The sequence below is a fragment of the Cygnus olor genome, chromosome Z (genome assembly GCF_009769625.2).
Source record: "Cygnus olor isolate bCygOlo1 chromosome Z, bCygOlo1.pri.v2, whole genome shotgun sequence".
NCBI classification, from domain to species: Eukaryota; Metazoa; Chordata; class Aves; order Anseriformes; family Anatidae; genus Cygnus; species Cygnus olor.
Genome location: NC_049198.1, coordinates 47,793,614 through 48,081,971, shown reverse-complemented (window position 1 = coordinate 48,081,971; position 288,358 = coordinate 47,793,614). Strand labels below are relative to the sequence as shown.

At 37.4% G+C, this 288,358-nt stretch overlaps 2 protein-coding genes across 3 annotated transcripts; both read left to right on the top strand.

Moving 5' to 3' along the window:
• Positions 1–76,704: 76,704 nt before the first annotated feature.
• ADAMTS19 (ADAM metallopeptidase with thrombospondin type 1 motif 19) lies at positions 76,705–242,964 on the top strand. 2 transcript variants are annotated; one of them, XM_040541555.1, is made up of 23 exons: positions 76,705–76,838; positions 77,785–78,395; positions 109,260–109,425; positions 116,432–116,604; positions 118,280–118,363; positions 119,407–119,564; positions 130,712–130,755; positions 155,588–155,693; positions 175,679–175,819; positions 176,987–177,137; positions 187,686–187,787; positions 190,410–190,540; positions 192,149–192,318; positions 196,733–196,860; positions 198,815–198,935; positions 200,924–201,004; positions 209,178–209,335; positions 210,194–210,347; positions 213,270–213,405; positions 215,757–215,961; positions 217,906–218,058; positions 237,403–237,580; positions 241,675–242,924. In XM_040541555.1, exons 1-23 carry the CDS (start codon positions 76,754–76,756, stop codon positions 241,824–241,826), a joined length of 3,588 nt encoding a protein of 1,195 aa, XP_040397489.1. In that variant the 5' UTR covers positions 76,705–76,753; the 3' UTR covers positions 241,827–242,924. The 2 variants fall into 2 exon arrangements, with proteins under 2 accessions (XP_040397489.1, XP_040397491.1); XM_040541557.1 differs by lacking the exon at positions 175,679–175,819 and having other exon boundaries at positions 241,675–242,964.
• Positions 242,965–251,178: 8,214 nt separating this feature from the next.
• Positions 251,179–259,856, top strand: MINAR2 (membrane integral NOTCH2 associated receptor 2). The gene is made up of 3 exons (XM_040542027.1): positions 251,179–251,343; positions 258,567–258,812; positions 259,666–259,856. The coding sequence occupies exons 1-3, from the start codon at positions 251,179–251,181 to the stop codon at positions 259,843–259,845; spliced, it is 591 nt and encodes a 196-aa protein (XP_040397961.1). The 3' UTR covers positions 259,846–259,856.
• Positions 259,857–288,358: the final 28,502 nt, after the last annotated feature.

The following is a 288,358-nucleotide window of genomic DNA, read 5'->3' as shown; positions in this document are numbered from 1 at the left end:
AAATATTTTGTATCTTAAAGTCACTGTATTTTAATTGACTTTTGCTGGTCACTAAAGCTTACCTCGCTTGTTTGCACTTTTCTTCTCCCTGGAAAACTGAGATAAATTTATTTATTGTAGTTTCACAGTTGTTTCTACTTCATCTGTCACTAAGTTCCCCTTACACAAGTGCAGAAGTATGCAACAATGAAAATAATGGGCAGGAAAACACTTAAAACATTTCCAAAGCTGTAAGAGAGTTTGGTCTGGCATGGGAGAAAAAATGAAGATTCAGGTCATGAGGATAAAATGGGTTCCTTATTTTCTTCTCAACAGTTTTCTTCTCTTCACAGTGATACCATACAACAAATGTTATTAGTAACGAAGCAAAACAAAACAAAACAAAAACAAAACAAAACAAAAAACATTAAGCCACCACTTCAGTGAATTTACGTAGACCTGTGTTCCAGGAACTGTTGTAGCTAGCTCAGAGAGAAACTACTCTTACTTTGTGGGGACATTTCATAGAATTCTTAAGGAATGATGCAACCAAGGTAACTGGTAATAAAATCATTTGGCAATTTTCGGTTTATTAAAATGCACATTGGGCCTCTGGCCAAAATAGATCTGTTAGATTTTGCACTTGAAGTGATAGTCATTATCATACCCAACTGAAAACTCTTAGGTCTAAGAGGAAGAAATTGCCATGACACTGAAAGTGAAGAGAGATAAGACTGCCTTAGCAGTCCTCATCTGTGTCCTTTGGGGTAAGAACCAAGGTCACTCACTTTAATGAGCTCTAGCAAATAATGCTTGGGCGGCTGAAGTTGCCTGCTTGCAGCCAGTGTGAAGGGTCACCTGGCAAGAAGGTGAAATGGGTTCCTGTCTGCACTCATCACCTCACCTCTTCCACTTCTGCCCAGAGCAAAGTCAAGCAAGTTATCTTAAAGCTGCTTAATCTCATCTGTTCAACTGAAAAGAAACAGAGGTGTTCAGTCAGAAAGATTGAAACACTATTTTAGAACAACTGTCTCACGTCTTTTGGTTAATCTTCTATTTCAGCCCAGAAACTAACTTTACTTTTGTGAATGGGCTTCAGTACATGTTAGCAATTCAAAACATGCAATTTATGAACAGATCTGGACTGAGAATTCACAGGCTCTCTCTTGCAATATTTCCTGGTAAAGCACTTCAGCAGTGCATGGATCCCCTTAGCTCTGTTATGGTTCTGTGAAAGGCTTTGGTGCTATCTATGCTCTCGACTGATCAGAAAGTTCCCATTTATTGCCTTCCTCTCTCTCCTCTTCAAAAATAAGATAAAGAACTTCCCATGGTAAGATGCAAATATGGAGGACCAGGAGAAATTGTATGTGGATGAGTGAGGAGGTGAAACCCAAGGTGAAATGGCCTTTTTATATTTTAATACATATAAAAATTCATGTGGTATTAGTCAGAAGTAAGCTATATTGTTTACTTGTATCTGTATCACTGTTCCTCGTTTGTGACAAAGTATGTTCTAAAAACAATTTGGGTCTGAAAATCTACACAAATAACTAGGCAGTTCAACAATCAGAGATGTATAGCACTGATTCCAGTGGGACTTGAGTGCATAAATACTGTTGTAGAGCTGGGCTGTAGTACTGAGCACTGGAATGGTTAGGATGTATTGGGGATGTCTTGCAGTTAAGACTGCCTAAATGTCTTTGAATTATTAGTGGGTTAGCACAGAAAGCAGGAAAGGCTACTTAAGCATTTCTTACCCTGTTCAAAATTGTTTATCAAGTTCAGCCAAAGTTAAATGTTTGTTCAATGCGCTTCAAGTTTTATAGTTGGTATGGGGATAGATACATGAAGGGCTGTGCTACTTCTGCTTGTATTCAGCAGTTGCTAACCTTCTTTTGCTCATTAATTAAAGTTTGTCTCTATGGGTCTCAACTATTTGGGACACATACATTAGCAACACCCCTATGTTAATATTGCTCTCCTGAGACAGCAGCTGGGACACGGGGTTTCTGTAGCTGCTTATAATTAGTCTAAGTCTTTGCTTTTCCGGCTTTTACTTCTGATGTCACTGCAGACTCACAGAGCCTGTTTTTGCTACTTTTGCCCACTTAAATTCTGGAGACATCTCAAGGGATGATAGTTTCTTGATTTTTTTAAAATTATTTCTGCTGTCATTTAAAAGTTTTTACTGCAAACACTCTTAAACTGCTGTTATTCCTGAAGGAATAACATAGGAATATGTTTATATCTACCTTCTCTTGTTCTCTTATTGAAAAAGAAAAATATGTTCACCAGTGCATTTATATCATTGCTTTTAGCTGCCATCTGATTTGCTTTATAATGGCCACTTACCCTGCTTCAGTTCAAATCTGCTGTGCTAGTGTAAACTGACTAAATATCATGGTCCTAGATCTGTTAATTTTATCTGAAGCAAGGATCAGGCATACCAGATGAGCATTTCTACCACCAGGCTCCTGAAGGACTGTAGTCTTCTGCATGACACAGATAGATTACAAAAAGGATGCTCATTGCCTGAAAATGGTGTCTTATGCCACTGCAGATACAATTAGGTGTCCTGAAAATCTCTGTCTCCTTTATACAAGAGAATCTTTGCAAGTTTTTTTATATTCACACTTGGTGTGTCTAGATTTGACCTTCGTGTGTTCAACTTGAATAGTTGTACAGATATGCACAGTCTTTCAAATGATGGTATTTCTCTGGTGTTGTAAGAGGTGCATTATTTTTACCTCTTCCATATGGCAGGAGGCTGTTTTCCTGCTCTCTGATTCCTTTAACAGTATTCATGTGGCTGTCTCAAAAGAGGTTTCCTGTGATTTCTTTCGTGCAGTCTGTTTTCTCTCTACCTGCTAGACAGGGTACACCTTTACATCTACAAAGATGTTCAGATGTTGTGGCTACTGAATGAAGAGACATGTTGAGTGCTTCACACGGGGGGTCAAATTGTACACCCGGGAAAAGAAACAAGGCAGGAGAGGTCTAAGGCTATCAGGAAATTCTGTTACTAAATGAACTGATGAAACTCCCTACCCTGCAAAGAAGAAAAACCTGCAATCAATATTATTTACACATATTTAGTGTTTGCAATGATTGTTCTTAGGTGAAATGTAGTTTCATTCTGTTTAGTGCTGTCTGTGTTAAGATCCTTCAAAATATTTTCATTCACATTTTCATGTTTTGTTTTTCTGGAAAGATGTGGAGAAATATTGTGAGATTTGACTTTTCATATTGCAAAAGGCTATAAGAACATCACATGTGAAATATGAAGGAATTTGACTACCTATCTGTAACATCTGCTTTATTACTTCTGTAAATTTATGTGTGTGCTGGAAGAACAAGCAATTCAGACACTGCTGTTTCTGTAGTGTCCCTGGATTCCAAGGCCATGAGTGTGGGGATAGTAGTGATGTTATCAACCTCCAATAATAATATGAAATAATGTTTACCAAAATACATAAATAATGAGGCAATGCCTTTTTTGTCTCCACTCTCTTTTCATTATAAACTTTAGAGCTAGTTTGACTGTCTGTGGTTTGACAACCAGACATTCATTTATTAATTATCTTACAAAAGTGCTGTGGTCATATCTTCTGTGCTTGAAATTCAGCTCAGAGGGAGGGAGAGAGACACTGAAACTGCCTCAGTGAAGCACACAAATGCAAGAGTAAAACCAGCTGTTCCCTTCAGGGCAAACAAACCGGAGATAGTTATGTGATTTCTTTTCCTGGCCACGCTCTGATATTCTTTTTCTAATGCTCAAGAGCAGGTGCTGAGCTCATTGTGGTATCCGCAAACTGTTCCTCCTAACCGGCTCAGGGTGCAGCACTCTGTGCAGAGAGCAGTCTGAAATACTGCAGACATAGGTTACGTACTGGATCAGTCCCCTCAGTTGTCACATTGGATGCATAAAAAACTGAAGAAAGGCTGAGCTGCTCCCCAGCTCCTCTCCTCCTTTCTTTTTTTACTACCCAGCTGTGAAAATTCATGCAGATGGATTTACTGTTGTGGAGTTGGTCCTTTCGTAGGATAAAGCATGACATAGCCTACCTAATACTTAGCAGTTAGGGAATTTGGTCAGAATTCCTCTCTTCCTCTCTCCTTCCCTCCTTCTCTCTCTCTCTCTTTTTTTTTTTTTTTTAATAGATGTAATTGCAGAAAACCATGAAGTAAATACAGCAAATTTGTTTAATCTTAAAGTTTAGTATAGAAGAAAGCATGTGCAATGCATCTATAGGTTTAATTTTTAATACATTACATATACCTTATAAATCCTGCAGGATGTTGATGTTTCCTATGTAAAGGGTGGCTGACCGTGGTGCATGTAATATTATGGCATTATGCTGACTGCTGCTGGACATTCAAGTATATAGCCAGCATCTGGTATTTCAAGAATTAAAGATACTTTTTGTCCTACCCCTTTTTCTATTTCCTGTTAATGAAAATAGTCATTTGTAATAGTATTAAATTGCTGAACTAGTGTAGTATGTTTTTCTCTGCAGAAGTACATGACGATTTTCAAAATTCACTGCAAAAAAAAATGTTATTAAAAGGAATGATGATTTAATTTAATTAAAGACAGGACTAGTCTTACAGCTGAGGTATGGATGCCATGTAGGCATTGAACTTATTTATTTATTTATTTATGCTTTTCTGCTGTCTTCAGTACCAACATTGAGGAGGAGGGACCCTGACACAGTGGCAGCCACCAAAGCTGGAAGTTGTTCCTGACATTTCATAGGGCGGTCACAGCCTGTAATGTGGGATTTGGGGAGATGCAGTTAAAGCTCTGTATCTGTAACAAATTAAAAGACAGGACTTGAACACATAGCAGTGCTACCAGTTCACATGATTCTTATTGTTTGCTTTGCAGCATCTGTTTGTTTTTCCTAAAACTCTAGCTACCGAACACTTGTGATCAAATGAAAATCTTAACTAAGAACATAAATTTCTAACCACCATCTTGTTACCACCATCCCTCCCTGTCTGCTGCCAAACCTCTGGAAATTCACTCCTTGATGTGAAACTCTACAGTATGTAAAACAAATAAGTTTAAAGATTTTTTTTTTAATCTATGTATTATCTAATAGTATCATTAAATATATTGAAGGTTGTATCTTTAGATCCTTCTCACAAATGTTTTCTATCACAGGGGTCCTCAATTTAAAATGCAATATAGAACTGAAAAAAGATATATTAATATTGCACCTATATGGTTAATTTAGTTGATGGTTAGACCATGAAAGAATGAAGGACACAAATCAGTCAAGGGTGTAAATGATATTGTGTATGTCAGTGTTATTAGTTCAGCTTTTTAAAATTGGCAGAAGAGAAGGTGAACAGTCCATCTCTATGACATTTTGTTTTGTGACTTGAGAGAGCAAAGCCTTTAACAGGTTGAAGTTTATTCAGTTTAATTTATCAAATTTAATAAATTCCTTTAAAATTGTAATGAACATTGATTTTATAAAGATTGCAAAAACAATTGGAATTCCTCCAATCTCAGAGTGTGTGTTATTGATACACTCCACATAGACTAGCAAATTTCACTAAAATCACAAGCTTTAGAGGGATTTTTTCCTATTTATTTCTTAGTTTCTTCTGTATTTAAACTGCAGATGGAGATCTCTGCCCTGGTCAGGCCTCATCTGGAGTACTGTGTCCAGTTCTGGGCTGCCTGGTACAAAAAAGACAGGGATCTCCTGGAAAGAGTCCAGCAGAGGGCAACAAAGCTGACATGGTGCCTGGAGCATTTTCCCTATGAGGAAAGGCTGAGAGACTTGGCTCTGTTCAGCCTTAAGAAGAGAAGACTGAGAGGGGATCTCATTAATGTTTGCAAATACCTTAAGTGTGGGGAGACAGAGGGATTCGGACAACCTCTTTTCAGTGGTTTGTGGGGATAGGACAAGGGGAAATGGCCACAAAATGGATCACAGGAAGTTCTGCACCAACATGCGAAAGAACTTCTTCACGGTGAGGGTGACGGAGCACTGGAACAGGCTGCCCAGGGAAGTTGTGGAGTCTCCTTCTCTGGAGATACTCAAGGCCCATCTGGACGCCTACCTGGGCAACCTGCTCTAGGGAACCTGCTTAGGCAGGGGGGGTGGACATGATGACCTCTTGAGGTCCCTTCCAACCTCTACAATTCTGTGATTCTGTGATTCTACGATCTCCAGAATTTGAAATGGTCATACCAACAGTGACTTTGAAAAATAAAAAAAAAAATGATGTACGGGCTTTAGTACAAGCTAGAGCATGAAATCAGTATGGTAATTTAGAAACGGATTTATTTGAGTTTGCTTTCAATCAGCGCAAATTTCAAATGAATATATTTCTATTAGATATGACTTGTCTTTGCTTACTTCTATTCAGCCTCAATTTTAATTTATGCATTGTTTCTCTGTGGTTCTTTATCAGATCAGATAAGCTCTTTAATCTCTAGGATTTACAAATTGTATACCTGGTGTCTACAGAACAGGTCTTGAAAATGGTAAAAATCTACAAAACATAGCCTTGGTTTTGTTTCTGTATGCTTTCTTTGGAATAAAAATACAAATAAGCATGGAATGAAGGTCTTTGATGAGTGCAGAACAGTTGATTGAATTTGACTGTCGAATGATAAATTACTGTAGGACTTGACATAATTGCTACATCATGGAATATGTCTTGAGTATACAGTAGAATAAAGATTTTCCAGTCTTATGCTTTGCTGCTTAATATTTTTTTTCCTTTCTTCTTTTTATTTTTTATTTGGCAGATTTATCCTCATTAAATTATCTTCTCTCCTCATGACAAAGAACAAAAATATTTTAGAAGTTAAGTGAGCTCCTTTGCAATCACTGATATAAATATTAATATCATTTAAGTATTAAAAATGCTAAACAAATATCGGAAATCAAAGATACTGCAACTAGGGAGCTTAAGGACAGAACTCCCCTATCTCTGGTGAGGGTCTGAGAACCTTGACTATCCTCAGACTTCCCTCCCTCCCTCCCTCCCTCCCTCAAAAAATGGCCATCTTAGCCTCCACTTTTGCCTAGGGCCCTGGGTGTTATATGAGGCAAGAGGAGCTCAGCCCTCTTTCCCAACACTGATCCCCTCCTCCATGCTACGATGACTGTCTCTACAGGAGAAGCTGTGCATTCACTCAGCTCTGGCTTTTAAGTTTTTATTTCATCTTTGTTGTTAATGAGCTTCCCAGGACCCCATGGAGACAACCTGTCAGTACCAGGAGGACAGATAGGCTAGTCAGAGGCAGACCATACTCCACATGAGTTTCTAGCACAGGTCAGGACCACCAGAGACTTCAGTAGGTGGAGAGAGCAGGCTGCAATAACTGCATACGTTGTGTTATTAGGACCCTGCTCTGCTAAAAGGGGAGCTTCTAGGGTCACTGGCTTCTGCCTGCAAACCTGCACAGCTAGCCAGGGCAGCTGAAGAAACACAAAATATCTGATGGATATTCCTGTAGTTTTAAATATCTTTCTTTTTGTTTTGTCCTGGCCACAGAATCACAGAATGGCTGAATTTGGAAGGGATCTCTGGAAGTCATCTGCTCTCACCCTCCTTGCTTGTGCAAGCGATACCTAGAGCAAGTTTCCCAGGACCGTGTTCAGACTACTTGTGAATATCTTCAAGAAGGGAGAACTCCATAGCCTGTCTGGGCAACCTGTGTCGGTGCTTTGTCATCTGCACTGTAAACAAGTTCTTCCTGATGTTCATACAGAACCTCTTGTGCTTCAGTTTGAAGAATTCCACTACTTCCTTCTAGTTCTTGGCTGTTGTCTGGAAAATTGGTAGTCTGGTAGTAACCTAACAATGAATAATAAAAATAAATCAAAACCGGCTAGCAAACATGACGCCCATCTACAAGAAGGGCCGGAGGGTAGACCCGGGGAACTATAGGCCTGTTAGTTTGACCTCAGTGCCAGGGAAGCTCATGGAGCAGATTATCTTGAGTGTCATCACACGGCACTTGCAGGGCAACCAGGCGATCAGGCCCAGTCAGCATGGGTTTATGAAAGGCAGGTCCTGCTTGACGAACCTGATCTCCTTCTATGACAAGTGACATGCTTGGTGGATGAGAGAAAGGCTGTGGATGTGGTCTATCTTGATTTCAGTAAGGCTTTTGACACCGTTTCCCACAGCATTCTCCTCAAGAAACTGGCTGCTCATGGCCTGGACTGGCATACGCTTCGTTGGGTTAGAAACTGGCTGGGTAGCTGGGCCAAAGAGTTGTGGTGAATGGAGTTAAATCCAGTTGGAGGCCGGTCACTAGTAGAGTCCCCCAGGGCTCAGTACTGGGGCCAGTCCTCTTTAATATCTTTATCAATGATCTGGATGAGGGGATCGAGTGCACCCTCAGTAAGTTTGCAGATGACACCAAGTTAGGTGCATGTGTTGATCTGCTCGAGGGTAGGAAGGCTCTGCAGGAGCCAGGATAGGCTGGACCGATGGGCTGAGGCCAGCTGTATGAAGTTCAACAAGGCCAAGTGCCGGGTTCTGCACCTGTGGTGCAACAACCCCAAGCAGAGCTACAGGCTAGGAGATGAGTGGTTAGAAAGCTGCCTGGCAGAGAAGGACTTGGGAGTATTGGTTGATAGTCGGCTGAATATGAGCCAGCAGTGTGCTCAGGTGGCCAAGAAGGCAAAGAGCATCCTGGCTTGTGTAATAAACAGTGAGGCCAGCAGGTCTAGGGAAGTGATTGTCCCCCCTGTACTCAGCTCTGGTGAGGCCGCACCTCGAGTACTGTCTTCAGTTTTGGGCCCCTCGCTACAAGAAGGACATGGAGGTGCTCGAGAGAGTCCAGAGAAGGGCAATGTAACTGGTGAGGGGTCTGGAGAACAAGTCTTATGAGGAGAGGCTGAGGGAACTGGGATTGTTCAGCCTGGAGAAGAGGAGGCTCAGGGGCGACCTTATCGCACTCTACAGGTACCTTAAAGAAGGCTGTAGCGAGGTAGGGGTTGGTCTATTCTCCCACGTGCCTGGTGACAGGACGAGGGGGAATGGGCTAAAGTTGCGCCAGGGGAGGTTTAGGTTGGATATTAGGAAAAACTTCTTTACCTAAAGGGTTGTTCGGCATTGGAATGGGCTGCCCAGGGAAGTGGTTGAGTCACCATCCCTGGAGGTCTTTAAAAGATGTTTAGATACAGAGCATAGTGATACAGTTTAGTGGAGGACTTGTTAGTGTTAGGTCAGAGGTTGGACTCGGTGATCTTGGAGGTCTCTTCCAACCTAGATTATTCTGTGATTCTGTGATTCTGTAATATAAGTGAAGTGGGAAGTCAGTATCTAGAAAAGAATAGAACTTGACTGCCACTTCTAAAATGACCTAGTAGACTCTGGAACATTTGGGAAAAAAAATAATAATAAAAAACGTTTCTGACATACCCAACAATACTGTGGGGTTGGGAAGATTAAAATTACAAAAAGCTATGAAGCATAGAAATAATTGGCCTGACTCCTTTGCTTTTTCTTTCTTTGTTCTTTGCATGTCTTATGTTCTCTTTTTGCATGTCTTCCTTTCTCTCTGTGTTTCTGTCCCTCTCTTTGTAAAGGAGAGAAATGTAATACTGTGACTGGGAAACTCAAATAAACAGAACTTCAAAAAGATTTTAGTTCGAAGCTTGAGAGAATTAGCTAAGAGAGTATGATTTTTTTTCTTTTTTTGTTATGAGTTCACCCCATTAGCATCATGTAACGCTGTAGAATATTCTATAAAACAGAATTCTAATCCATAAGATAAATATTTTTTAGTTCTGTAAGCAAAATTGTGAATGAGAACATGTGGCTGAAAAAAATGGTGATAAAACTCTTTTTTTCACCAGGTCATATGAGCATGAAATATGTGTTCTGTCATTTATAACAATAAAGGGATTTATTAGTAAAGAGTTGTTTATTCACACACATAACAATTTTATATAAAATCACAAAAATTTGTCTTAAAAGAACAAATAACATTTGCAAATGCTGTGCAACTTCTAATGTCAGTTTACATCACTGTGATTTTGTTTTATTCATTTATGTGGCAGCTGGAGGTCTGCTCTCCCTGGACTTTGGAAAGGTCAAAGTCATTCTTGTGATTTCAAAACCTCTATTTCTTTCTGTAAGAAAGGCTTTACGTCTTTCAGGACATAGCCAAAGTTACTAATACAGAACTATTCTGACTATTATGACAATATGTGTATATTTAAAATATACTTTCAGATGAAGTATTATACATATGTATCTCTGTATGTAATGCTAAAGATTGAGATCCTATCCATTCTGGTTCTGATTTTTGGGGTGACTCTCAAAACTCTGTGTCCCTCATCGAAAAATATTTGATTTGGGGGTTGATTTTAAGGATTTATTGGAATCACATAATAAATCAGTGGGATAAATTGATTGTGTAGCACAATCAATTAGGTAAGCAAGCAACTTTATTTGTATTTCATACTTGGCTCTTTCTTGCAGATTTGAACTGTAAGCGATTCAAACTCATGAGAAATTAAAGATTTCTGTTTCTTTCAGAAAAGATCTTATAGTTATAGTGGAATGACTACCTGAAATTTCAGTTCCTTTCAAAGTTGCAGAAATTACTCTCTGGCAAAGGATTTGTCTAACTATAGTAGGAACTGACAATGAAATAATTGATTTTATTCTCCACATTTCTCTGACAAGTCTGTGAAAGTTGTGTGCACATGCAAAGTAAACACTGTTATTGTTAAAGCTTACTTGCAAATGAGAGAGACTTACAGGTTTTGTTTATGAAAAAAAAAAAAAAGAGAGAACTACCATTCCTCCTCACTTTTAGGAACGTCAGGCTATGTTAACATTTTTCTTTCTTACTTTGCCTTGATGGCAGGAAGAACTGGAGTGAAAGGTTTCACAATTTTTTTTTTTAATTTTTTTTTCCAGACAGAAGAAAACATGTAATCTGAAAGCTCTCATTTAAGTAAACCCTGTAATTTCAGTGGAAAATGGTGTGAATTTCTCATTTAGATATTAAGAATTGTATTTTCTTCAGAGGAACACAGAAGTTGGTGTCATCAGTTGTTTATATGAAAACGAAGGTTACACTTTGAAAACTAACACTGATTATGTGTAAATCCATATGAATTATTTTGAGTTGAATTCCAATATAAACTGGTTAGCATATTTTACAGAATGAAAGCAATCAGACGGGAAGAGGCTTTTCACCTGTATAGTGCTTAAATCATCTTCTACCACGTAGCCTTCTCTGTCTTCTTGACCTTTGTTCTTCTCATCTACCATGGCCCAAACTCTTACACGTTATTATCATTAATAGTATTTTTCATTTTGAGTTTTTGTTTGATTTTTCTCAAATTAAACTGCAAGTGCTGGAGATAGTTGCAAAGATGACCTTTATGTTTAAATTGCTATAAGGAATACCTCCCGAACGAGCTACTTGCATACATTTCAGTCTAACTCTGTTATTTGAGACACTCTTCATCAGCTTCTATAATTTCTATTTGTGCTACCATTTTAATTTTTGAGGTGCCTTGGATCATTTGCTTGAGTATTAATGAGTGAATTAACATAGTAGTGAAGTCTTTCTATAATAAACATTGAGATACTATGACATATAACAACAAGACTGTCTTAAAGCCAATATAAAAGTCTTGCTGAAAAAAAGATTATATAAAAAATTGTTTGTTTTCCAAGCTGTACCTCTTTCTGATTGTAATAGTTATTGGATATCCAGGGAATTCAAGAACAGACTTGTTATTTTATGCAGCAAAAAGCAAACAGACCTAAAATATGAATGTCCTTCAGCCTTCAAGAGTACAGAGTAAAAACCTGATTTGTTAGATTTAATGCATATCTTTAAAATCATTACTAAACAGTTCAACCTCAATTTGTATTCCAGCTTTAAGAACAGTTTAAGAAAACACACATCTTTTGCTCTGATTGTTATTCTTCTTTTTAAAAAATAATCCAATTTTCTACTTGAGACACAAAGTTTGTATGAGGACAAGCATAATTTTTGTTCCAGATCAACCTTTATTCCAAGAATGTGATTACAATGATGTAAAGCACATAGGAATACATTACTTGGATTAACATTTACTGATCCTTTTTAACAATACACTTATCTTGCATTTCCATTCTCCACATTTCTCAGATTTTTGCATGCAGTATTCAGTGTTCCTTCCACAAGTCAATGGAGGGAACAATCAGTTTCTTTGCTGAACACCAACCATTTCATCTGTAATTCCTGGTAGACATTTCTGAACATTGTGTTAGAATCTGTTGTAACATATGGTTTTAAAAATACTTGAAGGGCATATATTTAAAGTGTTCTTCAAGGAATACACAAGTACTGTATTTTTATGGCCAAAGCAAAATCATTTACTATTTTAAAAATATGTACATACTAACATTCATGGCAATGATTAATCAAGTTTACTTAAGAGTTTTAGTGTAAGTATAGAAGATCAGTCATGTTTATCAATCTTTTGCTAACAGCATTCCTTAGTACTCCAGTTCTTTTATGTCCCTGTCTTGAAGTCTTTATTCTGGTAGATTTCTCACTCAAGCTGTTTTTTTTTACTCATGAGCAAAAGATTAGCAGTGAAACAAAAGAAATAATCTCAAACTCTGTCTTTCTTTTCCTGATTTTTTTTGAATTTCTATTCAGTTTTACTGCTTGAGACTGATGAACTGCAAAAGATTTTCTTTTCCAGCTTCTTTTTGATGGAGAATGTGGTTAACATTTTATCATACTGTTTATGAAACACCATTGTGTGATGAAATGAGGTATCTCACATAATGTATGTATGTGTATATACATAATATTTTGGATTTACAGTCAAGAGGTCTCCCACTGTATTGTCGGATGTCTATGTACTCTAGAAAGTCCAAGTCCTGTAAGTGCTTGACTGTGCATCCATAATGATGACCTGAGTAACACAACATTTTTTGTATGTGCATCTTTGAAATTTTGTAATATAACTTGTTTACAAAATTTCAGTGAAAACAGCGTAAATAGGGTAAATAGCAAAATGCTTACTTGCTGATCAGCTTATCGGACTGGACAGACAAAAAAGCCAAACAGCTTTTTTTCACTGTTTCTTTCCTGATATATCTAATCAATTCCAAACTACCCATCAATGTAAACAGTAATTTTCAAATCAGTCTTTTAACCATAACTGCAAAACACATCATCAGGTGTATATGACCTTCCTTGAATGTAATAGGATGATGATAAAGAAAACATGATGTTGCTACTGAAGACACTGTATGTCTTTTTGTACCCATAAAAGCTATGAATGTCATCATCATTTTCATGAGATTTTTCAGAGAGAATCACAGGGGATTTCAAAGAAATACTGATGCTTAGATCTCAGATTCAGTGAAGTATATTATATAGCATTACAGATTTATACCTAACTGTTCTTAGATATTTAACCAGGTTCATTTTAACTTGAATCATTTCCAGTATCTCCAAACTATAACAAAGAGAACTCAATAATTATTCAGCACTAATATTAACAGATGTGCTCAACTGTGACTATTAACGATATTTTAGATGTTACAGCTTTGATCAATTCATGTGTGTTATCAAATAATCTGAATTAAAACTTTTAAAAGTAAATGTACTTGCTTGTTACCTGGCTCCTATTGTTAATATCTTGTAACTTACATTAGAAAAATACCTTCTATTTTGTGAAAGGAACTGTAAAAAAATGGTATTGCTAATACATATACAAACTCTGTGAAATTCATTGTCTTCAGAAATGTTATAAAGGAAAAATTACTTTGTAAATAACTAGGTAAGTCTTCTGCTGGTAGTCAAAACAAACAGATGGAAATAAAAACGTGTTTCTAATAACCATGTATTCACAGTATGAATAAAGCAAGACACAAAACATCGTAAACAACTATTTTACCTGCCAAAACCTGAGTTTGGAGCAATTCTTTTCTTTTATAACAGATGACCCCACAAATATCCAAAGCAGCGATGCTAAATTTTTCTTCATATTTGCTTTGTGTATTAGAGAAGTCATGAAGTACAACTGTGGAGAAAAAAAGAGAAAGAAAGAAAGAAAGAAAGAAAGAAAGAAAGAAAGAAAGAAAGAAAGAAAGAAAGAAAGAAAGAAAGAAAAAAGAAAGGAAGAAAGGAAGAAAAAAGAAAGAAAGAAAGAAAGAGAAAGAAAGAAGGAAAAAGAAAGAAAAAAGGAACACAAATGACCTTTATTACCCTTGATTTTGGTATTTAAGTGAAGAATTCATTTTAAACAGTTTGGTTTTAAAATGCATTTTAACAGTATTTATTATTGATTCTAAAATCTTCTTCATTTTAGAATAGAACTACTTTGGTTTTCCTTGAAATTAAATTTAATAATATTTTCTGCATATTAATAATATATATATATATTTTACCTTTCCAGATAAAGGCGGCAATAGCTGTCTCTTGCAATAGTAGTGCAAGGTGGAAAACTCAAGCAAATGTTCCCTGCCTTCAACCAGATCCAGAGTCCCTGCTATACATCCCCTGTGCCAGGAGCTCAGTACAGAAACAACCCCAGCAGCTCAGGCCAGAGGCAGATTGGCCCATTTTACTTTATTAGTTCAATCTCTGCACCAAATGTGCCATGCCAGAGAATAAATGGATAAGGATGAGAAAGGCCACAGCAAGTAGAAGGGAAGAAAATGGAAAAAAAAAAAAAAAAAAGTGGTGTCAGACGCCCAGGGGAAGATATAGAACATCACTTATTTTCTCAGGCTACAAAAAAAAGCTAGAAACTAGTACTGTAGGACTGTTTCTTCTCATTCATCCTTATTTTGCATACAAGAGAGGTCTGAATACTATCACTTGGGAAGTACTGAATGTGCAAACAATTTGATCTGATAGTATATAGGCAGGTCTTATCTCCAAGGACTAGTAATCACAGGCAGATTTCCTGAAGGAGTAACTAGTGAGTATGTTAAGTAATTTGCCTATTTCTTTTTAGTTTTAGTTTTCCAAAGTGTAATTACAAATAACCAGGCTATGTGAGTTTTGGACATGGAATTTTAGCATAGAGTTTAAACATCACAGTTAAAAGTTAATTTAAGCATTGATTGTTGTTTTGTTGCCAAATGCAATTAAAAATTTCAGCAGTGCTTCACACAAGACAAAAATCACAATAGCAGGTTGGTATATGCTTCTGTCTAAAGATTATTTATTATTCTTTGGTTTTATTTCTATTTTTCAAAATACACAGTTACAAATATAAATCATTTGCTCATGGTAGGGAAGCATTGCTTGCCAGCGTTTTCTGAATTCCTTTTAATAGCATATTTCTGCACTTAAGTATTTTCAAATGATTGGGATTTCAGCTGTGTGAAAATGGGCATGGTGATGGAAAAAAAAAAAAAAAAAGAATTTCAAAATGTGTTCATTTGGCATATAGAATGTAAAAGAACTGCTGAAATAGTGCTTTGTGAATCTCTACTTCCAGTAATGTAAAAGCCAATATGTATTTTAAAAATCACACAGGATTCAGGCTATGGATATCTAATATAAACAAACAGTTAAAAAATACATGAGAAAGCTTAAACATATCTCATTTGTACTCCAAAAAGGCACAACAGGGTTTGAGAGAAATCCATGATTCTATACCCAAACAGATCAGCTAAGTAATTTAATGCATTTTCACATCTTTGCTTATGCATTCTCCTGCATATGCATGAAATTGCGTATCAATGAATGTATACCAAAGTGTATACATTTCAAAGTGAAATGAAATGGTTCGTGACAGGAAATCTTCTTGTCAAATGCAAATAGTGTTACATAACAGAGGAAGGAAAAAATCCATAAATTTCTCTACAGACAACTTGGGATGGGGCACAATTTCAAGAGAGTATTATCATCTTTAACACAATGTAATACTGTTTTCACTGAAAATTTGAGTGAACTCCTGTCTGCTTTGCTCAAGAAGTGCTGTGAAATAACCAAAGGCACAGCTATGAGCTGCAAAATCAGGTGGCCAATTTTTAACCCAAAGGCTAAATCTACAGGTTCAGTGCTTATAGCACATTTGCTGCTGTGATCTATCCATGTAGCCTGTGGACCAGGACAGGACATTAGCTGGGGCCGGCGGAATTTTCTGCAATCTCTATCTGCTCCTCCATATTCTTTGAGCCACATGACTATAATTCTGCGTGTCCTTATTACCTTTCTATTTTGAGAAATATTCTCTCTTTTAAGAAAGACTGTTTTTTGCTACACCAGCTTGTCCACTGGAGGTTTGGGCGTTATCATGCACCACTAAGTACCCAAGTGTAGACAAGGAGGCTTTGTCTGTATGGCTAAACAAAACAAACCAGGGCCTGTAATCTGGCTCCAAAGTCAAGTAGCATAGCCTGGGTTGTGTCCACACTTCTAAACTTTCCTTTTCCTTTCCAGAGCTAGATGTCCTAAAAGAGAACAGTCTCACTGGAGTCTTCTTAATAGGAGTAGTTCCTGGAGTTTAATCTTCCCCAAATTATGTTTGGTAAAGCACAAGCTGGCCTTGTCCAAAACAGTGCCAAGGAGCCTCCCAATGACAAATCAGGGCAGGCAGGCACAGGAATGTTACCACATGACATGGAAAAACATAATGGAAGAGAGTAAATTATTTCCCAGGGATAAAGCATCCATTCTAAAAGGAGTGATCTATTTGCTACTTCATGATAGAAATTGTTTCCCAGGTAAGGCTGATCACATAAGTCTCAACTCTATTCCTTTATCAGGTCTGCAAGTTTGATTTTGTAGATGATTTCATTAAAGTCAACGGGTCTGTTCATATTTTTGAAGATATAAGGCAGTATCTTCAGTATATACTTAAATTCTTTCCCGTCCCCACCTTTTGACAGTTTTCATTCATACTTTTACAACAGATGCATATTTGCGTTAACGTTTCTTGAGCCAATATGTTTAGAAAGTCACTCTTATATGAAAAAGAACATACTTTACGCCATGATTCCTAATTATTATTTCATATTCAAGATACATTATCCACCTCTTCAACTAAAACAATCATATGTGATCCGGAGGTCATGATCAAAAAATACAAAATATCAGACAGAGTGCTACAGAGTACTATACAGATACTTTTACAGAAATTCGAGGTATCTGTAAATATTTATGGAAGAAAATGAAAGCACAACATATGACAGAGAATTTATATGGGATGATATTCTGAGCAGATCTACTAAAACTAACCTCTCTTCAGAAAGATATATGCTATTACAATGACCTGGTTTATATGCAATTGTGATTTACAAGCATTTATAGTTGTTACAGGCATTGGTGCTGATTTCATATGAGTTTAAGTTGTGGAAAACACTGTCACTGCTTTTCAATTAGCAATAATTTCTCTACACGAATTTTTACATTTCTTCTAATTTTTCACATTGAAATCTTCCCCCAAACAATATGTAGTGTAGGTGTGTAGGTATTTCTTTTCTTCCTTTTAAGGACTGCTTAGCAGTTTGGGATGTTAAAAATATCTCTAGGCACATTTTTAGCCTGGTTTCCTGAGGAAACAAGGCTTAGGCAGTCACGCTGTCTGTGTGTCTGTGTCTCTCTCACTAGTACCCTGGAGTCCCTTGGATAGTTTCAACGAAATTTGACAAAGACATCGAGTTTTCAAAGATATTAAGCTCTTTCAACTGGCCTGCACAAAATATTGCCCAGGGGCCTCATTCAGGCTCCAGAGCTGTTTGTTTGATCCATCAAACTTAAGTTGTTCTGTTTAGGCTCACCCAGCAGCCAAGAAACAGCAACCAGCCGGGCAGTCTGCTCACAGAGAGCTGCCGGTCAGTCAGCATGGCTGCAATTTTCACCAAGCCAAAAAGTGCGTGCTGTTTCTTGCTTGGCTGTCAGGCCAGGAAAAGATAGGAATGGTGGCTAGTTGTGGGGAGGGTCATGCAGGAATGAGGAGACGGCTATGTATCACTGCAGGGCAATGGGATTCAACCATGCTATAAAAAGTTGATATATATACTTTGCTAGCTTTATTTGTCTCTTTTCACAGTACAACTTAAGTGACAAAAGAAAATATGATGTTCAACAGCCACTTTCTATCACCCAAATTACAGTTTTCGAAACTATGTGCTCAATTTATCTGTTAGGAATCAAAGAATATCTAAATGCTACAGAAACAGACATGCACATCCAAAACACATATGAGCATGTGCATAGGTGCAAATATATACACATATTTCTGTTTGAATGTACTAGTCCAGGAACCCTCACATTATAATGTATGTAGTCCATATAAAGAACCCTAAATACTGTGCTCTGGTGATTTCCAGTGCCTTTTAGCAGCAGGGTTATTTCACCCCTGGATGGTGTCACAGAGTATTTAACAACTAAGACAAAAGTCAAGCCCAAATACTTATTGTGAAGCTTGTTGTTTTGCTTTGTGTAAATAACTTTTTGAATAAACTATGTTGTTTGTCATCACAGGTCTTACATAATTACAGTGTAAGCAGCAAACAAGCTGCACAAGAGTATTGGTGACAGAAACATTCTAGTAGTTCAAGTAAGCAGCTTTATTAAAAAAAAAAAAAAAAGTCAAAACTATTTCACAGATTTCTTTCATTGCCAAAAAACTATCCTAAAATGTGTTAACCATTTGCCTTTACTCTTTACCGTGAACTGCTGTCTGTCTTTGGATAAGAACTGAATGACTGGAGCCAAATGTTTAAGGCAACAATTTATTATTTTGGTTTCATTTCATGAACAGTCCATATTAAAGAAGAAGAAAAAAAGTTAAAGGAGGAAAAAAAAGAAAAACAACAACAAATCAGGCATACAGAGGGCACAGCAGAGTGGACAGCAAATGTCCCGTAAGTAACGCCAGCAGGCAGGAAATAACATATATTAAATTCAAAGCAGCCATTCGTGTCTTCAGTCTCTCCAAGAATGCTAGTACAAATCCAGCTGGCACCTCAGGTAGGTTCTCCAGCCACATCTGCCTGACGCATTTGGCTATGTCTGCTACTTTTTTTTTTTCTTTTCTTAAAGAAAGGTCTAAATGCTACGAAAAGTAAATTCATTTATTTCAGGATTTCAAGGAACAGATAATCCACCACGTGGCAACATTTCTCCTCATCAGCTTTTCCTACTGTTGTAATGCTGAGCAGGAACCGCTGAACAGCTATGACTGCCATATTATTTAGAGAGGCATGGTTGTGTTTCCATCATATCTTACATATAAACATCACTGTGGTTTTCCTTATCTGGCAAGATGGACAGTTATTTGGTTGAAAAAATACTGACTTGCTGTTGCATCTAGAAAGTTCTGAAGCAAAGATGGTACAACAGCAAGTAGAATAGCTGTTCATTCCAACCATTTAAGTCCTATTTGACTCTGTTGACTTTTGCCTTTAATTCAAGGAGAATTTGGATAACTCTGGCTAGAAATGGGCTATAGCCTTGAAACATGAATGTAAATTTTCAAATGCCTCTAACTTGGAAATTTGTTTTGTTATAAGTTTTCTTTCTTTTTAATTGCAGGATAACATGGGATTATGGCATTTAAATTCCTTTAATTTTGGTTATCTGTTTTTCAGCTTGTGAAAGTACAGAGTTTTTAATCTTGAAGTAAATGCCTTTTGTGTAACGGCCTGCATGTGGTCACTATGGAATACTGTACACAAATTCCAAGTTCAGTTTGAGTTACAAGTGCCTATGTGAAAATGCAAAATGACAATATTCTATTGCACAAAAAAACGAATGTTACAAATAAAGAGGTGAATTATTCACTCTATTTCTTTATGTCTGCACAGCATCAGACAAACAATCAACTCTTAATAAACCATAAGAAATAACAAATAAGCACAAGAGAGTATAGTTGAAATAATCCAAAAAATTAAGGCCAAGTAATTATGACTTTATAGATATATTTGCTATAAAGAAGTGTTTTCCTTGAGGAAACTTGAGGTTAACCATATGGCATACTGACCTATCTTCAAAAGTATAAGAATGACATGATTTTGATTAAGTATGGCATTGCTATCTACATCTGCAACAAAGGACAACCAATTACATGACTCTGTAGATAATTTGGTAGTCTTTATTAATAACTGTGGTTATGCAAGTTAATATAACAGCAAACATTCAAGTATAATGTTTTAGGATATAAACTGAGCAGTGATGGAGCCAGGAAATCAAATCCCCTATGTAGAACAGTGACTCATTGCAGCATGAATCATTTATGTCTAAAAGCAGAACTGGTCCTATTGTGTTTTGCAATGTGTTAATATTTCCATGGTAAATCATTGTTTTCAGGGATTCTAGCCATGGAAAATGGATTTTTTAATAAAACTGGTACAAAACACCAGGCCAACAGCACAAATGTTAATTAGTGTAATAGGTGTTTTCCTATGCAGAAGCAATTTGGGTCTTATAGACAATCAAGACAAATTTGATTTTCAAATGAATATTTGAACCATATTTAGCTTTTGAGAACATAAGAGGAAAAAAATATGTCTATTTGAATGTATCTAATTATTTAGCTTTTGTATTTTTGTTCATTCTTTCCATTATCTTTTTCTTCTGATCCTTTCTACCACAGACACATTTGCTTCAGGATTTGTTTAGCTACAGGTATAAAATCACTGGGATTCTGAAGGCCTGATTCTTTAGTCAAAATCAGCAGATTTTTAACTTACTGAGTGTTCCTCATAACTAAATTTATATGTATGGTTGATTTCTTGAATGTTTTGTAACATTCATACCCAGGTATAATGAAAATCTAGGTTAAAAGTATAAACATTTTTAGTCTACAGGTTTTAATTAAACCTTCATGATCAGATCAAAACCTTTATCCCTAATGACAGTATATGAATAGCCCTAAATCTGCAGTAGTTTGACAGTTTGACCCCAGGCTGCATTTGTTTCAGGTTGGCATATGATTGGGATCACTAAAAGTTCAGCTTTAACAAACTCTTACTTCTTAACAACACTATAGAGATGGGAGAGTAGGACATACTTTGGTCTGGTTTTAGGGATGGAGAGTTTGATTGCTTTTAACTAAGCCAGGGTAGGTACCTTTCCTAAAATAAATAGGGGAGTAGGGGCTGCCTGACATAATTTTGTGAAGCTGGGAGGAATTTAACAAATGTTGAAAAAGATGAGCAGTAGAAGGGAAACATCATAGACTCATTCTTATGTGAAACATTTTCATTATAGTAGTGTCTGTCATGTGAATATTTCAAATGTTTTGGACTAATTCATCTTGGTTTTGTCTCTGCAGTTCTGTTTTGATTCTTTTTCTTCTTTGCATGACACAGAACTACTAGGTCAAGTTTATGCAAAAAAAAAAAATCTACCTTACAGATTTTTTTTTGCTAGGACGAATTTATATCTATGAAGATATGACAGGTTTTCGACACTTTCATCTTTCTCAGATAATGTCCTTTATTCTTGTAGGGTCTGCTTCTTGTGGCCTTCACCCATTGCAAAACCTCAAAAGCAGTGTTGTTTTGCACAAATGAAAAATTATTTCTTCATTAGTGACTGTACCTGGTGTTAAGATAAATAAAATCACCACCTCACAATTATGACATTTGCTATTGAAATTAGTGACCACCCAAATCATCATAAAAATGTGTTTGGGAAAGCAAATCTAAACTCTAAGAAGTATTAAATAAGATAAGAACTCAAAGTTGGTTAATAAATACTGAGAACAAGGTTTAATAATAATAATTTTAATAACAACTTGTCTAACTCTACCTGAAGACTATGAGAAAATCAGCCACACAATTAGAATGAAAGATCAGAAATCTCAGAGCAGTTAGCAGCATTTAAGACTAAGCATGTCCTAAGACAGCACAGAAAGAGAAGACCCACACAGAAAAGAGAAAATAAACATCATGGTGTCAGATGTTCTAGTGTTTCCAAATAACTAAAAGAAGACTGAAAAGAATCCAAGAAATTAGGAATTATATACTTATTATACATAATACTTAAAAATAATGTTATGTTTTATTTACAAAATTCATACATTATTGAGTGTCTTTTTGAATGAGGGATAGGAAAGACTACTACCCTCAGTTTATCCTGACCTTTTTATTAGTACACATATACAATATAGGCAATTTCCAGGAAGGTTAGGTTGCCCTCAATCCAGAATTACTACTGGTAAAACTTTCTTATGGAAATTGCTGGTGCAATTTTTTATCACCCAAGTAATTAAGACCAAGAACTGCAAAAGACTTCAAATGAGATATTGAAAATAACCTGTATCCTCCATGAACTGACAGAAAATTAAAAAAAAAAAAAAAAAAAGTTACACATCCAGCTAGAACTGGATGCAACTAGCAGCTGATGTGCAAACTGTTTGTGCTGCAAAAGTGTACACTTTTTTTCCCCACACAGAAGAGAATGCACATTTTCTAAAAACTCCTGTTCTTCAAAAGAGAATTCCACTAGCTCTGTAATGAACATGTATGGTAGTAGGAGTCTAAAATTTATTATACTTTATTAATTTGAAAACAGTTTTTCTCCAGCATTTCATTTTTCCCTATACTTATTCATATGTTTTTATATCAAATAAATAAGCTTCATAAAAAATTGGAAAGGGAAATACAGGAAGTAAAAATAGCAAATAATGACCACTGAATAAGTATTTTTGACTTATCAAGAACAATCTTATTTTTACTAATACCATGTATTCAGGTCTAAAATTCTGCAAGAAGATGAAGGCTTTTTTCTGAAGTTGCCACTTCCTTCCAAAAGTTAATACATTGAACTCCTACTGTTGCTTCTTATATTTTGTAGGAGAAATCTTTTATTTATTTATTTATTTATTTGTTAGTTAGTTAGTTTGTTTGCATTTCTTTTCCTATTCTGTCCAGATTTCAGATATGAAAGTACTCAGGGGAAAAGATGGGAGAAATCATCATCCTTCCACTTCTTGGACCAGAAGATTATTGACAACAGTTCACCAGCCTACACAAAGCATGATGGAGGAGAAACAGATGGGAGTAAAGATCATGACCTTGTTTTCTGTTCCACGTGAGTCAGAAGAGCAACTCCTTCCGTTGGTGATTTGTGCTTCATTCAGAAAGATGTGATATTTCCATTTTGCCCTTGCAGCCCAGGAGTCAAGACATGCATATGTCAAAAATCTTCTGACTGCAGGCATGGAGGAGGTGGTCAGGATGAAGGGAACAGTTTGAGCTCTTCTTAGGATTCCTGTGGTATATTCACAGTGGATGCTATGGGAAAATATTTCACACCTGCTATGATCTTTACTATTCCACAGGGGAAAATTGCTCTCTGAAGTCAGGGTCCTGTGGATATGTTATCTCTGGCAAGATGATCTGAGGTGTATCTGCAGAGGAAGGCTGCTCTGTAGGCTTTTAGCAAAGGTCTCAGATTATTTCATCCTTGAATCTGTCAAATGGAATAGCTAATGCCTACAATTTAGCTATAATGCTTTGTTCACTGTATTCCATGGCAAAACAAGACCACATAAGCTCTCACTATGCTTGCAATGTCGGTGGATTTCTTTGGAATAACTGTTTATTTTGGAACCTTGTTGCTGTCAATGGGAAACACTTTCCTTCCCTCAGAGGTATGCATGATTCTTGTCATCCCTAGGTGTTGCATTCCGAATGATGTCTGGAGTTTGTAAATGACTCTTAGTCAAAATTAGAAGTGTTCTATCTTGTATTCATAGAGACTTGAGTTTTCTTAATTGAAGATTAACAAAGAATCTTGGAGAAGCAATAAGAAGCCTTCTACTAAAACAAAAATTGTGTCCACATGCTGCAACTGCCAAGATGAGGCTGAAACCCACTCAAAGGGGCCACAACCTCCCCAGGTGGATGCTACACCCAAACAGACCTCCCGAGGGCTAAAAGAGCTGCCCAGACTCTCAGTTTCAGGGAACTCCAGAATATGGAAATCTCCCTAGGGCCTGAAGGCAGAGATGGTTGTCTCGGGTTCAAGTGTGCTCAGCTGGAAGAACTTTTGAGCAAGTGGCCATGTTGTAAGAGGAGCTCACCAGGCAGTATAGTATCTAGGAATCTGAGTGAGAGATTAATAAATGGTATCATTGGTGATAACAAGAGCCAGGCAACAGCCCTGCTTTATGTCCTTGCAAAGGGAAGGTAAGCTAGCTTCCAGCCCTGAGCTGACAGACTTGACCGCCTCACACAACAGGGGAAACTGGACCAGCATCTCTGCTCGGAGCAGGAGGAGGAGTCTCCCCTTGACCCCAGAGTGTCAGTACACAACAGATACAATGTTCTTGGGCTGGAAAAAGGAGAGTTCATGAGTAATGGTCAAGACCCAGGAAACGACATGTGTTCAAAGTTGGTCCAAACAAACACCTATATTAGAACTAGTGCCACCAAAAAAGCATGAAGGGTGTTATCTTCCTTTAATAAAAAGGAATTTATTTCCCTGGGATCTCAGAAAGATGTTAAAGAGGTCGAGAGCACAGACAGTGGTATCCTCTGTCCTCCCACTTGGAGACACAGACCCAAGAGAAAGGAGACTGACAGATCAGGTGAATGATTGGCTGCATAGCTGGTGCAATGCTCAGGGATTTGGGTTCTGTGATTTCAGATGCACCTTTGAAACCAGACATGTTGATACCGGATGGGACACACCTGATCAGATGGGGCAACAGTGTTCTGGGCAGCAAACTGGCTGGGCTTATTAGCAGACCTTTAAATCAGATTCAGCAGGAGAAGGGGATGTACCTCTGAGTGATGAAGAAGAATCAAGGAAGACCAGCACTTTAGGAAGCACCAGGGAAATACCTGTGAACTGTCCCAGAGGAATTAGGGAGGGCTCCTCTAGAAAGGTGATACAGCCGATAGCCCAGCTGAAGTGCCTCTACACTAATTGTTGCAGCATGGGAAACAAGCAGGAGGAGTTAGAAACCATGGTGCAATTAGAAAACTATGACCTAATTGCTACCATGAAAATGTTGTAAGATGAATCAGAAAATTGGAATACTGCAATCAAGAGCTACAAGCATTTCAGAAGAGGCTGGTAGGTGTTGTGTTAGAGCACCCTGGAAGCTTCTTCAATGCTGTACCTTAGAGTGCAAGAGCTTTCCATCCACTTGTGTAAGAAATGAAGCAGAAAACCAAGCTGAGTGCTGCAGTTGATAGAACAGAAGGAAGGGATGCCATCCAAAGGGACCTGGAAAAGCTAGAAAAATGGGTCCACGTGAACCTAATGAGGTTCAACAAGTCCAAGTTCAAGGTGCTGCACCTGGATTGGAGCAAACCCAGATATAAATACATACTGGGAGAAGAACTTATAGAAAGCATCCCTGTGGAGAAGGACTTGGGGATTATGGTGGATGAAAAGCTTGAAATGAGCCAGTGGTGCGTGTTTGCAGTGCAGATGGCTAACTGCATCAAAAGAAACATGGCCAGCAGGTTGGAGGAGGTGATTGTTCCCCTCTACTCTGCCCTCACGAGGCCTCACTTAGAGTGCTGCATCCAGGTCTGGGGTCCCCAACATAAGAAAGACAAGGACCTGTTAGAATAAGTCCAGAGGATGGCCATGAGGTTGATCAGAGGATTGGAGCACCCTTCCCGTGAAAAAAAAAGGCTTAGAGAGCCTGGAAAAATGAAGGCTCTGGGGAGACCTCAGTGTGGCCATCAATACTTAAAGGGGTCTTATAAAAATGATGGAAAGTGACATTTTACACAAATAGGTAGTGATAAAACAAGGGAAATTTTTAAAATAAAAGAGGGGAGATTTAGATTAGATGTTTGGAAGAAATTCTTTGCTATAAGGGTGGTGAGGCACAGGAACAGGTTGCCTACAGAAGCTGTGGATTGCCCAATCCTGGAGGTGTTCAAGCCCAGATTAAATGGGGCCCTGGGTAACCTGTTCTAGTGAGAGGTGTCCTTGCCCATGGCAGAGGGTTTGGAACAAGATGATCTGTAATTTCCCTTCCAACACAAACTATTCTATGATTCTACAACGGTAGTTATTATAGACGGCAAAGACGGACAGTTTTCTGTTCAGATGGAAACCAGGCATTCGATAAGAGTCCTTGTGATGCAGCTCTTGCACACAACAGGATGTAGGTGAAAAAGGATGTCAACCAAACAGGTTCTTGAGTCAGGTGAGATAAATGAGTGAATGTGTACCACTGCTTGTTTAACTCAAAGGAGGTCTGTTATATAAACGTGCATCTATATAAGCATTTAGTAATCTCTCTGCTATCTGAGATGTTGAAAGCTGGAGTGGACATGGCACTGAGCAGCCTGCTCTAGCTGATTCTGTATAATAACATCTATGGGATAATATGCAAATCCCAGTGGACAGTCAGTTTACTTAAATGCCTTTCTTTTCTCACCCATATTCCAACTGCTAATGAAATTTGGGATGCTTGCAAAATAAAATAAATAAAACTTCATTTTTTTTTTCTAGCTTTTTTCCATTTTTTAAAATTCTAACTCCAGATGAAAGCAACTTGGAAATCATTGTTTCTTCAGAAAAGTTAAAAAGCTTCCTGTTTTTTGTTTGTTTGTTTTGCCTTTTTATGTAATTTACTTCCTATCTCCATAAAATGCTAGTTTTATTAGACATAATTTGAATATCTCCTCAGTAAGTCAGGGAAGAGTCTGCTGTGCCTTCAAATACAGAATTCAGTAGCAGAAATAATAGACTCGTGGTTCACTGTATGCGGTGTTGGACCCTGAGGTACTGGGAGTTGTTTGTATATCCTTGTCAGTCTAGAAACAGAGGATGAAAAAGGACAATTCTTATTCATCCTTGAAGTGTCTGCATTACAAGCCCAAAACAAAAGTTATTAAGACATTAGGTTTTATAGCTGTATTTTTTTTTTTCCTGGATGAAAATCATAGTGAAAGTTATTCTGTCTTTTTAACATCTATCTAATTTTGGACTCAATGGAGTTTTCATATTAATTAAGGTACCAGAGTTTAAAAATCCATATGGAAGCTAAATTAAAATAAATAGAACTTCACACTCAATTGCATCAGTGTTTTGGTTTTTTTTTTTTTTTTTTTTGAGGGCGGTGTTCATTAGTTTGGTTTATTTTTGTTCTAGACATGTTTTTTTTGTTGTTATTGTTGTTAGTTCTGATCCAAATGTTCCTCTTCTAAAGGTTATTCTTTCAAGTTGCAGGTTTCAGGGATTTGCATTCTGTACTTAGCTTAGGAAGAGGAATACATTATGGAAAGATACATAATGTGATCAAAATATTGTAAGAAAGGGGGGTGGATAAGCTATCCTAAAAAGAGGGCCAAATGAAACGATCTGTTTCATATGTGTATTTTTTTTTTTTTTAAATCTGTATTTCTTTTATTTTCAGTTCATGCAGATCTTTTGCCTTTCGAGGGTTAAATCAGATACCACACAGACTTTTACCGACTATGGAATCCGCCCCCCACCCTGCCTCCATTAGAAGCCTTTGAACTCAGTTCATGTCTGAAATCCTCCTTCCATTACAAAGTAATGTCAAGATCTTTGCAAAGACTGTGGCCTGTTTAATGTCTTATTTGTCACCTAGTTAAATCCTACTGTTTGACATTTAGAATTATCTCTAATAGCTTTACCACTTTCCTAGGATCTTCGTCCCCATTCAGCATAGTCTTTGTATAATCTTTGCTAAAATACTACGCCTAAAACCAAATAACATGTATGTTACATATATTTTAAAATTGTAAAAGGCTATATAAACATCAAGTCCATGGAGACTCAATTATGTAATAATTTCAACTGTAAAGAAAAGAAAACAGATGCTATACACTAAACTTCAACTACCTTAATCATAAACAGAAAAGATTAAAAAAAGGGAGAAACTAGTGGTTGCTGTTACTATTGCACAATAGGATTACTTCCCCAGTTTTCCTCTTTGTAAAATGGAATTTAAAAAAGATCTGGGCAGATTACTTCTAATGAAGAATTTATGCAGTTGCTTTTCTTAATATATACATTATTCAGCAAAATAATACTTTTTTCTAATATTTCATTATTGATATAACATTAGTGAATATTTTCCATAACTCTGCAGACTTGATTGTACATAGTTGCATTAATCTTATATTCAGACTGAACTTCAAATTTTGAGATCAGTCATTTAAATTATATGCTGTGTTTTACTCTGCACTATAAATTACTGTATTTCTTAGGCTCAGATTTCACTATCTAGATGGAAAATCAAAATTTTTTTGTCCGATTGTTTTTTGCAATGTTTTAGAAATATTTAACATGCAAATCTATGACTACTTTTTTTCAGGGAACAAAGCTAAATGAAGAATTACCCTTTCTATCCCCTCCCCTCCAAATCATGTCTTTTTCTGTGCCTCAGTATACCAGGCTCTGGCTCATTCCTCTCTAATTCTTTGTGGGATACCATTGAAAACAAAGTCAATGAGACTATCTGTTTAAAGAGCAACAGATAACAAAATCTCCCAGTTGTCAAGTCATGAGGGTAACCGTATTGATACTGATAGCCTTAGCATTGTGGATATATATGGGGCAACACGCAATCACAACCGCTATGCATCAAGAGGAGAACACATGTAAGACAACAGGACAGCAGGTGACAATCTTGTGGCAAATCCTACATATACACCTAGTTATGTGCTCAATTTCATTCAAAATAAGCCTTTTCCAGTTCCAGTTTATATTACTCAGTGATTAAGTAGTGCATGTCTGGTATCAGAGGTCATCAAATCTTGTCAAAGACAGAGCGGAAGCCTATAAGGAGCAACTTTGTTTGCTCAGGAGGTTTAGATTGTGCTTAAATAATATTTTTCTATACCTTAACCTCAATGATTAAATCAACTTTTAGCAAACTTTTTAAAATTTGCACAGAATACAAATGAAGAAATTTCCCTTAAATGGCAATGGCCAGCTAATCTGCGGCTGGCTTCAGTGTCGCAGAAGCTCAGCATGATTGCAAGTACTCTGGAGAATCTATTTCTGGTGGTTCTGTGGTGTGGAAGCTGGACATGTTTCTTTGCTTTGAATCAAACACTATATATGGAGTTTAATGCCAGTAAAATAATAGAAACTGAAATCTTCAAAGTGCCTGAGTAGTGACAAAAAAGCTAAAGGGGAAAAGTGCATCATAAACTGAGAAACAAAAGATGAATTAACACATTCTCTCCATTAGAGTTAAGAATGCTGGAATTATGCTGGGGTTCAATCCAGGACATGTGGTGTTAGTTACAGAGAAGTATCTATAGTATGTAGCAAAGAAGCAAAAGTAGTTGCTGCTGTTCAGACTTTTTCAGTACGATTTGTATTCCTGGTCACTATGCAACACAGCAGGAAAAGTACCATGAAAAATTTAGAGATGTTGTTTCCAGGGAATTGCCTTTGGGCAAGGTGACACGTCTGAATATACAAGCACTTCCATTTATTATTGGAAAGATACTGAGAGACTACTTCTACTACTCAAAACTGATGTCAATTTTGACAAACACATACCGAGGGCACTGAAATTAACATTATATTCTGTACAGAATGCTAGAAGATGTATGGAAATATTTTTTCTTACACAGAAAACTAGAAAACACAGCTAGTAGAATAAGAAAGCCATGCAGAACAATCTACTCAATTGCTTTCACTGTCTCTGTCTTAAATGGTGAGTTTGAGAAAATGAACTCTGAGAAACTGTATTACGTTGTGCTTGGCTCAGAAAAGGGAAGTGCATTGCTAAGTTGAGAAGTAAAAGAAGTAAAAATCATGCTAAAGTTTCTCCTGAAAAAAATGCAATTACAACCTGAGCAAACTGCAAAAACTGCATCTGTGGTGTCATGAGCAGGGTGACAAGGCAGCCTCAGGTTGACTTGGGCTCTGTGTGCCCTATACCTTCAGCTACATCCAGATGTACAGCACAGCCAGGGCACATTCTGGGAACTGCAGTCCCTGAAGCTTCCAGTGGGAAATACCAGTGAGACCTGAAAGCCTTTGCACTCTGGTCTGTGTTGGTGTAAATCTACAGCAACCTCCTAGTGACTCATATGTGGCTACCTAATTGCCACAGAACTAGTAAATCTACATAAAATTTCCCAGTGTAGGGGATTGTTTTGATGAAAGTTGTGCCTGCCCTGTATCAAATGCAGAAAATCAAACCCAAGCAATACTTTATGTAGCCTTTATCTTAAGCAGCTGATAGATTGTCGTCTTCAAAGTTTTGCTGACCAGTTCAGTCCAGCAGGATACCAGTTTATTCTCAAAGAACTGTTACAGTTAATATGAGTCTAAATCAAACTAAGCAAAATGAACTAACAGCCACTCTCCCCAACATGGTGGGGAGATGTGACAGTCCAAGCGACCTACTCTCCTGTTAATCCAACTCTTGCTCTGCTGTCCCAGTCGGTCAGCCCCACTCTTGACCACATTTCTGGTTGCCTTCCTTACATCAGCTCAGTTACCAGAGCAATGAAATACATCTGGTTTACAACCTATCAGTAGGTGTTAGGACTGCCCTGTTAACTCCTGTCATCTCACTGGAATTGGCTTGGTTCACCAGAGCCTGTCATGACACAGCCTGCCAGGAAACAGCAGCAAAACATATTCCTGTATTCCTTCCAGTGAGGATTTTTTTGAACCGCAGAAGACATCTGCCATATGTAAACCCAGTTAAGCACAATATGCAATAATTCTGCTTTGTTCAGTACTGGACACAGCTATGTTTACCTGTAGCTGGAAATGGGGACCTTATTAAGGGCTGTGACCTGCAGTATTTTCTTTCTCTGGATGTTAGATTTGCGCATTTAGAAAATGTATGCCAAATCATCACATCTACTTGCCTTTTCTCTGTTCAAACTGCCTGCATGTAGCTCATATATCTAACAATTCACTTATCTGAAAACTTAAGAATAAAGGATACATATAAAATATCAGTAAGATGACAATTAAAAACCAACAACAAAAAAACAAAGCATTTTTGTAATATGTCCTAGTCCAGTTCCGCTGTATATTTTACCCATCTCTATAATCTCTTTAATCTCTCTCTTTCCTACTCAAAAATGTTCTATAATTCTTACAAAAGTTGGTGTTTCCCTGCTTTTGAGTCCTTATTCTGTTCCTCTCTATTCCCAGGCAATGTGAGTTCTCAGATTTTCTTGCTTTTCTATTTCATCTTCTTTGAATGGGGTAGTATTGCTAAATAGAAAATCTCAGCCTGCTTTCAAAAAACATTTTTATTTTCCTTTTAAAAGTAGTTTTGTTGACTACAGAGACATGTCAAGCCATGAATAAACTCCCCCCAAATCACTGTCCTTATTTCCTTAAGTCCTTAATATTTATGGCTAGTACTCAAGTCCAACACAAGGACAGTTGGCTACCCACAACTTTAGAGTAAGAAAGAATTAGAACATAGGTCCCAGACTTATTTCTGCTTGAGAAAGGTCTAAAACTGTGCACTATCATAAACATTATCTGTTCAGTTTAAGTATTTACAAAAAAGCCAATATGTCAAACCTGCCCAGTCATCTGTCTCACAAACTTTGCATGACTTCAGTCAAATATTCATTTTCTGCTGAAATCTGCTTCCTTAGGAAATAATTTCAGAATAGTTTGTCTAATATTTCATGTCTCTCCTCAATTTTTCTATTTGTGCAAAGTTTTTCAATCAAACGAATATTAAAGAAGCTGTAACAATTATAAACTTTTGCAGATGCAGAAGACAACAACTTGGTGTTTTTTCTTCCTTTAAGACTGCTTTCATTTCCATAGAAAACAGAGTCATGATTTCATTCAAATTCATGACACGAACAACTAGAATTCTTTTTTTTTTTTCAATATCTACAGCCTGAAAATATTAATGACAAAATTAAGTAATAAGGCTTCCTTTGATGAATACAGCAGAGACAAATTTGCTCTGAACTGCTTTGTCTGCTTCTTTTCAATAGTCTATATGTGACTGTGAGTTCCACAAGAGATTGTGATGATTCTTGAAGCACTTTTAGTTAAGATAGAGAGGGTTTTAGAAGTAACATAGCATGGTCATATCATATATTAGAATCATAGTTTGGAAAGACCCAAGATCATCAAGTCCAACTGTTAACCTAGCACTGTTAACCTACCCAAGTCTACCACTGAGCCATGGCACCACATTACTGACAGAATGGGCTGGTACATATTTGGGAAAAAAAAAAAAAAAAAAAAAAGTTTTAATTTGAAAAAGGGAAATTTATATATATATATATATATATATATATATATATTTTTTTTTTTTTTCTAGCTGTGTGCTCCCAGGGTCCAGAAAACAGGAAAGGCAATCCATTCTGAGATTTTCTGTAGACCTGGAATTTTGCCCTAGAGTCTTCTTGGAAACTATTATGTAAAAATGCATAAAACTTGAAAAAAAAAATTCAAGTCAATGAAAGGCAGAATTTGCACATCTTTCTCAGAAAACTGAACTAGAATAGTATACTAGAACATGAAATATATATTTTTTATTATAAGTTAGTAGCCTAAAATAAACCACTGCAGGATAAAGTTGAATGAACAAAAAATTTGGAAAAAGAACTGGAAAGAAAAATAAAAATAAAAAAAATTAATGAAGCAAGAAGTCCTTAAATCATCATCCAGCCACCAGCTGAAACAAGAAAAACTTTATACCTTTAAGCTGGAATAGGAAAAAACTCTGGATTTACAAAAAGAGGAGAGTAAGATTCTAAGGTATTCATAATCCCAGAGTGAAAATGAAGTTTCAGAATTAAATGAAAGGAGTGAAGGAGCTGTTGGAGGAATTTTGTATGTTTGTACAGAAAACAGTGAAAACAAAATAAAAGGAGACAAATTTTCTACAAATCACAGAATCCAGCAACAACCAAAAAAAAAATAAAAAATAAAATTGACAGATCATTGAAAGCTCTGAAAAACATCCCCTTTTGGAACTTTTATATAAGAAGAGTTAACCAGAATGGTCTACTCATTCACTCATTCAGCCGAGAAAACTTTCCTGTACTTGCAAACTGATGCTGATTAGAATTAGGTAAGATTAATAACGGTGAAACAAAAGTGGTTTTTTCAGAGCTTGAGAGAAGTTCACAATAACTGGCTACTCAGTATCTCTCTGAAGTTTAACATCTTTCTAAAGATATTTCTAAAATGTCTCACATATCCAAGGTGACTTAAAACAACAGCTGTTGACTTCTCTTAATACACCAGCAAGACGGATGAATACATGCATGAAACCAAATGAGTGCAATCTTGTCATGAGTCAAGACTGACTGGAAATTAGAAGATTTCTAAGAAAAAGATTTTGGAGGAAATTTCATGGAGACATAAAAAGGGACAAGCTACTTTTAAGCATAAGTTTGCAGATTGGTGAAAAAGAAGACATAAGATTATTTGCATCAAAAAGGGATCGGACAATATTCCGAGCATATCTTTCCAGTTTTATGTTCTCATACCGTATTAGAGAAAACTGAATTATTGTTTTTGCTGGAAAGACTTCATCAATTGAGACATTTATATGTTTAAATAGCACAGCTTATGATTTTTAATTGAATGTTTATGCAAGGTATGCTTCCTACAAGGAAGCTATGGAAAAACACAGACAAATAAGCCAGGTCACAACCCTGCATAAATTCTAAATTTGGAGTAGCCATGACAAGGGAGCAAATAAATAGTGTATCAATTTTTGGCTCTGCTTTCCTATGAAAAGATGTATTTCTGTTTATGAGCTTCTTTGCGCTCTTCCTGCCCCAGTCTGTCTGAGCACAAGGAGTGTAGGCCCCAAGGAACACTTTCTCCTGGTTTCACAGCATAGCTCTATCTCCTTACAGACAACAGCTGGCAATTAATCACAACAATACTGGTCCTATCCAGACACATTTATATTCCAGGTGTCCTTCTGCAAGTGTAGGCTGTGAATGAGATTATGTCTGCCTTTTTAATATTACTTGCTCTGTTGGCTTTACAACACAGTACCCCCAAGTGGCCTGTTTAAGTCAGAATTCAAATATATTTGTTCAGTGATGTTTTTTTTAATGAAAAAAGCTGAAACTGAACTAAGATTTAAAAAAAAAATAATAAAAATAAAAAAATAGAGAGAGTAGCAAGGAGAAGTTCAAAGAGTCCTATGTAAACAAAACTGCAGCTCAGTGACCATGTCAGAGGAAATGGCTGTTTCAGTTAAAATTAGGCATAAGACAATCACCCAAATCTTCACTTTGAGATTCCTTTCAGTGGTCTGTGGGCCCTGGCACATGGTGTTGCTCAGAGTGTCTGTAAAGTGGTAACGCTAATCTTTGAAAGTAATTTTTCCCTGATCCAAGGAGGTTTTCTATGATCATGAGCCAAGGACTGGGTTGAGCTCAAGCTTGTTATCAAGGTTATCATGTGGCATAAAAAATAGAGCAAATGGCAGACGTATTATAGTGGTACTGAGAGGATGGTGGGAAAGATATGGTCAGGGAAAGGAAACTTCATCAGGACTTTTTTTTTTTTTAATTGGCAGTTTGTTTATTCATAAACTAAAGTACAGTACTTTTTGTACTAGCAACTTCTGCTTCAGGTAGTGAGCAAGCCTGCTGATGCGAAAATTCTTCAGACAGCTGTCATAAAGAGTTTTGATTGAAACTGTGTTTTAAAACAGATGCAGAGCCTTCTTCTGCAAGGAGCTTATGTTCTCCCTAACTTTACTGAATTTACTAGGAGATAAAGTCATATTGGTATTAGTTATGGAGCATGCGGTACTTTCTTCAACATGTAGCAAGTCAGAGAGATTGGCTCCAGAACTGGCTGGAGACTGCCTAGGATGCTGAGAACAGCCCTTGATGTCACCTGTACTCATAAAAGAGTGAGTCGCTCTTGACCTGGCTGCTGAAGCAGAACACGAGGGAACTTTTGTTATGAGGTCTGTCTGGTGTAAGCACAGTGATAAGGATGTTTGCTATCCAATAACATTGGCATAATCATTACATAAAAGCTACCCATAGCCACTCTGTCTTGCACCATAGTATGGTATGATGTTATGTTTTCATCAGAGGTTTATGGGATACATCTACTCTTGAATAGTATCAGTCAGTACTGCTGATGGAAGGGCAAGATAATGTGACAGTGAACAAAGTGTTTAATGTAATGTGATACCTTTAGGATTTTTCCTCTTGTTTTAAAATATGAAATATTTTATATATATTTATATATTATATATATATATATATATATATAATATTATATATTATTATATATTAATATATTATATATTATTATATATATTTTATATAATATAATATATTATATATATTATATATATTATATATAATATATATATTTTTATATATATTTATATATATTTATTATATTTTATAATATAATAGTAGTGTGTGTGATTAGGATTCAGTGTCAAAGGCAAATTTTATCTAATTGAACACAATGGTTGAATAATGCTGCCAATTAAAATAGCCCAGTTAAAACAAACCATTATTCTCAGAATCCTCATTGTGGTTTATACAGGAACTGATACGTTGAGCTAATACTGCTGTTTTAAAGGTGATGCCAGAAATGGCTGGATGCAATTATACTGGCATTAGTTTATGTTACCAGCAACTTACATTTTAGATCTTTTTTCTTTTTCATGAAATCATTCATTATTTTTTAAAGAGAAAGGAAACAAATAATGATCTGAAAATAAAGTTGAAGTCTTAGGATGTGATACACTACTATCAATATTCCTGAGTGCTCAATGGTCTTGTTAAGGGCCACATTCAATAAAGTTCTCTCCAGCTTCCCTGCAGGGGAAGATCACCCATGGCCAAGACAGTGTCTTGTGTGGGCTCCTGCCAGCAGAACTGGCAAATCTCACTCTTCATTTTTAGAAAGGCATATTAGCATAGAAATCTCATTACTCTCTGACAATGATGGTAATAACAATAATGAATCATTTTCATGTGATAGATTGAAAAAAGAAAATATTGAAAATGGAACAAGGGAGTTATAATCTACCCTTTCCCTTTCTTTTGTTACTAATGGTGTTATCAGATGCTGCCAACATGCATAGGAAAAGAGGTTCTCTGCCCTGAATTGCTGGTAGTCCAAGGGCTTCATCCTGTGCATAGGCATATACATGCTGGCATATATTTTCTGCTTTCCTTTTGACTAAAATGTTTAAAATTACAGTTTATTCAAGAAAATCTCCCACCTATATCAAAGGTAATTCTATTACATTGAATGAGGGATGCAATTTTGTGTACAAGCTAGTATAGAATTGTCATAGAATCACAGAACAGCTTAGGTTGGAAGGGACCTTAAAGATCACCTAGTTCCAACCCCCTACCATGGGCAGGGATGCCACCCACTAGATCAGTTTGCAAGCTGGTCTTGAACAGTTCCAGGGACTGGGTATTCACAACTTCTCTGGGCAACGTGCTCCAGTGCTTCATCACCCTCTGAGTGAAGAATTTCCTCCTAACATCTAATCTAAATCTCCCCTCTTTTAGTTTAAAACCATTCATCCTTGTCCTATTATCATCTCCTGAGGAAAAAGTTGTTCTACATTTTTTTTTATAAGCCCCCTTTAAATATTGAAAAGCTGCAGTGAGGTCTCCCCAGAGCTTTCTTTTCTTCAGGTTGAACAGCCTCAGCACTCTCAGCCTTTCCTCACAGGAGAGGTGCTTCTGCCCCTTGATCATCTTTGTGGCCCTCCCCTGGACCCACTCTAACAGATCAACATTCTTCTTGTGCTGGGAGTCCCAAACCTGGATGCAGTGCTCCAGGTGGGTTCTCATGAGGGCAGAGTAGAGGGGGACAAAATCACCTCCCTTGATCTGCTGGTCACTCCTCTGTTGATGCAGCCCAGGTGGCCTTCTGGGAAGCAAGTGTGCACTGCTGGCTCATCTTGAGATTCTTATACACCAGAACCCCCAAGTCCTTCTCTGCAGGGCTGCTCTCAATGAGTTCTTCACCCAATCTGTCCTCATTGTCTGGGCTTGCCCCAACCCAGGCACAGCACCTTGCACTTGGACTTGTTGAACCTCATTAGATTCATGTGGACCCACTTCTCCATTCTGTCCAGGTCCCTTTGGATGGCATCTCTTCCTTCTCTTGTAAGGACTGCACCACTCAGGTTGGTGTCATCTGCAAGCTTGCTGACAGTGCACTCAATCCCATTGTCTAAGTCAGTGATAAAGCTATGAAACAGTACTGGTCCCAGGACAGATCCCTGAGGGACACCACTCATCATCAGCTTCCAGCTGGACATAGAGCCATTGACCACCAATTTCTGGGTGTGGCCTTAAAGCCAATTTCTTATCTACTGAATGGTCCACCCTTCAAATACATATCTTTCCAATTTGGAGATCAGAATGTCATGTGGGACCATGTCAGTCCAGTTAAATGACATTAGTTGGTCTTCCTTTGTCAACTGATGCAGCCACTCCATTGTAGAAAGCCACCAGATTGGTCAGGCATGATTTGCCCTTGGTGAAGCCATGACGGCTGTCTTGGATCATATCCTTGTCTTGCATGTGCCTTGACATTGCTTCCAGGAGGAATATAATACTGGTATCTATTTAAAAAGTCCATATAAACTGACTGGTGAACACATGATGATGCACATCAGTTTACAGATTTTTATGCCTGTCTAATAAAACAAGTGTTTCCAAGTAGTATTCTGACTACTTATTTCAACTAGCTAAGCAGTATTGCATTATATTATTTGTACGTTTTCCCAATATTACCTCTTGCTTTACTTTTCCCTGTAGAGACAATTATATTGTTTTATCAAAACAGTAGAGATAAAACTTATACCAAGTCAGTGGGTGGCTATTCATCTTTACTGTTCCAACTTATACAATTTTCATTATGTTACTGTTTTTTGTTTGGTTGGTTGTTGTTGCTGCTGTATGGACTAAGTAGGCCTGATAAAATATATTTATTCATCAAAATTGAAATTGCATAGCACTTCAGCCTTTTAAAATCTTTCCTGTCATTTTTGTACAATTTCAAGGAAGTCCAGTGTATTTCTGTAAGTGGAATTTGGCCTAAATAATGTTGTTTGTTCTTCAATACTCTGTTACACGGGTATGTATTACCCTGGCAAAATATTTTATTGCAATTTATAAGAAAATGTAAAACTAAATTTTATTTAGCTCTATAGGAGTCATACCTTATATTTTTCACTAAGAGGTCGAAGATTCAGAGTTTCTGCACAACTGTACAACCTGTATTTACATATACAAAGTATTATACATATATTACATATTCTGTCCTTTAAACAAAAGTTACTCACTAAGAGAACAGTAGTTGTGTAGAAACTATTCTTTTCTCACTCTGTAGTCTTTCTTTCTAAACAACCAGAAATGGTGGTTTTCAGGGAAAACTTAATAAGCATTTAATATAAGTGTAAAAGCAGAGAAAAGTAGCTCTGTCATTCAAGAAAGCTTGAGTATTTCATAATGATTTTGTTTCAAGCTGCCCTCCTTAAAACAACAGTCCTAACGTATGTGACTGTCCTCTGTCTCCTTAGATTTTATATTAATATAGAAGGAAATTTTGTGAAAATCTTGGTCCTGAAAGAAACTTTGTAATGTTCTTTTATTCTGTAAATTTCCCACCTATGGAACACTGCCTGCATTTGACCTCATATTGACCTTTCTGTTGTTGAAATCCTCAGTCGTCTATTAATCACTTCTTATCTTGACTATTGCTATTCTCTCTTTATAGTCTTCATAAATCCTTATTATCTCAACTTCAGGGGGACTGAGGTATTGTAGCCAGACAGTTCTCTCTGTCCAATAAATATCATTGCATCAACTTCATCTTCCAGACCATTCCCCAGCTTTCTACTTAGACTGACCTTCTAATCAACCTCAAAGTGGTGTTTTCAAGATGTTTCGTAAATGTATGCTAACTCACTATTCTCTTCCATTTTTGTGTCTTCGTCTTTCTGTCTTCTTTGTCTCTGCTCCACAATTAGAGCTGACTAATAAGGTCTCATTTGAGCCAAAGTAGATTCTCCGTCTTGGCCATCTTTCTGTGACCAAGTAATTCTAAATCTCACTTTTATTTATTTATTTATTTATTTATTTAAGCGTCGGTTGTTTGATTTTGTACAAATCCTTCTGTGATATTACTTTATAATGAGATGAATTTCAGAATTTGCCAATATGAGGCCACAGTCTAAAACAGGAAGGTAATCCTATATAATTCAATAGTTTCTTTTATTTTCTAATAGATGACTAAAGCTGACACATCTGATTTAGTATAGCTGTTTACATGAGTGTCCCCCAAATGGTACACAGTATTTGTTCTTTTTAATCCCCCAAAATGAACAGGGAGGGTAAGTTAAAATTATATATTTGAAAGTATAAAATCTACACATGCATGAAAAATTTGAAGATTTTTGATGTTATATACCAATACCAATATAATTTAAATGTATCTACTGCACTTATTTTATGAATCTTAGACAACAGAATAGAAGAAAGAAGTATATGAGCAAGAAGTATGTATATTTTTGTAACTGTAGAAAGAAAGTTTTAGAATCTTTAGGTCAATATATGATTTTTTTAATTAAAAATTTCTGGTATGAAGCATGAAACAAGTTGTGAGAAATGTTTTATAGAAGTAGAAATAAATTCAAAGAAAGAAATTAAATAATAATTCTTAATCTTAATGTTATTACATTTCCTAATACAAAGGATTTTCTGACTAATTCCCCTCCAAGTTAAGTAAATGACCGCTTTTCTGTTCATAAAAGCTACAAACCATTATAAGGAAATGAGAATGCGACATTTTAGGACATTGTAAAAAAACAGGCTTGAGACAGTCAAAACCACCTCCTACTGATGTCAAGCCTTAAATTAATTCCAGAATACACTTTTAGGCAAATTTACACCGGGAAGCTTCCTTTCTATTATTAAATGGAACGGGATATTTCTGCTTTGATTTATCCTTTGAAAGATGTTATTTCATTTTTTTCTACCAGCCACAATTTGAATACTATGTAAAAAGTACAAAAGATCAAGTACGGATATTCTTTTTAAAGAACTCTCATCTGTGTCACAAAGAGGCTAATTTATAATGTGAATTCTCTTTTCTTTCATTTCTTTCTTTCATTTTGTAACACTGACTTGCAACTGAAATAGCAAGAAGCTATAACACTATAGGCACTTTCCAGTTTTATTGCCCCGTTTGTATGTATTTTTACAGGAAGATCCTTCTTTTTACAAGACTAATTGAAAGGATTTTTTTTTTTTTAGCAAACTCTGTTTATGAATTACTGCATGATTTAACTTGAAGAGCTGCTCTGTAAAGTCTAATTTAAAGTAATAAGGATGCTACAATCCAGGAAACTATACTTATGAAACACCCTGACTTTTCAATGAGGTAGAAAATGTCACGTGATATATGAAAGCTGCCAGTAGAAAAGTAATAGAGAGAAACAGAAACAGAAAACAGGGACAAGGTCAAGTCTGGAATATTTCAGAGAGTTAGCAAATGACAGATGAGTGTGATAGAGGTATGAAGGAATAGATTCCTGGAAGCTTATTTTATAATTAGAATATGAATCCTGAGTATCTGGTGGACACTCTTCAAGTACAGCTACGCTGACAGTTTAAATAACTTGGTGTATTGTTTTCATATAATGGCAAGGTCACCATAACTCCTCATGTTCAAATTGTAAAACGGCACACTGGGAGTAGTTGGCTGTTCACTATTTTTTTTCCTTTCTCTTTCTTTCTTTCTTTCTTTCTTTCTTTCTTTCTTTCTTTCTTTCTTTCTTTCTTTCTTTCTTTCTCTTTCTTTCTTTCTTTCTTTCTTTCTTTCTTTCTTTCTCTTTCTTTCTTTCTTTCTTTCTTTCTTTCTTTCTTTTCTTTCTTTCTTTCTTTCTTTCTCTTTCTTTCTCTTCCTTCCTTCCTTCCTTCCTTTTTCTTTCTTTCTTTCTTTCTTTTTCTCTTTCTTTTTCTTTCTTCCTTCCTTCCTTCCTTCCTTCCTTCCTTCCTTCCTCCCTTCCTTCCTCACTTCCTTCCTCCCTCCCTTCCCTTCTTCCTTCCTTCCTTCCTTCTTTTTATTTAGACTCTCCTGAAAGCAGAAAGCTTTCAACAGAAAGTAGAAAAAAATACTAGAAATGAGTATTGTGTAATTGTTTGGCATGAAACATGGCATGATTTGGAGACATTTTTCCCCTCTCACTTGATAAAAAGAACTACCACAATTTCTAGATAAAGCTGTATGGATTGAAGGCACGTATCCAAATATGGTAACAAGGAGAATTTTTTAATAAGAAAGACAGATAAGAATGATAATTTGGAAAATTAAAAAAGAGAGTGGGTAAATTTACCTAAGAAATGGCATGAAAGATACTTCTGAATGTAGTGACAGTACTTCCTGTGAAGCCTCAGGAACCATTGGTTTAATGAAGTTTACGGACTAGCTTAAGAGCAATTGCTGAGCTACATTTGTAGATTTCCATCTACAAGAATACAAAAAATTAACTGATTTTATGGGTGATCTTTCAGTGCAGAGTTAAAGATATTGGCTTCCTTGGACCATTTCAGCTTGCACTGCCAAGGAAGACAATCTGAGAGGCAACAACAGTAAGGAGCTTTTGGGGATAAAAACTGCAATTGCAATGATACACACAGTACTAGAGAGATGATTTTGGAACAGAAAAGAATTATTGTGCAGAGGCACAAACAAAAGACTTAAGGATTAGTTTCAACATAAACAAAAGTCAGGATATTCAATTATCTTTAAAAAAATGCTAACAGTCCAGGTTAGACTCAGAATTCAGGTTAGAGAACAGGCAAAACACCCTGTTACCTGTTGTTCTGCTCTATTTCTCATGTCAAAAAATAAAACAAGAAGACCTCCCATGCAGTCAGTTACGTTAATTAATATGTTTACTACATGAGGTATTACTAAATGGTATGCTACAAAAGACATGAGCAAACTCTTCCCAGAGCCTGAGCCAACCAAGAGCCATTTAACTGCCATTAGTATATCACAGAGCCCAAACTAATTAGCCCTGCTGTGAAGCAGTGTATATTATTTTAGGAATGATGTCATGCTAATGTGGCATGGCTTGTACTGGTTGAAAGTGCAAAAGAACAAGATTGTTTGCTAGCTAAAACTCATGTAAACACAATCAAAATTACAGCACAGAGTTTAGGCTGCTCAGGCAATTTAGTTATGTGTCTATAAAATGAATGTTTCCTAAAAGTATCACCAGTGTGCCATCTAAGAACAGGATGTTATTGCCTTGTTTCGGTACAGAAGGCACAGCATCTGCTACAAATTAGAACTAACCTAATTTCTTCAATGGTAGTCTTCAACATTAGATTACTTTTTATCTATAGTTAATATGATGTTGGAAACTGGGGGGAAGTGAGATTGCAAAAAAAAGTTTATCTAATATTTTTCCCTCTTTTGAGTAATTGAGACTACCTCCAAAGTTACTGTACATGTGACTTTGCTAAAATACATATTTTAAATTAAGAATGATTTGCAAATAATGGCTAAACATATGCATGTTCTTAGAAAATACATTCTCTGCTCAGAGAAATTGTTATTATATTGTTCATACTTTTCACCTTTGGAGGCTAATATTACTTTCTGTGGAGACTTAACATACGTCAATGCAAGGCCACTGGAACTGAGATACAGAATACAGCAAAATCAGATTGTTGGGAATTACCTCATTTTGTACTTAGAAATAAATGTGTACCAGTAGAAACTCAGCTTTTCAGAAAGTGGTTTTATTTCTTAAACTCTTTTGCACTAAAACATTGATTGTGCATAGTAGTTCTGCAGTGATACAGGAAGATGTGAGCAGATGCTTACATTATAGGCTAATGCTGCCTTCTGTAGAAAACGAAGATGTGTGTAAAAATACAAAAGGGAAGTAAAATTATGAAGAATCTGATTCTGCACACGCAAATCAGTTACAGACTGTAGTTTTGGCCCAGGTCAAAAAGTGTACCAAAAGCTGGTACATTGTCTTGGAGTAGGTGGGAGCCATACCCAAAGAAAATCTGCAGCCCACACCCAGAGTAAACCCACAGTTCCTAGAACTTCCCCCAAAAGCCATAAATCTTATTTCCCCAAGATAAGTTTACTAGAAAACAGATGATTTTTTCACATGATTTTTAAAAGTGCTTTACTACTCTGAGACAGTTTTCCTGTTGGATTGTTATGAGTGGTTGTATACTGAAATCCAGTCTTCAGTAGCTGAACTCACTCTCACTGATCAGTGTGTTATACACTGCTGCTACATTAGGAAAAACATGTAAAGTCATTCATACTTAGCCCCATCAAATTATATTTTGGCATCAACAAAGTACAACTGTCATATTTAATAGAAAACTGGGAGACGTGAGCCTGTAATACTTAAAACTAATGCCGAGGAAACAAGGATTTGCAAAAGTACAAAGAAACAAAACAGACCAAATGGAATAATCAACATAGTACAGACCTGAAGGTCTTTCCCACACAGAGAAAGGTGGTATATATCCTATGGGGGAAAACAACAGTAATGACAGTGGGATCCCCAAAATTCAACAGACAGAAACTGAGGAGAGGTAGGTCCTACCAACCCAGCATAGAATCATAGAATCATTAAGGCTGGAAAAGACCTTCAGGATCATCTGGTCCAACCATCACTCTACTACCAATGTCACCCACTAAACCATGTCCCTAAGCCATCCAACCTTTCCTTGAACACCCCCAGGGACAGTCACTCTACCACTTCCCTGGGCAACCCGTTCCAATGCCTGGCCACTCTTTCTGAGAAGAAATGTCTCCTAATTTCTGACCTAAACCTAACCTGGTGAAACTTGAGGCCATTCTCTCTAGTCCTATCACTAGTTATCTGCAAGAAGAGGCCAACCTCCAGCTCCCCACAACTTCCTTTCAGGTAGTTGCGGAGAGCAATAAGGTCTCCCCTGAGCCTCCTCTTCTCCAGACTAAACAACCCCAGTTCCCTCAGCTGCTCCTCACAGGACTTGTGTTCTGGGCCCTTCACCAGCTTCATAGCCCTTCTCTGGACACATTCCAAGGCCTTGATGTCCTTCTTGTAGTGAGGGGCCCAAAACTGCACACAGTACTCAACGTGTGGCCTCACCAGAGCAGAGTACAGGGGGACGAACACCTGCCTGGTCCTGCTGGCTACACTGTTCCTGATACAAGCCACGATACCCTTGGCCTTCTTGGCCACCTGGGCACACTGCCAGCTCATGTTCAGGCGAGCACTGACCAACACCCCCAGATCCTTTTCCTCTGCACAGCGTTTGAGCCACTCTGCCCCAAGCCTGTAGTGTTGCATGGGGTTGTTGTGGCCAAAGTGTAGGACCCGGCAGTTAGCATTCTGTAAGAACAGAGATCAGGGGCATTAGGAACCTGTTAATTTGCACAAGAAGTTATTGGATAACAGTGATATCAAGTTAGGACTAACGAATGAATGCCCATACCAGAGCAAAGAGGTCCCTTGAAGATCTGTAGCATTAATACTGTACGTCTCTGAGAACAAATCCAAGCCACAGAGACACATGACAGATACATTTGAAGTATTTGATATGCTTTATGTAGGTCGCCACATTCAAACACCTTGTCTTACACATAATGCATATACATATTACACATAATGTGCTATAGTACACATAATGTGCTATATTATTTATATTTATCGGAGTCTGAAAACGTACTGTGTTAACAGAGTACCACCAGCAGAGCTGTGTCCATAATAACCTTTATAAACAGTGCTCCTCAGAGTAGCTTTCATGCAACTATCAGCAGTATTGTACCTCATTAAAAATCTAAAAAATTAAATTGTACTACTACTGCTTTTTGGTATTGCTCTGTCTCGGACTGTCTGGACTGAATTGGTTTGTTCTGCTTCTGTATTTATCTTCCCTGACAGATGAGGAACCACAATATGTGCTCATGTCTCTTCCTAATGAGATGGGGTTATTCCCAGAGTGAGAGCCTCTTAAGAAGCCTTCCTTTGATTCCCAGTTACCAGTTGTCTTCTAAGTTGTTTCCATTCTATATGACTCTTTTCTGAGATGTAATCAACTTATAAATATTGCTGTAATGACATTTTTACTTGTTGCACTAGTGATAAGCATCTATGTTGTGTGTTCCCCTTGACAACTCTGTGGAAACTTTTACTGAAAAAATAAAAATTTTGACAAAATTCTTGTGAGATAAATAGATTGCTATCAAAGACCAAGTAATTTTTTTCAAGGCATAACATAGCAAATGAATGTCTTTTTTATATAAGGTGGTTATTATATCTATACACATAAAGATTTTTGGAATATACTGATGTTGTGGTTTAGCCCGATTGGCAGCCAAACACCACACAGCCGTTCGCTCACCCTCTCCCCTCCCTCTCCGGGATGGGGGAGAGAAACGGGAAAGTGAAGTCTGTGAGTTGAGATAAAGACAGTTTATTAAGACAGGAAAAATAATAATAATAATAATTATTATTAATAATAATAATAATAATAATAATAATAATAATAATAATAGTAGTATTAATAGTAATAATGTGTACGAAATAAGTGATGCACAATGCAATTGCTCACCACCCGTTGACCAATGCCCAGCCTATCCCCGAGCAGCCGGCCCCCCCTCCACCCCGGCTAGCCACCCCTATATATTGTTCCGCATGACGTCAGATGGTATGGAATACCCCTTTGGCCAGTTTGGGTCAGCTGTCCTGGGTCTGTCCCCTCCCAGCTCCTGCTGCATCCCTAGCCTGCTCGCTAGCAGGACAGAGCGAGAAGCTGAAAAGTCCTTGGCTTGGTGTAAGCACTGCTCTACAACAATTAAAACATCAGCATGTTATCAGCGCTCTTCTCATTCTAATCCAAAACATAGCACCCTGCCAGCTACTAGGAGGAAAATTAACTCTGTCCTACCTGAAACCAGGACAACTGACCACACTGTCACTTTTTCAGGTTACATTTAGATTTGTGTAATAGGTCTGTTTTATTTTCTTAGGAGTAATTGAATATTTGAGAACATGAGGTTTAAGCTTTGACAGTTCTTGCTTTTCCTATATCGCTTGGTGTTGCTGCTCTGAAGCTGAGTGAACATTAATCCTGCAATTTGGGAATAAAAACTGAACACTCATCAAGAGAGTTGAATTTCTTAGGAAGATAAAATTCAGGAATTTTAAAAACAGGGAACGGCTATTCATGATTAGAATAGTTTTGTTCAGAATCATGCAGGCTTTGCCTGCAGCATCATACCTAAAAATAAAATGCAGCTACTGTCATATTTAATTCAATTTAAAGATAATTTCTCTAGCCAGACTTGAATAAAAGGGAAACATATGTATATGTTGTCCCGCTCATGAACAATATGGCCACCTCTTTGTCTGTTTTATTTAATTGCTTTTCTGCCAGGGATGTGGGAAGTCTGTCTCTTTCCTGAACGAGTGTCCCATGCCATTTAAAATATACCAAATGTTTTGAATTTACTGGTCTGTAAATGTCTGTCCAACCCACAGCTATTGACACTAAAGAGTTACATGTGCTGTCTCCTCCATGGTAGGCTTGTGCTGCAGTCTGTTTAAAATTTGTGTTCCATAAGCGTCTGCAGAGGGCTGTTTGTAATAGGCTCCTCATGCTGCTAAACACCAGGCTATTCCACACACCATGCTGAAATAAAGAACCATAAGCATGGTTAGCACTGATTTATTTTTAAATCTATACATCTCACAGAGAGCCCTAGCTCTAATTTTACAGCTAAAGCATGTATAGGATAATAGCTCTTCTTAACAGATGAGATTGGATATAAGATGGGTCAGGATTTTTAAAACGTCTCTGAAAAGCTGAAAAGATAAGCAGGTAAGGGAAGCATGGTAAAGCAAAGCAGAGCAGGCTTATGCACAGAAAGGCAACAGAAGATGATATGATGAATGAAGCATGTGAGCGAAGTCATGCCAGATTCTTATCCACCCTAGCACAGGGATGGGGCTAAGCAGCCTCCATTTCCTTGTGGTGGCACCAAGAACAGGTAGCTGACTGGCAAGCTGTTCTTCTGGGAAGGTCCATGAAGTCACCTTTCACAGGCGAAAGTAGGATTTCAAGGTGGCAGGACTAGAAGCTTTGAGATTGTTGGGGCCACTCTGGGACCTGAAAGCACAAATGTAAGTGTAAACAGATTGAATCTGATGCTACTGTAAAAGAGGTGTCCTTGGTAGGATGCACCTCCTGCAGATAATGCGAAGCTTAATCAGTCAATACTTGTACAGTTGAAAATGTACAAAGAGATAAAATCATCATGAAGACAGAACAAAAGTAAACTAAGCAATCTCTGTTACCTTCAGCAGACTTGAGAATGGTCCCACAAATAAACCCATTTATTGCTGTTAGAAGCTAGCCCTTTTTGAGTCTCAGGCTGACAGATATCTACTTGCTTACGCAGTCTTGAAAGTCTTCAGGCTCATTACAAAGCTCTGTACTCTTTACATTTTCCATTCTGTTCTGTGATGTGTTGCAGCTATAAATAATTGAAGTTTACAGTTTCTTTAACCTAAACAAACATCAATTCCTGTTCTTACAACATTCAGCATAATGAAAACAGCTGATAAAACAGGATAAAACAGGATTTATTCCATGAATTTTCTAAAAGAAACATTAAAAAGTGCAGATTTAATACGAAGAAAATTAATTTGTGGTATGGTGCCTAGCATTTTAAGTGACAATTCTATTTTGAACAAAGCAGAAATAAAATGTTCAAATGAATGTACTATCCTATGTTAGTGTTTATTTTGTTTATGTCAGAAAAGTTAGATTAGCTTGTCTGGTAAATCTTACCTAACAATAAAGTAATACAATGTCTGTGATTAATCACTTCCATGTTATGCACACATCTTGTAAAAAGTTTGTGTGTGTTTAAAATTAACCTTGCATCCATTTCTTTGATTTCAAAGCAGCAAGTTTTACTTTTTTTTTTTTCAAAAGGAGAAAGGGAGAAAAAAAACAAGAAGTTTAGCAGCATAATTCTCTCCCTCTCTCTTTTATTTTTCATGTATTTGTTTATTTTTATATATATATATATATAGTTTGTTTATTTATTTATTTTGAGGATCTCTTCATACTTCTATGGTCTACTTGGCTGTTAAGAATGATGAAACTTTTTTCGGCAAGTATGAAAGAGCACAACCCTACTGAACTCTTTCATACAAATATCTGTGCCTGTAAGGATCATTTCAATACACACACCGTGTATTTTACTCTCCATGCTATCCCTTTGCCACAGCCTCCCTCTTCCAGTGCCATATATCACAAGAGTTATCCATCCTTTTCCACCCCATTACAATTGAGAACAAGTAAAAAGGACAAGGGAGCTGAGGAAGACATGGGGGTGAGGACAGGCCATGTGACAGGCCATGGGATAGGACACAAACCACAAACTGGATGGAGAAAATGGCTGCAAGGGAATGATTCTTGGGTGAAGGGAAGCTGAAAGGTATATAGCAGTCCTGCAGTGTGGTGGTATGGAGAAGGGAAAATATTGCCGTTAGGTAAAGTAAAAGCCAGAAGAAAGTTGGAAGAACTCAGGAGGTGACACGAGAGTACTGACATTTCCTTGGGCAGTGTTAAAATGTTAACATTTCACTAGTTGGGGTTAAGGTTTTGGGATAAGCTTAACTTTTCCGAGTGCCTAACTGTCTGTCTCAGTAGGAAATGGGATGTTACGCAGTATGTAGAGGAAGGTGGTGCAGAGAGAGGAGCAGTGCCGATGAGTTCAAGCTCTGTGGTGCTTAAGCTGTCCCAGCAAGTGCGGAAGGAGAGGGCTGCATCCTGCACCACCACACATGCCATGAACTCAGCTACCCCTGCCGCATGCTCCCTGGGGTGATGGCTGAAAAAAGATGGGTGCTGTTGATGTGGCTAGATGAAAGGGTCAGGGGCTGGGCTGCTCAGTCGGGTAAACAGCAGCTGTGTCTTGGGTTTTGACTATTTGCTGAGCAGGGCAGAGAAAGTCAGCAGCCTTGCAATGTGAGAAGGAACAATTTGTCTAACATGTAGCTTGTTTTTCATGGACTTGATGGAGTGGGAGCATTTTCCTTACTCCCTGTGGAACTGAGGGAGGCCGACAGTGGACTAGCAGCTGCAGAGCGTAATTACCATAGGACTCCATCTCAAATGAGGTCATAATAATAAATATTATAAACATTGTAAAATACATTTGATGATCTGCTTTAACATCTGTAATTTGCTTAGTATTTGTGGCAGCCATAATTTTATGTAACAGAAAAGGATAAATATTTTGCTAATAAAAATTTGTCTAGCTTTCCTCTGTTTCCATATTTCCCCTTCTCTGTTCCTACACTGCCTCCCTTAATCTTTTTGAAGTAATCTGCTATTCAGACCCTTTTTTGTTAAGGCCCTGTTTCCTGCTAAGAAATTCATACAGAGGGAGAGGGAGTAAGAGAGCACGATACAAGGCAGACACTGTTTTGCAGCAGAATTACTTAGATTTCTGGCATAACTATTTCTTTGCAGTAAATGTATGTTTTCCATCAGACTATGCTCTACCATGTGGCCTAATCTTCTTGATATTTTGCCCAATATATTATGAACTCAAGCTATTATTTCTTTCCTTTGTACAAGCCAATAATATAAATTCTAGAGCAAATGATATAAACCCCAACGGAAAACACATATCTATTTCATTGGGGTTATTAGCTGCCAATGGGAATAAACAGATTTCTGTCTTTGAAGAGCTCATTAGCTTTTAAGAAAATAAGGCAAAACAAAAAACCTTTCTAATCTTGTAAATCTATTGGGACTTGAAAACAAAATTTCATTTAGTATTTTTGGGAGCCTCTGCTGACCTTGGCTTTGACAAAACTTGTGAGCTGTACTTTAGCCCACACAGCTTAAGATGCTTGCATTAATTTAGAAGATATCCATTAGTGCTTGTGTCCAAACTGAAAAAGGGTGTTGGTTTAGAAAAGAACTGCCTGAGCTTCCCGGATAGACTCCTCTACTAGACCATCCCTGTTGTCAGCTTTTCCCCGTTATTTGAATATTTACCTTTTCTTCAAGTTTGGCCAAGAGAGTATCTTGCTTGAACAAGGCACACACCACTACTCCTTGAAAATCCTATCCCACGCACAGAAATGTAGCATATGCAGTAGGTGTAAATCTCCAGTTACCTGTCTCACTCTCAGTTTTCCACTTCAGTATAAAAAAAGAAAAAGGCAACTAGCAAGGTACATCAGGTCAAAAATAATGATTCTTAACTGATATAAATTGCTATTATGGTTAAGAGGAGTTGTTCAAGAAATCACCAGGAAGAATAGTATGTGTCTTTTCCCAGAAGGCAGTCACATCCTTTTAGTAGTCTTGTCTCCAGACTGAACCTCTAGAGGGGATTCTAAAGGGACACGTTAGAACACAAAAGAGCTTACGCACTGGAGAAAGAGCCTGATGGTAAATACCACATATCACAAAAAAAAAAAAAAAAAAAAAAAAAAAAAAAGTGAGAAAAGATATTTATTTATGGGAGATCAGTTTTATTGGTTTCATATCACTTGAAATAATGGTTTTGTGATGAACAATACCACATAGAATGAATCAGAGTTAAGCTTATGTGGAATGATTTTCATCTTAAATGTATGCATGAGAACTTGGAAAAACTGGCAAATAGATTATAATTTCTAGATTTGTAAATCCAAATCCTTCCATAAATCCTATCAACACACATATAATTAGATTGTACTGCTAAATGAAATAAATCACATTTGCAAATGGTTTTTAAAAGACTTCAGGGATGACTGAGAATGTATTTGAATATACATTCAACTTTTATAATCTATGCTATATAGTACTTACAACACCTGAGTTGTTTGGAGTTAGATAGATAGGTAGATAGATAGATAGATAGATCTATAGATATATATATGGATGATTTATTCAATCTAAGGAATTAATACTGAAATATTCCTAATGATCTGTAAACTCTAAAAGGGTAAATATTTTTTTCATGTATCAGCAGAACTGGTCAGTGAATATAACTTTTTTTTTTTTTTTTTTTTTTTTTGAGATATGAAATGGTCATAGTTACCATAACTATTGGTGCTCCAAGAGCAAGGCCACAGTAACCTTATGATTCAAATTTCTGCCACTGTCATCTTTGTATCTTCTGTCTTGTGGCTGCCTTAGGTGCTCAGTCTCTACTTTGCTCTCTGCAAAAAAAATGGCATTTTAAACTAAAATTTATACCGTGCAGTACAGGAGACCATTAACACATTCTTTCTTTTACTTCAACTGCTATTCATGAGGTTGTTTGATTTAAATGCACGGACTTTCTCCTATGTGACTTTCTCCATGCACAAGCATGGAATGCTTTTTTTTGTATATATGGTCTAATCCTCATTGTGAAGATTACCTCTAGCTAGCAAATATGTCAGCAGCTGTTTCTTTTTTGACATACAATGGCAATTGGTTGATACTGAGAGGACTTCAGTGGTGAGCACTAAAGGAACAAGATCACTCTTGTCAATGGCAGGAAGAAAAGATGATAGAGATTTGCTTACCAGGTTTCAGTCACATTTTCCTTGGTGCTGATTTTTGTCCTGTTCCTTTCAGGATAGGGACAAGATTGTGTTTAGATTTAGACCCAGCTCCTTGTCAGCTCTGCATCACCATGAACCATTGGCTCTTTTATGTGTCTACTCAACAATGATAGTCAAGTACATTGTTTGTAGACTGAGCAACCTCGTCTCTCATATTCCACTTGTGAAAAAAAAAAAATATTTACCCTTCAGAAAAGTATTCAGCATCTTGCAGCATGTGTCTATATCCAAAATAAATAAATAAAATAATAAAAAAGTCATTCTTCAACACTTTAAAATTTTTTATAAAATATGAGAAGTAAAAATATAGACAAGTATTCACTTGAAATCCCCTATCAAGTTTTCTGAACAAACAGTGGTTTCATGCACACCACAGTCAATTTAAAAATGTATTTGGAACCAAAAATAGAATTGGAAGATCTTGCACAAAATTTTCAGTCCAAATATAATTTTTTTTCAGTCATGTAAATAAAAAGAGTATAAAAAAAAGGCGATGTCACTATGCAGTGAAGACAGATTGAAAGAGAAGCACAACTCAAAATTAAATTAATATTTTTCCTTTTCAGAAAGATGCCAAAGTTGAATTGAAGGGCCAAGGCAGCATGACTAGAATATGGATCTAGAAATCATTGTGTCAAAGTCCATAATATTTTAGCATCTGAATGGAAAAACTTAGGAACACTTCCAGTGATGTAGGAAGACATCTATAATTTGCAGAGTTTTTGGAAAATGTGTTAAAGAAGGACAAAATGGTAAAGATACTGGTTTTAGAGTGTTGGCAATCTCAGAAGCTACTGAAGCTAGCCTATCTACATAAACAGGAGATTTAAGAATACCTTAAGGTGTTTGTATCTTTTCTGGGTCTGTCCATAACTTCTGTCATACTTGCAAAATTTATTAAAAATATTTTCCTCTTAAAATATACCAGTCAAAGTGTAAAAAAAACATAGAGGTACTGCCATGTTCACCCACTTTGGAATAGCTTCCATCTAAAAGAAAAAAAGTAGCCACAAATGCCTTAGAATTATAGAATCATAGAATGGTTTGGATTGGAAGGGGCACCTTCCACAGGCAGGAACAACTTCCTAGTGTTCCTTCCACAGGCAGGAACACCTTCCACAAGACCAGGTTTTTCAATGCCCCATACAACCTTAGCATTTCCCTTTCATGTTCTGAGGCTCCAATGCTTCAGGTAGACCCCACAGGCAATTGCTATTGAAGTCTGAAGTACTTTCATAATCCATGTGTGTATTGCTTATATATAAACCTAATAAACTTTTATAGTATGGTAAGAAACTCTCATCTTCTTTGTTGAATGATGAGTTTATTTCTTGAGTCATGTGCATTCTTAGTGAATTTATATAAGCTTGAAAAAATGATTCAAGAGAAGTTGTGGATGCTGTCTGGTTGTTACACTGTGATTTTTTTTTTTTTTTATTCTTTTTGTAAAGTTTACCTCAGTTACCCTCTTGCAACAATAAAATTAAATTTTGAACATGTTAATACCCAGCTGAATCACTCTCTTGGTTATAATGCTGACTGCATGACAATCTGTCACAAGCAGTTTGCATTTACAATCTCTGCCACTTTTTGAGCTGCTGCTGCTCCATCTTTTCCTGCTGGGCTACTCAAACAATCCTGATGCCAAGCCTAAAATGCTAAGCCCAGGAGAATCTATTAATTCTGTTTCCTCTCTGCATGCACTGTATCTCATCTTATTACGGTGTTTGTTTAGTTGTCAGTAGAGGTCCAGTAGTTTAATATAACCTCATAGTTTCAGGAACATTTTTTGAACATTAACATTCACATCAATTTTAAACACAGACATCACTTGTTAACCAGTAGTAATTACTGTACATTTTAAGTGTACTAATTCCACTGCTCCAGTTGCATACTTTACCTACATTATTAACCAGATATCCTCTTTTTTTTACTTTTTTTCTTTTTCTTTTTTTTTTCTGAATTGCCACCATACATCCATAGCATTTGAGTGTTAATTTATGGTGTCAGTTGTAGAACTGCTTAGGTTCACAAATCTGGTTGCATGGCTTAGGTGGAATCCTGGCCAAATGAAATGGCTGGTGAGCATCTCTTGCTCCAGTAGGTTACTGAAGGTATTTATTTTAGAGATTTTTAACTTCCTATTTAAATACGTAGGATTATTTTATTTAAAATTAAATATTTAAATAATTTAGACATTTATCTGAATGAAGTTCTTCTACTTGAGCAGAAATCCCTAAGCTGATGAAGTGTGAAGAAACGTACTGCCCTGCACAACTTTAGTACCAATATGAATACCAGCTTCTCAGAACAAGTTCAAAACTTTATGTTTTTAATAAGTAGTAATCAAAGGGCTAAATAAGGTCATTATGGAACCTGCATATTTAGTGTGTCATTCTCTGGATCTTGCTTTTAATTCAGGACTGGAGACAGCAAAAGTTCAGTGTACAGAATCTATATTCTATATGAACTCTGATTAGAAATCACCCTAATTAACTATGAGTAAGGGATTCTTTGTTATAATTTTGACCATTTTCTAATCCGTGTTGGCTATAAAAAGTTCTGAAGAACTGTTTTGCTGCCTATTGATTCATTGTTAAACTGATGTGCTCACAGCTATAGGAGCAAGACTTAGCATAGCTATGTCTTAGAGTATTACAGGAGATAACTAGAGTGTCAGTGACAAAGACGCTGGTAAAGACTTTCTTATGCCATTACTGTTCAAGAAAAAATACACAAGCTCTCTTTTCCATGACATCTGTAACATCTCAGTCAGTGACTAGTTCCAAGTAATTGTCTACTCTTGGGGTTAGCTGAGTGTTTCGTGATGAGGAATTTTTGTTATACTTGGATAAACTCACTAAAACTCAAACTTGACTTTTGGCTTGTAAAGAAAAAGGCTGGCTTCAGAAAGGACAAATATTTTCTTGGCTTGAGTTTTGGTCAACAGTGTCTCTTGGTGAGACTCTAGAAGCACCAGGGGAGTTTCAAACTGATAAATACGTCAAACACACAAGTTGCTTTTGATCAATGAAATTACTGGGAGAAAGCAAGATACCACTTTATTTGTAGTTAAAACTGGTGAAAACTTGCTTAAGGTTATATTTCTTTTTGCATGGATAAATTCTGTAATAACCAATTAGCTACCAAACATTTCTTCTATGACAGCACATAATCTGAAAGAGAAAAGAAACAAAAACGAAAACAAAAACAAACAACAACAGTGACAAAAATCCCTAAGTCCTTGTTAGTCTCATGTTTTACATTATATGGCATGAATGTTTAATGTTTATTCACTACCTAAAAATATATGAGAATCATGTGAAAACTCTAGCCATTAATGCTGATTGAACAAAACCAGTTATAACATCATGATAGAGACAAATCCATCTTGGAACAATCTTGAAGTAATTTTTTAATTTATTTGTTTATCTACATAGAATAATCTTCTGGCTCTTCTACTCCAGTTTGTAAGACAATTTGTGATGGTGAAAGAATAGTAGTGTTTGTGTCCATTCCTCAGCTTCACATTATAGTTTACTGGGTAGTCGTCTCGTCTTTTTTGTTCAGGGCATGTACACAGGCAAGTTCACTGGGAATGAGAATAAGCAGAATAAAAGTTACCCTTTTAAAAATTCATCAGAAGAGCTAGCAGAGTTGTCCTGCCTGTAATTAGGCCTGCTTGCAAATGGGGACTCTGCCCTAGAGCTTTCAGCTGAGAGGATTACAGTGGCTGTTAGAAAAAGTTTCACAGAAAGAAAACTTCTGCAATTATGAACGGGTTTTCATAATTTAAAACCCCAGGTGGGATTCTTGCAGTGTTTTGTTAAGATGCTAATCAGTATAGCTGAAAAAAAAAAATGTTTTTCACAAAAGGAAATCCAATTCAACTATCATAAATTTTAATCATTACAAGGAAAATTCTGGCAGTTTTGACAAAGAATACAGATATAGTCCTTGCCCTGTGATCCCTGATGTGTCTCTTATTTGTGTTACAAATTATCAGTGTCCTATCTTTGTTATGCCTACAATGAGATAATAGGGCCCAGTACTTTGACACAAATATTCTTGTACAAGACTAAGGGATTCTCCAGTCCTCTCCATATGGGATTAGCTAGCGTCGCATGCATTTCTACTGTTGCATAACATGGTTTCCACTAAGCATGTTTTCCGTCTTCTTTCTTTGTTGTTGTGCCTTTCTCCTTTTGGAGTGTATCCTGGTTCCTGTGTGTTGTACTTGCCTTTCATTTATTTGGCATCTTCTATGTCTGCCTGTCCCAGTCGTTATTACACATTTTCTCTAATTTTTTCTACAAGGTCTGGTTTTTTTGTTGTTGTTGTTGTTTTTTGTTTGTTTGTTTTTGTTTTTCCTCTCTTCCTTATTCATTCCTCATGCTGCCTAGGGAGCCCTCTACTCTTTGCCAAAGAAGATAAATCTCCATGTGACTCTTCTTTCTTACAGCCTTCTGTTTTAATTTCTTGCCTGATATTCTCCTGGCCTTTGTTCCTGGAAACCTCAAGACATCCTCATTATTTTTAATTAAACAATGCATTCATCAGTTGAGGGAGAGGAACCAGACATTGCATTTGTGTCCACCTGTATCCACATGCAGTATGGACACTGACTTTTCTGACCAGTGATGAGCATTGCTCCTCACGGGTACATACCAGGACCAGCACTGTTTAACATTTTTGTTGGTGACTGAACAGTGGAATGGAGTGCACCCTAGACAGGTCTGCAGATGACACCAAGCTGAGTGGTGTAGTTGACACTTCAGAGGGAATGATGCTATCCAGAAGGACCTTGACTGGCTTGAGAGGTGGGCCTGTGTGAACCTCATAAAGTTCAACAAGGCCAAGGACAAGGTCCTGTATCAGGTCAATTCTAAGCACAAATAGAGTCTGGTCAGAGAATGGATTGAGAGCAACCCTGAGGAGAAGGACCTGGGAGTATTGGTTGATGAGAAGCTCAACGTGAGCTGGAAATGTGTGCTTGCAGCCCAGAAAGCCACCCATATCCTGGGCTGCATCAAAAGAAGCATGGCCAGCAGGTCAAGGGAGGTGATTCTCCCCCTCTGCTCTGCTCTCGTGAAACCCCACCTCGAGTACTGCATTCAGCTCTGGAGCCCCTAGCACAAGAAGGACATGGACGTATTAGAATTAGTCCAGAGAGGGGTCACAAAGATGGTCAAAGGGCTGGAGCAGCTGGCCGACCAAGTTGGGGTTGTTCAGCCTGGAAAGAGAAGGTTCCAGGGAGACCTTAGAGTGTCCTTCCAGTATCTAAAGGGAGGCTACAGGAAAGCTGGGGAGGGACTCTGTCACGGAGTGTAGGGATAGGACAAGCAGCACTGTCTTTAAACTAAAAAAGGATAGATTTAGATTAGATGTTAGGAAGCAATTCTTCACTATGAGGGTGAAGATGGAACAGGTTGCCCAGAGAAGTTGTAGATGCCCCACTCCTGAAGTGTTTGAGTCCAGGCTGGATGGGACTTCAAGCAACCTGGTCTGGTGGGAGGTGTCCCTGCCCATGGCAGAGGGATTGAAATTAGATGGGCTTTAAGGTCCCTTCCAACACAAACCATTCTATGATTCTATAATCTCACCTAATCTCATTTTATTGAAAGCAAATATAATAATCTCACTAAATGTCTGCCTCCAAACCCACCACCGTTAAGACTATGTTACATTACCTTCTTTGGAAATACTACATGATGTTTGTGTAAATTGAACCCCCATTAAATTTAATTGGAAACTCTTTTTTGGTTTCCCCAACCTCAGGGTTACGTAACCAAGAGCAGAGAAGAAATAATATGAATTTGTTTTCATGAGCCAACCTCTGTTGAGAAGTGAGATATTTGCTGGGGAAGTCAGGTCATCACTCTCTGTAACTGTAGTTATAAACCTTCTCCTTGTCATCATCTTTTTGTCTTTCTCTGCATTTATGTTTTCCTCCATGTATTTCTAGCCTTCTATTTCTATTCCCCTACTACTGCTAGGGATGTCTCAGCTGCATCTTAGTAAGACTGCTGAGCCATGTCATCATTCTCCTTTGCACTCCCTAGAAAGTAGTCAGAACAACCTTCTGCTCTCTATTGCACATTGTACCATAACAATTAAAATAGCATTTGAAACAGAATTAGACAGTGGAAAATGTTTGCTGTTCTTTATCATGGGTAATACACTCTCTGCTTACATCACACATAGATAAGCATGTATTCAATAGGAAACAGCAATTGTGTAAGGTCTGTGTGAAAACCTAGCTGCAGATGCAATCTTACAAGTATATGTGAAAATAAAATGTTGGAGCACATGGCATTTGGAGAGGACTTTTTTTTTCTGGAGAGATATGTCTCAGTAAGTTGAATTACATTCAGCTGTAATACACTTTTTTTTTTTTTTACAGAGGTGATTGGTTAGGGTGGGATCACAGCAGTGAATGGTATCATGATAGCTTATAGAATCATAGAATATCCTGAGTTGGAAGGGAACCACAAAAATCATTGAGTCCAACTCCTGGCTCCACACAGGACCACCCAAAAATCAAACTGTATATCTGAGAGCATTGTCCAAACACTTCTTGAACTCCGGCAGGCTCAGTGCCATGACCATTTCCATGGGGAGCCTGTTACAGATCACACATTATCTCTGAGTCTCCACAATACAGTCTGGAGAAAAAAGGTATTATAATAATAATAGTAATAATAATAACAACAATGATGACAACAACAAAAATAATTTTGTGCTATAAGGGGGTACTTAAAAAACAGGACTAAAAACACCACTATGTGGTATTACATTCAGTAGTTAGGGTCACTCAGCTCGTCTGAGTGCTTCTTGAAAATGTCAGAATTTTGCATAATGCATATGAAAAATGTACAACCTTAAGCATAAAGAAATAGAAGAAAAAGAAAGGGAGAAAGGGAGAAGGAAGGAAGGAAGGAAGGAAGGAAGGAAGGAAGGAAGGAAGGAAGGAAGGAAGGAAGGAGGGAAGGAAGGAAGGAAGGAAGGAAGGAAGGAAGGAAGGAAGGAGGGAAGGAAGGAAGGAAGGAAGGAAGGAAGGAAGGAAGGAAGGAAGGAAGGAAGGAAGGAAGGAAGGAAGGATATGAAAAAAAAGAAGAAAAATTATGGAGCTATCAAGTCTAAAATAATGTTTGAATGTTATAATGTTAGTTGAAACAACAACAACAACAAAACTAATATAAGAATCAGGAAGCCAAAGAACTAAATTAGGAAAACAGATTGGTAATGGCTAGAAATAAAAATAGGAGGTAAATTGAACACCATGAAAACTGTTATTAGCCCTCTAGCAGTAAAATTATTTTACTTATATATAGCCATGCAGATGGCAGAATATTTCATTAGCTTCAAGAGCTATTGGATCCAGCACTGATTTTCCAAAGGCCTAGGAAATCCATGTGAGAAAAATTAGGAGGTACTATTAAAAGAAAGAGCCAAAATAGTTCTACCAAATCAAATACATACAAATGCTCAAGAATGTGACTATGAGCAAGATTATTTGTATGCCCACATCTCAGTTCCATACTTCTAAATACCTGGACATCTAGTAAGTTTATGAGCATATCTGATGGCCTCTGAGCATTTTATTTATCTGTGTATTTATTTTACTGTGGGGCAACTAGGGTCAAATAGACTATACTATACGTCAGTATCCAATCAACCAAATTCCATTTCTGGAAGGTCTTGTATCTACCTTCCCATGAGTGTATCATTCTTTCCATTCACTGTTAGCAGATGGGAACTAATATTGAGTCATATTTTACCACAGTTATCTCAACAGAAGATGACAAGGACAGTTGTCCTATGATATGCTCCTAGATCAGACACTTTCGTATGTTAATGTATACATGAATTCTGGCACTTGTGGTGTCCCTTCCAAGTCAACTTATGTAAGAGAAATGTGGTTTGGGCATTTTGCCTTTTTTACACATTTGTTTCAAAGTGAATTCTTAAATTAGAAATTAAGTTATTACCTTATATACCTTAGAAATTTATTATCTTAATTTATCTTACTGAAGTTGGTCTGGGTTATACAGTAGTTTTGCTTTTCGTTTGATGACAATGAATGCAAATTTTTCATCAATTTTTCATCTTGAGGTGATGTAGACTGGTGTTGATTTTTTAAAATGTTTTCATTTAATCAACAATATAGATCCAGCAGAGAACACCATGTGTTTGTTCACAGTCTGAGGAGAGGCACACGAAGTCTATATCTTTGTGAGTGCAAACTAAGGATTCCAACTGGGACAGGAACAATATTGCTTAGTTGCTTATGTCTTAATTACACAGAAAGATACTTGTGTGAATTGCCATTTTCCGATTCAGTGATAACAAATTATTGTATCTGTGCCATGAAAGAGTGAACAAAATGTCCAGTTTTGTTCTGGACATATATTTGAAGCTTACGTTAGATCATGTTCAGCCAAAACAAGAATACCAGGAACACTTTAAAATACAATGAATTCATGAATACTTTCACCATGACACACCCCCAAACACAATACTTTCTGTAGCTTTTAGTAAGTAATTGTGAAAGGTATTTAGACCAGACAGATCCACAAAATCACAAAAATAGCATACTACCATTCAGTTCAGAGAAAGCAATGGGATCTTCATCTGTGAGTGAGTAGGGGAATTTCTAAAGGTCACAAGGATCCATACATTAATGAAGCGAGGGCAGGGAGATCAAAGACAGTCCAGGCCATAGTCTTGAAATGCAGATACAGAGAGATTACCAAGAGTGAAGAGTCTTTCTCTGCATTCCTCTTGCTCACCTAGGAATCTTGGAATGCTACCCAAGCATATGGACAAGCCCACAGACCCATCATAGAATCACAGAATGATTTTATTCTTTTTTTATTTTTAATTTTTTTCATTTGAAGGGACCTTAAAGATCACCTAATTTAAACACCCCTGCCATGGGCCAGCTGGACTAGATTGCTCAATGTCCCACCCAGCCTGGACTCAAACACTTCAGGAGTGGGGCATCTACAACTTCTCTGGGCAACCTGTTCCATCTTCACCCTCATAGTGAAGAATTGCTTCCTAACATCTAATCTAAATCTATCCTTTTTTAGTTTAAAGACAGTGCTGCTTGTCCTATCCCTACACTCCGTGACAGAGTCCCTCCCCAGCTTTCCTGTAGCCTCCCTTTAGATACTGGAAGGACACTCTAAGGTCTCCCTGGAACCTTCTCTTTCCAGGCTGAACAACCCCAACTTGGTCGGCCAGCTGCTCCAGCCCTTTGACCATCTTTGTGACCCCTCTCTGGACTAATTCTAATACGTCCATGTCCTTCTTGTGCTAGGGGCTCCAGAGCTGAATGCAGTACTCGAGGTGGGGTTTCACGAGAGCAGAGCAGAGGGGGAGAATCACCTCCCTTGACCTGCTGGCCATGCTTCTTTTGATGCAGCCCAGGATATGGGTGGCTTTCTGGGCTGCAAGCACACATTTCCAGCTCACGTTGAGCTTCTCATCAACCAATACTCCCAGGTCCTTCTCCTCAGGGTTGCTCTCAATCCATTCTCTGACCAGACTCTATTTGTGCTTAGAATTGACCTGATACAGGACCTTGTCCTTGGCCTTGTTGAACTTTATGAGGTTCACACAGGCCCACCTCTCAAGCAAGTCAAGGTCCCTCTGGATGGCATCCCTTCCCTCCAGCATGTCGATCGCACAATGCTGATTGATGTCATCAGCAAACTTGCTGAGGGTGCACTCAATTTCACTGTCCATGTCACTGATAAAGATGTTAAATAGTGCCATTCCCAATACCAACACCACTCATTAATGATCTCCACTTGGACATCGAGCTATTGACTGCGACTCTTTAAGTGCAACCATTCAGCCAACTCCTAACACACTGAGTGGTCCATCCTTCAAATCCATGTCTCTCCAATTTAGAGACAAGGATGTCACTGGGGACAGTGACAAGTGCTTTGCACACGTCCAGGTAGATAATGTCAGTTGGTCTTCCCCTATCCAACAATGCTGTAACCCTGTCATAGAAGGCCACCAGATTTGTCAGGCACAATTTGCCCTTAGCAAAGCCAGGTTGTCTGTCACCAATCACCTCCTTATTTTCCATATCACTTAGCCTAGTTTCCAGGAGGATCTGCTCCATGATCTTGCCAGGAACAGAGGTGAGGCTGACTGGCCCGCAGCTCCCTCAGTCTTCCTCTTTTTTTTTTTTTTTTTAACGGAGGTTATGTTTCCCCTCTTCCAGTCAGTAGGAAATTCACCGCACTGCCACAACTTCTCAACTGTGATGGACAGTGGCTTAGCAACTACACCTACCAGTTCCCTCAGGATCTGTGGATGCATCTTATCAGGTCCCATGGACCTGTGCACCTTCAGGTTCCTTAGATGGTCTCAAACTTAATCTTCTACAGTGGGTGGTTCATCATTATCCCAGTCCCTGCCTTTGGGACGTGGGCTATGTGGCTTAAGTCAGGTGAATTATTTTTATTTATTTATTTGGGTAGTAAATATTTTGTTCTCTGTGGAACTATGTTCTGGTTGTTTATTTAAAATTGATAGTTTACTGCCTCATAAGGTGGAATTTTAGAAGTTATTTCTGGTTGTTTTTTGGCTATCAAACTGAGAGGGAGGTGTACTAAAAAGATTGTACCTAGCAATTCTATGAGCAATTGAAAAAACACAACAGCTGTCACATGTTAATAAAATGCCCAAGTGGATAGGCATAACTCATTGGCTTATGACTACAAAATCTCTTGAGGAGAATAACAAATCACCATAATGTATACTAATGGTGAACATGAAAGACAAGAAAAATCATAGGAAGGCAGAGAACATGCTATTAGATATATCTTGAGGAAGTTTATACACAGTTTATTCCAGCTAATTCATAGAATATATCTCACTCAGGAGATACTAGGAAGCCCTCGTTATCATTCTTTCACTCTCCTAGCAAAATGGGGAAAACCAAAATCTATCAAATGTCTGTGTATCTCTTCATTTGCATAATGTTTATTCTAGAAAAAAAAAAAAAAAAAAAAGGTATATTTCCTGGAAAACAATGCACCAATACTGACCTTTATCACTTAGTCATTTTGGAACGCACTTCCGCTGAAATAACACAAGGTAAGTGTATTATACAGTTAGCTCCTATGCTTACAAAAGTTTTAAAGTCATGAGACTTTTCTTCTCTGGGATTAGTACCAAACTCTATGTCAACAAATTTCCATAGGCATTGCTGGATGCCTTCATACAAGTCCTAAATAGCTGTACTTTTTTAAAGCCAAGGAAACAAAATATTTTTAAGTACTTTTTCTTCAAATGTGCTGCTGATGAAGAAAAGCATGAGGAAATACTGAGAAGAAACCAAACTGTGGTGAAAGAACCTCCTGTTGAACAAAATTGTTCATCAATTCCAACAGCAGCAGAAAGTAAATGAAAATGTGACCTGAATCAGAAGCTAAAAAAAAAAAAAAAAAAGAAAAAGAGTAGAATTTAAACCTGTTAGAAATGCTTCTGTCAGATTTTTGGCATAGTTTTGTCCTTATATTATATATCTAAAATACTGTAGGTACGTTCTCAAAATAATAATAATAATAAAACTGTAACAGACTTTAAAGCAATTCTTCTTGAAGAAGCAATAGAAGTTTAATGGAAACCATCTGTTAAGATGTTTAAAATCAAGAGGCCATTGTTTTAGTTGGTTATTTTGATCTTTTTCTTTGATTTTTAACAACAAATTATTTGCAAAAATACTCTCTTTAAACAAGCTCAAGACTGAATATCTTTATTTCCTTTATTCCCCCATTTTAGGCAAAGAGGGGAGATTTCAATCATACCGTACCTTTATTTACTTTAAAACTGCTTATATGCTACCTTATTCATGGCAATAAGCTCCTAGAACCATTTGCTACATTGTATTTTACAAAGTCTTAATGCTAAAGCTTTCTTGTAAGCATAGCATAGTAAATTGAAGTATGTGTTAATATCTCCTAACAGCCAGCTTTTTCTTCTCTGTCTTTTAACATTGTACTCTGTCTTCTGCTCAGTAAGATGTATTCTCGAGGGACATACAGCTAGAAGACAGCAATGAGATAGACTCTATCTCTGCAATATCTAATAAATAAAATGTTTGTATTAAAGCAAACTATTAATAATAATAATTTAAAATAAAACATCTTACCGCACAATTATTAACTTTTCACTTTCCTTCATTTAGAGGCCATCTCTGTGTATAGTGCTTCAGTGTGGTCTCTGAGACTGTCCTAAACTAGTAGGTTTCAGTTCTGCTAGCAACATAGCTGTAGTAGCTAGAAAATTTTGCACAGGTAAAATGCCAGAGTATTTTCTTGCTCCACACACCTTTTGCACTTGCACCATTTGAGAAAAGGGAATTTTGTGCTGTCTTGACTACTACCAATTCCAGAACAAGCTAATGTAAAGCTGACTCTTGAGAGGTCTACATGAGCTGCATTCATGGTAGCATATGGAGGTAGTAAATCCAACAGTGGTTTATAAAGTAGACATAGTTACTGAGGAATGAGCAGATCAAGTGAAGTGAGGTAAATTGACTGTAGTGTATGGGCCTAACTGAGAAAAGGAGTTGAACTGCTGATCAGCTTAAAGCACATGGGTAGAAATTGCAACTTCTCCACAGCTTATATGTTTTGTCTGGCTGTGTCCTACACATAATGGATGTTAATTCCTAACACAGGTTCAGACTTTTCACTACCTTTCTGGCACAAAAGCATGTTCTTTACCTACATTTAGGTTTCAAAATAAAGTTTATTCCTCATTGTATAATCGTATTTATGCTCTTGCATCCATAACAGAACTACCATTTTAAGATGCTGCTCTAGTTTGATTACAAAAATAATGTTCAAAGCAAAAAGCTAATGTTTTACAGAATATCAGTAACCTAGATGTTGTGCTTGGGAGGACATACATATGCGGTTCCCTAGTTTGTGTTATTATATTGTAATTTTGTGTAGGTAGATTGAGAAATTCTTGTAATGTTCACTTGTCTGAGCAAATATGTAGCTGTAGAGCTCCCTCTAGCAGAGTTTAACAATTCCCAGTCATTTTATCCACTGTGTCCTGTGAATTGACTATAATACTGCTTTTCTCTTTGTATTATTAAAATATTGCTTCATATAGATGCTTGTTTTGGCAGTTAAAGCTATATATTCTGGGTATCAAACCTCTTTTAAAAAAGATCTATGCAGTGCAGGAGTATTATTTTCATCACAAACTTAAAAGAGGAGAGCAAAATACTTTCATCATAAAAAGATGTGAAAAGATGTCTAAAAGTTTCAGCTGTACATTTTTCTGAATGTAACAATCCTGCTTAAAAAACATAGCAATTACCTAACCACTAAAAAAGGACAAATAATTAATTTTCACTGTGCATAAAATTAGAAGAAAAGTGAATTCAAGTTTTTCTATGAAACCTGTTTATATATAAAATAAGCACTTTTTAATAAAACTTTATTTATTTTTTTACTAAGTTGAAAATGCATTAATCTCTCCATGAAACTTGAATGTAGCAACCTTTTTTAAAGTGACAGCAGTTTGTTTCTTTAATATTTTTTCTGATCTTCATTATATATATCCCCTATGATTTGCATTGATTAAAATATTTCATATAATGTAGCAGGTTTTTTCTTACAATCACCATTTGCTTGCTTCTTTATTTCTGAAACTATAGAAATACATTCATTCTCTTAATTAAATATATTTGTAAAAAAATCTATTGAAGAGATCAAACAGAAAATGAAAGGGTAATAAAGGTATCATGACCACTTTTGTTCAACTTCAACCTAAAGCTCTGAGGAACAGAAATTGAGCAGTTTCATTACAATATGACTGTCCAGTGAACTATTAAAACAGACAACTCATGTTTGAATACTCAGAAAAATAGAATTTTTATTATTATTATCAACATCATCATCATCTTGATTTAAGATAAAGACCCCAAATCCCTAGAGCTTTAATATCTGTTGCTGGAGTACTATGATTGCCAAATTTATTTGTCTAAAACAATGACAGCATTTGTTCTTAAACAATATAAACTACTGATGGATGTTACAAAATCAAATTATGCAAGCTACTGATATATGCTATGGATTTTAAATCAGTCATTTAAAGGATGAAAGAGGGATTCATGTGGAATGATCAATCATTTAATGGGTGTTTCTCCTTTAAATGAAACTCTGCTTTAGAAGACAGTTTGCAGAAGTTTGACATGATATCTTAACTACCTTAAAATTGCATGCTTTATAGTTTCCTAGACCAGGATCAAAACTTTGGTGGGATTCAAGCTAGGAGCTGGTTATGTCAGAGACCCACTGCAGGAGCGTTACAATTTTCGAACCATTAAAGGGAAAATGATGCTCTCTCTCTCTCTCCATTTTAAGTTGTCTCCTCATTCATTCATTAGCTTTGCTTGTATTTATGAATCACAGTTCTTAACAGAAGAGACACTTGATTTTGCATACTGGCAAGTATTCAAGAAATGAAGAAAAGTTAGTAGGGAAAAATTATGATGTGTTAATATGGGCAAAATGACACTCCACTGCCAGCCAGATCTGAACTGCACATTCATGCTGGTTCAACAAATGCAGCTGCTCTCCTATGTGCTAGGGACTGAACAGTTTGCAACAAAATTGTTTGCAGTGCAGAAAAGGGGAGGAAGACTTTGCCCTCTAAGAATTTTTTTTTTAAGAGGCAATGGTCCTTCTCACTAGTTTTTTTCATAGGCCAAAAGGGAGAACAGGAGGAACAACTTGCTCATTTGGCGTATTTCCACTACTGAAATGGCCATTTCATAGGTCAGGAGGGACAGTTAGAGGAAGAGCTTGCTTATTTGGCCAATTTCCACATAATTTCCTGCAGTCAAACCATATCCCTGTTTGCTTTTGCTGTGCCTTCATCTGTTTTTTTGTTTGTTTGTTTGTTTTGTTTTTTTTGTTTCTCATGCACAGAAGTCTAAAGGAGCATATAAACTATATGATCCTCCTAGAATATAAGGACATGCATATTTCTTGGTTGTTGAAGCATAAAGGACTCTAAACTTCAGGCTTGAGGTAAAAAAAGGAAAAAAAAAATCAATCTAGCCTTGTACAAATATAAAGTGGAAAAGAGTTATCAATTAAGCCTTTAGATAGACTGTGAAACATCAGTGATAGCTACTTGGTTGCATATGAACCATAAACAACCGTATTTCCCTTCTATTTGCTAGCACTAAACTAAGCCTGAACTTGTTTTGTTGTTGTTGTTGCTGTTTTGTTTTTATTATTTTATTATTTTATTTTATTTTATTTTATTTTATTTTATTTTATTTTTATTTTATTTTATTTTATTTTATTTTTTCCTGAGGAAGCATTGGTTTAAAAATGAATTTAAGATTTTGATTAAATGATAAGAGTCCTACCCATGTAACTTGTTGTGTTCACAGCCCTCATAGCTGTAGTTGAAGGTGTAAGAAGCCATTTATGCAGGAACACTTGGCTACAAAGAAGGAAGCTATCTAACCAAACTTCCTCAGCAATGCATTCAACTCTAGTCTTCAGTAAATTGAATTTTGTTAACTCATAGGTTGTATTATAGACACTCCCTGATCACCCTCTCCCAGATTCTTCATTGCTTTGCAAAAAGTGATTTATCTGGCCCATTGTAACTTTTGGAAAACTTTTCCAGAAGAGATAACTTTATTTGTAAAAATCAAAGAAAGTATTTCTGCCAGTATCTGCAGACTGATGAATGAGGGTTAAAAACATAAGTAATGTACAAAGAAATCTCACTACATTATGAAGAAAACTAGAGGTGCTGCTTTGTCACCAATGTGCAGATATCAAACACAGTTTTCCTGAGGCAAAAAGAAAACAGCATTATCTCACCTGTATTGTGTAAATAGCCAGCTTTTCTAGGTAACTGCAGGAAGACAAATTATAATGCATATCTAAAAAAAGAGTACAGGACAGATAGGCACAATAGTTATATTTAAAAAACATTATTCTCCATTTAAAGCAATATCCTATTTATGAACAACTTTGTACAATAGGCTAAACAGGTTTCAAGTCACACTTAGTTCACACTTGCATTTGCAAAGGTCCTGTGTTTTTCAACCAGCAGCTGTAATTCTGTCTAATTTTTATTTCTATATCTCTGCTTCTGATGGTAAGATACCTAAGTGAGTTTGCATCTTGTTGCAAACCAAACAAAAGAAAAAAAAGACAAAAACAAACAAACAACAACAAAAAACAACCTAATTTGTCTGTAATCCCAAGACTTCATTAGTACTTACTCTACAAACAGAAAACTCATATTCTGATTTCAGACATGAAGGGGAGTCCAAAACATCCCTAGAGGCATTACAGACTAGACTAACGCTTTCAAAATCCACTGAGTAATATTTGTTCTCACTTACTGAGAAATGGAAGGGCTCCAGCTAGAAGCTGTTTTGGCTAGTTGTATTTCCAGAAAAATGTGGGCCAGTTTGAGAGAGTCCGGGGAAGAGCAACAATGGCAAGCAGAAGTCTAGAAAACATGAGTCTAGAAACATGTCCAGTGGGAAAAGACTGAAAAAATGTGTTGGGTCTAAAGCACAGAAAACCTTGAAGAGCGATTCATGACAGGCTGCTGTTGAAAAGATAAAAAGGAAACAAATTTTCTTCCTGTCTTAAACTAACGAAGTAATAGTTTAAAAAAAATAATATCAGACCTAAGGGAAAGCTGGACCCTAAATATCTGCACATAGGGATGACAATATTTCATTGAAAAAGTGTGCAGCAGGATCAGTTGAGAAGTTGTCAGTGATATGCAACTGAGAATCCAAATCCAGACCTAATGCAACAATGAGCAGCAATGAAATGAAAACCAGAAATAAATACATGGAAAAATATACATTCTGTGGTTAAGATGTTATCTCTGACAAAGTCACATTGACACCAGCCTTGCTAACTACAATGCAGTTTAGATTTTACCAGGCAACACAGCCTTTTGGGTAATGGTGACATAACGCACTTCTCATCTTCAGGGTGCTCTGCAAACAGGAACTAATGACCCTCTACAATGGAAATCTTTGAGCTCTTTGTTGACTGATGCTTCCTGGCTTTGGCTCATGATGAGTGTTTTGCAGCTTGGCAATTTGTTTATTTCTACTGACTAACCTCATTGAAGTACATCAGCTTCTTTGCTTTTATTCTTATCTGTCCCAGTGTAGTAAGACGGAGAGGGAGGAGCAGATAGGAGCTGACAAGTAAAACTAAGAACACCTCTTATTATGTCAATTTTTCCCTCCACTTCAATACAAGCAAAACCCAACTAGAGAGTAGCTTGGAAACCCTTTAGCCATGTACCCTTGGCTTTTTACCTGTTTAACAGGGGTCTTGCACAACTTGTGTTTTATGTTCCGTCACCATGATTTCTCTATACTTTAGCTAGTCTCCTGGTGCCACTGTTTGTCATTGGCCTGCCTTCAAAGCAAGTGCCTGTGGACAGTACTCATACAGTATGTAACATACCATATACTTTGACAACTCATGTGGTCTTAATGGGTTTCCCAGTTACAGAGGCTAAAAGAGCAAGGCAGCCTGTTCAGCAGGCTACCACATGGCAGTTCTTATGAATAAATCCTTTAGATAGGAAAAAATAAATCATTTCTACAATGTTTGTTTTTTATCTGGTATCTATAAAGAAGTCTTTCTCTCCTGTGGCAGGGGAAAGTGCAAATAGGATATCTGCAATGTCACTTAAATGAATAATGACCTGGAGGCTAGTTAACTTAATTTCTATAAGCTTCATGATCTCTTCAGTGCTTGCAGCTAGGTGACACGTTGAAGAAGGACGTCTAGAAATCAGTGATTACCTTTGTTCATCTATGCTCTTGCATGCTTGCTTTAAATCTATACAGAAGAAACACAGCTTTCAAAAAACAAGGCTATTTATATGTCTCACCTTGCAAAACAGTAAGGAAATGAAACGTTGTATGGAGCACTTCCTTTGATTTACTTGCAGCTTTTGAAGCAGCATCTCTTTATCTTCTCTTTACCCACTTCTGTTTTCTTTGACTCTGTTATCTTAGTCAGCTTTCAATCACCTCTATACTGGCTTCTCCTCATCCTGGATCAATTCCCCTGACTCTTGTCTTCTTTTTCTCTGCTTGAGTTAATACCGTAAAATGTTTTGTTACATAATAAAAATAGTAATGCTTCTACAGTGATATGCTGAAGACCACAGAGCAGTTTAATTCCCAGAATATCTAAAACACATTCAGTTTTTTAAACTTTTCTTGGAGTCATATTTCATATTATACAGGGTTTGCCTATGCTGCTTTTCATATTCTTCTCTTGTATATTAACATTCCCATTCTTGCAATGCAATTAAATTTTTCAAGCTTACATGCTTTTCAGTTATACCGATTTCTTGGCATAAATAATTAAATAAATAAAATATAATATTTATAATATATATCATAAGCTACAGTGGTATAAATGGATTACATTTTTACTCCTCAACCTTTTAAGCTGCGCATGTAAGATACACACAGGATTTTTTATCTCTCCCTATAATTCTTCACATATGTAAAATTAGAATAAATTCTGAAACAGACTGGTTGCCTGGTAGGGTTGGGTTAACTATGGATGACTAAATCTTTCAAGCTTGCTAGATTAAACACAGCAGACTTTTACCTAACATTCACTAATAATCTAATGAATTTGTTAATTATTCTGGTTTGACCATAAATGCCACAGAATTTGAAACTCAGCTGCAGATGTCTATAGATCCTGCCATACACTTTCCTTCATTGTACAGTTTGTATTCAGTAGCTCCCACCTCCTTTTTATGTGGGACATGCAGGTAGGGAGAGGATGAAGTAGCCTAGTCAAGTTCCTTTGTTTCTGACATAAATTAGGAGGGGCTACAAATTCTTTAAAAATGAACACTATGGTCCCTTATGGGATAATTTTCCTGCAGGAAGCAGATTTTCTGCCATTTTTGATCATTCAAAATTTCTTTGATGTTCTAACTTGCTCTTACAGTTTGGCAAAGTTTTCAGTTTCAACATTTTTTTCAAAGAGAGACTTCCTTCCACTATGAGAATGAATGGCTCTCAAGCTATTCTCTATTATTACTGCTCTGGCAGAACAGGAAGAATGAAAGAAGAGCTAAGAACTTTTCTCTTTATAAATAAATGATAATGCAATGAATCTACTCTGTCCTATTAGCTAATATTTCCAGGTATTATATGCATTAACACACAATGCTAAAACTGTAAACAGTATTTTATACTTGCTTATTTTAAGATACCCTTCTTGTATTATTTTTAAAAGTATTTGTCAAGAAGAACCATGCAGAGTGTTAATGACTCCTGTGAACATATTCTCCATAAGTAGTCTGTGCTATTGCAGTTCTTTTATGCACTATGTTAATGAAAGCAATATCCTGCTTTCGATGGTAAATTGTACATTGTGTTGAATACAGGCAGCATTTTATAAAGACTGGAACAAGACTGCAAGAGCACCTATAATACAACAACTTTAAGCTTCCAGGCACTGGCCTTGAAAGTAATTTTCATTTAAATTCAGGCATGCATAAAAATCATGGAAGTGTTGGAACCTTAATTCTTACTGAAGATCTGATTCAAAGGCAATCTCGAGAGCTCTTAAAAACTAGCGTCCATATCAAATATACCCTTAGAATGATTTTGAGTTTGGAAATTATGAAGGACAGAGGTATAAAGGATAGATAAATTACTGCTTCTATTTTTTTATTATTATTATGCCCATGATGCATTTTCTATGATCTTCTACCTAACTCTTTAAAACAAAAAAATTGTTTCAGAATCAAACTAAGTGTGCTTTTACTGACAAGGGAAATGTTTTTTATGAGATTCCCAAAGCCACACAAGGTCCTGAATGGCTATTTTCACCTTCTCTCTGATGACAAATAAATCTTTGACTGTTTATTTGTTCATAATTCTCAGCTATCTACTTAAATGCAAATTAAGCTGTCCCTTGCTATCTTTTTAATCAGGAAGAAACTCACAAGAACGTTCTTTTCACGATCGTGAAAATTCTGCAAAAACATTTTCTTCTTAAGTTGTTTGAATTTGAAGAAAAGCTCAGAAAGTTGATGGATTTCCTTTTTATATTGAAATAAATCAAGCAGAGCTTTGACATCTTTTAAGTACAAAAGAAACTTTATTAAATTGTTCAGTACTCACAAGCATAGGTTTAAATTTGGAGAAGGTAATCTGTATTCTTTTTTTTCTTAATATATTTAAAGAAATTAAAAATTAATACCTTAATATTTTGTTATTTCTTGTATTGGCTTATTTTTTTTTAATGTTCAGGAGGGAGAGGTCTGATTTCAGCCTCCTATAGAAAAGCTTCTTCCCAAATTAATAGTATAGTAATAGTTCAGTAATAGTTTTCTCCAACTGTTGACCTGAAGCTTTCAAATTTGAAGCCCTGTTCTTTTAAGATGTTCCAAAAATGGGAACTATTTGTTGATCATTCTAAATTAGCCCCATTACTGATCAAGTGATATATTTGCATGACAGATGATTCCCAGTTTAGAGATTCAAGGATGCTCTTTGTGGGACATTTTAGCTGTGGAAGTTGTATGGGACTCAGGTTCGTAGAGAGTGCCTTGGTATATTTTTTAAAGTTTTTTTTTTTCTTTTTAAAGTGGCTTCAGCTTGAGTACTTTGGCACCCTTCTCACTGCAGACTGAGCCATCCATCAAAATGTCAGTGCCAAACATCAGCTTTTCTGAGAAAAAAAATATACCAAAGGGAAAGGAGACAATATAAGGAGTTGTGAAAGTCTATTCTGGTTGAATGACAACTCTGCCAAACATTCTATACAAATAGTAAGTTTAAGTGTATTTTTAACTCATATGTACCACCCACAAAGATCTGGATCAATTTTATAATATGGCTTTGTGAAATAACTCACAGCGTAATGACTGTGACTTCGAGTAAATTTTTCTGGATTACCTAAACTCAGTAGGATCATATGAATTGGTGGAGCAACATAATAGCAATGAACTGCTATGAGCTTAGCTTTGCACTTTCAAAGTTTTTGCGCCCTAAACTAGTAAAGATATTAAGCTCACAATAGTTCAACACACATCTTACTCCATAGGAGTTGAGATACAACTGTGAGATTTGCTCTGAAGGAAGATCTGCTAAGAGAAGTTGTTTGAAGTGGTTTTAAATACATACATTTGAAATAAACCCTTCATTTTGAGCACGTAAATAGCAGTATAGAATTACAAACTAAACATTCAGAGTCCATGAGCTAACAGGCAATGGAAATCCACTGTTCAGTTCAAGGGATACACAGTACAATATTTTCTAAAATGGAAAAGAAAAAAACAAAACAAAACAAAACACATTTCATTTACGCTTAAGTGGAAAAAAATTGCATTGATTCACATAACTCCTGCAGCTAAAAAAAAAAATAAATAAAAAATTAGTTCAATCTGCATTTGTCATAAGTTTATTTATACTGAGATAACACTTGCAAAGCACCCTAGAAACAAGAAGATGTGAGTTTCTGTTTCTAATCTGAATGGTCATACGATATGTGGCCTTAAGGTAGTAAGCACCAGTCAAAACAGAATAGTTTTTTTTCCCATTGATCTAGCATATTTTGTTAAGTTGGAAAAATTTGAAACAAATGTACTCCAAGATTAAAAAAAAAATAAATCAATGATATCATCAATCCCATATATATAAAGCATATGCACAAATAATTAACAACTATTTCCCTGTGAAGAGGATTAAAGGTTTGGGGATTTTTTGGTAACAATTACTTGAGGCAATCCTGTATTTATTGTAAAGCTGAGGTAATTTTAAATCACTTTTGTATGTATAAGCTTGATAGCTTTTACAGTTAGATGATCAAATAAAGAAACAAAACAAACCAAAGAAAGTATCTGACTGACGGTAGTGTCAGTACTTCTAGGAGCTGACATTTCAAGTATGATTTGCCCGTACTTATCTTAAATCCCTAGAATTAAATCACTGAAACAGATTCAGTACGAGCTGGGGGAAAATTCTGCCCTTGCTAACATGATTCAGACAAAGGTAAGAGAGTAACTACAGCACAGATTCAAATAAAGCCACTGTGTGAAAGATGAAGAAAAATACTCACGTTTCCAAAAGTTGGCTCGAGGTGCCTACATGATGTCACCAGTGATTGGGTTCCTATCATGAATGATCGTGGCACACTGAGGAAAGGACTCCTCAGCCTCTGGTGGGGCCTGAGGGGGCTGTTGCCCTGCCAGTCCCAAAGAGACTGACAGTGCAATTCTCCAAGTTTGCTGCCATGGAGGACTGAAAGAGAGGAAATTGCCAAATCTTCATTGATTTCAACAGAATTAGGCTGATTTCTCTCAATCAGGAAGGACTGACGAGTACATATGCTTTACCTCATTTCCTGCAATTTTTTTCTCATGTTAGTGAGATGGTCTGGATCATTGTTACACTTTACAAATCAACACTTTCCCTATTGAATGTATTTGCAATCCTCCATGGGTCTCTCAGAACGCCAGCACGCCTGGATCTTTTAGATACGAAGTGGAGTTTTAGGGATCTGCTTGAGGAAACTAACGGTATCTTTTCGAGTTGCTCTGTACTGAGTTTGAAGGTAGTATTTTGTCTAATTTTACAAATGCAGAGTTAATTCTAGCCAGCATGTAATATATTCTGTAAAACAAAAAACTATTTTGCAAAGAGTTTTGGTAGCTTTTTGATTAACAAAATAAAATGTCTTTTGTATGGTACATGTGGATACAATATTATTCTCTGCAACATAAGTGCAGTATGAAATCATTGTTTTATTCTTTTAATTCTTGTTCTTTTAGATTTCTTTGCACTGGTTTCACAGTGACGACAGTTAGCATGTGTTGGGCTACAATACCGTCTACCAGTATTAACCTATGACCAGACTCTTTGTTAGAACTAATGAACACCAGTAGGGGCTCTGTTTTATAGTGCTCTTTCCCCAAAGTTAAACATAGGGAACTTCCCCCTATATTTTTACTTTAACTATTGAAACGATAAAAAGTAAACATAAAATGAGCTACAGAAATTTGTTGCTGCTCCAAACGTTGACTTTAGCTTGCCTTGTATTCATATTTAGAGCCTGATTTGAAAAGTTCCTTTTTTTTTTTTTTTTTTTTTTTTTTTTTTGACTGGTGATAAAGTCAAATATATTAAAGTCTTTCTCAATTGGCTTCTTACAGTCTCTTTACCCCCTGCCGCTTGTGTTGAAAGGGCCAAACTCTGCCTACCTTACTGACAAAAGTAGTTCTTTTGTCTTTTTAGCAAGACTGTATATGTGAATAAGAGAAGCAGAATTTGGTCCAAAGGGACAAACTTCAGCAGACTGAAATCAGTTACAACAATTCACAATTTAAAAATGTGCACACACATATCTTTTTTCCCTATTCCTGGTGGTTTTCCTTTAAAATCTTTTGTGACATAACTGTATGCACTTTAAGATTTTCTCAGAGTATTTCTGTATCTTCTGTATTTTTTCATTTTTTTTTAACACAATCAGAAGTAGTATTTGCATAGGAGTTTATAAGCTGTATCTTACAGAATTTACTAAACAGTTGTAAAGAGGGTTTTGGATGTGGAAAATTTGCAGTATTGGGCCTATTAACTAATTACAATGTAAATTAGCATGGTTATTTACTTGGGAAACAAAGCATCAGTTAAAATTGATTTTAAAGTTAATCTAATTATCTGACAAATACTGGTTTGCAGACTCTGAAAAACTCCTCTCTTCTTAAACGGTTGAGGTAAATGTCACTTTTTTTTTTTTTTTCCAAAGCTTTTCTGATTTTGTTCACTGTAAGTTGGCTCAGTTGCCATAAAAGGACCATTTTGTGGTAACTTGTCTCCCATAAAATCAAACAGCTAATCAAAAATAGTGTTTGGAGGTAGCTGAAAATACATACCCATGCCGTATAGGTTTCAAGCAGCTATTGAAGACAGCAGAGTGCAAACCCCAGATGCATTTGGCTTCCGTGGAATCTAAATGTGTTTTTTATTTGGAGCCCAAACATGTGATTTTTGTTTGTTTTCCTTTTCATTTTAAACGTCTAACTTTTAGGAGGAATTCTTGCAACTTCATAGCTTGCCCTTAACAGCACAGATGTCTTTCCTCTCCACTGCAGAGTGCTCTGCTTTCCCCTAAGGCATATTAGTCACCTTTGACACCACCACCAGTAGGTAAAGCAGTAGAAGTTATGATAAGAGATCAGGCTTATAAAGGGAGCTGTTTACCTGTTGCTTCTGCAGCTCACACTGATGTTAGATGTGTGTTTAAAGGTTTTGCTCACCTCCTCACTTAATCGCTCCTCTGCTGACTGGGGTTGGGGTGGGAAGGGTGGGGTGGGAAGGGCTGGGCTTCCCACATGGCTACGTGGTGGGGGCAAAAGGAGCTAATTAGAGAAGTACGAAAACATATATATATGTATATATAAATAATATAAAAAAATGTGATGTAAATAAAGTGAATAAAATGAAACAATAAAACAAATAATATAAAATAAATAAAAACATAAAATAAAATAAAATAAAATAAAATAAAATAAAATAAAATAAAATAAAATAAAATAAAATAAATAAAAGGTCAGGAACGGCGGTTCCCCGCCATTCCCGAGCGGAGGCACCGCCCGCAGGCGGGCTGGGTGCGAAGCACCCAGCCGGGAGGCGGGCGTCCCGCACCCGCCGGGGCTGCGGGGGGCTCCGGGGTCTCGCCCCCGACCCGGTGCCCGCGGAAACTCCCGCCCGGGGGGGCTCGGCGCCGGGTGCCCGGGCGGGCGGGGTGGGGCGGGGCCGTGCCGGGGCGGTGCGGGCCGGGTCCCGTCGCGTCCCGCCCCGTGGGGGCGAGCGGCGGGCGGGGGCAGCGCGGTCGCCGCCGCCGCCGCCGGGGCGCAGCTGCCCGCCCGCCGCCGGGCGCTGTGTGCGCGCAGGGGCCGCGCTGCCTGCGCTCGCTGCCTCCCTGCCTCGCTGCCTCGCTCCCTCGCGCTCGGACGCGCGCACACGGGCGCGCGCGCGCAGGCACAGGCGCGGACGCGCCGCGGGCGCTCCGCATCCTGCGCTGCCTGTGCCGCGGCGCCCAGCTGGCCGCGGCTCCGCGGGGCTCCGCGCTCGCTCCCCGGCCCTGCCCTGCCCTGCCTTGCCCGGCCCGGCCCGGCCCGGTCCGGCCCGCGGCGCCCCGCCGGCAGCGGGGCCGATGGGGACCGGCGGGAGGATGCGCCTGAGTCGCGTCTGCTGCGTTTTCTACCAGCTGTGCGTGCTGTCAAGCGGGCTGGCCGCAGGTAAGTGCGCGCCTTCCGCGCTGCGGGGACGAGCCCTGGGCCGGCCGCCGGTAGCCACCGGTGCCTGCCCGCTGCTGGGCGCCCGAGCGGCAGCTCCCGTCCCGTGCGAGCGGCGGTCACCCACTGCGCGGGAGACGCGGGTTTCCAGCAGCAGCCCTGTCATCGCCGTGCGGCTTGCCGAGCGCCTGGGGATGCGCGTAAAGCCGCCCGGTGTCTCAGGCCGGTGGGGGCTGTGTGCGCTCTTATATAATAAAAGTACGCCGCGAGTTTTGGTTAAATTGTGATAATGGTGCGCGTAGTACACAGGCATCATTAGTGGTAGCTGAGTTTGGTTACAGTGCTGGTGATGCAGCCTGTGCACGCATCTGCCACTTGTACGTGCACTCGCAAGCGTGTAGCTGTGGAGAGCGAGTGCATTTGGCTACATTTTTGAAATCGGCGGGTTTTGCGGAACGTGCTGAGAGCAAGGTTGAAGTTTTCAAAAATTTTTTTTTTTTGGCTCAGCTTTTCTCTGCTAATATATATATATATATATATATATATATATATATGAGCTCTATGGAAGAGTTGCCACTTTTCCGTCTAAATGAAGAATGTTTTGTGCAACTTATTGCATGGAGGTGATGGCCACAAAGAACATACCCAGCTGCTGGCACAAACACACCTTCTGCCAAGTTTGAGTGCCATTTCTCTCTCTGTGTTAACCAGGACAGTGCTCTGTCCCAGACCCCCCTGAACAGGCACAGGGATATCTAGCATCTAGCCCATCTGCTCTATCTAAGGTCAGGATGGAAGGGCCAAACAGAGCCCATTGTGTTTTGGGTGGTGTGCTTGGTAGGCTGGGAGCCCAAAGGTGTGTCATGGGAGGCATAGTGCAGGTTTCTGGCTGGCACTGTGTGCTGTTGGGTGCCCTGCTCATTTAAAGCCTCTGCTGGCCTTCCCGCAGGTCTCCATGCTTCGGAAGACTCTGAGGAGTGGGAGATTGTCTTCCCTGCGCTCTGGAGCAGGGGCCAGCAGGAGCCAGCGGGTGGCAGTGGTGGAGGGGGCGGCTGCAGCGCCGACCCCAGCTGCGGGAACCGGAGCAGCACCCCCAGTGCCCCCATCACACCCAGCCCGGTGGCAGGCAGCTCTCGGGAAGTGCGCTCCGTCTCCTCCTCGGTGGAGGGGCAGGGGCAGGCTGCAGGGGAGGCAGCAGAAGAAGAGGACACCGAGGATGAGTATGAGTCTCAGGAGTTTTACCACTGGTCCCCCCTGCCCCAGGGGTCCGGTGCCGCCTCTCAGTTACCACCAGCACCGTCCCTCCCACCACCACCTCCAGCCGAGGATGGAGATGAAGTGCTGCTGAGGATCCCGGCCTTTGCTCGGGAGCTCTACCTGCTGCTCAAGAGGGACAGCCGCTTCCTGGCTCCTGGCTTTGCTGTGGAGGAACGGCTCAGGGGAGATGGCAAAAGCCCACCTGGTGCTGCACAACTGCAGCCTGAGAGAGCTTGTTACTACAGCGGTGCTGTTCTTCGCTACCCGGGCTCCTTCGCTTCCTTCAGCACCTGTGGTGGATTGGTAAGATGACCTTGCATTCAGGGGCAGGACCAAGGTCTCCATCCCAGTGTCATCTTCATCTGCTGTTTTTCACTCACAACTCCTTCCTGAGGTCTTTCATATCCTCTTGGGTCATACCTCTACTCATCCTTATTTTTAACCATTTTGCTATTCATAATTTTTTTAACCCATTCATAATTTTTTCTCAAATCTTTCTGCTTTTAGCCTGTAAAGTTTTGACATTCTTTGTTGCATTTCCAGATGAACTTTTGTCTCTCAGTTCCATGCCTTTTTTCCTTTTATCTGTTCTTTATTCCAATGCTGCTCTTCCTTCAACTTTTCTCATCTATATCCCTAATTCTATTTTGGTCCTCAGCGTGTACCTGTAATTACCCGCCATGTTCACTCACCTTCCTTTTTCCCAGTATTATCATTTCTTCTCCAGTATATATATCAAACTCTTTTTCCTCATTTTCATCCCATATTGAAGTTACCGTTCTAATTTTTGTCCCCCTCCTTATCTTCTACATCTCAGATTTCAGGCTTTTCTGTCTTTCCTATTTCTGCCAATATCTTATGTCTGCCTTATCATCTTCATTCTTTCTTTTCTTTCAATTCTCTCATCCCTTTGTCCTTTTTGCAGTACCCCACAACTTCTCCCCACATGTAGTACCCATAGTTACTTGGATTTGGGACTCCATACCCTCCTTTCCTTCCATTTTCTCAATTGAAGTGCACAATGAATATGTTCTCAACAGAAACGTCAATAGAGTCAGACCTTTGTATAGTTTTTCCTTCAGGAACATTTGGCTTTACTTCACCTGTTTGAAAGAAAATTTCACCTGCTGTAATTTCTGTTAGATCACTCCTGATTTTTACCAGATAAAGACCAGAATTGGGCACACTGACAACAGCAGTGGTGATCCAGTGAGCTGCAATCCCATGATACTCAGGGGTGGATAGAAAGAGTAGAAAACAGCTGGGATGATGTAAAATGCTGGCAGGATTTAAAACAAAAACAATTGTTATTACTATTATTCTCATTTTGGGCATATATATTATAGCATCATAAATACACATGCCTGCAGCACTTTACAGAATGTAGAATACAAAGAGTGCTAGGAAGGGTTAACGTCGTCACGACCTTGCTTGTATTTTTTTTTTTTTTTTTGGTGGTGGTTGGGTGTAAATCTCCACAATCACATGGTAGATAATTTCTTGTATTTCTTTCCAAACTTGAACTTCTAACTTGTTCCATTGTTAATTCATGAAGATATGCCTGCCTGGTTTTTATTTGCAGGGTTGTGAAGTGAGACCAGGTAAAATGTGGAAATTTTGACTGCCTATTCATTTGCCTGTTTGGACTTATTCAAAACTCAAAACCCAAACTGAAAGTGGTGGAGAGGGAACATATATGGATTGACACCAAATAAAATATTTGCCTGCACTCCTGCAAAGTGAAACCGCCAAGTTTCACACAGCTCTAAGTGGTTGGCATCTAATTATTGACGTTTTGTCAAATTTTCCAAATCATGGTAGCAGAATTAATTGTGGAGAAAAATATTGAAAGTCAACTGAGCGTGGTTTGGAAGCAATCAGATAAAGGCTTTTTATATTGTGCAAAAGCATTTGACTTATGTACTCCTTGTTCTGGTTATAATTTTACTTTCTTCTACATTATATGTGGGTAAAATTCGGTTGGAGAAAATCTTTGCAAAGAAATTGGTAGTAAGAAATAATTATCACAAATGTCTGCTCAAAAATGATGTACATCATTGTGTATCTGTAATTCCCTTGACTTGATTTATAAACTGATACTCATTGTTTAAGTAGACCCCAGTGCCCTAGGAGTCCTGTTAATGATTTTTGAATCAGTCAGATTTTTTCTGGGAGTACCAGATTACTTTCAGCCTACCAGCAGTCTAAGCATGCACATGCTCAGATCATGTTCCCCATTCAGAAAGCTGCAGCTGAAATACAAATGCTATTCTATGTATCTCAAATAAAATTGAAAACTGTTGCTGATGTTGACCAGTGTTGTCATGATCGTCAACTGCCTAGTCTTGTTTGCAGTGAAATGGTTAAGCAGCTGTTCGTCTTGAGAGTGTTGCTTCATCAGGCACATAGTTAAAAATTTGCACAGTGCTATTATGTAAAAGTTGTCATAACAAATCTTAAGTTATTTGTCATTCTTTATTCAGACATTGCATGGACTCTATTACATATGTAAGTTGCTCTGTTTCCAAGAGTCTTGAAAAAACATCATACATGCATTGCATATTCCATCCTGCTTCCTTTAGCCCTTTCCCTGCAAGAAAAGCCAAGCAATAGTTCAGACTACATTTTTTTGTTTTAAGATATAAAAATCCATTGAAACTTGACCCTACAAGTGTTTTATTGTAGTTACCTCCATTACGATTTAAATTCCATTTTAAATATAATGAAATTTCAGAGAAAATGTAGTATGAATGTCTTACATGGATGCTCATTTCAAAACCTTGCAAACTTTGAACTAGGGTTGCTAACTGCATACACTTTGCAAAACCAAAGAAGTGAGCAATAAGACACATTATGCCATTTAGATTCCACTCATCAATTTTTCTTTTCAGTGTAAAATACAGTCTCTAACAACAAAACTTCAACCTTTCTTTTTTTCTGCTTTGAAGCTAGTAGCCTTTTAGTGAATCTATTTATTTAGCAAGCAAAGTAGCTGTAGACTGACAGACGACAGTGACTGTGATACACAGGAGGAAGGCTGAAGAATGGTAAAGGTCAATAGAAAAGGTTTGGCGTGATATAATACATGGCAATGCAAATGCATAGCTGATGGGAAATTTTGCTGTAGGGCTAGTTTTGTGAAAAGGTACAGCATCTTCAGTAAAAGGAAAAAACAAAACAAAAAAAACCACTTGGATAAAATTGTGGTGCCATCCAAGTTAGGATGTTGGTGGTGGTTCCAGCTTCATGGGTAAGGCATGGAGAGGCCTGACATGCCAGTGACATTGAGGAAATATAAAAAAGGTCTGTATGGACCTCTAATTGCTCTAATTTCTAGGCAGAAAGACAGAGGAATACTCTTACAGATATTTTAGGCACTTTCTCCCCTTGGAGTGGGATTTAGATGTATTTTGAGTAGTTCACTGGTTGCAGTTGGGTGAAGCATGTAAGGTACAGCACAACATTAAAGCCTCCTCATATTTCTTACTTAAAAGTTCTTGAAAGCTTCAGTGATATGTTTTTGTTTTTGTTTTTCTTGAGCTATTTGTCAAAGGCAGTGTGGAGGGATGATAATAATGGGGATTGTAACATATGTTAATCGTGAATATGATTATTCACATATTATTATCAATATTATTATAGTGAAAATGAGAGTTGTACCCCAAGATAACTGCAAATCAAATTCTGTCTGTCAACATTAGCTTCATCTGACAACCTATCTTGTGAAATGAAGGAAACATAAAACGATGGATATTTTCTAATCAAACTAAAGACGATATGCATATGGAGTGTAAAGAAACTCCATCACTTGATAACATTCAAACTAAAAAACAGCAACAACAACAATAAAACACCAAACAAACAAAAAACAACAACAACAACAAAAAAGGCCAGGCGGGGTGGGGCATTGAACAACCTGGTGTAGTGGAAGTTGTCCCAGCCCATGGCAGGGAGGTTGGAACTAGATGGTATTTAAGGTCCCTTCCAACCTAAACCATTCTGTGATTCTGATTTTGTAACCTCAGTGTAATCTCAGAGCTCACATGATCAATGCTGACAGCCCTTTCCAACTCCTTGGTAAAACACTTGGGGGTTTTTACATCCTTTTGTAGCTCAATGGGATTTGCTGAGTATGTTTTGGGCTTCTATACTGGTGCTGTGGGAAGATTAATAAGGAGAAGTTTCCAAGAATTCTCCATCTGTATGCTGACTGCCTGCTTGTTGTTCATCATTAGCCGAATACCAGGATGCAAGCAGCCCTGTTGATGCCAGTGAGACTGCTGTTGTGAAAGAGATGAACTGCAGAACCAGACCATTAATTATTTAAATAGTTGTTTCTACTGCTTGCTTGTGTTTTGCCATAATATCTGAAATAAGAAAAAAAATATGTTGTTGAACAGTTTTATTTTTAACTGGTAATATAAATCAACTTACAACTGGTGATTCTTTTAGAGCATGTTGTAGCAGAAGCTTTCTGTGGGCATAGAATTAAGAAATTTGGCTACTGGTTCTGCCAGCAATCTGCTTTGCTCCTAGCATGGAAGTTGAAGTAGTCTCACTACACTTCCGAGAAGACAGCTGTAAACACCACAAATGTGTTCTTTATCACCTACTTCTTTCATTTCAGAGAGACATTTAATACCATTGTTTCTTAGCACTGAATTGCTTACATAGTACTGTGTAACTAGAAGGTGATGAACAGAGATTTCACCAGTGTCTTTTTTTCCTTTTCCCTTTCCCTTCTTTTCCCTTTTCCTTTTGTTTTTCCGGTTCCTTTAACTGAAGCTGTCTGCAAGAAATAGAGAACAGTTATGTAGAGAAAGAATTTTATTTTATTTTTTTCTCTGTCATACCTAAAGCAATGTTTAGACTGTTAGGAAATGCAAACAGGAGCAAACATTACACAGAGGAGGGACAGGAGAATGCAGCTCCATACAGCTATGCTGTTCACTACAGTGCTTAGCTGGTTGTCTAACAGAACTTGCATGGAGATCTATCTAAACAGCTACTAAACTGCATTGGGTTAATTTATAAGGGAGAAGCTTTGAAATTCATCTGTGTGGTTCAATAATTTCACTGGATAAGAATGCAAAATGTACAAGGGTATATTTATGGTAATCTAAATCACTTTTGAAGAGTTAATGTCAAATACTGTTTACAATGGAATGTAATGTGCATTTTCCCAGTGAGTTGAGTGGGATCGAGTCATGCCATATCTCCAATCCAATCCAAGGAAGGGCCCATTCTAGAAAGTGTATGGTGCTTATCAGTCTTTTTTTTTTTTTTTTTTTAAAGTCCTCATTGCTTTTCAAAACCATATATTTCAAAATCTGGTCAGTAGATTATAGACAAGTAATCACAGATTTACTATAGCTGCGCTGTCCATAGCAATAGTGCCAGTGACTGCAAAAGGGTGGGTATCAGTAGTTCTGCATCATGAAGAGACATGCCAACTATCATTGGATGATGACATGTTAACAAAGATGTTTTGATGATAATGCCCTATATTACAATAAAACCGAAACAAATTAGGGTATGAAAACAAAACAAAACAAAAACCTACGCGACATCTTTAGCTTATGGAATGCTTATTTGGTACTTCATAGGATTCCGAACAAATCTGAAGCACCATTACATGAAACGTATCAGATTTTTACTTCTGACAAAAATAGTGTTTTGAAGATGAGTAGTATTAACTTAAACCAGGAGAGTGACACGTGAAGATGCATGGATGGGTGTAGATGTTTAAGATACTCTAAACCCACAAGGCTCTTAAGTTCAGGACACTTAATAGAGTCTCTACAAAGCTGAACCACTGAGAATAGTCTGACTTTGCAAATTGTCTCAGAACAAGCAGAATGAAATTGTACTGGAATGATAGCAATGAAATAAAGAAAATGTCTGTTGTCCTAAAATTCTGCACGTTCCCTTTTGAGCACAGAGATTGCTAATAATTTTTTAGAGAAAGAGAAAGATCATTAGCAATATTGATGGTCCATTTGATACATAAGGGCTGAAGTTTGACATTGCAAAAGAAGGATATATAAAATTAAATGAGATTGTATCGAAAGCTGCCAGGATAAAATAAAGAATACACTGCACCCTAGACATCCAGCTTCTTGGGATCTTTAAATGAAAGAGTTAACACAGATATGCAATAAATTATATGTTCAGATCCCCTCTTTATAAAAAGAAAATAGGGCTAATTCAGGACAAAAGGATGTTCAAAATCACTAATTTTTTTTTTTTTTAATTTTTCAGTTACCTATTTAAAATGCTAAAATGTTACTTACACAGTCTGCCTAGTATTGCATTGTGAATGAGGGTACTCTGTAATTATCTGTTATGGAGAGGTCACAGGTTCCCAGAGCTTTGCTTAGTTGACTTTAACTTGCTATGTTTTATTTGTGTTTTAAACATCATTAAATAAGCAATATTAAACTTGTTATCAGTAGAAGTAGATGGAGTAGGTAAGGCATGTGTGGTAATGTCAGCCCTGAATGGAAAACAGCTTTGATCTGTTTCAAAAGTAGGTTTCTTTGCAGAAAAACAGAAACAAACCTGGAAAAATAAAATGTTAGACCAAAATTTGGGTTTTGCACTTCTGCATGTGGTAGAAGAACAGATGAAGGATGGTGATGCTTCTGGAAGATTGCCCTTTCTTTCAATGCACAGGTTGAATCTAAGTCAGGTTTGCTCCTCGTGGAGGTATGTGGCAGCATGACCATAGGAAAGAGGAGGTGAGGGCAGCTAGGCCACTCAGAAGTCTGGTCCAACATGGCAGTTCAAAAGGGTTGTTTATGTGAGGCCACTTCGGCATGGTTAGGCAGTGATCTGCCTTCCTCCAGCACAACCGTACCAGTTATGTTTGTTAACGTCTCTGTTATATTAAAATCTCATCAACATAATCTCACCTTGAACATCTAATCAAAGATAACTGAAAAAAAAAAAAGTAGAGAAGCCATAGAAAACTAAAACCAAGACTGTGACTATGACCAGCTGGAATAACTGGCATATAGGTACAATCAAAGCGCTATTTATAACATTGCTTTATACTACCTGAGCAGCAAGTTAATTACAAACAGAGCTACTAAATATTGTTCATTTTTATTTTTCCATAAAGAAAATGAGAACTGGAGATGGCATCACTTTAAATGTTTGATTAGCATCATTAAGAAAAACAAACCAACAAAGATCTATGTAAAGATAAAGGACTAAAAACTTTTTCTTTTCCTTCGTAAGTTCTGAGACCGCAGTCTGCTGCTATTGCTATTTACCTTTCTGGATGAAACAGCATTTGGGTGGATTTTTGTTTTGTGTATCTGAGAACCCTTAATTGATAATAAGAATAAATCTTTTAAACATAGGAATAGTAGTGTTAATACAGAGCAGCAAGGTTTAGAAAATCAGTTTTGATTTGGGCCAAGACTACATTTGAACTATAAAGACCTTTGTTTCCTTTAATGTTAAATGCTGTGACATGGTATGTGAGATGTTGGGCCAAGATGCCGCAGACCATGTGGTAATGATTCCTTTCTCCTTCTAGGAGCTCTCCTGTAATCATGTAATCACTCCATCCTGAGACAGGTTTGATTTGTGATCCAATCCTGCTCATAATAGCCCTCTGTTCTCTTAAGTTGCTTAGCTTCCATACAAACACATTCTTTGTAATATATTTCCAAGACGTAATTAGAAGTGAGAAATATGCTATCTCCAGTGTAGCTTTATTTAATAAGAAAAAAAAAAGAGATTTTTATGAGTCACTCAAGATCTCTACCCCTTCTAATTAATAAATATAAAATTATCAAGGTTAGTTGGCAAGATGTCGAAGGGAGATGTTACATCACAAAAATGGGTAAGTCCATTAAATAAATGAGTAAAGTTTTCACTCTATAATTTGAATGTAGCTGCTTTGAAAGGAAGAGGCATAGTGGCAGAGCACTGAGCCTCTCTCAGCTGTTTCTGTTAAGGCTGGTGATACTGGTATTTTCTGCAAGTCCTTCACTGACTTTTATCCATATCTCATTATGTGCACCAGTTGCATATTCTGTAGCAAATGAGTCAGGATTTTTAAAGTGAGCATACGTTCTCTATGTTGCAACACTTGTATTTTTTTATTTTTTATTTTTTAAGAACAGTTTTTTTTCTTTCCTTTAAAAAAAAATGCCTCAGACCTGCAAGAATGGAAATTAATTTTGGTAGTTAATGATAGGTTGTGACGGAAAAAAAACAGAAGCATCCATGATTTCCAAGATGTAATACCATTAAAAGTGGAGGAGCTAGGAAATAAAAGGGAAACAGTAGAAAGTATCTGGTGTGAGAGAGCTCTTTGTGGTGTTGCTGGTAGCTGATGATATCTGAGGACAAGTTTGTGGAACTGTGGAGGTAGCGCAGGAGTGATGCACACCTCTCTTTGCTATGGGATAAAGACAGAAGAAAGGGATGAGTGAAAGCCAACTAAATTCTGGGGGAGAGTGAGATGTTTGTAAAAGTTCTTCTGTAGAGTGTGTGCCTTTCCCTGTTTCAGTTCTCTCACTGATGATTTTAGGGACATAGTGTGAGGGGTGGTTGGTTGCTCCTTGTTTAGCAGAAGCAGGAATGTAATGGAAAAAGTGTGAAATATGCTTAGCATGTTCATATGTGAGTTATACTGCATATCCAGACAGCAGTTGGTCAAACTTTTATAAATCAATAGCACAAAATGTCTATATTAGATTTAAAATCACATATACATCTGGGTTGTATTAGCAGTTCAGTTAACCTTTTATTGTTAAACTATCGTTGCCCGGACAATCTGGTTTTCTCGGTTATTTCTATCACTTCTACTTACGGCATAGAAAAGCAAAGAAGTACTAATTATTTTTTTTTTAGTGTTAATTGTAGAATCATGTATACATATGATAAATCAATATCATTACGTTAGTTACTAATAATACGTGTATCTGCACGTAAGTGAATACAAGTAAAATCTGTTGGAAGACCGTGCTGTGAATGTTTTTCTTGGGTCTGTGAGTACGTTGTTCAGAATTATTTTCTGAATGAGTTTTGCATCCAAAAATGTAGAAATGTGCCCAAAACTGAATTGTGAAGTAATTTAGTTTCTGTGTGATTATCCTCCAACAATTGCATATGCGTGTTTTATGATCTCAGCTGGGCTACCTTAAGTTCTCATTAGATGTCAGAAGTTTAACTGGGTCAAGTCAGGTAAAGCTTATTTAGATAGCAGTGTATTAAAGAAAATATGGATATTACTGCATGTGATGTTGTTAATTCAGCTGAGAACAACTCTTTTGTGATTCAGTAACCACGTAAATATCCTGTTATGTCCTCTGGGCTTAAGGGGGTGCTGGCTTATAGTGTTCAAGTGTTCTAATGGCTAGAGCAAGTGCCATCTTTTAAATAAAATATTAAGCTCTTCTTCAGATCTGCTTAAGCTCCTCAGTGCTCTTTTCAGCATGTGAGCACTGATTAGCCTGGCAATCAAACTATAACCTTGGAAACTCAGGTATAGCTCTGCTTCAAGGCTTCTCCTATGAAGTGCTTCACTTGTCTTTTGAAAATGAGGGACAGAGAAAAAAAAAGGACATGGTAAGGTACAGGAAAAAGCTGAATGCCTGTTATTCTGAGGTACAGCAGTGGGTGGAGGGTGAGTTCTTACTCTTGGCATGTGCAGGGAGCATAAAGCCAGTTTTGTACAAATACTTTTAAGGACAATGTTTAGTTGTGGTCTTGCTTAATTTGCTCTTTACTTAACGAGCTTACTTGCATTAAGTAACGCACATTAGGGTGTTAGAAGTAGAAGAGGGTTTATAGATTAAAGTGGATACAATCATGCGCATACATGCTAAGTTTTTCAATTTCTGCAAGATAGTCCTAGTGTGTTTCCTGATTTTTTTTGTCTTACCATCCATTTTGTTCTATAGCAACCTACCTAAAGAAGCATAAGAACAAATTTTTTTGTGTCTCTTGGTTCAGTTTGGTTCGGTTTGGTTTCTAACACAAAACTCTTTGCATTAGAAGTAATGGAAGAAAATTATTCCTTCTTATTTAAGGAATTATCAGTTCCTTAAATTATCAATTTCAGGTGACAAATCTTTTGCTTTGTTCCATATAGACAAATTTGTTTAAAAGTAACCATTCACACTAATGCTACTTGGTTTAATATGCTGATATCAAAACTCCATTCTACTCAACATTTGTATTCTTCTGCATGTAAGATCAAGCTCTCTAACTTTTTTTAAAAAAGGGAAAAAAGCCTTCTTCCAAAATGCATTTTTTCCTTTTATTTAAAATAATAGGTTTTGCAAAATCATTAGGTACTGTTCTTCCTTTCGTGGGGGTACTAGAAATTAAATATTTTTCCACCCCAGGAAAGGGAAGGAGAATCAAAGCTTAGAAGTATAAAACAACAGACTACTCAAAGTTTGGGGAAAAAAAAAATGATACAAATTTGGTTGGGTAGGAGTCATAGAGTTATGTCTTCTACATATTTTTAACTTTGTTAAGCAGTTTTAATTAATGATAAGAAATTCTGAGAGTCTTATTTATTTCTCTTTAAGCCACCACTTCTGGATTCATGTAACTCTGCAGAGAGATATAAAAGTCTAAGCACAATTTTATTTTATAAATGGAGTAAATTGATTTGTTGAATTATAGTTCTGTGCCCAGAAGTATATTTTCCTGTCTTGAATTTCTGTTTTCCACACTTAGTAGTTTTGGCAAATTGTAGATTTGAATGAAAATGAGCTTTGTGGAGTGTTGCCTTGAACTAAGTAGTCTTTGAGTGCAGTTCAGTCCTGCTCCCATAACAAAACCAAAATAGATGTGCCACATCCCTCTGCGGCTACAATGAAAGCACATGGGTTTGAATAATGGTAGTTCATCAGTATGCACTATCTGAATGTTTCATACCCATAAGTCAATTTAAATATGGATCCCATGCTTTGGTCTTTGTGGTACTAGGCTAGGTGTTGTATCTAATGTAGCTTAGTTACACAGTTGCTGATACTTCTCATTTACATCTCCTGCATGATGCTCAGCGTGGAATGTTTTGTACTCATCCTTCATTTACAATTACATTTTTACCTGGTTAAAATATCATTGTAGCATCTGATGGGGTTGTATCCAGGCTTGCAGTAAAGAAATATGGTTAATTCTGTTTCATTAGCTAAATGTACAGCAGTTTGATTCATACTTCAGAAAAGTGATTTTTAGTTTTACCTCAAGAAGTGCTGAAGTTACTTATATTACACCAAAATGCTCTGAAGAAACAAGCATCGAGTCTCTACAACCACTTAGTCTTTAATTGCAAGCATTTTTCCAAATGTGATAGATTTCCATAGGTATTGCTTTCTCTAGGACTAGTCATACTTACCTATGCAAAAGGACTTTCTTGTACAATATTACTAATTTCTGAAATGTCATTAGATAATAAATGATCTGGAATATCACTAAACCAGTTCATTGCAAATAATTTTTAACTTAACATGTATGCATATATTACTGATAAACCAAACTGAAGGCATGGGCCCTAGTGAGTTGCCATACTATTGTGTCTTTCAGCTTCTTGAATCATAGGACTACATGAAAATGGAAGCTGATAAAAATGAAAAAAGTAATTCTGTAGCCCACCTAAGGATTGATAAAAACTTCTTTTTTTTTTTAAAAAAAAAGGAAGTTCAGATTGCAATTGAACATTTAGAAGTGCCACTACATAAGTTTTCTATGTTCTCTTAATAGAATTATAAATTCTATTTTAATTAAATTGATTTCTGCTTAATAGTAAGTTTTTCATGCAAGTGAAATATCTACAGAGGAATAAAACTAGGTGGCCGTTTTGTGACTTTTGCACAGACATTGCTTTCTAGGTTGCTTTCTTTTTACTAGTTCCAGCTCCATTTATTCGTTTTATATATATATATGTATATACATATATATATTTTTTTTTTCTTTTTTTGGGGGGGTAACAATTGATTTTGCAACCTAAAGATATAGGCAGTGTATCTTTCTATACCCCATAAAAGCAGAATCTTGATTATATAATGTCTCATTATATATATATATATATTATCACAACATTGGCATTGATATAAATTACTATGAAATCAGATCTGGATCCTTAGAGTTCAGGAAGAGAGGGTATACTGTTTTGTATCTTGCTTTATTGAGCATATATCGACCATAGCAGACTGAGTTTTGAGAGTTACCACAGTAGTTGATCACTTGCATCCATAAAATGACTTATCTGTAACAGTAATCTCATTTGTCTTTCCTTTTAACTTTCTAAAATTGAGAAAGTCTACTCTGATCTTACCTATAATATGGTTACCCTCTTGCTGTTCTATCATGGCTTAATTGTAGTTGACATGAGCACAATGGCTTTGAGTGAGACATTGGATGTTCTTTTGTGTCTTCATTCTTTACAAACAATAAATACTCCATGTTAGGCAAGGTTTATGAGCAAAAGATAACTGTTTCATCAATTCAGCTTAATAGAAAGCCGTTAAGTCTTTCTAGCCTTTCTTCCGAGCTTCTGTTTCTTCTGTGATCGAAATAAAACTGTTTAGGTGGTAAGAATAACTTCAGAATCTAAATAGCTGTAATAATCAGTTGTGAGATCTGAGATAATAGAGTAGGAGCTACGGAATGAAGGGAGAAACGGTCAGAGACAGACCAGGAATTTATTATTTGGTGAGCTGGCAGAATAGGTGATGTTTTCTTTTGTGACATGGTCATGGTTCCCATAAAATCTGTATTGTGTTAGGCATTTGAAGTTGTAAGTATCATACTTGTTTTATTTAGGATTGCAGAGTATATCTTATGTGCAGCTGTGGATATTATGCATATTTAATAGCTGCACCACTGATGAAGTCTGGCTTGACAATAGCTGTCTCTATATTCTTAGTGTTAGTCAACCCTCGCATAGTTATCTTGAGCAAATACATAATTTTGAATTTAGGTTAGTTTAAAAATCTATTTTAATCAGTTTCTTTTCTATGACAGAGTAATGGCATTGGTAGACAAGGAAAGAGCAATGGATGTCATCTACCTGGATTTGTGATATGATCCCACACAACATCCTTGTCTCTAAACTGGAGAGACATGGATCTGGTGGATGGATCACTCGGTGGGTAAGGAATTAGCTGGATGGCTGCATCTGGAGAGTTGTACTCAATGGCTCAATGTTCAGGTGGAGACCAATGATGAGTGGTGAGACTCAGGGGCTCGTACTGAGACTGGTAGTGTTTAATGTCTTCAGTGGTGATGTGGACGGTGGGATTGAAGCAAGTTTGCAGATTACACCAAGCTGACTGGTGCAGTTCATACTTCAGAGGGAAGGGATGTCATCCAGAGGAATGTTACAGGCTTGAGAAGTAGGCCCATGTGAACCTCATGTACTCCAACAAGGCCAAGTCCTGCACCTGGGTCAGGGCAATCCCAAACATCAGTACAGACTGGGTGATGAGTGGATTGAAAGCAGCCCTGAGGAGAAGTACTTGAAGCCATTGATGGATGAAAAGCTCAATATGAGCTGTCAATGTTTGCTTGCAGTCCAGAAAGCCAACTGTATCCTGGGCTGCATCAAAAGAAGAGTGGCCAGCAGGTCAAGAGATGTTGTTCTCCCCTTCTACTCCTCTCTCATGAGACCACACCTGCAGTACTGCGTTCAGCTCTGGGGCTCCCAACATAAGAAGGACATGAACCTGGTGGAGCAAGTCCAGGCCACAAGGATGGTGAGAGGGATGGAGCACCTCTCCTATGAAGAGAAGCTGAAAGGGTTGGAGTTCTTTGGCCTAGAGAGGAGAAGACTCCAGGGAGAATTTACAGTGGAGAACATAAAGATGGTCTACAAGAAAGATTGGAAGAGACTCTTTACCAGGATGTGTAGTGATAGAACAAGAGGTAATGATTTTAAATCAAAAGAAGGTAGGTTTAGATTAGATACTAGGAAGAAAATCTTCACTATGAAGGTAGTGAGGCACTGGAATAGGTTGCTCAGAGAAGTTGCGGATGCTCCATCCCTAGAAGTGTTCAAGGTCAGCTGGGATGGGGCTTTGGGCAACCTGGTCTAATAGAAGGTGCCCCAACCCATGGCAGGGGTGAAGGAACTAAACAGTCTTTAAAGTCCCTTCCAACTCAGACCATTCTATGAGGCTATGAACCCAGTGCACCTTGAAAACAGGTTTTAAATTGACTATCACATACGTCATGTAAAAAGTGACTTTCTGTTATAACAATGGATTAGAAATACTAACTAAATTTTAAAATTTTATAAAATTAAGTCACTCTTGCTAAGAGCAGTATGCTTTTGGTGCCTCATGAACTTTGAGTGGTGCATAACCAAAAAAAGTAAGAGCATATGCCAGTGGTAAGTCCACATTTCTTAATTTATAGTTTGTATGTATGAGCCTTTAGTTATTAATAATTTTGAATTTACAGTTTTAATTATGTATCTATGGAATTATTCTCCTGAGTGTATATGAAACTGTGTATTTGAAAAAAAATGGAATTTCATGTACTATGACCTTAAAGTCCAGATCATCTCTATATTGTATAGTGCTTCTCTCTCTTCCCTGTTTTTCCCCCCCCTCATTTTTTCCCTTTATATAAAGGATATAGAATATAAACATTTGGTAGATAAATAGATACATAGCTGCACGGAAACACATTCAGTGTATGCCAAATCGGGGTCGCTGCAATTTAGAATTTAGTTTAAAAAAAAAAAAGTTTATTTACACACTAGTTTTAGCTGTGTAACATGGTTACAGGGGAAAAAAAGGCAGTATTTATGCTTCTGTCAAACATTTTTCATGTATATATATTTACATGTAACTGCAATTGATTGTTTTGTAGATGTTGCAATTGAAAGCTAGGCTTTAAATTGTGGGTTATGTCAAAAACTTAAAATACAGCCACTAGTTTTGAAACTCCGAGGTTATTATTCATCATACACATATACACTCCCTGAACTGAATGCTACTTAAGAATACATGAGCATAAATCTCTTGGCCAAATTTATATTTCAAGTCAGTGACAGAAGAAGATTAGAATTCAAAACTTAAAAAAAAGGCAGAAGAAAAAGTAAATAACAGAACTGGACTAGAATTTGGAGATCAGGACAGTATCAACTTAGTACAGCACCACAGCCCACTACATGTCCCTTCCAGGTTGATGTAGGCAGTGATCGTCTCTTATTGCTAGAATAAGGTCAAATCTGTCCCAAGGGATGGAACTGGCATTCATCCATGCTGAACTTCATGAGATTCCTGCTGATAACTATTCATACATATATTTTAAATGTATATGTTACATAGCACTTAAAATGAGGTCATATGAATTATCAGTATCTCCATTGTGGTTTAACTCCAGTAGGCAGCTAAGCACCACACAACTGCTTGCACAGTTGCTCCAGTGGAATAGAGGAGAGAATCAGAAATCATGCATAACAGTTCCTTGGGAAGACGAATGCCATAACTCAGAATGATGCCCTCCCCACCGTCTTTCCCCCCAGCTTTTATTGCTGAGCAAGACATCATACAGTACAGGATACGCCTCTCATCAGTTGGGGTTAGCTGTCCTGGCTGTGTCCTCTGCCAACTTCTTGTGCATCTTCAGCCCCCTCACTGGCAGGACAGCATAAGAAGTGGAAGAGACCTTGACTCTGTGTAAGCACTGCTCTGCAACAACTAAAACATTGTTGTGCTATCAACAAAGTTTTCATCAAAAATCCAAAATGTAGCACCATACCTTTTCTTCTTTCGATGAAGAAAATTAACTCTGTCCCAGCCAAAACCAAGATAGACCCTTCTGTGGTTTCAGTATAGTGCCAGGGCTCCTGTTGACCCTCCTCTTTGTACTTTCATCTGTCTAATAAACGACATTCTTTGTCTGGTCATACTTCAACAACAACAACAACAATAATAATTTATCTGCAGTGACTAGTAGTGCAAATCATTAGGCAACTGAATTATCTTCATGGGACACTCTGGGATTATGTTATCTGCAGTTAGACACAGTTGGTTTGATTGCCATCCAGTTTTTGGAGAAATAGACTATGTAGCAGGAATGGCACATTTAGCCTTAGAAGCTTATAATTAATGTTCATTATTATTCATTTATTGTCATTTGACACGTCTGAAAATGACACTTAAAATTGCCTTATGGTAGTAGTTTTCAATGAGTTATTAAAGATACTTCAGTTACTTCAAACTGGAACAGATTTGGACTTGTCTGTATGGAGAGAAAGAACAGCATACAGTCATCCTGTACAAGGGATAGTCTGTGTAGGGTAGCAATTGTTTATAAAGGTTTCTGTACTTGTTCCAGAAAGAGTCATCTTAAGAACTATAAGGTTTCGCTTGACATGAGTGTTCTATTTACCTCCTTTTAACATTTAATATTTTGAAATTTGAGTTATGGTTCACTCGTGATTTTGCAATTTTTTATGTATGTTTAAACTATGCTATGCCTTCTCAGTGGAAGACTTAAAAGGGTTTGGGATGAGTTCTGAGTTTTAAAGCATTGAGCCTCTTCCAGTGTTTAGACACAACTAATTTGACTAAAGCAAACTGCAATTCAACTGTACTTCTGGGTAATTGCTGCCAAAAAAAAAAAAGAGCGGAGTCCATTTACAATGTGCTGTTGAAGCAATAAATCTGTGAAAAGAATAACATGTGTTTAATTTCAGTAAACCTCTTCTTAATTTTTTTCTTTTTTTTTAGGAATGTTTGGAGGCTTATGGTCTTGTATAGAACCTGCTGGCACATTACTTAGGAGAAACTTAAGTTTCACCACTGTAGCTAGTAACATGTATTGAATGCTTTACAACACAGGAAAAGAAAGTAGTATTAAAGACTAACAGACAAAACTAGTTATACCTAGGAAATTTGGGGGGGGGGGGACGTAAAAAGGGTACTTCTGAAAAAAATAGAATGTTAGATGTAACAATGACCTTAAAACAACAAATGCAAAATAATAAATGGTATGAATCTTGTTATGATGATCCTATATTGATCCTAATGATCCTATATTTGCCCATTGTTCTGTGCCTTCCCACTTATCGGAGACTTAATTTTCCATGTGAAGCTGGGCGCCTTTGGTTTGAATTGGTATGAATGTTAAGTCCTACTCTCACAAATTTAGCTGGCAGGGCAAGAGATGAGATTCCAGTAGATGTTGTGTGTTTTTCAGTGTGACTTGTGTTCATATGGATATGAGCAGAAGGTAATGTTTTAGATCGTAAAGAACTTTTTTTTTTTTTATTTAGTGTTTTCCAAAGGAGGATGGGGGTGAGGTGAGGTGAGTAAAGGTTTGCTGGAAGCTCCTGGCCAATCAGGAGGAACCTTACTTTGAACAGGAGAAAATAATCGTAGGCAGCACTTGTGGATTTGACCATGCTGTAGCAGTAAATTCTGAGCTAGCAGGCACAGGAGAATTACACAGACTAAAGGCAGGTGTAGATAGCTTCCGGTGTGACTTATTACATGTACAGATTTCCTCTAGTATCCTAATGACTTAGCTGGCAGTGACAGGAGGAGGAAACGATTGTGTATTTGTTGATTGCAGGATCATTATGAGCTCTCAAGCATGATGTGGGTATGAAAGAAACCTCTAATTGGTCAAATTTCACACAGCTATGGTAAAATGAGAGCTTCAGTATGGCTTGCTGATGTTCAGAGAGAAGAGTTCAGTGGTGGCTACAAGGATAATTATAGTAGTAAAGCCTGTTTCATCAAGCAATGATCAAAAGTGAGTGTGTTTATTTTCACATAGCAGAAACTGCGATAGAGTATGATTGCTTTTTATAAAAACAATAGAGTGAATATCAAGGAGCTGGAAAGCTGGCCAAGAAGTAAAACGATGCAGACTCATGATCAGATGGGTCTAAAATAATGGCTGTGAATAAACTCAGGTTAGAAAACTGCAAAGATTTCCAACTATTAGAAGAGAAAAAAATTGAACCAATTTTCAAATAAGAATCAGCAGCAGTTATATTGAAACTACTTTAATTAACAATAAGAACAAGGAAATACATTTAAAAGGAATTTAGGGTGATAAAGGGTCTGTATTACCAAGGTAATTGTGAGAAAGTCTGTATTTTACAAACTCTGGAATGCATAGGGGGATGGACTTGATCTGCAGAGCTACCACATGTAAAATACGAAGGGAATTTGTACTCTCACTACTATTTCTCATGCTTTACTGACTCTCTCAACACTTCATGTCTTTGCAGTGAGAATTAAGGTAGTATAATGAGAATTATAAAATGCATGCTGTGCTTGACGTAGGAAATAGGATTTGATTTATCAAGATGAGTTTAGTTGAATCTGGCTATAATATTGAAGTTAAATTTGTAAGCAAACCTGCAATTTCATGAGTGATATATAATTCTCCTTGTTTGCTTCCCTGGCTACAAGAAAAATACTAACAGGCCTGTTATGACTTGGTGATGTTAATAAAACATCTCAAAATCCACTGTTCTGGGTCAGTCACTAGAGGCACCAGCCAAGCATTCTCTCTTCTGGGTTTTCCTTCAGGATGTTGTAATTTGCTCAGAAAAATATGCACAGCATGTTTTAATACTAAGTGATCCACTCAGCACTGGTGGAGTCCAGACGATTCAGTTGGTAGCCAGTGGTCTTTTCCTGCTGGGTTTTCCTGCTTTTTCCAGAATGCATTTTAGTGCATTTTCCTTTATCACAGGTGGTGCTTAAATAGTTTTTTAGTTCCTTATAGCCACAGCTTAATCAATCAGAACCTGGGCAAGAGCTTCCTGGGGGGAAAAAAGGGAGGGGGGGGTGCAACATAATTTCAGTTTTTGATGATTGGTTTAGGAGTTTTACTGAATTCTTCTGGAGATCAAAGGGCAAGTATACAGTAATCAAAATACGTTGACTTTCCTGGAGACAGTGACATGAGCTAAACAAATGGACTCCGTGAGTTGTTGTGTCTACAACCAGGTGATATTTCTAATAATGTGAAATACCAGGTTGATTGATTTAAGCTGGTTTGTGAAGAGGTAGTCACGTGAAACTGATGCCCAGCATATAACGCTGCACAGAAAATCGTGGCACTTAGAGGGACTTGTGTCAGGCTCCTGTGTTTCACTGCTGATTGCAGTGAGTGGACACCTGATTTTAAAACAACACAAACAGTTTAGGAACCACATGTTCTGCTTTTGCCTAAGAAATGCAGTTAAAATAGAGAGATCAGAATTTATAATTTTTCTCTATTTTATTTGCAATTTCATTGCAATAGTGCAGTGAATGCCCATTTACTAGCACTTGGGCTGGGTCAGTCCCAGGTTATTTATATAGACTGGGAGAAGAAGAACTTGAGAGCAGCCCTGCAGAGAAGGACTTGGGGGTCCTGCTGGATGAGAAGCTGGACATGAGCCAGCAGTGCACACTTGCAGCACAGGCAAACTGCATCTTGGGCTGCATCAGAAAACGGATGGCCAGCAGGGAGATGGAGGTGATTGTCCACCTCTGCTCTGCTCTTGTGAGGCCCCACCTGGAATACTGCGTGCAGGCCTGGGGCCCCCAGCACAAGAAGGATGTGGAGCTCTTGGAACGGGTTCAGAGGAGGGCCGCTAAGATGATCAGAGGGCTGGAGCACTTCTCCTATGCAGAAAGGTTGAGGGAACTGGGCTTGTTTAGTTTGGAGAAGAGAAGGCTTCGGGGAGACCTCATTGCGGCCTTCCAGTACTTGAAGGGAGTGTGTAAACAGGAGGGGAAACGCCTGTTTCATGTGTTGATAGTGATAGGACAAGGGGGAATGGTTTTAAACTAAGACAGGGGAGATTTAGATTGGAAATTAAGAGAAAGTTTTTTGTTCAGAGGGTGGTGAGGCACTGGAACAGGTTGCCAAGAGAGGTTGTGGATGTCCCATCCCTGGAGGCATTCAAGGCCAGGCTGGATGCAGCTCTGGGGAGCCTGCTCTAGTGGTTGGCAACCCTGCCCAGAGCAGGGGGGTTGAAACTAGATGATCTTTAAGGTCCTTTTCAACGTAGGCTATTCTATGATTCTATGATTACTAGAGAGTTGTGTTGTGAATGCTGCTGAGTAATAACTTGATTGTTCTGCATTTATGTGAATTTTTCAGAGAATGAGGAGTGTGTGTTTCTGTCCATGTATAGTCATTTTTAAACCCTATAAAATGGCAAGAGAATCAAGGGTTGTAACTACTTTAGAATTTTAGGGTTACTCTTCAAAAATTTATGTGCTGGAAAATGGGGAATTTTTACTTGCTCTAAAATTTGTCTTAATCTTTAGCAAAAAAAGGGCTTGTGTACCAATTCATAACACACCCCCTTGTCTTGATTAAAAAAAATATTAAACATGCATCATGTAGGGTAAAGCCCATTTTGAAGAAAGTCCATGAATATGATATTATCACTACACATTTATTACAACAGTCATGTATTCTATCATGGGGAATATTTCAGCTTTTCATCTTTAGGATAAACTTTTGTGGATTTAGAAAACTTCATGCAAAAGAAGAAAGCAAAAATGGTGAGAACCTTTATGGTAAACCCAGATACCATAGAACATATGATAAAAGTGACAGTGCTGAACCAAAAACAAACAAACAAACAAAAAACAAAACAACAACAACAAAAACAACAAAAACAAATGTGTTAAAGATGGATAAGGAGATTATAAGGATTATATATATTCTACTGATACAGGTAGTTTTTTGACATACACCTGTGTTGATACATGTGCCTTTACTGCTTTTTCTTTCTTTACTTTAAAGCCAGAATTAATTGAAATGTGTTATAACTTAGTAGTATTATGGAGAAGTTTGCGTGTTAACATTGAAGAGCTGGCTTGAAATGCTTGGAAAATCAGTTTGGATTATCTACACTTACGTTAATTTTACAGTATCTGTTTTTGGTGTTTCACTAATAGACAAAAAAACACACCAAAAAAACCCAACACACCGTAGCATAGGTGTGCAAGATGCATCCTTTAGCTTTAAAGACGTTGTACTGCAGCAGTGCAGACTGGTTACAGCCTAAGGTTAATTTTCTCACATGTGAGATAGAAATTTCCCAACACACTCTACAAAAATCCCAAATTTTGAGCCTTTATCCTGGAGGTCTGAGTACTTATCTGCACACTCTAATCTGAGAGGTCTATTTTCTAATCTCAGATTTTACAATGTTTGGGGGGAAAAGTAATGTGAACTGCTTATTCCACAAATTAGTGCTATTTGGGACTAGTTGTGAAAGTAGGTTTTTTGCATAGCTGTGTGATTCTCACAGACTACAGATTGTCACTGGCTTCCCTGCTGAAATTTAGATGCCTTTTCTTAGCTTAGCTGCATATTAGCAAAATGCCATTAGAATCTTTAAAGATTCTTTTAGAGTCTTTTAAGAAGATAGGTTGCATGTCACTGAGAACTGAATAACTAAGATTCAGAACTCGAAACTAATGGGAAGCCTGAAGGCATTGAATCTGGTGCATGGTTATGAAGCAGTACGTTCCTGCTGAGATATTCTAATCACAAAGTAAGTTTGCTACTTCTCTACTGCTCTTCAGCAAGTAGGAAGCTAAAAGGTATAGAGTCTTGTACAGGTCTAATAAAAAGTTTTCCTTTCTTCTGACAGGAAGAGCTTCATCATCCTCATCCAAAATGATAAGATGCATTTAGTTTTCACATTAAAAACTGTTATCTGAAGTAAAGCTTTTAAAGGAAAGTAATGTAGCATTCCTGTTGCAGAGCTAGAAAAAATAATAATAAAAAAAATCATAGAATTTCACTTTGAGCAAAAGTCAATGTTGCTGTTGGAACTTTATTTTGACAGTGCTGCAGTATTTGGTATCCTTGATTTTTTATTTTTATTTTTATTTTTTTATTTTTTTTTGTTATGGTTTAACAGCACATACAATACAATATACATGTGTTTCTGGTGTTGCTGATTTAACCTTGAGTTGGAACTTTTCATCTATAAGCACAGTTCAGAAAGAAAAGGGAAAAGTTAGATAGAATCAATAGATTGCCAAAGCATTTTTTATGGAAAAGGAAAGGGCGATGAAAAATTAATTCTGCCTGTATCTTGGTACAATTCACCTTATATAATCTGTCATGTCTGGAATTTTATTACTGAATATTTCCTAGTAATCTTCAGAGTGTACAGCTATATGAACTGATTTTGAAAGGGTTGTTAGGCATTGGAATGGGCTGCCCAGGGAGGTGGTTGAGTCGCCATCCCTGGAGGTCTTTAAAAGACGTTTAGATGTAGCCCTTAGTGATATGGTTTAGTGGAGGACTTGTTAGTGTTAGGGCAGAGGTTGGACTAGATGATCTTGGAGGTCTCTTCCAACCTAGACGATTCTGTGATTCTGTGAAAATCAAGTGATATTTCTTGCATTTCCAGATGGGTTTTGTAAATGTGAGATGTTTTATGTATGTGAGCATTAAAAAATATTCTGAAGATACTAAAAAAAAGTCACAGGAGTGGCTACTATATAGTGGATATTCATTGTTAACATCATTTTAGAGAACATCTGATAAAACTACAGGTGACATAATTTGCATCCTCCAATATCTGTTGTCTTATAATGATAGCTGAAGAATTAGGGAATTCTACATAGCACAGAGGCAAGATACCATCAAGTAGCTGAATGACAGTACCTTGTGTAAAGAAATCATTTTTTTTGTGCTTCACATCACCTGCAAGAAATATGGGCAGTCCAGTAGGCCATAAGGGAAGAGGCACACTTTGGCTGTGGAGGTAGGGCAGCAAAGTATTGCTGGTAGAAGCATAGGAGATCCTAGGGGTAGAGGTTTTGTTTTGAGGAGGTGTGATGTGGTGTACGTTGATAAAGAAAGATATTTGTGGGGTGGGAGAGAAGACTGGAGATGCGCAAAGGGATTTCAGACTGCAAGATACAAGTTATTTTTTAGTGTAATGGGGAAACTGTCACTGTATCAAAGCAGACTGTTTTAAGGTCCCACTGAACATCTGAAAAACCTGAATAAAAAACAACAGGTATTTCATATCCCTGTCAGTTTCATAGTTGTGACCATATATCACACTGCCTCAAATGCCTGGTTTCCAAGGTATGTTACAGTTGTCACAACTATCAAGTGATGTTTAAGAAACTATTAAGTTCAATGAATTGCAAGATCACTATTAAATATTTGACAGCATTGACTCATTTCCAAAGCTACAAATCTGTTAGTTTCTTCAAGTTCTGGTTCACTTAAGGACAGCAGTGGGCTTGACCAACTATGTCTGTAAGCACTTGCAATGGAGGGATCACAAGAACAGCATTTGTATGGATGTGTTACTCATTATAAGGTGGGGGAAAGGATACTTTCTAAAATAAATGTCAAAATAAAGTGGGTTCTGTAAGTCATTGAAAATTAAATGACCTTCAGTAGTTAAGGATCTTAGTAGATCATTTTGCAGCTTTTTCTTAGTGTAATTTTTACCACTGTTCTTGATTTGTTTTTGAGATTTTATTTACTGTGGTTGGAAAAAGAAAGCTAACTAGTTTTCCTTTATTATCTAGTCATCCTTCCTCATACTCAAGAACTTGAATCCTTCATGTGTGGCAAATGAGTCTTTAATACTACTTTTGTACTTGTAATCTTGGAAATGAACATATGTGAGGATGAGGAATTGATCTGTTTTTTTGTACTCCACCTAAAGTTTATGCGTACTGAAAAGCTACTGGAACTAGTAGCTACTGGAGTTTGTGGAGGCTATGAGTGTATAACAGACGTTTGCTCTGTTCTTATATTCTTTCTTGTTATCTACTGTTCTGCATTGTCAGAGAGATGATACTTTACAGTATGGACCTTTATTCTGGCCTAGTCCACTGGTTCATATGTGCTTAATATAGATGTTCTTAATATTGTCAGTCAGCAATTTTTTCAGTGGTGTAAGTGATCAGCCAGCCTGGCAAAGTAGGGTGAGAACAACTTTGCTAGATGAAAGATTTCCCGGTGAAATGGGATATCAAGATTTGAGAAGGGAAATTCTGAGAAATGATGCACTTTATGTATTTTTGTTGAAAGAGAGCCCTGTAAAAAAAATCTTGTAATATTTGAAAATATTTCAATTGTCTTCAGACAGTAAAGAAAGGGACAAGTGCTAAAATCTACTTTAGATATTTACATTCAGTAAAGCTAACACCTGAAATATAACGTGACAGATCTCAAACGAGTTACAAAATAATTTATTGCACTTGCACAGCCTTACTAAAACATTTTTATTGTGGACGTAGTGAATGACTGTTTGTAGTTACTTCTTAACTGGACTGTGCTTTGTTTAGATATCATCCTGCATTGTGAGGACAGTTTAAAAATCATTGCAAATATTAGAATACTGTGAATTTAAGGCAGCACTTGTACTGAATACAAAAGTAATTTCTAATAGTGTGTTTACAGAGGGAGACTTAGGTCTAAAAAAGGAAATATTTTATTTCTGGCTCAGAAACATGAAATTTGGAATCTGGCGGAAATGCCAAACATCTTAGGGTTTGGCTGGCAGTGAATTAATGGGGAAATGGAAGGTTTAGGGAGAATAACCACAAACTCTGTCTGGGTGGACCTGGCATCTATAGTTTCTTTATCCATTGGTCTCCTTTACTTCATTTTCTTTTCAATGAATGAGATTCTGTTAGATTGGTGGCCTTTCTGAGAGCAATTTACACTTCACTCTCCACTTTCTGCTTGAGAGATTCTTGCTCAGCAGAGTAAAGTTATGTGAATAGTAGCACCCATTGAAATGGGGGTGCTAACCCATCTCAATTTTGCGTGCTTCACTATTCCACAACTTCATTCATACCTATCAGAAATGAAGAAATTATTTCACATGTGCAGTATCAGCTTGTGTCGATAAAGTAGTCATCATCTTAAATATAATGAGAATGGAATCCTGCAGGGAGTGATTTTACCAAAGATTCAGGGTAATGTCTACTTAAAGTCCTCTGCTTGCTGTCTTATTTGCAAGAGTTAAAAAAAAATATGAAAAGATTATTTCTACAGATCTTAAATTTTGGGGCCAGTACTGAAGGCACGCTTTGATCTTAATAGTGTCTGCGTAACAGTCTGACTGTTTTCCCTCTATCAGGGCTATAAGTTATGACATTATGCATAAGTGTATATACTTACATAGTGCCCAATCCTAGCACTAAAAGGACAGAAAGGGTTGGTTTAAGTCTCAGTTCAGCACTGAAAGCCTGTCAGTAGAGATAATGCTGCCCCTCCCCCTGGTCTTACTGCTCCTAATTCTGTGCAGCAGTTTGGAAGAAGCAGGTAGACAGAGAAAACGTCTAGGAAAAGTACAATGTGTATACTGTGCAAAGCCCGGAAATGCAGTTAACTGGAGACAGAAGTTGCTGGCACTTATGAATTGTTTCCTCAGCCTTCAGCAATGAAGGTACTTAAAGACAGAAAGCTGTAGCTTCTTTGAATAGCAAGAACATGCGAAGTGCTTACTCTGTTATTTGCAGTTTGAAAAGCTGTTTGAGCTTGCTCTGTTGTGTGCTTTACTGAGAGTTAGAGGCTTTTGTTTGTGCTGCGTTTCAGCTATAGTCAAGTCCTGGTAGCGCTGTTGGAATCATGATACTGATACTAGTCTTGAGTTTTAAAATCACGGAGGAAAACCTGCTTCAGACAGGACACCAATATGTAAATTAAAGATTTTGCCTCAGTACTAAAATCTTAAATTCTGAGATATTTTCCTAAGAGTACAAAGCCTTAAATTACCACAATGTGTTTTAAAATTGGCAAGTATTGAAATAGTAAATAAGAATAATCTTTTCCAATGTACATTGAAGAAATTTTCATTTTTATACTATAGATGACATAAATTGAGTTCTGAGGAACTGATCCATCTCTCACATGAATATTTGGGTGCTGATGGTTTCAATATTGAAGACTTTCTCCATCTGATATGAATGAATTTTTCCTCAGACAGTCTTGCTCTGTTCCTTAGGCAGCATGGTAAGGCTGTGAAGTGCAGCTTTGAAGAGTTGGTCCTTGCAGATGACTTGCATCTGCTTCACAAGACAGCAGAGAGTGAACTGCAGGGAAGACTTTTGTTGAGGTCATGACAGGGCAATGTTATGCCCACTTTTTACGGATACCTAGTTTGAGATGCTTGTGGAATCAAAAAAGAGACAAAAAAAAAAAAGCAGGAAAGGTGTAACACAGTGGGAGTCTTATTTCATATGAGAATTAGGAAATTTTGAATCTACTGCTTGTTTTGAGGAACATTATTAGATACATATGTGTAAATGCAAGCATACAGCTGATAGTAATAACCCGCAGGAGGTAGACAGATACATAAGTCTTACTGCTTCATGCATTGTCAGTATGAGCAGTATGGCAGGCTTGTTTCAAGTCCTGTTCTAGTTCCATAGGTTTTTGGGTTTTTTTTAATCATTATTTTAATGGCTGTACTGGGTGCAGGTACCCAGGTGCTGGCAACAGGGGGCTGTCACCTCTGTGACAATGTATGTAAGAAGGAGTAAAACGTGTGAGGAGGGAAGGAAAAAACGTGAGAAACATCCATGAAGAGAGCAAGGCCAGAGAAGGAAGGGGAGGAGGAGGAGGTTCTCCAGGTACTGGAGCAGAGATCTCCTTGCTGCCCATGGAGAGGACCATGCTGAAGCAGATATCCAAACTGCTGCCTGTGGAGGTCCCTAGGCCACAACAGGTGGATGTGCCCTGAAGGAGACTGCAACCTCTGGAGAGCCCCTGCAGGAGCTCCTGAGGGTCTGCAGCCCATGGGGACAACCCACACCGAACCAGGGGTAAAGTCTGAGGAAGAGGGAGCAGCAGAGAGCATGCTGACCATACTCCTCATCCTCCCCTGCCCCACATGGGGTGGGAAGGGGAGGTGGTGTTTTAATATGTCTTCGTTTCTTACTATCCAAGTGAGAGAGAGCAGCTAGGTGGGTGTCTGGCAGGTGGCTAAGGTCAGCCCACCTGGGGAGTTTCTTGGGGAGTAAAGCATTTTCCTTTGATATGCCAAGCAACTGGGTTAAAAATTACTACTACTTAAGTGACTAATGCTAAATTGTAGACCACTGAGAACTCATCCTTCAGAGTCTGCAAACTGCTTTCTTTAAAAAAACATTCTGATGTTTCTGCCATTTCTTTGAAGTCTGTGTCATGATGTCTTCATTTATTATTGCATTTCACTGAACCTCTGTGAAGAAAATACAACATATTGGCAAGATGCAATTTGATAAATATTTTCTGGTATCTAAAGTCTTCTTTTTGACAGTATTATCTGTGCCCTAACTCTTCTTTGGGATGTTAAAATATCCTAGGATATTAAAATGGAAACCACTTAATCTCTGGGTGTAGTACACGTTCATGAATATTTTTCTGCTACCCCATTTTTTGTGATAATGGTAGCAAAGAAAAAAAAATCCCTTTATTTTACTTTGCAGTTCTTAGGAAAGCATATTCATTTTTATTACTTTCTTTCACTACTTAGTTGTGTAAATTCTGCAAGAAACATCATTATGTTCAAAATCTGAGTTGTTTCAACTTTGAGTGATAATAAGCTGCTACTCTGAACTGGTTTGCAAGGAAGGAATTAAAATGTAGGAATTAAAAAAGTTATTTGCTAATCAAGAAATTTCTTGGCTTATGCCCAGTATCTGATGACTATATGCATAGGTGGTCTTCGCAGATTAATTTAAATTCTATGTTTGTGTATTTTTTCATGGCAATATCATTTTATTAGAAACGGTAATATTACTTCAGGTTTTCACAGGTACTTGACAGAAAGTCATATCCTTATGTATACTCCAAACAGGAAAAAATAATAGGCCGTAGTTTTAGAAAAGGAATGCTGGAAAGAAAAGGGTAGCATGAGTGTTATAACGTAGATATTTGAAGTAATGTGCCAGAATAGCTTCTGTTATGAAGTCTTTCACCAGTTGGAGTTGCCCAGAATATTCAGATTTTTTCTTTCTTCATCTCTGATCTGTGTGATCCATTTGGATGTAATAAAATACCAGTTTTCTTACTTAAGAAATCTAACTCGCCTACTGTTTTTGTGAGTATTGACATGTTTTAGATGTCAGCTCTTCTTATTTTAGATAAAAGCAAACATTTGGTCTTCTTTCAGGACTACTGTTTTCAATTGGTGTTTTGCATTGGTTTATTTTAAGAAAGTGAATAGTCTTGATATGTGAATGTATGTTGTAGAAAACTTTTACTTATGAGGGCAAATGTCCACTCTAAAATACATGTGGTGGATGTGTGTCCATTTCAGACTGTGCATACTTAGTTCCATTTAATACTCTGCATGCTCATTTGATGAAGTCTGCCCTATAGTTTTAAGGTCTCACTATGTTGTGTAGATTGGTTAAGATGCAGGACAAGTACCCAGTTCATTCTTTCTTAGGAGGTTTGAAGAATTTTTTGCCAAATGATGTTGTCCTGGGCATGAACTCCACTGAGATGTATTTAAGTTTTGTCTTACTCAGGTTAGAAACTTGAAAATGCAGACATAAATGAATGCAGTGGGAAAAAAGTACATGATATGTTATTTTTGCTTGAGGTAAGTCCACCATCCTAGTAAGATTTTCAATTGCAGCTACGAGCACTGTTAGCTATTCAGTTGATATTGGTGAAATGGATCAGTTCCTCAGAACTCACTTACCAAAAGCTACCTGGTGCTAGCCCAGTTGCACATTATTTCATGCATTTTTTAGTCTTTGCTTCATTATGCATTTTCATGACATACGGGTTTTGCCATTTTGACTGAAGTCTGTATTTAGTCCTAGCATCCAATTGGCATTCGATATCTGAAAAAACTTTCAAAGTGTGGTGCTTGAATGCCTGGTTTTGCATTTCTCTATTTTCTGTGTTCAGATTTATAGTAGAAGATACTCTTAACTCCACTTGTAATGATCATGAAAAATTAGGAGCATGATTACAAGGATAGGGATTCAACTTCTCTTTATTACGTATGAAATTGTTCAAGAGGTGGAGAAATAGTGATGTGTTTTTGAAAGTAGTCACAATGATCACAAACATATTTGGTTACCCAGATTTATCTTACAACTACCTATTTGAATATATATAACTGAAGTTAGTTTTATTCAATAAACTTTACATCAGTTTTCAGTTCTTTAACTTATGGTCGAGGACACTGAGTATAATTTTAGGAGTTCTGTACTGATGGACTAATGTTCAGTTTATGTAAGGAGCTGAAAACCAATGTAAAATGTCAGTGATCTCGACGCAGCTTCTCAATATGTCTAGATGGCAATCTGAAGAACAGCATCTTAAAGCTGTATTTTCATTTCGCAGCAAAGGGAATGAAGATGGAAGAAATATGCTGGATGTCTTATGATTCAATCTTTGTTGAAGATTAGAGGGCTAAGGCCTTTTGTGTAGGTGCATGAGTCAAATATACGTATCTGTTCTAAATCCAGAATTTATCAGCATATTTCAAATCTTACCAGCATAAATAATGACTTACAAACAAACAAACAAAAGATGCCTGAGTAAAATTCAGGGTTAGACATAAAAATCAAAGGAAAGTGTTTTATGCATTTTACGTATATTTGAGAATTATACTTTTAAATGATACTTCATTTAACTTTACTATTTATAGTTAAATATTAGCTTAATTTAATTTTGTTTAATTGTTACATCAGGGTAAACTTATAGAGGTAACTTTATGCTCCACGTAACAGAGGAGTGCCATCTGGTAGGTGTACAGAAAGTACCTGATAGTATGAACATAGCTGACCTTCTGTGTAACGTCCAAAGCTCATGGTGAAGGTAAACTGAGGTAAAAAGTACATGCAAAAAGAAAACAAAACAAACAAACTCAGCTACTTTTAAGTTTCTGTACAATGTTAATGATGAACTTCCAACAGCTGTTCAGGATTCTACAGCTGGTATGTCTGACTGAAAAATTAAATACATGTACTCACTTTTATTTAATGTGAAAGTGAAGAGAGATTTTTTGTTGTTGTTGTTGTTCTTGTGTTTGTTCTTAAAGTAAACACTGGTTTGAAGGAAGTCATACTTTGTAACACCTATAAAATTTCATTTTATTTTCTTGCTTTGATCAGAATTTCTTTTTGATTTATCTGTGTGTCAAGCAGAATATCCAACATGATAATGGTGTCTACATAATTCCAGGAGAGACAAAATTATTTTCTATTTCTGTCTATTTGTACTACATGGAAATACACAGAAGAGTTCTTTGATTCTTTTAGCCAGATATGCAGCGTTTTCCTTTTGTAGTAAAACTGTTTAATACATGTTTTGGTTTAGAGAATGATAAATTCCACTGTCAGTCTTGCTGATGATGTATTCAAGAGGAAAAAGAAAGGACAAGCACCAAGCATTAGTGACTCTGATAGGAACCTGTGTGTTTTGGGAGTTTAGTAGTTTAAACTGAGTTAGAGTTGCATGGTATTTATATAAATAAGTTTTTGTTTGTTTGTTTATTTTAACTTTGACCAAACTCTTGTCATAGTAGGTATGCATGTGGTATGTTAGATTTTTATGTATGTTTCTGTGCATAAACATGGCGGGGGAAAAAAAAAGCTAACCATTTAAATGGCCATAATAGAAAGTTTTTCTGTTTTAGCTGCTGGCAACCTGGGAGGGATTGCTGTCTGTTTGTTTATTTATTTATTTACTTACTTACTTAAGTTGAAAATGTGCAAAAGAAGTCATAATTTTTTTCAAGCTTCATAATTGTTCAGGATGTATTCTTACTCCCTAAATTATTCCTGCTTTTTCATTAAATATAATTATCAAAAATTTGACAATACACTGAGTTATAGAGCTCATGTATAGACTTCTCTGTACATGCTGTACATATTTAAATGACCCCGTGGGTCTCCCAAAGCAAGCTTTTAGCGTTCCAGATCTTTTACTGAGCATCTGCTACTGGCATGTAGCCACCCACCCACACATTTCGTTGAAATAAATGAAATTTATTCCACTGAAGTAAAAGGACTTGTAAAATATGAAGGTAGTCACCTTGCTAGTAAGGTTACTAAAACAAAGGTTTTTCTTAAATGGAGCTTTTTTGTGTGTATGTGTGTGTTTTTGGGGTGTATGTGTGTTTTTTTTCCTTCTTCTGCAGAACTGTGTGCACAACTATATAGTTTATTTAATTCTTATCTTATGTGTTCCTTTTGTTTTCCTTTGCAGATGGGGTTTATACAGATTAATGAGGACTTCATATTTATTGAGCCACTCAATCGCACTTTGGCTGTGACAGGTCATGCGCACAGGGTGTACAGACGAAAAAGGTCCATAGAGGAGAAAATAACTGAAAAGCCAGCTTCTCAGAATCACTACTGTGGTGTTGTTACAGGTAATATACAAATCTCACTGAACAGACTTAATGTAGTGGACATATTTTTAAGATATGTAGATAATAGTTAAAGGCAACAAAACCAACAAAAGCATATCTGATTATTCCTGTAGTAGTAACTTATGGTGAACTTCAGGATGGCATGCTAAGGATGAAGTTTCACCTGTCAGAAGAGGGAACTGTCAGTTGAAGAATACACACTGCTTCTTAAATGACCAATTATATTTGAAATTAGAAACATTTTGGCCATTTTTAATTTCAATTACACCCTATTTCTTTGTCCTCTCTATTGTCTTGGTAGTTGCTGGTTTGCTTGCTATGTGCAGTGCCTGTACTCAATTTTCAGTTTTAAAACATGAGCAAAGTTCATTCCAGTTTCAGTTGTTAATGTTTTGAACTTCCAAATAAGTTTGACAGTGAATGTAAATGATCTTTATAACAGCATTCTTGTTTTATGATTGCCACTTAAAATAACTGTGTGATACAACCTTAATGGAGGGTAGAAACAGTTTTTCAAGTAGAAGGGTTTCAACCAAGTTTGGTGCATAGGGATCACTTAGTTATGTTCACTGGAGAGGAAAAAAAAGGCTTTTGTGAAAGGTGATACTCTGTTATTCTTGTTTCATCATCAGTTTCTTTTCTTTTAGATATCCTCAGCATGAGCTGAGGATATTTTTAATGATGTTGTATGAAATCCTTTTTTTTTTTTTTTTTCTCTTCATGTCTCCTAACCTTGTAAAAGAGAAATATTGAGAAATTGTAGAGAAATAGCAAAGGAACCTGATATGGCTAGAGAGCTGGAATCTGTCATTTGGGGTGAGGTAGTAGGAAATTTCTTCCCTTCAAAGTTGTTCTTCCAACCTGGTGAAGAAAGAAGGGTGGATGCAAGTGCAGTCTTCTGGTGCTGATAGCGGCTGTAGAGAGAAGATAGAGCCAGACTTTCCTTAGAGGTGTGCTATGACAGGATGAAAGACAACAGTTCTAAGTACCATTCTGGGCAATTTCAGTTGGACACATAGGAAGAAAATCCTTATCACGGATGGCAGGCAATGCCTTGAGAGTCTGTGGAGTCTGCATCCTCAGTGATTTATAAAATGTTGCTGGAAGTGGCTCACAAGAGACCTTGGAGCCAGGGGTTAACCTAGCTGACCTCTGGATGTCCCTTCCAGCCTAAACTATTCTTTGGCTGTGTGGTTCCTGGTGAACACTTCTAGCCCACTGTCTGTTTTATATGGTTACAGAGTAGACTTGACAGCTTTTTTTTTTTTTTTTTTAAACCTTCTGGAATTACTGGCTTCCATCCAAAGGTTGAAATAAAAATGAATTGGCAAAGCAAGGCTCTTTTTGTTGTTACTAAGAAGAACTAAGTAAATGCCATGTAACTTACTCCACCAGGCTCTATGTTTCTCTTATTGACATTGTATTACATTACCACTGCTTATCTAAAAGCAAAGTTTTCTATATTAACAAAAGTTGTCACTACATGATGTAAAGCTGGTTATTCTTATGATATTCTTATGATCATTGTTAGTGCTAAGTGAGTTAGAACACGTGTGCCTGCATGTGTTTGGGGCTGAGAGAAACAGAGAAAATGAAAAGCATGCATGTGTGTGCACATGCATGTAGGGAAGTGGAGAGAGGCATCTCAGAGACAGAAATCCGCGATATGTACGGAAATGAATAAAGATGCAGACTCTTCCGTAAGGAAATTATTTTTCTGTCATGTTCATTACCAGTCATCCTTTCACTTTCTCTTGTGATCTAAAATGGAAAAGTCAGCTTACTCTGTTATGATAATCTTATGCCCAAGGCTCTGACTTGGTGCAAATAGTCTGTCAACAGAGATTCAAATATTTTTTTGAAGTAAGTTTCATTATCTTTATTACTAGCATGTAATTTCAAAATAACTTAAGCTGTACATAACTGATTAGCATCTGCTGGCGTAACCTTTTTGCTAGGGGGTTTGAAATGTCTGCAGTTTCTATCTGGTTCTGTTGCACTAGCAGTACTAGTCTCTCACTGTGCTATTACAGATTATTTTACTTATTGGAGCTGCAGTAAGTTACATTGATAAAAGTGCTGTCTATGCCAGGAGCAGCTTGGTGGTCTGATATTCCTTAGCTAATATCACCAGAAAATTCATGCTATGGGCACAGCCTTAAAGGTGAATCCTAGAAAAAAAAAAAAAAAAAAGAGCTTTTACAGCAATATTAGAGAAATTTAAGTCAAATCCTAAACTAAGTAGATTAATAAGACAAAGATAAAACAGCTGAAATACTGGGCACACTGATATGCTTAGGTTTCATGCAGCTGTCCTGTGTAGAGTTGTAGCTGTGTGACACAGTCTAACTGTTTTCTTGGCAGTCTGGCAACTTGTCAGCAGTATGGATCTGTCTGACAGCAGGATCTCCTGCTTCTACAGTACTTATGTCAGAATTGGTGTCCTGGAACAGGTATTTCTGCTGCTGGTTTTGAGTCAAATTGATCTCAAAGACTGGCTACATATCAAGCAAATATATATTGCCAATGATGAATTGTAATTATTAAAAGGAATGAATGTCGGTACTGGAGGTGTTGAAAGATAACTATTGGATATAATGGCTTTTCATGCAGAACTAGAGGAGGCAATCAAAGAAGGTATTGTTGTCTGTAACTGTTGTGGGCTGGATTGCAAGATGCTGCACAGGGAAACTTGTTTGGGGAGAACAAAGAACTTGTTTTTGTGAATGGGGTGGGTTTTTTCTTACTAACTGGGGGAGGGAGAGAATCATGCTGATGGAAACACATGCTTTCTGGATTTGTGGGAATGTGTTTGAATATCCTTTCATTGCATGCGTGTGTGATTTATTTACGTATGTGAGCCAGTTGCATATACACAGACCTGACACTCCACACCTTCTGTAGCACATGGCCCATGAAACATTTGAAATCAAACCAGATCAGAAGTCTGTTACAGAGAAATCAGGAAAGAAGCAGTTACTATTAGACCAAAGGTCTACATTGGAAAACTAAGCTCTTTTCCTTCTGCTTAATATGAAGCACTTGTTCCAGCCTGAAGTTGATTGTAGAGTTTACTGAGGTCGTGGCACATGCGTGAGGCACTCAGGGTTGCAGGGTGGAGGAAAGAGATAATCTTCTAAAATGTTCATTCCTTTTCACACAGACTAATGAATGAGAGTGCTGGCATCGAATATTGAATATTGTATCTCTTCTGTGTTTGAGAGACTGGAAGCCGCTTCTTTTACTTCTCTGACAATCAGCAGCACACTGTTCTGAGTTATGAGCAGAGTGTGCTCTTAGACCGATGCTATTTTTGCAGGAAAAAAAAAAAAAAAGGCAAGTTCAAACTGGATCATAGGCAGAAGTTTGACTTCATGGGATGAAGACTGGGCTGTTAGCTGGGAGAGCTTTGTTAGTTCTTACTCTAAATGCAGTTTTTATCTGATAATCATGAAATTATGCATAAATAATCTTGATCATAGGTCTAGAGTTTTGAGATTGCACTAGAAGAGAGTGGTGCTGCCTGAGGTGTTCGTTCTCATTCCTTGGTTCAGAAGCAAGTTGTCTTCCTGCATTAAGACTTCTAAATCCATATCGAAACTGAAGCAGAGTTATGGTCAGCTGTGTGCGTGGCTTCATCAGCTCTTTGATATTCAGCCAGAGTGCTATTCACCATACTGCAATTTCTGTATGGCTAGTGTACTCATCTTCTTTTCCTGGGGAATACAATGCCTAGGGAGGGATGGTGGTAGGCTCTCTGGTCTGGGCAAGAAGTGGGTGTACACAGAGAAAGCTCCTGTGCCTGAAGGCTGGCAAATGTCCAGGAGTCTTGTAGTCCTAGCTTCTTCATGATGTTGGCTCAGATACTTTAGACAACCTCGTGCTACAGTGGCTCAATATTCAGTCCTTTCTGTTATTTTTATTTTTTTTTTTTTGCGGGGGTGGGGGGAAGGAGGAATTTTTTAGCTTTGTTAATGCTTGTTGTTATTTTTGGTTTATAGCCTATTGAATGTCAAATATAAATATTTCTAGCTTTCTTGCTAGAGCGCTAGTACTGGAGTATTTCTAGATTTCTTTCAGTCATAGATAGTGAGTTTAAGTAATGCATTGATACGAAATCTTCATGTTTTTTATTGTTGTACCAAAAATCAAAGTCTTAATGCACAGAACATTCCTGTACAATTTCTGAAAATTATTTTATTTTGCCAGTGTAAGTAAGTTCTGAGCTGAATTTTACATCTTTAATTTGAAGAAGCATTTTTTTCAGTTAATCTGACTTTTATTTTGTTGGTACAGGCATTATTGATATAGGTATTTTTTAGAGGAGTTACTGTTTCTTATGTACTATACCTTCAATAATGAGCAATTCTTTGCAATTTTTACTTGTTTATGAATGTATGAAAAATCAAGTGTTTTTGCCTAATGCCTGTTTTGCCTGGCATGTGGCAGTAATCACAGTAGTCGTTTGAATGCTACTGCTGCCAAAATTACCAATTATATTTATTTAAAGGTCTGGGGGAAGAGCTAAAATTTTCAGATAAATGAGATCTCACATGATTGGGAATTCTGCCAGCAATTTGGAAAAGGTTGACTGGCCAAGAACAGATTGTCCTTTGGTTTGTTAACCTGGCGGATATCTGAGACAAATGAGGGGCACTGCCCCTTGCAGCCAGCTTGTCTGTGGAGCTGAACAGTCTTCTCATCCACTACAATCCTGAAGAGGATTCAACAGTTTCCAAGACTGTGTTGATCTTAGTGTTTAGCACAATGGTGTATTAAATAGTGGGCTGCTTACTGTCAGTTCTGAACAAGAAGTAGATCTCTAGCTAAAACTTTAGAAAAGTATGTTAGCGAACTTCTCAGAACAGCCATGTTGATATTAAAACTTTTCAACCAATAGCTGCTGTTAGTGAGCAAGAAGTGAACAATGAATAAACTATGTGGTTGGAAACTGTACAGGAATCAATCACTGCTCCTAGGAGGAAGTCAGGATTGACCAGATGGCTCAAGAGAGATCTTTTGTAACCCAAATGAGTTTACTGCTTAAATATAGAGCTATAGCCTACTCCTGCAGCATTAAAGGTTTGCATGGTAGGTTGGTTATATGGCTTATAGGGTGTGTTTTCTTGGCGCAAATCCTGACACTGTAGTTTCATTAAAAACGATTCTCCAAAGAGTGACAAAAACATGTATAATGTTTTATGAACTAGGCTACAGATCCAGTTATCAAAAATAAGAAAAGTTTGGGGCTAGCTGTACATATAAGGTTAAACAAATGTTTGAAGTATCAAAATGAGAAAGGCTAAAATTAATATTAGTTAATTTATGAATGCATCTGTTGTTTCTACTTAGGAAATCAAACACCAAATCTTTTATTTATTTCTGGAGATTATATGATATTTTCATATAAAAAATAATATTGTATGCTTATCTGTGTTCGCAAATCTTACATTTTCACTAGTTGTACAGGAAACACTCTTTCTAAAATGTAGTAGGCTGGCCTAAATCGCTGTTATACATAGCTCTCAATAATTGACTACAGAAGATGATTTTTGAAGCATTGATTCTTAGTACATACAGTATAAGTACTATAGTACTTGTAGTATACTATTTACACATAAAAGTATATATATGTTATATTTAAATTTAGTCTATGCTATACATATATGTTTATGTTAAATCATGGGTCCTTCTTACACAGATATTTTATATTTTAAAGTCAGTTTGTACTTTAAGTGATTTTTAAGGTATTTTTTCAGCACTTTCCTGAAACGTGACTTGTTTTTCGAGAATATTCTTGTGTTATAAAGTGAACTGAAGGAACTTTCCTATTAAAGATGAGACTGATTAATTGCAAAACATTTCCTTAGAATTTCTGCATATTTGATTGTTTCCAGAACATGTGTTTACAATTGTCATCTTGAGCATCACTTTTCTTGTAAACAGACAGACCAATATTCCATTGTAGAAGCTGGAAAAAATTTCATTTAATTTCAGTGACTTCAATAAGATCGGTCCCCAAAGTTTTATGTCTTCTAAGAGGATCTTCCAGATTTTGACTATTACCACAGGGGTTTTCATTTTATATTTTGTCTTGGATGAAATTAATTTCAATAGCATTGTTAACTGTTGTATGCATATCAGACCACTTTCTGGTTCAAAATGTTTCTGAGTAAATAGTTTTACTTTTTCCATAGGTACTGAATTAATAATGGGGATGTTGTCTTTTTGTCGTTTTTTTTTTTTTTGAGATAAAACTTAAAATTAACAAAAGCAGCAACCTCTATCGTACTATAAATGTACTGTGTTTAAGATTTGGAGATTTCTGCAGGTTTAGAAGAAACCTGGATTATATTTTGTTATTTTGTATTAGCTGTTTATAATGACAGCAACACTGACTTTGTATTAGTACATTAATCCTGTAAATAAAACTTCACTTTTTTTTTCTGACAAACTTGCAGCCTACATATTCTTTATATGATTCACTAGAAAGTTCTTTCGTCTTTACAAAACAGTGAAATGTATATTTTCTTGATACTATTTTTGTAGCAAATCTGTATTTGTCATCTATTACAGTAAGATACGTTAATTGCATCAAAATATTGTCTCTGATTTATGGAGATGAGCAGATAGTAATTCTGCAGTCTCAGTGAGACTACTTTTCTGTTAAACCTGGTATTAATGTAGCTTTCTCTCACAAACCATCTAGAAGGCACTTACTATGTTATAAACGTGTTAGGTGAAAGGATGCAAAGAATCTGCCTGATTTTATTTGAGCAGCTTGATAACAATCCTGTTTCTCTGGTGTGAACTAATATCCATATGTAGATCAGGCCTTCAACCTGAGCCTAATTGTATTAGCAGTGCTAAATAAGTGTGTATTACTGATCATAAGTATTACATTCCACACAGTCAGAGTGATGTCCTAATCACAGGTAGCAAGTCCAGAAGTACCATAGGGGTACTTTGAAGGGTGAATTCATCAAGAAATGTTTTTATGTTGCAGATAAAAGAAAATCCAAGAATCAGAAAGTGTCAGAAAGTGGAAGAGGAAAACGATACTCTTACAAATTACCTCAGGAGTACAACATAGAAACTGTTGTGGTGGCAGATCCAGCTATGGTTTCGTATCATGGAACAGATGCTGCCAGAAGGTTTATTCTAACCATCTTAAACATGGTAGGAAGTTTAAAATTCATTTTGGTGTTTTCCCAAACATACATACATGCATAGTGCATATGTACTGTGCATACGCTAATGCATACGTAGTGGGCTGATTTCATTGCTCCTTTTGATTATTCTGACTGAGCACCTATAAAGGGGTAGTCAGTACATGACCATCAGCTGGCTGTCGAGATTTAATCCATGTGTTTTGCAGTACAAAACCATGATACTTCAGACTTGTCTGTACCTTGTAGTTTTATATCATCATCAGTGCGGCCAGAAAATGGGAGCTGACCAAGGTGATTTTTTGGTTAGAAGCACACTGTGTTATTGGGGAAATTGGTGTATCGAATGATTTCTCATGATCTATGCTTGCTATGAAAAAACAACATTTAGGACTTTGTGAATGAAACAGTGCATGGAAAAAAAAAAAAAAGAAAGAAAAGGGTAATGCATTACATCCCCTCCCAGCTATAACTTCATTGCACTCATTTGGTGCTTAAAGCAGTGAAAACTAGCATCTGTAATGTACAAGGAAAGATTATCCTGAAGAAGGAGATAAAAACTTCAACTATTCTCCCTGAAGAGAAGTCTTATTGCCATGATCCTACATTTAACTGAATAGGAATTTTCCTGTGAACAATATACTCTTAGAATCATAGAATCATTAAGGTTGGAAAAGAGCTCCAAGATCATCTGGTCCAACCATCTCACTACCACCAATATTACCCACTAAACCATGTCCCTAAGTACCACATCCAAGCTTTTCTGAAATACCCCCAGGGATGGTGACTCCACCACCTCCCTGGGCAGCCCTTTCCAATGCCTGACTGCTCTTTCTGAGAAATTTCTCCTAATTTCCAACCTAAACCTCCCCTGGTGCAACTTGAGGCCATTCCCTCTAGTCCTATGACTAGTTATCTGCGAGAAGAGGCCGACCCCCAGCTCCCCACAACTTCCATTCAGGTAGCTGTAGAGAGAGAGAGAGCTGTATAGAGAGAGCAATGAGGTCTCCCCTGAGTCTCCTTTTCTCCAGACTAAACAACCCCAGTTCCCCCAGCTGCTCCTCATAGGACTTGTGCTCCAGGCCCTTCAACAGCTTCGTAGCCCCTCTGGACATGCTTCAAGGCCTTGATGTCCTTCTTGTACTGAGAGGCCCAAAACTGCACACAGTACTCGAGGTATGGCCTCAACAGAGCAGAGTACAGGGGGATGGCTACACTCTTCCTGATACAAGCCAGGATGCCTTTGGCCTTCTGGGCCACCTGGGCACACTGCCAGCTCATGTTCAGGCACCCCCAGATCCTTTTCCTCTGCACAGCTTTCGAGCCACTCTGCCCCAAGGCTGTAGCATTGCATGGGGTTGTTGTGACCAAAGTGCAGGACACTGTACTTAGCCATGTTGAATCTCATGCTTACGTGTTTGGAGAAACCGGCTAAACTTTAAAAAGGGGTTATGACCTTTTTGGGGAAAAGCCTTTTCTGTGTTCCCAGAAGAAATACCACCTAAGCTCTACTTTTCTTTCAAAAGACCAACACACAATACATTAATGCTTTGAAGACATTACAGAAAATTAGAGCAGTCACACTAAAATATTAGAATTTTACAGTTTGAGTTCTGATATTTTTAGACTACAGTGTGCTGTGTGCAATACAAGCACCTAGTTTTATTTACTGTTTTTTATCTTAGGTTTTTAACCTTTTCCAGCACAAGAGCCTTGGACTGCAAGTGAATCTTCGGGTTACTAAGCTTGTCCTCCTTCACGAAACTCCGGTAAGTATGCGTTATCTTTGTGTTAGTCTGTAGGGGGTAATGCTACTTTAACTTTTTGCTCTGTGCAGGCTAGCAATATTCACTCACTTCAATGGCTGACAGATTTTTTTAGTTTGCTTTTACATTTTTATTTATGTAATTATTTACAGTCCTGGGCAGCCCCAGTAAAGATCACACTTTTCCTAATCTATGTACTGTATGTACTGAGACTTTTCTGTGCTTGCAGCTGAAAGTCAGTAAAAAAAAAAAAAAAATTTTTTTTAAATCATATGGACATTGGCTATATCTTTACAAAATCTGTTTATGTTCTGCTTTTTGTAAATTCATGTAATACAATGCAAAAAAAAAAATCTTTAAACCTGGTAGACAATAGGAGAATTGATGTTCTTTGTCAGCCAGTCACTAGACAAATGAAAGTTGCTATGGTATAGCACTGTTCTTTCATTGCACCTTTCAGACATCATCTCAAAAACTGTTCTTTCTTTCTGCATAAAGACAAGCTAGCTGATGTCTTGATTGACACTTTTTGGGAACCTGTGGTTTTATATCATATTTCAGGAAAATATCAACTTGATCTTTCTTCATTTCTACAAAGTATTAAGGGAATCCATTCATATTTCAGTTAGTTCATGAGAAAAAAAGGAACCCCTTATCCATGTTTCAAATTAAAAAAAAATAAATTCTAGTGGGTGTTTCTTTCTTCACTGTCCTCACAGCAAGTGTAGAAGTCTCATTTCATGTTCAAGTCTTCTTCATGTTCATCTTCACATCATTAATCTTTTCTTCTCTTTGGGTAGTGAAAAATCATCAATTAAAGGGGACAAGACATTAGGTGAACAGATCTGCATCTCAGTGCAGTGTCTTCATGTGCAACTTTAATGTGAAAGGATGGTTTTAAATTCAGAAGCAGAAACCATCTTTCTTCTATGTGCACACTGTGCCATGAAAAGAAGAATATTTTTGCTATTTCACTCAAAGAATGTCCTTAATTGTATTTACAGAATCACAGTTTTAACAAAATATATTTTTATTATTATTTCCAGGCAGATATGTATATTGGGCATCATGGAGAAAAAATGCTGGAAAGTTTTTGTAAATGGCAACATGAAGAATTTGGCAAGAAAAATGATATACACTTAGAGATGTCAACAAGCTGGGGAGAAGACACGTCTTCAGTTGATGCAGCTATACTTATCACAAGGTAAAATACAGAAGGATGAGCACTGAAAAATGGGGAGAGGCATAATAAGAATATTATGGATCAAGAATAGATCAAATGAGTTGACAAATGATCAATACAGTAAGACTTTGGTATTGAATGAGAAAGAATGCATCTTGAGGCTTCTTTCCAGAATTAAACAATTGACATTAATTGAAGGTCTTTTTAGAGGCCGAAATGTTAGAACAAGAAGGTACTAAAGGGGTGGTAAAGATCGTTTAGAAAGCATTAGTTCCAGCTGGTAAATATCTGAACTTACAGATAGGTCATTCTCATGTTTCTTTGTTTATAGGAGAGATGCTTCTTTCCACCTGCATTTATTTAAGAGAGACAGCACACACAGACCTGCAGATACTTTCATTCAAAAGACAGAAGCATATTTAGACCTTTTGGGGCTAGATCAGCATGGCATTAATCACATTACTGTATTATACTTCCCTGTAATGGATGTAGAACCAGTATGTCTCACTGTGTGCTCAAGGTACATAGTGTGCACAGTACATTCTTTGTAGCCACAGGGCTGTGAGCTCAGATCTGCAGTTCATTATAACTATACCAGGCAGTTCACACATTCAGAAGGAAATACGCCTTCAACTTACCTGTTTCCTCCAAAGCAGTGGATTTAGGTTCTAAATCCAGGGAGATGCATCTTGATGATCAGACACTCCACAGCCATTTTCCAAAGAGAAGGACATAATGATGTTCTAACTGGTCTAGAGTTGGGCTTAGTCCCATTTTTGCAGTGGAGGTTGGACTGGATGATCTTCAGATAGCCCTTCCAAATAAACATTAGAATACTATTGTGCTATACCATGCAAGCTGGTTACGTGGTATCCTAAAATAGTATCCTATACTATTTATTCAGGGCAATCTCACTGGGAGTTATATGTATTTTGTAAAATTAGGCTACATTCTAAGTTCCCCAATATCTAAATTTCAATTTTCTGAACAAAAAAAGTGCTCCCCTAAATTTCCCTGCCTTGGAAAGCAAGTCACATGCTGGAAGCAGGGGATGCTGAAGACCAGCTGTTTTCTGTGATAACTGTTTTATTGCTACTTTTGCTGTTTGATGGCTTACCTTTCCTTAGCATGGGAGTTGTATCTCAACAGCAACGTATTATGAAATAAAGAATTTAGCACGTCTTTCCTCTCATTTTTCCATCCTTACCTTAATCAGCCTTCGTGGGAAGAGATAGAAGAGTTCTGAATTGATGCAAATGAGGTGTTAGTTAAAGCAGTCAAGATGCAGTAGCCTGGTAGATGTCTTTAGCAACCAGTGTGTTTGACCACAGACGTTTTTTTAAATTTCAGGCAGCATTTCTAAATATTAAAAAAGCTTCTAACTTTGGAAAGTCTACTCATACTTTAAGACACACTTATCTGATATACTTTTAGTAATGATACTCTGATTTGCATTGCCTTAAATTTTTTCTCTGTCAGTTTTAATATGTTTTTTGAAGTGAATCTCTGATTAGTGTTAAGGAAATTGAAGCAAAGAGCAGGGAGGTGATTGGTTGGAGGTCAGTTAGTAAGTCAGTGCTGGAGCCAGGATTTAAAGATCTGTTCTGAAGTTTTTATTTTTTCAGTGGTATTATTCTCTGGACTATACTGCCTCCCATCTCAGAGCTACTTTAGCTGCTAATAAATCATACCAGTGCGGTTTGCTGACTGTGGGAATGTTTTGCTAATCCAGGCTCCCTCTGCACATCATCAGGTTTATGGTATAGCTAACCCCATGTGTGGCTACACTTGTGTGTTTTGTTAATTCACAGAGTCTTATTCTGTTTTACAAACACAGAACAGGCTCCTTTGTCATAACTTAAAAACAGCTTTGGACAGCAGATCTGCTTTATTGAGAGAAATAATTTTGTTTAGAAAGATGAACACCAACTGCTTGGTATATTTCAAGTAAAAAATGTAAAGTTTTAATTATCTAACACATTCTTTGGCAGACTGCCTAAAATTTACCCTCACCTCCCTTTTGTCTAGCATGACAACAGAACAGCAAGTGTTCTTGTAGCCAAAAGAGTTAGAAATAAGGTACTCAGTATCACTATTCTGCAGAACTAATATTTAATGCTGTCTATAAAGAGCATAATGTCTATATAATAGAGATTTTTATTCAACAGTCAAAGAACCATCATAACCTTTTCAAGAACAAGGTACTATTCAAGACTTATTTTTGCATTTCTTTTGCAAAACTGAAAGCCAAACCAGTTTTTCCCAACAACTTTTAGTTTCTCTGTTGCCCAGATAGGCTGCAATGATACCTGTGATTCCCTTTGAATTGCCTTATTCTGATGAAATAATATCAACTTTAAAATATGGTGTCATAAAACAAAACGTATTTGAATAGTGTATTTAGAAAGGATCAGGGAGGCTTGATATAAGGAGTATGTATGAATTAAGACAGAAATTATTTGAGGGACTCTTCTGGCAAAACAATCTCATTGACAGTTATAAATTAGCACTATTACTTTAGAGATATACATACCAGAACGTATTTCCCTCTGTGGGAAAAAAAAAATAAAAAAATTAAAAAAAAATCAGAATCATTCAGTTGGAAGGGGTCTACTTAAATTACTGAGTCCAATTGCCTGACCATTTCAGGGCTAACTAGAAGTTAAAACATATTATTAAGGGTTCCTTAATGGTGTTATCCTAATAAACACCAGCAGGCATGGGGCATCAACGACCTCCCCGGGAAGCCTGTTCCAGTGATTTACTATCCTCACAGAAATTACATTTTTCCTAATGTCCATTTGGAACCTCCTGTGGCACAGCTTTGTGCCATTCCCACGTGTCCTGTCATCAATTCCTAGGGACCAGAGAGCAGCACCTCCCTCTGCATTTGTCATCCTCGAGGAGTTGCTGAGAGCCATGAGGTTGCCTCTTGGCCTCCTCTTCTCCAGACTGGACAACCCAAGACAAACCTCTCCTCACAGGACCTGCCTTCCAGCCCTTTTACCAGCTTTGTTGCTCTCCCCTGGATGCTTTCAAGTATCTCAACATCCTTTCTACATTGTGGAGCCCAGACCTGCACCAGTGCTAAACAGAGCAATCGAATGATCTCTTCAGACTGGCTGGCTATGCTGTGGTTAATGCACCCCAAAATGCAGTTTGCTGCCAAATGCTTGGCTGGCAGGGCACACTGCTGGCTCATGCTGAGCCTGCTGTCACCAGCACCCCCAGGTCCCTTTCTGCTGAGCTGCTCTCCCTCCAGCCACTCCTCTTCCAGTCTGTGCCTGTGTCTGGCATTACTCACTCTGCCCCAGGTGCAGAACCGGGCAGAACCTTTGCCTTTGTGGAAGTCCATGCTGTTGATGTTTGCCCAATGCTCCCATCTACCTAGATCCCTCTGCAAGCCTCTTGTCCCTCCAGAGAGCCACATCAGTATTGTCAGCAAACTTGCAAGGAATGCCTTCAACTCCTGCATCCAGATCTCTGATAACAATGTTGAACAGAACTGGCCCTAGAACTGAGCCCTGGGAGATACTGCTAGTGACTGGTCACCAGCCAGATGTAGTCCCATTCACTACTACTCTTTGAGTGCTGCCGTTCAGCCGGTTCATCACCCAGCATAGCACGTTCCTTTACATCTCACATTTCTTCTCAAACAATAGGTCTAGGAGTGGCACCTTTCATAGTTGCTTTCGTAAGTTAATGTAACAGAAAATTATCTTCACCATGCTTTAGGAATTTCTCAGACTTGTTTCTTGCAGCATTATGATATCCCTGCATGATATTGCAGTTTATGTCTGGGAAGTTTCTCCTTTCTCCTTCTCCCCCCACAGCTTTTGTTGCTGAACATGATGTCATATGTCACGGGATATCTCCTCGGTCAGTCTAGCTCATCTGCCCTGGCTATGTCTGCTCCTCACCTCTTGCCCATGCCCAGCCTACTGGCCTTTGGTGAGGCAGGGCTGGAGATAATCTTAGACAGCCTTGATGCTGTTCCAGTGCTGCTCAGCAATAGCCAAAACATTGGTGAAACATCACCTGCATTCTACGTACAAGTGCAAAGCACAGCAGTATGTAGGCTGCTGTGGGGAAAGCCGACTCCATTCCAGCCAGACCCAGTACAACATCATCCATTTATTCATATTTGTCTGCAGTATCTGTAGTCTCTGCACTCTGAATGATATATAATTGAAACAATGCTTGAGGCATTTTCACTGTAAGAAGTGATTCATTCTATAGAAGTTGCAAATGGCATAAACAGTACTTAGATTTACTAAGTACTGTTGCATTTTCAATTATTTGCAGACTACAGAAGTCTCCCTAAACCTAGAACAAGATTTTTTTAAGCATTGTTGATAGTTACAACACACAGAGGAAGTACAGTTCCTTCGAATATATGTGTAATACTGAAAACTTATATGACAAGGTCACCCCAGAAGGTTGCAGGGTCTGGCAGTCAAAAACTGTCGAAATGTAAAGGGATAGAGATTTGTTATTAAATTTCACTACAGTGAAATACAACTCTATAAAACTGAGTTCTTGCAAGTGCACAGTGAGAGAGAAAATAATTTTGTCTTCATAGTTCTTTTTTCCATCACTGTAATTTCATTACTGCAAGCTCTCCTGGTTTCTTTGCAAACTTTTACAGTGTCTAGTGTTTTCTTTTGACATCTGCAACAGTTATCAAGGGAGTTCATTAGAACCAAAAATATCCTTACTATTATTTTTTTTTAATAGGATTGTGGGTGCAGGCAGAAATAAGGAAACATGAAAAGAGCGCATCTTAGAATCAAAGCTTTTTTTTTTTAAAAAAAAAAAAAAAACACAACAAGGAAAACAAACAGAACAAAAAGCAAAGCAAAAAGCTCTCCTGTATTTATAACATTGATTTTAAAACTTAGAAATTTTGGTCTTGTGTATTCTTAAAATCTACCTAATTTTAAGTTATCACGTGCTGTTATTTTCTTTTTTTATAAGTTCAAGATTTTTGAGTCTGTAAAGTTGATGAATCCTGTAATATTACATGTGAGAAAAATCTGCATAAATTTATCTGTTTCTGTCAACATGTTCTTTAGGGCTGTAGTATTCATGCAACGTATGTTCCATTCAGTAATTTCTTTCATCCTTACGTACCCTTGTGTTACGTACCCTTGCATGAAGCTAAACTCAATTTTAAAACTATGATTATTTAGTGTAAGTCCCTAGGATTAAATTCAGCCAGTTATTTTTACATTTGATTTTTGCAGTGAGCAAGAAAGCTAGGCAGTCTTGAAACAAAGATATAAAATAAAGGAACATTAGCTGTGTTATGAAATAGACCATTGCCTTAGTTACTTACTTTTAGAATGAACAATTGTGAACAATTTCTTGTCTGTGTCATTTCAGCTTTCAAACAGGGATCTCTTTCTACCATTTGTAGCTAAAGAGCTGTTTGAAAGCTCCTCCCTATATAAATACTTGTAGGCTGTGATCAAGTCACAACTCATCTTTCTCTTAGATTAACTAAGAGAGTTTTTTAAGCTTGTTTCCCAGACATGTAATGATTCTCTTAGCTCTTTCCAGACCTTTTCATATTTTTCAAATTGTAAGCACTGAAATTTGACACAGCACTCTCTTGAAGAAAACTCTTACTGCCTGTTTTCAAATGTTATCCTTCTCATGTTGTCCTTCTCCTTCTCATGTTGTCCTTTTGTTATCACCATACCTATTCAAGTTTTGGGATCCAGTTTTGGCTACATTACACAGAATCACAGAATCGTTGAGGTTGTAAGGGACCTCCAGAGATCATCTAGTCCAACCCCCCTGCTCAAGCAGTATCACCTAGAGCATGTTACACAGGATCACATCCAGGCAGGTTTTGAATATCTCCAAAGAAGGAGACTTGACAAACTCTTTGGGCAGCCTGTTCCAGTGCTCTATCACCCAAACTGTAAAGAAGTTCTTCCTCATATGGCGACGAAACCTCCTATGGTTCAATTTATATCCATTAAAAAGTTATATCCGTTAAAAAGTTGTATCTGTTAAAAAGCTATTCAGATGACTGATTTATAAAAATTGATTTGTCTTCATTCCTATTTGTATTCTACCAGATCTCATTTCATTTTCAAACTTTACCAGCAGTGCTCTCTTATTTTGTTCCCAATCATTGTTTAACACTAATTTCCTCTGCTGCTTTCTATCCTTCCTTCTTCGTGTCTTCTGTTGTTTTTCCCATCTACACATCAAGGTTTATTTTAAAAAACAGAATATAACAGGATACTTTATATTTGGAAAGTGGATAATTAGTCTTTACCTTCTCTGAAGACCTTTTTAAATTCTGTAAGTAGTTAAGAATGCACTAACTAAATGTAATTTCTTGAAATAATGTGTTAGAGTAGATAACCATTCTTGCTTAGATTTTTTCTAGTATTAGCCAGCTTCATCAAACTTGAAAATCAGTCATAAATCTCAAGAAAACTCCTCTTTACTCTCACTTGAATAAGACCTGTTTTTCCTTCCATGTGCACACAAAGTAGCCATTTAGAATAATGGAGGTTGTGTGCTGGATACTTACTAGGAGCGGATTTCAGTGTGATTTAACCAATTTTTTGCTTTCACTGTTAGACTTAGGGACTTGTGCTCCAAAACCTTCTGTATGCATTAATGACAATGCTATTATCTTAGCCCTATTTTGCTAAGAGGAGAAAGGAAAAGAACAAACAAATAATCTCAATGGCTTTCCTGGGAGCTTTATTGTGCTATATTGCTCTTTTTTGTACCACCTCATCCATATCCAAGAGTCCATATCCTCTTTTGTGTTGTATAGTTTCAGTATGCCAATTGCATATATATAAAATATAAAGGTGTGTGTGTATATATATATATATATATATATACACACACATGTATGCTAAATGTATACATACTGGAAGGTAGTTGATGGAATGTGATGGAATATGTAAATTACCTTTGAGGAATTAGAGAACAATTTCTGTAAGAGTCATTTGTAGGTATAGCTAGAGCCCTAAATCTTTGCTAAGGAACCTAGTCTTAAGTGTGTATAATACATTCATGTACTTGGAAATAAAAGGAGGTATTGCATTCTTTCAGTGTAAAAAAGGAACTAAGAAGCATTTATTGTACTTTCCTCTTGCCAAATCATAGCAGAACTGTTTCCCCCAAGTCCCATAATGAAACTCTGGATGCATAGCTTAACCATAGTCAGCCAAGATGGAAAAACAAAACAAAAACAGCTCAGTAAGTATCTGAGAACAAAGCTATTACATAAGCAAAAACCTCTTGAATATTGGCAATAATCTTCTGTTAAATTTGAAGGTATGCTTTTTTTTTATTAAAAAAAAAACCTTGTTATTACATCAGTTAATATTTATGGTAGTTGTATGGCTATGCGTGGAATACCATGTATGTCTTAGATTGTCTTTATACATGTTCTCTTGCTTAACAGCAAGTACCATATTTCTAATCATTCTGTCATGTTGCTTAACAATACAATAAGTCCCTTGCGTCGCATGGCACAAAACAAAGAATTGTGTTACAACCCAGTGCATTAATGCAATTTGTTGCAGGTTTGAAAAACTAAAGAACTTCCTTCTGTATCTGATTATAGTTTCTTGTTCACCACTTTTGCCTGGATTTCCAAAGCTCATCTAAATGGATTCCCGGAGTTACTTTATCACTTTAGTCAGAAGATTTGTTTCTAGCAGTGTTGTTTTGCTTTACTACTTAGTAATTATCTGGCAATGGTGACTGGAGAATCAACAGCTATAACCCCATGTCTCTGGCTGTGTGGCCTTTAACAAGTGTCAGAAATCTGCCAGCCTCTTGAGATTGCTTTTCAGTCTAAATCACTATGTGGGAATAGTCTGTGGGAAACAAACAAACAAAAAGCTCTTTGAATAGTTGCATTTGTAAAAATGATAAGTATCACTAGTCTACTCTCTCATCTCAAGCACCAAATAATTCCTAGCAAACAATGCTAACAAACGTTTAGCTGCTAGAAAATAAACGCACATTTTTGAATGTGTCAGACATTTTTGAAAGAGAACTATCTTTCATTATTAGATCTTGTTCTATAAAAAAAGTAGAATTTGGGGTTGAGTCTAATCCATATTAATGTGATTACTTAACTGACTTCCAACTTACTTTTTTCTTTTAGAGCCTTTAACAGCTGCACTTATTAAAAGATGTAATATATCCACTTAACAATGTGTTACCTGACTATACTATAGGCAGTATATATGCATGAAATGGACGCTTGGAGCTTTCTAGGTATAAAAAAGCAAATATGATTATTCATGCAAAACTATTTAATAACTTAAGCATTATTGGAAACAGAAAATTTCTATGTTGGTTACTTCTTTCCAGTATATCTCAGGTATCAGTTAATTTCCACTGATAGATATGGCCAATAATAATAAATACATAGATATATGTCTGTAAGTGCATATGTGTGTTTATATATATCTTTATGTCTGTCTATATGTACATCTGTATCTTTGTAGCTTCATAGACAGAATATGAAATGAGGTATCTCTGGCCCATATGGCCTATGTAAAAATTGAGACCATTACTCTGTGGTACAGCATAAGGACAGAATGTTCTTTATTTGAGTACATGTCAATAAAGTTCAGGTAAGTAGGCAATATTTTTCTTAGATGTTATATGTGTTGTGTGTGTTTTTTTTTTCTCAAGTATACCTCAAATTCCATTAAAAAGAAACTCTGCCTTTGCTTTTTTGATGATTTCGTTATTTGTCTCTGAGAACAGGTAAAATAAGTGTGAAAATGATTTCCAGGCAGATGTTGTTTAAAGCAGGGGTAAAGTATTGTGGTGGTTTTATCTTGCTAGGCAGCTGAACTCCACTACAACCATTCTCTCACTCCAGCTCCTCAGAAAAGGAGGTGATGAAGAAAAGGAAAGAAACAACTCATGGCTTGAGATAAGGATAATTTAATTAAAGGAAAAATAATTATTAAGGGAGAATTATTAATAACTGAAAAAAATTATCTAAAGGGAAAAGTGAAAGGGGAAAAAGGGAAAGGGAAAAAAAAAACACACACACACACACACAAAAATAAAAATAAAACCAAGCAAAGGCCATGTGGAAGTGCAGAGGAAAGAAATTACTCTCTACTTTCCACCAACAAGCAGTGCTTGAGTACATCCTTGAAGCCGGGCCTCAACACGTTGTGGTGGTTTTACTCAGGCGGGCAGACAAGTTCCACCACAGCCACTCTCTCAATCCGCCTCCTCAAACAGGAAGGGGGAGAAAATATGATCCAAAGGGCTCGAGGGTTGAGATAAGGATGGGGAGATTGCACAGTAATTATTGTGATGGCCAAAACAGACTCAGAGTAAGATTTATTGCCTATTATTAACGAGCTAGAGAAGTGAGAAACAAAGGAAAGAAATCAAAAATGCCTTCCCCCCATCCACCCTCTTCCCCCTCTTCCCCCCGAGCGGCACAGGGGAACGGAGGAATGGGGGTTGGGGTCAGTCTATAGCACTTTGTGTCCACTGCACCCTCACGGTCACTCTCATCCCCTGTGCCGTGGGGTCCTTCCCACGGGATGCAGTCCTTGCCAAACTGATCCTGCAGATATGGGTCCGTACCACAGGGTCCATCCATCAGGAGCAAACTGCTCCAACCTGGATCTCCCATGGGCAGCAGCTCCTGCCAGGTCACCTGCTCCTGCATGGTCTCCTCTCCACAGGCTACAGCTCCAGCCCGGAATCTGCTCTGGTGGGTCCACAGGCTGCGGAGTCCATCATTGAAGGTCCACCTGCTCCACAGTGGTCTCCTCCACAGGCTGCAGCGTGGAACCCTGCTCCACCATGGTTCTCTATGGGCTGCAGGGGGACAGCCTGCTGCACCATGGTCCTCACCACAGGCTGCAGGGGACTTCTGCTCCAGCGCCTGGAGCACCTCTCCCCCTCCTTCTTCACTGACCTTGGCACCTGCAAGGCTGTTTCTCACTCCTCTCTCTCCCCCAGCTGCTGTGTGGCAGTAGGTTTTTTTGTTTTCCCTTTCTTAAATATGCTCTCACAGAGGCGCAAACAACATCACTTATTGGCTTGGCTCTGGTCAGCAGTGGGGCCCTTATTGAACATGGGGCAGCTTCTAGATTCTTCTCACAGAAGCCACCCCTATGGTCCCCTGCTACCAAAACCTTGCCACATAAACCCGCTACACACACATAGCTGTTGTTTAGAAGGACAGACATTTTAAGAACAAGAGCCCATGCCTTCCCTTTCCTTCCTTTTTCCACTGTTTATTGCTGAGTGTGACATCATATGGTATGGAATATCCCTTTGGTTGGTTTAGGTCAGCTGCCCTGGTGATGTTCCTTCCTCACCTATTGCCCACCCCAAGCCTGCTGGCTCTGGGAGGGTTAGAGGGAGTCCTGATGCAGTGCCAGTATTGCTCAGCAATAGACACAACACTGGTGTGATACCACTGCTGTTCTAGCTACAAGTGCAGAGCACAGCACTGTATGGGCTGCTGCAGGGAAAGTTAACTCCATCCCAGTCACACCCAGTACAAGTATTTACTCCACTTAATGCAATTAAGTGGTCTCATTTATAGAGCTGTGGCTAGACTGAAAGTTGTGTTGGTGATAGTCATTTCCCAGTGAGTTAATTTGAAATCGAGCACTGTTAGAATGGATGCCCCACCAGAAATACTTGTCCAACATGCACTTACACCATGTTTTCTTTTAGTCTTGTTAACCATTGACTTTGGAGCACAATTTTACTCTATTTTTTGATCTAAATGCTGGATTACAATGCTGCTTTTGGATATGGTGTTAAGTATCACAGATATTTTTATTTCAAATTAAAGATAACTTCTGCAAATTTCTGAAGACTAACTTTAGACTTGTTACATTTCAAAAGGTTGAAATGGTTAAGAAAAGACAAAATTATGTACAATGCAATATAAATATATGGTACATTGTTTTGTCACCTGACTACTCTTAAATCTCTTCTGAGAATATCCGGAAGTTTTGGGTAATCGTGGCCTTTGCTTCCCCATTCTCTTTGTTGAGGTAATGATGTTCTGTATTTATTATTCGAGCCACATAAAGTATTTGTAAATAGGTCACACAGTCATTGTGAGTCTTACAGCTTGGCTTGGTTAACATTTTTCTTTTTTCCACCCCCAATTCTAGGAAGGATTTCTGTGTACATAAAGACGAACCATGTGATACTGTTGGTAAGTAAATAAACGTAAGAGGCTGTGTGTATAGACCACTTCATAAAGTGAGTGTTACATAAATAGATACGTGAAACTACAATGTGACAGCAGCATCTGCAATAGGTAGCTGTAACTAGCTAAAATACAGATGTCTAAAATACCAATAGTACTTTATTAGATATATACAGGTATCCAGATATTTAGATATACAATACTTTGTTGTATATCCTTTTAACTAAATAGAGTGTTAAAGTATGATATTTCTATCTCATTTCTTTAATACACTCTTTATTTCTTTTTTTTAAAATTCTCATACAGTTTAATAGCAAATTGTTTTAGTATTCTTAATTAAGAATAGCAAGTTAAAGCAGGTATATTTTTTTTTACTGCTGTGGATTTATCTTCGATAAGAATACGTGTTTTTTTTTTTTACTGTAAGAATATAATATAATAGAGTAATACAGTGTTTATGAAGCATATAACTGTTCAGAAACTTACAGGATGTGTACTGTTGTGCAAGTCATCTTCTGGTATCTACAATTAAAGTGAGTGCTAGCTACGTTGAGGTTTTCTGTCAAAATTCATTCCCCCTCACACCCTTTTGGGGTTCTTCAGTATGAAGGTCTGTTGGAAAAGGCAATAGTTGCTCAGTTCAGACTTAGTTCTGGGTAAAAACACTAAATGAAAGATGTCATGGCATGTTTCTGACGCTAGAATTTCTTTTGGCTAATAGGAGCCTATAACAGTTCCATATATAAATACAGGTATTCAGAACCTAAATTGTTTTGGTAAGATCAGGATGTTACAGACAGCAGTAATGGACTCAACTATTTTCATGCTTGTGGTTCATCACAGGTAAGGGAGAAGCAGATTTTTATTTATTTATTTATTTTGGCCTGGTTTATATCAGTAACAAAAATTGTTAGAGGATTCACATGAACCATTGTTCTTGGTATTTTTTTTTCTATTATTGTATCATCCCAAGTCTATGCAAGGGTATCTGTGAGGTGGCTATCAATTAAAAAAAAAAATCTAAATGAAGAATGGAATGTTAGTGATCAAAAATGCATAGTGTTCTTCCACATATTGATGCCTTTTTTTTTTTTTTTTTGTCTTAGGTGAATTTTTTATGTGTGTTTGTTGCACATAGGTCACTTCTTTTTGTCTTGGAAGTGGAAAAAAGTTTTTATCTGTCTGAGAGAGATGATCTGACAAAAAAAGTCTTCAGCATCTTGTGCTTATATAAGTTGCAGATCAAATCTGGAGTAGTTGTATTGTATGTAAGTCAGATTAAATGAATGCATTCAAAGGATTTTTGTTGAAAAATATTTCCTCTTTAGTTGAACCTTGAAGGGAATAGAATGACCATTTGTTCCCAAAACTGTAGAACAGATTAACATGAACAGACTGAAGTATCAATGGTTCACATTTCTGTGATGAAGAAGCTTGGCAGACCTTACAAGTGAGGCTGTACATCAGTATACAGAAAGTTAAGAGTTCATAGTCTTAACATAGTGATAAGCAAAATGGATTGGAGACCTTGGCTATATTATGTAGCACTTAATGGATGGCTGTTCTGGACTTCCCTACTGTGGACGGTGCTTGGAGTTTTCTGGCATTGAAGTATGTGTAGTTCTTCATGTGTAACTACATATGTGTAGTTCTTCCTGTGTAACTTCAGTAGCGCAGCAACAGCTAAGGTCCTTCATTTATTGAAACAGTTATTGCATAAATAACCATAAGTTTTCCATTAGTGAAAATACTGTTTTGAAATGCCACCTTTCCATAAATTAAATGTTATCATTTCTTCCATGGACATTTACAGTACTGTGGGTTCATGCTTATTTTTAAAACGATGTCTTTTTGAAACTCACATCAGCCATGACGTGATCTAAGGAAAAGTGTTCAAAACCTAGGGAGAACATCGTGTGTTTCTCTTGAAGACAAGATTTAAGTTGTTTTACTCTCTCTCTACATATACATATATATATATATATATACACACACACATATATATATGTATATATATGTACATATATATATTTATATATATATATGCATATATATATATATATTTTTTTTTTACATCAATATTTTTAGTGTTGCTGCTTTATATGTATAGAATCATAGAATCTCCTGAGTTGGAAGGGACCCATAAGGATCATCGAGTCCAACTCCTGGCACCACACAGGTCTACCCAAAAATTCAGACCATGTGACTAAGTGCACAGTCCAAATGCTTCTTAAACTCCAACAGGCTTGGTGCAGTGACCACTTCACTGGGGAGCTTGTTCCAGTGTGCGACAACCCTCTCAGTGAAGAACCTCTTCCTGATGTCTAGCCTATACCTCCCCTGCCTCAGCTTCACACCATTCCCGCGGGTCCTATCACTGGTGTCTAAAGAGAATAGATCGGCGCCTGCCCCTCCATTCCCCCTCGCGAGGAAGCTGTAGACTGCGATGAGGTCTCCCCTCAGCCTCCTCTTTTCCAGGCTGAACAGGCCAAGTGACCTCAGCCACTCCTCATACGTCTTACCCTCTAAACCCTTCACCATCTTCGTCGCCCTCCTCTGGACACTCTCCAACAGTTTAATGTCCTTTTTGTACTGTGGTGCCCAGAACTGCACACAGTACTCAAGGTGAGGCCACACCAGCGCAGAGTGGAGCGGAACAATCACTTCCCTTGACCGACTAGCAATGCCGTGCTTGATGCACCCCAGGATACGGTTGGCCCTTTTGGCTGCCAGGGCACACTGCTAGCTCATACTCAGCTGGCTATCAACCACAACCCCCAGATCCCTCTCTGTGGGGCTGCTCTCCAGCATCTTGTCGCCCAGTCTGTACGTATAGCCAGGGTTGCCCCGTCCCATGTAACCACGTAAAACCATTAAGAGTACATGTAGACTGTGGTTTCAGTTTGACATATTTTGCTTTTGCTTTCACTAACTTCTAAAAACTCAGATGTTGAGTTTTAGTCTTAGATTAGATCATCAGTAAAAGTTAATTGAAAGGTAAGCAAGAGCTGTTTGATCTTACTGTAGATCTTCATATAACATCTTTATAGGCAAAAGGAGATATCAAATTCCAGGGATGTTTAACATGCTGTAAATTACAGAATTTGCCGAAGGAAGTAGACAAAAAATGCTAATATAGTATCAACCATACAATTCCTAGCTTTCCAGAGCTTGCCAGAGAAAGAAAGGAAGAGAGAGAAAGAAAACAAACAAAAGCATACACCAAAATACAAACTCCTATCTACCATAAAAAGAATAGTAGGGCAATTCTGTTGGAATGTTAGCATAACTGAACGTACATGAGGCACTCAAGGTATTCCTTGTAGCACATTACCCAGTCCAGAAGTGAAATTCAGGAGAAAGGAACATTACAGGACAGATGTCATTATTGGAAAGGGTTGTTGTAGTTATTCCCAGTGATGGGTACTAAACAAAAAAATACTGGATTTATTGTTTATTCAGTAAATTCCAAGACACATTTTTCAGTGTGGATATGAGTATCCACTTAAGCCAGACAGAGTGAGTGCCAATATTCTATTATATAGACAAGTTTATGTTTTTAGGTAGCAAATACATTTGTCTGTGCTTTCTGTCTCGCTGTACTCAAAGTTCAGAGCTTCAGAACTCTTCAGTTAATACTTTTTCGTTGCTTATTAGAATAACAGTGACTTAAGTCTTATAGTTAACATTAATCAAGAACACTGTTGACCAGAAAAAAAAATCAAAAATGTGTCAAAAACTTGAAACATATAATATTATTCTTTATTTGGAAACAAAATCCATGGTGCCAATCTTCCAAATATTCCTGCAGAAAGCCATTTCAGGTGGAAAAATATCAAGATTTTTTTTCCCCATAACATTAGAAAATGTGTTTTGGAATGTTTGTAAGATTTTACATTCTTAATCAGTAAGCAAAGTTGTGGCTAGCTTGGGGGTCAAACACAAAATATGTTAACACTTTGATAGTTTTGAAAAATAGACAGAAATATAAAACAGAAATATGAGAACTAGGTCAGAATTTTATTCAATTTCCCAAAATATACTGAAGTTTCAAAATTAGAATATTTTTTATTTTATACTTTTTCAGAGTTTTATTAAGTATTGTGCTATTGCTAGAGGTGTTAGGAAAACTGTCCTGTGGCCAGGGGAGTTTTGGGGCTAGCTTACGCTGTAAATCCAGAATAACTCCAATTCCTTCCTTCCTTGACTAACCTCTTATTTCTATAAAACAATAAGCTAGATTCTCATGTAGTACATTATCAGTCAACACAGGACCACTGATTTCAGACGAGCTATTCCAATTTCATCATTGTCAATTGTCACAGCTTCTGTGAAATTCCTTCTGGGTGGAGAATCACAAGGCAATTGCTTTGGCATCAAAATGGACTAGACCAAAATGTTTTTGAGCTTCCCATCGTTCTTTGGCTGCAGCACTCCTTTTTTTTTTATTTTTTTTTTTTGGTTGGTTGTTTTTTTGTTCCCTGCTGTTCTGTTCGTGTGTGCACTCCCTGTCTCCAATGCTTCCACAGAAAGGAGATCCTGTTATTCCACCACTGATTCTCACAGCTCTTCATAACTTAACGAGAGGTTTCAGATCCTGCTTTACTGTTCAGTCTTTAGGGACTACGACTAAAACAAACATGGGGTTTTTATTTATTTATTAATTTCTTGGGGCGGGGACAACAGGGGGGTAGTGCAAGGGGGTGATGGGATGGATATGAAGATATTTGTATACAAATTAAATTTACAATAGCTAATGGGAAAAATAATTTAGACCTAAAAGTGGCAAAGATTCTCTGTCTCCAAAAGACAGCTTGTTTAGGGGATCATGGCATCACTGTCCTCCAAACAGGCTCTTAGTCAGAGGGAGCTATCTTTTAAATTTGACTTGGAGTCTTCTAATTTCCTTACTCTTTCAAATTTTTAAATTTCTTTTACTGCAGATAGGTAAAATTCTGAGTTTAGATATCTCAATTATTTTTATGTTTTTCAGAAATTCATTAAATTGTCAGCTTTCAAGAAATTAAGAATCAGCAAGAATCAGCACGAAGTGTAAACTGGGGGCTAGTACATGCTGTATTGTTCTTGTGCATGCATCTTCTGGTATTATCACATTTAACTAATTGAAATGAGCAATGATTCAGAAGGCGGTTTGTTAGTGGATCATTGCAAAAATCTCAGTACCAGCAGATGGAAATCAACATATCTTTTCTCACTCCCTTCAAGGATTAGGCCAACAAACAAATACAAGAGGACTATTTGTTGAAGCAAGTACATGCACATTTGAATTTCTCTTCTTTTATCTACCTTTCTACTCCAGCAGTTAAGATTTTGAGTCTCTTAGACATTGTTTGCACTATATTTGTTGTTTGCTGTTAGCTAATGTCTTGTGTAGAAACAGTGAGCTAGATATAACAATGAAATGTTGCAGGCAAGGACAGATTGTAAAATGATGCTTGTCTTCTGTTGTCATCAACTTGGAGTTTTGTTAAGTGGTAAGAACTGCAAAAATGATTGTTTCTAAAGGAGTCTGTCTTCTTCCTGGGCTTGCCCAGGAGGCTGCTCACTGCCTGCTTCCTTTTCCAGTCCTTCCTTGTGCCAGCAAAATGAGTCAGCACACGTTAGCACAAACACACAATTTTGTTCCATCGAAATTGTGTTAGTGTACTTAACTAGCTGCAAAGTTTTGTTTGGCGCTTCCATGCAGCTCTGCATTTGCATCAAAGCTGTAGGTTTAGATTGGTGGATAGGGTCTAGTGGGGTGCATAAGAGCTTGCTCATGCCTTGGAAGTGTTCAGGGATGGGTGACACTGTTCTCCTAACAGTGTCATCACGAAGTGGTTTTCAAAAGGCTAGGAATGAGTGTAATTGCTATAGCTGGTAATACTGACAGGCTGAATGACCTGCACAAGGTAATGAGGTATGTGGTGAGAGAATCAGAATGGGAACCCAGAATGGCCTTCATGTTCATTGCATTGTCTGTATTTCTAGTGCCTATGATGCAGTTTTTAAGAAAGTACCAAACATTGATGCACAACCACATCACTCCAAGTTGTAATGCTCAAAGTAAATTTATCCTCAAAGAATGTGGAGAACTTGAAAATAATTTGTAGACAAAATTCTTCTATTCTATTATTCGCTTTACTATTTACTATATTCTTCTATTCTATTATTTACTATTTATTCTTCTATTTACTATAAATTCTTCTATTCCACTACTTGCTTTACTATTTACCATTTACCATTACTAAAGCCATTGCTTTAGTAGTATTATCATATAGTGAATATTAATTGATGTTTTGACTGTTTTTTTTTTCCTGAGTCTTTGTTGAAGATATACCATTCCAGCTATCAGACACTAAGCACCTGAATCCTTTTATTTTTCCCAGGCAGTATGCTATCTGATTTTTCAGGTAATGGCTTCGTTTATCCCTTGTCAAAAGTCCACAGGTGTACTGCACATGTGCTGTGTAAAATGTTGTGACCATAGTTAAAGTTTTGAAAGATTTATGATAGCTAGTAAAATTTCCTAGTAACACTGATTGCAACAAAATGGAAAACAACAACAACAACAATAACAAAAAATAGTAATTCCAGATTTAGTTAGCCTAAGCCTTTTACTACACTCAGTTAAAAAAAAAAAAAAAGCCTCAGTGAAGGGAAGGTCAGTAATTTTCTCAGCATGTTTAAGTTGAGTTCCATTTTACTTAATATGTCAGAAATATGAATCATTTTAGAGACAGCTTTTGCCTTGAGTAGAGTGACATCAGTTGATTGGTCCAATATTATATTCTTAATGCAACAGGGTGAGGCTTCTTTTTTTTAAAAAAAAAAATACGTCTCCAGTTGACACACCTATATAGTTTCGAACAAACAAGCTTCCTTTGAAATTGATACAATTTGCTTATAATCTTAGTCCTTTTTGAAATTCCCAAGTAATAGGATGTCTCAGGAATAGTAAATGGAACTTTTCTGATGCTTTACGAAAGATAGAGTTTACAGCATTTCTTTGATCTCAGAGGAGAGTAAGTGCAATGTTCTGATAGATTGTGGTTTTCTGAGGAGAAGGTAGTTAAGTACTGTTTAGAGATATTTTTTTTTATTTTTTTTATTTTATGATATCATAAAAGAGCAGGGTTTGCTAAAAAAAAAAAGTTTTATTTTAAAAACCTGATTGCGTACCATTTGATCCTGTATTTTCAGATATCATTTTCAGTTAAAACATCAGCTATAAGAATATTATTTCCCCAAAATGTATTTCAATCTTAAAATTTTACCAGAAAGGGTTTTCTAATAAAATCCTGATATTGCAATCTGTAAACAGAACTCCCTTAAAACTCTTTTCAGATTGTTTGAGGGGGATGGTACAACTACACTATATTATAAATTTCTAACTTTGGTAACATCTAGTGTTGCAGAGATAAAAACAATAGCAGAAAATGTAGGCGCCATCGGGTCTCCATTCTGTCATAAAGGTTCTAAATAGAATGGATACAAATAATGACTGGTAAGGAATCAGACAAACATCTACACAATAAAGACCACAAAACAAAATGAAGTGAAAGAATATGTCTTCCATCCAACTTAGCAAAATGCCAAAGATAGATTTATTTACTTTCCTTTTGTAATGTGAAAGCTGTAGATCTTTAATACAAAGTATTTGGGCTTTTTCTCCAGTATTTGTCCCCAGGGACAAACACTTAGTCCAGCCCTACGCATTAAGAGATACAACAGAAATAGGGAATTAGGTGGGCTATCATTGTCCAATGGAGGCTAATGCTGAATAGATTGAAGTTGACTGCTTAGGGCCCATTACCACCAAACAAGCAGCCAGAGAAGCATTGCAGAATATGGGCAGCAGCACTGTGAAAGTATATTTTAAGAGTCTGTTTTCCTGTGCTTCCTCATTCTTATCCATCTGTCGTCTCGTGTTTTAGCCAAAAAATCAGTTTGTGTAACCTTGCATAGCTACCTTTAATCTAATTAGCTGGGGAAGTGGTAGCAGTTGGCTGAGAATCAAGAGTTTTCTCATGCTGAGCCATACATATGCCACCGTGGCTGGATTACTGTGGGTACTCGATGTTGCTAATTTAAAGCTAATTCAAGTCTCTGCATTCTGCAGAACAGGAACCCTTACCACTTGAGCCGTTTAGGCAGAGACGATATTTTGTCTCTCTGAAACCCTGTGTAGTTGGGTCTATGACTTGCATTTGGGATTAGTAGACTCTAGTCCTCTGGAGGAAGAGAAAAGGAAAGGAGGGAAGAGATGTTACCACCTTGTTTTCAGTGACTGCATTTGGTTTAACTGGGATAAAGAAACAACAGAATGTCTGTTCCCCTCTCCTGTATTCTCTCCACAGTCAGAACTGGATCCTGCAGCCTGTGTCTGGTTTTCTAGAAGATGCTAACAATATAATCATGTAATCATCATAAAAAAAAAAAAAAAAAAAAAATCATCATAATCAAGAAAGGTATTTAAGGCAGTTACAGATCTACACAATAGGTTGTTCAGTTGCTTACACTTGCAGGAGGCAAAGGAAATTTCTGGTTCATCAATGTCAAAGAGTAATCTATAAGCCTTGAGGCCTGTTGTTTACAGTATATTGTAACTTTGATGTGCATTTTTGGGTTTCTCCGCAAGACTGATAAAGGTTAAAGTAACAGAGTAGCCAGGAGCAGAGTAGAATCTCCAAAGGACAAAGTGTATGTCCTATGTATAGGTCCTGCCCAAAAAATAGTAGTGGGATGGCAGGAGGGTCCTGTCTATCTTGCACAGAGAATGAAGAAATGAAATCAGCTGGAGGTTCAAAAGATAAGCTTGTAAGATGTGTGTATCCTTATGTTATTGCAAAAACAGGAGTTCTTTAAACTTTGAGTTTTTGCCCTGTGTGTTGGTTGGTTTACCCTAAAATACAAAAGCCGTCTTGAGCAGACGATCCTCTAAACGTATCCTATGTAAATGAAACATAATTTTTGTCAGTAGGATTGTTGGCATTCAAAGAACTCAGTGTACCGTCTAATCTACAAGAAACTTCCTATGGCAATTTCATCTGTGTAAGGCCATTGATACAACCTTTTACAATACATACTATTATACATTCATACAACATTCTTCTTTACAGCAAGATCATAAGTTCACTGACCTGTATATAAAGCAACACTTCATATAGTGAGAGCAGGAGAACCAAGTACTTTTGCAGAGAAGCTAGTTATAGAAAAGACCTCACCTAATCTCACTTTGTGATCTTTTGTTTCTATCACTCAGATGTGTGCCCAGTAGCTGCCTGAGTAACTACAGTGTTTATATGTGGCTTTTGAACAATGATTTTTCCTATGATACTTCTACAATGTTTTATTTAGTATAATTTGAACTATGTAGAAACACAGAAGTACAAAAGTTTCCTAGGAAGAGATTTCTATATGGTAATACAGTATGTCTGGTTTACAAATGTCTTTAATATGCAAGAGTTTTTTTAAATGATCAGAGAAACTTTGAATTCTGCGGTCTTCAGAATAAAACTCTGGTTCGGTGAGAGTTACATATCTTAAAGTACAACAAAGCAGAAGCTAATTAGATGGTAGTTCCAAATAAATGTGGGGGGAAAAAAAGTACAATTCCTCCTGGCCTTTCCTCAGATTTGTCTGCCTCATGTGTCATAAAACATCAAATGAATTATTGCATTCTCAGCACAGTTTTTTGGGAGAGCAGAGGAAAGTAGGACAATACATTTGCTATGTCATCAAATCCATACTTTCGCTATTGCAAACAACAATTTTATTTCTCTTCTAATTATAATGAAAGTCTTAAAATTGATTACGTTTCTTGCTTCCATCAAAGTTCAAAGATGCAATCCTGCCTTACCATGCATTTTGTTTTACTGAGTTGGACTAAATGGCATCACTCCTGTGAGACGAGACCTAGGTTTTCACACCAAGACAACTGAATCTGTTTTCAAACTGTGTTGTAACTCAGACACAAAATAACTCAGTTACAACGCATTAGACTGTTTTATTTTCCAGTGTTTTATTCTAAGTGTTTAAAGCTTAATTAATCTGAACAGTAGTAGGGTAACACAGAATAAATCTCTCTGAATGGACTCTTGATGGCAATTTCATAATCACAAAGCTTACTTTTAATTACTAACCACTGAGAATTCTTAAAAAACAAGTCTTTTCTTCCTTAAACAATTGATCAAGAACTAATCGCTTCAGGCAATTCCTTCTTCCTTATTGTGCTTTATTTTAATTTGAAGTAGTTAGCCAATGCATTTAGAGAGTCAAAAGTGAAGAAAAAAAAATCTTTTTTGTTTTGTTTCATAGAATGATAGAATGATTTGGGCTGAAAGGGACCTTAAAGACCATCTAGTTCCACCCTCTCTGTCATGGGGGGATTGGAAGATCAGCTTTTTGTTTTTCAGATTATGCTACAGAAATCACTTAGGGCTTTCTTACTAATTATGTCTTGGTGATCTGTGACTAAGAAGTAGTAGGGTTTTGAATGCTTTGATAGACTAGAAGTTTTATTTTTATATTCATCTCCAGCTTCGAAAGTCTTCAGTTAAATCTGTTTGTAAATTTTAGATAGGAATAACAGTTTTTGAAGATGAAACACTCTTAACATGTTACTCATTTGATATTCAGGATAATTTTGTGTATTTGTTGATAGTGTTGGTATTCGTAGTTGTCTTTAATAGTTAAAAATTAAAAATGAGTGCAGGATAGTTGAGATAGTATTAAAGATGTAATCATAGCTCAGTTAATAAATAAATCAACATTTTCAGATAGTGTAGCTAGTGTAAAATAACACTGAGGTTAGTGATTTTTAACATTTTAATATTAATTATTACATCTATTCAGAGCCATGTATAATTCTTGTTGCACATTCCAGTTCAGATGCATTCAGTTGTGCTCTTTCTTATGTAGGACACATGCTGTGATTGTTCTTAACATATGTTGAAATCCCAGCAGTGTCAAGTACATGCTTAGCTGCTGAATTTGTCTTGACCTCAGTAAGTGGTCCTGTAATATGCCACAATACCACCCATAGTTTTGGGGAATTTATTGTGTAACTGTATCCCTTCCGTAAAAATGTAATTTTCTGCAGATTATACTGCTTCATCTCTAGTTAAATTTTTGTACTGATTTTATATTATTTTCTGTATTTAGTCTCAACTTACATGAGGTATTTAAAATTCTGTATTAAAGGGACTTTAAAATCTAGAGGGATTTACTACAAATAAAGAATTTTAACACTGTATTTAGTAACATTTAGAACATGTGTGCTTTGAGCTACAGCTTTCATTTATTACAGGCAAAACTCCTATGTCCATCAGAAAAAGGCATTCCCAAATAAGTACAAAAGAATCAGTGTTATTATTCAGTGTGTATTTATTTTGTGTTGGGGAAAAAAAACAAAACAAAACAAAAGGAAATCACAAGCTAATTATCACAGTAATTTGTCTTATAGTGTATATGTTTTAACTTCATGTAGGAACCCTTTTAATATTCCAGATTGAAAAGTTATGAAATACCTATGAAACATCAGGGCAATAGGCCATGGTATGTAAGATATAGAATCACAGAATCGTTAAGATTGGAAAAGACCTCCAAGATATCTGATACGACCATTACCCATCCACCAGTATTACTCAATGAAACATGTCCCTAAGTACCACATCCAAGCACATCCAAGCTTTCCTTAAACATTCCCAGGGATGGTGACTCCACCACATCCCTGGGCAATCTGTTCCGGTGCCTTACCACTCTTTCTGAGAAATTTCTCCTAATTTCCAACTTGAACCTTCATGGGCTCAATTTGAGGCCATGTCCTCTAGTCTTATTGCTAGTTATCTGTGAGAAGAGGCCATGCTCACATTAAGGCAAAAGGAGGGCAGTAAGACACAGCTAGGGGATAAATGTGGGCATGACTTTTCTAACCTCAAGTCTGAAAAACTGAAGCAGACCAAGGAGCTGTAATCTTTTAAAAATATCTTTCATGGACTCCTGGACTTTACCACTTCAGCAGTTTTTTTTAATAGCTTGTTTTTATGTGGATAACATTTAGATGAAATACTGTGTAAATTCATAATAAATTTGTATGTGTTAGCAACTGTAACTAATCATGCATCAATAATTAATTACTCTCTGTATACAGTATAATACTGATGCATGCTTTATATTACTTTGTATTAAAAATTGTGTTTCATTTCATGTACCATGCATACAATATAATAAAATATATGGCTGTAAAATAAACCCTTTTTCTAACTGGCTAGCCATTTCTCTAATGAGTCCTGTGCTGAGCTCTTGATAGATATACTGGTGTCTAGTATTTTTATCCCTTTAAAAAGTGTTTGCAAAGTAATATTTAAACAGAGTAGCCCTCCTACTATAGTATTGACTGAAAAAAAGCATCAGTATAATGCATTCATTAGGTGGTTTATCTAACAGCATATTTTTCTTTGGAGTTTGAAGAGTAGGTTGGGTAGATAATAATACATGGGATCTTTAATTGAGGTGGAAAGGAAAGAGAGATTTTTGGTATTTGAGAGGTATTTGTAGAGAGAACTGTGGATGATCCATACAACCACATCAAACAGTGAAAAGTCTGCCTTGCAAATAGAACACCAAAACTCACTCTTCATATAAATGCCTTGAATTGTGCAGATTTTCTATTGTAATCTACCCCATAGCTCCCTTTTATGACACATAAATGGCAACAAGTTCATTTGTTTTTCAATTTTCAGTCTGTACTGAAGGTTTTATGTTCTCAGGATGATGGTACCCCAACATGAATGGAACATGAGTTTCTCATCAAGTAAGTCATCATTTACTCAGCTTGCTCAATGAGGGACTGGTCAGGATCTATTGCTGCAAATAAATATGAGATAAGGCAACCTCCTTAGTTCTCATTTATTGTTCATCTTGCAGATTTTGCACAGGTAGTTTGGGTAGTGGATTTTCTGGAACAGGAAAGACCTGATACCCAGCCTTTTCAGATTGCTTTCATAAAGTTCAAGTGTTTTGAAGACCATCCCAACAAACTCAACAAATTTTTGACTTTGAAACAGTTTGCAAGAACACTGAGAGATGGTCTTGAAGAAACTCATCAGGGCAAGTGCAAGTTGGTCTACTGATCAGTTGGCACTGACTCGTAGGGCAGCAAAACCACCTTCATGTGCTAATATAGAATAATATCTGCTTAGATGGCACTGATTAAGATGGAATACAGGATGGGTATCTGGAGATGAAATAATGGTAGTATTTTTAAATCAAGTAATTTTATCTGAAAAGAAGTTTAATGGAAGATTCTTCTTGAGATACCTCTGCCTTTGTTCTCATATATCAGACAGGCATTAGTTAAGATGATTCACCTTTCTAATAAGGTGTGCTACTGTTATCTGCTGTAACTAGTCTCAAGATCAGTCATTCCTCTCTCTTACAATGAAACAAAATTAAATTTCTTCCCATGAAAAAATTAAAGGTCACAAACATAAAAAAATCGACTGTAGAGTAATAGATTATCTAAAAATCAATCGAAGACACACAGAATAAACAAACAAACAAACAAAAAAAAAAACCAACAAATCACTAGTTATAGAATCACAGAATGGTTTGGATTGCAAGCAACGTTAAAGAGCATCTAGTTCCAACACCCCTGCCACGGGCTGGGACACCTTCCACTAGACCAGGTTGCTCAAGCCCCATCCAACCTGGCCTTGAACACTTCAAGGGAGGGGGTCCACAGCTTCTCTTATTGCTATTCTTATCATTACTATTATTATTTTTCCCTTCCTTTTCAGTCCTATTAAACTGTCATTATCTCAACCCATGAATTTTACCTTTTTTTCCACCTGATTCAATCCCCTTACCTGCTCCTTATCTCACACAAAAGAGAATGCAGGTTACACCAGGATTTTAAAAAAAAAAAAAAAAAAAGTAAAAAATTCTAAACGTTTTCTTCAAGTGGGTTCTCAACAACAGTAGAATAAACTTCATGTTTCTTGGTTATCTCATGGAAACATGAGAAATGTGTTACAATAATCACCCAGACTACAGAAAAAATGTGGAAATGTGTTATTGTGCTGAAGTACTGTTTATCAAGGAATAGTTTTGTCACTACCACACAGTGTCATTTCTGTAGTGCAGATATAATAAAAAAAATACAAAAAACAGCAAGAAATTCTTGTTTGCTCATATATTGTTGCAGAAATAAAAACAGAAAATGAAAACTATACATCTCAAGAGCAATTTTGCATCTGCTTGTTGAATGGAGAATGGTAACAAGGCAAAGGGAAGAACTCACCAGAAATTAAATTACAGGAAAATCAGATTAATAGGGTGTCAAGGCTGGAATCTTTGTAAGAGCAGGAAAAGCATTGGTAATATATTATGACTAGATCAAATAGGGAAGGGACATCGATGTTACACAAGGCTTAGAAGCATGTTCAGAAAAAAATGATTTGATGGAATGGAATGAGACAAGAGATGAAATCAAAGGTGTTGCAGTGTTCACAGATGTACAGAACATGAGCTTTAGCAGCTGTACAGTTTATGAATGTGAGAACTGAAACCTAGATGTCAGGGAGGCAAGAAGAGAGATAAGCACCTGGATGAATATTTTCACTACTTGGACTGAGTGGCATAATTCTTAATTACATCTATTACATATTTTGCTCTTTGATGCTAATGTATGTTGACTATGGTGTACAGAAGTGTAGGTCCATAGTATTTTAAAAGTTCTGAAGTCACACTTCAGAAATCGGCAAGGGAGGCAGATTTGGTAATTTACTGAATCATCTTACTTTGCAGGATAACATCAATTCATGATCATTTCTTGTGGGCAAAGAGTAAGATTTTCTTAGAAGCAGAGTAAGAGAAAAAGATAGTTTAAAAATATAGCATATTTTCATTAAAATAGACATGCAATAAGTATTTTCTGCTTTTTAGGCAAGTTACAGAAAAGATCTTGAAATGACATATAGCTCAAGTTTTAAGGTGAGCACCTTTTTTTTTTTTTTAATTTTTAAGAAGTTATAGAAAATTTCTATTTAGAAAATGCAGACTACCTCAAAACTGATTTTGAAAAACAGGGGAATTTTTAAAATATGAATACAGTACATAGCTCCCTTGGAAGTCTGAAATGCACCTGTACGTCACCTCTTTCATAAACATACTGTTTTACACAGTGTGTTTCCTATTTCCTTGGAGCAGAGCCCTATGAGGCTTTTTTTATTTTTATTTTTAAATACATACTTTAAAATAAAATGTTTTTTTGATATATTCCAGCTATGTATTTTTAAATCAACTGAGCTTTTCTTTGTGTTCTTTTTGTAAAGGTATGTTTAAATTTGTGCTTGTGCTAGAAAAATTATAGTTTAAACAGTTGGCAGTAGCAAGAAAGTATGCAGTAGCAAAGCAAATTATTAGAAAAGATTATCTTCATAAAATTATGTCAATTTGTGTTTCTTAATGTTAGCAAGTAGTCACATGGTAAATTCTTGTGCTATAAATCCTACTTTGGTATTCTTGGGAAACTAAGATTTCACTTGCCTTTTTGGCAAAGATGCCAAAGATACCTCCCTTAGAATTTGGTCTTGAGTCTGTGATCCCTAATTTTCCTTTTTAAGTCATACCGCACCAGAAGCTTCAATTCGCAGACCTCTAAGATGTTTTGCATTCTGTGAAAGGTAACTGTTTTTAAGTACTTTATACAGTGTAAAGCCATAATTAAGTCTATGCCATCCGTTCATTTTTTTTTTTAAATAGACCAATACCAGATACAAGTCATTTAGTAGTCACCAGGTTGTTTAATCACCCAAGATATTTGTTCCCATATATCAGATGTTATATTTCTCTAAAAATGTTTTAGAAGGAAATATGGAGGACAGATAATCATTTTCTCCAGCTCAGTTTACTGATTTTTTCAATGAATTAATTTCATAGCATAAAAATACAGGCAGTATATCTTTCTACACACCATAAAAACAGAATATTGTTTGTATAACACAACACAGTATGTGTGATTACAACACTATCATTGATTTAAATTGCTATTAAATCAGATCTGAATACATTTAGGGTTCAGGCACACAGGGTTGTATACTGTATATTGTTTTCCTGAGCACATATTGACCAGAGCAGATTTGGAGTTTTGAGGCTTACCACAGTAATCTGATTGCTTGCTTCTATAAACTGACTTTCATATAAATAATCTTATTTGCTTTCCCTTTTAACATTCTAAAATTGAGAAAGTCCATTTTAACTGTGATCACGCTCTTACTATCAGGGTCTAATTGTAGTTTACATGGTCACAATGATTTTGAAAGGGGGAATGCATCAGGGGAGGTTCAGGTGGGATGTTAGGAAAAGGTTCTTCACCAAAGAACCTACAGACACTGTAACAGGCTCCCCAGGGCAGTGGTAACGCCACTGAGCCTGCTGGTGTTCAAGAAGCATTTGGACAACACTCTCAGACATATGGTCTGATTTTTGGGTGATCCTGTGGGGAGCCAGAAGCTGGACTCAGTGATTCTTGTAGGTCCCTTCCAACTCATGCTAATCTATAAGATGTTCGTTTGTATCTTTATTCTTCAAAAATAATGAATACTCCATGTTAGCCAAGGTTTGTGTGCAAAGGACACCTATTTTATTAATTCAGCTTATATAATTGGAATAACTGTTCTAATTCAAGAAGACAGACACTCCCTTTTGATTAACTCTGAGAAAAACATTTACACAACCAGTTAATCCACTGAACTGATACGTGAATTTATGTAAAACAAAGGCCATCCTTTGGTCCCTTTTGTTCAGCTTTCTTTGCCACAGCTGTAATATGTCACACCCTACATTCCTCTTTTAGCTTCAGGAGCACACTGACTTTGCCAATCTCCTCTGAGCCTTCTATTTTAGGGGTTTATTAATCAGACACAAAGAGGAAAACTTTTTTCTTTTTTTTAATTTTTAATAAACAGGTAGCTCAAAGTAAATCAAATGTGGAATAGAAAAACTAAAGGTGGACTAAATAAAGATCAGAATAGGGGAAATAATGTACATGTACATAGAAATGTAGAGGCAATTAGTCAAAGGAATTGACACAGCCTTCGTACCATGCACACACATACCCCCTTGTAACGCTTTATACAACTGTAGATAAGTAAAAGAAAAATTGTGTGATTGTGTTTACATATCTTCTAATCTTTATGATGATCTGTTGAGAGCAGTCTTTTCCTAGTTTCTATTGTAGGCTTCTTTGTATCAAAGAAAAGTAGAATCCAAGCTCTCCTTTTTCCCATCTGGTGTAATGTTACAAAAGATAGTTCTTTCTAATGCTCTGTATATTTACATTACAGAAAGTAATGAACAATAATAAAAGCTTTTCTCAGTAGAAGGAAATTCTTATTCCTGTTTCTCTACAACTAAACTCAAGATCAGGAGTGCCATGTTTAGATATCATGGGGACAGAAAATGGCTAGTTCACACAAATATCTTTCCCTGTTTCTTTTTCCCCGGTGTCCTGGTTTTAACTGGGATAGAATTAACTTTCTTCATAGCAGCTGGTGTGGTGTATGTTTTGGATTTTTGATGAAGACACTGGTGATAATGCACCACTCTTTCAGCTGCTGCAGAGCAGTGCTTCCACAAAGCCAAGGACTGTTCTGCTTCTCTTGCTGCCCCACCAGAATGGAGGTTGGGGGTGCAGGAAATTGGGAGTGGACAGAACCAGAACAGCTGACCCAAATTGACCAGAGCGACCAGGGTCAATTTACCTGGTAAACTGTGAGTTTTCTTACTTTTACCTTTCCAATTTTCTTCCACATCCCACTGAGGGGGAGCAAGCAAGTGGATGTGTGGTGCTTAGCTGCCTACCAGGATTAAACCACAACACCCAGGAAAAAATGTAAGCCCCAGAAGGGACTCATAGAGAAAGCTACACAAATAGCCTAAAGGACTGCAAAACATTCTAACACTGCCTAGAACAAGTTCTGTAACATAGAAAGCAATTCTGAGCTGTCAAAAACGCTTCCAGTGGAGTACCACAGTGTTCACTGTCATCTTCTCCCCATCCTTCTGTATAGTGACAAGGGTTTTGTCAGCTTGTAGAACTGACTTGTATGGCAAGAAGTGGGCACCAACTCTTAACCTGAGGCACGTGATACGTGATTCAAAGTAAACCATGTATCTGGTTTTGTTTGTTTGTTTGCTTGCTTGTTTGTTTTTGTCTGATAGATCAATGAAAATCATATCCTCAACATAAATTTATTTATGAATGTATTTTGTGAGAACTCTTCCGAAATGGCTGATGCTCGGTGTTGCAACCTCTTTCTGGTTTACCAAGAAGCAAGCTTCTCATGTACTTTGGAAAGTCCCATTCAGTTTTGTTGCCAAAGAAGGAGGTGTCTCATTTTCAAATGTTATATAATTTTATATAACAGAGTTCCATGAAGCTTTCATAAGGCACTCTTATAATTTACCCATGTAATTTAAAGACTGAAAGTCTCTACTGCATAAGTTCTAAAAGTAGACTTTTCTACTTCTATGTAAAAAAATTAAACTTTTAAACAGTCATCAATAGATCTCCTGACTTGTGTTGCAGGAGGGTTCATTTTCTTTGGATTTCCTTTTCCAACCAGCGTACCTAAACACGTTCTTCCTGTTTTTTTTTTTTTTGTTGTTTGTTTGTTTGTTTGTTTTTGGTTGGTTGGTTTTTGTTTGTTTGTTTGTTGTTTGCATTTTTTTTTTTTTTACATCTGTTGCCATGTTCAGTTCCACCTCTACATTTGCTTTCCTGATCCCATCCCTACATGTCCAGGCAGCATTTCTGTATTTTTCCCTAAATGGGTGACCGTGCTTCCACTGCCTGTGAATTTGCTTCTTGCTTTTCAGTTCAGCCAGGAGATGTTTACACAGCCGTGCTGCTCCCGTGCCTTCCTTGCCTGATTCCATGCACCTGGCTTCACCAGTCTTGGCAGCCTCCCAGTAACATCGTGAGTGTGAGCGCCTGGTAGGCAGCAGACTTTGCTAGAGATGCTATCTGGACTGCACACGGATGCTTTGGAACCACTCAGGAAAGAGAGCAAAGAATGATAGTGGACAGTTCTCTGAAAATGTCAGATCACTGATCAGCTGACTAAAATGACTGTGGATTGAGTAGGAAAGAATAGAGAGCTTTCCTATGGCTATGGTGCTATAGGAAAACATAATAACCTTTTGACTATGGCCATTTTCATGAAAAAGAATATAATAAATCAAGAGAAGGTAAGGCATGCAGGGGGTATACAAGGAGACGAAAAGATGTGTTTGGCCTCTGCTTGTGGAAGGGCTAAATATTCTAAAAATTGCCAATTTGTCATTGAGAAAGCTGGCGGAGATCTATGAAGGCATAGATGCCATTGTATGTGAGATAGAATATGCCTGATGCAGTATTTATAAAAAGAGAAAAATGTACTGTTTTACGTAGTTATACTCTGGAACTATTTGCCATGACACATTATGGACCAAATCTGTGAAACAGGTTAAGAGGGAACAACCAAATTCCGAGAGTAAATGCTTTGGTAGCTGTTGAAGATCACAGTATGGATACAGCCTTTAGCTTAGGGAGCCCATATTACACTTCTAGCAGAGGCTGGGAGTAGACATGTGAGTAAAGCTCACTTATTGTCTTGTTTGTCTATTATCTCTGTATTTGCTATTGACCGCTGTAGAGGACAGAATTAGTACAAGTAGACATCTGGGCAATGACAGTGTGTTAGTTCTCATCTTAAGTTAGCATTCCTCTTAAGAAAGAAATGCCTTCCATGTGAGCTGCATTTTAAAAGAAACCAAGCAACTTCCAGCAGTTCTACCATCCATCTAATAACATATTAAACACTTATGGACTGTTAATAAGATGCAATAACTAAGACCTTAAAACTGTATGCATTAGTATTTATTTATGGCCGTTTGGCATGTATTTGTATGCCCTCCCCATTTTTATTCTTTTTTTCCCACTGTAAAGATTAAACTGCAAGAGTTTGTTTAAAGGGAGAAAAGTGGGCTTAGTGTTATGGAACATAAAATCACATACTTATTAGCTGTTGATAAAGTTTTTCTAGAAGTTTTGCTTTTTCTAAGATTTACGTACATCATAAACTAACAAAATAGGTGATAAAAACGATTTATGTTTGCATAAAATGCAGCAGAAGTTCATTCATTTTTATCCTATTGTTTCTTCTAGTATCTTTCATCAGTATGTATATGTATTTGTATATATATATATACACATTTGTATGTATAAACACATAGGTATAGTTATCATCACTGGCTCTTGCTTTAAAGAGAAAAAAATACATTTCTAGGGTTTTCTGTTTGCACTTGAAATTCTTGTTTGTTAAGTGTTAAGTGTATTGGTTTGATTGCTGCCTTGTTTAAAGGCTGCTGATTCACTGATGAGTGACAAGAGTGTTTTTTTCCTGGAAATTCTCAATATCTGGAACTCTGTTCAGAGCAGCTTGTGCTAATTAGACTTTTAAGTGTCAGCTCTATAAAAAGTTTTTTTTTCCTTCCATTTCATAAGAAAAGCATCTGAACTGCTAAAAAGTCATTTGTTAGAAGTAATTAAGTCCAGATAAGTGCTGTTATTTATGCTCACAGATCAATTGATTTGCCAATTCAAATGTGAAATGTTTATGTTTGAATCAAAAGCCAAATGTATTAGGGCATGAAATTATGTTTCTGTTGTAGTGGCTTACTATGCTTTTACATCATCAGTAATTCTAAGGTCATGCCATCTGTAGTGTATTGCTACATGGCACTTCCAGAAAAGTAAGATTTTTTTCTACATGTTTTCTGTCCAGTACTTGCTTACCTATATCCCAACAGTGTTTTACACTGCTGTTTCCAAAGCTTGGTGTAGAAACGTTAGAACAAACTCCATATATAAATATTTTTATTCATAGCATGTGCCAAAACAATATCAGTTGTATGTACATTAATTTTATAAAAATAGATCTATCACTTGTGAAGTTCAGGAACGGTTTCTGTATGCTTGAAATTATGTCTAATAGTCATTCAATAGTAATTGAGTGCTTCATTATTTTACCAAGATGACAGGGAGTGCAGTAGATGCTGTGAATCTATTCTGTTTTACTGATTTCATCTTGGTCAAATTGGATGATTTTGACTGGTGGATAGATAGCATGAGAAAGAACATACTACCCCTAGATTCCCGAGAATATGTCATGCTCATTCATTATAAAATACTTTAAAATTGAAATGCTATTTTTTTTTATATTGTGCTATACAAACACATGCTCTTTACAGTTTTTTTTTCAGCTTTGAAACTCCTGAAAAGGAGTTTCAGTTTGTTTTTTATGAATTTTTGATTTCATATAGACTGTAGATTCAGGTAGACTCTGAACTTGATCAGTAGTAGAAGGGATACGTGGGTGAGTCCCTGTCCTTTTAAAATGCTTCACTACAAATCATGTTTGTATGTTGTGAGGTCACTGTAAGAAAGAACAATGTTTGTATATGTCTGCATATTTCTTCAAGTGATAATATTTTTTTACTGTGCTGTTTTCATTCCTGTGGCCTTCTGTTATAGGTAGTGGATTTATGTTATGGACAGCAAGCTGTGAATGAGCATATGAAGTTGATGAATTTGTTTGGATACTTTAGTTGGTAATGAGTTTTATGTAACATCTCTGCGAGCTGAACCACAGCTTTTCAGCACAGAAGTTGTAAAGGTGTGTGTGCTTTGAAAGAATAAATAGTTATGATGAAATGATGAGGATGTTCATTAAGAAACTGGGAAATCTTAAAGAAAATCTATCGTACCTTATCATAGTATGAAATGTAAACCTCCACTGAAATGTAACCCTCCACATGAAATGTATTCTCCACTGGAAGCAGTAGTGGTAGTAGAAATAAACCACTGCTACAGCTTCAGCAAAAGTTCTACTTTTCTGAAGCAAAAGAAAATATCTATTTCATTTAGAGATTTACATTTATGATAAGAATATATATTCACATGGTTCTTCTAGGGCACGACTGTAAAGCTTTGTTTTATTAATAAATATTGTGCATATTTTCTTCAGAATTAACATGAGAAATACTTAGCTACAGTGAGGTAATTTAAATGTTTTGTATGCAGTGTGTATCCATGCAATACTTTTTTATTTCACAGCATAGCTTTCTTTTATGGGTAGATAACAAGTTCCTTCTTAAAATTATGAGTGAGATTATGTTATTGTTTTTTAGCCAGCACTTTTTAGATCTGAATGTTTTAGTCTGAAGCTGTTCTTTGAGCCTGTGGAGTTCATTGGAAATACCTTAATCATTACAAGGGAGCTGTAATTCTTTTTTTTTTTTTTTTTTTTTTCTTGTGGATTTAGCCTTGGAGCAGTTCCAGCTGTGTTAATAAGCCACATGAAGCTACAGTGAGCATACATATATTTAAAGAAGAATTTCCATCTTTTACCTAGAGGTGACATAACTAAGCAAGAGCAGTTTCTTGTTGAAGTCAGTTTCTTTCTTTTTTTCTACACATGAAATTAATAACCAAGGGCAAGACATGAAACTAGTTCACAGCTAGTAGCTGGCTGATTTGCATCCAGTAGCTGCTCTTTTATGTGGCTTTCACACATAAGGTTGATATTGCTTAATAAGGACAAAGTCATAAAACATACATTGCATTTGATATTTTTGGACGTTTCTAGAATCCAAAATCTAATTTAATCTAAATGAAATATATCTCTTTTGTTTCATATGTTACACTTTAAAAGATCAAGCATAATGAATTCCCTTCAAAGACTGTCATGTATACAAACAGTTTTGGTCATGTATATTGAGTATTGTTGAAAATGCCTACTAGAACTTAGTGCTTCTTCCGCAAAATAGGTATGACGCTTGCAATCTACATAGTTATTTGGGAATAAATTATGCTTTTGGGGCAGTCATGATAGTACATAGCAACTGAGAATACTTGTGTTGTTGTGTGGAGAGATATTGGTAATATACTTGACCCTGGCCCTTTACAGGTCAAAAGAAGGCTAGGGGGCTTCTTTTCCCTGTAAGAAACTAGACAGCATCAGATAATTTTTGATTAGTATTCAACATTAACAGAAAGAGAGGGATTTGGGAATTTTCTTTCCATACATTCCAGCAAATAAGTTTTATCACAGCCACATAGCCATTAAGAAAGAAATGTATTTCTCAACAGGATGCATTGTAATAATGGGAATGGCCACAACTCTGAAATGCAGCACTGGATTTTTTTCTATGGTGAGGGTAATTTTTCTATTTTGTTTTAGCACTTTGTAAGTTCATCGGCGTTGTCTCGAGTCAGAGCCCTGCTGTATGCTACTTCTGGTATTGTTATCAGCTTTACTTACAATTTGAAGGAAAATGGACATAATTGTAGAACTACGAGGAACAGAAAGGTCTTGGAATGATTTTTCTTTTTACCTCAGCTGCTGGAGTATAACTTTCAAAATAGTATATTACAATTCAGAGCATTTCTTACTTCTCTTATTTTCAGTAAAGATAATATAAATGATATCTACACTTAGAAAGAGGTGTCATTGGACTTTTATTTTTATTTTTTTGCTTTGAACATGTTTTGCCTTTTTTTGCAGGCCAGATTTCTTTTGTCGCCTACTTCACTTTTTCTCCTTTCTTTGGAAAGAAATAGTAAAAGCCGAAATGTTCTGTTACATTCAAATCTAATTTGTGATTGTTTTTTTCAATCCTGAACAACATTTTTTTGTCACATGAGCCCTGTGTCCAAAAACTTTCAACTAGCTCTACTGAGAAGACCACTGCCAGATTTGTGTTGGAGTTACTACTTGAATTTCACATTGTGGATGAGGGGTTGTGTTTACAGACTAACAAATAGTTGGGTTATAAGAAGAATGACTTTTATCTTGTTAACTTAGAATGCTAATTGTGACTAAATTTCAAACTCTGTCAAACATTTCAAATTTTACCTTTATATGCAAACATCCAGCAAACATGTTGATCCAGAGGGCACCATTCCATTGAAAGGATGGTCCTGGGAAATAGGCCAAACACTTGAAACAGGGTTTTGATTGCTTACTCTGAAATTTCAAACAATGAATGACGACAATGGGTCCCCACTAGATGTATTTATGACCTGAAAAAAGATGACCATTACCCAAATTAAGCAGCATATTGCTCAAGCTTTTAAAATTGTGGCCTTTCTACTTTTTTGAAATACAGCATGGCCTCAGAAGCCTATCTCTTAGGCTTCTAATTTTTGAAAACCTAGGTATTTGATAGTAATGGTATTACAGCTGCTACAATAAACAAAGTGTAGCCTTCTAAGAATTTTACTAGTTCTGATTCTTATACACAATTTTAAATGGACACACTGAACTATATCAGTACTTAATACTGATGATTTAGGTGTGGTGCTCTATGTTTTGCATTCTATGTCTGTTAGAGAAAATACCAGTTTGTATTTGTTTCCTATTATTGTACACATCTATTTTCATTTACAGCAGTATCACTACCTGTATTTGTGTTCCATCATATCTTATTAAGGTACCTATAATGTTTGTAAAGAGTACATTTTCTGCACATTGCAGTCTGTGTAATCAGGTAATATTACTTTCATCTAATATTGCCATTGCTTGTGATTTCTCTTATACTTTTTATCGACTTTTGTGCTAAAGTTAGTTGTAACTTATCAATATGTAAATTTTTGTGTGGTACCTACTTATATATTTGGATTGTTTTGATGACTGTAAGTTTTCAGACCTGTTTGGGGTCAGTAGAGCCACAGTATGTACATTTAGTAATAATAAAAATAATTGAATGTGGTGGTTATGTTTCCTAGGTATAGCATATCTGAGTGGAATGTGCAGTGAAAAACGAAAATGTATTATTGCAGAGGACAATGGTCTGAATCTCGCTTTTACCATTGCCCATGAGATGGGTCACAAGTAAGTACATGGACAGCAAACCCAATATTTTTTTTGCATGTGGTGTCAGTATGATTTATTTTTAAATTGATCGTGTACTTCAGTTTTTCTTTTTCTTTTTCTTTCTTTCTTTTTTTTTCTTCCCTATTGGGAAGGCTTTTAATTTTGATGAAAACTTTGGAAAATAATGTTTTTGTTAATAAAAACAATAGTGGCATTTATCAACATACATAATTTAGAATTCAATAAAAAAATATATGTGAATTAAGAAAATGTTTACAGCTTTGAGTAATACAGGAATCCTTATAGCTTCACAATAATGAAGTTGGCTGGAAGGACTGACATAGTCAAGAGGAAAAGCAGGTGCCCCAAGATGTTTTTTTTCTTTTTTTTGGGGGGGGGGGCGGTACTGTGGTATTGTGTATCAGATCCAGCTCTGCATATTGTTGCCAACCAGCATTTTAATGAGATCACAAGTTGGAAGAGCCCTTATTGAATTCGGCATTCTCAGGATAGATCCCATTAAAGCATATAATGGTCATTGGTCATTGTAATATTAATATTGTTCTCCCTGCCTCAAGGATGACAAAGAGAAGGTGAAGATAACTATCCTCACACAATTGATTGGGTGTGTTTACTCTTTAAGTGAAAAATACTTTGAAATAAATTGAGAAATTCTTATGTTGCCATGCCATAATCAAGTTAGTTAATGAAAGTGGTATATGTTTCATGGCTTAAGTATTTGATATAGAAAAATAAATATGAGAGTTCTTCCTAAAAAAAGGAAGCTCTGTTATTTTTGCCTGTAGTGTCTGATGTAGGTATGTGTATGTACATGTTTAGAAAAGCAGCTTCTGAGTGGAGCTGCAAGTGGATGATGGAGTGGAATGATTTATTAAATGCTTCAAAAGCTCAGAGCCTCTGAAAGTTGAGGTCGGGCACCTTAGGACAAAAACTTCAAATTAAAACTGATGTTGTTTAAATTTGGTCAAAGCTGCCGGAGCTGGGGGTAGAGGTCATAACATAAAATCTTGCAAAATGCAACTGATTACAAAAGAGTTGGAAATTGGATATTTCTATTCAGAATTTCTACTGTATGGAAACTAAGCAAATTCAAAGCAATTGTATAACTCGGAGTGAAAGGGTGACATGAGTATTACATGTTACATGAAATTAAACTTTTCCTGTTTTTTTTTTTTGTTGTTGTTGTTGTTTTGTTTTTCTTTTTGGATTTTCAAAACTGCAGAAAACAATTCCAGGTTCACAGAAGCCAGCCTGAGTGATAGGTATTATAAAGGAGAGACTTCAAAACTAAGATTTGTTTGTGTTTTGTAGCTTCACGCTGACCTCTTTCTTTTTTTTTACTATAGTGTTTGCTAATATTAGAAGAGAGGGTAGAGGAAGACTCATTTCCTGTACACTTGTTCATTTGACAGTAAACTAAGGATAAGAGGACAGAAACAATGACTGAATATGATCTGCAGATAAATTCACTGATGGAGTAAATTAGAATTTTTTTAAGACAGGTATGATAATGCCAGATAATTTAGAGAAAAATAAATACTGCTTTATGCCCCACACAACAAAAATACCTTTAGATAAAAACTTTAGCAATGGAGTTACTGGACTTGGAAAAAGAGGCATCTTATCAACAAAAAACATAACACCTTATGCTTCTTGAGAAGTGGTGATGTGCAAAATCCTAAATGTGGAAAACAGAAAGAAGGTATAACACTTTTGTGAAGTTATGAGAGATTTGTTTGTTCTGCAGTAGCAAATATGAGAATGCAGGATACTAATCTCATGAAACAGATTTGTCTTGCAGCAAACAAGTCAGACCTATCAAGCAGACATAGAGGCCCACTGTTACGCTTGTCAACAGTGCTAGTAGTTCTTTCAAGACTGCTGCACAAGCTGTGCTCTGAATTTTGTTGAATTTGGTCCTCAACTTGAAATATTTTTTGTCATTGCATTTCTGTGGAGCTGGGAGAGAAAGTAGGTAGCATGATCTTCCTATCATTTTTTGACGTATTTAGGCATTGTGTTGTAGTTTTCTCAGTTTTCCCAGTAAGTCCATAACAAAAAGATTAATGAAAATGTAAGTCTGATTACAGCTTTGTTAGTTTGCATTTATATATGAACTCCATTTCCAATGAATTGATTAATATTTCTGTGAAACTTTGATAAGAAAAATAGACATATAAGCAGACATTTGATTTGTAGAAAAAAAAATATTGGCATATGTATCTGATCAGCACCAACTGAGTACCAAGAGAAAAGGTAAGAATACTTAGAAAATGAACAGGCATATTAATTATTGAACTGCAACTAGAGTTGCCTCTGACAAAGAACTAGAAAAGAAATATTCTGAATGAAATACACTGGAAAACTAAACTTTACTTAGCAATAATAACGTGCCTTTGTTCTAGACATGCATGTCTGAAAGCAGATTCTCTTTTTAAGACATAAAGAAGTAATGTTTTAAATCAACAATTTACTTTTTAGTTTCATCTCAAAAAAGCCAGTCTGTGTTATCAGAGATTACAAGTTGTAACACACTAGTGGATTTGTTTTGAATAATCAAGTCTATATATTTCAATAAATCTAATGCGCAATTTGGTAATTACGTAATGAAGTCATATTACAGAAATGAAATGAACGACAATGGAATAAAATACATAGTCTCCACATGGAGAACTATGAAAAGAGAGACAATGCTAGCATTTATATTATCAAATAACTTAGATATATTCATTGGTATTATGGAGTATGACTGCTTTTTAAGTATGAAGAACTAAAAGGTAGATATAAACAGCAGTGTCTCAAAATATATTGATTAAATGTGTGTTTAAAGTGGACTTTAAAAGTTGGTCTAAGTAGCTGAAAGAAGTACTGGTGCTGTTTCTTAGAATCAATTTTATACACATCAGCATTCTTTTGCTGGTAAGTTTTTTTTTTTTAATATGAAATTTAGTTGTCTTTAACATTTTGGATAACCTAACAGGTGTTTTGTAGTTCCAAACAAGAAGCCTGTGGAATTTTGTTGACTTCATAACTCATGAGCAAATATAATTTTTTCTTGTGGTGATATTAAACAATCATATGAAATACAATGGAAATTAAAATAGTTTTAAATGTGAAATTAATAATTGCTAATGGAGCATCAGTTACTCTGTGTTCTTTTGTTTGTTTGGTTGTTGTTTTATTTTGTGATTGCATTCCAAAATGCAAAAACAGAACTCGACAAGATCAATAAGAATAATAAAAGCTAATTCTAAAGTCACCATTGTCCACCAATCTTAGTGTATAAGTTACTAATGTGGAGTAGGGAATCTCATTAAAGTAACTGAAAAAAATACTATCTTGATATTTATAGGGTTAAAGTAGAATTTTACAATTAAATTTGTGTTTAACAAGGTGCAAGATTAGCACATGGAAAGCTAAAGCAGTAAATTAGGTTTTATGGAAGTCCTTCACATACTTGAAAATCATCTAATCACAAATGTAATGAGAAACTTCAGGTGCTGTAGTGGTCAGTTTGACTGGTAGAACTGTGCACACTAGAGTTCATATTAGTAACAGTCACTAAATTAAGGCATTTGACTTGTAGCATTTTGTCTCATATTTAGACAAACTATTTGTTTATTGTTTGTTTTGATCTCCTCTTACAGATTAGCTGTGAGAGGAAGAGTGAAGCCTATCTTGGTGCCTGGGTCGATACGCATACAGTCCACCTGCTACTTACAATTTAATGACTTTTCTATTTTAAGAAAGAAACAGAGAGAGGTTTGCTGAGATAGTTGCATCACTACATTGGTAGTGTTTTTCTCTTTCCAAAATATGTGTCTGTGGGGTAAACTAAGAATTTTTAAATCTCCTAATTGTTAGTCCAGCAACTTTCTCCAAGTTTAACTTCACCAGGAAAACGTTTGGCAGATTCTTCTGGAAAAATATAGAAGAATAAACCTCTATGTGTACTTAGTCAGGAACAGCAGCCTTTCTTATGAATAATGAGAGAAGCCATACCCTTCTCTGTGCCTTTCTCTTTTTAGGACAGAGCAAAACAGAAGAGTTTATAGCTCCTACTAACTCACGATAGGCATAGATGTTATGGTTTAAACTGGCAGGCAGCTCAGCATTACACAGCTGTTCACTCACTCCCCCAAAGTGGGATGGGGGAAAAATTAAAGAAGCTAAAAGTGCAAGAACTTGTGGGTTGGGTTAAGGGCAATTTAATAAAAAAGGAAACAACAACAACACAGTTGATCAACACCCTCTGACCAATGCCCAGCCAATCCCTGAGTAATGGCAGCCCTCCCTAGACACCTCCCACAAGTTTTATTGCTGAGCGTGACACTACATGGCATGGGACATCCCTTTGGCCAGTTGGGCTAAGTTCTGGCTGTGTCACCTCCCACCTTCTTGTGCGCCCCCAGCCTCCTTGCTGGCAGGGCAGTGTGAGAAGCTGAAAAGTCCTTGGCTCTGTGCTCAGCAACAACTAAAACACTGTTGTGTTATCAACAGTATTTTCATCCTAAACCCAAAACACAGCACTGTATCAGGTACTAGGAAGAAAACTACCTGTCTTCACTCCTGAAGGGCACAGAGGATCCCATCTTCAGACCAGACCTTCTTCACAGAGAAGTTTGCTGCCTCCATGGTGCTTGGATCAGGGATGTTTCCAGTGAGCTTTCAAGGACAATACAGCCTTCAGACTATTATCCTCTCCTCCTCTTTCAAGATGATACCAATGATTTAGCTACAGGAAGCCTGAGGTCTACCACAAGAGATTTCAGGGCCCTGTGGAGAAAACTAAAGGACTCAGAAGCACAGTGTTTTTCTCAATCCTCTCAGTAAAGAGGAGAGACAGAGAAAGAAGAAAGTGAGCTCAGGTGATCAGTGCCTGGCTCCAAGACTGGTGGTGCCTCTGCTAGAATTTTGTGTTTTATAACCATAGAAAGGTCTTTGAGATGAAAGGTCTGCTGGGGTCTGACGGGGTCCATCTCAATGGGATAAATATTTCTTTGCCTGTAACCTGATGAGGCTGACTGGGAGGGTTTTAAACTAGTATCACCAGGGAATGGTGTACCATCAGAAACACTGAGTTTAAGCCAAGGGATGGTCCAGCACCATCTGAGGATGACAAGGCTAATGGGAGGATCTGCTTCAGGGAGCACTGCAAAATCAAGAGCACAGCTGAAGTGCTTGTATACGAACACATGCAGTATGAAGAACAAGTGGGACAAACTGGAAGCTTTGTTCCTTTTCCAGAGCTCTGATATCATTGGTATTAATGAGACTGGGAGGGACAAGTCCCATGAGCTGGAGGATTATTGGCTGTTCAGGATGGATAAGCAGGGCAGATGAGGTAGAGGTGTTGTGCTGTAAGTAAGGGAGAGATTAGGTTGTACATTCCTTGCCATTAGGGATGACATGGTAGAGAGCCTCTGGGTGAGGATTAAGGGGATGGATAGCAAAGCAGATGACATCGTAGGTGTCTCCTATCAACCACACAGAGCATGATGGCATGGATGAAGTATTCTGTAGGCAATTAATGGTATTCTTGGGATTGGTTGCCCTCATCTTTTTGCAAGATTTCAATTTCCCAGACATAAACAGGGAATATCATACTGCTGCAACAAGCAAGTCTGAGAAATTCCTAAAGCGTGTTGAAGATAATTTCCTGTCACAAGCACTTACAAAATCAACTAGGAAAGGTACCCTCCTAGACTTGTTGTTTGAGGACAAGGAAGATCTAGTCTTGTGGGAGAGCTGACAGCAAGTATCTGTCATGGCCACAGTGATTATGAAATAGTTAAAACTTTTTGTTTTAAGGAGTAAAACTCACCCCAGAATGCTGAGAGAATTCACGGATGTTATAGCTGGACCCCTCTCAGCAATTTACCAGAGGTAGTGGTAGTCTGGGGAAGGTAGTGGTAGTCTGGGGAAATACCTGCTGACTGGAAGCTAGCCCAACATTATACCCATCTACAAAAAGGGCATGAGAGAAGACCCAGGAAAATACAGACCTGTTAGTCTAACCTTAGGCTCCGGAAAAGTTACATAGAGGATTGTGTTGGGTGTTACTGAGAGGCACTGAAAGAATAAAGCTGTTATAAGGCATAGTCAACAAGGGGAAGTCTGACTTTAGTAATCCAAACTCCGTCTATGATAAGGTCACCCACTAGGTGGATGATATAAGGTTGTGGATGCAAACTTCCTGGATTTTAATAAGGCCTTTGATACAGTCTCACACAGCATCCTTCTGGACAAGTTATCCAAATGTGAGATGTAAAGGAACGTGCTATGCTGGGTGATGAACTGGCTGAACGGCAGCACTCAAAGAGTAGTAGTGAATGGGACTACATCTGGCTGGTGACCAGTCACTAGCAGTATCTCCCAGGGCTCAGTTCTAGGGCCAGTTCTGTTCAACATTGTTATCAGAGATCTGGATGCAGGAGTTGAAGGCATTCCTTGCAAGTTTGCTGACAATACTGATGTGGCTCTCTGGAGGGACAAGAGGCTTGCAGAGGGATCTAGGTAGATGGGAGCATTGGGCAAACATCAACAGCATGGACTTCCACAAAGGCAAAGGTTCTGCCCGGTTCTGCACCTGGGGCAGAGTGAGTAATGCCAGACACAGGCACAGACTGGAAGAGGAGTGGCTGGAGGGAGAGCAGCTCAGCAGAAAGGGACCTGGGGGTGCTGGTGACAGCAGGCTCAGCATGAGCCAGCAGTGTGCCCTGCCAGCCAAGCATTGGCAGCAAACTGCATTTTGGGGTGCATTAACCACAGCATAGCCAGCCAGTCTGAAGAGATCATTCGATTGCTCTGTTTAGCACTGGTGCAGGTCTGGGCTCCACAATGTAGAAAGGATGTTGAGATACTTGAAAGCATCCAGGGGAGAGCAACAAAGCTGGTAAAAGGGCTGGAAGGCAGGTCCTGTGAGGAGAGGTTTGTCTTGGGTTGTCCAGTCTGGAGAAGAGGAGGCCAAGAGGCAACCTCATGGCTCTCAGCAACTCCTCGAGGATGACAAATGCAGAGGGAGGTGCTGCTCTCTGGTCCCTAGGAACTGATGACAGGACACGTGGGAATGGCACAAAGCTGTGCCACAGGAGGTTCCAAATGGACATTAGGAAAAATGTAATTTCTGTGAGGATAGTAAATCACTGGAACAGGCTTCCCGGAGAGGTCGTTGATGCCCCATGCCTGCTGGTGTTTATTAGGATAACACCATTAAGGAACCCTTAATAATATGTTTTAACTTCTAGTTAGCCCTGAAATGGTCAGGCAATTGGACTCAGTAATTTAAGTAGACCCCTTCCAACTGAATGATTCTGATTTTTTTTTAATTTTTTTATTTTTTTTTTCCCACAGAGGGAAATACGTTCTGGTATGTATATCTCTAAAGTAATAGTGCTAATTTATAACTGTCAATGAGATTGTTTTGCCAGAAGAGTCCCTCAAATAATTTCTGTCTTAATTCATACGTACTCCTTATATCAAGCCTCCCTGATCCTTTCTAAATACACTATTCAAATACGTTTTGTTTTATGACACCATATTTTAAAGTTGATATTATTTCATCAGAATAAGGCAATTCAAAGGGAATCACAGGTATCATTGCAGCCTATCTGGGCAACAGAGAAACTAAAAGTTGTTGGGAAAAACTGGTTTGGCTTTCAGTTTTGCAAAAGAAATGCAAAAATAAGTCTTGAATAGTACCTTGTTCTTGAAAAGGTTATGATGGTTCTTTGACTGTTGAATAAAAATCTCTATTATATAGACATTATGCTCTTTATAGACAGCATTAAATATTAGTTCTGCAGAATAGTGATACTGAGTACCTTATTTCTAACTCTTTTGGCTACAAGAACACTTGCTGTTCTATTGTCATGCTAGACAAAAGGGAGGTGAGGGTAAATTTTAGGCAGTCTGCCAAAGAATGTGTTAGATAATTAACACTTTACGTTTTTACTTTAAATATACCAAGCAGTTGGTGTTCATCTTTCTAAACAAAATTATTATTAGGATTGTAGTTGTGTTATCTTATCAACATACAATTTTCCACGCTGAAAATAGAATTTAAAGGAGCAATCCATGATTTGAAATTGCCAGCTTCACTAGCACCTTTCTCTTCTTACATGAAACAGTTTTCTTTTAGATATGCAGCAGATAATATTCTTATTTGGGTACTTTTTTACTTACATTTCTTTACATTCCAGAATATAGGATAAGTATCTTTTGGAATGAATTAGAAAGTTAAAAAGTTACACTTTAATGCTATTTAACCACATAGGAAGGAAAAACCTCCCTATATGTTTTTTGTGTTCATTTTTGTGTTCAGAGAAGGCAGCCAAATTAATTTCTTGTAATGCTCAGAACATGTTTTAGTTCATTAGGAAAGGAATCATAAATGAATCATAAATAGTGCACCACAGTATGAAATGATGACATAAGCAATTGTTGAAGATAAAAACCCTGCAGAAATAAGTGCAGATGTGGTAAACTGAGGAATATTTTTGAAAGAAAACTAATGAAAGTAATGGAGCTTATGGTATAGGTAGTAGTCTTTTGAGGTTTCTCAATTGCAACACTGTTTCAGTACGATTGCAGTTTCTTTGCAGTTGACTTAATTAGTGGAGTGCATTTTGCATGTTTGTACTGCAGTCCCTTACTCATGCTTTTGATTCAAGTGAAAGTAAAACTATGAAACTATTGAGATCAATATGACTATATTTTATTTTATTAATGGCTTGAATGGTACTATTTTTTTTTTCCAGCTCCAAACCTTCTCTTCTGAAATATTAAAACTTTTAATACTCTGCTTTTGTGTTTCATTTACTTATTTATTTGCTAACAGTGAATTATAAATTACTTAGTATTAATTAGTAAGTTAAAAGTGAGTAGGATTTCTGAATCTAGGAGGCCGAGAACTTAATTTCTTGGCTCCTATAAACATTTTTTTTCTTTATTTTTGCTTTAAAATACCACTTTAGTGTTAGTTTGTGTACTTATTTTTTCTGTTTTATGTGTTTCTATTTCCCTGTCATTGATATGAAACTATGGCCATTGTATTACCTTTTTGTTTTTGTTTTATTTGTTTGTTTGTAATTCCTATGCAGAAAGACATATGCCTAAATTCAAATATCTTAAAATTTTGGATGTTTTTTCTTATTGTTTGTATAATTTGTATAGTAGCAGGAAGGAGACAGTCTAATTAAAATTTGGGGCCCTAAAGTTCCAAGCAGTGGAACGTTCAAATGTGAGAAAATTGCTTCATTATACACATTAAGTGAATGAATTTTTCAGAAGTCTATTAATATCTCAAAATATACCTTTCGTTTAAATGCTAACATCCTGTAAGAATAACTCTACTTCATATCGTATATTTAGCTGCCTCTGATTTATTTATAAATTATTGACTTAAAGGGTGTTTGCAAAATGTAGGTTATTTAACCAAGAGTATATTGAACTGGTGTGTTAAGATAGGTGCTGTATTTGCTAATAATTAATCTAATCCTTTATTTGATAATGTCCACACTATCACTTTGGGGTTGTTCTTTATCAGGGCATTTACTTCCAAGCATCCCGACTCAGGTTACTTTGGGGTCAATGTTTTTCCTTTCCATGATAGTGACATCTAAGTAAGAAAGATGCTGCTGGAGAACTTCTGTATCTCTTGGGATCATGTCTGGTAACCTGTCCCAAAATAATCTACTTTCTTCCTTCTCTCTCTCATAAAGTCCTGATCCCATGGTCTACAGGGACTGGATAGAAGGTGGTGGGGAAGTGCCTGCCTGATATTGTAGCCTTCCAACTGCATTATTGTTTTTTTTTTTTTTTTGGACAACAGTGTCCAAAGGTAGGTTTCTCAGCCCAAATGTAGATAGGTAGATACAGATATTAATCTGTCTTTAGATGTATAAATATCCATTGCTGTAGGCAGTCTGATATAGAAGCAGCCTGACTTTGAGATGTTGAGCTTTAACTATTTTGACTGATTTTCATCATTACTGATTTTTTTTGATGTTGTTCAAAATAATATTACCTTTAACTGTCTTCTGAAGAGTAAACAGGAGAATATAACTTGGAGAGATACATATTGAAAAATACAGCTGCTGCAGTTTGCAAAGTTGAGCTTTACAATTTCTAAAATACATGCACAACAAACTAAAAGAAATTAGCTTTCCTCTAAACATATTTATGTCATTGATGAATTTACAGTCAAATCAATATACTTCTCTGCAGCTGGTGGTTAGCTGCATATAACACATACAAATTTTTATACCATTTTTGGAATCATTTTAACGTCTGTGGTAGCATTTCCTGCAGTGTTTGTTCAAAAATGTTCACATTGAAGGATTTTTTATTTCCTATAAAGCATAGTACTTGTTTAATCAAGAAACTAATTTTGTTGCATTTTCTCTTGTCTCTTGTCAAGAAAGATTCTTTCCCTTTTCTTTTTTTTTTTCTTTTAATAAAAGTTAATAGAGGATTTTTACTTTGCATTTCAGCATTACATATTTTTGATTTCACACACAATTTTTATGGGAATCACCCCATATTTTCATCTCAAATACTGCCCTTTTTTTTTTTCCTATCATATTAAGAAGAGAATCCATACTGTTTGAAAGTATTGCAATAAAAACCCCATGGTGCACTGACTTTAGTCTTTTTTTTTTTTTTCCTTTTTAACTGATATTAGTGAAGTTCAAAGTATTTGACATTTATCCCTATGGGAAGGATGGTTGGTACTGTCCAATAATAGTAAATAAGAAACAATGGCAAAAAATAACGTTTTCCCACAAAAACAATCACAATGTTGTTGAGATCACCTTGTATTCTGACATTCAGTTTGCACTGTTTAGTCAGTAAGTTATTTCAAAAGCAGTAGCCTCTGATCTTTCTGCATACCTATTAAAGTAAGTAACTGTGATTCACAGACATTATTTAAATCAGCCTATGATCTTACTGGGCAGATGGGTATAGCATACAAAACTTCTCATAGTCTGGACATTTTCCAACAAAGAAATAGAGATGACAGAAGAGGATGCAGCTTATTACACACTTTGCATTTTCACTTAACTTACTTTGAAAATGCATATGTTTTTTCAAAATCATTAAAAGAAAGAAAAAAGAAAAAAGTTTTGCTTAGTCCAGTTCTAAGGATGGAGGCTGAAGAAAGATCTTATTTTATCACACATCACAACAGTGCCCAGCTAGACAGCTGAAGAAAGAAAGACCTCAGAAAGAAATGAAGCAGTGAAGAGATGAGACAGTGAAGTAGTACTGCATCAACATTTTTAGTAAGTTTGCATAATTTTACACTTGAAATTTAGAAGATTAGTCAAGTCTTTCTCTAGCAAGATAGCAAGTCTTCCATTTCTGCCAGACTGTAGAATTCCCAGGTGGATTTGCAGTTAACATTCCTTTTAATTACATTTCTAAAGTGAACTGTTAGGAGATGAACAACAGCCTACAGAATGCATAACTTGAACTGATATTCTGATACATCTAAAATAACTGTAAAAATGTTCAAAGTATTGTAATAGTGTGTCAATGTTTTTGTTAATAAAGAAGCTTAGTATCTTTTTATCTATTCACTGAATACACAATAGCTCAAAGGATTGTTTTTCTTTTTTTTTCTAGTTACAAATTTTCTTGAAGACGTTATATGTCAATGTTTTTCTTAGCATAGGCTTAAAGATACAAACTGTAGACATAACTGTTTATCTTGAAGTAGTGCAGATTGCAGGATATGGCAGGGGTATCGTATTTGCCAGAGGTGAATAATTCTTTTGTATTGTATACTTTCTGTTAAAAAAAAATCTAGTGGGGGGGTGTATGTATGCTAAATACAACTGTCACATCAAAGCTTTAGATTATTTATATACTTAAGCCAAAGGAGAAGGACACCATCCTGTGTCTAGATCCAGCCTCTTGAAGCTTGATGCTAGAAATGTTAGAGTGATAGAGAGAAAGGCAGCTGTTTAGCAAAACATGAAAACTCAGGTGGAAACCAACATGCAGTATATGTTAACAGAAGTATATTAATATACAAGTTGTATTTTTTACCCAATGGTTTCAAGATTGAAAAAGTAATCTATGTTATGGGTGTCTTAGGTCCTAGCAATGATTGACAAAAGAGAAATATTAATTGGGTAAACATATTTCTTTTTTTATTATTATTTTTAATTATTTTTTATTTATTTTAAACATCTGATTGTTAATAAGAGGACTGAAGTTTCCTCTTCCTTCAGATTCTTCCATTAAAGACAAAGTTTTTTTTTTTTTTTAAAGAAATTGTCTTTTACCTTTTACCATCTTAGGTTTTCTGTAGCTGGCCTTTCAATTCACTTCAGTGTCAATAATTCATGAGTCTTATCCTGTTTATGCAGTGATCTGTGAAACACTCATATGTTTAAAAACACTTATAAAATATTAATCCAAGAATTATTTTTCACTAACTGGAATTGAAAACATTAAAATGGAATTAAAAACAAAAAACACAACACAACAAATATGCAATACCTACTTTTTGCATTAATTGTTTAAAATAACTTTACAGAACACAGCTATATAGAAAATAACTTATAGAAACCTGACTTTACAACATCATTTTCACTATGAAGATAATAATGTCATAACACTTTAGATTTTTATCTTAAAGGTGCAACACAAGTACTAATAAAGCAGTGCAGCTTCCGTGTAATCTGTCTGTGGTAGCATAAGTGGTGTTATTTTCATTTATAAAATATGTCCTTTTGATAATGCAATACGCAAAATTTCAGATTACACAAATTGTTAGAAGTAATCATTGAACTAGTAAATGTCATGTAAGTTTTTAAACCTTGTAGTTTTCAAATCTTAAACATAGTAAAACCAGGTTTTTATCATTCTAGGATAATCCTGCACACAACAACAAAAAAGAGAACAGTGGAAATAATACAGAGAATAATACTTTGTAATTAGTAATGCTTTATAATTAAAAGTTATTCCTATTTTCAGAAGGATACAATCCATTATATGCTTGTACTTTATTTGCCAGAATGGCAAAATTCTACAGGATAAATATTTTTGAAAAATTGCTTGAGTAAATTTAAAAATTGTATGTAGCCGTTTGTAAAAATATATAACATTTATAACATATTAATTAGGAAAAAAGTCAGTTGTCAAACTGATTCCACTCAGATCAGAAGTACAAACTAATAGCAGCATTCAGAGGCTTACTATTGCCTTCATAAAGGGAATTATTATTTTTTTTCAATACTTTTAATTCTGCCATAGGTTTAAACTAATGCTATTATCCTAGATCTGCAGTTTATCCTCACCATCCCTCTGCTGCTTGTTTCTCTTTGGCTGAACTATTAGCTTTTAGGATTTGAAAATCTATTTACAGTACTGAATATTCAGCAAGGTACCCCTGGTTCCTTGGGTAGCTGGATTTTCCTTTAGGGTCTTGTGTTTTTTCTAATCTCTCTCTTCTCTAATCTGTTTTATGGTAGCATGTATACGCATATATATATATATGGTAGCATATAGCAACTCTGTAAAACTCTGAACAAGAGCTACTATTCTCTATGATCTTTTAAATTCAGTTTTATTAAGAGATAGACCTAAAATAATTCTCTGCAGCTATCTGAACTCTCCCAACTATTTGCTCGTAAATTATACCATTTAATACCGTTTTGCCTTTGCGCCTTCATTACCTGTTTCTAGTTTAATAGCATCATTATTGTTCAGCTGAACAACCATGCATTTAAATGGAGTGTGGTGGTGATAACTAGGTCATCATCTGCCATTTATAAAGCACAAATAAAATAATGAATAATAAAAAATTAAAAGCTTTTCATCTGAAGTGTGTGGGTTTGCAGAGCAAATTTGATGACATGAACATACCACATGTAGGAGAATTTTTGAGACTTATAGTAAGAAATACAAAACAGCACTTTATAATGCAGACTTAATTCTTTCCAGAAGGTGTTTGCAGTAGCCTCATTTAACTTATTTAAATACCAAATAATGAATGAGGCCCATTTCTTGAGATATAACAGAGCTTTTATTTCTTAGTGGTCAGCTATAATCAAATCAAATTGAAGTGTGATACTTGGTACTTTTTCAGTATGTGGGTTGACACTGGAATGCATTTTGTGCCTGCAAGAATATAAACTTCCCTTGATGGTAAGAGAGATGCTGTTGTCTATCTATCTTGAATCCAGTTGTACACATTGCAGGGGTAGTGAAGTGTAAAAAAATTAATTTTTCACTGAAAAATGGAGCTAACATTTGTCTCCTACTTTCAGTGGCCCGTGTTTTAATCCTGAGTTGTAAGCACAGAGAAATTAGGTCTTTTCTTTGGACTGTTCATGGTGCACATTAAACATCAACAGGGATCATCTTCAAAATTTAGCATAGACTGTTCCAGCTTTCTTCATGATATTACAAACACACACACACACACACACAAGTAATAAAAAAAAAAAAATCTGGCAATGTTTTTTAAACAAGTAAGAGAGGTTTTATAAGATAAAAATATTTTTTCAGTTGACTTGACAACCATGTATAATTTTAGTGGAGTTTATTTGGCCAAGGCTCTTTGCTCTTTGTCAAAATACTTTTTAAACTGTTTTTTTTTTTTTTTTTTTTTTTAATGGAGTCTAGTTGCATAGTGTGAGTTCAAATATTGCTAATATTGAAGTTATTGCAGTTAGGGAATGCTTTCCATAAGATGCTTCCTACTTTCATATTACGTGACATGCATATATTCTCTGTCCAGAATGGACTGAATGTTCTTATGTATCGGTGTAAAAATAATGCTTCTGTTCTTAAAACTAATTGATTTGTTTCCATGTAGATATGATGTACTACTTGTTAAAGTACAGCACTGACTTCTTTGTTAATTATGTTTTTTCAGAATGTTATAAAGTTATCCTCTTACCATAAACTCACTTGTCTTTCTCCTACATACACATGTTGTTGCTTTACTCTGGCATGAGGTTGAATGATCACAGCTGTTGGAGACAGGAGCCTATGCACAGAGAGGGCAATATGCCCAATGCTAGCATATTAAATTCTATAGGAAAAGACAGAACAGCACCTTACACAGGCAGTTTCTGTGTTGCCTTTCTTCTAGTGAAAGTATGCAGTTGTCTCTTTCACGTGGACAGTACATTAAGGAAAATACCATGATTATCAGTGTAAGCATTAAAATATTTTTATATCCTTGATTTTCAAATAAGAAACGTATATATATATGCTTATGTTACTTTCTTGCTGGATAGAAAAGTAGCACTGACTGTTCAGCTTGTTTTTTGCATAAATAAATGCATATATATGTGGTGAAACAGGAAGTCAAGTCTACTGTATATCTGCCTTTATACAATCATGTAATTGATACTAGGTCAGATAAAAGCATGCAGTTATTACCATGCTGTAGAGGAAATCAACAGTACAGTACGTATTACTGATTTCTGAGAATTTTCCATAGCAGGTTCTGTTGGTCTTTTAGCAAACTTCTTGCATACTCTCTAGTGATCTCATTAGTTGATATTAACATAATGACCTATACATCGCTTTTGAAGTCAGTGTTCTCTGATGGACAGAGGCTTTGGACAAGTGGTTTTCACCACTTGCTGAATATTTTGCTAAGTGTGTTAAATTTGTAAATGGGAATGTATTGATGAATGAGTATTGATGTATTCGTGCAGACATTTTTGGAGTGTACTTGAAATTTGAAGTCAAATAGAAGCTTTACAAGTATAGGAGCTAAAATATTGGGAGAGGATTGGTGTTAGCTTTTTTAATAGCGTTCATGTTACACATATACACAATTGCTATAAATTGAAAAGATTTTACCACTTTTCACCTTAAAATACACTTTTTTTTCTTTTTTTTTCAGAAATCTTGTACTGATAGAATGCACAGAATGATTCTGTGATGGTACATTAAAAAACAGGGTTGCAGTGGTACATTTATGTAATAGTGGCTGGTGTAACTGTTTTTTGAAACAATTAAGATCTTGATTCAGTTCAGTATGGATTTCTCTTAATGATTTTATACTCTAATAAAGTCTGAATCCAAGAATTGCTTTTCAGGCCAGATGAAAAATAATCGTTATCAGAAATAAATTTTAATTGATTTTTAATTTTTTTTAGTTTTTCAATTAACATGTAAATATGATAATTCCCACACTGAAAAATAGGAGCCGTCCGTTCTGTGATTAATGACTTCAACAAGGTTTTGAGAACTTGTATGTTGTGAATGATTTATTGTAAATCACAGTGCATATATGATACTGATAAATGTCTTCTTTCAAAATAGGAAAGTATATAAATAGAAAAACTGTAAGCCACATATATTTCTTCTGCAGTCAGCAAAACAAAGTGTTGTTAGAGTTTCTAAATGTTTTTTTTCATAGTTCTTATGGATATTCTAGTTAGTATGGATATTCTTGGCCCCTCACTACAAGAAGAACATCAGGGTGCTGGAGCCTGTCCAAAGAAGGGCAATGAAGTTGGTGAAGGGTCTAACGATCTAGAGAATAAGTCTTATGAGGAGCGGCTGAGGGAGCTGAGGTTGTTTAGCCTGGAGAAAAGGAGGCTCAAGGCTCCTTATTATGGTTTACAATTACATTAAAGTAGGCTATATTGAGGTAGGGAGTGGGCTCTTCTCCCAGGCAACAAGTGATAGGATAAAGGGAAATGACCTTAAGTTGTGAAAGTGGAGGTTTAGGTTGCACATTAGGAAAAAAATATTCACTGAAAAGGTTGTGAAGTATTGGAACAGGCTGCCCAGGGAAGTAAAGTCACCATCCCTAGAGGTCTTCAAAAAATGTGTAGATGTAGAGCTTAATGACAATGGTGGACTTGTCAGTGCCTGGTTAAATGTTGGATTTTATGATTTTAATGATCTTTTCATATTTAAATGATTTAATGCTTCTATTATTCTAAAATAAAACTCTGGAGGGACAGGACAGGACAGGACAGAAGGGAAAAGAGAAGAGGGAAGGGAAGGGAAGGGAAGGGAAGGGAAGGGAAGGGAAGGGAAGGGAAGGGAAGGGAAGGGAAGGGAAGGGAAGGGAAGGGAAGGGAAGGGAAGGGAAGGGAAGGGAAGGGAAGGGAAGGGAAGGGAAGGAAGGAGGGAGGGAAGGGAAGGGAAGGGAAGGGAAGGGAAGGGAAGGGAAGGGAAGGGAAGGGAAGGGAAGGGAAGGGAAGGGAAGGGAAGGGAAGGGAAGGGTTCAGCTAAAAGGGATATAAAAAAAAATCATTGCCTCAGTACTTCAGAGCTAACCAAAGTTAAAGTATATTATTAAGTGAATTATCCCAATGCCTCTAGAACACTGACAGGCATGACGCATAAATCACCTAGTAAGTTTCCAAAGCTTCCACCTTCTCTAGAAAGTCTGTTCCAGTGATTTACTATCCTCACAGAAATTACATTTTTCCTAATGTCCATTTGGAACCTCCTGTGGCACAGCTTTGTGCCATTCCCACGTGTCCTGTCATCAGTTCCTAGGGACCAGAGAGCAGCACCTCCCTCTGCATTTGTCATCCTCGAGGAGTTGCTGAGAGCCATGAGGTTGCCTCTTGGCCTCCTCTTCTCCAGACTGGACAACCCAAGACAAACCTCTCCTCACAGGACCTGCCTTCCAGCCCTTTTACCAGCTTTGTTGCTCTCCCCTGGATGCTTTCAAGTATCTCAACATCCTTTCTACATTGTGGAGCCCAGACCTGCACCAGTGCTAAACAGAGCAATCGAATGATCTCTTCAGACTGGCTGGCTATGCTGTGGTTAATGCACCCCAAAATGCAGTTTGCTGCCAAATGCTTGGCTGGCAGGGCACACTGCTGGCTCATGCTGAGCCTGCTGTCACCAGCACCCCCAGGTCCCTTTCTGCTGAGCTGCTCTCCCTCCAGCCACTCCTCTTCCAGTCTGTGCCTGTGTCTGGCATTACTCACTCTGCCCCAGGTGCAGAACCGGGCAGAACCTTTGCCTTTGTGGAAGTCCATGCTGTTGATGTTTGCCCAATGCTCCCATCTACCTAGATCCCTCTGCAAGCCTCTTGTCCCTCCAGAGAGCCACATCAGTATTGTCAGCAAACTTGCAAGGAATGCCTTCAACTCCTGCATCCAGATCTCTGATAACAATGTTGAACAGAACTGGCCCTAGAACTGAGCCCTGGGAGATACTGCTAGTGACTGGTCACCAGCCAGATGTAGTCCCATTCACTACTACTCTTTGAGTGCTGCCGTTCAGCCAGTTCATCACCCAGCATAGCACGTTCCTTTACATCTCACATTTGGATAACTGGTCCAGAAGGATGCTGTGTGAGACTGTATCAAAGGCCTTATTAAAATCTTGTTCTTTCAATGCCTCTCAGTAGCACCCAGCACAATCTTCTCTGTTACTTTTCCAGGGACTGTTTTTAGACTAAGAGGTCTGTAGTTATGGACATCTCAAGTTTGGTATATAAAGCAATATATAGAAAAAGATATAGTCACGTGTAGGAAGAATGTATGGAAAATGTAAATGTGTTTTTATGTAGATTTTTTGTCCCTCCAGAAAATTTAGGAAAAGAGAAACTGTGAGTAAAAGAGTTTAGCTTACTGTGGTTAAACTCTTTGCAACTCAAAAACTATCCCATTAAAGCAGAAGCAGGTGTTCCAGTGCTCCAAAGTGTAGCATGTACTCTGATAAAAAATATAAATAAACAAAAAGTCTTGACACAAAAAGCCCCTACAAGGGATTTAAATTCATTTTGTTGTTAAACACAATATTATGCAGCTTGCAAAACTTGATGTAATGTTTTGATCTGGTCATTATTGGATTTGGGTATGGAGTGAAGGAAAAAAATGAGCTTGTGTGTTCAGTGATGGGTGGCAGGCCTTTTTTGCCCTTTGGCCACTACATTGTGGTAAAATATGAAAAAGCATGATTCACTCCAGTTTTTCTACAGAAATAGCAAACTTCTCCCATCTTTGCAGTCTCCAAGCCATCTGACTGTTCTTTGACTGAGGTCATCAATACAAGGTTTAGAGTTTTATTCAGTAGAAGGTTTTGCTTTTCTGCAGGGCAGATGGGATGCAAAATTTGAGCACCACTTTGAATTTACTGTTCTGGAGAGTTGTCACATGCTTATTTTTAAAAACAGCTGAGAGAATTTTATTTGTTTCTCCTAATGCTAGTGGAGCATGCTTGCAGTTAGCTCCTTCTGAGCACTTTAAAAAGGTGTTGTTGGGTTTTTTTTTAATTAAATATTTTTCCTCTCTTTATATGTTAACAGTGAAGATGATAATGAGTCTTCACTTTAGTTAAAGCAGCAGTTTGAAGTAGATTTGTACTAGAATTTTTCATTGCCTTGCAGTGCCCTATCTGAGAACTCACCTGGGTGCATATGGATGCTGGGTCTTAAAATAAAATAAAATAAAATAAAATAAAATAAAATAATTAAAATTAAATACAACATAAATTGCTTCATCAATGTTATTTCTAACAGTAAACATTGATAAACACAATCAGGCAATTTTTCTTTAGTTGTGATGAATTGAACTAGGAAGCATTTTACTATTCTATAAAATTTCAGTCAAACAATTCCATGTGGAATTAAGACAGAATCACTGCCAAAATGTAGAATGATTCCCCGATCTTAAAAAGTAAGTTTACAATGCTTTTGTTGCACACTAGCAAGAAAAGTCCAATTCTGCAATAGTTGTGCAGTTCTGAATATTCAAAAAGTTATATACAATGAACACCTGATTAGAATTTAGTATTTCTCATCAAATGAATGAAGCTTCACTTTTACCTTTCAGATGGTAGTCTTGTCCTTCAGACATGGTTATGTGTACTTCTATGAAAGGTATCTTGGAGAAAAAAAAATCATACATGTGATATACATAAGCCCTGTGATATTTTAGCATCTTGCAAGAATTTAACTTATAAACATTTTGAAAAAAACTTGTTATTTTGTTGTGCTTTGTTTTATTTCTAATCACTTGAAAATTCAGCATGGGAATAAACCACGACAATGACCACCCATCCTGTGCAGATGGTCTCCATATCATGTCTGGAGAGTGGATTAAAGGACAGAATCTTGGTGATGTTTCTTGGTCCCGGTGCAGCAGGGAAGATCTGGAAAGATTTCTCAGGTATATCATTCAAGAAAAACAACTCTTATTATGTGTCTTTTACAAATAGTTGCAGTAAGTATCCTGAAATAAGTTTTCAATGCTTTTTACCCCTTTTGTGGGATATTAAAAGGGAAGTCCTGTTTATATAGCCCATCAAAATAATTTTCATCATGAACTAGATATTATTTGGCAAATTAATATTTAGCTCTTTTCACCAATTATTCATACTTTTATATGTTCTTGTATTAACATATATAATTATGTATTAAATATGTTTATATTTTAAAATATATTAATATAGTGTGTATTGAAGAATGCCAGACAGAAAATGACCTCTATACATTATATGAATTCTGTGATCTATGCTGTGCCATTCAATATTTAACTATTCAGTTTAATTATGTTACATTAATTCTTTTAATTTACTATGAGATATCTTATAGGAAATAGTATGCCTAGAAACCAAATGAAAACATTATTTTTCACGCTTTATCTCCAAATAGGATTTTGAATTCATAAATATATCTGTTGAGAGTTTACTTACGACAGTAAAGCAGTCCCCAAATCTGCTTTATGATACTGACATAGTTAATAGAAGTTAGATTTGCAGTCTGACACATTTATACTGAATCTAGGCAGAAATAAAATCTTCATAACATGGTGCATTAAATAAACTTAAGCATTTTCAAACCTTCAGGTGTAGAGAGAGGTTAGATTTTTGGCTACCAGCTCAGAAATATATGTATTTTTAAATGTATATAGAGAATATCTGAAAATGTTAATTTTAAATCCTACTGGGTGTGAAAAACAAGCTACATGTCTGTCAGGTCATTAGCAATAGTCTACTTATATATAGTTGTTTTAATTTTTATCCAAACCATAATCAGTTATGTAATATTGACAATAAAATGTTGTCCAGAGTTTTCCTGAAATTCCTAGTACTGCTGATTATTTATATTGTCCTTCTGCAAATGTGCAACGTCAGAACATACCATTAACTTCTATCAAGAAAGCAGACGTTAATTTGCATGGAGTCATTTCTCTGAATAGCATCCTAATGCTGATGAATAAAATAAAAAATCTTGAGTCTACATTCTTCTAATGTCTAATGCACATGTAAGTCAGCGTGACAGTCAGACTGTTTAAGACTGATTGCTTAGCATATCAATCTCTGCATATTGCCAGGTCAAAGGCCAGTAACTGTCTGCTACAGACGAATCCTCAGAGCCTCAATTCTGTGATTATTCCCTCCAAGCTCCCAGGAATGACATACACTGCAGATGAACAGTGCCAGATTCTTTTTGGACCAACTGCTTCTTTTTGCCAAGAAATGCAGGTAAGTATGGGTGTATACTTCAGAAAATACATCTGCCAACTTGTTTTTTCGTGAAAGATATTTTTGTGCATGTGTTTGTGGGAAAGAGAAGATAGCACTTTCAAAACTAATTTTACATTGTGCTTTCTAAAGTCAATGTAAACGTTTTCATTTTTTTATCTTATAACGCTTGCTCTGGATCTCCAGACATGCTGAGTCATGTTATACCATATCACTGATATGCTCCTTGTGCTTTAGAAATAGAAGTTGTCATAGTGTGAAGTCACCTCACTGCAGTGAATGGAATAGTTGTGATATATTCCAGTGGGACCAGGTCTCATACGTAGGTTCAGTTTCATTATGCTTTGGGTATTCAACCTCCATGTTTAACCTTCAGTAACCTTGAGTGCCTGTGATAGCTCAGAGTGAGAACAGTGGTGTTCACTGAGATCTCTGTACAACTGAATATACTCTGACCCCCAGCATTGCCCCTTGTGAGCCCAGACAGAACCGTGCAGTGCAATAGGATTTCCAGTAATGAAGTGAATTTGCTGAGATGCCGTTGCATTAAACAGTGTCACTATATATTAATCTCAAGAAGACAGATTAACAATATCTTATGGCTTAATACTAGTAACATCTCATTGAAAAAGCACTTTAAAGATGGTTTCAACACAGAAAAATTGTCCATCTGTAACATATACTGGTCAGATACTAGACATGTTGGATGCCCTTGAGAAGGTAGCAAATACAAGATGGGACAGGAAATGTATAAAGCCACAGAGAGTGTGGAGTATGATCTGACAGAATGAGGGCTAGGAGGAACTGTGAAATAAATTTCAGCAGAGTTAGAGTGACAGAGAGTCTAGAAAGGTCAGGGGTATTTAAAATGAAAAGTATAATTCCTTACTCCTTTAGTTCTTTAGTCTTTATATTTTCAACTTGGATGTAGTACTCTTTCTTCATCCAGTTTCAGTGTAACTGATCTTTATCCTCAAGTTTCTCAAAGGAAACACTGCAATACATGTGTGACTATGACAAGCTGAGAGGGTGTAGCTGAGAAAAAAGAGCTTTAAGTTTCTGGTTATTATATTTACTATCTTATTGAAAACATTTTTGCTCTGAGAGATGAGCGGTAGAACTCAATAAAATGATTCTATAAATGTTCTTAGTTACTTCCAAGCAAGTTTCTTGTTTCAAGAAACTTCCAATCTGTTTCTTGTTTTTTGAAACTTTGAAATTAAAAGATACAATTTCAATTTCTCATTCTCCATAGCCCTATTCAGAGCAAGAAAATGGTACTGCTTTAGCCACTATTACTTTTTAAGGTGTTCCTTAGCAGGTAAAAGAATTTCAAAACTAAATGATACTCAAACCTGGAGACTTGCTGTTGTATAATACCTCTATATGCTTTTCATTGCTCTAGGCACTTTGCTTCTTTGTGTTTAGCTTATGTTTAGCTGTAATTCAGGTATGTAAACAGGTACCCTGTTGGTCCCATACGTGTTGTGTTTCATTCGCAGATACAGTAAATATACTTCTGTCAGGATACTGACTCTAGGGTTTGTTTGGTTTTTCATTATTATTTTAGAAGTGTTAGGAAGTTAAATTCAGAATATTACCCTGGCAGTGCTGCAATTGTTTGCACAGAGAGTACTTAAGCTCTGGGTGTTGGTATCTAATTGCTCATTTCTAATCATTATCTTCATTTTTTTTCCTCTTATAGCATTTTGTATGTAAGAATTAACACTACAACTAATACGCTTATCTTTTTTTTCTTTTTTTTCTCAACTTGTTGGATTATAATATTAAAATTGTTAATTTAGGAAAATTGCTATGAAGTGTTAGTATTAATATGCTATTGTAACTTAAATCCAAAGATATGTAGGCTTGCTTTGAAGAAATAATCTGATAATATTGCAAGACCATACGAAAGGTATTTTGAACAGTTCTTTTCTTCTGACCAACTGTAGGTTAATTCTTAGTCTTTTTCATAAACCAAGTCTGTTGCTTCATAAACAGAAAGTGAGAGCTTCATAGCAATTTCTGAGAAGTAGGCAAGGAGAAAACCCTTCTGACATTTTGCCAAAATCCTCTGCAAGACTGATAGCCCTGAACTGGAAATCATATAAGCAAATACTGAACTACAATATGACTGCAATGCATCTTCAAGGGCCTTGGGCCTACTAGAAATTACATTAAAATGAAAAAAAGGGCAGAATTCAGAAAATCTGAAAAAGGCAGGAGAGACCTTACACAAAGGTCTACTGCTGATCTCTGTAAGGCCACCCTGCTGGTTTTCCCTCTGCATCTTCCTCTGGAAGCAAAATTTACACTCTCTCCTTGCCCCTCAACAGCAACAACAACAAAAAAGAATATATCTGTGATCCTCAGGCTGTAGACCTAAAGAGCTAGGTATAGCAAGTTTAGGCACTGTATTCAAATCTCCTTCTTTTGTTCCCTGTTGTGAGTCTTACATTTAGCTCTTCTATTTGGGAAATTTACATACGAATATCCTAGTACAATTAAATAAGATTTCTGTGGTGAAGTGGGATCTCAGAACAATGGACAGAACACAGCCCAAAGCCATCTTTCTTTCTCTTACATGTTTCCCCTGCATATGAACACAAAAAAAAAAAAAAAAAAAAAAAAAAAAAAAAAGAGAAAATAAAAAAAAAGGTTTCCTTTTAAATTGGGCTTAGACTAAGCTATATAAACTTCCCAGAATCCTCCATGGGCTGTAGTAAGCCATTGACTATGAATTGACTACGAAACACTGACATCACTTTCTAACTGCAAATTGATGTTAGTAGCTATTTTTTATCATCTCCCTCTGAAATATGAGTATGTTACATGGAAATAATAAATATGTTGAATTTAACCTACCAAATAATTACATTTTACATGTTATAAAGGTGATGCAAAGTTCACTGTGTTGACTGTGCAGATTATTCTGGGTGCCATTAAAGAAGTCAACATGTAGGAGACTCTTCTACATCTAAAACCTTATTAGTTTACGACATCATCGGCATAAGCGAAACCTGGTGGGATGAGTCCTGTGGCTGGTGTGTTGCAATAGATGGTTACAGGCTCTTCAAGAGGGACAGGCAGGGTAGGTGGGGTGGTGGGGTGGCGATGTATGTGAAGAATGGGCTGGACTGTGTGGAACTTCAAGTCGGCGATGGCAAAGTTGAGAGCCTCTGGGTAAGGATTAAGGGACGAACAAATTAAGGGGATATCATTGTGGGAGTCTATTACAGACCACCTGGCCAGGACGACAATGCTGATGAATTATTCTTTGCAGAACTAAGAGATGCCTCGAGATCGGCTCCCCTCGTCCTGATGGGGGATTTTAACTTGCCAGACGTCAACTGGGATCACCACACGGCTGACATGAGCAAGTCCAGGAGGTTCATAAAGCACCTAGATGATAACTTCTTGGTGCAGGTGCTAAGAGGAAAGGTGCCCTCCTAGATCTGTTGCTGGAGAACAGAGAGGGTCTTGTGGGAGACATGGCAATTGGCGGCCGTCTCGGTCATAGTGACCGTGAAGTGGTTGAGTTTAGAATTTATGGTGACAGAAGGAAAACTGCCACCAAAACTTCAGCCCTGGATGTGGGGAGAGCAGACTTCAGGCTGCTCAGGGAATTAGTCAGCAAGGTCCCCTGGGAAACTGCTTTTGAAGACATTGGTGTCCATCAATCCTGGTCCATCTTTAAGCACTGCCTCCTAAAAGCTCAAGATCAGGCGATTCCAAAATATCGGAAGTCAGGCAAGCAGGGCAGAAGGCCGGCCTGGCTGACCAGGGATCTTCAACTGGAGCTAAGGCGAAAAAAGAAAGTGTACGGCTGCTGGAAGGAGGGTCAGGCAACGATGAAGGAATATAGGGATGCTGTTCGTGTTTGTAGGGAGAAAATTTGTGTGGCCAAAGCCCAACTAGAGTTGAAGCTGGCCATGTCTGTGGGAGACAATGAAAAAGGTTTTTTTTGATATGTGAACAGAAAAAGGAGAACCAAAGAAAACATAGGTCCGCTACTAGATGGGGAGGGTCTCCTCACAGACAATGACATAGGCAAAGCAGAAACGTTTAATGCCTTCTTCGCCTCTGTCTTCAACGCTGATGATGGGCTTCGGGACCCAGGGTACCCTGAGCTGGAGGACCATGACGATGGGAATGACAAACTCCCAACCGACCCTGAACGTGTGCGGGATATGCTGCTCCACCTGAATCCATACAAGTCCATGGGTCCGGATGGGATTCATCCCAGGGTGCTTAAAGAGCTGGCTGACGTCATTGCGGGACCTCTCTCAATTATTTTTCAATGATCTTGGGAATCTGGTGAGGTCCCCTTGGACTGGAAGCTGGCAAACATTGTGCCAATTTTCAAGAAGGGTAAGAAAGAAGACCCTAGCAATTACAGGCCTGTCAGTCTCATGTCAGTGCCTCGTAAAATTATGGAGAGGATGATCCTTGAAGTTATTGAAACGCACCTGGGGGACAATGCAGTCATTGGTCCCAGCCAACATGGGTTCATGAGGGGTAGGTCCTGCCTAACAAATTTGATTTCCTTTTATGATAAGATCACCCATCTAGTCGATCAAGGGAAACCAGCTGATGTGATCTTTTTGGACTTCAGCAAAGCTTTTGACACGGTTTCCCATAGGATCCTACTAGACAAAATGTCCAGCATACAGCTAAACAAAAACATCATACGATGGGTGAGCAATTGGCTGACGGGCAGGGCTCAAAGGGTTGTGGTAAATGGGGTCACATCTGGCTGGCGGATGGTCTCTAGTGGGGTCCCTCAAGGCTCCATTTTAGGGCCAGTCCTCTTCAATGTTTTTATAAATGATTTGGATGTAGGACTAGAAGGTGTTTTGAGCAAATTTGCCGACGACACTAAACTTGGAGGAGTTGTGGACTCGGATGAGGGTGGAAAGGCCTTGCAGAGAGATCTGGACAGATTGGAGAACTGGACGATCACCAACCACATGAAGTTTAACAAAAGCAAGTGCCGGGTCCTGCACCTGGGGCGGGGCAGCCCTGGCTATACGTACAGACTGGGTGATGAGACGCTGGAGAGCAGCCCTGCAGAGAGGGATCTGGGGATTGTGGTTGACAGCAAGTTGAATATGAGCCAGCAGTGTGCCCTGGCAGCCAGGAGGGCCAACCGTATCCTGGGGTGCATCAAGCACGGCATTGCTAGTTGGTCGAGGGAAGCAATTGTCCCACTCTACTCTGCGCTGGTGCAGCTTCACCTCGAGTACTGTGTGCAGTTCTGGGCACCACAGTACAAAAAGGACATTAAACTGTTGGAGAGTGTCCAGAGGAGGGCGACGAAGATGGTGAAGGGTTTAGAGGGTAAGACGTATGAGGAGTGGCTGAGGTCACTTGGCCTGTTCAGCCTGGAAAAGAGGAGGCTGAGGGGAGACCTCATCGCAGTCTACAACTTCCTCACGAGTGGGAGTGGAGAGGCAGATGACCTATTCTCTGTTATCACCAGTGACAGGACCCGTGGGAATGGTGTGAAGCTGAGGCAGGGGAAGTTTAGGCTGGACATCAGGAAGAGGTTCTTCACCGAGAGGGTGGTCGCACACTGGAACAGGCTCCCCAGTGAAGTAGTCACTGCACCAAGCCTGTCTGAATTTAAGAAGCGATTGGACTGTGCACTTAGTCACATGGTCTAAACTTTTGGGCAGACCTGTGCGGTGCCAGGAGTTGGACTTGATGATCCTTATGGGTCCCTTCCAACTTGGGATATTCTATGATTCTATGATTCTATGATTAGTACATCTAAACACATCTACTTACATCTAAGAGTTACATCTAAAACTCCTTAGTAGGAGCAGTATTAATTTGTTGCAATAATTATTTTATTGTGCATTGGAGAACACTGAATTTTCCATGGAGTCCAAACTACTTGCTTTTATCACTTCATACTGTCTTCTACTCTGCTGGTAACTGGCAATTTACTGTGGTTACAGTTGTTGTCCAGAAGCCAGGAAATGAGAGAGAAATGTACTCCTTGAAAGTTAATTTAAACTTCAGTAAATCCAATAGTTTATAGCCCAAGTTTTCTTGGACAAGTTCTATTTGCTGAAGGGTTTGTGCACTTCTATGTAAAAGATAAATCATGAACTTCGTCAGTCTTACATTTTTTCGGACTGTGAGATGGTTTGATGACTGGACTTCCATGTAGCCTTTCTCATTAAATGGGTACATTTTGTATGTAACAGCTATTCAACTAACAAAACAATTGAGTAATGATGAAAATAATTTTCTTTCCAATTTAAAAATAATCTACCAATATCAGTGGTACAATCAATGTTGCATTTCTGCTGAGATATAATTTTCTGTAAATTTTATTATACAACAGCACGTCAAGGTAATTTACCATCACCTTACACAGCAACCTCTGAGAAACACTGCGGATGACAATGATTGTCCCTTGCTATCAAGAATTCTTTTTTATGGTATAATGGCTAAAGCAAAGGACTGAAGGCACCATTGAGGGCCTACTCCTTTCTTTTCCTACGTGAGCCTCTTTTCTCCTCCACCATCCCCCCCCCCCCCGCCTTTTATGAATCGTATCCAGACTTTTTTTTTTTTTCTTTTCATCTTTATTTCAAAGACTTCTTTTTCATACCCTAAGCAAAATTTATAGAGCCTGAGAAAACTGTGAGTGGTTCTCAGGGTACAAGATTTATACCATGTCACCATGCTTATTTTGTAAGGGAGCCAAGTTTGCTTTTATGCCCATGATGTCTCACAAAAGAATCAATTAGACCCTAACATTGTTTTGCATAACAGATAGTGAGATCATGGCCCAGAAGTAGTTCTTGATGATTAAATGAGATTGTAGAACTTGACAATTGAATATAATTGTTGAACTATTAAATGCTGGCTTTTAAGATTAAAGTACAGGATGTGAATGCTATCTAGTCAGTTCCACTAAAACAATTCCTGTTATAACACAGCTGTGATCTTTGCAAAGTAGTAGGAGACTGGTTATATTTCATGGTGATTTTTAAGGTATTTCAGGGAAAGATCACAGTGAAAAGAATGAAAGTCATGGAAATATTATAGCCCTGGTGAAATATCCATCCACATATCCAACACCACATTTTAAACAATCTTGACTTTGCACAAATACAGTTCTGAAATGCTCGTTTTGTCTCCAGTCCTTCCTTTCAACTGGACCTTTTTCCAGATGCTTATATGATTGGAAAAGCATCCCTATCATGCACACAGATCTCCTTCAGTCCTTTAATTTAAAGAGCCCCTGAAAAAAAATTGTTACATTTTACATTGTGACTTTTTTGTTATACTTTACTAGCTTTTATTGTTAAAAACTCATGATTAACTATTAACTCATTCTTACAGAAAACAAAAAAAATAATTCATGTGTGTTTGGCGATATTTTGTTTTCTAGTACATATACACTGAAATAATTCACATATCGCTAATGGTCTAATATCATCAGTATAATTTTATCACTTCCAACAACTCACATTTTCCTAGGTTAGTCTAAATAATTGTAACAGATGTTGTACTGTGCTTCTGATAAATACCTAATGAACCTCTGTGAATGTAACAATACAGTTTTTGAGTGGATGAAACATTTTTTTCCAGAGGAGTAAATTTCTGATTTAGAAGTTTGTGCTCTGATTTTGGTGTGACTGTAATATTGGTAATGGCATCTACTGGTTTTCCAGTCAGCAGCACTGCAGATTTCTAGTGAAGGTGTTAAAAGTGTGCATCATTGGTTTTGTCCAATTACATGTAGAAATCCCCAGCTGACAAAAGTTAAATGGTAACAGTAATGTTTAGATCTCTTGCTTCTGCAGCAGCAGCACAATTTGAGGAGTAACTAAGGAGTGTATCTGGCATTTGACTAAAATGGAAAGCCCAGAAGAAAATATGAGTCATGCTCCAATTTTAGTAATTCCATGTCTCCATTTTCTTGGGTTTGGGGAATCTCAAAGTCTAGGGTAAAATGTTATAGTAGTATTGAATGCTTATTTAACAAACTAGTGAAGAGAAGTGAGTGTTTTTAGAAAAAAAACAGTTACAGTTCATTCAAAGCTCAGAGATGTTTCTAGCTGGGGGAGTTAGATTCATGGTTCATAAAGAGGTGGTACAAAAGTATTTGCAGAGACATGCAGATGTATACAGAGCACATTAGTAAGTCAAGCATTTTGATTTGATTGACTTTGCAAAGCTCAAGTGCATCTGTGTGCTTAGGCACCCAAATCCTTGTAAATCTGACTTCACATCTTAAGAGGAGAAGAGCCTAAGAGGAGAAGAAGATTTGCAGCAGGAGTTTAACACAAGATTTTAAAAAAAAAATGCTTTAATAGATAACATAAAGGAAAATTTTAATGTTATTTTTTGAAAATCTGTATGAGTTTTCTTCAGATGTAGTCATTGGTCATTAATGAATGAAGACACGGGAATAGGATTTATTTTATTTTACATTATTTTCTTTTTGAATTAGGAAAATTAAATTAGCATGTCTTTGTCTCAGTGAGGTTGAGTTGTGGCAAAAGTGTAGTCAATCATTTCACAGTTTATGTGGAAGCAGTTAGTCCTGAACATCTGATACTGTCTAGTCTGTACCATCTTCTGAAAGTGGCCCAGAAATCCAATTGCTAAGTTTTAGTTCTCAGATCTCAAGTTTTATCTTAAAGTGTGTTTAAAAACCACTTTAGAAACATAAATGCTCTTTCTCCCCTGAACAAGGGCAGAAATTACAGTTTAATATTTGAAAAATATTTTTTTAGAATTTTTCCAGGTGCAGGGTAGATCTTCTGTAGTTATATTTTACGATTTGCATAGGCTATCTGTTTTCTTCTCAGTTCAGCTTCTGCACAAAACTGTTACAAAATGAATCAGGAGTGAGTCTGACTGCTGCCATCCTGACTTTTTCTGTTCAATGCTTCAGCCCTCTGGAATCTTAAAACTTTTTAAAAGCTGATGTTACAGACATTTTTACATGCAAGACTCCCACTGGAACTGTCCTGTTTCCTTGGTTCAGACACAATCTTTTATTGAATTATGTTTCCTGTGCAGTAAGACTTTTTTCAAGGTAGCATAAGATTTATCACACAATTTTCATGCATAATGTAAAATGAACAGAGACTCCTAGAAGGTTTACCAATGTAACAAATCATTTCAGTCATAAAAAGCACATCTTCTGGCAGCCCAGGGTTCAAAAAAAATCTGCTGATCTTTACCTTTTATGCTCCTTGTGACCCTCCTCCCTTCCATCTCTGCTGGATCCTTTCTTCTCCTCTTTGAGGGTTACTGTGCATATCTGAGAGGGGAATCAATCTGTACATTCAGGCCTTGAACCATATCCAAGTGGCCTCTCTTCATGTCCACACAGTTTCCAGGTAAGGGTGTAACAAAACAGAGAGAAGCCATGACAGAGTCATGGGAGAAGGAGAGCTTTTTAGAGGAAAGCGGGGAAAGTTGCCAAGGAAATCTGGGAAAATATGTGCCAACATACCGCAAGGCTGTACTTACTTTTGAAGAAGGTAAAACTGTGTTGTTCTGATGCTCAAGGCTGACAGAATAAACAGCTTTTCTTTCCACCTCTAAAATTAACTACTGACTAGCGTTCTTCTCATCTGCCTTCTCCTTCCCCGCAAAAATATTTCAGCCTGATTTGTCACCTTACTTTGTATCTTCTTTGTTGATGTCAGGCTTGATTTACTTTTAAGATATTTCCAGTGTAACGAAAATTATGAATCATTGGAAGAGCATAACGTAGTAGCAGTCACTGTGGTTGTATGAACAAGAGGGATTTGGACATCCTAAAGAAACCTCCAAGTTTCTTACAAACACATTCCTGCAATCCTCCAGTGATCGTAGGTCTATATAGCTGCACAAAGACTAATTAGACCTTATATTTATAAATTAATTCATTTTAAAACCTTGCGTGTTAATGCTAGTGACAGTGCTGTTTTCTCTCTTTAAGATAAAATGAATGAACACTAAATAAAAGGAGTGAAAACATGAATTTATTTTAAAAAATAGTTCTCAGAAATCTCCAAATGTTGTTAATAAAGAATTACATCCCTTTTACTTACCTGTTTTTAAAATGGTGCTAAGGAGCTCATTTTTATCCAGGCATACCGCTCTGTTTCCTGACTTGTGTTCTAACAAATAGAAGCAGAATCCACTCCTTAGACTTGGCACTATCACACCTCTTCCAGTCCTTGGTGGAGTGCATCTGCACAGTGGCATCTTGACAGCACAGGGTAAAGTTTTTCTGATATGCTTTGTCAGATCTGGAGTATGCAAAGACTATGACCTCTAGGGTTAGACTTAAGGAGTACATCCCCCTATCTGTCAACACTCTAGCTTGACTTGTTACATTAGCCAGTGATTAGTAGAAGTCAAAGCAGAATTTGCACACTTTGATTTCTGTGTATGTTTAACCTACCCTTAAGCATACTTCAGTACTATAAAATTGGTAACTTTATTATAAAATTACTGGATTACGTGTAGAAAGTAATTTTGCATAAAACAGATTATGTACTTACCTGTGTATTTGGCTTTCAGCATGTCATATGCACTGGGTTGTGGTGCAAGGTGGAAGGCGAGAAGGAATGCAAAACTAAACTGGATCCACCCATGGATGGAACAGACTGTGACACTGGAAAGGTATTTTTCTGGTTTTTCCTGCAGAAGAAGTGGGAAAGCAATATAAATTATACCGAACACCTGACATTTAAGGAAAAAGCAGGATAAATCTTTGCATTTGTTTAAAGTTACTGCTTACCTCAATTATCATGGAAATTATACATGCATAGTAAAACTATATGTTTTATATTAGAAAGTATAGACATGGTACAAAAAAAGTACATTTCCCTACAAGCACTTATATGTTTAAAAAAAGCCAAAGCCACAGATGTTTTAATCCTTACACTGTTTTATTTCAAACTTTTTTAGTTTTCATATTTTATTTATGAATGGAATGCCATTGTTTCATTGCTTATTGCAAACAGAAACATAAGCTTTCAGAGATATAAAGATCTTGGCTAAGATTTCAGATTTAGTAGGAATAGTGTCACTGAAGGAATCAATACAGACTTGCAATGTAACTTTTTAGGATAAGCTTTGTAAAGACGTTCTTACAATGTCAGTACATCTAAAAGAGTGATAAATATAATTAGAAGTATGACATCAAAGAGAAATTAAATGATCACCTGAAGTCAGACTTAAATTAAATGTTGTCATTCAAGAGCTTTCATGTTTGAACAATCGCTGTCGTGTGTATGTAACTGTAAATGAAGATAAATAAACTCAAATAGATAACAGAGCAGGAGTATGCATATATCTTGGGATTTTCATGATATTGTGCTGACAGTAGTCTCCCACAGGAGTGATTTCCTCTTTTAGTCATATTATATTCACCAAGGACTGTCATCATCCTCCCCCCAAAAGTGAACAAATCAGTCGAGTAAGGTAAATTTTCATGTGGTATCATTTTACATACTGAGGAAAAAACAAGCTTTATTCATTTTCATATCTCTAAAAGCCTTACACTTGCTCTGATTTTTTGATTCTTGTAAATTTATATAGCTGATATATTTGTCTTGAGTCAGCACTTCGAAACTCATAGACATACCTTTTGTTTAGAGTTATGTTCTTTTTGCCGATGCTGGTGTGTCTGTGGTAGGAAATAAGAAAGCAGTGTTACTCGTTAAAACCCAAAATTTTCCATTGTAAAACCATTGCCATCTCAAACTGGACACCCAAAATTAGCGTGCATTTTGTATATTATTGTCTGTGCATTATTAATTCACTTGCAAAAGGTGATAATAGCACCTAACTGCACAGGACTCATTCTTAAAGGTTATGGTCATAATTGTGAGAGCATTATGGTATGGTAGTAACATGAGTCCTAGAAAGTCTGTGAGGAAGGTAACACCATTCTCTTGTAAGGATTAAATAACTAATAAGTGTTAGAAAAAGTACTGATTCTAATTAGGTTTGATGAGTTCTGTTCCAGGCTACAGGGAAACCTTTTTTTTATCTAGCAGTAGAAAATTAAGCAGAGATCACTGAAACATCTCAGAGGATTAGAAGGGATTCTTCTTGTTCACTTGATGTCTGTCCAAGATGAGCTTCAGATTACAGAAGTCATTTGTTTTAGTTTCTTTGATTGTAGAGATAGAGTATTCTTGTCTTGTATTCCTCTCTTAGGATCTTAGGAAGTGATTTACTTTGTCTGGTTTCAAGGCTATTCCAGCTCTGTTATTTTGTAAGTCAAGAATTTGTGAGCACCCCTCAGACCCTACATCAGGAGGATGCTCTCGCTGGAGAAAAGTCCATTTTGCCTACTGTATCTGAAGGAATATCTCTAAAAAATATGAGCATTTATACATGATATGGACGTAGGCTACGGAACATAACATTGGATAGTTGGATAGTTTTTGAGTGAGAAATTGCTGTCGTCTTGGGAAATGATACATACATATACAATTATTGAGGTGATATTCTAAAGTTCTTTAAATGTCAGAAATTCAGTTAAATTTCTCAGCACTGGTTTATAGAGGCTTTAATTCCTCTGTCTTTGAACACAAGTTGTGAATAAAATCTCATTTTCTCTCTTATAGTATAGTAACAATTTATAATTATATTACTATGCAACTTAATTATACAACTTACACAATTATATAATTATACATGTATATATAATATATATGTACAATTATATAACCTGTTATACAACGTAATTATAACTTACAGTATAGTTATAGCATATTACAATTGTCAGTGGATAATGAGTGATAAAGCAGTTCCCACTGGTTGTATTGATGCTAGTGAACCAAACTAATCCAGTGAACAGCCCTGAACACTGTGCTGTGATTATCCTTACAGTTCAGCTGGTGGATGATCCCTGCAGTGGGTTTTGGCTGGACCTAAAAACAGTTTCCTAGGCAATATGCTAGCTCAAACAACGGGGGCCGCATGGTTTGGAAACGAAAAACCTGTTCCAGGAGGCACCCTGTGTTGGGAATGAACTTGATCTTGAAGTTGTGGACAAAAGTTGTACATACTACTTAGCCACTGAGCTAGAAAAAGGACATTAGCTGTTATAATTACTAGTACAGAAAAGAAAGCTATATAGAACAGTAGGAAAAGATACTGCTGATTTATATGAAAACTGTGTATTTAACAATGTGTTTTTGTTGTGCTTCCCACATGCTTGTGGAGCAAATAATTTTTTTTTTTACATACGTCATGATTTATTTACCTAAGAGCTGAATTTTCATCTAGTGGTGTAAGGCTGGAGAATGCATCAGTCGGACTTCTTTTATGGAGCATATGGAGGGGGAGTGGAGCACGTGGAGCACTTGCAGCCGTACTTGCAACACTGGAATCAGCAGTCGACAACGCAAATGTGCTGGGTAAAAATCAGTTCAGGCTTCCATTGCTGTTCATCTGTATTTCTGAACAGAATTTAAATCTTTATGTTAGAGAAACCCATTCAAATATAGTTGTTCCAGACACAAGCAAGTAATTTATGAATACTCAAAAAGACATAGGAGAATAAGTATTTGATTTTTTTTATTGCATGGTAACACTATTTTTCCATTTTTCTGCTTTTCTCAAAAGCTTAGGTTATGGGAGAATACAACTTTTGTTTTAAGCTTAACCTGGAGAAGAAACAAAAAATTAAATCCATAATTTTTGACTTGCAGAGTCAGTACATAATTCTTGTCTTTACTTTTTATTTATTTATTTGTTTGTTTATTGGTGGTGGAGAAAATTGTCTTCTGTATCATTTGGAGAGTCAAGGAATTGCAGCTTTTACAAAGACACCTTTTTTGTCAGTTTTGCAGACAGTTAGATAGAATATTTAATATAGATATCTAGAATATCTATAGAAACAAGGTATAGAAACTTCTTATCTTCTGAAAATGAAAACCTTGTGCCATTGGGGATAAAGAGATTTTTACGGCTGACTTGAATGGTGTACCATATCTCAGTAGCCAGATAAAATATGCTTTCCTTTTAATTACTGAGTGCCACGTTCTTCTTCTGTGGGTCACTTATGCAACAAGAAAAAATGTAAAAATAGGCAGAGAAGTGGGTACAGGGTACAGTAGGTAATGAAGTGCAGAGTAGAATAGAGTAGAGTAGAGTAGAGCAGAGCAGAGCAGAGCAGAATAGGTGATTTAGGAAAATACAGAACAAAAAAGAAAATGAAGGATGGAAGACAATATAACAGATTTGGAGAAAAAAAAAAAAGATGACAAAAATAATGAATTAAAAGCGAGAAGTTTGCATAATGAAACATGAGGAAAATTTGTATATGGCTGTACAAAAGAGTAGTATTTTAACAGAAACCTTCGATAAGCAAAATGCTATGTTTCCTCCCATCTAAATGCCACTTCCAGAATCATGTCTAAAATCTGTTTGTAGAATTCAGTAACATCTTAATTTCACTTTAGTTCATTTTTCTACATAAGATTCCCAATAATTATTCCAGTTTTCAGAATTCACTATTCTTTTGCCTTTTTCATTAACACCTGCAAGAACAATTTGTGCAACCAGAAAATAACAGTGTATTGTATGAGCTTTGTAAAACTTAATTAAAAAAAAGAGAGGTAGCAAATCTGAAATGATGCAGATATTATGTCCTTTCACTGGCACCTTCCTCTCAGTCCATCAAGAGAAAAATCATTTGAACTGTATCAAAACTGCAGCTGAGGTTCTGCTAATGGAACACACCAACTAACCCTAGTACTTCTTTGGGGCCAAGTGTAAGTTATGATTTATTATCATAACTTGACTCATTAACATGACTCATTATCTGTAATGTAACGGGTCCAAACAGAAGTCAAATATGTTTTGTTCTGTGACTGATTTTTTTCTGAGTGATTTCTTAATATTGCATGGCAGCAAAATTCTGCTATTTAAATTGAATTTGTGTATGACCTAAGTAAATTATGCTGTAAGTTTGACAAAGCATTACAAACAATAAAGCATGATATTTATGCCATCTTTTGTAGTCTAGGCATTGAAGGAGAGTGTCACGGTCCCATGATGCAGTATAGAATATGCGAAAATCCTTCTTGTCCTGCTGGTGTGCCTGCCTTCAGAGACTGGCAGTGCCAGGCTTTCAGTGTCAGATCTTCATATCAGAAGCATGTGCACCAGTGGCAGGCTGTGATCGATGATGGTAAGTGTAGGCCATTCCCCACATTTCCCAAATTGTTATATATTTTATTTAATAAACAACAACAACAACAATAATAATAAATAACCAAACAATAACACACACACAAAGAATTAAGGTCTGAAAATGGTTATTTTGAGACATTAGCAGAATTGTAAGAACTGGTAATAAAGAAGTTCCTGGAATGACAGAATTACTGTAAGTATGTGTTACCACATTTTAAGTAGTTCTTTATTGCCAGTTATATTTTACTCTTGAAATAAATTATCAGAAAACATTACAAAGCACAGATTTGGCTGAATCCTGAAAAATATGAGTTTATTATAACAAACTTATTTTAGTATATGTATAGCTAAAAAAAGATTTTTTGGGGTACTAATCTTCTGAAGGTGACACAATGAAAACTTGTCAGACAGTTTTCATTAGGCTTGTATGTTATCTCATATTCAGAGTAAGGGGAACTCTCTCCATGTATTTGATAGGTACTTATCTAGTGAATCAGTTTGGCTTTGTTTTACTAAATTTCATTTTAGTAAAGAAACACATGATTTATATCCTAAAGGATAAAGAGTTTTCAGTCTGACTTAAAATAACTCAGTCATCTGATGAAAAATCTTTACAGTCTTCTATTTCCTGTTGAGGATTATGGATGGTTGTTTTCATCTAAGTTTGTTCTTAGAAACCTTGTAGTCCTAAGCTGTCCTCCAGGAGACACAAAACTAGAGACCAGCAAAAGAATTCCAGTGCTACAGAAATCCATTGCTCCCAAATTCACAGTTATTTGTCCTATTGACATTTACTGGAGCCCAATTGTACACCATGTCCAAAGTAGTTGCTGTATTTGAGTAAGGTCACCTATAGTATGTTGAAGTTATCTAGTGTTGTTGATTGATGAGATGGTCCTAAGGGAACTGGTGTATGCAGTTGCTGAGCCAGTACTGGTCATATCTGAGAAGTTGTGGCAGTCCAGTGAAATTCCCACTGACTGGAAGAGGCAGAACATAACCCCCATTTTTAAAAAGGGAAAAAAAGGAAGACCTGGGGAACTACAGGCCAGTCTGTCTCACCTCTGTTCCTGGCAAGATCATGGAGCAGATCCTCCTGGAAACTATGCTATGGCACATGGAAAATAGGGATGTGACTGGTGACAGCCAGCATGGCTTCACTAAGGGCAGATTGTGTCTAACAAACTGTACCTAGTCTTCTATACCACGGTTACAGCATTGGTGGATAGGGGAAGAGCAACTGATGTCATCTACCTGGACTTGTGCAAAGCATTTGACACTGCCCCCCATGACATCCTGGCCTCTAACCTGGAGAGACATGTATTTGATAGATGGACCACTTGGTGGGTAAGGAAATGGCAGGATGGCAGCACTTAAAGAGTTGCAGTCAACAGCTCAAATTCTGAGTGGAAATCAGTGATGAGTGTTGGACTTCACGGATCAGTATTGGGACTGGCACTGTTTAACATCTTTGCTGGTGACATGGACAGTGGGATCAAGCACACCCTCAGCATGTTTGCCAATGACACCAACCTGTGTGGTGCAGCTGATACACTAGTGGGAAGAAATGCCAGGACATGGACAGGCTTGAGAGGTGGGCCCATGCGACTCTCATGAAGTTCAACGAGGCCATGAGAGAGTCATAGAATCATAGAATGCTTTGTGTTGGAAGGCACCTGAAAGATAACCTAATTACAACCCCCCTGCCACACCTCCTACTAGATTAAGTTTTCCAAAGCCACATCCAGTCTGGCCTTGAGCACTTCAAGGGAGGGGGCATCCACAAGTCCAGGTAGATGACATCAGTTGCTCTTCCCCTATCCACCAATGCTGTAACCCCATTGGAGGTGGCTACCAGATTTGTCAGGCACAATCTGCCCTTAGTGAAGCCATGCTGGCTGTCACCAGTCACATCCCTATTTTCCATGTGCCATAGCATAGTTTCCAGGAGGATCTGCTCCATGATCTTGCCAGGAACAGAGGTGAGACAGACTGGCCTGTAGTTCCCCAGGTCTTCCTTTTTTTCCCTTTTTAAAAATGGGGGTTATGTTCTGCCTTTTCCAGTCAGTGGGAATTTCACGGGACTGCCACAACTTCCCAAATGTAATGGGCTTAGCAACTTCATTCACCAGTTCCCTCAGGACCCTTGGATGCATCTCATCAGGTCTCATTGGCACCTTCAGAACTTGTCCACCTTAAAGTTCTTTAGCTGGTCTTGAACCTGATCTTCTCCTGCACTGTGAAGTTCTTCATTCTCCAAATCCCTGGCTTTTCCTTCTGGGGCCTGGGCTATGTGGCTGGAGCTTTTTCTGGTGAAGACTGAGGCACAAGAGTCATTGAATACCTCAGCTTTCTTCATATCCCAAGTAACCAGATCTCCTGTTTCCTTCCAGAGAGGGACCACAATTTCCCCGGTCTTTTGTTTTTGATGTACCTACCTATAGAAGCCTTTCTTGTTGCCCATGATGTCCCTTACCAGATTTAATTCTAACAGGGCTTTGGCTTCCCTAACCTGATCCCTGGCTGCTCAGACAATTTCTCTGTATTCTTCCCAGGCTATATGTCCCTGCTTCTACCCTCTGTAGTCCTCCTTTTTCTGTTCAAGTTTGGCCAGGAGCTCTTTGCTCATCCATGCAGGCTTCCTGGGGTTTTTGTGTGACTTCCTGTTTGTTGGGATGCATCGCTCCTGAGCTTGGAGGAGGTGATCCTTAAAATATTAACCATCTTTCTTGGTTTTCTTTTCACTCTTCCCTCCAGGGCTTTGTCCCATGGTACTCTACCAAGCACGTCTCTGAAGAGAGTAAAGTCTGCTCTGCCAAAGTCCAGGGTAGCAATATTGCTGTGATTTCTACAATTTTTTGTCTCTTTGATTTTAGTGTCCTTACAAAATTTTTAGGTTGTAAATCTAGATAAGGTGTTCCTTTGAAAAATGCTGATACATGCTGTTCTTAAAGCTACCAGGTGACATTCAAATTACATTTTAAGCAGTATAACAGGAATGCAGCATGCACAGACTCAGGCTGAGGCTAATGCTTCTGAACTGGAGATGGCTGTGTCTGACAGGCTTCACGTGCTGGCAAAAGAGATCACATCTTTTTGTACCTTTCCCCTGGAGATACTCAGAGGCTGTGTCAATTTTAGTGAATTAAATGTGCCCAGACCACTCTCTGGTGTGTAAGTGAGCTGGTAGAGAAAGTGCGTGTCCACACTTTTCAACTCTTTGGCACTCGAAAAAGGATGATGACATCCAAACAGCTTTTTGGAAATGGCCCTTTGCAGGTGGCAATTTCCAGTCTAGACCCAGCTAATGCTAGTTGGCACAGGCGAAAAATGTGCCATGGAGTGTTTTGCAGTTTAACTGTATAGACAGTAGAGTTCCAGTGCCCTTCAATGTTTCCTGGAACTGTTTAATTTACTAATAAAAATGCACTCCAGGAATCTAAAAGTCAGCATGAAGTCAGAGCCATGTAGATTGTGTCCAAGTGAAATCAGTTTCAAGTTCAGGATTGACATTATCCTTTCAAAAATCTGCAAAGGATTGGGAAGAAGTTCTGAGTTAGTACATTTGTGATTAATGATATAAAAAAGTCATGTAATTTTGTACTTGGTTGACTACTGACAGGAGACTTTATTTTATTTTATTTGTTATTATTTTGGCATTGGTGAAGCAAACTTCATTATTTATGAATGATGACCCTGAGGAATACATGGATACATAGGATATGATTACTTTTTTATTCTTTTCAAAATGAGAAATGATTTGCAGAATGCTGTAGAAATGATTTTCAGAATGCTGTAGAAATGTAGTAGAAAATTTGCCTGACCTTGGTGAAGATGTTAGAAAGAATGTGTTCAGTATTTAGTGGGTTTTTTTGTTTTTTTTTTTAATGTGGATTTTGTAAATCCGTATATTTTTCTTCCCAGGGTGTTTCAGTTACTTAATTTTTTTCCCTTTGACCTGCATAGTTAGAAAATCTGGAAAGTGTTAAGTTTCTTTTTTAACCAATATTTATGATCTGCCAGAAGTATGGTAGAATAAAAGTATAGATTACAACCAAAATATTCCAACAGCTGTAATGTGCATATTCTTAATTGTAACAATGAACATGACATGAGTATGATGTAGGCCAAGTTTATAGCACAAGTATGTTCTAGCAGGAAAAAGAACTTGAGTTCTTCAAACAGATGAGAAAAGGATCAAAACTGTTTTGTTTTTTTTTTCACTGTATCTAAGATAACTTTTAATGCTAACATAGATCCATACCGCAAAGATAAGCATATATTAGTTTTAAAATACTGTTGATAATAATTTTCTATTTGTTAACTGACCTTTTGTGAACTCTTTCATTTATTTATTTATTTATTTTATTTTTTTTTGTTTGTTTGTTTTTTTCCATCAATTGCTACTACAGAAAAACCCTGTGCCTTATTCTGTTCACCAGCTGGAAAAGATCAGCCCGTTCTTCTAGCAGAAAAGGTGATGGATGGGACTTCTTGTGGCCAGCACGGGTTAGATATCTGTGCAGATGGTAGATGCCAGGTATGAGTTACTCCTTTAGAAACTGGATACATATGCACATGGATGCAGGTGCATACATTTGTTATGCATATGTGCTATTTCTTTGATGGAATGTTGCAATATGCATGACCAAGACTGAATGTCTCTTTATGTACCATACTAAAATATTTTAAACTCTTCACTTGTAACACAGAACTTGAAGTAACTGAAGGTTTAGCTTCGGGAATGTGTATCTCTGATATGGCTGATTACAAGAAACTGCAGCAGATTCGAACATAAGTGTTACGATTTCAACTTCTAAAGCTAAGGATGTCTCAGCTTTCAACAGGCTGGGAAATTTTGCTATGGGGTGTGGATATGTGTGCTTAGTTCTGTTAACAGTACAAAATTTTCCAGCTAAATAAACCAAAGAAACTGAATTACAGATAACTAAAGTAGAGTGCTTCCGCTGTTCATGGTCCTGAGAATTCATTTGGTTCACAGAAGTTCTTTTGACTCTTATAGTGCCTTACATGGAAACTCTTTCATATGAAAATTCCACAGAGCTGTTTATTTTCTTGGTCCACTTACCATTGCAAACCTTGAATTCAGTAGAAAAACTAACCTTTAACACAGAAACTATTTCACTAGATACTGTAATAACTTAATTAAATACTTGTAGATGCATGCATGCATTTATATATGCATACAAATGCATGTATATGTATAATAAGTCTTGAGTGACTGAGCACGTGCAACATGTATGCACTTAAGTACTTCATTGAACTGGAGTTTTTGCTCATGAGATAAAAATTAGAGGTTTAATCACAAAGATGATGTATAACCCACCTTTTTTTCTTGAAAAAAAAATCTTTTATTATCCACCTTTTGCATCTGTCTGGCTAATAAAGACAAAAAAAAATAAACCACTGAACTGGTTTGTTGGCATATCAAGAGGCAGAGAGATATGTGCTAATCAAATATGAATGTTTAATTTATAAGATCTTTCACATTGTGGCTTGTCCGTTCAAACAGATGAGGACGGACTTCTGGTCTACAGCTGTAGAGTTAAATATTTAAATCTTGCAGATATACCATTTTAGATACACAGGTCTTTGAACACTTATACCATAAAACAGATTTTAAATTCTATATATATATATATTTTAGATAGAATCACTCGAATAAGAACTGTATGCATAGAGTGAAGTAACAATCTTCATGTACTTGGAAATGAGCTGATCTTTAATAGACTACAGTTTCTGTTGTTACGGGAATTCTTTATTTCCTTTTTAGCCTAGCTTTTATCTTCATCATTTATCAAACAGTGTTTAAGTTTTATTGGTTTTATCAGGTGCATTTATGCAGTGCACGAGATTACCTTGTGATGTCTTCTCTAGTCTCTAAAAAGTTTTTGTTTCTTATCAGGCCAACATATGAAATTAGCTCTATTTCTATTGTCAGGCTAGCAGTGATTTTTAATGATAGAAATACATCAAAGATAGTAATGTCAAAGTGCTTGAGTAAACACTATTTGTTTCAAACCAAAAACTTTTCCATAGAACACATATAAATTGTATATTTACATGTTCTAGATGTGTTCAAATGGTATTCAGAGTTAAACATTAGCTTTCATTAGGTGGCACTTTACCATTATGGGGGTGGCAAAGAATCTGTTGTATTTTGAATCAAAAGCTGCACAAGCTGCAATCACTGGGCAGTAAGGCCTACTCAGTGCTTTGCACAGTAGCCCATCCATCAGCGCCAAGAGATGCCAGGGGAAGGTGGGAGCACTTGTGTGTTCCTCTTAGAAAGCAGTTGATATTGTTGGCCAACCATATAAGAAGAGTGAGTGCAGCAATCTGAGGAGGCCTAACGTCAATGCTGGGTCACAGTGATTAGGTCATCTTGAAAAAGGATGAGATGCCCACTCATAAGTGCAGCCTTGTGAAAAATGTGGCCTGTCTCTCAATAGCTTTATTTTCTTCTCCTGTAGAAATTTGGCTGTGATGGGATATTAGGATCTCTGGCTCGTGAAGATCATTGTGGTGTGTGCAATGGTAATGGAAAGTCATGCAAAGTTATTAAAGGTGATTTTAACCATACCAGAGGAGCTGGTAAGTCCATCTACTTTGTAGACTCAGAAAAGCATTAACTGTTTTGATTGCTGTGACCATTGCAAACTAGGTTATACTTTTCAAACTGATGCAGTTTCTCACTATTTCAGATCTACAAAGGAGATTTTTGAAACTAATCCTACCCTGATCATATGTTCAATGTTTAAGATAAAAGCAAATTATTATTATTAAATTGCTGCAAAATAACATTGTTTTAATTATATACAAAATTATGGAATTATATGATTTATATGCCATTAAACACATTATTTCATAGGAAAACATGATTGCTAAAAATTTGCAAATTTTTCTTGGTGTTTAGTAAGTAAATAAACAATAAATTATTACATTGTTTAGATAAATTTAATGTTCTTCAAAATAAATACCCAAATTATGATCTGTTACCTAGAGTAATGTCATTAAACCAAGCGGCTGGAGAATATAAAATCAAATGTGTGGAGAAGTCTTATATCCTTTTCATTATTTTATGCTAGTATCAACATGTTTTAAAAAATAAATAGATTTTCTGATGCAGAATGAATATTAGATTTTCAAACAGTCCTGTGATCTGTTCTTTGAATGAGGTGAATTGACTGGCTACTGCACAGTAGTGTTTACAGAGTAGAGGATTGAAATCCTAATAGAGTTCCCTGTGCACCATTTATACCTTCTCTTCAATAAAAGTTTTTCCTTTCAAACAGTGATTGACCAACTGTTTTCAGCATTTGTTTGCCATTACACTTTCAGTTTCTTGTATAGAAAATGTGCAGAATTTCAAGTCAGTAAGTAAATCACCTCATAAAATACTGTAATTAGAAGCAGACTATATCTTTGAACAATCAAGGACTTCAATGCATTTACTTAAATGCATACTTAAAAAAAAATAAATAAGAAAGGTTTATTTGTCAGATAGTTATGTCTGGCCTTGTCTTAAGGTAATACAGAACAGGGATCCCAAACCATTGCTGAGTCTTGAGGACTACAAGATCAAAAACTATGGAGAAGGTGACTGCTAATAAATGACAATATGTCAGCTCTCTTCTATAGCTAATGCAAATATCCAAACACTTTTAAAGATTTTTCATGATTCTATGTCAATCCACATTATTATAGCATTGCCATCTAAACATAGCTGTGTTGTTTTCCTTCCCAAGAAGCTGGAATATCAGCAATACATAGAGAGAGTTATTAGCTCTTAAGAGAACTAAATTATGCTGCTTTGCAGCTATCCAATTTTCATGTTTCAGCACTAAAATGTTGAAAAAATGTTGTAAGTGCTCAGTATTTGCTTATAAAACTTTGCATAGCTACACAGGATAAATATTTACTATCTACTTTTTGAAGTTCACTTAAATAATCTATAATATGATTTTGTTATTTATAACATTCCTTGTTGCACAGTGTTTTCCTCCTGCATTGCTTTTTCACCCCTTTTTACGTAGAGAAAATGGCTCAACAGCATGTCTTAATCCCACACAGTAAGGAAACAATTTTAATGCAATACAATTAACTAATAAATATACCTCAAAGTCATTCATAATAGGGGTTGAATGTTCCAGCAATAAATCTGGAGTACAAAACATTTACCAAAACAAACAGTGAGATGATGTTTACTTTCTGGTGCTGTATGCTTTACATGCTGAATGAAATTGGGATTTGTCTGGTCTGGTAGTGATAATGACACTGTTCTACTTGGCTGGAGACAACTTTATCTGCCCCAGCTCCAGTCTGCTCCAGCGTCACTAATTCTGGTTATGTTTTACTTTTCTACCCTCTTAATATTACATCATAGTATATGTATATTACACATAATACAGTTTCATTCTTGTTAACGATTGTAACATTTTTCAAAGACTCTCAAGCCATTGTTATATAAATTATAATTTGTTACATTTAAAAGAGAAAATAAACAAGAAATAAAAAGGGCATACAAGATGTACTTTTCTATACTTTTGTATTTAACATAGTACATATGGTCTCATGTCTAGGTTATGTGGAAGCTTTGGTGATACCCGCAGGAGCAAGAAGAATCAAAGTTGTGGAAGAAAAACCAGCTCACAGTTATTTAGGTAAATATGGCATAGTGTTCATGTCCTGTTTGGATCAGCACTGAAGAGAGCTAGCTAAACATGCTTGTGTAATTAAACAAAACTGTGTGTAGAAAAAGAAATCATTGAAAGGAACCTTTAAAGAAATTTTGTAGAAATGACATAACATTTGGCTATTGCACATTTTTTTTGTTTGTTTGAACTTTCATCTCGTTTACAGAAATATTCAAAGAATTAATTTAGATGATATAAGAAAAATTCCCTGTACTTTATGTTGCAGGATTTTCAATGTTTTATGTCAAGAACACAAATGAAAACACTTCACATTAAAACTAGTGAAAGGAAAAGTTTTCTGCTGAAACATGGAATAATTTCTGCTCAGCCAACAAAAAAATGCACTGATCAATCAATGCACAGGAAATTACCGAAAAAGTCAAATGAAAGTTCTAAAATTAAACTAAGAATGCACAAAAATATTTCTTCAGATGATTTCAAATCATCTAAATGTTTTCATGGACAAATTTAATCACATTTTTTTTTTAGTTTTTACTTTTTTATGAAATTACTTTTCATGAAAAATCTGTTTTTTGCTTTTAATGAGTTGTAGACCTGTTGTCTAGGAAGTGTATAATTTGTAATTGTTGTTATGGTTAATGTTGTTGTGGTATAACTGAAATACCATAAATATTTAGTGAACTGCTTGTAGCTTAAATTGAGAGAAACTTAGTACAAGAAATAGGACAATGAAATGAAAACTTCCCCAATTTGTCCCCTGTTCTTAGGTCTGTTCATAAGTAATATTTGCATTTTAAGGAACTTTTTACTCAGTACTTTAAGTAAGAGAACATCAAAAATGTCAAGTCTTAGTTATGACAGCTGACGTTATTAACATGTGACTGTTGGTTTGTCATGAGGGCTGTGCCTATCCTGTTAAAATATCATAGGAGATTTAGAGTTCTGGATTGTTTCGTTGTGCACCAATGGAGCGTGAGATGGAGGTCTGAGAGTGTCAAATCGATAACGGAAGTTTCATTGATACATTTTCTTAGCTTTCCAAGTTGTTGTTTTTTTCATCCTATATATCTGCTGTGTTATCATATGCAGGCAAGTGAAGTACTGCTTAGTTTTTAGTTTTTAAATAATGTAAAAATAAATAAAAGCTGGAGTTGTATTTAAGGAAATTAGTTCCTTTTCATAAATAGCAAGCTTTCCTCCCCTACCAGGGAGGCAAAAAGAATTATAATTCTTTTTATGCCCATGAAATCATACCAGATGTGCTGCTTGTTTTTGAAAGGTGCTAATTAGCACTTAATCAGCTTTTCATTGATTGTCACTTTAATTTTACCTTTCTTAATGTAGCTAATGTCAGTCTGAATCATTATCAGCCCGTATTTCATTGAGATTTGTTAAGACTTTATGAGGAAGCAGGAAAAGATCTCTTATTTTGGATTAAAACCTAGGTTTTTGCACTTTTTTCTTACTTTTATTAGAAAAAGGTATTTAAACTTTCTTCAATTTTAGCAGATTTATTCTGAAAGCATAAAAAAGTGGAATTGAATAGGAGTAACAATTTTAATGGTAGCATTTTTGACTAGGAGTAGTAACATTGCAAGTTTAGTGAAGAAGGTATCAACATTTCACCTTAGAAACAATATTTTTCAGAAAACTGAATAAAAATGTGAAATATAATGCAAATTAAATTCTCTGTTTCTGATTTGTTTCTATGTTACAGTTCTGTATGTTAATTTTACATCTCATAGCACTTTGCTCTCCGGGTTTTTGAACTTGAAACAAGTCAATATAGGCCAACAGTATTTCTGTTTGGCTAATTTTCTTAAGATCTTTTTTTTTTTTTTAATAGTATAGCTCTAATAATTAATAATTTTATGGTTGAAGATATAGCTGTAAACATACTGTAACCCAGCATACGCAAAGAGCTGCGGCTTACAAAGTAGAAGCTAATTTAAACTGCTGGAAAATTTGATCCCAGTTGTGCAGCACAGGTCAAATACAGAGACAATCAAAGTGAAATGCCATTCTCTGGATTTACTAGGTGATCAGAAAACAGTGTCACTGCGATCTGGAAGCGTCCATGATGATGCTAAACTGATCAGTAAAACCACAGTCCATATCAGTAGCATCATTTGATGGAAGTAAATCTTCAGAGGAATTCTTTCTGAACACCTCAGATACCTTTATCTGAGGTATATCAACATTTACCACAGTAACAGGAGCTCTGGCATCCTAGAGGAAAAGATAAAGTATAACTTGCAACTGCATTTACTGAACTGATGACTCTGTCAAGGTCTGTCCTCTCTTTTCTCCCCTCTGGGGAGGTAGAAGCAGTGATGACCCACAAATCCCCCTCCAGTGAGGTTTTCCTTACAGTTTTGAAAGAATTACATACTCTTTTATTGTTATTATTGTTATTATTGTTATTATTATTGTTATTGTTATTATTATTATTATTATTATTATTATTATTATTATTATTATTTTATATTTTATTGTGATGAAGCCAAATTAACAGGTATTCCTTCTTACTTAAGTTATATGAGGAAATACATACAAGATTGTGATTTTTCTTTCCTCAGTAGAGTATTCAGGAATAGAAATTATTTGTAATGGTAAAGAAGGGAAAACAAGTGTTTATTTGATTCAAGAATATTTCCTAAACCATACTTATTAATTTTGGAATTAGGGTCTTTAGGAAAGAAATTTGAGATTTAATGTTAAGGAATGAACTTGCAGTGGTAACCCTGTCAGCTTAAAACGGTGCTGGCATGAGTGTTGATTCATTATCAGTTACTTAAAAAACCTTATCATAAGAATAGCTGTAAAAACATTTCAAACATTATCAGGATTCCTATGGTCTAAGATTATGCCTTGTCTGCTGCTACATTTTCCTTTATATTTGGCAGGTTTGGTTTGTTGTTGTTGTTGTTGTTGTTGTTGTTTTTACAGTTCTTAAAGTAGAATCCAGAAAGGAAGTTCGGAAGTTTAAAGTATTTTTTATAAGAGATATACCAGGCTTTGAGATTAGAATGCTTATTTATGTGACACTTGTATAATGGCATGTCAAGATGTCAAGTCCAGCACTATAATGAATTAATAAGATTAGTTACAGATACAGACAAATGACTTGTGATCTAAAAACTGAAAATTCTCAGTGTTAATTGGAAATGAGAGAAATTATTTGTTTCTAACTGAAATACAGAAATGGATTAGCTCTAAGTGGCTAAGTGGCTTGAGCAGGTGAGTTGCAGGAGATGACCTCCAAAGGTCCCTTCCAACCCCAATCGTTCAGTGAGCTGTATAATAATTTTGACAAATATAATCAATCTGCTTCAGGGATGTAGACCGTTTGGACACCTGTATTTAACACTGCATTACATTGTAATTTCCAATTCTGTTATAGGTGTCAAGTTCAGATGTGTGCAATGTTCTTGTCAAATTTCCTTTATCAAATATGTTTCCTAGTTAAGAAAGAAGCACGTTGTACCATGTTGGGGGGGGGGGGGGGGTTGTGCGGAAGATGAAAGAGGGGAAGGGTGGCAGAGACAGAAGCGTGCAAGAAAGCAGATGGGGTCTGACAAATAATACAAAATTTTGAATTCCTCATTTCTGACAACACTCATAGTTTTAAAATAACTTGGAGACCAGCTGAGGACCTGATCATATAGCAGAGACCAGAGTCCCCTGTGTTTTCCTTTCATCTATACAAGGCCATAGAAAATGGTTAGTAAATAAAACATTTTAAAACCTTTTTACATCAAGATGAAACAAATATCTATTCTTTAACATTTGTGATAAGATAACATTTGTGAAAGCTATCAGCAAAGCTTTTGGCAAAGTGTAGTTTATAGCAATATAAACTATGCAGAGGAGTTCATGAAAATGAGTTTAAATTATTTTCCAGATAAGAGTGTGCACATTTGTTACTGTTGTTCTGTGTCACTGTATTAACACAGTCTTTACAACTCCTTATTTTTCTTGTTGACAAAAGAATTGAGAGACCAAAAGTCAGTTTGAATTTAGGCACATAAGCATCATTTTCTGTGTGTGTACGCAGCCATACAGCTTTCAACAACTGAGCATTTCAGAAAACATCCAGAATTAAGAAACAAATGCTTATTTTGTTCAATTTGTGTCCAAGTCTAGTTAAAATTTTTGTGGAGGTCTCACATAGCCAATGCAGAATACAAAATGAAAAGTGATATGAATCAGCTCTTCCTTCACAGTCAATAAAACTGAAATTCAAAGTGCTATGCACCACAAAAAGAATTACCTTAAAGTTTGACCAAAAATGAGAGTGAAGATTGGTACCAACATGGAATCATGCTTTCTAAGTTTTCTGCTCAGCACATGCAAATAAGTTAGCTATACATATAAACACTAGTAGTGTATTTTTGCATGTACACATTTTGACATAGCTCAGATTTCATTCTAGAAAAGATATTCCTTGTCTATGTAGAATTATGCAACAGAAATAATATATACACCCTAATTAAATATTCCTGTGCAATTGTATCTAATATCATGAGAATTTGTGTTGTACTTCTGTGAAATAAAAGTGATAAAGGAAGTGCAAATAGGTCAGCAAAGCTATGATGAAAACATGTAACTAAGGAAATAGGCAGATAAAACAGGAATCAGTTTCTAAGTTAAAACTAATTTTGGATATAAGTTCATTCTTTGTGTGAACATTGCAGCACAGGAAATAAAAGTAACACTAATTTTAATTAGTAATAATTTTCATTAGATTTCATAATCCTTTAGATGGGGTACTTGTAAATTGGTGCCTTTATTACTGTTTAGCAAGGAATGTTTGCTACAAATCACCAGAATTAAGCAGGTCAGATTGATTATTCCTTTCTATTTTCAAGAGTTATTGTGAGAAAATACAAACTGTCTTTTTTTGTTGTTTTTTTATTTTTTAACTATGAATTGCATTTGTTGCCCTATCATAGCAAAACATGCATGTTGCTTTTCCTGTTCTCAGCTTCTCATTATATTAGCAGTAATGACCTTAACACAAGGATTTCCGGGATGCTAATGAACAGTTGGGATTAATTACTTGAGGTGATGGTCAAATGCTATGAAGTGTTTCTAGCAATATGTAGACGTTTGGATGTGGGCTATAATTTGATGGTTATTGCTTATAAAACAGAATAGCACCTGTGAGCTTTTTCTGCTTTATCATTTGAGTTAAATTCACACTTGAATACAAGAGAAATGTTTACATCAGATTTGTTATTCCAGAAAACAAACAAACAAACAAACAACCACCATTTCACAGTTAGTAAATATTGATCATGTATAACAATCTTTTAAGTGAATAGTAGAAATACAACAAAAATATATATGCAGAACAATTCAACATGAACTATGAAATTTGTAACTGAGTGTTTTTCTGTATTAGATTCTTCCACTCTAACCTGGATTTATTAGTAATAACTGTTCAGTGCCTTACTTATAGCTGTGATTGGTTTTTAAATAAGTGTTTAATTCCTGGAATGTATCTTAAAATACTTTTATTTTGAAATTTAAAAAGAAGATATTTCTGTGCTGACATTTGACATTCTGTTGCATACTCACTTGATAGCATTTCTGTTTGGTTTGTGTTCTCTTTAGTTTCATTAAAATCAAAACAGTGATGTGGAAAAGACTGAAGCAGCAGCAACTAATGGAAAGTTTGCTGCAGAAGATAATATTTTCATCTTTATTTACTTTGGAGAAAGCAGCAATTAAGCAATTATCAATCTTAAAATGTGACCTGATAGAAAAAAAATGGCAAGTTTCTTCCTATAAAAAGATACATAACTTATTGAACAATAATGTGTCCTGTATGGTACTACAAAGTGAAAGCATAGTCGCTTTCAGCATTTCTACGTACCTTCTTATTCAATAACGTTGGAAAGAAATGCCTTAATGTAAAGTAATTTAAGTAGTTTAAACAGAAACAGTAAGGCATTATGCCAAATTGTATGTAACTCTAATTTCGTAAGATAAAGAGAGAATCTTTATCTAATAAGATAAAGATGGAATTTTGTCCTTCATGAGATGACAAGTTGAAATTTTGAAAAAGTTTTTCAAACCTTGAATATTAATATTCTTAAGATGATTTGAAGGGATCACATGATAACCTTAATGGAAGCGAAACAGTGACTTCACTGAGAAAAGATATCAGTGAAAGTATTCTGATTTAGAAATGAATTTCAAATATTTTTTATATTTGCCAATTTTCTTGGAAAAATAGGGTTTGGCCAAAATGACATAGTTTTAGTACTCTCCTGGAGAGAATTATTAAATTTTGCACAGAACGAAAGACCAAATTCACAGCTCAAAGTTGTCTACTTCCCACTTATTTTGATACAAATGCCACTTTTCTTGGTAGGTTTTCCTCATCAGAGTTTTTTGCTTGTTCATCTTTTTAGTTGTAGATGTATTGCTCCATTCATTTTATAGCCCATAAGATACACTTGTGTGCTGAATTTTCCTCCTGCATTACATTACTTTGTACAGGAAATCCTCCTTTATCAAAAACTAAGCAGAGTAGGGAGTATATGTGTGATGTGGAATAAAACTCAGTGAACTTGCTTGCAATATGGGGTGTGACAGAATCAGGAGCAGGCTTGGACTACCTGAATCCAAGCTAATATTTTAGGAATGGGAGCACCCATTCTTCCTTCATCCAATACAGGGGCTCCCAGGTGAGGAACCTGAGAGCAGAAAGTGCAAGAGCTAACATATTTCTGTATTCTGGGTCTGGGATTCCAGTCCCCTGCACACATCTGTATGCTGTGGTGCATAACATTCCTTTTAAAGACAGAGAAGACGATGCAAGGTCCACTGCTCTCCAGGGAGAATATACTGCTCCATGTGAGCAGCATGACCCGACTGGACCTTGGCACTTTCAAGTACATTTGTTTTGTTTCTCCACTGGGAAGAGGATTGACCCGTAAAGTTTTAAAACAAAATGGGAGTTAATTACCATTAATAATAGAATGTTTAAACCTGAAATACCAATTTTTAAATCTTGTAAAATCACTGGTTATTTTTAGCACAGGGCTGTTCTACAGCGTTAATGGAGTTTATAGTCTTAACATTTATTACACTGTGCTGTAGTGGTACGCATCAGTGGTGTCTTATGCAATTGTATTGCTGCCAGTCCATAGACCTATTGCCATTGTTTCCCATAGAAACAAAACATAACAGTATAAATATGAATAGGAGAGAGGATGATTACAGGAATGACTCACATTAACTTACAACATTAAATAAGAAATTTTGGACAAGATTTAAACTGTTGAAGTTCTCTTAAAACAGTCTGATGCCAAACATGCAATTTCAGTGAAGAGGAATGTGTAGAACTTCTTGTCCAGAAGGTGACTTCAAGCATATTTTACTTCACATGAATATTACAGACCTGATTAGAAATAAAATAAAACAAAATAAAATTAAAGATTCTTCACAGAAGGGGCTATTCGGAATGTACTATAGAAAAATACTGTAAAATACTCTGTTCTCAATGTCTGAATATCTTTCTTGACTTGATGATGCTTATGAATATTAATTAGGCCAAGAAGACAGTGATTCATCCAAAAAGAACAAGCTTTTTCTGTTTGTTAGAATCATTAAATTAGGTGGTGAACATCTGTATAAAATAAGTGCTTAAGTTAGTATGACAGTAGTATTGTCACATTTTGAGATGGAGGAAAAAGTAGATATATTAATTAGAGGGAAAGAATTCTGAACCAGAATTTGTTGAAGTTTTAATGTAATTCCACAGATCTTGAAGAGTGTCTTGTGAAAATTGCATTTCCCATGTCTTGTATGGGTCATAGAAGTGGCTACCTAGGAAAAGAGAATCATTGCCTTTGTCATAAATTAATTTAGTGAATTGTGCTGGAGCCTGTCAGTCTCACTAGGCATTAAAACACTGTTTTAACTTCAAGTAATGCTTAGCACACACGGATTTGCCAAGGATGTCTTCCAAAAAATGTTTCTGAAACATGTTCCAGTTGAAGTTCACATATAGTAGCATCCATAAATATCTCTGCAGAGTTATGTGATTTCACCTACCTGTTAAATTATCCAAACAGGAAGTAAAAGGAGGCCAGAATCACTACTGACCAAGCTTTTTTTTTTTTTTTTTTTTTTTGTATTGGCCTTTTTTCATGTATTTTGGCAGCTCTTCGAGATGCTGGTAAACAGTCAATTAATAGTGACTGGAAGATAGAGCATTCAGGAACATTCAATATTGCTGGGACCACCGTCCATTATGTTCGAAGAGGTCTCTGGGAGAAGATATCTGCCAAAGGTCCCACAACATCACCTTTACATTTACTGGTATGACAATGTGGGTTTTGTTTTTGTTTTGTTTTGCCTTTTTTTTTTTTTAACCTGATTCCTGTCCTATAGTGTGGGAACTATTTTTTCCAGGCTTCTGAAGATAATGGGATCTATGCAAGATATACCTGCTGATCTGTCAGCCCACTTCTAAAAAGTGCTATTAAATCCAATAATAATCTTTATGTTATTGAGGCAGGACGGAAGGTCTCAGAATTCCTACAAATTTCATACAAAGCTGACGTGCAGCTTGAGCAGGAAAAGTCAAATTAGTATCAGATGTTTTCTATCCTCCTGGCACACTGGCTGATGCTATAGCACAGCATTACCACTTTAGGGTTGTAATCACCAAATTCTCCATTGGGAAGTAGAGTTTTGACACATTTCAGTGTAGGGAAGGAAAAGTTGATAGCCAAAGAGACAAGAACAGAAGGAAAAATGAAGAAATGATGAAGAAGTACTTCACAATTCAAAATCCTTTAAGTGTAAGAAATCATCTTGTATATCCAAAATAATTTGAAATTTGATGTATCTAGGAAAGATCTCTTTTTAAGAGCACTGGAAACATAGGATATGTAACATATCATTCCCTAGATTTCTGGTGAATACATTTTTTTTACAATTTTACATGGAGAACTTTGTGACTCTTATGTTAAATAAAATCTTTTTTCCCCCCATTGTTTTGGGTTGGATACTTCTATTATTTAGTTTCTTCTACAAAATCTATCAGAAGGGTCTAAAGGCTGCAGTGCAGTAAGTCATTCTGGCATGTTCTTCAAGATTATCTCTTCACAGGTCCAAGTTTGTCTTCGATAGTTCCTGCGCACATAGGAAGGTTTTCCTTCTCTATAATTACAGGTGCTGCTATTCCATGACCAGAGCTATGGTCTACACTATGAGTACACCATCCCACTGGATCCTCCTCCTGAGAATCAAAGCTCTAAAGTACCAGAGCCTCTTTTCATGTGGACTCATTCTGGCTGGGAGGACTGTGATGCTGTATGTGGAGGAGGTAAATTTTTTTTTAATAAAGCACACACACACACACACACACACACACTGCATCTACAATATGCATATATATATTTACAATGTATATATATATATGATGACTAAAACAAATGATATATTAATATTTCAGGCTGATGATCAGTGCAATATATTTATTAGTAATATCCTCATTGCAACTTGTGTGATTCCATAGAACAGTGGACATATTTCTGTTATGTTCCTCATGATTATATTAAAAGAATACTGATAACTCTCGTAAAGATTCAAACTAAATAAAGTAGGTAGAAAGAAAATGTTAGTGAAGGAACCAAAACTTGATTAGAAAAGTAAATTCGGGACCCAGTTTCCAAGAAGAAATAGAAGTGCAAGAGCTAGAACAAGAATAGAAAGTTCATGTGCATTCCACTGTGTATTTGGAACTACTGAAGAAAAACGATCTGTAAAAGACATTTCAAACTACAGAAAAGCTGAACCCCAATCTCAGATCAAATATGTACCGTTAGTAACATGAGTTGAGATCCAGAAACATATGGAACAAATATTGCAACAGCAGATATTAGTATGCTGATGCAATACTTTTCCTATGTTTATGTTTATAAACCATAAAAAATGTGAATTTGGAAGAACAAAATGAAAATATGAAAACAAATATTGGAACATGAGCAATATTACTGTAACAAAATCCTTTAAAATTGGTAACTGTTTAGAAGCTGGTTATTAGAAAAGGTAATTACGGTGGGAAATGTGTAAGAGTGTTTTTATGAATGCTACCTATAGAAATCTGTTTATATGTTGTGAATTAATTAGTCAGGCTTACACAGTAAATACTATACTGATTATTGATACCTGTCTTTCCTGCTTACAACATTGATAATCATGGCTGCTGTGATCAGCAGTCCTGAAAAGTGCTATGCACCTTGTAGTTCAAATAAGAAAGCCTGGAAATGCTTTACCTTCTCTTCACAGCAACACAAAGAACACTGTGTTCTAGCTACTTTGACTCTGTGAACAGTCCTGGTGTCACGACAGATTACTGTAGTTTCCATAAACATGCCTTTTGTGGTTTGGTAAGAAAGCTTCTTCCCTGAAGGCATTTTGTACGTGGTCCTAGTATCATCCTCTGTTTCTTCATAGTGCACTCATATTCACTTGGAATATTCATGCTTTTTACAGTTTCCAGAAATATTTTTAGAATAATTTGAATGCTACCACAATCTCTCATTATTGCCTCAGTTATTTCTAAAGTTACCTATCATATGGAAAAGTCCTGAAGTGCAGTATGTCAGTGAATTTTTTTTTCTACATTAATGCTTAAATAAATATTGAAGTGTTTTACTGTAATGTTTATTTATCATATTTTTTCTGTTGTAACTGGCCATCACGTTTTGTTATTGTTTAAAATAGTTGAGTTAATGCAAAGTTCCATAAAAGGTATTTTTACTGCAAATATTCTGAAATACAAGGGAAAGATTTTTCGTACTTTAGGCAAAATAACTTTAATTCTTCTTTTAGTTCTTTGGTTTAATAAGAAGTAATAATGAAATTAAAATGATGCAGATTGTACCCTGTGTAAATATTTGTGTTTGAATTTTTAACATCAGTATTTTGATAAATCTGATTAAAGTATATAACAATTATCAGTAGTTTTCATTAAATGTTTAAAACGTATATCAGGATGAGAAGTAGTCATGAAGCCATGTGGCTTTGTGCGTGTTTATACATGTAACTGGTCTGTGACCTCCTGTGTTGCAGAGAAGCTTTCTTTGTGTGGGAGGGAATATGAATACACAGATGTATATGTAAATGCAGAAAAAAATGTCAAACATTTCAAATGCTGTGCATGATAGATTAGTTGCATGTGCTCTCACGTACACAAATGCTGTGTAAAATGTCAGTTGTGGTCAAACACATAATGCGTATTTATAGCTTCACTGCTCAGTCCACAGACACATTTCTGACCACTAGCAAATACTGAATTCTTATGTCTGCCCTGCTCCTGCACACACCCTGTTTGTAAGTAAACTTCCAGATAGAAACAGGGTGTTATAATGTAACCATAGGAACAAATGGTTATGAAGTTATTTTCTACTAACTAAAGTCTTTAATGCAAGGCTTGCTAGTTTTCTAAAAATTAGCTCCCATCTGATTACTAGGTACTGCTTGTTGTACATATTACTTTAAATTCTGATTTCTTACCTGTTCAGCTTCAAGAGACACAAGGTCCCAACCCATCCATCAAAGCACAGTTCGTGTAACAGAACATGCATTAGGTTTCCACAGGCAGTACCCAACTTCCTAAATGATTACCCTACAGATCAGATCAGTTATATGTCTTCTTTTCTTTAGTCCATGGAGAACGGTGCAGTTGGAGAATGGTGCAGGCTCCTTACTGAAGGCTTCATGAGCTGAATCCCTTTGGCTGAGTGCTGGCCACATGTGCCAGTGTACTGCTAAACTGGGTAGAACTACTATACTTAAGCAATACAGAGGGCAGGACTTGATATTCCTTTTCTTAATTTATACATTAATGGAAAAGCATATCTTCTCCTTACTGTGCAATTTTTCTGCAAGCCATTCTCAACACTAGGGTCTTGGTGATTGAGAAGGAAACAAGAATGCCAGTAAGACTAAGTCTTTGGCCTATGACTTGTTGCAGGAATAAAGCAGCAAAACTCTTTTGACAGTGGTGTGCAAATACTGGAATAAGAAAATACATTGTTCCCTACAAACTTTAATATCTCATTTGGGCTCACTGCTACCTTTGTTTTTCACTTCAGATTTTACACATATGTAGGTTTTACACTTCTTTTTGCCAAACTGACCATAAAATAACTGTATCTGATAAGGATACCACTGTCCTTCCTTTATTAACAAAAGTTGCATATTCGTGGTTTCTCCACATACCTGCTTTATTTTTTACTAGGTGAAAGAAAAACAACAGTCTCCTGCACAAAGATTATGAACAAAAATATCAGTCTTGTGGACAACAAGAAGTGCAAATATTTAACAAAACCTGAACCACAGATCCGAAAGTGTAATGAGCAGCCATGCCAGACCAGGTAATACTGATTTGGTTAAATTACACTGTCATAACTAGAAGTAAACATCTCAGGAGCTACAAAGAGAAATGACTGCCTCTGGCATTGAATGTGCAGTAAATACATACATAGAACAAAAGGTTATAGTGTGAAATGTATGGAACACTGAAACATTGGCTGCTGTTTCTCCTGAGTTTTATTGAAAGAGTCCTTAAGCACATGTCTAAATCAATTCTCATTCAATAAAGCAGCTCATTACTTTCCTCGATAGGAGTTCTCACTGGCTGATGTGTACTATGAATTGAAATTTAATTGCTGTTTATATAACAATGGATTTAATAACATGGTTATAATTAATGATGTATTGTTATATTTTGTTGTTGTAGCTTAGTCAGGGCTGTACTCCTTTAAAATCACTTGGAAAGATCTAGGCGCACAAAGCAGTAATTAAATAAATACATAAATAAACAATCTGTTAATCAGTTCATCTACACTGATTTAACCCGAAGTGTAGAAAGCCTTCCCCTCACTCTTCTACTGCCACTGCCCTCAATCCCTTGTCTGTGGATCAATATGCAGACACTAGACTCCGATGGTTGAATGATGGAAGAAGCAGAAAGAATTGCTTTTCTCTGAATTTCACCAAACGAGGCAGCTGCAGCATACGCCCTGTAGAGCGCCCCCACCCCCACCCCTCCGTCTGGCATAACCGCAGCCAAGCTGGCAGCTTGTTCCTATGAGTGGCGGGCCAGGATGGTGTGATGGCCTGTTTTCAGGGTTTACCATCCTTTTTTTGAATGGCAGCTAAGAACCACAACTAAGGAAGTCCCCAGTTATTGTGCAGACTTGGGTAAAGTGTCTGCCACCTTTAAAGGTACGGACAGAGCTGGTGATAGTCAGCTAACAGTTCTGGGGGTAAGCACTGGAATGGATCTACGTGAGTCATCTGGAGGAAAGGTAGATGGAATATCTGAAGACAATGCAAAGTAAATACAATACAAATATTATTAAAGAAAGTAATGCAAAATGAACCAGCAGACATAGCATTTTTGGGTAGGATGAAATACTAAAACAGACGAAATGCAACTTACACATTTTAAGCAAGACTGAACTACTGATGTTTGGATTTCCACAGACATTACACAGTGGACAGATTTATATTCGATTATATGCATAATTGGCCAGTTTCATACTTTATTATATTAATAACATTGTATACTGAATAGGTAGAAATGGAATAGTCTGATCTTTTTCTAAGGCATTGACAAATACGTATTTTTAACATTTTGTACTTTTTCCAGCTTATTAAATGAAAAGATGTAGGTGTTATTAATTGCTATGCTGAGACAGGTGGAAAGATATCGTGATCCAGATTTTACCACAGTATTAATGATTCTTACAAAACAAATATTGTTAGCTTTCAACAGAAACAGAGCTAGAACATATGCTTGCATAACTAGTTGTTTTTTTTTGGCAATTGAAGAAATATCTTAAAGTCTATTGCATTATCTTGACAGGCTGTGATTTGTAAATTGAGTCTCTGGACTGCTAATAATAATAAAAAAAATAACTTAGTTCATTGTTTCGTTTTCTTACAATAATTGTCTGACAGATGGTTGGAACAGATTTACAGAACTTCGGTTGACCGAAGACTCCCTTGCAAATCTAGTCTCCTGGGGTATACTTGTGTACTGCATTAATGGCAGAACTTTTTGATTTTTAAGGGCATATGGCCATAGTCTGGAGCTACAGAACATTTGGGGAAAATTATATTCTAGAGTGATTACTTTCCAGGTATGTGGGCTATGCCAAGCTGCATCAGCCTTCCCTGTTGCTGTAATTTAAGCTATGTAACCTGAGTTAGGCCTGATCCTAAAGAACATGAAGAAGACTGAGCTTTTGTACTTCTTCCAGAGCAACAAGCTTTTCACACAGGAGTGATTCTATATTGAAACTTATTGGACCTTAAGTGAAGGGCATATGCATTTGACAAATAGGTAGTCATATAGATAGACAGAAAATAATAAAAAAAAACCCTGTCTGATCAGTGGTCCATCATATTTGAAATGTGTGTGATTGTATTTTGGAACTTTTCTAATTGGAATTGTAATGACAAGAGAGTACTCTGAAAACATAGAAACGATGGGCTGGGAATGAAATGATATGAAGATGAACATATTATTTAAATGTAAATTATACTAGGTTAGTAATTAGTCTGTTAACACAGTTACAGACAGTTAACTTAAAAGGAAAGAGAAAATTTGTAAGTGTGTCTTGGGTAAGCAAGTAGTGCTAAGCAAGAGAACGGATGACCTAATGGGACTTCTTCCTTCCTGATTTCTTCTTACTGTATTGCCTGTATTTCTTTGTAGATGGATGATGACTGAATGGACTCCATGTTCAAGGACATGTGGAAAAGGGACCCAGAACAGACAAGTAGCCTGCACACAGCAGCTAAGAAATGGGACCCTGATCAGAGCAAGGGAGAGGGATTGCCTTGGGCCAAAGCCTGCTTCTGCACAGCGCTGTGAAGGCCAGGACTGCATGACTGTGTGGGAGGCAGGAGTCTGGTCTGAGGTGCTGCATTTATTTGTATAAATAATCCACAATGATCATTTATGCCTTACTATGTTCTGAGAATGAGATTTTTTTCACCAGCAAGTGGCTTAGCTCAGCCTAATGATTTTCAGGATCCTTATGCAATGATTTGGCAAAAGGATCAGGGACTAGGAAAACAAGCCATGTAGAACTACTACATTTTACCTAGTTAATGTCCTGGAACAGTTTCTTTTGGACATTTTTCAAGCACATATAATCAAGTATATCCTGACCTTGGTAGTAGGTAACTAGGGGTAAATGGATTTAAGGCAGTCACTTATCAGCTACCAGAACTTGGGTTCAGAGTGTGAGCATCTGTGAGGTACTGTTGTACCAAGAGACGTTATTAAGAAGGTTGCTGCTGTTGAAATTCAGAGAGGCTATGAAGGCAGTTGCTTGCAAAAAGGACATTTCCTTCCATTCCTCTCTCTTCTTACCTCTTTTTCTAAGAACAGCAAAAACAGTGAACAAAAGGACCTGTAGATAACACAATTTTGGATCCATTGTATTCTGAAACATTGCTGTTGAATGTAGTTACTATTCGAAAAGCTTTATTATCTTAAGATATTTTAATATGTGTGTCCATTTGGTTTTCTTCTAAAAAGCTTCTTAAAGTAGTTGACTGCGGAGGAAGAAGGGAGTTGTTATCATTGTCATCTGGACAAGCTGAAAGTATTTATTTAGACCGTCTGCGTCCATTGGAAGAATACAGCAATTCTACGTGCTTCCCACACTAGAAGCTGTGCTATGAGTCTCATCAGGCTCCAAATAAGAATAGCAGCTTCTGAATGTGGGTACAGATCATTGTTTGGGTTCCTGTGCTCAGTGGCACCCATTGATCCCCAAGTGAGAAAGAGCTATGACATAGGAAATGTTTTCAAAGAGTTAAAAGAAAGATGTTAAGATAGAGCTAAGAGGAGAAAATAGCCACAGTTCTGGTTTGGTACAGAGGTTTATGATGCAAAAGTTAGTTGTGGGAAGAATGGTATACACTTCCATTTATTCCATTCCATTATCACACTTTCTAGGTGTGAGAAAGAAATCCACTTTGTTTAGTTGGTTTGTTTTACCTCAGATATGACAAATAAGTAAGTATGTTTCTACTGGAATTAATAAATATATTTTGAAGAGTGAGGTGTTTCCCATGGCAATTCCTACTATCACTGTTATATTGGAAGTTAGCCATTACTGCTTCCTGCAGTTATAATCAGCTTGGCAAAGGAGAATTTTGATCTGCAAGCAGTGGGATGATCAAAAGCAGTTATAATGTTTTAAGAAGGAAATGGCATAATTTTTGGCAGTGTAAATGGGAATAGTGGGGAAAAAAAACACATAGATTAAGACCTTCTGTGCAACTTGAAGATTTGTCACATGCTGTATATGCAGTGAATTTGAATTCAGTCTGGATTCTTGTGTAGATTTAGAGCATTTCCTTTTACATTTTAACTTTTTTCTTCTTAAAAGGATCTGTTAGCTACTAGTGAAATTTATTTGAAATTGCTTCAGGTCTTGTCCTCACAAACATTACTTAGATTCTCTTTCATTATATCTCCCTTAATTCTTTGAACAAAGATTGCATAACATTTTTACTGCGACATTTTGCATTTGTTTCATCATAACTTTTAAAATGTTTTCTTATCCAAATACCATTTTTAAAGCTTAGTTTTTCCTTAAGGAAATAATTTTTGATCAAATTATATATTTTCAGCTGAAAATGCAAATATGATCATTCTGCCCCATAAGGAATTTTTGTTCATGTGTTAGTTTTTAGCAAACTGTGTATCTATGCAATTGAGGATTGGAAATCAGGAAATCACTGAAGTCCTGAATTAGATATGGTATCTTGGCAGAGGGCATTAGAAGGAGATAACAGGGGGTAACTATGCCTATTGTAGAAACCTGCAAAACATCTTTTTTCAACAGTGCTCTGTAAAGTGTGGTAAGGGAGTACGGCATCGGACTGTGAGGTGCACCAATCCCCGCAAGAAATGTGTTTTGTCCACAAGACCTAAAGAAGCAGAGGACTGTGAGGACTATTCCAAATGCTACATCTGGAGAATGGGAGACTGGTCTAAGGTGAGTCATCCTTGATACTAGTTTCCCATAGCATAATAGATTTTGCAAGCTGAATTCTCTGTAAGTACTGTATCTATCAGATGTGTAGGAGTCTCCTAGTTAAGGGGACAATAAGACTGTGGAAAAAAAAACTGAAACATAAAGTCACACTGTGGCCAAAGTATAAATAAAAATCAGGAATGTGAAGAAAGCCTGAGGTGCATCTTCTATATTATGTAAATGTGATATAAATTTACTGTTTCCAGTAGGCAGGCAAAAAAATCATGGAACTAAAGAGTATGGGATGCATTCAGGTATCTGTGTTTCAAAGACACGTATCCTATTACTCCATTTTCAGACCTGTTTGAAAATATTGATAGCAATTGATTAAGCAAAGCAGCAGTAATCATGTCTGTAATCTTTATTTTCAGTTTAACGTATTTTCTTGTCTGCTTCTGGCTTGATATCTTACTGAAAGAATGTGTCATGTGCACTTTGTACTGTGTTTGGTTCACAGCAAGAGCTTCCTGAATATGTCTGGATTATAGCATACAGGCTATCAATTGGCTGTATGTAGTACATGCTTTGGTGAGATGCTCTATTGTATTTCTTTGTCACTTCCATTTCCATTATAGGCTGGCAGGAACCTAAAGGTTGCTGTTGTCTGTCCTAATTCTGTCATGCATTTCCCATGATAATGTGGAATCTGTTTCAAGGGTTGCTTAACGAAATGTTTCTGGGCAAATAACTTAATTTCCATTACTAAACATTTAGAACAATTTGCTTTGGCCATCCCATCCCCTCCATGCCTTTTTCCCAAACAGGGCAACATACTGTTTGCCATTTAGATGTTACCCAACTGTAATAAATTCTAATTCTTATCCTCCACCGTAGGTCCATTCAAACTCATAGTTTGCACATTTCATTAATTTGTATTTGCACATTTTATTCTTCCATGTTTCTTATAAGTTATACCCTTCAGCCTCATAAGGAAGCACCTTCAGCATATTCAATTTCCACATAGACCATTTAATATCTAGGAAGCACCTCTTACTGTCTTTTTTCTGAACACCTGATGTAACTGTCAGTAAGCTATTTCCTTGGCATAAGGGCTTTGATTTCAATGAGATACATAAGCACAGGCCAAAAGGTATCAGAAAATATTGGCTAGGTCTGTGATCAACTGTGTTTTTGGACTAGGAACCTACCTCAACATGTGATACAGCTTAAAATATCCAAAACACGCTGAAATACTGAAATTGACCCTTGAGAGTCAAGGTTTTTTCTTGTCATATCACAGACCATACTTCAGAGAGATTGTAAACTTTTTTCTTTTTTTTTCTTTGCTTCTGTTTGTAACTTTTGCACACACCTCTTCTACTTTCAGTGCACAAAATTACTGCAGAAGCTTTTTAACTTGCTTGTATGGAGAAGTATTTAATGTATTTTTAGTTGTCTTTCATGTGATGTAACAGCTGGAAACAAGGACTAAAGCCAGCACAGTATGACTAGCCAGTCTTCCAAGAATTAGCTGCAAGTACTCTGTGGGCAACTAGTGTTTCATAGAGTTCTGCTTGGGAGCTCTTATTTTATGACTATGGGGTACAAATTGTTACTATCACGTTACTGTTTATTCCATTTTCTTGTCTTCTTTATGAGTTATTTTTCACATTTAAAGGATAAATGATTAAATGGTAGTGTCAAATGATGGGGTTTGTTTGTTTGCTTGTTTTTATACTAGCAATAATTTAAAATATTTGATATTTTGGAACACCCTCACAGAAACTAGAGGATAACCTCCCTATCTTAGCTACTTCAGAAACACAAGGTGTTATAGCCATTAATTTTTAAAGCAACAGCCAGAAGCAACTAATCTTCAATAGTAGGGTTACTTTTACATGAAGATGTGTTTGGAAGTAAGTCTAGTATTTGCATCTCCATACCACAAAACTGCAGTAAAAACTTGCATCATTTAGCACTTGCACCAGCAGGGAGTAGACTGTGGAGAAATGACCATCTGCTTTCTTGAAGTAGTCATTCAAATCAGCATTGCTGAGGCTATGTGAGGATGCTCAGACAGTTACGCTGTGTTCCCAGTGCCCTCTGGAGAAAAGAAGGGCTTTATTCTCTAATTCACAAAATACTTTTCACAAAAATCAATGTCACAGATGAACATAACAAAAACATATTTCTTCCTGTTTAAAATTTGCTGACATCTCAAATGTTCTTTCCTACTTCTGTCAAGGCTCTAACTCTGTCACCTAAATAGTACTTTAAACTTCAGAATCAGAAGATGAGGAAATATTTCATACAGAATTGACAAAAACTTTTGAACAGTAAACATGCAGCCTGAGAGTGACTTATGTAGCTGAGATTTTCCAAGATTTATACCAAAAAATAGATGCTTTAATTTCTCTACAGAGACATGAGTTCAATTTAAAATATACTTGGATTTCCTCTTTTTTCCCTGTTACTATTCTGTTCCATTACTAGAGTACATAGCAAAATGAAGTCATGGCATACATATTAATATGTCTGCAATGGGGGAAACAAATGGAAAGCTCAGATAAATGTTAATCTTTGCTCACTGTTTGTTTCTAACTCAGAGGTTCAGTGCAGCCTTCTGTGTTCACTGTTTTTACTCTTTAGGATCATTCTTGACATTGACAGAAGGCTGTTTCTTTGAGCAGAGCCAAGTTCCCCCAAGCTAATGCCAAGACTTGGCTTGAAAAATCCAAATGACGCTTCTCACACATTGAAACAAGAGGCTTAATGTGATCCTTATTGGCTTTGCTGCTTGCCTTGAACTCTTAAGGCATAATTTTAAATGAAGCTTAAATTGAACTATTACTGAAAAGATAACATTATTAATAATCATGGTAGTGCTGTAATGGAGTTAATTTGTTTTAGAGGTACGGTCACACAGAGATCAAATAATTCCTTTACTCAACATTTTAACAATACCAATATCAAAGAATATTTGACCAAAATTGCAGACTCCCGTAAGTCAATAAATACATCAATCCTTCTAAAACTCTTGCTTAATTTAAAAGTATGCTGTATAATCTGGACTGTATGGAGCACCGAACTCCACAATAGCTCTTAAGTCAGCAAGGTGGCTCAATATGCTAAATATTTCTGTTCAGTTAGACTCTTTGCCTGCCCTCATGAGTGTGTGGAGAAAGTACAGAATAAAGGCTCAAACTGAGTGGCTGGATCCACCACCTAGAAACATTAGCAATTACATTTTCCCAGTAAATGGTGTCCTTGGAATATGATGCTGAACAATGTAAATGTTCTCTTCAGATGAGGAAAGCTTACCACATCTAATATAGGCCCAAAAAGGGCACGTTGTAGCTCACTCTTAACAGCAGCAGTGTTCTTTACTAAGCTGCACACTTACCACCCATTTCAAGGCTATACAAGCTTTAGGTCATCCTCAGGGGAATTCATCATCTAAGGAGAAACAAGTAGGCAGGGGAGAAGTGAAATGAAATGCATATGCACTGCATGTTTACACGTCTACCTGGCTTACAAGAGAACTACACGTCATTGATGTACTCCAAGAAGTACAAATACTTAGATGACAACAGCATGGGGTACTCAAAGGTCATAAGGTCATGTTTAGGATACTTTATATATTGGAAGCTTTTTTTTTTTTTTTCTATTATCTAGAAAATTCAGAACATTGATAGAATAAATGAAGTAGATATAAAAAGCAGGATGAATTTGGGGAGGGAAAATACTGTGGAGAGAAGTGTAGGTTTTGAAAACAATAATAAAGGCTTAACTTTTATTTGATATTATACCCAAAACTTTTGGAAGGATTCAGCAAGGGACAATAGGATCAAAACAATGTGCAAGGGAATAGATTTTAAGAGCAGCCATTTGTGAGAAGTGAAGTATAAAGTGTAAGCATAAAGGAGACCAGAGAAGATAACAGACTATAAGTTCTACAATAAGATTGGGCTAAGGAAGCTGGAGAGAAAAGATGCACTCAGGAGCAGCTAAAAAGGAAGCACCAGCAGAGTTCCTAAATAGTATCTATGTGTTAGACTGGACATGAAGAGGATACAAATACAGCTTCTGTGATAATGATCGCAATAGTTAGAATGTAGTTTGTTTTCACACAATCAGAGAATGGCCGAGGTTGGAAGGGACCTCTGAAGATCATCTAGTCCAACCCCCCCCGCCAAGCAGGATCACCTAGAACACATTGCACAGGTTGGCATCCACACACGTTTTGAATATCTCCAGAGAATAAGACTCCACAACCTCTATTGGCAACCTGTTTCAGTGCTCTGTCACCCTCACAGTAAAGAAGTGAAAGCTTTGTCTGTAGTCTGAAGAAGAGAAAATGGGGGATCAACGGTTGGTCTAATATTATTATTATGCTTTTTTTTTTTTTTTTTTTTTTTTTGTGAGTCTAGAGGACACCTGAAGCAACTGCTTCATTTTTATACCAACAAATCTCAGAACTCATGTCCTATTTCAAATTATTTTTTTAAGATCGTATACGCAGTGCCCTGTAGACAGTGAGTGGGGGGGAAAGTAAAGTCTCCAGCTGTTGCAGGGAGACAGAATGAAACCAACAGTTCACAGAGAGATCTCTCAGCTGAGTGGTACAAAAAGCAGCTGTCACTGATGATGATTGCTTCTCTTTTGTCTGGATCGAAAAACGTAAAAATGGGGAAAATGAAAAAAGCAAATTCAGTTTTGCCAACTATTCAACCACATGGGGTATTCAAACTTTAAACATTTAAACAACCTCTAAATTTCCATAGCAAATAATCTCAAATTATTTGGTATCCTTTAATTAAAAATTCAGATTTAGGATGTTATTAATGCTGCAGTTTTCCTGACAAGGTAATTAGCTTTAGTTTTATTCTTTGGATCCCAGTCCAAGAATGTTAGCTCTTTAGATTCTGTGAGTGGAACAGTGCTGGCCAGAAGTCAAAATGTGACACTATTAATAAGACTATGGACAAATGAAATATGTGACTTTGATGAAACAATTGAAGTCAAAATAATATTGTCATCTTGTTGATAATGTTTATACTGACTTAATTATACAGTAAGATTCCAGCAAATGAGGTATGCCTGTTTCAGAAAAGAAGTACGAGCAAATCAAATGGAAGATATCAATATAATGAAATGAGAGTGGGGAGGTTTTTGTTCATTTCCAACCAATCCTGTAATATTAACATAATTTTTGTCAGATAGATGTTTTTTTCTTTCATAGATCAGTTCAGTGTACCATAGTATTTTGCCTAGAATAAAAATAATGTCAGTTTCTAGAAAAACAAATCAAGATCACCCTTCATAAAAGGTAAAAGCACTGATAAGATTGGCAGGGATTTTAAAAGTAGACATTACCCATTTTGAACATGCATAAAACTGAGCATAAATGGGAAATTCTGGTATTTGTATCACGCTTAGATCTATTGGGACATCTTTACTGATTTTCTGTTATTGCTGCTACAGACCTCCTTAGGATAAGCAAAGTTTTCAGGAATGGCAGACTGGAATCAAAAGGCGATTATGGGCAGAAGTTGTGATGTCTTTAGAATTGCTTTATCTGTAAGCAGTGCTATATTAGAAAAATACAAAGTTATGGTATGTCAGCCATTCTCATGAAGACTAGATCCTTGCTAGGCCCTGTAGAAAACCAAACCAAGAACAAGAACAGAAGGAGCTTACAGCCCATGCTGAAAGGTGCTAGCAATCCTGTCTGACAAGAGACATGGTAGGCAGAGAATTCAAATAGATAATCAGAAAGAAAAGAATGAAAAACATTTTAAATCCACCTGATTTCAGCTAACCTTTTTTCTACTCTGTGTTCTCAAGTAGATGGTACAGCCTTTATACATTTGTTTTAAACATGCCCTTCAAGAAATTGAGTGCCCATAGCAACCTTCTCAGGGTCTACAAGAGGCAATATAATGCAAAACAAAGGTGAACAAATGAGAAACAACAACAGCAACAACAAACTAAACAAACAAACAAACAAACAAACAAAAACCGATAGCCAGTAGAGGATGCTTGGAAGATGGCGCCGTTTAGTAGAGGCAAATCCAGCCCCATTCTCAAGGGGTCTGTGCAGTCACAGTCTCATTGCATGATGTGCAGCATGCTGCATGGTGCCATGTGAAAGAGTTGTATGGGGAAAGAGGAGGTTCACTTACATTGCCGTTGTTGTTGCCTGTTAAATTTGTACCTCCCAGAGGAAGAAGAAGTTAACACTGATGAGTTCAGGAACTGAATTGCTTTGGACTGTGCTGATTTTTAAACAGTTTTCAGGGAGGCATGCTGAAATATGTGTAAGAAACACAAATCAGTAGTGAAAAGGTTGATTAGTAGGATAGTTTCATAAACATTAGCAGTTAGAGGAGGTGTAGGAAATTCTACAAGAAAAGGAAATCTGAAATATATCTGGGTATTTCTTACTCCGTGGTAGTAGAAGTAAAGTGGTAAAAATCCTGCTAAAATAGGTAACTGAGAACTTCACAAATTAATGACATTTTCTTCCATTTATACCCATCAATATTTCAGAAGTAAATATTGTTAGTACTAGTATTAGTATGCAGTAATGGACTTTGTACCTTTGGGCAGCTTTACAAAAGTTTCTGGGCTGTCCTTCCAACCATATCCTCTGTGGTTCTCAAAACCTAAGACCATTGCTTTAAGTGAAGCAGCTTGGCTGCCATTTGCCTTACCAATTGTTTGTCACTCCTCAGGTCTGACAGGAATGATTACTGACTGGGCTCAGGCTTACTGGTGAGAAAAAGATGTGTCTGCATAATCAAAGAAAACTTATTTCCAGTGAAGTTGAAAAGTTGAAATTTCTGTGTCAATTTGCATGAATTTTAAGAAATTCAGTTTTATACTGTGTGGTCCAACTCATCTTAAGTTGAATAGGCTCTAGATATCCATGCTGTACACAAACAGATCATCTCTATTTTGCCATTTTCTGTTGTTGACAACTAACTGTCCTTTTATGTTCTGTAATTACCTTCTGTACTGACAGCTTGTCTAGTTATTTATTGAATTACTAGATTTGGGAGTCTGGCATTGCTTAATACGATAGATGTGATAGATATTTTAGTGGTGTACTAAATTCAGAGTATCCACTGATCTTTGTGATTTGACCCATTTCTTACCATGCAAATGACTGTGTTTGCGGAAATTATTCTTCCCACAGTCTCACTGGAAAGTAACAGTGTGGGGGTCTGCCATTCTGAAAAGGGCTGCTATTCTGTGTTAACATTAATGGCTCTTTTCAACGATGCTGAGCAGAGTCAGTAATCTATAGTCCAGAAACTGGATGAACTTCAGATTTCCAAAATGCTAATCTATAACAATATTTTTAACATTTTAGGAATCTTCTTTAACTACACACAATAAGGTAAAAATGTGAATATCTAGAATGATATGAATATTTTTCAAACATTCTTTAAGATTAAAAATGAATTACTTCAGCTCCCCCAAATTAAGCTGAAATGTTTGCATTGCATGACAAGTCATACAAGATACTGTCAATTGGGTAAGTTCTAGTAAAGAGACTTTTTTTGGACCAAGTACTTTAAAGGCTTCTTGAAATTGCACAGAGTGACACAAAGGTATGACTTGAGAAAGGAAGTTTGATTGAATTGTTAAACACCATGTCCTTTACTTAAAATCTTCACAGATAAAAAGATCGTACATGTGCATCTGTATTGCAACATTAAGCTTTGCTACTGGATCTTTTTTTTTCTTTTTTCCTTTTTTTTCCTCTTGTTTTCTATTTAAGAAAAGGAGTTGGGGATTATCCTCAAGGGAGGATAAGATTGGAATCAGTGTGGAGCCTGTTTAAAAACAAACAAACAAACAAACAAAAAACAAAACAACTTAGCTATAAGAGCTAAAAGTAGAAGAAGGATGCCTTTGAGTAATGGTTAAGCATTTCTGCTACAGACAGGATAGCAGGTACCCTCTTTCTTGTGCTAAGGCTTTCCCATTGCTGTCTGTTGACATTTGGACATCATGATCTCTTGAAGGTAAGAAGCCCATGCAAAGAAAACAGATTTATACCTGATGGGAGATGTGTCATGCAGATATACAGAGGCAGAAATCACAGAGCACAGCTTTTCATCACCTCCTTTGCCACTGCCTACTGTCTTCCAAGCCATTCTAGTACAGACTAGATCAGACCAAATACCAATTCCCAAACTTTCTGGTTGTGAGCCTTGCAGTGCCAAGCCAGGCATTACTGCTGCAAGGGACTTACATATGCACATGTATGCATATAAACATAGATTTAAATAAAGAATAACATACTTAGGAATTACTGATGAGAAGTAATGTCCTATATCCAGGACTTAAACATGTGGTCTCCCAGAAATGCCAACCAATTATTGTTAAGGTCTCCTCAGATCTTTGCACAGTAAGGCTTCTGGAAGGCTAACACATAATTCACCAGGGAGATAAATGGTACTTGACCAGTGAAAGTTTTACTTTACACTTATTTATACTATTACAGTGCAGAGCTTCGCAACCCAACTAGCAGGATGTGTATCACAGAGATCTCTACTGAATGATGAAAAGTTAACCGCAAGCATCCCTTCAGTGTCCTTGTGCTGACACTAATTCTCCCTTAGTCAGGCCTGGTCAAAAAAGGTTATTCTCAACAAAATTCTGTAAGATAGGGACTGCAGTGACCATCAGAATTTCAGTTTCCCAAGGAGCTATGCTGAATTTATGTGCAAAAAATACCATCAGATAACATCACAAATAAATAAGGAAAGGAGCTAACAGAACAGAGAAGTAACATGGGCTATGGGGGCCAGGGAGGGATACAAGAAAAACAAGAACACCAACTTCTCTTTTATTTTCTTAGACTTTAATTTAAGTGAAATGGCTGTTGCATACATACAATCCGTTCCATGTAAGAATCTCCAATCTCTTTACAATGACTGATGATATACTTGAGGCTATGGTGTAAAGCAGTAGGTATTATCTCAGTACACAACTGAAAACACTGCAGCTTATCTGGCATTACATGGCTACTCCCAAATCTGGAGAACAGCAGCTCCCTGACATTTTGAACCATGAACTGCTTTCATCTTTTCAGTGCAGACTTTTGCTGCATGTTCATTATTCTGTTTTCTGTTTCTTGTTTTTACTTGGTGATATGCATTGGGCAAATTATTTAATCAGTCTGTTCATGATGATGCCTAGATCTTTTTCTTTGATAGCTGACAAATCATTCCACAGCTGTCAATACGTACAGGAAAATCCAGTTACTCAGTCCAGTGCTGAGACTCAGTCCAATAGGCGTTCTTTTGCCTGGTGTATCTCCATCGCTAAGATCATCTCTCTGTCCTTCCAAAAGTTTTCTTCAGCATCTCTGCCTGTATCATCTGCCAATGTGTAATTCATTTAGGTTGTTGACTTGGGTTCTGTTAGAATTTATGTAATCCTTTTGCTCTTGTGGGATCTAGATGATTTCTGTGTGCTGGAAAACTTTTTTCTTTCATGCATTTTTCATCCTATCTTTCACACAGTTAATGTAAATAATACTACTTCAGGTGTTCATTCCTGAGACAAAATTGATCCTCTATAAAGTTCTGTTTTGCCACAAAAATATATATTGTTGTTTCTTGTTTGTTATTTTGTCTTACTCTATGTGATTCTCACTTTTTACTGTTTTCTAATGATTTCTTTTTGGATACTATCTGAAAATATTTTTACATTTTAATATATATTTTATATTTTATACATTTATATAACCAATCTTGAAAAATTATTTTGAAATTACTGTTTTAAATTAAATTAATTTACCAGTTTTAATGAATTAGAGGGAATATTATAGATTTTTAAATACTGGAAGAAAGATTTACTTTTCTGCCTTATCTGTGCTGTTTCAGGCTGTTGTTCAAAGATTTATGTTTAATCTCCAGAGTTCCTTCATCTAATCTTGCCACAAATAACTCCACTAATGTTGACATAAAACAGAGTTCACCCAAAAGTAATGATTGTTCTTTGGTAAATTTATCACAGGATCACAACAACTCAGACTGGTTAACATTTTCTATTTCCTGGCCTGGTAGTTCTCTCAGGACATTCATGCCTTTGGGTGACATCATCATACATAATGAAACCCTTTCAGTTCAGTATGAGTTTCCTATTAATATAGAATTTTCTGGAGATCCATTTTCTTGCATTTATTCTGTCTACATATTTTTAAGATAAAATTAATCAGCAGAAATTTTGTTGATAATTGTAAGTCATATTCTAATTCATTTTCCTTGTTTATCTTTTAAGGATATTTTTTTTTCAAAATTAATGGCCTATATGTGAGATCGTGGTATTTCAGCCAAACAAACAAACAATAAACTCTTAAGGTTCAGTTTCCTCATTAACTGATGTTTATTTGTTTGTTTGCTTTTTTTCTTCTTTTTTTTTCTTTTTAATATCATTCACATCCATTTAACTTAGTAACTTGATATCACTTCAGATCTTCGTGACTTAAAATTTAGTAGATAAATTGAATGGAATAAAGTCATTGTTAGGGATGAGCTCTTTCATTTTTACTTCTACTGGAAAAAAATCAAAAGCACTACATGTAATAATGCTATTTAAAGTCAAATACTTAATTTTGTGTGGTACAAAACAGCTTTTCTCATAGGTTTATTTAATTTCTGAAATATATAAAAGTAGAAATTTTGGAAAGAGGGGTTTCATGAGTATTTTTTCCTCTCCTATGACATTTAATTTATGTTTTTAATGGTTTCAATTGTCTTTTCATTAGAAATGCTAATGAAATGCCTTTAACTAAAAGTTTGTCCTGATGAGCTTTGATTTTCCCTGGAAGGTTTTCTACAGAACAGCCTCATGATATATTAAATTGTCAAACTTAAACTCAAAGCCTTAAACTCAAAGGCTAACATTTCAATGATTTTTAAGAATTTGTTTTGGACAGATTCTTAAAAATCTGTCCAAAACAACATAGTCCAATTAATTTCGTAGAAAAAAAATAAATAACTACAAGATCTTCAAATCTAACTGCTTCCATATTGTCATATTCTCGTTTGGTTGTTTGATAGTTAAAATCAATGGAAGGTTTTCTTTTGCGAAACTGCCATTCAGTGATATCTCACATGAAAGTCTGAGATGTAATAATGTCTTATTTACCACTACACATTAATAGCAGTAATATATACAATATGCTACAGAAATTAGGTTTTACCAGGTGTCCGCAATACAAAATTTAGTCTAATGCACAAAGGGTGAGCCCTCTTAAGCAGTTTTGAATATGCATCTGTATAACCTATTTTATCACACGGCTCATACAAATAATTGTATTATTTTTCTTTTATCAGTTTCTTTCCTGACATCCTTTAAAAATAACATATGGCCTTAGGCAAATATACGGTACCTACAGAATTATTAAAATATCCATAAAGATATTGAAAACAATGTACTAGTTCTGTAAAAGTGCTGTTCACTAGAGTTGTTTGTTACATTGACAGAAGAGCAAAGATCCTTAAAAAATGGTTCTCATATGGTTAGCTTTCACTTCTCTCATCTAAGAGTATCACAGATATCACAGATCTATCTTATCAAAAACTAAGTTGAACATTTGTGGTGGTTTTACCCTTATGGCCAGCGAGACTCCACCACACTGGTCTCTGACTCTCCCTCCTCAAAGGAAGAGGGGAAGAAAATATGATGAAAAGGGCTCAAGGGTTGAGGTAAGGACAGGGAGACTGGTCACCAATTACCGTCACAGGCAAAACAGACTCGGTATATTGAGATTAATATATTATGTTGCCTATCACTAGCAGACTAGAGCAGTGAGAAACTGAAAGCAAACCAAAACCACCTTCCCCCCCATCTCCCTTTGCTACATCTTCGCTCCGTCTGCCTCCTACCCCCAAGCAGCGCAGGGGAACAGGTAATGGGGGCTGAGGTCAGTCCCTGACACTTTGTCTCCACTGCTCTTTCACAGTCACTCTCTGCCCCTGCTCCACGTGGGGTCCCTCCCACGGGATGCCGTCCTTCCCGAACTGAGCCTGTGGGGGCTGCCCATAGGCAGCAGCTCTTCAAGAACTGCTCTCACACGGCTCCGTACCAGGGGATCCATCCATCCCCCAGGAGCAAACTGCTCCAGCACGGGTCCCCCACGGGTGGGCGGCAGCTCCCCCCAGACCCCCTGCTCCTGCGTGGGCTCCTCTCCACGGGCTGCAGCTCCAGCCCGGGGCCTGCTCCTGCGGGGGCTCTCCATGGGCCGCAGCCTCCTCCAGGCCACATCCACCTGCTCCACCGGGGGCTCCTCCACGGGGAGGCTGCAGCGTGGAGATCTGCTCCATGTGGGACCCCTGGGCTGCAGGGGGACGGCCTGCTCTGCCAGGGGCCTCTCCACAGGTCGCAGGGGAACTGCTGCTGCATGCCTGGAGCGCCTCCTGCCCTCCTGCTACACTGACCTGGGGGTCTGCAGGGCTGTTTCTCTCCCATTTTCTCACTCCTCTCTGTCCCTGCTGTTGCACAGCAGTTTTTTTTCCCCTTCCTCCAATCTGCTCTCCAGAAGGCCCACCCAGCATTGCTGGTGGCTCTGGTCAGCGGTGGGTCCCTTTTGGAGCTGTCTGGAGCTGGCTCTGCTCTGACATGGGGAAGCTGCTGGGCTCTGCTCATAGAGGCCACCCCTGCAGCCCCCCTGCTACCAAACCCTTGCCAAATACACCCAATACAATTTGGTTTCATCTTCGTATGTTTATTGCTTTTAAAAAACATGAAGGATAAATAAAATTTATAGAACTGCAAAAATAAAGACTAATGCTTCACATCACTCAGAAGCATGTAAATAATTTTATGTTTGACCTATATATCTATAAATTAAAAAGGTCTTCAGTTGATTTCATTTATGTATATCACATTTATGATTACGGAGAAATGTACATGTAGCCCTCCAGTAGTTTTCATCTGTCTCACAGGATTTGTTGTACCATAATGTTATCCAGTCTAAATTCCCTATTAGATACAGGATTTTGTGAATTAACCCAATGTTGCATACCTTGAGGAGGAATCTCAGCAGGCTTCCTGAGTAAACTAGTAAGTATAACTGTCCTAACAAAAGAGACTAGATTCATTGGGATGCTCAAGCTTATTCAGTCATGAAGTGAGTGACTGTGTTTAACTAGTTCATCTAAAAAGAAATGGGGGAACTGAATTTAGATGTCACCTGTGGACAAAGAATTTGATATTTCCGAGTTGAGTCCAGTGAGTCTGCTAAGACTGAAGCCTGACAAACTCCACTATTGATTCAGAGTAAGTGATTAATGCTGGTCTAGAGCATTGTCAAGGGAGAAATTTTCATATGCTGTCATAGCAAAAATGATTTATTTTTTGTTGTTTCCTTAATATTCATGTTAAACCAAATTCCTTGTCGTATTCCACAATCAAATCTTACTTGTAAACTTTTAGTTGCTTCTTGTCTTGTTACCAAAAGCAGTTTCTCATTTTCCATGAAAAAATATAATTGATTTCTATTGGAAGCTAGTGGATGATTAAGAAAATAGAAAAGAAAGGTCCAGGTTCTTGAGACCAGGTGATGAGGACTTCCTACATATAAATCTTGTCTGTAGCCCAGCTTATCAAATGTGGACTTCAGCTGTCTGTCTTCCTTTCAAATCTTATGTCTTTTGAACATTTACATAGTATTATTTGACACTTAAGAAAGAAGAGCTTGAAAGAAAAAGATAGAAAAAAGAAAGAAAAAAATAGAGAAAAAAGAAAAATAAAAAGAAGTAAGGACAACTCAAGCTTGCTAAACTTAGCAGAGACCAACAGCAGATTTTTTTCAGCTAAACTTAGCACAAGTTCTGAATTTTAAATTTGGCATTCATATACTGAGGTGTTGGGTGTGTCAGAAATGAGAGAGGCATAAAGACCTTCCTGGAAATGATGCATAGGAGAACTCAGACTTCATCTTGTGTTTGGATCTATTAGTCCCTGTTTTTGTATTAGTTGTCCTATTCACAAATGATCTTATTAAAAAAAAAAAAAAAGTGCTTAAGTAAACTGCAGATAACTTACTTTATCTAGTAACCTTTAAAAATAAGAATATTGTTAAACTCCGTTTATTGAAAACAAATGCACCACCTTACCTGCTACCTGCCTTCAAAAGTGAACTTTATAAAAACAAAAGGTACACAAAAAGATTGCAGACATGAAAGCAAATACTAGTCCTGTTGCTAATATCGGATTACTTGCTACCCTTGTTTCACACTCATTTTATGAAAAGGTTGAAACTGCTTGAATGCTGGAACTGATGAACCTATACATAAATGATTAGGAATGCTCTGCTAATAATTTCCAGTAGAACTCATCATTGAGTTTCCTTATGAGCACATCTCTCTCCACTTTTAATGCTACTTAGACTTGTAAAACCCTTTTATTGAACAATCCACTTATTCTTGAAAATAAATTGTCCAAGTCAATTCTGTTAATATTGCCACAGAATGGGTTTTTCATTGTGGATCCTATCAACCTCTGCAGCAATTGCCTGTTGTCTTGGCAGAAGGATGCATTTTGACCGTTACTGTCTGCCAGTGACAATTTTTCCCTTAATTTAGGAATTCCTACTTCGTTTGAAAGCCAGCTGGAAGCAACTAAGGCATTACAGCACCTTCTTCAGCTGTTGGCCATGGGAATACGTATTCTCTCCAGAATATATATCTTTGGCAGGGAACAGAAAGAAGGAATCTTGGGTAACTGGTGTGCATGCCAAGTGTAAGGATTGTTATATTTAACGCCTAGATTTCTGTCCTTGAAATTATGTCTAAAAGAAGTTCAAAAGTAGGACAAAATTCAAATAGGGTGGGTAGATTTTATTTGAGAGAAAAAATAATAATAATATAAAAATCTGTTAACTATATTTATCCAGGATTTTTTTTTTTTTGTAATCTTTAACAGGAATATTTTACATGTCTTGCTGCTTGAACGGTTTTACAGTACCTTTAGGAATGTGTCCAAAATGCACAGATTAACAGCCACATAAAAAACCTCCGGCTGCATATTAGAACATTTAGTCTAAACCTACAAGCACAGTTGTCCTACGGGAATTTTGCTAATCAGTTACATGGCCTTAAAGTGTAGGTCATCTGAACGGTGAAAATTAAACTGTAATTAATGACCGCAAAAATAAAGTGTAGCATGTGCAAGTGTGACATTTGGGAGATGTGGGGAGAGGAGCTCTAGAAAAACATTCTCCATTCACTAGTCGCAAAAGTTGTGGGTTTAAACTAATCGAAGATCTCATGAATCCGTAGCAAGTTGCTACAGATTTGTTTGGAGTGGCCATTTTCTGCAAATTTTATGTATATAAGCTTTACATTATATATATATATATTTAAAATTGTGGAAAATATAATCAGTTTTGTCAGATGGACTGCTTTATGATTAAATTCACAGCGTAGTATGTGAAGGTGAAAGTACTGTTGTAAATTGAAAATCGTTACGGTTTTAAACTTGGAAACTGCACAAGTATACAGAAGCTGTGTAGCTTTGACTACATACTAGAAGTGCTACCTAAAATGTGATGTCTGCACATCCACTGAACAGTATTTCCCTCTGGTTGAACATTTTCAGTGAGAAAAATCCAAAAGTGAGGCAAAATTAAGAGGCATTAGTGTACAGAGCTAGAAAGTAAAGATGTTTATGCAGTATGGTGAGTATTATAATGAGGATCAGAGCTGTTGCTCTGCATTGCATCTAGCTGGTTTGCAGAAATTGAAGTGTCTTCTGGAGAAGATGGAACAATTCTATGCCTTTTCAGAGCCATAAAGAAAAAATGTTGTGGATACCTTTTATCCTCCAGTATTCATTTGCTGCTCTCAGTTATCTCAGCAGCTGGCTGGTATGTATGTAGTACAAACATGTCAGGCTACTTCATGGAGACGCGCAAAAATCTCAGTTTGTCTGTGTCGCTAGCAAATGCCATACCTGAAGTGTGTTTTCCCTACTTTTATGCAAATAAGATGTTATGTCTGAAATTTTTCATTTTATTTCCAGTTGCTTTTAAAATGACTAAAAATATTTCTTTTTCTCTGTATCTGTCCCATGTGTAAGTGTTTTTAGTAGATATTCAATTTCATATTACTTTGAACATTAGATAATACAGCTATGGTAAAGTGATTTTTTTTCTAATTTTTTTCTGGCTTCCAATGAGTAGAATTGTTAATTCTGAAGTCAGACACCACTGCTTCTTCTGATGTGTGAACAGGGTAGACTAAACTGATGGGACTGGCTTTGAACGTTTTAGATTGCAGCCCTCTCTCTTCACAGTTCTCACTGGACATCTTTCAAAACCTAATGAAAGCTCTCAGTTTTATAAATAAGAATAAATACAAAGTTAGACATTTCTGTGAAGAGAAAAGTAGATAAAAGGGGAGGGAAGGTGAAGGGAAATGCCTTATTTCTTGCTTTGCCACATACTTCCCATATGAACTGAAACATATCATTTTAGTATCCTTCAGCATCATTTTCCTCCTCTAAATGATGGATGATAGTATGTAGGTCATGCAAGACAAAATTAATTGTTTGGAAGATGTATACATTTTTTTAATTAAAAAAAAAGACAACAGATATTGTAATGCTTCGTAGAGCTCTTTGAAATATCTCAGAAAGGTTAGCAGCAGCGCAGTCATTAAAGGGAGGTTAATTTGCCGATTAAGATTTTAATGCCAAAATCTTGCCAATTTCTGTGTAGAAATTAAGGGTTTACACAGTGATTACCTGAGAAAGATCTGTCTACTCATTGAGTATTGTCTCAGATGCGTTGCAATCAGCAGAATCTTTCAGGTCGGTGCTCATTTGATATAAATAAGATGTGGCTGCAGAGTGCTCTCCAAAAGGACACTTTCACAAGGGTGAATTATTATGCATTATCAATTAGCAGATAAACCACTGGAGCCCAGTTTGTCACCAGAAGCATTTTCAAATCCCCTTCTCACTTCCGTCTAGTACTCCACATGGCAAGGTTGCTGTTGCTCATTTTAGGATAACCAAAAATAATGGCCATGTAGATTATTTTTAAGAGATCCATATTCCTGTCCTCCTTCACCATAGCTGATAAAAGATACATACTTCCTAAAATTTCACACACATTCTAGCTCTGGTTAATAAACAGAAAAGTGTTTTACTAAAGGGAAGGAATACAATACTATGTGCAAAATTACTCTAATTTTTGCAATAATTGTGATAATTTTTAAAGAGTCGATACACCTTCTTCTTCCCTTCATTCTCAGGTTTGCTTTTCTTATTTTTCTTATTTTTTTTCCCCCTTGAAATTTGCTATTCCATTGTCTCACTTGTTAGTCTATTGAAATACTCTAAAGAGAAACCTCTCTGAAGTATGGAGAGAGGAATCCATGAAGTGGATGGAATTTTGGCAAGATGAAAAATCAATGTTCTGGCTGCTGTTGATGATTAAATTTGGGGTATCTGTATGTGTAATTATATATGTTTGTCATGTGTATAATGTTGGCAATTATAGGAAGTCACAGTATTTTTAGCCGCACTGGAAAAAGGTAGAGAATTCAGGAAAAGGAATTATGTTAAGAGTCTTTTTCTCATGCAGTGTAAAAGCAGTATACTAAGTTCAAAGTTGATGAGAGACTTCTGCGTGTGGAAGACTTCAATACTAGCTGGATTTTGTTCTGTAATCAGCATATTGGTTCATTTATTAAGTGATGGTTGGTATTGAATAGACAACAGTGTATTCCTAATTGAATGTCTTTGCAAGCCTTGAACTGTGCAGATTGTATCTGATTAACTTTGCAAATAATTACAGAAACTTTGTTGACTTAGTGGAGCTACTCCTGAGGTACATCACTGAGAAGAGAAGCAAAATCAAATCCACTTACTGCATCTATAGAATGCCATTTCATGTGGTTACAAGCTGAAACGTGCTTTGGATGTTATTAATCCCTTCTGAAAACACTCTTTAAATATGTATCCTAGTCTTTTGTACCTCTTTAGGAGTGAAACATGAATCTAACTCCTCTGGAGCCCCCTATTTCCCATTTGGAATGTGTAAATCTTTTCTCCTAGTAACAGTGCTTAAAATGTCACCCAAAAGCACATAGATGACAAAAAGAAACAGTGTAAAACACTTTAGTGCTTCCTACACTCAATTTTTTTTTCTTTCTTTGAAGGCTTGATAAACTCTACATCTCCATCTTGAGAGAGGCTGGTTGGGAAACCTTTGTTGTTATAGGTTGCTGTTCCTCTCCTTGTCTTTGTCCTTCATTTCAATGTTTTTTCCTGTTGCTTCATGAAGTGTCCCAAGGAAATGTTTTGTGAACATTTACAAAATTAAGATTTTTTTAGAAAAAAAAATGTTATCAGGATTATGTGGGTGTAGCGGTATAAATTTTCAGCTAGTGCTCATGCCATTCAATGCAAGAAGTTGATGAATACCTGAAGATGTTCTGTATTGTAAATTTCTCCAAAGCTGAATGAAATTTGTCAATGTGTGAGTGAAAACCACTAGCACATAAGAGCAAATTGCAACATATATTTTTTTTCAGTGAATTTTTAGTTAAAGCAATGGAACATATGTCACTTCAAGCCCCATTAAATTTTGTTCATAAAAAGTCAGTGAAGGGGAAAAGGTGTAATTTGTTTGTTTGGAAAGGTTTTTTTATGCATTTGTAAAACATTGCCCAAGTTTTCATTCTAATTTGTTATGTTACTGTGATAAAAGTAGGACATTATGACTGTTGCAGTACTTGGCTGTTTTCTCACTTCATTCTGTGTGGCAACAAGATGGGAAGGCTGATTAAAGGCCAAGCAGCCTCTCATAGATTATTGCATGTGTTTTATTTGTTGGACACACATGAAAACATGGAGACAGGAAGCAAAGGCAGGAAGAGGAGGGAAACACTCTAAGCTTCTCAGTGGAAACAGCACTTTTGCACTGATAGAAGGAGTAATGGCTTATTTCAAAATGCTTCTCTGTGTCAGCATTGTCGTTTGTTCCGTCACTCTCACTTCCATTATGAAGGTAAATTAGAAAACAAATACAGGAGAATGGCCCTTGCTCCCTTCATGCAGGTTGCTGCATTTCAGTTTCGTCACTGGCTCTGCAAATTGGACCTTGACAGCCACAGCATGCTGGAAACAGTCCTTCAGGGGTATTTCCTTTTGGTCTGTTATTTCATATAGGAGTTAACTTTCATCTAGGTTACTGAATAGAAGGCAGAAATCTCAGATTGTTGATAACTGATGTAACAGCCATTGACTTTAGCTGGACTAGCATTTCACCTCATGTTTTGCAGGCAAAAATACCTTTCCAGTGAATGTCTTGTCTTCTGTGTGTTCCAGTGCTCCGTTACCTGTGGCAAAGGAATGCAGTCCCGAGTCATCCAGTGCATGCACAAGATCACAGGAAGGCATGGCAATGAATGTTTTTCCTCAGAAAAGCCTGCAGCCTACAGACCTTGTCATCTCCATCCCTGCAATGAGAAAATTAATGTTAACACAATAACATCACCCAGGTTAGGTAAGCAGCCAAAATGACACATTCTTATTGGAAATTTCTGTTTAGTTCTTTCTCTGTAGAGCAATGATGATGCCAAATTAAAAGCATATGGCTGGGACCTGGGAGATAAAAATTCTATTCAGAGACTTCTCTCTGTGCCTCAGTTTTCCAGCTTGTACATGAGAGACTGTACCTCAGGACAGTAAAGAGTTTTGTTAGCCAAGGAAGGACCATATTATGAGACTGCATATTATGGGCACAAAACATTCTAAGTGAAAATATGTTTATATTAGAGCTAATAATTTATTTCTTTATCCACTCAATTTTGTCAAGTATTTCTAAAGTAAAAAAATCTCCGATTTGCTCTTAAAAGCTCTTCAAACTATGTTCTTATGATATTTTTGAGATTAAAGAGGCCCTAGTTTCTCAATACAAATATTTCTTTCCACTTGTCATTGGTTCAGATGTCTATAATCTATGCCTGATGCAGGATATGTGAAAGAAAATCGCTAACATGCAGAGATTTGCTGTTCCTGGAAGAACTCATATCTCTATTGGTCTTAAGATTTATTTATTTATTTATTTTTAATGCATAACTACTGAACTGTTAATTCTGTTAACTCTCATTTCCTGCTGGGGTGTTGATGATGGTCTTGCCATTAACTCCGTAAAATGCACATGCTTCCTGATCATGACTAGGGCACTGTTCAAGGGCTTGCTGTAGGACAGTGTACCCTTTCCAGATGATTTTCCATAGCCCTTGTTAAGATAAACCCTCCTGTCAAATGGATTACTCCTGCATGGAAAGCAAGTCTAACATTTCAGGCTGTATGTAATCCTTCCTTTGAGTCAGCAAAGAGTATTTCTCTTTGAAGTTGTTAACCCTCAAACATTTCTGTGTAGTGGTCATTGTTTCATTTTGCTGGATGAGATGACAGATGTTGCTTACAGAGCACTCCTTTACTATTTCACTGTTGTAAAGCTGCCCTTCATACTTCATCTTTCTTTGTTCAACTGATCTCACAGAAGCAAGAGGCTTCTTTGCATCATTGGCATTCTCCATCCGGTGAGGTATAAGAAGCTTTGTGTCACAGAGTAAAATGAACCACGAAGTTTTACAGAGAAAAAAATATCTTTAAATTGATTAAAATTGGGTTTAATGTGAAATTCACTAAACAAAAGAAAAGAAAACCAAAGAGCTATGTTGCCCTTGTAGAATGGATTATATCAGTTATTAGTAATCTACAGGTCAACCTCATGCAACTGTAGTCAGAATCCAGTCCAGTGGAAACACTAACATCTCAAAATTCATAAGACTGTGCTTCACTTAAATATATTTAACATTTTGGCCTCCAGTTCCTTTCCTATCATGTTGTGTCATGGACCCCTGGGTTTGGGGTTTAGCTCTGGTGGAAAGTGATGTGGATTTCACCATCTGTCTCTATTACTTTTAGAATATGCTCTCAGTTTCAATTTCACTTCTGTTAAAATGACTGACTTCTTTTAGTTCAGTTATGATGATTTTTGGGTGGTGTGTGTTTCTTCTGCCCTGTATTTACCTGTTTTCCCATACTAATTGCACGTATGCACTATAGTTTGAATAACTCAGTGTGCAAATATCCAATATTGTTCTATTACAAGCAGTATAAGAGGCCTTGGTAAGTGAATCAGGTGTATGAAGTAAAAGATGGCTTCAAAAGAAAAATGACAATAGACATGACAATATGCATATTTTGTACAACCAAAAGAAAAATTAGGCTTCTGCATCTAAATGTTTATGATTGCTAGAGAGAACCGTATAGTTATAACACCAGTAGAATAATCCAGAGAGTGGCTTTTCAGGCTTGTATGATGTCCTTATCATTTTAGAAGGTTTCTGAGGAAGAAGTTGGCTTTTAAAGATTCAGACAGAAATCAGTAATAGAATACCAATAGAGCAACTTGAATAAATGGGTGAGGATAAGCTGTGAAAGGTGTGGAGGTAAGGATTAATATAGTCTGACTTCAGCGTGGAGAAGGGAAGACACATTGAGTCATTAAAAAGACAGTTATGCAGTCAGACAAATGTATTGGAAGGAAATTAAAAAACAACAACAAAACGTTTTGAATGTATGGAGAGCTGAGAAAAAGCTCAGAAAGGTAGGAAATGTGCAAAATGAAATAATTGGGCATGGACAAGTATATTTGCCGGTAAATAAAGTCTCATTGATTCCATGCTATCAATTTAATTTTTCTGCATAAAATTTATTTGCATTATTAAATGTAGCATGGAACTTGCTAACTGTCTTCAACCCTCTACACCGAAAAGAGTGCCTCTCTGTGTGGTATCCAAAGCAGTCAAGCTAGCAAGACAATATCATTTTGTCCCTTTTAACAAATAAACCAGAGAAAACTATAGGTCTATTAGATGTTTCACTTGTAAAGAAAGAATAGGTATGACATCATGTAGTTTTGTTCAGTCTCCATTCATTGACAACATAGTAAAAATTCTAGATTTCCTGAGCAAAAGCTGAATGAGGAAACCAGCAACAATGTCCATGCTTTATTCCCTTGTGATGGTTTTACCGTGCTGGGCAGCTGAGGTCCACTACAACTGCTCTTACTCCCCCTCCTCAAAGGGAAAGGGGGAGAAAGTATGACGAAAAGGGCTCAAGGGTTGAGATAAGGACAAGGAGATCACTCAACAACTATAGTCAGAGGCAAAACATACTCAGTGTAGGGAGAATAATGAAATTTATTACCTACTACTAACAAGCTAGAGCAGTGAGAACTAACAGCAAATTAAAAACACCTTCCCCCCATCCACTTTCTTCTACCTCCTTCCTCCGAGTGGCACAGAGGAATGGGGAATGGGAGCTGTGGTCAGTTCATGATGCTTTGTATCCACCGCTCCTTCACGCTTACTGAACTGATTTTCTTTCCCGAACTGATTCTGCGGGGGCTGCCTGCAGGCGGCAGCTCTTCAAGAACTGCTCCCACACGGCTCCGTACCACGGGGTCCATCCATCCCTCAGGTGCAAACTGCTCCAGCACGGGTCCCCCACGGGTGGGCAGCAGCTCCCCCCATTTCCCCTGCTCCTGCATGGGCTCCTGTCCACAGGCTGCAGCTCCAGCCCGGGGCCTGCTCCTGCGGGGGCTCTCCATGGGCCGCAGCCTCCTCCAGGCCACATCCACCTGCTCCACCGGGGGCTCCTCCACGGGGGGGCTGCAGCGTGGAGATCTGCTCCATGTGGGACCCCTGGGCTGCAGGGGGACAGCCTGCTCCGCCAGGGGCCTCTCCACAGGTCGCAGGGGAGCTTCTGCTGCGTGCCTGGAGCGCCTCCTGCCCTCCTGCTACACTGACCTGGGGATTTGCAGGGCTGGTTCTCACTCCTCTCTCCCAGCTGCTGTTGCACAGCAGTTGTTTTTTTTTCCCCCTCTTTTTTAAATCAGCTCTCCCAGAGGCCCAACCAGAGTCGCTCCCTGACTCGGCTCTGGCCAGTGGCAGGTCTCTGTCTAAAACTGGTCCTTATCTACCATGGGACAGCTGCTGGGCTCTGCTCACAGAGGCCACCCCTGCAGGCACCTGCTACTAAACCCTTGCCATGTAAACCCAATATGTCCCTGCATTTTCCTGACTGCCATGGATAGAAGCATTTCCACTTGTTCACGTCCCTGAGAACCACATTCTGGTATTATTCAAGCTGAGGCTTCCAATTTTTCCAGTGACAACTTCCATCTGAGTTCAGCTTCAGCTGGAACTACTGCAACTTGTAGCTTCACTGGAGCTGGTTCTGCAGCCCCAGCATATCCTTGGACCCATCCTCAGCAGAGCTGGGCTCACCTCTGCATGGGGCAGAAATGTGGTCTGCAGGTGCGTGACATGCACCCGTCAGTTTCAGCGCGACTTAATGCAAGTGATACATTAAGCTTGCCCTAAAAAATTCAACTGTTGAAAATATTGAAAGCAAGAGGATTTTTGGTCTTTTTGTTTTTGTTGAAAATGTAAATCTACCCACCTTTCCCCCCATGGATATACTTCTGATATCCTTGTCCATTTTGCTACCTGATTCTTCCCTAATAAATGTAACAGTTACGTGTATTTGATTTTTATTTTTATTGTTGTTTTTTCACAGCTGCTTTAACGTTCAAGTGCCTGGGAGACCAGTGGCCTGTGTACTGCAGGGTGATACGAGAAAAGAACCTATGCCAAGACATGAGGTGGTACCAGCGTTGCTGTGAGACATGCAGGGACTTCTATGCGCAAAAGATGCAACAAAAAAGTTGACCTCTGTCAGGCTGGCTGGCTCTCAGCTCTTTGCGATGTTATTATTTATAAACACACACAGATGTACACACACACACAAGCGCGTACACGTACACACACATGCACGCTTCTTCAGACCAAATATTATCAGATTACATATAATTTAATCAAATTAATTTATTTTTGCCTGCCAGACATTCTTAATTGTTTTGGTTAGACAGCCAACTTGTTTTATCCTCTGAGGTTTGCATAATTAATTTTTATATGAACAATTTTGGATACATTTATTAGAATTTTTTAAAGAATAGTAACTAGTATTTTAAATGTTTATTTTCAGTAGGGTCATCTCTCTGTTGCCAAAAAAAAAAAAAAAAAGACACCATGTTATCTTGAATTTATTTTAATTTAGCTGAATAGTTTTGTTGTATATGGAAATAAAGCCTTTTTTAATATTATTATATTTTTGGCATTCAGAGTCAGAATGATCTTGTGTATTTTGCAACAGATGTTGAAGTGAGTAAGCTAACATTATTGAACAAGTTATTACAGAATGTATTGTGAAATCAGTTCATATGATTTAGAAACATACTGTTGGGGATAATCTACTGTAACTTATAACCTATTATAAACAAGAAAATTAAAATAGCTAAGTAGGGATTTTGATCATTCTCATGGACACATACTTGAACACAAGTATTGAATCAATGAAACACTGTAGAGATTTACACTGAATCACTGTTGCACTGTTTGAGGTAGTGTAGAGAAATGCAGTCCTAGAATTTGTACCATCCTATGAATCCACGTCTGTACTGTTTAACATGTCACTTGATTTTAAACGTTTTGAAAGAAAAAACCCATGCCCCTCTATACCTTTGTGTGTCCTCTTGGAGATTTACAAAAGGAAGAGTCCTTCCTCCTGCCACTTTTATGAATTAGTCTGTTAAACACTTTCAGTTCTTTGTCAATGATTTAGAAAATAGATTTGTAATACTACTTTAGTTTTATCTTTGTTTTATGAAAAAGTCTTTATAAAAATAAAATGTTTTACAGTTTTGTGAAACATTATGAAACAGCTAAAATTTTCCTTATGAGAAAATATTGTACATGATTCACATGATTTTTACATTTTCAATAAAAAGTAATGCTTCTTTTGTTATTTGCATTTTTACGGTTTGGGGCATCCATGTCTGGTAGCAGAATCTGTTGAGCCCTGCAAAACAGCATGTACAGCTACAGTAAACCCTACAACATACGCCTCCCCACTCCTGGTTTAGGCACTTTTCTGCAGCTGCAGATATACGTTCCACTGCATGATCCTTGCTAAATGAAAAGCTGGTTTTAACAGAGTAATATTGAGTGGAGGAAAAATTAGTTGTCTCAGGTGAGTTCTGCACCCACTGAATGTAGCTGTAGGATAGGGGTATGTCCTCTACCTCTATTTCGCAATGCAGGCCATTAGTCATATTCTGAACACATAAGATAGCAAACCCTGAAGGCAAGACAGCTGGGGAAATGAGTCTGAAAGGCATCATAAGGTGTAGTTGTCAATCATCATAATAATTTAACATGAACTTGCCTCCCTTCAAGACTGCAGGAAGGGGAGATTTGCACCCCCACACTGAAGTAACTGCAGTATTAGAGTATTACTGTATTGCTAAGCATCAGACCTCTCTTTGGTAACTATTGTGTATCATATTAAAATGCTTGTTGATAGGCACATGTACCAGATTCAGATTCCAGTTTCTACTCTAAGCAGAAAGGGAATGCATCTTCAGATGAGTGATTGTGCCTTTTAATTCTCTCCGAAACTTCTACGGTATAGATGTGATGTAGTTATCCACATGGACTCAATCACTCAAACAAGACTGTCGTTCTGTACAGGGTGAATACTTAGCAACATTCTAAACTCCCACTGAAATCAATGCATGTGCTTTCAGATATCTGTACTGACAAAATCTTAGCCTGCTTAGGCTGCATCTTAACTGCTGTGCATTCAAAAACTGCAGCTTTAATGATGTGCTTATGTATCATTTTAAATTATATATCTTTTGGCTTTAAAAAGTAAAAAGGAAAGAAAAATAACTCTGACATTATGGAATGTGAAGTTACATTTTGTATCATTAACTACACATAGTGTGTTTCAATGCACAGAGTGTTTAGTTGCTATTGAGCATACTCCTCAATGTCATGGACACAAATTTAGAATTTAATTAATAGAATTACTGAATTTGGCAAGAAAAAAAAATAGTAATTTTTTTCTTTACACTTACTGAGTACCCAATCCTGCTAATTTTCCTATGCCTGCTTGAATCACAACCATAACATCCACACAACTGTATATGCTTATGCTCTGCTGTTTCTGAGTATTCCATTAACATGAATGTCAATGTCATCTCAAAATGCAAAAGTAAATTTTAACTTTGCCTGTGTCTCTCTAAACAAAACAAGTTAATAGTGCTTAAATCATCCTCTCAGTGTGGGAAAGGCAATTGATGTAGTCTACCTAGAATTCAGCAAGGCCTTTGACACTGTCTCCCATAGTACTCTACTGGAGAAGTTGGCAGCCCATGGCTTGGACAGATAAATGCTTTGCTGGGTTAAAAATTGGCTGGATGGCCAGGCCCAGAGAGGTGGTGAATGGAGTGAAATCCAGCTGGCGAGTAGTCACCAGTGGTGTTCCCTGGGGGTCGGTGTTGGGGCCTATCCACTTTAATATCTTTATTGATGATTTGGATGAGGGAATTAAGTGCACCCTCAGTAAGTTTGCGGATGACACCAAGGTGCAGGGAAGTGTTGATCTGCCGGAGGGTAGGAAGGCCCTGCAGAGGGACCTGGACAGGATGGGTCGATGGGCAGAGGCCAGTGGGATGAGGTTCAACATGGCTAAGTGCCAGGTCCTGCACTTTGGTCACAAGAATCCCATGCAATGCTACAGGCTTGGAGGAGAGTGGCTCAAAAGCTGTGCAGAGGAAAAGGGTCTGGGGGTGTTGGTCGATGCTCACCTGAACATGAGCCAGCAGTGTGCCCAGGTGGTCACCTAGCTTGTATCAGGAACAGTGTAGCCAGAAGGACAAGGGAGATGCTCGTCCCCTTGTATTCTGCTCTGGTGAGGCCGCACTTCGAGTACTGTGTTCAGCTTTGGGCCCCTCAGTACAAGAAGGACATCGAGGCCCTGGAGCATGTCCAGAGAAGGGCTACAAAGCTGGTGAAGGGCCTGGAACACAAGTCCAGTGAGGAATGGCTGAGGGAACTGGGGTTGTTTAGTCTGGAGAAGAGGAGGCTCAGGGGAGACCTCATTGCTCTCTACAGCTACCTGAAAGGAAGTTGGGAGCTGGGAGTTGGCCTCTTCTCACAGATAACTAGCAATAGGACTAGAGGGAATGGCCTCAAGTTGTGCCAGGGGGAGTTTAGGTTAGGAATTAGGAGACATTTCTTCTCAGAAAGAGGCATTGGAATGGGTTGCCCAGGGAAGCGGTGGAGTCACTGTCCCTGGGGATGTTTAAGGAAAGGTCTGACCTGGTGCTTAGGGTCATGGTTTAGCAGGTGACATTTGTAGTAGGGTGATGGTTGGACGAGATGATCTTGAACATCTTTTCCAACCCTCATGATTCTATGATTCTATGAACATAAAAGAAAAGACTTTTGGATGGGAACCAGGGATCGAAAGTTGTACAGCAGAATGATGTTCTTTTTAAATACGAGTAAAGTCAGTGTGTTATAATCCTGATGGCTGAAGCTCTGATTTCTTCGGCATCTGTAATACAAAACTATTAATGAGACGCGTGTGAATCATTTTGAAGCATTTCTGTGTTTACGTGGTTAAAATGCTTATTGCTTCTGACTCTATGTGACTTTGAAAGCAACTTGATTTTACTTTTGTTGCTTTGATACACACGATTATTATTTAGAGAAGAAACACAAAATCAAAAGTCTGTTTTGTGAGAAGGCTCAGTGTGTGCATCTGTCTGCCTTGCAGAGCTGTGCCACAGCCCTGGTGACGGCATGCAGCACTTTCTAGCAGTGTTTGGGGAACCAACAGCCTGCTATGCTAGAGGACAAGCTTACTTTTTTTTTTTTTTTTTTTTTTTTTTTCCCTCAACAACAATCCCTCTGCATTGATACGTTTTCCTTCTGGCCTGATGAATAATGAATCTCAAATCACTCAAGGTCAGCTGGCAGGTAGCAGTGAAATTCATTCTGATTCACAGGGGGTAGAATAGGCCTCTGTTACTAAAATCCCACTTACACCCAGTTTGGTTGGATTAAGTGTGATTTAAGTGGTGCGCAGGACTTGTGGCAGGCTTCTATGCAGTGGGGATACTTCGTCTCAGATCCATGCTCGTTAAGTGTGGTACAGTAGTTACCACTCCATATACCTTTCTTAAATAAAAAGAATATCAGAATTCTAATTGAACAGGCAGTTATTCTGGAGAGTATTTGTAGTTTCATTCTGGAGGATGTGTTATTGTTTGGTTCGTTTTGTTTGTGGGGTTTTGTTTTGATTTTTTGTTTTGTTTTGTTTTCATTTAGTTTCCATTGGTATCTTCATGACAAGCAGTCATTTCTGAAGTTCTAAACACATATTAAAAACAGAATGCTTGCCTGCATGAGGAGACCAACAGAGGCCCTAAAATATCACAGTTCAAATGTAAACAGATAATTAACAGCTCTCAAGAAGAATTTATCACAGACTCACAGAATGAATGAGGTTGGAAGGGACCTCTGGAGATCATCTAGCCCAACCCACTGCTGAAGCAAGGTCCTTTAAAGCACACTGCATAGGATCGCATCCAGACAGGCTTTGAATATCTCCAGAGAAGGAGACTCCACAACCTCTCTGGGTAACCTGCTCCAGTGCTCCATCACCCTCACTGCTCCAAAAGAAGTGTTTCTATATATTCAGATGGAACTTTCTGTTTTTCAGTTTGTGCTTGTTGTGTCTTATCCTGTTGCTAGTCACCACTGAAAAGATTGGCCCCATCTTCTTGATGCATTCCCTTAAGGTATTAATATACATTGATAAGATTCCCTCATGGTATTCTCTTCTTGAGGCTAAACAGGCCCATCTCTCTCAGCTTTTCCTCATAAGAGAGATGCTCCAGCTCCTTAATCATCTTCATAGCCCTCCAAATGTCTCTGTTGCACTGGGGAGCCCAGAACTCCGGATGTGGCCTTATCAGGGCTGAGTAGAGAGGGACAATAACCTCCCTTGACCTGCTATCAATGCTCTTCCTAATGCACCCCAGGATACCATTGGTCTTCTTGGTCACAAGGGCACATTGCTGGCTAACTTGTCCACCAGTACTCCCAGGTCCATATCCACAGAGCTGGTTTGCAGCGGATCAATACCCAAGCTGTACTGGTGCATGGGGTTATTCCTCTCTAGGTACAGGACACTGCACTAGCCTTTCTTGAACTTAATGAAGGTCCTCTCCAACCTGTCCAGGTCTTTCTGAATGGCAGCACATCCTTCTGCCAGTCCTCCCAGTTTTGTAACATTAGCAAACTTGCTGAGGGTGCACTCTACTACTTCATCTGGGTCATTGACGTAGAAGTTGAACAAGACTGGACCTAATACTGATGTCTGGGGGGAAACCACAAGCTACGGGTCTCCAACTAGACTGTGCTGCTGATCTCAACCCTCTGAACTCCGCCATCCATTCAGTTATCAGTTGACCTCACTGTCTACTCATCTGTCCCACACTTCCTGAACTTGCCTATGAGGATGCTATGGGAAACAGTGTCAAAAGCCTTGCTGAAGTCAAGGTAGACAAAACCCACTGTTTTCCCCTCTTCTACCCAGCCAGTCATTACATCACAGAAGGCTATCAAATTGGTTAAGCAAGATTTCCTCTTGGTGAATCCATGCTAAATGCATTTGAAGAGCTCTGTAGAAAAGGTGCTCAAACTAATGGTAAAAAAAGGACTTGAGATACATCACAAGCAGGAAGCCAACTACAGAGTCAGTAGGACCATCTGATATACAAGTGTGAGAGGGTCACTGAGGGATGATACAGCCATGAAAGTGAAGTACAGTGAAGTATTTTCATTGGCCTTTCTTGCTGAAATGCTGCACAGATTCTCACACATCGCACATTGCCTACAGCAGGGATGTTATATGTTGGATGAAGCTGAAGGAAACACATGAGAAGGTAAGACCAAATAGTTATGTTAGATGTTAACAGGTATCTAAGGTGGCAGTCACTGAGACTCCTGGACGAACATAATTGTGAAGTTATGGAACTGTTTGCCACAGAGTGTAAGATATTCTTGCAAACAGCCACTCTGCCAGAGGACTGATAAATTGCAGTGTAATTCCTGTCTACGGAAAAGGGGATCTCTAGGGGATTCTTTTAACTGCAAGCCAAGGAATCTTGTGTTCCTTCCCTTGTGCATTAACAGCCTATAATAAAGAATAAGACACCTGAATGCAAGGGAGAGTCAGCGTGACTTCAGTGGTGTCCTGAGCAAAGAGGATCTGGTGGACAAAGAAGTTTCTGACAATGTTGCATGTTACAGGACATTTAGGAAACTACACAGGACTGCAGGAGTAATCTCTATGCCTTGAAAGATAGTGAAAGAATTGGAAGCAAAAATGGAGTTTAATGGTTATCTTTCAGGATGGTTCCCCAAGGAATGGTTTAATTTTGTTCAACCCTTTTCCCAGTGACATGAGGAAGAGAGTAAAATCTGAGATCACCAGCTCTGGAGATGACGTTATGCTCTTCTGGAGATGACGTTATGCTCTTCTAGTTAACCAAGTATTGCCTCACTTAGCAAGACACTAAAAAACATGAGTGATTATGCAAATATTAGCCAATAAACTTAGTGTGGGCAAATGCAAGGTAGTACAGCTATGGAAAACAGCCTAACTTATGCCTACAAGGTACTGAACTTGCAGCTGACAGTCATAGAACTGGAAAAAGATCATAGTGTCATTAGCTATTGTAGTCTTAAGTTTTTGAATGTATAGCAGGAGAAAAAGCCAAAAACTGTATGTCATCAGAAGAAAGTGCATCATTTTTCCCATTTTTGGAACTGTGGTGTACCCACAGTTCAAACCGTGCATTCATTTGTAGTCACTGCATCTCAGTAACAATGTAGTAGAATTAGTCAGTAATACATAGAAAAAGGCAAAAATAAAAATAAAAAAAAAAATCAAGGAGATGGACCGGGTGGCTTATGGGATGGAAAAAGTTGATACTTCAGATTGGAGAGTAAAAGGTTGAGATGAGCGTTATCAAGTTTTAAAAAATCCTGAAGGTGATAGATATGCTTCATGTGGAACTCTTGTTCACAAAACACCGCAGTACAACAAAGATGACTTCCTTGATAAAACTGGTAGGGAAATTAGCATAAAACACATCAAAGTAAGCACTTCACACTGATGGTCATGAGGTTCTGAATCTTGCTTTTCAGAAGATCTAAAAACAATTAGACAAACTAATGGGCAAGAAGTCCATAAAAAGACACTCTAGTACAATACAATAATAAATAAAATAAAATAAAATAAAATAAAATAAAATAAAATAAAATAAAATAAAATAAAATAAATAGTACTGTGGATTCTGGGAGAGTAAAAGATACTGGACTGCAGAAAGTTGACAAGTAGACACACTATGCCCAAGTAGCATCTCTTCTTGCCATTTAAAAACACAATGATTCTGGGCTGGGATCCCTCTAGCCCAGTCATGCTTTTGTTATGTTCTCACATCACATCTAATGAAACTAAGTAGTATCAGCAAGTAAATTCGCACAGTAAATTCACCATCTTTTATGCTACAGTATCACAGTATCACAATATCACAGAAAAATCCTGTCTTCAGCAAGAAGCTGGAAAGTACATATATTCATAAAAGAAGGCATGGTTGTACATATTAGGTATTGTAGAACACTAGTTATTGCTGTCCTAGGTGTCCACAGGGAAAGAGGGGACTACATGTCACGTTAAATCTAAAACATAACTTCATGGTAGTCACTAAGGGTATGCTGTATAGGTGTGATACAGTGTTCCAGGGTTTCATTACATTAGGGGAAAAAAGGTCTAAATTAAACAGCACATTCCCCAGAGGCATGCATCCCCAGGAGCATCTACCTAAAAGCATGGTCATTACTGCGTTTTTTGTGGCTGTTAGCAAATACTGTAATTGGAGTTTCTACTGGAAAGGCAATGGATTAACATTTTTAAATGAACGTGCTGCTAAATAATTGCTAATACATGCATGCAAGGAAAAATCGTGAACTTTCTATATGGATAAGAAAGGTTTTAATTCATATGTATATCAAATTAGTCATTTATTGCATTAGGGCCTCACGTAAGTAACAAAAAAAAATCTACTTTTTAAATTTTCTTTTAAAATGCTAGAAATACAGAGAAGCAGATTGATTCTATGGTTTAAGTACAAAGCTAAAATTGTCATGGTCCCCTAATTCCAGCACTTAATTTGATCCAAAATAGGCTTTCCTGGATTTCAAATAATATGCTTTCAAAAAACTATCTTACGTGGCTCTGTCATCAAAAATTAAGCATGTCTTACAAAAAAGAAAAAGTCTGAGAAAAAAAAAAAAAGTAACAATAAATGCTCATATTAAGGAATGTCCATGATGAGAAGAGGAATTTCGCTAGATGAAAGTCAAAAGAGCTTCATACTCCTAAAATGCTGATGAAAGTACCAAATCTCAAAATAAAATGGTGAAAGTTAAGGGACTGACTCTACACCATTCAAGTCACTAAGAGTTTTTCCATTCACTTGAACAGAAGCAGAGTCAATTCCTTGAAAACTTCTGTTATCAATTACTTGAAACAAACTGGTGTTTCCCAGAGTCAGGAAGAATTTGCTGTCAAAGAAATCCCTGAATATGAAGAAGTGCATGTCATAGCTGCTGTGGTGAATGGTACCAACCCACACTGCATGGTGAAGCCTGTTAGTGCTGCCACGGAGGAGGAGGAAGACTGGCTTTGCACTGGGAACTGCTTCTAATTTTATGAAAAAGAGATTGCTTTGAAGTGCTGTAAGCTTGAAATTTTTGGCAGGTCACTTGAGGAAGTGCTGGTATGCATTTAAGTGTCTCATGCATCTACTCACTGGTACTCGGTTAGCTTTAATGAGCACATATGTATCTATCAAAATAGACCTTGAACTTGAAAACTTAAGCTAGGCACTTAAAGAAACATGTCCTGTCTGCTCTGCCACTTCTAAACAACCTTTTATCAATGGTAGATGATATAAGTGAGCCTGACACCAAACAGGGTTCAGATACAGTTTCAGGAAACTGTCGTATCCTTCTTCACATCATTAATAATAGAAGGAGCGTGCACAGCCAGGAAGCAGAAGCTTGGGCTGCTTTCATTATTACTCTATAGGACAGAAACATGGACTTCTCCGTTTTGCCAAACAACAATCATCCTGATAAATTTCTACAATTGGAGGTGAAGTCTTTAGTGAAAAATTCTGCCTATCTCCAAGCCAACCTGGCAAAATTCCCAGAAGCAGCTTTACCTGGAGTGCAGCAGTGGCACAACAGGGTTTATTTACAGGTAAGGTCTAACAGAGTCAGACTTTTTTCTTGATTTTTTTCTATGCTGTTTTGGGTGAACTGGAGGCAAATGATGTGAGCTTGGCATTTCAGCTGTGGATTCAGCTTCCCATATCTCTGAATCTGCGCTACTAATATCCCTGGGAGTTTTCCTGTTGACTTCAGTGAGGATCAGGCTCCAAAAAGACGGTTGCTCTCTTCAGTAGTAAGGCAGTCCACCTAACTTACTTCAGTACATTAGGCTTTATGTTGCTTGTGGTAACATTTTCATAGCATTTCCCAGAAAGCCTACTGGAGTCAAATACAGATTAATTGTACTAAGGGGCTAATGGGACACCCTGTCTGAAGAAATTAGAAGTATGAGAAAGAAGAGAAAAGAATATCAAAGGAGATAAAAAACAAACAAACAAACAAAAACAACAACAACAACAACAACAACAACAACAAAACAACAGTGGACTTAAATCTGAAATCCAGGCCACATCATTCAGTGAAAAGGCACATTAGAGGGAGCAATAGAAATTCTTGCTATTGTCTTGATAACTTGTATATGTCTACACAGTTCACTGTAGCTTCTTTACATTGCCTTGTTTTAACTCCTTCCTCTTTGACCTTGCTGTCACTCTAACAGATGTCCGTGAAAAATATGAAAAGCAATGACTATGTTAATGCAGGTTATTATTATGTGCAGGTAGCAGCAGTTTCATGGTAAAAATGCAAATGCACACTGCCTAGCAGAGGCCCTGGAGCCTGCAGAGGAGACATTCATATCTGGACCACCAGCAGTACAGCTGCATCAGCTCATACCCCTGGGCCCCACTTGCTACGCACACCACAGCACTCTTTTCCTGCTGCCTGGGGAGCCCCTCGCCTTTCCCCACCCTTAGCCTGAGCAAAAGCTCCAAGGTCTGGTTCTTGTCAAGGGATAGAGGCGCATGAAGGTGGCTGGGGGGCTGCAGAAGGGTCTGCATCCTGAGCATCCTTGGGGTGGCGGTCAAGATTCCCAGGGCAATGAGGAACGGGAGCCAAAAAGCCAATGGGTGTGGAAGGGGAAGAGGAAGAGCCTGGAGGTCTCCCACAGCAACCTCCAGTTCAGCTTCTTCTTTCTTGGCCTCTTCTCCCCATCAGCTGCCCAGATCCCTTCCCTCCCTCCCAGAGACTGCTCCTATTGTATGCTCCTTGCTGGCTCACCCCCACAGGGGGAAGCTGGGGGGAAGAAGGGGGCAGGCAGGGGGGTCCCACAGTTGCTGCCATCTCCCATGCACGGAGCCTTCGCCAAGGGAAGGAGCCTGCAGGATCCCAAACAATGGGATTGTGGAGCAATGCTGGCCTCGCTCCCCGCCCCTCCGCAGCCCCTCTTTTGTGCAGGACAGAGGCAGCCACACACAGAGCCGCCTCCGCAGCGGGGATGCTTCTCCCTATTGTTGCTGAACTGGAGGCACTGAGGCTGTGCCAGGGCTGCAGCATTGTGGGAGGACTGGACCATGCAGGGAGCCGTGTGCCTTCTGCTCATGCTCTGCCCGTCACAAGCAAGGGGGATCTTGGTGAGAAGATGAGGAAATGTGGAGGGTGGGCATTTCCAGCAAAATTCTTGTACTGGCCACATCTCTCAGAAACACAGCTTGTAACACAGTACGTTTATAAATGTTGAACCTAGGGCACAACCTATGTTTTAAAGTGTAATCATTAGTGAATGCAAACTGTCCAGATAAAATTCATTGTGCCTTACTCTCTCCCCCTTATGAACTCGCCTCCTCTTTTTTCCTTTTGCTGACAATCAAATAAAGGGAAAAGAACTGATGAGTTCCAGACGTTAGAATAAACACGATGGCACAGTGGAGAACTAATGGCACAGGAATAACATGTTTTGCTTTAAGATGAGAGAGCTAATGGGGTTAAGGGTTAGTTAATTCAGAAACGGAAATGGGGAGGTTGGGGGGTGGAGGGTGAGGGAGGGGAATTCATTTCAGAACATATGTGCGTGACCTACAGGCTCCCAGAATCATTAAACCTTGAGAGTAGCCGAAATTCCTTGCAGAAATTCATTTTCTTTAAGAAACTGTTGCTGCTCGGGACTCCCTGCTTAAAGTGACTGCTCGGTGGCGTATCTGTGGCCTCTTCCAGATCTTTGTCATGAGATCATTCAAATTCAAGTGCACTTAAGTACTTACGTGTTTTCCCCACCTATGTTTTAAAATATATTTCCATTTTAAAAAGCAGCCTGTTTATAACAACAACTCATATTTCTGACCAAAAATTTGCCACTTCTTCTCTTTACTTTCCTCTTCTGTGTCAGGCAAACTGAACAGCTTCCCTTCTCAGTTTATATTTTCATCATCTACTTCAAATAAAACAGACCATAAAGCGGTTCAGGAATCTTGGCCCTTCCTTGTGAAAAGCAGCATAAAAGCACAGACTGTTTCTTCCACAAATGGCTAGCTGCTGGCTGCTTTCTGATTGCCCTGAGAACTCCCAGCGCCGCGGGATGCTCTGCCCACAACACCTCGAGGTGCTCATAGTACAGAGGGTGACTGATTGCCTGCATCTGCTCCTGGGAGCAAGCTCATCCCTCTCCTCCGGCCTGTCCCCTTGTTTTCTGCCTTTCTCAGACTTCCCTTTCCTGCTTGATCTTTCCCCTTTTCCCTGTTTCTGGAAGAGCATTTTGTCTTTGAATACAGTGTCACTTCTCATTGCTGCTGTTGCTTAGGATTGCACAACTCTGAATAACTTTTGGCCTGCAAGTATTACAGTTACCATGCTAATTGTACTGCTAACCCCTCCTGGTCTCTCATCTGAGTGTAATGCCTGTGTCTTGCCTTTGTACACTTCTCAAGGCACTGGGAGAGGAGATTTTTACCTCTTAGCTAGGTGCTGGGCTAGTCACTAGCCTGTCCCTTGGCCCAGACCTGCATTACATACTCTTTCTCTTATTCTTCCCTAGATATCTACAACTGGCTGGAATCAGAGACCAGTTGCAAGGCTGGCAGGAGCTTTGGTCGGACGCCATGCAGCAGTTTTTATACATTGTACTCACAGCCCTGCAGACCTCCATTAACAGTGACAGACAAAACAGCTTCCTTTAAGTAAACAATTAATTACTGGGGTAGAAGTACTCTTGTTGCTGCACTATGAAAAGCATCAGTATGAATGCCGACTTTTCTCTAAATTGTCCTGGGTCCTTTCATGCCAGCTTAAGTTTTTACAGCCACCTACTGATCTGCTATCTATGTCGGGTGGGTCCCCAGCTTGCTCTGCAGTACCCAATACTGCCTTGTGTCCCTGACAAGCATGTCTGTGGCCCTTCAGGTCTGTTGAAAAGAAAACTTGTATTCTTGGGAACCCTTAACGTGTGCTGTCTGCCCTTTTGCTTTTTGCATGTACTCACATAGCCATGGTTACTGATTGCTCTCCTGGTTATTTTTCCACAGCATCCCACATAAGATCCCCTCATAAGATCATCCCCCTTTTCTTTAATTGACCAAATGCCTTATCACAGGAATCCTTGGGTTACTACCTATCAGCTTTCTGTCTACCAGACCTTTCATCCCTACATCAGAAAAGTGCCCTTCCTGTTGCTGGGAGAGCTCTCCAGGGTGTGCTGTGTGGCTTCTGCAAAACAGAGAGTTATAATTTTAAACAAATCACTTACAAATATAATAATTGCCCTGCTACCCACTTTCATGGGGATTGAGGATGTTGTTACAAAACAACTCCTGCAGTTCGCGGTGGCCCTAGATTTCTGAAAGACTGCTTAGGTAAAGCTGACAGGCACAGCTGCCCACAGACAGCATTTGTCGCTTTGATTAAGTATCAGCCTGTCTGCAGCCAGTAACCACAGCTTGCCATGGGACATAGAGAGCTCTCATCATGGGGGAATAAAGAAAAGTTTGACTTGCACGACATAACATTCTTTAATCTTTTGTTGTTGTTGTTGTTTGTTTTTGATGTCTCTTTGATCTCCTCTTGCAGGTAGATTGGCTTTGGACCAAGGCCTAGCCTTAGTTGTTGGTATCTTGGTTTTGGTGGGTCATTACCTTGGTGCTTGATATCCCATATCAAAGACAGAGGACAGAAACGTTTGACTTTCTGTTTCAGTGGTAACAACCACAACAATAGTGGCAACAGAAGGGTAAAGTCAAGATAAATATGAGATTAAAATACTCCCTAACAACATAGATTACTGTGTAATTTACAGTTATACATATTGTCAAGTACTGATATGTATAATTTGTGTTATGAAATAATCAGCAAGAAAAACCTACTGAGAAAGCACATTTTGATTCAGGGTTGGAACTAGCTTCAACTCTCTATAGATCCTCAGGCTTTTCAGAGCATCTTCTTTTTATGCATGTCAGCTCTCTGGATCTGACAAAGAGGGATAAACTGCTTGTGGTGAGAAATGAGTTATAAACAGCAAGAACTTTCTTCCTCATGAGTTATATGTACATCAGATGTAGTTATGTGTATGCAAAGATGAGCATTTCTCATCTTGTTAAATGAATATTTCTTCAATATATTTCAACTATAATTTTTTGGAGTTTTTTATAACTACTGCTGCTTTGAGCATTTGCTGTTCTCTTCTTCATTTCAGTGAACTCTAATATAAATTTCCTCCTATCAGTTCTGATTTAGATTTCTTCCACCCCCATTTATGCTGGCTCCTCAGGCACAGCGCATACAATATTAATTCTTTAACACACTTAAGTACTGAAGTTTACAATACTTTCATCTTTCTTTGAACATTGTTTTTGTGAATAAGAATCAAAACATAGAAGTCCATAAAAACTGCTGATGGTTTGAGGCTTAAAAGAAATGTATTTTTTTTTTGCTTGAATTAATACTTGGATTCATATTTTTATTTTCTAACCTTATTTTCTCTGTTTCTATAAATGCATATGTTTCTTGCAACCTGCTTCATGCTTATCTGTACTATTTATTTGACCTACACTTTCTTTCTGTCTCTGCCTTAGGTTTTTCTCCTTCTGTTTCCCTAAGTAGTTTCTAGGTCATATCTACTCCAGAAGTTTCACAACCAAGCCTTTGACTGCATTCAAGTGTACTCTGATTAACGTCGCACTTCAGTGTTTGTTCTCCAGACCTCCTGCAAAACATGTCGTACCACAAATTCCAGTCCAGTTCTCACAGTAAATCTCTGTTGCTCCTCCCATCATATTCCTCCCTACCATTACTCCAGGACAGCACATTCTCCTGTTCTCATGCATTGCTGCCCATGAAAAGCAAACTAGTCTGGAGGGAAGGGGCATAAAGTTTTGTCACAAAGAACTCTCTTTATGAACAAATTCTGCATCATGCCATCTTTTGCAAGTTTTGGAGTTTGTTATTTAAAACAGCTTTAAAAATTGCTGTCAAGTTGCATTATTTTCACAATATTTTAGCCTAGGGAGACCAAACATCCCCTGGTGAGACAACTCGCCTTCTTCAGCAAAATGTTCTTCAAGTTCAGCTATCTAGCAGGCCTGAGGGAGGCATCATTAATGTCATCGACAAATTTTAAATAAGAAATAAGTAAAACAAAATAAAATAATATGAAGTCAGAAAGAAATGACAGTTAAAAACACCAGCTCAGCTGAAATCTGGCCAGTACAATCCAGAGGGCTTCAGTGCCAGCTGTAAATGCAATGCAGAGAGTAATACTGTCAGTGGACATGTCAAGGCTAAGGAATGACATATGGAAATTATGAACTAATGGAGGAACTGGGAGAACACTGAGGATCCGCCCACCTACTAATGATAATTATTGATGGAAATATTCTTAGTCACTTGTGATGATTTAGTGATAAGAGTGCCAGCATGATGCTTTCTGCTAGGGTTTCTTAGACAAAGCCTGTTTCTTTATCTTCTCCTTTCCTTTCTAAAGGAAAGCAGCTTCCCCACTTCCTTCTACACCTTCCTGCGCCACACGTCCTGTTGTGTCTGCACAGACACAAGTTACAGAGCTTGTGATGATCTCTAGCAGCTGGCTTCCACTGAAAGTGGATCCACCAGCTCACCAAGGTGGCAGGCTGTTGCTTGAGCAGAGGAAGCAAGTAGTTTGCTGTCAGTTTCGAGACCGGTGCTGTTTGATGGCAAAACCAAGCAGCTCCAGAGGCAGTGTGAGGAGAAGGTGGCAGCCCCGTGCTCCTGCTGGCAGGCCTGCCTGGGCACCAAACCAGGCCATGACCACCCTTGTCTCAAGACAGGACAGAGGTGCTAGTGGGGAAGCATCATCTGCTAACAAGGGGAGCTTTGTGTGTTGTGGGATGGTGCTGTAAAGGCAGTCCTGAAGCACAGGACAGATACTGGTGTGAGAGCAGGGCTGTCAGAAACAGCTCTCTTAGGAAGCTGAGGTGCAGCTGGAACCACTCATCAGCTGCAGATTAGTTCCAAGTCTCGGCGACAAGGTTGTGGTGAAAGACAGTGTTGAACAGCTTGAACTGTAGAGCTGGATAGCCTTCCTGCATGCAACTAGAGATCAAAAAAGAAGGTATCTGCAGTCTTACCAGCTCCCAAATAATAGATAGTTAGCAAGGTTTTAAGGAACACCTTTTGAGTTCTTCAAAAAGCAGATCCCACCAGGGTTGTTGCTCCTCCTCCTTTGCTACCCCGTGTCCTAAAGTGTCAGATTTAATTAATATTGTGCAGGGAAACTGCTTAGGTATTCAATTACATTTGAATTTTGACAGTGTCTGACTTGGGACTTTCCCTCAGTTACATGTCAGGCCCCTCTGACATCCTAACATGGGTCTAATGTGCAATAACATGAACAGAGCTGCAACTTGCACCCACTGTTAGATGTGCAGCTCCAGTAAAGCCAGTCTGTTACACGTCATCACTGTATATGTCAATCTGTTTTGTCTTTACAGCTCTGCTTCTGCATGTTACTCATTTGGCATCTGTCAAAGCTACGAGCTCCACTGCTGTACACCATTTTGTACACATTTTGCTAAAATACAGGCTTTCTTTCAGCAGGTATAATAATGCCAGTTTCTATTTGCAGAAAAGTTTAATGTCCACATTGTACCCCCATGTTTTCCACAGAAGGAAGAAATCTGCACAGAGTGAACAGTAAGTCTCCCTTAATGCATTTTTGCCAGAACAAGAAAAATTGTTGCACATGTAATTTTTAAAATGATTCTATTGTATTACAAATAACTCTGGGAGGGGACCTGTGTCATAGGTAAGTGAAGAAGAAGGTCAACTTCTGCTCTAACTTGTGCTTTGCAGAGAGAAAAGAAAAACATCACTGAGCTGCCTGGCTTGGAACTGAATGGCATCAGCCAAGAAATGATAGACAAAGCCCTTGGGAAACACATTACACCCATCACCCTGAAATCCACAATCAAGAGCAATCCCCTGTATAGCGATATCCAGGTGGATGACAACCAGGAGGAGAAGAAAAGGACACCTTCATGGACTGTGCAGGACTATGACAGACATTCACTGCATTCTAACTTGGCCAGCCACATAAAGGTAATGCACTGCTGCACTGCATTAGTCACGTGGATTGCTATGAGCTGTGTGTGGACACAAACCACCATGCAGCGTGTTTGGTTCTTCTGGTAGGATTCCAGAAGTAAGTATGGACAAGCTTTCCTGTACAGACATGACACTAGCCTGAGCGTGATCAAAAAAAGAAGTCTACATACCTGGTTAGATGTCAGGAATTTTGGTTCAGCAGAACAAGACTTCTATAGCTACAGAAGGTCTTGAACCACAACACCCTGTTACTGAGTTTCCCCATCTATATAAGGAAAATCTGTAAATCAGGTACTTAAACAATAAATGGCCAATTTCGTAATTTTTCGTATGGCTGTTTATAACATCATTCTGTTATCAGATAATGTATATTTTCTCAGCCTTATTCACACCAAGCAGAATCCTGTCCATATGTGAGTTGACACAAATCAATTTTAGGGTTACTTTTTTTTTTTTTTTCTTTGTTTGTTTGTTCATTTGTTTGTTTTTGGTATCCCCTGGTTTTGGAAAGGGACTCAGATCTGCATTTGTAAATCAGCATCTCTTCTTGAGAAGGGCAACATGGTTTCTTCTTCTTCCTTTTTTTTAATTTTTTTTAATCTCAGTGGCTGGTGTCCTACATTTGGTTCCTAGCTGAAAAGTGTGGTTTTAATTTTCCCCAGTGGAACATTTGCAGCATCTGGCAAGTAGTGTAACCTATGTTCAAGTGAAAGTTTCTTGCATTTGTGTTCTGATGCTTTAATTCATTAATCACTATCTGATGATAGCCAAAATACTTCTAGCTATGTTCTGATGACTTTATGTGCAAGACAGAGGAACTGAGTTCATATTCTGATTTTTCTTTTAGGAAAATCCTAATGATCTACAGTTCTGGATGGGGGATATATATACTCCTGGGTACGATACCCTGTTAAAAAAGAAAGAGAGAGAAAAAAAGCATTCCAAATGTTGCCGAATCATCCTGCTCATGATACTAGCTGTTTGCATCCTGATTACCATAGTCACGCTCAGCGTTTTACTTAGTTAGTACAGCCAAATGCTGTTGATGGGAGTTTTTCAATAAATATTTTTATTAAGCTATTCCCCTCCCTTGTTTTATTTGAATTCCAATTTTTGTCACAAATACAATTTGTTTGACATCACTATTTTACAATGTTCCTGTACCACATAAGGAATTGATCCTGAAAAGATACAAATACCCTGAGCATAGCAGAATGTCTCCTTATGGGTATAATTAAAAAAAGAAAATTATAAACATGCTACTTCTTATAATGCCTTATTCTTTTGACTAGTGATTTGGTTTGATGTATGTAGTATGGTCCATATGGCATGCAACGTCAACCAGTTGATTATTTATTGATAGCTATTATTGGAGTGTAATAGCAAAGGATGATAGAGTAAAGAATTCTAAATGAAAAATTTATGCATTACTTACTGACTGACTGAATTGTGGCAACGACGCTACTCTTACTAAAATGTTAGCCTGAATGCATAAATATTTCCTTGCACTTTTTCAGAGAAGAAAAACAAACAAACAAAAAGACCTTGAAATCTTTGAATTACTAGTGAAATAATTTTCTGGGATCTGTGACAGCATTTCTTTACTCCTGAATCCTGATCTTTGACCATGTATCATCTCTGTCACCCGAAAAGATGGAGAGACAATATTTCTTTAACAGCTGCCACATCAGAAAACTGAAGCTAAATCTGTGGAGTGCTAAAATATAAATGAATCAGAATACACATTAAAAAGATTGAAGTTATACAGCCATACTGTTAAACAGGGTCTTTGTAAATAAAAGAAGAAAAAAAAAGACAACTAGGTTCATACACCTCAAAATAATTCAAGAGGATGAAAATACAAGATAAACTGATAAAATAAAAAGCAAGTGAACAAAGAGAGAAGCACATAAATTATTTCCTCTTTAAAAAACATGCTGTGTGCTGCAAACCTTTATACTTATACACCAGGGCAAAGGGCTGTAAATATTGTTGAGCTGGAGACCTCCCTCACTCACACAAGAGAATCTCACAGATGCCTGAAGGCTAGAAAGCTGGCTTTACACCAGATCTACCTCTCTTCACACAAAAAATGCTCTGAAATACTTCAGGAATACAACTAAGGTTGAAGGGTGTGTATTGCCCCCTGTAAGCTCCAGGACGTGTCCTACTTGCAGCAGCTTTACAGTGCTTAACTTAGGTCAGGATGGATTCATTTTCAAGCACAGTGAGACAGTAAAATAAGTGTACTTAATTCCTTCCTTCCTCACCTGGTCCAAGTCTGAACCTAGTTTGTGCCATAAATACTTGGACCCTATTCTAGTTTGTACCATAACTGGGTCAAAGTGACCTGTTCAGCAATAGGCTGAAAGTGCTTTCTTTTTTAAGCAATTTAATCTGGTGACCAGCCAACAGCAAAAGTGTAGCAGCATTTTAATGCATTGGCATAAAATTAGTACCTGCATTATAAAACTGAACATTGTAGTAAATATCCTGGGAAGCTCAACCTCCTGTCTTGCTGCAGTTTTAGTGCGGATGGGTGTTGTTGTCTGAAAGAACAGAGCCCTTTGGCTTATGAAAGTAAAAACTAAGGAGCATTTTACGAGACTAATGGCTGACATTATTAAGTAATTATTCACATTAAAGCAACAATACTTAACTGTTTTTTCCAGCCCAAGTACATATCCTTTAAGTGCTTTGCATACAATGTAGAAATGTATTTTTCTACATTATTGAGGCCTGTAGGCGGGAAGCCTAAAAGCAAAGGGCTCTGTAATTTCCAGGAAAACAGCCAATAATGAGAGTTTCTTAACTGCATTGCTCTCTGAGGGCTTAGCAGTAGGGATAAAATCGTTTTCTCTGCAAGTCCATTACCGGCTGTTTCAGCCCGGTTTCGCTGCTGTCATCTAGCGGAGAGTCAGAAAAGAGCAAAAAGGGCTCCAGGCGGGGTTTCGCTGCTTTGGAGAAATGTGCCTTTTTTTTTTTTTTTTTTTCTGTGTGTGTATGTGTTTTTTTTTTTTTTTTTTTTTTTTTTTTTGTTTTTGTTTTTTTTTTACTTTCCCGCCTGCGACCCTCCTTTCCTTTGCTGCCACCTGCTGGCGGATGGCTGGGTCCCCGCGCAGCCCCCCCGCCCCGACACACACGTTTTCTCAATTATGGATGTGCAGAGCTGTTAAAAAGTGGGAGACAGAAAAAGGCTCGCTCGTTCTCTGCGGGAGCGTCTGCGCTGCCTTTATGGAAGAGGCCTGCTGCTGCACACTTGAAAGGGCATTCGCAGGGGGACAGCCCATCATTGTCTGCTTAAATGTGAGCTGAATTCTAGCGTTTGAGAAAATAAACAAGAATTGAATGCTTTTGGGAGAACGAAATTGAAAGACAAAGACCTCTTTTACAAGTTGGGGGGAATCCTCCCTGCAATTAATTTTTCCAGGAACAATTAAGGAGACACCCCCCTTTTACCATTTGATGCAATGTTAAGTTACATGTGTTGTACGGGAATGATTTTATTTGTGGGTTGGTAAGATGGCTTTGTGTTGCCTTTTTTTGCCGTGTGATTTTGTTCTTTAATTCCTTAGAGATGAGGGATGAAGCAGAGAAGTCTTCATGTAACATTTATAAAGTAGGATTAGGATTGGTGTTTGGAAAACAGAATGTTTAGTGTATTCCAAAAGTGCTTTTAAAACTGGATGAATAAAACAACTCTACGAGGTAATGACATTCAAATGGGACATACAGCATTTTTTCCATAGTAAGTAATCTCTGAGATCTAAATTCATCGTTCTGTTCCTGGCCTGAGAGAACGCTTACGCATACACTCTGCTTGACTTCAATGGGATTTAAGCAGGTGCTTAAAGTAAAGAAGTCAAATTTGGATCAGAACAGGAACAAATGTTGGCAAGTGTTTAAATTTTTTATTCCAACAGTAATCAGCTCAACTGTCAGCAAAGTCTCCTACTTAATAGCCAGTAAAAACTCTAACATGCAGCACCAGGTTGATACATTGATATCATACCAGTACCTATTCTGATGATCTAGAACAAGGGTGTAACTGCTGCAGAATACTACCTTTAATTGGGAAAACTGGTGTTTGCAGTGAGAAGTAGGAGGAATTAGTTCTTATAAAATGTGCAGCTGCAGTCTGGAACTAAATAGGAGCACTAGTTCATGCAGGCTCTGCCAACTTATAATTGCATAGGCAGTTACTATATTTCACAAGTGATTTTAGAAAAACTTACCTCCTTCTTTCCAGCAAATAAGGATTAACTTTCAAAGCTACCTAAGGGTTTTATTTTATTTTTTATTTTAATACAACTGCTCTCAAGTCTCTACTGCATCTTGGAAAACTATAAGGAAATTCACAGCTTTCCTCTTCCTCTGCTACATTCTTCCTTCCCTAAAACAGTCAATAAATATGCATCCGAGTTCTCATTTTATTTTATTTTATTTTATTTTTTCCAGTGAAGTTGTGGGACAGGGGCTCGTGCTTGGCTGTGGAGCTCCAACAGGAGCTGTTTGGGTAGCTGTGGCTACCACTCTACTTCAGTAAAGCCTAGAACTGGCTCATAGAAAGGATGTTGTGTGACTTGTTCCTTTAGTAGGGTATATGTTTTCACACTTTCTATCTTACATTTTTCCTTCTGTCCATACACTCATAAGACAAAACATCTTCTAAAAGAGGAAGAGGAGAGGTAAAGAGACATTTTGTGTTTGCAATGGATAAAGTTGGTCATGCTACGATTTAAAAAAAAAAAAAATGCTATGTGAGATGTCATATATTATAATTTCCGCTGGACAGGACAGAAGTTACTCCTTCAGTTATGATGTACTGGTGTGTGAATGCTGAATTTACACTTATTTAAACAATAAGAATCATAACAGCAGGACATGTGTGGATGTTAAATATTTCACTCAATATCTCTGAAAGATTGGGATGGTCCCCCACAAACTCCCCCAACCAAGGAAAGTGTCCCTCTGATCAGTTCAGATATGTTTTGAAGTGGGCCAGGCTCCAGAATCTGCTCCTAAGAACCTGGCTCTGCTTGGTTCTTGTAAAGGGATTAATTTACTGAAATACAAACTTCTTAGTTAATGAAACTAAGAACAAAACAGCCTTCCAGCACAGCAAATGTGAGGTTTCCACCAACTATTTTCTCATGTGATTTTACTGTTTAGAAAATCTTTCTGTACTTAAAAGGCCTGAAGTGACAGCTAATTGTCTCCATAGTGTTACCTTCTGTAACAGCAACAGATGCAAGATCAGGTGTAATATCTCTTTGTCATTCAACATAAACTTTAAAACATTTAAAGCACAGTATTTTAGGTAGATTATGCTTTTAGGTTTAACAACAAAATTTTCCACTTATATTGTTTCCTTTATAAAAACAACTGCTTTTTGTTCTGTGTATGTGTGTGTATGTATATATATATGATCTTCTGGAAAGCTTTACCTTGTGGACAAAAAGACAGAAATCCAAAGCATCTCTATTGATTCAGAGGTCTGCTATGACCTTGCCTGCACAGCCATAACCTATTTGCTTTGTATGGGAATGCATTGATAAGTACAGGAGAGACTCGTGTAACAGTGAGCTACAGTTCATAGTGGATTTTGAGAAGTCTTTCCAGTGTTTACTCTTTTTCATGACACTGAGCTAGTGACTGGTAGATGCAAACTCAGTGTACAGCTCATTTCTCAGCTGCCTGGCAGCACTGCAAGCCCAGAATCATAAGTCAAGTTTGACAGGCCTGTGACCATTTCAAGTCCATTGGCTGGAAAAAGAACAACAGAACAATGGCTTAGAGAAAAGGAAATCTATTCATGAAATAGTGGTCTATAAATCTGAAGTTGCGAAAGATTTAAATTGCAAGATTCATGGTTTGGGGAGTATTTTAATTTCTAGTGCCCCCACCCCTCACCCCCCGGTGCTCCAGACAAGTATGTGACCTATCCATTGAGCTAGCTTCAAATGATAATCTAAGCTATGCCTTGAAAACAACCAGCTGATTTTCAGGTGCTCAGCTTCTCCAGACTTGTCCAACTGCAAACAGCCATGGGTGAAGTTTGCAGCTGCCCAAGTGCAAATATCACAGAGCTGCCCCTGGATGTACATTTCTCAAAACCCAACAAAATGCAGGAGGCAAACTTCTGCTGAAGTACAGATATACCTCAAGTTTGAACTGATGTGGAATCTGAGCATATGTACGGTTTAAGATAAAGAGCTTTTGCCCAGATCCCTGAGAAGGTGTGACACTGACTCCTCCCTTTTGCAGCTGCTTTTCTGCAGACTTTGCCCAGATGCAGCCAGTCTGGCCAGTGATGCTGCATCCATCCCCCAAGCCAGTGCTCTTCCTGACAGAAAGGCTTGTCAGAATGGATGCTGACTGCATCCTTATCATAGGGGCTGACTGCATGAGTCTCTGCAGTGGGACACACTTCAGACTAGTCTTGATACTCCTCTAATGCTGATCAGGACATACTGAATCCCATCCCCAGACCTGAGGTAACTCATCTGGTTGAGAAAAATAAACATTGAGCAGTCTTTCCTGTGATATATGATGTTCAGTTAAGGCAACCCAATAACAAAATTCTTGCATACAGACCTATTTTCAATGCATTACTGAAACAAGCTGGCTGACAGTTTTTGTGTTACGAGAGTGAGGAATGGATAGTTAATAGTACGACATATGGTATTTTCAGGAGAGCACGTAAATCCTGAGCTGGTGTTCATTCTTGTTCCCACCCACATATTTAGCTAAACAAGCAGCTCCAAACAATCCAGCATAAGAACTGTTCTTCCCAAAGAGGGCTCGTTTCCCTCTGGGATTTCCTTTGTACAGATTGTGCTCTTCTTGGGTATATTCCAAAAGGCCACTTCCAGCTTGAAACCAATTTGCTGCAGCTGCTGCAATAAATTGAAACTCTTGTTGCTCTAAGTAGGCTAATCTGGGAAGATTCTTGATACTTGCTGTAAGATTAGCCTTGTTGGAGGAAGCGGTGTGGAGGTCAGGTGTAAGGATGAGAGTTGTGCTATAGCATGCAGCTGTTGTACCACACAGCATTTATCTGTTGGGTAGCATGCTTATTCACTTCAAATTTGGTGGACTTCTGTATTTTAATGCCTGTGGGTGTGAGGCATATGATGTAAATGTCCAGCCTTGGACATTTGTCTCCAGCTATCCGTTTTTATCCCTTTAAGTAACAGCATTTCATCGGAAAAGGAAGTGGTAATGAAGATCCATAGTGATAATGACAAAGGATGGTTTTATTGTGGAAGATGCTTGCTTTTGTTTCTTGTCTGATTTCCATTTTTCCCACCCACTCTTACTTTTGTTTTTCTGACCTCCAAGCACAGCAACTTTTTGAAAGTACTTATGGCATAAGACCATCTAAAGTTCTGGATATAGGAACTGTAGGTGACTCATGTTTGGTGTGTGGCTAGCACTAAGTTAACGTTAAATTGATAAAAGAATTAGCATTAAATTGTTAAAAGAAAGATTGTAGGCCTTTTAGAGCAGGTAATATAAATAAGCACAGAGCCTTCGATCTTTAAAGTCGCATTGCTTCATTTTCTTTATAAGAAGCATTGTCACGCATGCTATCAGTTCAATGACAAGTGAGCTGAACCAAGTATTAACAAATTGTCTCTCACTGAGGAGCTGTTCATGGAATTATTAAGGTTGGAAAAGACCTCCAAGATCATCTGGTCCAACTGTCAGCCTACCACCAATACTACCTACTAAACGATGTCCCTAAGTACCTAATCCATTCCCTTAAACACCCCCAGGGATGGTGATTCCACCACCTCCTTGGGCAACCCATTCCAATGCCTTGGTCTGCCTCTTTCTGAGCAGAAATTTCTCCTAATTTCCAACCTGAACCTCTCCTGGTGCAAATTGCAGCCATTCCCTCTTGTCCTGATAGTGCCTTCTCTTTCTCTTTTTCCTTCTCCTTCTTACTCTTCCTGTTTCTTAAGAAACTCTACTCATTTTTAGAACTTTTCCTGTTAGATACGTGGAGACAAATGAACATCAAGAATCGTAAAGCTCTTTTGCTCCGAAATGGTCTACATTGCTGTAAAAGTCTTACAAATGATTTTATCTTCTTTACATCCCATAAAAACTTCTGGAATGCCTACAATATTGTCATATAGCACAGTTCTCAATGCAATATAAGGTGAGAGAGTGTTTTAATCAGGTAAGTGGTGTTTTATTTTTGTTTGTTTGTGTTTGTTTTTTTTTGTTTGTTTGTTTGTTAAAAAATAAAAAGGGGAAAGAAAGGCAAAACCTGCAAGTTTGTTTAAGATTAAGCTGAGGATAAAGAGACAGCCATGACATTAAATTAGACTTTGTCCCTGGTTGAAATGTGACACAGAAGATATCTAAGTTAGAACAAGAATAAATCCCGAATAAGGCATACAGAATTAAGAGAGATCAAACAACAGTAGCTCTGACTTTGTGCATATGGGTAAAAGTATAAAATATCAGAAGTAACTAGATTTGAAGTATAAGGTTGTGCAAAGCTCAGAACCAGAGAACAATGGGCTGTCTTAGCAAATGAAGTAAAGATACTTATTGCAGCCTGGATGCCAATGCATTAAACTCGCTAGTTGTCAAATCCCCAGGCAGTAGAAAACAAATGAGTAGAACCTAGGGTTTATAGCAGTGATTTTTGTGTGGAAATTAAAGTTACAATATATAACAAACTACTGAAGGAGAGGAGAATTTGCCATGAAGCTAAAAGCACATCCGACCTTGGAATGAGAAAACAGATTGCTCAGGGCTTTATTGATGAAGAAAAATAGACACGTGACAATAGGATTTACACAGTGAACCCCATTAAATTTCCCCCAGGCTTCCTTCACCTCTCATGGGATTTTTGCCTGTCACTATTCCAAACTTGCTCAAGCCCACTAATTCTGCAATGTAGTACTCATGTCAAAACAGGTATCAAGGGTGGGTTCTCTCCTTATGCAGAAGAAGAAGAATACCCCCATGCTAAAAGCAGCCTCATCAGGAAGAAAGTTGTTTTGCTTTCATGGGACCTGTCATTTACAGCTTACGTACAAAGCAGCATCCTGAACACTCTTATGCTTGACGAATCTTTCAAGTATAACTTGGAGAACAGAAAATATGAATCACTGAGTGTATTAAAGGTGGTGATGTGACTCTTGCCCCTGTCACAGGATTAAGAGTGAAGCTACATAGGGAGAATGGCAAATCTTAAGCCTTCACTATAATATATAATCACCTGTCTGACATTGCAGGAGTCTGATATGTGATCTATGCCTCCCTGTCACAGGTATGTTCCGTTCTTGCACTTGACATAAGTCTTGCTCTTGCTTATGAACCACCATTGGCCTTGATGTGACCTGTCCTTGAGCTGGACAGCTCATCAGTAGTAGAGTGCCAGGTGGATGTTCACAGCCATGACCACGAACAAAGCGTGGTACAGCCCTAAAGCAGGTACCCACTGAAATCCCTCATGGGGAAATGACGGATCACACTGGAGCTCAAAAACAACATGAGTTTGACTACAAGCCAATCACTTTATGTTATAAATACAGAGGCGGGAAAAAGCCAATTTGAGCTCTCCAGGGATCACAGCGAGCTGTGACCCTTGATCTTCCCCTGAGCTCGGATGCCTCGTAGGGCTGACACCTCAAGTATCAAAGCTTATCTGCAGAGAAACACCAATGAGGGAGAAGGTGAGTAAAATTCACCAAAAGGGGAAAAATATAGTAAGAGTGTGACTGAATTTAGAACTAACTCCCAAATACAGTGCAGTAAGTATACTTGTGAGAAGCTTGTCATTCTCCTATCTTTAACTAAGTCCCTGTTTCTCTCATAGCAAATTCTGTTGAATCATTGTGATAAACTGGCTGATGATTAAGTGCTGTTAAGAATCATACAGTCTAATCTTGTGATTTGTCATGAAAGTGTTAATAAATCTTAAATTGCTGCTAAATCAAAGTGTGTAAAAATCTATTTGCACCAAATTGGTGTAGTTGGCAGGATGGCAAGCAGTGTCACTTACTACTTACAAAAGTACAGTATTAATTTGAACCTTGTCTTCCCAGAAGAATTGGCCCTTGATAATTCACATGACTGGGAAGCAGTAGAAAAGAAGCTAAATGCTGCAAATAATATAAATGCTGCATGTAGAATGATAGGAATATGCCAAGAAGCTTCATATTGGGGAAGAGAGGACACAACCTGTAAAAGGCGAGATTTTCAGGATGAAAGAGAGGTACATAAAAGTACTGAATTGCTGTTATCAATAAAAATAGAACAACTGCAAAAAGAACTTAAGGAAGCTCAGCTAAAAGAACAAAAGTTAGGAGAACACAATGAAATTATGTTAATACAAGCTCTGACCCCCCAGTACAGCTCAAATTAGAAAACTGTAGTATCTCCTGAGGAATGGCGTGGTAATATTTGAGGTTACTCCTGAACCTCCTCAGTTTACAGCTACACTCATTATAAAATCCAAAGAAACTGGTTGACCTCAGGGTGGTGGATGTGGTAATATGCCTTGGAAAACAATCCCCTAAGAAACAATTCAAATGGCAAGTTTACAAGAAAGTACAGTGAGAGACTGGAGAAAACTGAAAAAACTTATGGAGGGCCTGCCTAACTAGGGGAGATAATATTTTACTGAATGGCAATGAGGCTAATGGATACGGGTGCCCTAGCTCCTTTTCGAATGCTGGCCCTGACACCTGCATGACTCCCGTTCAGCAACAAGTAGGGAGGCATTTTGGGCTGGTGGAATAGACTTACTGGAGAGAAAATAACTGTCTGTTACACACATTAAATCCCTGTGCAATCTCTCTGCTGCTATTATGAAAGCTGCCTGTATTCAGGCTATTCCTGAGTGTTCCCATATGTTCCCATTTTGAGAACTATAGACCACACTAGGCTAAAGCCATTAATTAGGGGCACCCGCCATGCTGAAACCTTATCTTACTGCAAAATGAGACCAGATCAAGAGGGACATGTATTTTAATGCCCAATTAGCTGTAAGGGTTATCATTGGTGAAGAAGTTGACCAGCAAGACATACTTCAAAGAGATCTCCCCATTTGGGCAGAATTGATGCATGATGTTATAAATTATGGGTGAGAAATGGGATCGGATGATGCATCCCAAGGACTAAGGACTCAAGTTAAAATGTCAGGCTAGACAAACACACCAAAATGATCCCCAAAATCCTAGACACAAGCCCGCTGCTTGACAGTGGAAGCCTGGAGCAAGGGATGAATTATGGAAACAAGTCATGGCATAGGGTATTCCCAGAGCTGGTATTCATAGACAACTAGATGGAGTCATTCTAAGTGTGATAGAATTGATAAAAGCTTCTCGAAGGCAAGACACTACACTGTCACCTGCTACTGCTCCACTCTAAAGAGCTTCTTCAGGAACTCCTAAGCCTTACTGCCCTCTGTGAAAAATATTGGAGGAATTGCAGGAACAGAAACCAAAAAACAGGTAGACCCCAGATGGCTGTTAGACCTGCCTGTCCAGAAAGTTGATGTTTATCAATGGATAAGTGATTATGGCCTTTATGTTATGCTTCCCATAGGTCCCCTCCAGCAACCAACTAAATTTGTAATAGATACAGGGGCACACATACCTGTACTTACACAAACTGAAGTAGTCGTGTTAGTATTATGATTGGGACAACCTAAAGTTAAATTAACCAGCACTAATGGGGGCCGCAAACTGCCCCACCGCTGAAGTAAACATTTGACTTCTGGGCAAAAAGTAAATAACCTCAGTTTGCTTTGTGGTAGAAGATGACTATGCAACTATTTGTTATTTTAGTTGTACCAAGATGGCAGCTACCAAATGATAGTGCCTGGTCATTTAGATATGAAGTTACGGAGTTGAAACTAAAACTGATACTATCTGTCTTCTTCATGTGGCACCTACACTCCCTGACTCTAGTCTAACTAATGTTCCCCAATATCTAGCATTGGCTACTGCTGAAGATGGAATTTCAGCTGTTATTGTGGATTTACAAGTCTCAGCAAATTTTTTTTTTGGAACGCATTTCCCCATACAATTTTCTAGAATGGCCTGTTTGTGAATATGACAGTAGATGGCGCCTTATGATTGATTATGCATGTCTCAATGCCAGTACTGAACCCTTAACAACAGCAGTCCCTAATATTGCAAATGTAATTGCCACTCTACAGGCAGTCATTCATAAATGTATGGGAGTTCTATATATAAAGGATATGTTCTTTATTCTCCTCTTGCAGGAACAGAACACACTGGTTTGCATTTACTTGGGAAGGGGTGCAGTACACTTTTAACAGACTTCCCCAAGGTCATAAACCTACTATAAACACCACTGCTCATTAAGCAGAGCTTTTGCAGCAAGTACAAGTTCCATCAGAAACCTGTTTCTACCTGTATGTAGATGACATTCAAATTGGGGGTGATTCTGAAGAGGCAGTAAGGACAGATGCTGCCTCTGTATGGGAAGTCTTGAATAGTGCTGTAGTTATACCACTAGAAATGTTCCAGGGACTTGCCCCAAAAGAAAGATTTCTAGAGGCCTGATGGATTGCTTGTAGTGCTTCAGTTCCTCCTGGTACCTTGGAAAAGACAGAAGCTTTGCACCATCCACAATCCAAGAAGGAGCTTCAGCAAGTATTGGGAATGTTAGGATATTGGAGAAAGGATGTACCTGAGTTTTGGATTATAGTCATACCCCTTTATTCCTTTCTATGGAAAGGAAAGGTATGGGAATGGACTGAGGAACATCATGAAGCTATGAAAACTTTACTGAATGAACTGTGAACATACCAATCCCTTGGGCCAGTGTACCCCTCTGATTCTATTGTTGTAGAATGGGGCCTAGCACCTAATTTACTGTAATTTGTTCCAAGTCTGTCCTAATGACCTGAAACAACCTCTGTTGTTTAGTTCAACTGCATTTAAAGAGACAGAACAACAATCTTCTGAATTGGAGAAAGGGGTTTTACCCTTATTTACAGTGGTGAAACATAATGAGAAAATACATCAGGGACAGCACTTAAAAACTAGAGGAATGCCTAATTTAATAGAAGAAATTTTGAAGGGAACTGCTCCTCCATGAGGAATTGTTCAAAAACTCATGCTGAGAAAATATATGTTTATCTAGCAGGAGTCACTGACAATATGAAATTAACCGAAGGACACGCCAAAGATTCTGAATCCCATATAATTACAAATAGTGATCCTTTAGCTTTGCAACAACCTTTCAAACCCTCACCAATTCTAGATGTCCTACCCTGAACTGAAAACATGCCGACCAAGCGTATTTGGTTCACAGATGTTTCAACTCAAAGAATTAAAAGGAAATAGCTGTGGGCCCTGTATCGCCACCAGCAAGCAGGTAGTGGAGGACAGAAAAGGTAGTGCACAAAAAAGAGAACTCAAAGCTTTTGTACTTGCTGCTCAAAACAGAGCCAAAGTTAAATACATGGACTCCTATGATGTTTGAGCAGGTGCCACATAGTGGCTCTGTCAACAGCAAACCTGGAAATAGTATGTGAATAGATCCCCAGTTTGGAGAAGCGAAGATTGGCAGTTGTTTTTAGACATAGCCAGGAACACATCTTTAAAGATGGGATGGGTAAAAGCTTATGCTAAAGATAATCAACCTGCCACAAAATGGAATCAGAATGTTGATGACTTAATTAAAATTAGGAGGATCACTATAAATCCTGAATAGTACTGGCTAGGAGAATTTTGCATCTCAAGTTAGGACACAGTCACAAAGATGCCCTTTGCAGCACAAAGCCCAAGGCTGGCCCCTGTATGGGAAAGCATTTGAAACCATTCTTACTGGGCGCCTTCACTGTCGACTCAGATTACAGACTGATCATCCCAATAAAGCACCTGCACATTAATGAAGGAAAAAGTGTTTTGGTCTACCTAGCAAGTTGATTACAATGAACCTTTAAAATCATCCACCAGGTACAAGCATATTCTGACAGGCATAGCAGTGGTGTCTGAACTCTGAACAGCTATGAAATGCCAAACAGCCAACTGGCAAAACACTACCCAAGGTCTTTCCTCATGATTCTCAATTTTGTCTGCCCCTGACTCCATTCAAAGTGATAATGGCTTCTATTTTAATAGTAAAAAGGTGCAAGAATAGGCAAAGCAAGACGGAATAAAATAGGTGTTACATACCATTCCATACTATTCACAGTCCAATGGTATGGTTAAATGAGCCAATGGGTTACTGTAAAAACATCTTTAGCCACATGAAGGGCAATGAGACAGCTGTCTTGCAAAAACTCTGCACCAGCTGAAAAATCGGTATGGTGTCTTTGGAAGTCTAGTTACTCATGCCTTCTTAACATTTCCTTTGGATAAGCCTCTTGATAACTGGCATACCTGGTCTCCAATGAAACCAAGACAGCCCATCACAGTAAAATTACCCTCTACCAGACCAATTTCGTACTGATGACCCTAATTAAGCCACAAGGATCTCTGGCATGGGATGCCATTGATAAAAGCAAAGCATAAAATTAGTGCCAGATGGATTTATCCTGCATCTTAAAGGGGATAAGCTGTTCGGCCTTCCCCACAGAGACCTGTCTTCCTTTCTTTCTTTTACAGTAAAAAATGAATCGTACTAACACCATAAGAATGACTAATCTACTGGATGTGGGCATTTTCATATTGTCAAGTATACTCTTTTGTCTCCTCATTGCATTAATCTTCTGGGATCAGTCTTGACAGCAATGATGACAACAGCTATATGCCCCTACCCCTTCTCTTGTTAAATGGAGTGGATATACTCACAACAACCCATACACAAGATCCTTGTGAGTATGTATTGGTAAAATACACTGGGAGTTTTGGACTAAAACAAAAATTAAAAGATTTAAATATATCGACCGTAGTCATACATGGAACCAAGACATATTTGAAAAACTGATGGAGTTGGGATAGGGAAGGTATTAATCGAGTTCGCCAACTCTGGGACACACCAGGAGAAGATATAAAAATAGGATGCCGGGTGATCAATGGATCTATTCACCAGAAACCAACACACTGCTGTATGCCATGCAGTTTCAACTTGCGAGAGAGCAGACAGAAAATTCCATAATACAGCAAATTGTACACTGGTACAATTTTACCTTAATACACCCTATTTTGGTATTTTTGTCAATAGACTCACTGTGGTGTAGGGCTAGAATTTATATTCAAAATGGACACATGCAAAGTGTGGGAGTTGTGTATGATGGGCTCATGCTTACGTGGATTTTGTTGAATTTGCACCTAACATCTACCTCACCAGATCCCTAAATTTATCTGCAGTAGGACTACACTACTATGTTACTCTTTTTAGATGGGAGTGGATTTAAGAGAAAAAAAAAAAAAAAAAAAAAAAAAACAGAGAGAGGGAGGATTTGGACCAGTGGACTAGTGTATTCCATCTTTAAAGGGAATTAAAGAGGACATAATTTTAATAGGAAGCTGGATTGAAAATTATACCGTATGTACAACAGCTTCATCCATTACTGTAAAATATGATGGAAATAGAGATGGACATGTTCCTGATCACATACACATCTGTTCTTTTGGACATGAATGTTGGTATAAATTTACCATACCTCGTTAGATAGTAATGTGCCTTTGGGTAGACCCCAAGTCCTGCTCCAGCTTAGGTCTCCAATATCAAGCAACCACCATCCCCAGCTTGGCCTCCTATTAAATTGTCTCCTCACATTTATGACACTGGCCCTTACATACTTAAAAATACAGGACAACAGTAAGTTTTCTTTAATCCTCATTGGCTCTTAAAAAGGGTAGAGCTAACACAGCACATCAATGTGTCAATAATTAGAACAGAGTGTTCTGCCTTTTTGGGAGTAGCCTACTCCTACTGGTTAGCATGGTTACATGGACGATCCTTAAAGCATTCCCAGCATACGCAATGAGACACCACTGGAATAGTAGAAACAGGACTAGGAGCACTGGGAACAGGACTGGGAGTATTGAATAGCACAGGTGCTAAATTCCTAATGAACAAATTAAGTGCTACTTCTGTTGACCTAAACAAGTCAGAATACCCACTAAAATCGTCTTTGTTATCCCTAAGAGCAAGCCAATGGCTCCTATCTGACATTTTGTATCATTGGGAATGAACTGAAGAAAATGACCATCAATTAATTGTAAATGTCCTTGAAGCAAACCAAGGTATGGAATCATAGAATGGCTAATACCTCTTGCCTTGAGATGTATGCAAGTGCAGTTATGGATACGGTCCATAGTAGCAGCCATTATTGGAGAATAGGAAGGAGGAACCCTACCCACTGAAATTTGTGAAGTTATTTGGGATAATGCATTAGAGTTTGAAAAAGAGTTTCAATTGTGGTGGCAACTAGTCAATTTTATTTATCGCTTAGAAGGTGATAAGATTATTACCTTTGTCCTCACTACATGTAATGCATCAGTCAGTACATACTATATATCCAAGTATTGCCTTAGAACTAAATCATAATGGTACCACACTATATCCCTTACAGCATAGTGTGTGGGACCATCAAAAGGATGAAAAGTGGCAGACAATTGATACAAATGTGTGCATTGTGCAGGATCAACAAGGTTTCATCTGCAAAAGTAATACTCTCAAAATTCAAGATGTCTGTTTGGGCACAAAGCAAGTTTTCTGTCATTTCAAAGTACATAGCAACAAAACTCCTAGAACTATGGTCATATATATCAGGAAAAGATGTGTATGCATGTGAACATTGTGTGATTATTTGCTAATAGATGATATTGTTCATAGTATAACCAATCACTCTAATCTATGCATGTGTAACTTTTCCATGACCATTGGTTGTGATTTTAATTTCTCTGTATCCATAATTATTCATGAGGATTTGTCTTTTGATTACATGTTATATCGTGAGCTGCAACTGACACCTATTGGTATGTACCTGCCTTGAATCAACTGACTTCTCCATCATCCTGATTTGATGAATCTCCAACAACAAGCACAGAGATCATGACAGAAGACTCTTATCACTGTCCATCATGACAGTCAAGGAATACATCAAGTACTGCAGAGAGTCAAAAAGGATGGAGAGCATTGATGGTGAGAAGTCCTGCTTGTTGGTCTCTTATGGCATCTGGAGTGCTGAAGCTGATGCTATGCCCCATCATGATTTTATTAGTTCTTATTGTATTATGCTTACTGTTAATCATTGCCTTATATATCAGGGTTTGGGGGATGACTAGACAAGTTGTGCTGCTGAAATACCCCCCTCATGTGTACAACACTGTTTAATTTTTCAGTTTATATAATAGGACAAGCAAAAACAAAGGAGTAAGCTTTGTCTGTTGTGCTTTAGTTCATACTAATGATTCTTAAAGCCACCCATATACAAGCATAAACCTATATATTTAATCCACAGAGGCAAGAGGTAACTGCAACACCATTCTGTGAAGATAAAGTGAATTGATTGTAGTCACAGGGTAGAGTATGGCAAGTACTCTCATTTTACATGTCTTGCTCAGGCTTATGAGCCACAGTAGGCCCTGATGTTTCTGTTCTGTGAACTGGATAGCTCATCAGCAATAGAGCGCCAGGTGGATGCTCACAGCCATGACAATGAACAAAGCACAGAACTGCCCTAAAGAAGGTACCCATCGAAATCCTTAATAGGGAAACGATGGATAACATTGGAGGTCAAGAACAACATGATACGGAATCTGAGTTTGACTACAAGCCAATCACTCCAAGTTATACATACAGCAGCTGGAGAAAGCCTATCTGAGCTCTCCAGGGGTTGTAGCAGGCTGTGGCCCTTAATCTTCTCCTGAGCTGGAATGCATCTCAGGGCTGACTCAAGTGTCAAAGCTCATGTACAAGCAAACACCGACAAGGGAGAAGGTAATTCACCAAAAGGGGGAAAAATCTAGTACAAGAGTGACTGAGTTTAGAATGCACCCCACACTGTGCAGTAAGCATACTTGTGAGAAGCTTGTCATTCTCATATCTTTAACTAAGTCACTGTTTCTATTGTAGCATATTCTGTTGAATCATTGTGTTAAATTGGCTGATGATTAAGTGCTGATTAAGTGCTGTTAAGAATCATAGTCTAATCTTGTGATTTACCATGACAGTATTAATAAATCTTAAATTGCTGCTAAATTGAAGTGTGTAAAAATCTGTTCGTGACACTGCTCTGTGCTCAGGAAATCATGGTTTGAAACACAGCAGAGCAGCAGGAGAGTTCAAGTTAGTACCTTCACATCAGTATAGTGAGGTCGACCTCTAGAAAATGTTCTTCTCCAGCAAATAGACTGTGAAGCCTTGTGCTATTTGAGGAATACTGCTCTCTGGGTAGTAGTGGGGATTTTGATGTGATATTCAATTAGTCTAAGGAAAAACATTTGTGAGCTGTACTTACTGATTTAAGTACCTATCTTTCTCACTGTGGCAACAGCTAAAGGACACAAATGACAGGGCAGGGCTTATTGGATGCTGTCTTAGATTGCACTAGGTGCTGAATTGCTGAAATCTGTTTAAATTATTTTTAAAAGAGAAGCATTGTTAGCTGATAAATATAGACCAGTTTTGAAATTCACAGTGACAATTATTTGAATGAAAGAAGGCAGAAATAATGATTAGCAGCATAGATATTGCAAGAGCAAAGTAATTCTGATACTCCTTGCTTGCTTATATTTCTCTTACCGGTGAAATAAAGATAAATACAGCTAATAATAGACTAGATCACTAAGTTTTATATAAAAATTTCCTTAGGTCATGATATTGAGTGTTATTTGCTGCCCATATCCAAGGGATTCCCCACCCTGAATATTTTCTTACTGTAGTTCATAGCTATGCTCTCAGATGTATCACAAGCCATACAAAGCTTATTCTTTTCTGCTGTTTGGCTTGGTTGGTTGTTGCTGACTGGACCTCCTTCTCTCCCTCCACCCCCCACCCCCACCCCCCTTCCTTTTTACACAATAGAATTGAGGAAAATGGCAGAGGGTGAGCTTTGATGAGCATCCAAGTCAGAGTTGTCAGCATGGACAAAATCAGCTGCTCGTTTGCTAATGCAGGATTGTGCAGCTGTTTCTTTCAGGTGGCCAGATTACGGCTGCACTATCACTCCTACAGTTCACTGCTCCTTACAGTCTGGAAAGACATTCGCATCGTAAAAGTGGTGGCATAGCTTTTCTGAGGAATTATTTCTAGATGATTGTCATGTTAATCAAGGAAAACCATAAATTTACCCTTCTTGCCCTAGGGGAACTTTCCTGTCCCTGCACACAGATGCCTCAGCAGACCTTTGCAGCCCCTGTCTGCTGTAGCTTCTGTAGCTGAGCTGCTGAGGCACAACATAATATTTGGTACATAAAACACTTTTGGTACAGCCCTGTAAGTAATTCATCTGCTCAGCCAATAGCTAGTTTTGCTTAGGACAACACATAAAGATTAGGAGCCATGTGAATTTTCTAGCCTACTTGAAAAATCAGAATGCAAACAGGAAAACAATAAAGAGCAAGTTCTCTCTTTTCTTTGTGGGCCACGAACACTGCCTATTTTGTCTAGCACAACACCCTGACATTCTGTCTTGAAGCAAAGCAGTTCAGATTTACTCCGTGCCAAGTTGCTGGCCAGTCATAAATGCACAGAGAGTGATTTAAGAGCTATTTAATACAACTTAGCAGGAGTTCTGAAGGCTCCGTCACCAGGGCTAGTGGGGTAAAGCTGAGCCAAATGCTCTATGGGGCATGATACCCTGGAGAACAAGGGACTTCCTTAGCAGAAATGAAGTGAAAATTCATTAAAAGCAGCCTACAGTTGTCTGCTAGGAGCTGCTTTTCCTGTACGGTGGTGTTCCTACACGGTGCAGGTTGCTGCGGGGCGAGGTGGGCCATGGTGCCAGGTGGGAGCAGTGACAGCCAAAAGCAGCTGGTGGCTGTCAACCGTGGGGTCTTTCCACCTCCCTGTGAGGAGCAGGTCCTCCTCTGCTCCTTCTCAGCATGGTTGTGAACGTTTCAGCCTGCAAGGGGAAAAATAAGACTTGTTGTATTAACTGTGACAAGCAGGCAGCTCTCTCCCTGCCTTTGAAATAAGAGGCCAGTTTGGCCACGTGCCCATGTTTTAAGCCCCAGATGTTATTTTTCCTTCATGGTTTTCCTTCCTTTTGTGACTAACCCACTTCCACGTACAAACAAACCTGTGTGTTGTTCTGTGCTTTTATTTAAACTGAAACTGTTGCTGGCTAGGGAGGGTGGGTGAGGGACGTATTTTTGTTGGCATTGAGGCATTGAAACTGGTAAGGAAAACTGACTACACTACCTTGGAAGTCTAAAGCCTTTTTGTTTTTCATTCATGTTTCGTAGAGCCACCGTTCTTTGAGACAGCCATGTTAAAGAAAGTTCAAAAGAAAATAAGATACAAGCTTATGGAAGCCTATTTTTTCATGAGAAGTATTTATTCATATTTGCCTGATGATCAACTGAAGTTTTAAGACCTTGCCCATGTGGACATGCCTCTTTGAAACTTGGGGTAAATTCATAAACTTTATGCCGTCTCAACCCAAGGCTGCAAGCTAAACTGAACTATTCTACATCCTCCATAGTCTCTCTGAGTTGCTATATGATGTTTAACAGTTGTGTAAATGGCAACTTCCCAAGAAAGCAAATTTATTCCTCGCAATTTTTACTTAAAATATAAGTTGCTCTGTAAGCAGCTGGATATTTAAATGCAAATTTGCCAGAGCTCAGATTTGTTGCCACTGTTCTGAGGCCATCAATGCATACGAAACAACAACAACAACAAAAACTGAATTTCATAATTTCTCTCTTTACTATTACCACTTCTTCAGTATAAAGATTAATTTATAAACTGTATTCTGAGCTGTGATTAAGTTTGTTTAGGCTTTAGAAAGTCATTAACCTTTTCATTTAAAAAAGTTTAAATGGACATATTTTCAAATTACTCTTCCCACAATCACAACAGGCTTAAAGCCTTTACCAGTGGTTTGGGATCTGTGCTTCTACATGTACACTGGCACTTTTACCTTGCAGAACCTCTTACATTTTCCAATGATATGGCTGTTTTAAAAAACAAAACAAAACAAACAAAAAAAAAACACTTGGTAGCATCCTATTACTTTCATGCACAAAATGAACCATCTACACTTTTTGCAGATGTTCCTTTTGGGATCTTAGGATCCAATGTCCTAGTTTCACTAGGATTACTTCTTAGCTAAAAAGAATATATTCTGCAGAATTTGCGCTGGCATGTGTACCTGAATAACCAAGATGTGCAACAAATTACTCATTAATCAAACAAAAGGGAACAGAGGAAACATTGCATGACTCTGTTGGATAAGTGTTGGATTTCATTTGGATAAATGCAGGTTTCATTAAACAATGACGGTAAAAATCCTTGTGTATTTTTTAAGATTTATTGTTTAAATAGAGCAATTTTTTCCTCATAGAAGTTCACTGAACTAAGTTTATGACTGATGTTTCTTGCATACCTTTACTCACAAAAACAGCATATGAAAAGTGTTTCTTAAATAGTTTTGAGAATTTTGAGTCTAATTATAAAACTTCTTGAGTCTAATTATAAAACTTTAAGTATGCAATTTAACTTTTCCTTTAGGAAAACAAAAAACAAAAAACAACCCTGTGTCTGTAGAATACGTATTTATTTATTTATTTATTTTATTTTCCCCTCAGAATTCTGGATTCAAAATTCTCAAGACAAGGTGCTTTATATAAACTGGTTGATAGTTATCGCCAAAGATTCAATTAGTATAGAAAAGGGTCTACTACCAAGAATGATCTGCTCTTTGCGCAACTTACTCCAGCTACGTACTGCAGGAAATCAGCAAATAGAATACAATATTTTCAAAACTGCAATGGAATTTTCAGCAAGTACTTCAGAAGAAAAATAGCTTATTTGAAAATGCCCTCTAGTAAACTATATATATAATAAAACCGTGTAATAATAACTTTGTTCTAAAGATGATGTCACATGGAGGTTTGAATTATAAGGAAACACTGCCAGAAACCATCAGACTGCAAACACGGTACTGCTTCACAAGGTGGCACAATTACTCTTTGAATTGTGCATGTGTATTTTTCTTCGGCCACCAATGAAGCAGTTAGTATCTAATCAGTCTGCCAACATAGCTGTAATACAGCCTACTTATATTAAAACGCAGAAAGCATTGGTAAGATAGATACTGAACTAACTTAGTCATCAGGCACAGTTCAAGGCTTGTTGTAATCAACAAGCTTTCCGGTGTCTTTAATGGAAATTCAAGTTTCACCACATAATCTTAACTATTGCTTTCAACTTTCAACATTATTTTGTATAGTTTTCATAGACACTGCTTGCCATGGGTTCACTAACCTAATCTTTTTTTTTTTTTTTTTCCATATTATTATGCAGAAGATAGGACATACTTTCTCGTGTGGTGCCTTAATCCTTGAATACGATTGGACTAATTTACACAGCTGACTTGTCTTCTGGACTTAATGATTTTACACAGGTTGAATAACTCTTTTCTTTTTCTGCCCATCACCGTGAAAGCTGGACTTGAAAGAAAAAAATATACTGGGAGGAAGAGAAGGGTTTGTTTTGGTGAGAACTGTTTTAGTCGCAAGCCATACCTTGTCTCTCAACATTTCAGATTTGAAGAATCTTCTCAGTTACACAGAACTCAATAATGGCTATTGCAGTAAAAGATGGATAACACACACATCCAGAGAGAAGCATTCTGGATAACTAAAAGTTATCCTGTACACAATGGAACCATAATATGAGCATCTAGCAGGGTTAAAGAAATGAATAGAGAATTTTTTTTTGTTCAGATGTTAACTGATCAGTTTTTCGTTTGAAAATGTCACATGGTTTGGCAGCACAAAATCTTGGAGGAGGTTATCTATATGTGTTTATATATAACCTTGTCACTCTTCTTGTAGCTAATTTGTAGTGTAAGTAGACGATAACTATTCAGTTCTTCTGGGAGCAATAGCTCCTCAGCTTTGTACCTACCCTACTGTTTCCTTTCTAGAGTTTTATTATTATTATTATTATTATTACTAATTTTTATTATTCTTTTAATTTCCATTGTTAGTTTTTCTTTTTTTTTTTTTGGTTAAAATGACTTGAACAGTCTTCAGAGTTTTTTTGTCACCTGCATCTCAGGTAGTGTCCCCATTTTCACAAAACAAAAAAACAAAATAATACAAAACAAAACAACAACAACAACAGCAACAACAGATTATATGCTGTGCATCTCCTTCACATAGATTTCTTCAGCCTCCCAGTTGTATAGTAAGGTGTCAGTGTACAGAGGGTATGACTGCTATACTTCGAAAAGACATGAATCTTGTATTTTACCTTTTTTTTTTTTTTTTTTTTTTTCCCTAGGTGAATACAAAGAGACTTCACATGTCCAGGTTGATCAAATGGTGCTGCTACTACAACAATTGTTAGAAGTTATTACAGTAAAATAACTTTTGAGCTATTTTGGCTTATGAACACTTTTTGAAGTTTTTAAGAGAACTACATAGATTCTTTTCTTACTGTAAGCATTGTAGGTAAATTATGCTAAGTGAGGAAGATTTTTACTTTCAATCTTAATCTTTCTACTTATAGTCAGTTCTCAGAGAACAATATGTTTCTGCTAAAGTCTTTAAAAGAGATTTTTTTCCCTTGTGGTGTTTATGATCGTAGCTACCTCTTTTTCAGACTGGTGCACAAAACTGTCCTAAGTGCATGTGGACATGCAGCACATTGCTGACTTTCTTTTGAATGGAAGAGTCTACCCTGCCTAACCCTTACATCTGCTACTAGAATAGTAGGCCATAGAGTGTGACAGAAGCGTTAACACATGAAAAATCTCTGCATTCTCTAGTATTGGAAACGTGCAAGAAGCTACAAGAAACAGACTTCTTCTGCCAGTAGTTCCACTGAGATGAACAGGTCTTCAACTCCCCTGAAACATTCTCTGGATTCCCCTGCTTGGGATGCTTTTGAGAACATTGCCCAAAGCCACTCAGTTAAGTCCAAAACACAAATCTTGGGATCACGACTGCAGAACAAGCTCCAAACCTGAAAATTCCAGCTTTTCAAGGATTTTGGAAAAAACTCTTCTACAGTCTTTATCACTGCGCACCTACAGTGGCTCTAAAGAGCACACCTGCTTCCAGGTGAGGGAATCCTGTTGGTAGATGAGTTGCCCATGAGGGCTGGAGCACCTCTCTTATGAAGAGAGCCTGGGAGATCTGGGGTTACTTAACATGTAAAAGAGAGGGCTCTGGGGAGACCTTATAGCAGTAACGTCCCTTCCAGTACTTAAAGTGGGCCTACAAGAAAGATGGGAGGGACTCTTTAGCAGGGTTTGTAGTGATAAGAAAGAGGGTAACAGTTTTAAACTAACAGAGTAGATTTAGATTAGATGTTAGGAAGAAATTCTTTACTTTGAATTTGGTGAAGCACTGGAACAGGTTGCCCAGAGCAGTTGCCACATCCCTGAAGTGTTCAAGGCCAGGTTGGATGGGTCTTTGGGCATCCTGGTCTAGTGGGAGGTGTCCCTGCCTATGGCGGGGGTGTTGGGGGGAATTAGATGATACCTAAGGGTCCCTTCCAAACCTAAACATTCCCTGATTCTATGATGATTCTGTGATTCTATACTTTCTCATCCTGTGGCTTCAAGGGGGAGGATGGTTTGATGGTGGACACTGTGCTCTTCAGCCATGTCTGATCTGGTGTCAGGATCAAAGCCTATGATGTGGTGTGTTACAAAATATACCTGTATTGCAGGCTAGACATCAACATCAGCCCAAAGGCACACAAAAGTGTGATGCTGGGAAAGATGCATCTTTCCTAACTTCACTGAGTATTTCCTGTGGAGGTCAGCCCCTTTGGGAAGAAATGATACACAGCCTCCCAAACCCCTTAAAACCATCTGAGACTATGTCTTCCATATAGACCTATACCTATTCTGGCAACAGGGGAGGAAGACAGTAAATACTGCTCTCCACTATATAGGACCATTTAATGAATCCCTCTTATAGGTGGGAGGTGTGTATGGATGCTTCCTCTTCATGAAAGAGCAGTTTGGTCTTATTTATTTGTGTTTCAAGACAGAGCAAGGCAAAACAGCCTTTACAAAATACAGAAGAAATAAACAGTTTGAAATATGAGCAAGATACAACAAGTTTAATAAAATTTATGTACAAATTGCCAAGGTAAACTCGAGTGTCATAACAGTTCTTCATAAATGTAACAAATGTTGAATTTGAAAGGGTTTCTGTAAATATGTATTTCACAACCAAGCCTATAGTTAATATTATTTCAATTTTTGCTGTAGTCCAAAAATGAATTACAGTAATATGGAGTTCCATGTTTGTCCTTCATTAAATTTCAGATCAAGTATATTCACTTCACAAGTGAAAGATGAGTTTTGTAATAGCTGATGCTGCAAACCCATCTTGAATCTAAAATTCAAGTTTCTGCTGGATTTTCAGAACCACATATAATTTCAAAAGATATAAAGGCTTTGCTTTCAGTAATGCCTGTTTCACTTCACTGATCTCAGTTATGAACATGGTGAGTAAATGAAGCTTCGGAAATGGCCCTGTGGACAACAGGGAAGAAGCACAACACTACAACTGAACTCCTGCTCTGTTAGCTGTCACTGCTGTGCAAGGAAATGGTAGAAAGACAGTAAGTGTGTAGATATGCCTGAATACACATAGGGAGCTGATCTGTCTTGAAAGAATGGGTTGTATTTATGCAAGGTTTGGCTGGGTCCAGTGACCAGTAAAATCAATAGAAAAGACTTTAATCAAATTTAGGAGGATGACTGTGAGGGTTAACAAATTGGACCTGTATCATAGAATCATTGAATCACGGAATTGTTAGGGTTCAAAAAGACCTCTAAAATCGTCTGGTCCAACCATCCCCCTACCAACCACTATCACTCATTAAACCATGTCCCTAAGCACCACGTCCAACCTTACCTTAAACACCCCAGGGATGGTGACTCCACCACCTCCCTGGGCAACTCGTTCCAATGCCTAACCACTCTTTCGGAGAAGATTGTTTTTCCTAATATCCAACCTGTAATTACTTTTTTAAAAAACAAACAGTATGTAGAAATGCAGATGGTTCTAAGAGTCAGATGTTGCCAGTACCACGTAACAATATCAAGTTGAGCACAAACACCCTGAACATAATAGAATATGATAAAAATAAAGACAATAAAACTGTTTCTTAGGTTATATACCATTATTGTAGATGATTTCCCAGTTGTATCAATAAATAAATATGTGCTTATAAAAATGTTAAAGGAAAGCTGCTAATTACAACTACTGCTCTGTAAGTGATGTGTATATAACTCCATAACAATACTGAATCCCCAAGGGAAATTTCAAGGTTAATGTTTTCATAGGTGTCTTCTGTGAGAACACTGAAATTTCTTTGTCTTATGCAGACAGCTGTGCTAACTCTGATGTAAACAATTTTGTGTGGTGGGCATATTACAGTCTTTCACTTAAAGCCAAACACTACGATTCTTCTGTAATTTCATATACCTACCAGGGAGCCATTCAGTGCTTCCTCATGATATTTTAAAAAACAGAAGTGGAAAATTGATTTCAAGCAGTCAAGAAAGCTTTGTTTTGGCTTCAAAGACTCTGTGATCCTATTGCAAAATTTTCAGACTTGTCTGATTAGTGATTATTAGTGTCAATCCAATACTTTTAAAAAGGAGTATTTTAGTCATGAGTTTCTTGTTTCATCCATCAAGCAGATCAGTATGTCACCTTATTTTTATTAGGCTGTGGTGGTTTTTGTTTGTTTGTTTCCCTAGCTTTTTTTTTTTGTTGTTGTTGTTGTTCTGAAAATGGCATTAATTGTCATTACTCTTTGGTAACTTAGAAGACTTTGAATTCACCTTAGTGGCTGTTACAATATAAATTTACGTCATCCCTCAGACTGCTTTTTTGAATTCACACTATGTCACCAAGATACTCTTAATAATAATACAAAAGAGGTATCTAAAATTGTTTTCCAACTCCGAAATTCTCTAAACCTGTCCTTAGGATCGCAAAATATCAATAAAAAATTATTATATGCTGAGGTAGATTTTATTCTGTCTTGGGGAGAACATACTGTGATTGTGTACAATGGTTTCATTTGGTTCAAACACACACAAACAAAACAAATTCATATGGAGAGCTGAGATGCTCATAACTCTGATAATCCAAGTAAATGGCCTCTTAGCTGGAATGTCGCTGAACTGCTTTATCGACAAATGCCATAACAGCTACCTGATATCTTGATGTATATCTTGATGTATACATATACTTATGTATATATTTAATCTTGCTATTCCATGAAGCTCTCTTTAGAGCAGTATTTAACACAGTTAAGTGTCAGGAGGTCTATTTGAAATAACAGCTCTGATATATCTGGAAAAATTAATTTTTCCTTACAATTGCTCTTCAGTTTTCTTTTACAGCTGGCATACTGTATGTTTTAACAATGAATTCCTAAGGCAGGAAAGAAATCCTGCTGTTCTAGTGGACTTATTTGTGTATGCAGGGTATCTGGGGGGTGAGTTAAATAAAGCTGGAACAGACTTCAGTTCAGTGAGCTTCTTCCTGATGGGGAAAATAAATCAGATGCTTTCTCTTTCCTGTTCAGCTCTAATCTGCTCCTGGGCTATGTATGTTTCAGCAGACCAACCCATACTTTTATAGCATCCTTTCTTAATATTATTGACACAGGATATGGGACTAGTGAGATAAAAGACTGTGCCCAAAGATACCATTTCACAACCTCAGCTTCACTTAAAGTGCAGTTAGCTTTAGTCAGTGCTTTTCACCTGTGAATGCTGAGAGGAGATTGTGAATGAAGTTAAGGCTATCTTGTTTTAGATGCTTTTTTATACAATAGGTACAATCTATAAACTACAGCTCAAGTGTAAGCATGACAGACATCTCAACAAACTAGTTGAATGAGAACATCCAAGAATGTTCCTGAGACTTATCTTCCTTTATTTTCTGCCCAGTTTTGAGTTTAAAGCCTTCTGGTAATTCCTAGCAATCTATCACTGATGGCTTTATATTTACAGCTGAAAAGAACATGTCTTAAGACTCCTATTAATGAGTGAGAGAGAAGGTTTGGGAACAACTATCTCTGCTCCTCTTTGACACTGCAGACATGTAAACCTTCCCTACAGACTTGTTGAAGACAAAATGACTGGGTTCTGTGTCATCACAATTACTTAAAAAATACAGTGAGTGTAAAAAGGTGTTATTTGAATTTTGAATTCTGGTGGTATCTGATGACCTTTCCTTCCTATATATATTATATATATAATCTTAGTTTAAAAGTATTACAAAGGACTAATACACCTTCATGTTTCTGCAGTTCCTTCAACAAAGGACAAGTGTGTAAAAAGTTATTCAAGGCTATAAAGCTACTGGGGTGAAATGGGAGATTACATTTTCTACCTTTTTTTACAGGAGAAAAAAAAATAAAATGCTGAGAGACTCCCACAGGATTACAATTTGAAGTACATGTCACAGTGGACAGAAGGTAGATTGTCTAATTTTCCATCCAATATCTATTGCAAAACTATCTTTCAAGTTTTTGAAGCTATCACCTAGCCTCGTCTTATTGCTTCCAAAGACATTCAATGTGACGTTGATGATATTCTTACCAAATGTATCATAACGTGTAACAAGACACGTAGCCATGAATTAATGTTATCTGGTTTAACACATTATTTTAACCACTACTTATTTTAATTGGAAAGACATTTCAGGTTTCATTACTTTCCTGTACACAGATGCAGGACTGTTTTTAACCACTAGATGCCAGAGTTGCTCATATAAAAGCAGTCCAGTCTGTGCCTTGGTCTGTCCCTATAGAAAAATAAAAATAAAAGTCTTCAACAGATTTCCCTGCAGTGTATTAAAACACTGGTATAGCATTGAGCTGAAAATATAAGTGCAGGTACACATCTGTAATATTTCTGCTCCAAATACCCTCTACACTGTTCCTTTATAACCTGTTTTGAAAACACACACCTTAAAGCTCAGTTTCATTTTGGAAGTGTTTAAAATATTTATGGTTCCACGGGTCTACCTGCCTTTTTTTTTTTTTCTGACGAAAATAAGTGCTCTTTCCCCAGCCGTCAGACGTGAGGAGTCAGCGCTGCTGATACCGACTGAAGGTTTCATTTCAATTTATGTGAAAGCAATGGAAGTAGCCCAGTGTCATATACCTGTGCAAGCCCACAACAGTAAGTTGTCTGAAAACTGAGGAGGCTGTGGCAATGGGGTTGTGTAGGTGTACAGGAGCCCTCACTGCTGGAAGTAGCACTGTGTATGACTTGCTGGGACCCAGCAAAGTTGTGTGTGGGAGTGGAAAGGAGTGGGAGATAGTATTTTTAAGTGGAAGACACATATGGAAAGCTGAGACACTAGTAATGCTGATAATCTCTAATGCTATGGTGACTGCTTCCTGAAGGACAG

Coding starts and splice junctions, on each gene's coding strand:
- ADAMTS19 (XM_040541555.1), top strand. CDS start 76,754: ATGGGGACCGGCGGGAGGATGCGCCTGAGTCGCGTCTGCTGCGTTTTC. Junction 116,605..118,279: donor TTCTAACCATCTTAAACATG/GTAGGAAGTTTA, acceptor TTTTTATCTTAG/GTTTTTAACCTTTTCCAGCA. Junction 210,348..213,269: donor TGATGCTGTATGTGGAGGAG/GTAAATTTTTTT, acceptor ATTTTTTACTAG/GTGAAAGAAAAACAACAGTC.
- MINAR2 (XM_040542027.1), top strand. CDS start 251,179: ATGGACTTCTCCGTTTTGCCAAACAACAATCATCCTGATAAATTTCTA. Junction 251,344..258,566: donor ACAACAGGGTTTATTTACAG/GTAAGGTCTAAC, acceptor TGTGCTTTGCAG/AGAGAAAAGAAAAACATCAC. Junction 258,813..259,665: donor ACTTGGCCAGCCACATAAAG/GTAATGCACTGC, acceptor TTTTTCTTTTAG/GAAAATCCTAATGATCTACA.